At 46.3% G+C, this 267,084-nt stretch overlaps 2 protein-coding genes across 3 annotated transcripts; both read left to right on the top strand.

Annotated features, from left to right (window-relative positions):
- Nucleotides 1-13,342: 13,342 nt before the first annotated feature.
- sptlc3 (serine palmitoyltransferase, long chain base subunit 3) lies at nucleotides 13,343-141,467 on the top strand. 2 transcript variants are annotated; one of them, XM_041176126.1, is made up of 12 exons: nucleotides 13,343-13,521; nucleotides 44,273-44,464; nucleotides 69,466-69,620; nucleotides 70,611-70,759; nucleotides 91,751-91,875; nucleotides 97,157-97,250; nucleotides 117,870-117,975; nucleotides 120,541-120,760; nucleotides 125,771-125,897; nucleotides 127,200-127,335; nucleotides 128,000-128,129; nucleotides 139,806-141,467. In XM_041176126.1, the coding sequence occupies exons 1-12, from the start codon at nucleotides 13,384-13,386 to the stop codon at nucleotides 139,878-139,880; spliced, it is 1,647 nt and encodes a 548-aa protein (XP_041032060.1). In that variant the 5' UTR covers nucleotides 13,343-13,383; the 3' UTR covers nucleotides 139,881-141,467. The 2 variants fall into 2 exon arrangements, with proteins under 2 accessions (XP_041032060.1, XP_041032052.1); XM_041176118.1 differs by lacking the exon at nucleotides 139,806-141,467 and adding an exon at nucleotides 135,216-135,493 and having other exon boundaries at nucleotides 13,345-13,521.
- A 20,393-nt stretch (nucleotides 141,468-161,860) lies between these two features.
- Nucleotides 161,861-249,805, top strand: ism1 (isthmin 1). The gene is made up of 6 exons (XM_041179385.1): nucleotides 161,861-162,453; nucleotides 215,878-216,129; nucleotides 228,228-228,486; nucleotides 229,110-229,253; nucleotides 244,857-244,946; nucleotides 248,682-249,805. Exons 1-6 carry the CDS (start codon nucleotides 162,082-162,084, stop codon nucleotides 249,197-249,199), a joined length of 1,635 nt encoding a protein of 544 aa, XP_041035319.1. The 5' UTR covers nucleotides 161,861-162,081; the 3' UTR covers nucleotides 249,200-249,805.
- Nucleotides 249,806-267,084: the final 17,279 nt, after the last annotated feature.

Below are 267,084 nucleotides of genomic sequence, written 5' to 3' on the forward strand. Positions count from 1 at the left end.
CAGTCTATTCAATCTCTCCTCATAACTAAAACTCTCCAGCCTAGGCAACATCCTGGTAAATCTCCTCTGCACTCTCTCTAGTGCAATCTGCTGTATATCTCTCCCAGTCCTCTATTTCAGGAGAGGTGGATGAACATGGCCCATTTTACATTCGTGACCAAGGTCAAAATTCAAAATTACAGCTTCCCCAATCACCACCACCACCAGCAGTTTCTCTCTGACCCTGTCACCAGGTTTTCTCTCTCTACTTTGCTCTGTCTGATTTTTCTCTCTTGGTGTGAGTTCGGGCATGGGCATGAGTTTTGGATGGTTCTGAAGTTTATGAAATGTAGAAAATAGAAGACTAGCACGACAGCCTTAGTCATAGAGGCTCTCCCTCTACAAGAGTGGACTATTGAATTATGTGACACTTTAAAATGCTTGATTTTTATGAGAACAAATTTTAAATCTAATTTAAACATCGATCGCATATGAAAATGAACATTCTGCCCTCTGCTTATCAATGTTTTGATTTTCTCTTTCATTTCTGCTAGGCCTCCATTTAGCCAAGGTCCTGCTTATCTCAGTTCTATTCTCATGAAAAAATAAAACAAATGCAGAAAGTGTTCTATCACTTCCTACTGTATTATTTCTCAATATGGCAGGCTGAAAGATTGTGATTAAAAATTGGCTTGAGTCAGCAGCCTAGAGGAACAGAATATAACCCTGTGAGGCAACACAGACTTTACCCTCGCTCTAGCTGAGGTGGAGTAGACAGCACAGACTTTGATACTATTGAATTAATAGTTGTGAAAATGACAGCAGGGTTTAAACAGACTAATAGCAAAAATGAGAATGGTGTATTTTTGTACTGAATTTTATCAAAAAACATATTCCCGCTTTATCTGAACATTTCCTACATTACAACATTTGGGGGAAAAAAAAGTACTTCATTGGCTCTGAAGTACTTTGGGATGTCTTGAGGTCAAGAAAGGCACTATATTAATGCAAGCCTAATTGGACAGCTTTCAGAGAGATGCACAGGCATCATGGTCCTTTAACATCACCTCCCTAATCTCCAACCTCTACCGCCTAGGACAAGGGGAGATTTCTGAACAATTTCGAGACCACAGTACAAGGCTATTCAGGTGGAATTTATTGCTGCAACTGTTTAATTGCCAGATTATGCATGTGGCTGGACAAGAGAATCTAACTGCAGATGAATTGTCAAGAGTTTAAAGCTCAATGGAAACTGGACATTTAAAAATGGACATTGGACTTTAATCATCTCTGTTGATGCAAAGGATTTGTACATTTTGTTATGTTAATGCATGCATCTAGTACTGTAATAGTTTGTCTATATAGATAAGTATAAGTAATGTAAGATGGGTTGAGTAAATAAAGCTGTTTTTCAAAATTATGATGGTTCATTTTTCCATAAGGATGGAGGTGTCATGGAACTAGCACTTTTTTCATGATGTTATTGTGGTTTATTGTAAAGTAGATTTATGGGTGTGAGGGTAGATGGTTCTGCCTGTATGATTTAATTGAATTAGAGTCAGATAGACAGCAAGCTTGAAATTATCAAAAGAAGTTAGGGGGTAAAGGCATTTTAAATGCTCATAAGAAAACATGGATGAGGACTTAGCATATAGAGAGTGAAGGAAATTTCCATTGGTAAATAAGTAAAGGGGTTGTTTGGGTTTCAAAGCGATGATAGGATGTTTACAACTAACAAGATAAGCAAGGCCAAGCAGTATGTTTATTTTTACCAAAGGTATTGACCATATTGGCAACATGAAGGATTTTTATAATATGACAAAAGTAAGTTTCCAGAAACACATGGAACAATGGAATTTACAGATTAAAGAGAGGGAAAACATACATAAAGAAGGCAGGAAGACTAAGTAGGGGTATGGCCATGTAAAATTGGAAAAGGTACACCTTGTGACAGACTTGGAGGAAGCCTCTAATTACTTACAGAAGTCTGCTGTGTCCAGTAACTAAAGTTGTGTTTAAAAGCCTTTGGAGTTCCACTGTTAAGTGGGTGCAGTGGTAAATTTGCTCGCTTTCATATTTAAATTTAAAATCTATTTTGGGACTGTTGCCTTAAAGGGGGTTTGTTGTTGGGAACCAAATTAAATAGGAATTTTGGGATTTGTTATAGTATTAAGTAACTCTAATCTTATGTATGTGCTTGAAATCTTTTATTTTGTTAATAAATGTTTTAGTTTTTATAGATCTCTAAAGGTGTTAGGGGACTCAATACTTCTGAACTCAGTGTAGAAATCTTTTCATAATAAACACAAATTGCAAAACCGTTGTGATTGCGTGGCTATCAAGTTTCCCTTGTGGATTTGGTCCACCTGGCACATACTGTCTACTATGTTTTTGAAATTCCTTGATTGGCTTGGTGTTGGTGAATCTTAAGGCCACGAGTGTGAGAAGCACATTGAATGCAGGAGTTGGTGTGAGGGATTTTAAAATTTTTTTTATTCATTGGATGTGGGCATCGCTGGCTTTTATTGCCAATCATGAATTGCCCTTGTTCAGAAGGCATTTAAGAGCCAACCGCATTGCTGTGGGTCTGGAGTCACATGTAGGCCAGACCAGGTAAGGACAGCAGATTTCCTTCCCTAAAGGACATTAGTGAACCAGATGGTTTTTTTTTTTTTACAACAATCGACAATGGTTCCATGGTCGTCATTAGACTTTTAATTCCAGGTTTTTATTGAACTGAAATGCCACCATCTGCCGTGGTGAGATTCAGCCCGGACCCCTGAGCATTACCCTGGGTCTCTGGATTACTAGTCCAGTGACAATACCATTACGCCATCATCTCCCCCTAAAGAGAGAGACTGCAAAAATGGCTTTATCTATAGCTAAGACTTCTCTGGGAGTAGAAGATATAACATTGGATGGTTTACAAAAGGTAACTAAAGCTAAGTTAATAAGAATTGGCAGATAAGTTACAATAAGGATTACCTGCAGGGGTAAGAAAATCAGACATAACTGAAGTAATAGCACAGCGTTTGAAATTGGAAGGGATACCTGAAACTAGTGAGTCACAGCTGGAGGTAGTGAGCTTCAGTTACAGATGAAGAAGCTTCAACCTGAACATGCAATGGAAATGAAAAAAACTGGGATTGGAGGCAGAGGAAGAGGAAAGGGCATTTCAAAGGGAGCAAGCAGAAAGGTGGGAGAGAGAAAAAGAGGAAAGGGAATTGGCACTGAAGAAATTAGCAATGAAGGAAAGAGGACCGGAATATCAGCTTAGAAAGCTGGAAGTTCCAAAAGAGATCTCCGAGGTGGAGGAAGGTTCTGAGGATGAAATGACTACTTTCAATTTAAAACCCAGTGGGGAGATGTTTAAATTTGTATAAGATCTTCTGAAGTTTGAGGGAGGAGATGTCAAAGCAGTTTTTTTTATCTCATTTGAGAAGATAGCTGAATAGATGAAGTGGCCAAAAAGAATTTGGACATTGCTGTTACAGATTAGGTTAGTGGGTAGAGCTAATGAGGTATATGCATCGCTGCCAGAAGAAATATCTGGGGAACGTGATGCAGTGAATAAGGCTATTTTGAGTGCCTATGAGTTGATTCCAGAGGCACACAGCCAGAAATTTCAAAATGTGAGAAAACAGCCTGGGCAGATTTATATTGAATTTGAAAGAGTTAAACAAAGTAATTTTGACAGATGAATCAGGGCATTAAAAATAGAGGGAAACTAGGAAGTCCTTAGAGAAGTAATTCTTTCGGGAGAATTTAAAGATTCACTACCTTCCGTAGTAAGAACCCATGTGGAGGAACAAAGGGTTAAAACCACTAGGCAGGCAGAAGAGAGCAGATGATTTTGAGCTGGTCCATAAATAAAAACCTTTTTTCCGATATTCTTTTAAATCTGATAAGGATAGAAAATGGGAAGGTGAGGGGAAGGTAAGTAGTTTTTTTATTCAGTCATGGGATGTGGGCTTCACTGGCTGGGCCAGCCTTTATCACCACCTTCTTAAGGGCAGCTAGGGATGGGTAGTGAGCTGCCTTCTGCAACCATTGCAGTCCCCATGGTGTAGATACACCCACCGTGCTGTTGGGAAGGGAGTTCTAGGATTGGGACCCAGCAACAGTGAAAGAACGGTGATATATTTCCAAGTCAGGATGATGTGTGGCTTGGAGGAGAACTTGCAGGTAGTGGTGTTCACATTTATCTGCTGCCCTTGTCCTTCTAAATGGTAGCAGTCATGGGTTTGCAAGGTGCTGTCTAAGGAGCCTTGGTGAGTTTCTGCAGTGCATCTTGTATAAGGTACACACTGTGCATCGGTAGTGGAGGGAGTGAATGTTTGTGGATGTGTTGCCAATCAAGTGGTGCTGCTTTGTCCTGGACGATGTCGAGCTCCTTGAGTGTTGTGGGAGCTGCACTCATCCAGGCAAGTGGAGAGTATTCCATCACACTCCTGACTTTTCTTGTAGATGATGGACAGGCTTTGGGGAGTCAGGAGGTGGGTTCCTCGTCACAGGATTCCTAACCTCTGACCTGCTTTTTTTAGCCACAGTATTTATATGGCTAGTCCAGTTCAGTTTCTGATCAATGATAACCCCCCAGGATGTTGATAGTGGGGGATTCAGCGATGGTAATGCCACTGAATGTCAGGGGATGATGGTTGGATTCACTCTTGTTCTCTGAATGGAGGGAAGGAACAGCTGGAGATTCTAAGGAGATTTCACCTCAGACTAGGAAGGAAGGTGCTGAGAGCAGAAGGGATGTAAGAAAGATTAAATGTTTTCAGTGTAATAAGGCTGGCAATACGAAGTCAATGTTCTGGGGGGTGCTGCTCAGGGCACCACCACCACTGCGCCCACCCCCCACCCCCCCCATCACCTCTGGCCCCTCAGCAGCACCCACATTGCGATGGCAGACAGCGGCACTGTCCATGGGCCGCAGACTGAATGGACTTCCAATGCTGGACCCTGGCTGTTGTCCCTAATTGAACAGAGCTCCAGGAGAGCCTGGTAATAGCTCAATTTCTGTAAGATGACGCTGATTTGGGGGAGGGGGGAGGTGGGAGGTGAGCGGTGGGGGAGTGGGTTGGGGTGTTGGAGGTGAGGGGTGGGGGGGGAGTGGGTTGGGGTGTTGGTGGTGGGGGCATGCAGGGGAATCTCAGACGTCTGGAAGCTCAGGACCTGGAATTGGTCCCCACATCTCAGATTTGTATAGGTCCAGAAGATTCCAGCCAAAAGATCCCACGGCACTGTAAAGTAAAGGGTTAACTCTACTAGTCGCTACTGAGCATACACATAAGGAGCTATGTCATAGTGATGCCACTCACTGAGAGGAGATGAGTGAAATGCACCTTAGGGAGGAACTGTAGCTATGTCCCGATATTCTATTACCCTGTAAATAGTGAGTGATGTAAATAAATGCTTCTGAACAGAAGACCATTGCCTGTCTCAAGGTCTCTTCTAGAGTAAGAAACCAAGGAATCCTGCAAAAAACCCACAATAACAGAGGAAGAGCACAGGAGTTATCCTTGGCCCCTGACCAATGTCAATCCTTAAACAACTTCACTAAAAAAAACTGAATGATCCCGTCATTATCACGTTGTTGTTTGTGGGAGTTTGTGTGTTTCCTACATGACAACATGACACTTCAAAAAGACTTCATTGGCTGTAAAGTACTTTGGGACATCCTGAGGTCATGAAAGGTGCATTATAAATGCATGTGTGTCTTTCCTTTTTAACTAAATTTCTTCTGGTGCAGCAGCCACATCCACTTCCTGGCTTTGATGTTGGGAGCTACCCTTCTATAACGCCACCTGGGCTGCTTGCTCAGAACAATCAACAAATCTCCACCCTTCACTCCAATTGGAATTTACTCGGCCTATCAGGAAGGCCAGGGGTACCTCTGCCACTCACCTTGAGGTTGTAGGTGGCTCTTTAATTTGTTTTTGTAACCAGACACACTAATGGCCCTTTAAACTGTTGTACATCTTCAGGAGTTATGTGGGCTTCCACCCACTATTGGGTGCATTCCCAATGAGAGGTGTTTGGACGCAGTGACTGTTGAGTGTACATTAGGGTGTACGCGAAGGGTGCACACTAAGATTGCATAGAAGCAATCACCCCTCCCTGCCTTGTTCATAAAATCCTGCGAAATAGGAGCAGGAGCAGGCCATTCGGTCCATCAAGCCTGTCCCGCCATTCGGTCCATCAAGCCTGCTGCGCCGGTCAATAAAATCACGATTGATCTGATTGTGGCCTTAACAGCACTTTCCTGTCTGCCCCCTGCCATAAATCCTTAAACCCCCTCATCAATCAAGTATCATCTGGGGCTATGATCTGGAGGAGGAAAGTAAATTATATGAGTATCTCTTCCATTGGCACTCTGACTGGAGCCAGTTGGAAATAAGAGGTTTTTGGTGATAGAGCACAAGGACATTTTTAATACGGTGTCTTTTTGATAGCACACACTGACTTTTACATACTGTGACCAAAAATTGTCATTTTTAAACCGTTATCTCAGCTGGCAACTTTCGTCAGTGCAAACTCATGGCATTTTTTCCAAGTGAGCTAGCATTGCAAACGGGGCTAGGCCTTCCTGGAACCATTCTTTTCCTTGGGGAGCTTTGAATGGTCTAAGAAAAATGCATCTCTTTTTCCCTGTATGATACAAGTGTTTAAAATTGTGTTGCAGTAGACAAGCAAATTGTTTCCAGTCATTTGTTGGGGGAGTTAGGGGGAATGTCAAGAATGAGTGGGGGGCTATAGTTACAAGATGAAATGCTTGGGACTCAGAACAGTGAATAGGAGACCTTTCTTCTGACAGAGATTGAGAGATCTAATTCCAGGCTTGACGGTTGAGGCAGAGGCCACATTGTCATTCATGATTTGATTGGAGTGGTGAATAAAGGGGCTAAAGGGCTGAGGAAGGATACGATTGCTTTGGAAGCAGTTGCGAGCAGGTTCACTAGGCTGATTCCAGAGATGAAGGGGTATGAGGAAAGGTTGAGCAGGCTGTGCCTATACTCATTGGAGTTTAGGGGAATGAGAGGTGATCTTACTGATGCGTGTAAGATTCTGAGGGGGCCTAACAGAGTGGATGCTGAGAGGATGTTTCCTCTCGGGGAGGGATATCTGCTCACATTTTAAAGTGAGGGTGGGGAATTTCTTCTTTCAAAAGGTTCTTAGTCTTTGGAATTCTCTTCCACAGAGGGCAGCAGGAGGCTGGGTCACTGAATATATTCAAGGCCGAGTTAGAGGGATTTTTGATTGATGAGGGAGTTTAAGGATTATTGGGGGGGGAGCGCAAAGAGGAAAGTGCTGTTAAGGCCACAATCAGATCAGCCATGATCTTATTGAATGGTGGAGCAGGGCCGAATGGCCTACTCCTGCTCCTATTTCATATGATCTTATGAATGAGGCAGGGAGAGGTGATTAAAACCATTTACTGACACAAGCACGGACACTGATTGGACTGAATGGCCTGTTTCAGTGTTGTCATTTGAATGCATTGTTCTGTGTGGTACCAATCCTTTAGGTGCCAAGGAACAACGCAGCAATGTGTGGCAAAATGCAAAACCTGTGATATATCTGCACAAAGCACTTACACGTTTAAGGCTAGGCTTCAACCTTCCAATGCTTAGGCTGTAGGACCAGTGAATGGGAGCTGTGTGTCTTGCCTGAGCTTAGAATTGACCAGCTGGCCCCTGGGGACAACCACCCCGTTTCTGATAGCTGGAAACCAGGTAGCGTTCTCCCCCCAGACGGTACATCATGCTGGCTGCTCACTAAGCTGGGTAGGGAAGAACATCTGGCAATTTAACAACTCTTAAATGGCTTCAGTCGGGATTTAAATGGGCTGTGCCACTTCAAGCTGAGTGGCAACATGGGTGGTCAAACATTTTTTGCTGTGTCCCCAGAGGACGTGTGCACAAGGTAACATTTGGTCCCCTGCCCGTAGAGTTGTGGGCCAAAAGGGAGAAAGCTCCTGAAAAACAGCAGACGCAAAAATAAATTGAAGGCAGAAAGCAAAAGGCTCAACTTTCCACAGCTGATTTAACAAGCAAACAATTGTGGATTGAAAACAGAAAATGTTGGAAAAACTAAGCAGGTCTGGCAGCATCTGCGGAGAGAGGGAAACTCTGTTTCTGTTTTCATTTCAGATTTCCAGCATCCACAGTATTTTGCTTTCAACCTATCACAGATGCAAGTTCGTTGTGCTGTCCCTCAGTTGCCTGGAATGATTTTATTCAGAGAGCTTTCAGTGGGTCTGAGAAAACTGGCTCCTTCTTCACAAGATGTTACGAGTGTTTAAAATTATGACAGGGTAGAGAAGCAGAGTGAATTCAGTTATGTTCTTCCTATTTTACATCGTAACTTTGATGAACGAAAGACTGTTATTTCTACACTGCTGTTCACAACCACCAGATGTCTCAAAGCGTTTTACAGCCAACTAAGTACTTTTTGAGGTGCGCTCACTGTTGTAATGTAGGAAATGCAGCAGCCAATTTACACACAGCAAGCTCCCACAAACAGCAATGTGATAACGATCAGGTGTTGACTGAGGGAGAAATGTTGGCCAGGACGCTGGGGAAAACCCCCCAGCCCCACTCTCTTTGCCAAAATATTACGATTGGGATATTTTACATCCATCGGAGAGGGCAGCCAGGTGCTCCATTTAATATCTCATCTGAGCAACAGCGTCTCCGGCAGTACAGTACCCCCTCAGTACTGCACTGGAATGAATTCATTGGCTGTGAAATGTTTTGGGATGTCCTGAGGTCATGAAAGGCACTATATAAATGCATGCCGTTCAATCTTCCTTCAAAAGACATTGTGCCTGAACTTCCTCGGAGTGGCGATCAGCTCCAGATTGTCACTCCGTGCCCAATTTCTTACCTTAATTTTTTCGATCATAATTCTCCTGGCCTTCCAACTTAGGCCGGGTGAGATACAGGCAGTGAAGCACATCCCCAGGGCCCAGCATTGAAGCGCAGCTGAGTCTAAGAAAAGGAGGGAATCGGAGTTGGGGAGGGGGATGGTCGGGGGTGGAGGTCAGGGAGTCAGATGTGATGGGGTGTTCGTAGGTTGGGAGGGTTGGCATTCGGGGTGGGGTGGGGCGGGTCGGGTCGGGGGGGTGGTCGGGGGGAGAGGTTAGAGATTGGAGGGTTGGAGGTCGGGGGGTCAGAGGTGGGGAGGTCAGAGGGGGTGGAGGTCAGTCGGGGTGGGGTCATAGGTCAGGGATGAAATTGGGGGGGCGAGGTCGGGAATCAGAGGTCATGTGAGGTGAGGTCAGTGGGTTCAGATCTCAGTGATGGGGGAGTCGGTCCTTGGGGGGGGTGGGGGTGTAAGGCCAGATTGGGTCAGGCCTGGAGGGGTGGTCGAAGGTCGGGGTTGGGGGGGTGGGCGGCGGGATTCTGAAATCGGGGGTGGTTGGGGTTGGAAGGTCCGGTCAGGTTGGGCCTCGGTGGGAGGGTGTTGGAAGAGTCCTGTGGGGGTGAGGAAATCCCGTGGGTGGGGTGTCCCATAGGGGAGGGATTTAGTCAGGGGATGTGGGGTGGGGTGGGGGGGGGGGGGTGGGGTGGAAATCCCCTGGGCCTGTACAATAGTTACCCAGGTTTTAATTCTTCAAACTTTTTTCTGGGTAACTATTGGTCTAACCCAGTCAGAACCATCCAAATTTGTGATTTAAATCGCATTTTCAAATGGTTCCCAGTGCAGGACAATTATCTAGAGGAAGTTTGCACTGCTCTGGGCAATTGCCGTGCAAACCTTACCTGGGGACATCTGAAGGGATTCCCCAGCACATTTTTGGAGTACCCAGCCACCCGCCACCACCACCACCACCACCCCCCCCCCCCCCCACCCCCCCACCACCCCCGCAACCCCCCAATATGATGCTGGGTAGCTCGGAACTAAAAATTGTTACCAAAGGGCAGCAACAAGGGAAGATGAAGCACAACATGCAGGAAACACATATCGTCCATCAATAAATGTAGAATTGAACTTAGTCTAAGAGGTTCCACATGCTATTCATCCTTGCTGCTTGATATAGCTGATAATCATTCAGGGGTACAAGAGCAGGTCAGAGGCTAGGAACCATACAACAACAACTCACCTCCTGACTCTCCAAAGCCTGTCCACCATCTACAAGGCACAAGTCAGGAGTGTGATGGAACACTCCCCACTTGCCTGGATGAGTGCAGCTCCAACAATACTCAAGAAGCTCGACACCATCCAGGACAAAGCAGCCCTGCTTGATTGGCACCACATCCACAAACATTCACTCCCTCCACCACTGACGCACAGTGGCAGCAGTGTGTACCACCTACAAGATGCACTGCAGCAACTCACCAAGGCTCCTTCGACAGCACCTTCCAAGCCCAAGACCACTGCCACCTAGAAAGACAAGAGCAGCAGGTACATGGGAACACCACCACCTGGAAGTTCCTCTCCAAGTCACTCACCATCCTGACTTGGAAATATATTGGTTTTCTTTGTAGCTGGGTAAAAAAGCCGGAACCCCTTCCCAACAACACTGCTGTTGTTTGGTGTTCATTTTCCAGTAGGGGGAATGGTTACAGTGTCTACCCCAGCTCGGGTTGCCAATCCTCCTGGAATATCGGTAGGACTCTACAGGAATTGGCAAATCTCCCAGCGGCTAAAGAAATCATTATGGGTGAAATCAATCATCAGGGAGGGTGGATCCCACTGGAAATCCCAGCAGGATGGCAGGATCCTACTGGGAATCCCAACAGGGTGGGAGGATCCCAATGGGGATCCCAGCATGGTGGGAGGATCCCAGTGGGAATCCCAACCGGGTGGCCGGAGCTCAGGGGATTCACAGCAATTTTGGAGGATCCCAATGAGCTTCCCAGCAGGGAATGGGTCCCAGTGAGTTTCCCAGCAGGGTTACTGGATCCCAGTGGTTTTCCAGCAGGGTTACTGGTTCCCAGTGGGTTTTCCAGCAGGGTGGGTGTATCCCAGTGGGATCCCCACTTGTTGGGTGGATCCCAGTAGGCTTTCCAGTTGGGTAGGAGGATCCCAGTGAGGTTCCCAGCACTGTGGGAGATTCCCAGTGGAAATCCCAGCACGGTGGGTGGAGCTTAGGGCATTCCTAGAAGGGACGATGAATCCCAGTGGGAATCCCAACAGGTTGTGTGAATTCCAGTGATATTTCCAGCAGGATGGGAAGGTCCCAGCAGTGGTAGAGGATCCCAATAAGAATCGCAGTGAGATTCCCAGCAGGGTGAGAAGAGCCAAATGAGATTCCCAACATGGTGGGTGGATCCCAGTGCGATGCACAGCAGGTTGGGAGGATCCCAGTGGGATTGCCAGCAGGGTAGCTGGATCCCAGTGGGATTTCCAGCAGGAAGGCTGAAACCCAGCACAGTGGTTCCCAATGGATTCCCTAACAGGGTGATGGATCACAGTTGGTTTTCAAACAGTGAGTGTGGATCCTATCTGGTTTCCCAGCAGTGTGTGGGGGATTGGAATGGGTTTCCCAACTGGGTGGGTAGATCTCATCAGGGGAGGTGGATCCCAGCACAATTTAAAGTGTGAGTGGATCCAAGTGAAACTCCCAGCAGGGTAGACAGATCTTAGGGTGGGTAGACCCCAAAGTGGTGGGAGGATCCCAGCAATTAGGAGGGTCCCAATAAGATTCACAGAATTGTGCAAGAATCCCAGCAGGGTGGGTGGATCTCGCTGAGGTTACCAGCAAAGTGGATGGATCTCACTGAGGTTACCAGCAGGTGGGTGGATCTCACTGAGGTTACCAGCAAGGTGGGTGGATCTCACTGAGGTTACCAGCAAGGTGGGTGGCTACCAGTGGAATTCCCAACAGGGTAGATGGATTCCAGCAGGATGGGTGGATCCCAGTCAAGTATCCCAGCACTTTAGGTGGATACAATGAGAATCACATGGCGGGTGGATCTCAGTGGGAAACCCAGCAGATTGTTTGGATACAATGGGATTCCCAGCAGGGTGGGAGATTCCCAGTGGGAATCACAGCAAGGCGGGTGGAGCTCAGGGGATTTCCAACAGGGTTGGAGGATCACAGTGGGATTCCCAGTTGGTTGTGTGGATTCCAGTGAAATTTCCAGCAGGGTGGGTGGATCCCAGTGGGACTCAAAGCAGAATGGCTGGATCCCAATGGGATTCCCAGCAGAAAGGCCAAATTGTAGCACACTGGGTGTTCCCAGTGAGTTTCCCAGCAAAGTGGGTGGATCTCACTGAGGTTACCAGCAAGGTGGGTGGATCTCACTGAGATTACCCGCAAGGTGGGTGGCTACCAGTGGAATTCCCAACAGGTTAGATGGATTCCAGCAGGGTGGGTAGATCCCAGTCAAGTATCCCAGCACATTAGGTGGATACAATGAGAATCACATGGCGGGTGGATCTCATAGATTCCATTTTGATTTCCCAGCAGTATGGGTAGATCCCAGTGTGTTTCCCAGCTGGGGGGGGATCCCAACAGCATGGGAAGATCCTAGCAAGGCGGATACCAGCAGGGCGAGTGGGTGGATCCCGGCAGAGTGCCTGCATGGATTAGGGCAGGTTGGGTGGGGTGATCCCAGCAGGGCGGGTGGAAGGAACCCAGCAGGTTGGGTGTGTGGATCCCAGCAGAGCGGGTGGGAAGAGGGTCCCAGTAGAGCGGGTGGCAGGAGGATCCCAGCAGGGCAGATGGGTCGATCCCATCAGAGTAGGTGGATCCTGGCAGAGTGGATGGGTGGATCCCAGAAGAGTGGGTGGGTCCCAGCAGAGTGCTGGGTGGATCCCAGCAGAGTGGGTGGATCGCATCAGGGCGGATCCCAACAGGGCAGGTGGGCAGGTCCCAGCAGAGCAGGTCCCAGCAGAGCGGGTGGGTCCCAACAGAATGAGCGGGTGGGTGGGTGGATCCCAGCAGGGTGGGTGGGTGGGTCCCAGCAGAGCGGGTGGGTGGATCCCAGCAGAGTGGGTAGATCGCAGCAGAGCGAGTGGGTGGGTCCCAGCAGGGTTGGTGGGCAGGCGGTTGGATCTCAGCAGAGCGGGTAGGTGGATCCCAGCAGAGCGGTTGGGTGGGTCCCAGCAGGTTGGGTGGGCAGATCCCAGCAGAGTGGATGGGTGGATCCCAGCAGGGAGGGTGGATCCCAGCAGGGCGGATGGGCGAATCCCAGCAGGGCGGATGGGCGAATCCCAGCAGGGCGGGTGGGCGGATCCCAGCAGGGAGGGCGGATCTCAGCAGGGCAATTGGGCAGATCCCAGCAGGGCGGTGGGCAGATCCCAGTGGAGTGGGCGGATCCAAGCAGGGAGGGTGGGCGGATCCCCCTGCTGCGCAGCCCGGCTTTAGGGAGCCTGGACCCGGGCTGAAGCCTCCGCCTCTCCCCCCGCCCCTGATCCGGCGGCGGCAGCGGCAGCAACGCCCCGGCAATGGCGAGCGGCGCCCTCTCCAATGGACACGCCGGGCACCGGGAGCCCGAGCCCCGCAGCGGGACCGGGACCGGGACCGGCAGCGGAGGGGAGCCGAGTGCCAGCGCTCTGCGGAATGGCTGCACCCGGAGCCGGCAGGTAGGAGCCGGGGGGGCTGGAACTGCCTCCTCTCCCCCTCTCACTGCTCAACACTCACTCCACCTTCAACTCAACTCTCTCCTACTGCATTTACTCAGATACAATCACTCAACCTTCACCAAACTCCCAATCCCTCTCCCTCCGTCAATCCCTCAATCCCTCCGTCAATCCCTCTCCCTCCCTCAATCCCTCTCCCTCTGTCAATCCCTCTCTTCCTCCTCAATTCACCACTCCCTCTTTATCAATCTCTCTGTCACCCCATCACTCTCTCTCACCCTTTATCACTCTCACTCCCTCCCTCCCTCTCTCTCTCACCCCTTCAATCACTCACTCTCTGTCACCCCCTTTATCAATCTGTCACCCCATTTATCAATCTCTATCACTATCTCTCTCACCCCCTCTATCACTTTCTCACCCCCTTTATCACCCTCCCTCTCTCACCCCTTCGTCACTCACTCTCTCTCACCTTTATCACTCTCTCTCTCACCCTCTCTATCACTCTCTCTCTCTCACCCCCCTCTATCACTCTCTGTCACTTCCTCTATCTCACTCTCTCTCCCACCCCCTTTATCAATCTCTCTACCCCCTTTCATTTTATATATAATACATATAAAAATGTAATGATTGTTTTTTATTTTTTGAATGTATTTTATCATACTTGTTCATGTTTTTATATTTATATATTATACATTAAATATTTTATAATGTATTTTAAAGTCCTGCAATGAATCTGGTGATTCCCTTTTGGTTTGTCACTTTCTCTGCTTCCTTCCTCTGCTGGTGATCACCTTTAAATACTTACACCGTCTCCCTTTTTGATTCGTACATCAACTTGTTTAATTTTTTAAAAAAGTATTCTTACATTCAGTTGTGGGTTTATTCAGCTGTGATCATCGCTGTTTTTTAAAAGTTTCTCCCTGTGAAATGATTATCACTGGTTTTGTTTGGTACATTTTTATTAGAATTATTTTTAAACACATTCAGTTATTAATTTCCTCGGGTGTGATTATTGATTTCAAAGTTTTGTTCTCAACCACTTTGTAAACGTTTCCACGTTTCAGTTAGACAAACCTATATTTTCTGACACGCTCAGCCCTTCGGTTTTTTTTCGGGTACGATTATAGATTTCTTTCCTGTTGGTAATTACGTTGTAAATGTATCCTATTTAGTTTCACCCTTCTAGTTCAATAATTGTTTAAACATTCACCTCTGTATGTATTCAGGCACAATCATTGATTTAATTCCTGCTGATAATCGCACCATAATGTTGTTTCCTCTCCCGTCTTACATGTAGTCCTTCAAGTTGTTTTTTCTTTTTAAAAAAAAATGTATGCCTTGCACCTGAATACACGCAGAACTATTGCTCTGGGAGGAAGTTGAAAGTGAGGGCCTTTTTTTTTAATTCCTTCAGCACTCCTGGTCGCAACTACTTTTAGAGAAGTAAAACTCTCTTTTAAATGTTTCATTTCTGGGTAAGCAGGCGTTTAAAGCAAAAATGAAACCTTTGAATGAATCAGTTGACCGGTTGCGAAAGTAAAACTGGATTGTGTTGAAAGTAAGAGGGGGGTGCTGGAGTGGGACAGGCAGTCAGCAGCGTACAGCATGCAGCTGAAGGAAACTGGACCATTGAGGGCATACTGTAAGGTGGCCTGCTTGTATCTTCCAGTAGTTCCTGCATTAAAGGCGTGGAGTGCCTGAGATTGATTAGCGTATGAACGCAAAAGATCGACAGGTATTGGGCATATTAGCTGACGAAGCCAAATATTCTGCCGATGCGATTCATTTGAATTAATTTTTTTGGCACTTAAAAAGGCATGGGGTCACCGAGTGAGGAGGTGGGGGTGGAGTGGGTGGGTGGGTTCTAGGGAGTAGGGCAGGGGTAATGGAGGGCTCTGCCATCTAATGATGAGCTGAAAGAAATGAAGAGATTGCACAGAATATGAAAGGGTAAGGCGGTGGTGGGGGGGAGGTGCTGGGATTTTAGTTGAGGTTTTTAGGATTCTGACAGGAATCGAGAAGTCGCTGGTCGGGGTGGGTGAGTGGGGGGGGGAACAATCTCGAACAAAGGGACAAACCTTAAAATCAGAACCAGGTCATTCGGGTGAGAAATAATAATTTAAAAAAAAACCCCTAGAAAATGCCCGAAATAGTCATCAGGTCAGGCAGCACCTGTGGAGAGAGATAGAGAGTTTACCAGTCGGGAAATTTCCTGGCTTGGTGCCCACCGCCTCAGCACGGGGGTGGTGGGTGGGGGGGATAAAGCGCCTCGAGAGGTGAGATGTTTGTTCCGTGGAGCCAGGCACGTGCAGTTGCTGGAATCGACCCCGCCCCCCCGGAAACGGTTTGGAGGCGGCCACGGGGCTGACGAGTGCCGGGTTGGGCTGGGTGGAGGGCCCACCTCAGCTCTCTGGGCCTTCGTCCCAGTTGGATTGTTCAACATTAGGCCTTCCACCTCTTAGCTTTCCATCCCCTCATCCCACCACCCAGCCTGCCTCCTCCGTCCATGCAAACTGATGCCCCCGCCCACCTCCAGTGGCCCCCCTCACACCCCCCGTGCCAACCCATTGCCCCCAGCCTCCCAATGGCCCCTCTTATCCTCCATGCTAACTCATTCCCACCCCCACCCCACCCCCTCCCCCCCAATGGCCCCCTCATACCGTCCATGCTGATCCATTCCCTCCAACCCCCAATGGCTCCACATACTCTCCATGCCAACCCATAGCCCCCCACCTAATGGCCCCTCGTATCCTCCGTGTCGACCCATTCCCCCCACCCCCCAAATGACCCCCTCATACCGTCCATGCACGGGTGGCAAGCCCGAGCCCTTCTCCCACGTTAAGAAAATTGAGGTCACCAGGAATGGGGCCGGAATCCCGGAATTAAGTCCCCTCCACCAGGATCCTAGGAATCTCTCGACTGCGAGAGAATCCAGCTCACTGTTTCAGGTCTGTGACCCTTCGTGACGGAGACCTGGAACGTTGACTCTGTCTTTTCCCCCTCCGCAGATGCTGCCCGACCTGCTGAGCGTTTCCAGAACTTCCTGTTTTTATTTCTGATTCCCAGCGTCCGCAGTATTTTGTTTTTGCATTCAGCAGAGGGGTTAGCAAGCGCTTCTTAATGCAAAGATGTGGAACTCTCCTACCCAAAACCTTCAATGTTAATTATCTGAGGTTGAGGAATTGTTGCGAGACCAGGGCATAAAAAGATGTGGAGCTGAGGCAGAGAGATGGATTTAGGACACAGACTGATCAGCCATGATATCATTGAGAGCCAGTACAGGCTCAAGGGACTGAATGGCCTCTTCCTCTTCGTAGAAGGCCAGAGTTGAACAACTGAAGGCATAGGATTGGGATAGAAGAGGTTGTTGAGAGGTTGGGGTGTCAGGTGATATTATCTAAGGAATGTGCTAATTAAGGGTAGTAAGCAGGACGAGCAAGGTACAGATAGCCCTAATGGGGGTGGAGTGGGATGAAGGAATTGAAAAAGGCTAAAAGGTAGAGATAAAACAATGGATGGAAATACATTTAAAAATAATGGAGTTGCTTGCTCCCAATGTGGTTTCCTCTACATTGGAGAGACCAAACGCAGACTGGGTGACCGCTTTGCAGAACACCTTCAGTCTGTCCGCAAGCGTTACCCAGACCTCCCTGTCGCTTGCCATTTCAACACACTGCCTGGAAGGTAATGGATGAGAATTTTAAATGCAGTATATTAGAAGGAGCCCAGGTGGGTCCATGAGGATAAAGGCAATAGTTGAACAAGGTGCAGCATAAGGACAGAACACAAGGGATTGAGTCTTGGGAGGAGTTAGATGTTTGCAGGGGGAGGAGTGGAAGCCAGAAGGAAGCTGCTGCTTTCGGCTTCTCCCATTTTACTTGGGTCACCACAATTTTGGCTAATCGCCCTTCTCCATCTCCTCCTGTCAGTCGCACATCCAGCCTTCCAATCCCGCTGCATTTAAATCTCTCATCACCGCATCTTTCCATCTGGTCTTAGACCTTCCTCTACTCCTTCTCCCTGGCAGTTCCATCTCCACCACTCCCCTCACCACATTTCCTCTCTCCCTCACTTTCCACAACAGGCGACCGTTTCGACCTCTTCTCGGCTACTTTCTTCACTGACCCCCTGATGTGCAGGTTCCTGACACTGTCCTTTCCATAGACTCATAGACCTTTACAGCACAGAAGGAGGCATAGAATACAGCCCATCGTGTCCGCGTTGATCAGTAAAGATCTGTCTACGCTAATCCCATTTTCCAGCGTTTGGCCCATAGCCCTGGAGGCTATAGCAATGCAACTGAATACCTAAATACTTCTTAAATGTTAGGAGAGTTTCTGACTCAACCACCCTTTCAGGCTGTGAGTTCCAGACTCCCACCACACTCTGGATGAAAAAATTTCTCCTCAACTCCCCTTTTAGCTGCTATCTCTTACCTTAAATCTATGCCTCCTGGTTATTGACCCCTCTACTAATGGAAAAAGTGCCTTCCTATCCACCCTATTTATGTCCCTCATAATCTTATACACCTCTATCAGGTCCCCTCTCAACCTTCACTGCTCCAAGGAAAACAACCCCAACCTATCCAATCTTTCCTCATAGCTCAGACCCTCCAGCCCAGGCAACATCCAGGTAAATCTCCTCTGCACTCTCTCCAGTGCAATCACATCCTTCCTATAATGTGGTGACCAGAACTGCACACAGTACTCCAGTGGTGGCCTAACCAGTGTTTTATACAGTTCTAGCATAACCTCCCTACTTTTGTATTCTATGCCTTGGCCATTAAAGGCAAGTATCCCACAGACCTTCTTAACCACTTTATCTACCTGACCTGCTACCTTCAGGGGTCTGTGGATATGCACATCAAGGTCCCCCTGATCTTCAGTACTTTCCAGGGTCCTACCGTACATAATGTAATCCCTTAGATAAAAGCAAAAAACTGCAGATGCTGGAAATCCAAAACAAAAACAAAAATACCTGGAAAAATTCAGCAAGTCTGACAGCATCTGCGGAGAGGAACACAGTTAACGTTTCGAGTCCGAATGACCCTTCAACAGAACTAAGTAAAAATAGAAGAGAGGTGAAATATAAGCTGGTTTTGGCGGGGCGGGGGTGGGGGGGGTGGGGGGGTGGGGTGGCTGGCGGTGGGACAAGTAGAGCCAGTGATAGGTGGAGATAACCAAAAGATGTTACAGACAAAAGGACAAAGAGGTGTTGAAGGTGGTAATATTATCTAAGGAATGTGCTAATTAAGGGTAGAAAGCAGGACAAGCAAGGTACAGATAGCCCTAGTGGGGGTGGGGTGGGGTGAAGAAATCGAAAAAGGCTAAAAGGTAGAGATAAAACAATGGATGGAAATACATTTAAAAATAATGGAGTTGCTCCCAATGTGGTCTCCTCTACATTGGAGAGACCAAACGCAGACTGTCTGCAAGCATGACCCAGACCTCCCTGTCGCTTGCCATTTCAACACTCCACCCTGCTGTCATGCCCACATGTCCGTCCTTGGCCTGTTGCATTGTTCCAGTGAAGCTCAACGCAAACTGGAGGAACAGCACCTCATCTTCCAACTAGGCACTTTACAGTCTTCCGGACTGAATATTGAGTTCAACAATTTTAGATCATGAAGTCTCTCCTCCATCCCCACCCCCTTTCCGATACCCCCTTTTTTTCCAATAATTTATATAGATTTTTCTTTTCCCACCTATTTTCATTATTTTTTAATGTATTTCCATCCATTGTATTATCTCTCCCTTTTAGCCTTTTTCAATTCCTTCACCCCACCCCCACTAGGGCTATCTGTACCTTGCTTGACCTGCTTTCTACCCTTAATTAGCACATTCCTTAGATAATATCACCACCTTCAACACCTCTTTGTCCTTTTGTCTATGACATCTTTTGGTTATCTCCACCCATCACTGGCTCTACTTGTCCCACCCCCCTTAAACCAGCTTATATTTCACCTCTCTTCTATTTTTACTAACCAGCTTATATTTCACCTCTCTTCTATTTTTACTTAGTTCTGTTGAAGGGTCATTCGGACTCGAAACGTTAACTATGCTCCTCTCTGCAGATGCTGTCAGACCTGCTGAGGTTTTCCAGGTATTTTTGTTTTTGTATAGTGTAATCCCTTGCCTTGTTAGCCCTCCCCAAGTGCATTACCTCACACTTTTCCGGGTTGAATTCCATTTGCCACTGCTCTGCCCATCTGACCAGTTCATTGATATGCTTCTGCAGTTTATGGCTATCCTCCTCACTATTTACCACCCTACCAATTTTTGTATCATCCACAAACTTTTTGATGATACCCCCTACATTTAAGTCCAAATCATTTATGTACACCACAAACTGCAAGGGCCCCAGCACCGAGCCCTGTGGAACCCCACTGGAAACAGACTTCCAGTCACAGAAACATCCCTCTTACCAGCACCCTCTGCTTCCTGTCTCCCAGCCAGTTTTGGATCCAATGTGCCACTTTGCCTTGGATCCCATGGGCTCTTACTTTCCTGACCAGTCTGCCATGAGGGACCTTATCAAAAGCCTTGCTAAAGTCCATGTAGACCACATCATATGCATTACCCTCATCAACATTCCTGGTTACCTTCTCAAAAAATTCAATCAAATTTGTCAAATACAACTTTCCCTTAACAAATCCATGCTCACTATCCCTGATTAATCCATCTCTCCAAGTGCAGATATATTCTGTCCCTCAGAATTCTTTCTAGTAGCTTCCCCACCTCTGAGGTTAGACTAACTGGCCTTAATTTCCTGGTCTATCCATTCCTCCCTTTTTAAATAGTGGGACAATGTTAGCAGTCCTCTGGCACCTCACCTGTGACTAGAGAGAATTTGAAAATTACTACCAGCGCCCCTGATATCTCTTCCCTTGCCTCCCTCAACAGCCTGGAATAAATCTCTTCTGGACCTGCAGATTTATCCACTTTTAAGGCTGCTAAACCCACTAGTACCTCCTTTCTCTCTATGTTAATTTTCTCTAACATTTCACAGTCCTCCACCCTCATGTATATGCCTCTGACGTCCTTTTCCATTGTGAAGGCCAACGTCAAGTATTCATTGAGAAATGTACCTACAACTTCTGGATCCAGATACAGATTGCCCCTATGGTCTCTAATTGGCCCTACTCTTTCTCTAGTTATTCCCATCTCTCCACACACCCATCTCAGCATCCACATCTCATTAGTATCCAGTCATCGACCCTCTCTTCTTGATGTTGCCAGAGTTTCTGCGCTTCTGTAACAAGGCCGGTCTCACAATTACGATAAAAGCAAAATACTGCAGATACTGGGAATCTGAAACAAATACAGAAAATGCTGGAAACGCTCCACAGGTCTAACGGCATCTGTGGAGAGAAAAACAAAAGCAGAGTTAACGTACGGACTCGAAACGTTAACTCTGCTTTTTTTTTCTCTCCACAGATGCCGTTAGACCTGCTGAGCGTTTCCAGTATTTTCTGTTTTTGTTTCCGGTCTCACAACTGTCTTGTAAATTCTTCCGAGGAAGAATCTTCCTGACTGAAAACCAGTGGGGGAATGCACAAGAAATTGAGTCCAGAGGTTAGACAGAACTAGACAATGTTGTGGCTGTGGAAGAAGGAAATCGTTTCCACAGGGAAAGGAAAATAGCCCCTTAAGACATTATGCGCATCTGTACTGACGTCTGACAGCATGTTACTCTGAGGGGAGCGGTAGGTTTGCCATTTTTATTTGTCCTTGGGGTTGAGGCCGAAAGCGGGACAAGGCCGCACTTAGTGCATGTTTCCAGCTGCCCAAAGATGGTGGTGGTGGGCTTCCTTGAACTGCTATTCCCTTTGTTGTTCTGCTGTTTCCACCTTGGTGATAGCTGGGAAATTGTAAGGTTTTCCATCCAGTACCGAGGAAGGAACAGCGTCGAATGTCCACCTGAGGGTGGTCCATGATTTGGGGCGGGGTTTGGAGATTGTGGAAGGTCACACTGGAAGACAGCGTTTTCAAAGTAACCTTATGTACGCATCAGTAACTGGCAAATACAGCAGCCAGCATTTATATAGCCCCTTTCCTGTAATAAAATGTCCCAAGGCACTTGACAGGGACATTAACAAACAAAATTTGACACTGAGACAGACGTGGAGGTATCAAGTCAGGTGACGGAACATGTTAAAGGAAGAGAGAGAGGTGAAATGTGAGGAGGACCTTTTCAACGTGGCTGGTAATGACCTGGAACTCGCTGCCTAGAGGGTGGTGGAAATGGAAACGGTCCATGATTTCAAAAGGAGATTGGGCAGGCTTTTGAGGGGAATAAAATTGCAGGGCTACAGGGTTCGAGTTGAGGAGGGGTGGGAGGGGGGTGGTGGTAAAGGGACAGACTGGATTGCTGGACAGAGAGCTGGCATGGACTCGATGGGCCAAATAGCCTGCTCCTGCACTATAATGACTCCTCCCGAAGACAGAGACAGACCTGCCACAGTGGAGCAGGTGGGGGTGAATGCTCTGCCAGTTATCAAATGAAGTGGTACAGTGAAAGCAGGATAAAATTCCTTTAACAGGACACAAACTGTAAACGCCTAGAGAGATAGCCAAGCCGAGCTGTTTGTCGAGAAATAATGGGCGGCATTTATGAGAAGCGAATAAAATACTTTCAGTACCATTAGACTGTGTGTTTTACAAAAAGAGAGCTTGATTATCTAGACAGAACGGACGTCACCAAGAATGCTGGCAGAGGGTTAGTGTGGATTATGCTGGTGTTCTTTAAAAAAAAATAATTAACTATTACCCTTTGATATCCATCTCAAGTGACTCATCATGAAGTGTTTTATCGTTCTATAACCTTCCTGTATTTTGACCACTGATTGTTCAGGGAGGAGCCAGTGAAGTGTAATCCTCCAGTGCCGCCTTTTGCACGCTTTCAGGAGATGGTAATAACCACGGCTTCGCTGGGCACGAGAGTCAGGAAGTGTTGGTGCAACAGAACAATTGCGTTAAGTGGTGAAAACTGAGCAAACCATCCCAAGTCCGTTGGAAAACAGGACATTACTGCTTTGCAGCAGATTGTGAGGAAGTCGCAGCCACTACTGCTCCTCAAGTGACATATTTCAAGGAAGTAAACGTTTTCAGAAATTAAGAGGCGCAGGTCGAGGATATGAATCTGGGTGCTGGCTCCTGAGTGTGCTGTTCAATGGACTGTGTCTGTAGGCCTCTCCTGTGCCATCACACAGTTAGAATGAAACTTACAGCGCATCCCCAATCCCAAAGGAATTACTGTTGAAATGTGGTGACTGCTGTTGGTGAAAACATTGGCCTAAAAAAACTTACATTTCTGTAGCGCCTTTCACGGCCACCAGTTCCCCTTTAAAGCCAACAAAGTATTTTTGAAGTGGAGCCGACTGTTGTATGTAGGAAACGCTGCAGTTAATTTGCGCACAGCAAGCTCCCACAACGTGACAATAACCTGATAATCTATTTCTTGTGACGTTGATTGAGGATAAATATTGGCCAAGGCACCGGGGAGAACCTCGCTCTGCTGTCCTTCAAATTGGTGCTGGGGGATCGTTTGTGTTCACCCGAGAGGGCAGACAGAGCCTTGGGTGAACATCTTGTCCGAGATATTACGAATTCCCACCAGTGTTGTTCTCTTTAGGGCACGGAGGTGGGGTTAAGAGGAGATCTGATAGAGGTGTTCAAAACCCTGAGGCATTTTGAGTAAATAAGGAGAAGCAGTTTTCAATGGCAGGGGTCTCAGTAACCAGAGGAACATGGATTTAAGACAATTGACAGAAGAGCCAGAGGCAACACGAGGGAAAAACTGTTTATGCAGCAAGTTGTTGCGATCTGGAATGCGCTGCCTGGTGAAAGGGTGTTGGAAGCAGATCCAGTAATAACTCCTGGAAAGAAATTGGATAAATAGTTGAAGGGGAAAAAATTACATGGCTATGAGGGCAAGAGGGGGCTGGTTAGCTCAGTTGGCTAGGTGGTTAAGCATGCAGTTCAGAATATTGCCAACAATGCAGGTTCGATTCTCGGTTCCGGCTGAGGTAGGCTTGGGACCTGACTCCGCGCCCTGTTCCTGAGAATGGGAGACAGTGGTAAGCTGCCACTGACAAAAAAAAACAAGGCAACGGCTTACAGTGAAGCACCAGTGGACAATAAGCCAAAGAGCTGCCTTTGAGCAGAGCACACTTACCATACCATGGGGCAAAGAGCAGGTGGATGGGACTAATTAGATTATACTCCGGAAAGAGCCAGCACCGGTACAATGGGCTGAATGGCCTCCTCATTCTTTGAATAGCAGATGAGGATGAGTGATCAATTAACCTATTTCTAGTGATTTTTATTTTATGGAAGGAATGTTCTCAAAGAAGTTCAAAGTTCTCCCTGTGTAGCCCAATGGTTATCAACAACAACTTGCATTGATCTAGTGTCTTTAATGCAGTCCGAAGGCCCAAGGAGCTTCGCAGGTGGATTATCAAATAAAGTATGACACTGAGCTACACAAGGAGGCATTGGGCTAGATCATCAAAAGCTTGGTGAAGGAGGTAGGTTTTAAGGAGTCTTAGAGGAGGAAAGCGAGGTGGAGAGGTTTAGGGAGGGAATTTCAGAGCTTAGGGCCCAGGCAGCACTTAGGCCAAATATCAGGGATGCCCAAGAGGCCAGAATTGGAGGGGCGCAGAATCTCAAGGCCATGACGAACCCTTTTTTAAAAAAAAACACTGGTTCAGCCTTCGCTGGAGTATTGTGTCCAAACCTGAGCACCCACACCTCAGAAAGGAAGTGAACGCTTTAAAGAGGGTGAAGAAAAGCTTTATGAGAATGGTTCCGGGGTGAAGAACTTCAGTTACGTGGGATAGATTGGATTAGCTGGGGCTGTTCTCTTTGGAGAAGAGAAGATTAAGAGGAGATTTGATGGAGATGTTCGCAGTCATTAGTGGTCTGGACAGAGTAAATGGGGAGAAACTGTTCCCATTGGTGGAAGGATCGAGAACCAGGGGGCACCGATTTAAGAACCAGAGGCAACATGAGGAAAAAATATTTTTGACACAGTGAGTGGTTAGGATCTAGAATGTACTGGCAGAGTGTGGTGGAGGCAGGTTCACCCGCGGGCTTTCAAAAGGGAATTGCATAATTATCCAAAGAAGAAAAAAATGCAGGGTTATTTTGGGGGGTGGGGGGGGTGGTGGTGCGGTGAGGGGGGTTGCGGTGTGGCATTAAGGTGAATTGCTCCTTTAGAGATCCAGCATGGACACAATGGGACAAATGGCCTCCTTCTGCGCTGTAACCATTCTATGATTCTCTGTCAGAGCTGTGGGACTGGAGGATGTTGGAGACATTGGGGGGGGTGGTGGGGGTGAGACCCTGGAGGGATTTGAAAACGAAGATCAGGGTAGTAAATCCAGGTGGGGATTTTTTTTCATTTTTATGTCCGCTGTGACAATTTGACAATGTAGCACTTGCCTCAGGCCTGTGGTCAAGCTTCGACCCTGGTCAGCAGCTTGGCTGACCTATAACCTCCTGACTCTGGGGTGGGGGGGGGGGGGGGGTGGGTGTGAGGCCCTTGGTGAAAATGCAAAAGCTATTTTGCGAACTTGGCAAAGGTCGCTGGCAGAAATCCAAGTGCTGAGTCGGCACGAGGATATATAAATAAAAAAGGGCAACGTGAGGAAATCGTGGAGAAGTGGAAATATAGATTCTGCTTTCAAAACCACAGCAGCTGTGTTTTTTTTTTATTTTCTACCTATCTCCGTGTGCAAACCATCTTTGTACTCCAGTTTACAGTACACACTTGGGCACTGTTTTACTTTGTGTATTTGTAGCTTAAAGCTGCTACTTTTGCATCGTTATAAAAACAAAAAAAACTGCAGATGCTGGAAATCCAAAACAAAAACAGAAACAGAAATACCTAGAAAAACTCAGCAGGTCTGGCAGCATCGGCGGAGAAGAGCACAGCTGACGTTTCGAGTCCTCGAAACTGCTGTTCTCCGCCGATGCTGCCAGACCTGCTGAGTTTTTCCAGGTATTTCTGTTTCTGTTTTGACTTTTGCATCGTGTCGTGTTGTAAAAGAGAGGGATTAAAAAGCAGAAAACGCTGGAAATACTCAGCAGGGTTATGGCAGCATCTGCAGAGAGAGAGAGAGAGAGAAAGAGAGCCGCGCTTCCAGTTCGACGATGACCTCGTTTTTCTCTCCCCACAAATGCTGCCGGGCCTCCGCTGAGCATTTCCAGCATTTTCTGCTTCCGTTTGGGATTTCCAGCACCCTCAGTGTTCTGCTTTGAGATTTGTAAAAGAGAAGGTGGGGGGGGGGTTCAACCCCCAGCCCACCAGCTCCCCAGTCGACACGTCCCATCATCATCCTGACTTGCAGAATCCAGGGGCGAAATGAGGGGGGACAAAAATAATGTTTAGGCTGCGAGTCGACACCTGTCGCCTTTTAAAAGAACGGTGGGGAAGCGGTAAATTTCCAAATGGAATCGGATAAACACTTTAGCCTCGATTTTTACACATCGGTGATTCCAGCTCAAGTCCCGCCAGTTGGGTGAATTTATTTTTAAACTTCCCTATGGCCGAACTGCCCGACGTCAAGGCCGCCTCGAAACTGGCTGCGAGAAAGAGCCATTTCGGATCCCGAGACCTTAACTCTCTTTTCCCCGTCCGCCGATGCTGCCGGGCCTGCTGAGTTTTTTCCAGCATTTTCCGTTCTTGTTTGAACCCAGCAGGATCTGGAGACAGAGAACAAAGAAAGAAAAGTACAGCACAGGAACAGGCCCTTCGGCCCTCCAAGCCTGCGCCGATCGTATTGCCTGTCAAACTAAAACAATTTTGCACTTCCGGGGTCCGTATCCCTCCATTCCCATCCTATTTTGATTTCCATCTTTTTTAAAAAAAATATTAGTTGGGGTGACAGTGGCTTAGTGGTAATGTCACTGGACCAGTAATCCGCAGGCCCAGGCTTTAATGTCCTGGGTGGGGAGGGAACACGGGCTCAAACCCCACTACTCGGGCAACTGGCGTCATTGAAACTCCGTTAATAATCTGGATTTAAGAAGCTGGCCTCAGTGGTCGCCGTGACGACGGCTGCCGTAAAAGCCCATCGGGTCGACCGGTGCCCTTTTAGGGAGGGAAACCTATCCCACCCCCTGCCCGGTCTGGGCCTATGCGCGACTCCTGAGCCCCGCAGCAATGCGGACGACTCTTGGCTGCCCCCTGAAATGAGGAGGCAGGGGGAAATTAGGGGCGGGCAACCAAACGCTGGCTTTGCCAGCGAGGCCGAGAGAAAAAAGTTTTAAAAAATAGTGATTCCTAAAGTCATTTTCAGTAATTAAGACGGCTGGATGCAGGTTATATTGGGGTGCAGCGGTCAGTTATTTAGCAGTAAACCTTTTTTAAAAATGAAGCTTTTAAAACAGTTCTTTCAGTCTTGGTGTGCCCAACCACCCCCCCGCCCCGCAACAAAAAATCCATTTAATTTTTAAGAGCCTGACAGAAACTCGCTGTGGTGATTAATTTGACCTGGGGGGCACCGCCAGCCTTGCAATGTCTGTTTTTTTTCCCCACGTTCGCGCAAAAGATAGCGGCTACTAATGGCGGGGCTGCAGTTGAAATTCGTGTTATTTTTCTGGGCAGATTGTGCTGAAAGGCTCAGCGCAATCGAATGGGAACGCCTGGCCGGTGAAGGGAAAATGTTTACAGAGCTACGGGGGCGGCTAATTGGATCGCACGGCCAAAGAGCCAGGAAAAGCACAGCAGACCAAGTGGCCGCCCTCTGTGCTCTATCATTCTACGGGTCGGCGCTTTCTGCTTCTTCTGCTGTTGCAAGTCCCGCAACATCGGCCTGTAGGTTCCACAGCTATTTTTGTTTTAATTGCCCCCCCCACATTAGCCCTCTCTCTTCCCCTTGTGAGGCTGGCTGGGGTAGTTTGGATTGTTGTAATTCCTTCAGCAGGTCAACTGGAATAGATAAGTTAAGCTCCCCTGAGAAATTGGGTCAGAGGCCATCACTGTCCTGATGCACTATGGGTACCAGGGGAACCAAGGAATATGGAGATACGGAGGAAATTAGCGGAGTTATGGCGGAGGATTTTATTGCATGGTGGAGCAGGCTTGCTTGCCCGAGTGTACCCATAGAATGGAATGGTTACAGCACAGAACGAGGCCATTCAGTCCACTGTGTCTCTGTTGGCTCTCTCCAGGAACAACTCACCTAGTCCCACTCCCCTTTCCCTGTAACCCTGCAAACCATTTTATCCTTCACCAAGGCATGACTGAATATGTCATAAATACAGATCAGCAGGTCAGACATGGCTGGCTCTGCCTCCACCACACTCTCAGGCAGTCCATTCCAGATCCTAACCATTCGCTGTGTAAAAAAGCTTCTCCTCATGTCGCCTTTGCTTCTTTAGCCAATCCCTTTTAAATCTGAGCCTCTAGTTCTCTACCAAATCTCCTCTCAACCACCTTCTTTCCAAGGAGAACAACCCCAGCTTCACTAATCTATCCACGTAACTGAAGTCCCTCATCCCTGGAACCAGTGTGAATCTTTTCTGCATCCTCTCTAACACCTTCACATCCTTCCCAAAGTGTGGCGCTCAGAACTGGTCACAATGCTCATCCCTGAAATCATTCCCATAAATCTGACCCTAATAATAATTGGAATTTCAAAGTTGTATTGTACCTTTTCCCTCTGTCTGTCTCTCTCTCTCTTTCTCTCCCAGTCTGTCTCTCTCTCTCCCAGTTTGTCTCTCTCTCTCCCTCCCTGCCTGTCTCTCTCTCTCCCTCCCTGTCTGTCTCTCTCTCTCCCTCCCTGTCTGTCTCTCTCTCTCCCTCCCTGTCTGTCTCTCTCTCTCCCTCCCTGTCTGTCTCTCTCTCTCCCTCCCTGTCTGTCTCTCTCTCTCCCTCCCTGTCTGTCTCTCTTTCTCCCTCCCTGTCTGTCTCTCTTTCTCCCTCCCTGTCTGTCTCTCTCTCTCCCTCCCTGTCTGTCTCTCTCTCTCTCCCTCCCTGTCTGTCTCTCTCTCTCCCTCCCTGTCTGTCTCTCTCTCTCCCTCCCTGTCTGTCTCTCTCTCTCCCTGTCTGTCTGTCTCTCTCCCTCTCTCCCTGTCTGTCTGTCTCTCTCCCTCCCTCCCTGTCTGTCTGTCTCTCTCCCTCCCTCCCTGTCTGTCTGTCTCTCTCCCTCCCTCCCTGTCTGTCTGTCTCTCTCTCTCTCTCTCTGTCTGTCTGTCTCTCTCTCTCCCTCCCTGTCTGTCTGTCTCTCTCTCTCCCTCCCTGTCTGTCTGTCTCTCTCTCTCCCTCCCTGTCTGTCTGTCTCTCTCTCTCCCTCCCTGTCTGTCTGTCTCCCTCTCTCCCTCCCTGTCTGTCTGTCTCTCTCTCTCCCTCCCTGTCTGTCTGTCTCTCTCTCTCCCTCCCTGTCTGTCTGTCTCTCTCTCTCCCTCCCTGTCTGTCTGTCTCTCTCTCTCCCTCCCTGTCTGTCTGTCTCTCTCTCTCTCCCTCCCTGTCTGTCTGTCTCTCTCTCTCTCCCTCCCTCCCTGTCTGTCTGTCTGTCTCTCTCTCCCTCCCTGTCTGTCTGTCTGTCTCTCTCTCCCTCCCTGTCTGTCTGTCTGTCTCTCTCTCCCTCCCTGTCTGTCTGTCTCTCTCTCTCTCCCTCCCTGTCTGTCTGTCTCTCTCTCTCTCCCTCCCTGTCTGTCTGTCTCTCTCTCTCTCCCTCCCTGTCTGTCTGTCTCTCTCTCTCTCCCTCCCTGTCTGTCTGTCTCTCTCTCTCTCCCTCCCTGTCTGTCTGTCTCTCTCTCTCTCCCTCCCTGTCTGTCTGTCTCTCTCTCTCTCCCTCCCTGTCTGTCTGTCTCTCTCTCTCTCCCTCCCTGTCTGTCTGTCTCTCTCTCTCTCCCTCCCTGTCTGTCTGTCTCTCTCTCTCTCCCTCCCTGTCTGTCTGTCTCTCTCTCTCTCCCTCCCTGTCTGTCTGTCTCTCTCTCTCTCCCTCCCTGTCTGTCTGTCTCTCTCTCTCTCCCTCCCTGTCTGTCTGTCTCTCTCTCTCTCCCTCCCTGTCTGTCTGTCTCTGTCTCTCTCCCTCCCCCTGTCTGTCTCTCTCTCTCTCCCTCCCTGTCTGTCTGTCTCTCTCTCTCTCCCTCCCTGTCTGTCTGTCTCTCTCTCTCTCCCTCCCTGTCTGTCTGTGTCTCTCTCTCTCCCTCCCTGTCTGTCTGTGTCTCTCTCTCTCTCCCTCCCTGTCTGTCTGTCTGTCTCTCTCTCTCTCCCTCCCTGTCTGTCTGTCTCTCTCTCTCTCCCTCCCTCTCTGTCTGTCTCTCTCTCTCTCCCTCCCTGTCTGTCTGTCTCTCTCTCTCTCCCTCCCTGTCTGTCTGTCTCTCTCTCTCTCCCTCCCTGTCTGTCTGTCTCTCTCTCTCTCTCTCCCTCCCTGTCTGTCTGTCTCTCTCTCTCTCTCTCCCTCCCTGTCTGTCTGTCTCTCTCTCTCTCTCTCCCTCCCTGTCTGTCTGTCTCTCTCTCTCTCTCTCCCTCCCTGTCTGTCTGTCTCTCTCTCTCTCTCCCTCCCTGTCTGTCTGTCTCTCTCTCTCTCCCTCCCTGTCTGTCTGTCTCTCTCTCTCTCCCTCCCTGTCTGTCTGTCTCTCTCTCTCCCTCCCTGTCTGTCTGTCTCTCTCTCTCCCTCCCTGTCTGTCTGTCTCTCTCTCTCTCCCTCCCTGTCTGTCTGTCTCTCTCTCTCTCCCTCCCTGTCTGTCTGTCTCTCTCTCTCTCCCTCCCTGTCTGTCTGTCTCTCTCTCTCTCCCTCCCTGTCTGTCTGTCTCTCTCTCTCTCCCTCCCTGTCTGTCTGTCTCTCTCTCTCTCCCTCCCTGTCTGTCTGTCTCTCTCTCTCTCCCTCCCTGTCTGTCTGTCTCTCTCTCTCTCCCTCCCTGTCTGTCTCTCTCTCTCTCCCTCCCTGTCTGTCTCTCTCTCTCTCTCTCCCTCCCTGTCTGTCTGTCTCTCTCTCTCTCTCCCTCCCTGTCTGTCTGTCTCTCTCTCTCTCCCTCCCTGTCTGTCTGTCTCTCTCTCTCTCCCTCCCTGTCTGTCTGTCTCTCTCTCTCTCCCTCCCTGTCTGTCTGTCTCTCTCTCTCTCCCTCCCTGTCTGTCTGTCTCTCTCTCTCTCCCTCCCTGTCTGTCTGTCTCTCTCTCTCTCCCTCCCTGTCTGTCTGTCTCTCTCTCTCTCCCTCCCTGTCTGTCTGTCTCTCTCTCTCTCCCTCCCTGTCTGTCTGTCTCTCTCTCTCTCCCTCCCTGTCTGTCTGTCTCTCTCTCTCTCCCTCCCTGTCTGTCTGTCTCTCTCTCTCTCCCTCCCTGTCTGTCTGTCTCTCTCTCTCTCCCTCCCTGTCTGTCTGTCTCTCTCTCTCTCCCTCCCTGTCTGTCTGTCTCTCTCTCTCTCCCTCCCTGTCTGTCTGTCTCTCTCTCTCTCCCTCCCTGTCTGTCTGTCTCTCTCTCTCTCCCTCCCTGTCTGTCTGTCTCTCTCTCTCTCCCTCCCTGTCTGTCTGTCTCTCTCTCTCTCCCTCCCTGTCTGTCTGTCTCTCTCTCTCTCCCTCCCTGTCTGTCTGTCTCTCTCTCTCTCCCTCCCTGTCTGTCTGTCTCTCTCTCTCTCCCTCCCTGTCTGTCTGTCTCTCTCTCTCTCCCTCCCTGTCTGTCTGTCTCTCTCTCTCTCCCTCCCTGTCTGTCTGTCTCTCTCTCTCTCCCTCCCTGTCTGTCTGTCTCTCTCTCTCTCCCTCCCTGTCTGTCTGTCTCTCTCTCTCTCCCTCCCTGTCTGTCTGTCTCTCTCTCTCTCCCTCCCTGTCTGTCTGTCTCTCTCTCTCTCCCTCCCTGTCTGTCTGTCTCTCTCTCTCTCCCTCCCTGTCTGTCTGTCTCTCTCTCTCTCCCTCCCTGTCTGTCTGTCTCTCTCTCTCTCCCTCCCTGTCTGTCTGTCTCTCTCTCTCTCCCTCCCTGTCTGTCTGTCTCTCTCTCTCTCCCTCCCTGTCTGTCTGTCTCTCTCTCTCTCCCTCCCTGTCTGTCTGTGTCTCTCTCTCTCTCTCTCTCCCTCCCTGTCTGTCTGTCTCTCTCTCTCTCTCCCTCCCTGTCTGTCTGTCTCTCTCTCTCTCTCTCCCTCCCTGTCTGTCTGTCTCTCTCTCTCTCTCTCCCTCCCTGTCTGTCTGTCTCTCTCTCTCTCTCTCCCTCCCTGTCTGTCTGTCTCTCTCTCTCTCTCTCCCTCCCTGTCTGTCTGTCTCTCTCTCTCTCTCTCCCTCCCTGTCTGTCTGTCTCTCTCTCTCTCCCTCCCTGTCTGTCTGTCTCTCTCTCTCTCCCTCCCTGTCTGTCTGTCTCTCTCTCTCTCCCTCCCTGTCTGTCTGTCTCTCTCTCTCTCTCTCCCTCCCTGTCTGTCTGTCTCTCTCTCTCTCCCTCCCTGTCTGTCTGTCTCTCTCTCTCTCCCTCCCTGTCTGTCTGTCTCTCTCTCTCTCCCTCCCTGTCTGTCTGTCTCTCTCTCTCTCCCTCCCTGTCTGTCTGTCTCTCTCTCTCTCCCTCCCTGTCTGTCTGTCTCTCTCTCTCTCTCCCTCCCTGTCTGTCTGTCTCTCTCTCTCTCCCTCCCTGTCTGTCTGTCTCTCTCTCTCCCTCCCTGTCTGTCTGTCTCTCTCTCTCCCTCCCTGTCTGTCTGTCTCTCTCTCTCCCTCCCTGTCTGTCTGTCTCTCTCTCTCCCTCCCTGTCTGTCTGTCTCTCTCTCTCCCTCCCTGTCTGTCTGTCTCTCTCTCTCTCCCTCCCTGTCTGTCTGTCTCTCTCTCTCTCCCTCCCTGTCTGTCTGTCTCTCTCTCTCTCCCTCCCTGTCTGTCTGTCTCTCTCTCTCTCCCTCCCTGTCTGTCTGTCTCTCTCTCTCTCCCTCCCTGTCTGTCTGTCTCTCTCTCTCTCCCTCCCTGTCTGTCTGTCTCTCTCTCTCTCCCTCCCTGTCTGTCTGTCTCTCTCTCTCTCCCTCCCTGTCTGTCTGTCTCTCTCTCCCTCCCTGTCTGTCTGTCTCTCTCTCTCTCCCTCCCTGTCTGTCTGTCTCTCTCTCTCTCCCTCCCTCCCTGTCTGTCTGTCTCTCTCTCTCTCTCTCCCTCCCTGTCTGTCTGTCTCTCTCTCTCTCTCTCCCTCCCTGTCTGTCTGTCTCTCTCTCTCTCTCTCCCTCCCTGTCTGTCTGTCTCTCTCTCTCTCTCTCCCTCCCTGTCTGTCTGTCTCTCTCTCTCTCTCTCCCTCCCTGTCTGTCTGTCTCTCTCTCTCTCTCTCCCTCCCTGTCTGTCTGTCTCTCTCTCTCTCTCTCCCTCCCTGTCTGTCTGTCTCTCTCTCTCTCTCTCCCTCCCTGTCTGTCTGTCTCTCTCTCTCTCTCTCCCTCCCTGTCTGTCTGTCTCTCTCTCTCTCTCTCCCTCCCTGTCTGTCTGTCTCTCTCTCTCTCTCTCCCTCCCTGTCTGTCTGTCTCTCTCTCTCTCTCTCCCTCCCTGTCTGTCTGTCTCTCTCTCTCTCTCTCCCTCCCTGTCTGTCTGTCTCTCTCTCTCTCTCTCCCTCCCTGTCTGTCTGTCTCTCTCTCTCTCTCTCCCTCCCTGTCTGTCTGTCTCTCTCTCTCTCTCCCTCCCTGTCTGTCTGTCTCTCTCTCTCTCTCTCCCTCCCTGTCTGTCTGTCTCTCTCTCTCTCTCTCCCTCCCTGTCTGTCTGTCTCTCTCTCTCTCCCTCCCTGTCTGTCTGTCTCTCTCTCTCTCCCTCCCTGTCTGTCTGTCTCTCTCTCTCTCCCTCCCTGTCTGTCTGTCTCTCTCTCTCTCCCTCCCTGTCTGTCTGTCTCTCTCTCTCTCCCTCCCTGTCTGTCTGTCTCTCTCTCTCTCCCTCCCTGTCTGTCTGTCTCTCTCTCTCTCCCTCCCTGTCTGTCTGTCTCTCTCTCTCTCCCTCCCTGTCTGTCTGTCTCTCTCTCTCCCTCCCTGTCTGTCTGTCTCTCTCTCTCTCCCTCCCTGTCTGTCTGTCTCTCTCTCTCTCCCTCCCTGTCTGTCTGTCTCTCTCTCTCTCCCTCCCTGTCTGTCTGTCTCTCTCTCTCTCCCTCCCTGTCTGTCTGTCTCTCTCTCTCTCTCTCTCTCCCTCCCTGTCTGTCTGTCTCTCTCTCTCTCTCTCTCTCTCCCTCCCTGTCTGTCTGTCTCTCTCTCTCTCTCTCTCCCTCCCTGTCTGTCTGTCTCTCTCTCTCTCTCTCCCTCCCTGTCTCTCTCTCTCTCTCTCTCTCTCTCCCTCCCTGTCTGTCTGTCTCTCTCTCTCTCTCTCCCTCCCTGTCTGTCTGTCTGTCTCTCTCTCTCTCCCTCCCTGTCTGTCTGTCTCTCTCTCTCTCCCTCCCTGTCTGTCTGTCTCTCTCTCTCTCCCTCCCTGTCTGTCTGTCTCTCTCTCTCTCCCTCCCTGTCTGTCTGTCTCTCTCTCTCTCTCTCCCTCCCTGTCTGTCTGTCTCTCTCTCCCCTGTCTGTCTGTCTCTCTCTCTCTCCCCCCCCGTCTGTCTGTCTCTCTCTCTCTCCCCCCCGCCCCGTCTGTCTGTCTCTCTCTCTCACTCCCTCCCTCGTCTGTCTGTCTCTCTCTCCCCTGTCTGTCTGTCTCTCTCTCTCTCTCCCCTGTCTGTCTGTCTCTCTCTCTCTCCCCCCGTCACTGTCTCTCTGTCTCTCTCTCTCCCTCCCCTGTTTGTCTGTCTCTCTCTCTCCCCTGTCTGTCTGTCTCTCTCTCTCCCGCCCCGTCTGTTGTCTGTCTCTCTCTCTCTCCCCTGTCTGTCTGTCTCTCTCTCTCCCTACCCCCATCTCTCTGTCTCTCTCTCTCTCCCTCCCTGTCTGTCTGTCTCTCTCTCTCTCCCTCCCTGTCTGTCTGTCTCTCTCTCTCCCTCCCTGTCTGTCTGTCTCTCTCTCTCTCCCTCCCTGTCTGTCTGTCTCTCTCTCTCTCCCTCCCTGTCTGTCTGTCTCTCTCTCTCTCCCTCCCTGTCTGTCTGTCTCTCTCTCCCTCCCTGTCTGTCTGTCTCTCTCTCTCTCCCTCCCTGTCTGTCTGTCTCTCTCTCTCTCCCTCCCTCCCTGTCTGTCTGTCTCTCTCTCTCTCTCTCCCTCCCTGTCTGTCTGTCTCTCTCTCTCTCTCTCTCCCTCCCTGTCTGTCTGTCTCTCTCTCTCTCTCTCCCTCCCTGTCTGTCTGTCTCTCTCTCTCTCTCTCCCTCCCTGTCTCTCTCTCTCTCTCTCTCCCTCCCTGTCTCTCTCTCTCTCTCTCTCCCTCCCTGTCTGTCTGTCTCTCTCTCTCTCTCTCCCTCCCTGTCTGTCTGTCTCTCTCTCTCTCTCTCCCTCCCTGTCTGTCTGTCTCTCTCTCTCTCTCTCCCTCCCTGTCTGTCTGTCTCTCTCTCTCTCTCTCCCTCCCTGTCTGTCTGTCTCTCTCTCTCTCTCTCCCTCCCTGTCTGTCTGTCTCTCTCTCTCTCTCTCCCTCCCTGTCTGTCTGTCTCTCTCTCTCTCTCTCCCTCCCTGTCTGTCTGTCTCTCTCTCTCTCTCTCCCTCCCTGTCTGTCTGTCTCTCTCTCTCTCTCTCCCTCCCTGTCTGTCTCTCTCTCTCTCTCTCCCTCCCTGTCTGTCTCTCTCTCTCTCTCTCCCTCCCTGTCTGTCTGTCTCTCTCTCTCTCCCTCCCTGTCTGTCTGTCTCTCTCTCTCTCCCTCCCTGTCTGTCTGTCTCTCTCTCTCCCTCCCTGTCTGTCTGTCTCTCTCTCTCCCTCCCTGTCTGTCTGTCTCTCTCTCTCCCTCCCTGTCTGTCTGTCTCTCTCTCTCCCTCCCTGTCTGTCTGTCTCTCTCTCTCCCTCCCTGTCTGTCTGTCTCTCTCTCTCCCTCCCTGTCTGTCTGTCTCTCTCTCTCCCTCCCTGTCTGTCTGTCTCTCTCTCTCCCTCCCTGTCTGTCTGTCTCTCTCTCTCCCTCCCTGTCTGTCTGTCTCTCTCTCTCCCTCCCTGTCTGTCTGTCTCTCTCTCTCCCTCCCTGTCTGTCTGTCTCTTTCTTTCTCTCTCCCTCCCTGTCTGTCTGTCTCTTTCTCTCTCCCTTGTCCCTGTCTGTCTGTCTCTTTCTCTCTCCCTTGTCCCTGTCTGTCTCTTTCTCTCTCCCTTGTCCCTGTCTGTCTCTTTCTCTCTCCCTTGTCCCTGTCTGTCTCTTTCTCTCTCCCTTGTCCCTGTCTGTCTCTTTCTCTCTCCCTTGTCCCTGTCTGTCTCTTTCTCTCTCCCTTGTCCCTGTCTGTCTCTTTCTCTCTCCCTTGTCCCTGTCTGTCTCTTTCTCTCTCCCTTGTCCCTGTCTGTCTCTTTCTCTCTCCCTTGTCCCTGTCTGTCTCTTTCTCTCTCCCTTGTCCCTGTCTGTCTCTTTCTCTCTCCCTTGTCCCTGTCTGTCTCTTTCTCTCTCCCTTGTCCCTGTCTGTCTCTTTCTCTCTCCCTTGTCCCTGTCTGTCTCTTTCTCTCTCCCTTGTCCCTGTCTGTCTCTTTCTCTCTCCCTTGTCCCTGTCTGTCTCTTTCTCTCTCCCTTGTCCCTGTCTGTCTCTTTCTCTCTCCCTTGTCCCTGTCTGTCTCTTTCTCTCTCCCTTGTCCCTGTCTGTCTCTTTCTCTCTCCCTTGTCCCTGTCTGTCTCTTTCTCTCTCCCTTGTCCCTGTCTGTCTCTTTCTCTCTCCCTTGTCCCTGTCTGTCTCTTTCTCTCTCCCTTGTCCCTGTCTGTCTCTTTCTCTCTCCCTTGTCCCTGTCTGTCTCTTTCTCTCTCCCTTGTCCCTGTCTGTCTCTTTCTCTCTCCCTTGTCCCTGTCTGTCTCTTTCTCTCTCCCTTGTCCCTGTCTGTCTCTTTCTCTCTCCCTTGTCCCTGTCTGTCTCTTTCTCTCTCCCTTGTCCCTGTCTGTCTCTTTCTCTCTCCCTTGTCCCTGTCTGTCTCTTTCTCTCTCCCTTGTCCCTGTCTGTCTCTTTCTCTCTCCCTTGTCCCTGTCTGTCTCTTTCTCTCTCCCTTGTCCCTGTCTGTCTCTTTCTCTCTCCCTTGTCCCTGTCTGTCTCTTTCTCTCTCCCTTGTCCCTGTCTGTCTCTTTCTCTCTCCCTTGTCCCTGTCTGTCTCTTTCTCTCTCCCTTGTCCCTGTCTGTCTCTTTCTCTCTCCCTTGTCCCTGTCTGTCTCTTTCTCTCTCCCTTGTCCCTGTCTGTCTCTTTCTCTCTCCCTTGTCCCTGTCTGTCTCTTTCTCTCTCCCTTGTCCCTGTCTGTCTCTTTCTCTCTCCCTTGTCCCTGTCTGTCTCTTTCTCTCTCCCTTGTCCCTGTCTGTCTCTTTCTCTCTCCCTTGTCCCTGTCTGTCTCTTTCTCTCTCCCTTGTCCCTGTCTGTCTCTTTCTCTCTCCCTTGTCCCTGTCTGTCTCTTTCTCTCTCCCTTGTCCCTGTCTGTCTCTTTCTCTCTCCCTTGTCCCTGTCTGTCTCTTTCTCTCTCCCTTGTCCCTGTCTGTCTCTTTCTCTCTCCCTTGTCCCTGTCTGTCTCTTTCTCTCTCCCTTGTCCCTGTCTGTCTCTTTCTCTCTCCCTTGTCCCTGTCTGTCTCTTTCTCTCTCCCTTGTCCCTGTCTGTCTCTTTCTCTCTCCCTTGTCCCTGTCTGTCTCTTTCTCTCTCCCTTGTCCCTGTCTGTCTCTTTCTCTCTCCCTTGTCCCTGTCTGTCTCTTTCTCTCTCCCTTGTCCCTGTCTGTCTCTTTCTCTCTCCCTTGTCCCTGTCTGTCTCTTTCTCTCTCCCTTGTCCCTGTCTGTCTCTTTCTCTCTCCCTTGTCCCTGTCTGTCTCTTTCTCTCTCCCTTGTCCCTGTCTGTCTCTTTCTCTCTCCCTTGTCCCTGTCTGTCTCTTTCTCTCTCCCTTGTCCCTGTCTGTCTCTTTCTCTCTCCCTTGTCCCTGTCTGTCTCTTTCTCTCTCCCTTGTCCCTGTCTGTCTCTTTCTCTCTCCCTTGTCCCTGTCTGTCTCTTTCTCTCTCCCTTGTCCCTGTCTGTCTCTTTCTCTCTCCCTTGTCCCTGTCTGTCTCTTTCTCTCTCCCTTGTCCCTGTCTGTCTCTTTCTCTCTCCCTTGTCCCTGTCTGTCTCTTTCTCTCTCCCTTGTCCCTGTCTGTCTCTTTCTCTCTCCCTTGTCCCTGTCTGTCTCTTTCTCTCTCCCTTGTCCCTGTCTGTCTCTTTCTCTCTCCCTTGTCCCTGTCTGTCTCTTTCTCTCTCCCTTGTCCCTGTCTGTCTCTTTCTCTCTCCCTTGTCCCTGTCTGTCTCGCTCTCTGTCACTCCCTCATTACACCGTGACTAAGAGGCCAAACCTGTAATGCCTATGACAGTGCTTGCCTCAAGTGTAGCTTGAAAGGAGCTGGTCGGTCAAATCTCTGACCTCCGCTCCGTACCACCCCGCCCCCAGCAGTATAGCTGAGGTTAGGGAGAGACAAAGGGAATACTGGGGCCTGCTCATCAGGAACCACTGTAGATGGGGACTCCTCATTTCTCAAAAGGTTAAGAAAAGAAAGGATTCTTAAGTACCTCCTCCAAATTACATTCTCATTAAGTAGGCACCACTTAATTTGATGAAAGCGTATTTACAGAAAAGAGAGAGTAAATTTCTGCTGTTTCAGAGTAACTCTGTCAAGCAATACTGATGTAGCGGAAGTTATTTGATTTGGAGATGGGATTGAAGCGATAAAAACAAAGTGCTGGAAACACTCAGCAGATGAGGCAGCATCGGGGGAGAGAAATAGAGTTAATGTTTCAGGTTGAAAGTGACTCTTCAGAAGGGGTTAACTCTGTCTCTCTCTCTCTCCTCAGACACTGCTGGACCTGCTGAGGTTTTCCAGCATTTTCTCTTTCCATTTCAGATTTCCAGCATCTGCAGTACTTTGCTTTTGAAGCGGGTTATGATACAAAAGCGCATAAGCTTGTGTAATTCTTCTTTAGGATGCTATGTTTCTGGCCTATTTATGTTGCATCCTAACAATTTCATCTACCAGAATTGTGCGCCATGTTGGAGTCATTACAATCCTTGTTTGTAAATCACACCTGATCATGTCTGTGTGCATTGTTGGTCGTCACAATTACACCTCACCTCTTCTCAATCTGTCCCCCCACACCGACCTCACCTGTGTTGAGATGTTGGAATCCCCTTCAACAACCCCCTTTCCCTGTTTTGTCCCTGCCCCTCTTCCCGACTGACTCCCCTTCTGTGTTTGGCCCCAAGCCACTCTGCTGTGAAATTTTTTATTCATCCACGAGATGCTGGGCGGAACTCACCAAGCTTTCACAGCATCTTCAAAACCCACGACCACTATCATCTAGAAGGACAAGGGCTGCAGATAGATGGGAACACCACCACCTAGAGGCTCCCCTCCAGGTAACTCACCATCCTGACTTGGAAATATATCGCTGTTCCTCCACTGTCGCTGGGTCAAAATCCTGGAACTCCCTCCCTAACAGCACTTTGGGTGTACCTACACCACATGGACTGCAGCGGTTCAAGATGGCAGCTCACCACCACCTTCTCAAGAGCAATTAAGGTTGGGCAATAAATGCTGGCCCAGCCAGTGATGCCCACATCCTGTGAATGGATTTTTTAAAAATGCCAGCATTTATTGCCCATCCCCAGTTGCCCTTGAGAAGGTGGTGGTGAGCTGCCTTCTTGAACCGCTGCAGTCCATGTGGTGTAGGTACATCCACAGTGCTGTTAGGGAGGGAGTGCCAGGATTTTGACCCAGTGACATGAAGGAACGGTGATATATTTCCAAGTCAGGATGGTGAGTGGCTTGGAGAGGAACTTCCATTTGGTGGTGTTACCATCTATCTGCTGCCCTTGTCCTTCTAGATGGTAGTGGTCATGGGTTTGGAAGATGCTACCTAAGGAGTCTTGGTGAGTTCCTGCAGTGCATCTTATAGATGGTACACACATGGCTGCTCCTGTGTGTCAGTGGTGGAGGGAGAGAATGTTTGTGGATGGGATGCCGATCAAGAGGGGCTGCTTTGCCCTGGATGGTGTCGAGCTTCTTAAGTGTTGTTGGAGCTGGGGGGTCTCCAGTCCTACCCCAGGGACCCCTAACCCCAACTCCTTTCCCAGGTCCTATTTTGGGTGATACCTGGTCCGGCACCAGATCTTTTAAGACACAACAGAAATAACCTGCTGCTTGTTTGATCGTCCTGAGTCACGTTTGTTGAAAACAAGTTTTCTCGGGAGTGTTTACTGTTTCATTCAACATCATTGTAATTTTGCATTGGGGGGGAAGATAATGAACTCTTTGTAAATAACGTTTGTAAATACATTTTTAAGGAATGATTTAAGATGATTTACTCAGCGTTGGAGATGGTGTCGTTTAATAGGAGGATGTTTAAAATAATTCATCGTTTGTTTTTAGTGTGCTTTTTCTTTGAATCAGTGTCCCCTAACTCTGCCCCAAGTCCCCCTCGTCCAGTCACCCCTGTGCTTGCTGACCTCCATTGGCTCCTGGTCCAGCAGAGCTCAATTTCAACATTCTCATCCATGGCTTTCAAATCGCTCCACTCACTGCCTCAGTAATCTGCAGCTGTACGATTCTCCAATATACCTGTGTTCCTCTGATTCTGGCCTTTTGTATGTATACCCCATTTTAATTGTTCCACCCTTGGTGGCTATGCCTGGACCCTAAGCTCTGGAATTCCCTCCCTAAACCTCTCTCTCCGCCTTTTAAAGATGCTTCTTAAACCTACCCCTTTGACCAAGCTTTTGTTCACCTACCTCAATATCTCCTTGGTAACTCAGTGTCACATTTTGTTTGGTAACACTCCTGTGAAGCGCCTCAGGACGTTTTATCATTTAAAATCCAAATTATTGCTGATGTCTACAGAATCCCATTTAGTTGTGTTTCAGGGCTTCCTTGACCAGTGGGAAATCTCTCAGCTCCCAGAGTCTGTCAGAGTACGAGGGAAGATTCCAGCACCGACACTTAATGCCAAACTGGTGGTTTGAGTCAGTCCTTCAGTTGTTCAGTTTTTTTAATAGACAATCAGGGATTCATTCACAAATTCCTCCACACATGTTAACTGACTACCAAGAATGTACAGCACAAAAACAGGCCATTCGGCCTGTGCTGATGTTTGTGCTGCACACCAGCCTCCTCCTACTCCTCTTTATCTCACTCCATCAACGTATCCCTCCATTCCTTTGTCCCTCATGTGTTTATCTAGTTTCCCCATAGTGCATCTATATGACTCATCTCACCCACATTCTAACCACTCTCCATGTTAAAAAAAAAAATTTACATTTATCCTGTTAATTAAGTTATTAGTTCATTCTTATCAGCGAGACATTAAAATGCCCCTAGCCTTCCCATCAACCCAAGGGTTCTACATGGCAACCTATGCCCTTTCTCAAAAGCAAAACAACTTCCAAGGCTGGAAATCTGAAATAAAACTGGATAATGCCGGAAACACCCAGGTCAGGCAGCATCAGTGATGAGAGAAGGAAATTGAGTCAGCCTTTCAGGCTGAGGATTTCTTTTTGTTGCAACTGGGAAAAGCTGGAGATGTGACAGGTCTAAAACAAGTGCAGAGGCAGGAAACAGGGGGGTAGGCCTGTGATAGGATGGCCGTCAGGAAAGATCAAATGCCAGAAAGGACGATGGCGCAAGGCAACAAGGAGACGGTGATGGGACGGGTAAAGAAACAAAAGATGGGCCCCGAGGAGGTGTAAATGGCGAAAAGCAGAAACAGCTGCTGTCTGACAAAATGATGGCAAAGGTTATGATCTGAAACTTTTGAGCTCTGTTGCTTAGCCCGGCAGGCTGTAAAGCGCCTTAATTGAAAGATGAGGTACTTTTCCTCGAGCATAGGTCGGGCCTCCACTGGAACAGTGCAGCAGACCGAGGGCGGGGACATCAGAGTGGAAGCAAGGTGGGGAATTAAAATGGCGGGTGACCCGGAAGTTCAGGGGTCACGCTTGCAAACTGAACAGAGGCGTTCAGCACACCCGTGTTTAGTCTCCCCGGTGTCAAAGAGGCCGCATCGTGAATAGCAAATAGAGTATACAGCGCTGAAAGAAACACAAATCAGTCTCTGTTTCATCTGCTTGTAGCGTCTGTGGCCTTGAACAGTGAGAAAGGAGGAGGTAAAGAGACAGGTATTACATCTCCTGTGCTTGCATGGAAAGGTGTCATGTAGAGACGAGGGGCTGTTGGGGGTGATTGAGGAGTAGACCAGTGTGTCACAGAAGGACGGTGTTCCTCATATTGCTGGTACTTATTTTTAGCTGGGCACTATAGGTTTCAATTTGTCTCACTGCAGAGAACTTGCTGGGCATCTAAAAATAAATAAGCCTTATGAGCGACACAGTGTCTCACTGCAGAACGAGAGAACTGAGACAGGCTTGAAAGCTGTCTGGTCACACAGAAATTCCAGCTTAGCTTAGGCTGCTGAGCAAGTTATGGTAAAGTGGGAGAAGTACGAAAGAGCTGGCACTGGCATGATGGGCTGAATGGCCACCCTCTATGAACCGAAAATTTTTTAAAGAATAATTGTTTGAGTTATGAGATTATTTTAAGCTGGTGACCGTGAGGGCTGAGACATAGAACTCAAAGGTCACTGTTTCAAGCCTTGGTTTGTGTTCAGTAAGCTGATCTCGAGCGAGCCAACAACAACTTGCTTTTATATAGCACCTCTATTGTAGTAAAGTGGGGCAAGGTGTTTAACAGGAGCACTAATAAACAACCTCTGGCACCGAAAGACATAAGGAGTTGCTCAGACATGTAAACAAGAGTTTGGTTAAAGAGGCAGATTTGAAAGAGCATCTTAAAGAGGGAGAGGGTAGGGAGGTGGAGAGATTTAGAGAGGGAATTCCACATGAGTTTAGGGCCTAAGCCGTTGAAGGCTTGACCACCCAAGTGGTGGTGTGATTAAAATCAGGGATGCTCAAGAAGCCAGGCATGGAGGAACGCAGATGTCCCGGAAGGTTGTTGGGCTGGGAATATTAGCCAAAGAGAAGAACATCCAGAGAGTGAGTCTTCACTGGGATCCCTATCCTCATGTTACAGGTTACCCAGGAACAATGTAGCCTAGTCTAGTGGAACTTTGCACACAATCATTTGGCGTAGTCTGTGGAAACTAGAGGAAAGGTGGAAGAAAATGAGAATCTAATAGATGCTTTGCTCTAATCCACCCTGCAAAACAGACTACAGCACAGAAACAGGCCATTTGGCCCATCTGGTCTATGCTGGTGTTTATGCTTCACACAAACCTCCTCCCACCCCCTCTTCATCCCACCTCATCGGCACATCCTTCTATTCCTTTCTCCCCCATGCGCTTTTCCAGCTTCCCCTTAAATGCCTCGACTATTTGCTGTGGTAGCAAAGTTCCACGTTGTCACCACCCTCTGTGTTAAGAGGTTTCTGCTGAATTGGATTTATTTGTAACCACTACTTATGGGCTCTAGTTGGGACCTCCTGCACACCTTGAAGCCTTTTTTAAAAAAAAGATAGAGAGCCCCGACCTGTTCAATTTTTCCTGATATGTTCTGGTGTCATTCGAATGAATCTTTTCTGCATTTACCCCAGTATCTGTATAATCCTTTTCACGAACTGTTCACAGTATTTTTAAGTGACTACATTTAAGAGTCAACCACCTTGCTGTGGGCCTGGAGTCACACACAGGCCAGTCAAGGACGGCAAATTCCCGTCCACCCATCACCAGATGGGTTTTGACCACAATCTGCGATGGCTTCATGGCCATCATCAGAATTCCAGGACAAAAACAAAAATACCTGGAAAAACTCAGCAGGTCTGACAGCATCTGCGGAGAGGGACACAGCTGACGGTTCGAGTCCGTATGACCCTTCTTCAGAACTAAGACATAGAAATGAGATTAACTATAAACTGGTAGAAGGGGGTGGGACAGGAGAGCTCAATAGGGGGTCAGTGATAGGTGGAGGCCAAGAAGAGATTGCCAAAGATGTCACTGATTGAAACTTACAGAATACTGAAAGGCCTGGATAGAGTGGACGTGAGGAAGATGTTTCCATTAGTAGGAGAGACTAGGACCCGAGGGCACAACCTCAGAGTAAAGGGAAGACCTTTTAGAACAAAGATGAGGAGAAACTTCTTTAGCCAGAGAGTGGTGAATCTATGGAATTCATTGCCACAGAAGGCTGTGGAGGTCAGGTCATTTAGTGTATTTAAGACCGAGATAGATAGGTTCTTGATTGGTAAGGGGATCAAAGGTTACGGGGAGAAGGTGGGAGAATGGGGTTGAGAAACTTATCAGCCATGATTGAATGGCAGAGCAGACTTGATGGGCCTAATTTCTATTCCTATGTCTTATGATCTTATGGACAAAAGGACAAAGGAGTGTCTCCTGTCCCACCCCCTTCTACCAGCTTATATTTCATCTCATTTCTATATGTCTTAGTTCTGATGAAGACTCATATGGACTTGAAACGTCAGCTGTATCCCTCTCCACAGATGCTGTCAGACCTGCTGAGTTTTTGCAGGTATTTTTGTTTTAGGTTTCCAGCATCCGCAGTATTTTGCTTTTATCAGAATTCCAGGTTTTTATTGAATTCACATTTCACTGTGGTGGGATCCGAACCTGGGTCCTCCAGAGCATTACCCTGGTCTCTGGAATACTAGTCCAGTGACAATACCACTACGCCACTGCCTCCCCCTAATTTGAAGCAGTTTGAAATAAGGGAAAGCTGTTAGAAGTTTGATTAGCTAGAGTCATTGACGTATAGCTGATCCTCGTGAGGTGAAGTCTCACAACACAGTATGCAAATAAAGGGAGTCTGACCCAGCGCTAACAAATCTTCACTTTGGTTCTTTACCCACAGTACAATGGCAAGTCCACGGCAGGGCCCTACAAGAAGATCTTCTCGGAATCTTTTGAGCAGCCTCCGATCTATGTTCCTGTCCTCACTTACATGGGCTACGGAATTGTAACCTTGTTTGGGTATTTAAGGGACTTCCTGCGTTCGTGGGGCCTCGAAAAGTGTCACGCGTCTCAGGAGAGAAAGGAGCAAAAGGTACGATTCCCTCCATCTTCTGCGAAGCTGAGTTTAGACGTTTAATGCAATGGTGAAGATACTTCTCAATGTATTTGTCAATGATGTTCTAATGTTCCCTGAGCTTCCCCATTCTATTGTTCATTCTTCTGTTTAAAAGTGTTGAAAGCGGTGACTGATTTTGCAATGTGGTTTCATGCCAAACTGCACCTTGTTCATGCTTCACCCGAGTGGCTGTTTAACTCTTTTGTAGTGAACCCAGGTAGAGGTCGTTGGGGGGGCTATTCCACCAGGAGAGGGACCAGAACAACACCACCACCCCCCCCCCCCCACCCCCCTCCCCCCTCCCCCAATCCTCTCACAAGCCAAGGAAACTTGAGTTTACATAGGGCCTTTCACATCCTCAACCGGAAGTGTTGGTGTTCATGTGACTTCTTTCTTTTAATATTGTCCATACAGCATTTTTTGCTCAGTTTCCAGTGACTTGCGCCTCATCTACTTTGAGACCTACTCGGTGAGAAGGGTCATGCATCTTGTTTTATCCACTAGCTCTGCACTGTATGTTTGAGGGCGTTCAGGGAAGGGGGGAACCTCTTCCCGCTCCAGCTGGCTGATTGATTAGGACCACCTCCACGTTTGTCCGCAACGCTGTCAACAACAATGTGCGTTTATTTAGCGCCTGCAAGGTAATAAAGTGTTCCAAGCCACTTCACAGCGTTAACTGAACAGAAGTTGAAACTGAGCCATATAAGGTGATGTTGGGACGGGCGAACCAAAGCTTGGTCAAAGAGGTTGGTTTTTCAGAGGAAAGAGAGGCAAAGGGCTCAGGGAGGGAATTTCAGAGCTTAGGGCCCGGGGGTGGGGGGGTCCGGGCACTCCATGTTTTGAACAGAGTGTCTCGTTGTCCAGGCTGAACAGCCAGAACCGCAAACCAACTTTAAAAAAAAAAGCAGGACTGGAGCTTTCCGATCTTTCTAAGTCCGGTCTGTCAGCATCGGTGTCGATTCCAGCCGGTTGCTGCGCTGCTGCTTCCAATCTTCCGGCAGCTCCGTGGCTCCGGTTGCCCACCAGGAAGCAGAAGCTGCTCGAGGGTCAACAGCAACGCAGCAACTGTCAGGAGAGTGTTCCTGCTGAGGCGGTGAGTCATATCCCTGCCATTTTAGGACCATTCAGATGCTGTGGGGGTTGAGGTGTGTTGGGAGTGTTGGGGGGCGGGGGGGGTGTTGGGGGTGGGTTGGGGGGGTGTTGGGGGTGGGTGGGTGGGTTGGGGGGGTGTTGGGGGTGGGTGGGTGGGTTGGGGGGTGTTGGGGGTGGGTTGGGGGGGGTTGGGGGTGGGTGGGTGGGTTGGGGGGGGTTGGGGGTGGGTTGGGGGGGGTTGGGGGTGGGTTGGGGGGGGTTGGGGGTGGGTTGGGGGGGGTTGGGGGTGGGTGGGTGGGTTGGGGGGGGGTTGGGGGTGGGTGGGTGGGTTGGGGGGGGGGTTGGGGGTGGGTGGGTGGGTTGGGGGGGGGTTGGGGGTGGGTGGGTGGGTTGGGGGGGGGGTTGGGGGTGGGTGGGTGGGTTGGGGGGGGGGTTGGGGGTGGGTGGGTGGGTTGGGGGGGGGTTGGGGGTGGGTGGGTGGGTTGGGGGGGGGTTGGGGGTGGGTGGGTGGGTTGGGGGGGGGTTGGGGGTGGGTGGGTGGGTTGGGGGGGGGTTGGGGGTGGGTGGGTGGGTTGGGGGGGGGTTGGGGGTGGGTGGGGGGGTTGGGGGGGGGTTGGGGGTGGGTGGGGGGGTTGGGGGTGGGTGGGTGGGTTGGGGGGGGGGTTGGGGGTGGGTGGGTGGGTTGGGGGGGGGTTGGGGGTGGGTGGGGGGGTTGGGGGGGGGGTTGGGGGTGGGTGGGGGGGTTGGGGGTGGGTGGGTGGGTTGGGGGGGGGTTGGGGGTGGGTGGGTGGGTTGGGGGGGGGGTTGGGGGTGGGTGGGTGGGTTGGGGGGGGGTTGGGGGTGGGTGGGTGGGTTGGGGGGGGGTTGGGGGTGGGTGGGTGGGTTGGGGGGGGGTTGGGGGTGGGTGGGTGGGTTGGGGGGGGGTTGGGGGTGGGTGGGTGGGTTGGGGGGGGGTTGGGGGTGGGTGGGTGGGTTGGGGGGGGGTTGGGGGTGGGTGGGTGGGTTGGGGGGGGGGGTTGGGGGTGTGTGGGTGGGTTGGGGGGGGGGGTTGGGGGTGGGTGGGTGGGTGGGTTGGGGGGGGGGTTGGGGGTGGGTGGGTGGGTGGGTTGGGGGGGGGGGTGGGGGTGGGTGGGTGGGTGGGTTGGGGGGGGGGTTGGGTGGGTGGGTGGGTTGGGTGGGTTGGGGGGGGGGTTGGGTGGGTGGGTGGGTTGGGGGGGTTGGGGGGGTTGGGGGTGGGTGGGTGGGTGGGTTGGGGGGGTTGGGGGTGGGTGGGTGGGTGGGTTGGGGGGGTTGGGGGTGGGTGGGTGGGTGGGTTGGGGGGGTTGGGGGTGGGTGGGTGGGTGGGTTGGGGGGGTTGGGGGTGGGTGGGTGGGGGGGTTGGGGGGGTTGGGGGTGGGTGGGTGGGGGGGTTGGGGGTGGTTGGGGGGGGGGTTGGGGGTGGGTGGGTGGGGGGGTTGGGGGGGGGGGGTTGGGGGTGGGTGGGTGGGGGGGTTGGGGGGGGGTGGGTGGGTTGGGTGGGTGGGTGGGTGGGTTGGGGGGGTTGGGGGTGGGTGGGTGGGTGGGTGGGTTGGGGGGGTGGGTTGGGGGGGTTGGGGGTGGGTGGGTGGGTGGGTGGGTTGGGGGGGTTGGGGGTGGGTGGGTTGGGGGGGTTGGGGGTGGGGGGGTTGGGGGGGTTGGGGGTGGGTGGGTGGGGGGGTTGGGGGTGGTTGGGGGGGGGGTTGGGGGTGGGTGGGTGGGTGGGTTGGGGGGGGGGTGGGTGGGTTGGGGGGGGGGTGGGTGGGTTGGGTGGGTGGGTGGGTGGGTTGGGGGGGTTGGGGGTGGGTGGGTGGGTGGGTTGGGGGGGTTGGGGGTGGGTGGGTGGGTGGGTTGGGGGGGTTGGGGGTGGGTGGGTTGGGGGGGTTGGGGGTGGGTGGGTGGGGGGGTTGGGGGTGGGTGGGTGGGGGGGTTGGGGGTGGGTGGGTTGGGGGGGCGTTGGGGGTGGGTGGGTGGGTTGGGGGGGCGTTGGGGGTGGGTTGGGGGGGGTTGGGGGTGGGTTGGGGGGGAGTTGGGGGTGGGTGGGTGGGGGTTGGGGGTGGGTGGGTGGGGGTTGGGGGTGGGTGGGTGGGTGGGTTGGGGGGGGGCTGGGGTTGGGTGGGTGGGTGGGTTGGGGGGGGGCTGGGGGTGGGTGGGTGGGTTGGGGGGGGGTTGGGGGTGGGTGGGTGGGTTGGGGGGGGGTTGGGGGTGGGTGGGTGGGTTGGGGGGGGTTGGGGGTGGGTGGGTGGGTTGGTGGGGGGTTGGGGGTGGGTGGGTGGGTGGGTTGGGGGGGGGTGGGTGGGTGGGTGGGTGGGTGGGTTGGGGGGGTGGGTGGGTGGGTTGGGGGGGGTTGGGGGTGGGTGGGTGGGTTGGGGGGGGTTGGGGGTGGGTGGGTGGGTTGGGGGGGGGGTTGGGGGTGGGTGGGTGGGTTGGGGGGGGGGTTGGGGGTGGGTGGGTGGGTTGGGGGGGGGGTTGGGGGTGGGTGGGTGGGTTGGGGGGGGGGTTGGGGGTGGGTGGGTGGGTTGGGGGGGGGTTGGGGGTGGGTGGGTTGGGGGGGTTGGGGGTGGGTGGGTTGGGGGGGTTGGGGGTGGGTGGGTTGGGGGGGTTGGGGGTGGGTGGGTGGGGGGGTTGGGGGTGGGTGGGTGGGGGGGTTGGGGGTGGGTGGGTGGGGGGGTTGGGGGTGGGTGGGTGGGGGGGTTGGGGGTGGGTTGGGGGGGGTTGGGGGTGGGTTGGGGGGGAGTTGGGGGTGGGTGGGTGGGGGTTGGGGGTGGGTGGGTGGGGGTTGGGGGTGGGTGGGTGGGTGGGTGGGTGGGTTGGGGGGGGGCTGGGGTTGGGTGGGTGGGTGGGTTGGGGGGGGGCTGGGGGTGGGTGGGTGGGTTGGGGGGGGGCTGGGGGTGGGTGGGTGGGTTGGGGGGGGGTTGGGGGTGGGTGGGTGGGTTGGTGGGGGGTTGGGGGTGGGTGGGTGGGTGGGTTGGGGGGGGGTGGGTGGGTGGGTGGGTTGGGGGGTGGGTGGGTGGGCTGGGGGGGGGTTGGGGGTGGGTGGGTGGGTTGGGGGGGGGTTGGGGGTGGGTGGGTGGGTTGGGGGGGGGGTTGGGGGTGGGTGGGTGGGTTGGGGGGGGTTGGGGGTGGGTGGGTGGGTTGGGGGGGGTTGGGGGTGGGTGGGTGGGTTGGGGGGGGGGTTGGGGGTGGGTGGGTGGGTTGGGGGGGTTGGGGGTGGGTGGGTGGGTGGGTTGGGGGGGGTTGGGGGTGGGTGGGTGGGTGGGTTGGGGGGGGTTGGGGGTGGGTGGGTGGGTGGGTTGGGGGGGTTGGGGGTGGGTGGGTGGGGGGGGTTGGGGGTGGGTGGGTGGGGGGGTTGGGGGTGGGTGGGTGGGGGGGGTTGGGGGTGGGTGGGTGGGTGGGTTGGGGGGGGGTTGGGGGTGGGTGGGTGGGTGGGTTGGGGGGGGGTTGGGGGTGGGTGGGTGGGTGGGTTGGGGGGGGGTTGGGGGTGGGTGGGTGGGTGGGTTGGGGGGGTTGGGGGTGGGTGGGTGGGTGGGTTGGGGGGGTTGGGGGTGGGTGGGTGGGTGGGTTGGGGGGGTTGGGGGTGGGTGGGTGGGGGGGGGGGCTGGGGGTGGGTGGGTGGGTTGGGGGGGGGTTGGGGGTGGGTGGGTGGGTGGGTTGGGGGGGGGTTGGGGGTGGGTGGGTGGGTTGGGGGGGGCTGGGGGTGGGTGGGTGGGTTGGGGGGGGGTTGGGGGTGGGTGGGTGGGTGGGTTGGGGGGGGGTGGGTGGGTGGGTTGGGGGGGCGTGGGTGGGTGGGTGGGTTGGGGGTGGGTGGGTGGGTGGGTTGGGGGGGTTGGGGGTGGGTGGGTGGGTGGGTTGGGGGTGGGTGGGTGGGTGGGGGGGGGCTGGGGGTGGGTGGGTGGGTTGGGGGGGGGTTGGGGTGGGTGGGTGGGTGGGTTGGGGGGGGTGGGTGGGTGGGTGGGTTGGGGGGGGTTGGGGGTGGGTGGGTGGGTGGGTTGGGGGGGGGTTGGGGGTGGGTGGGTGGGTGGGTTGGGGGGGGGTTGGGGTGGGTGGGTGGGTTGGGGGGGGGTGGGTGGGTGGGTGGGTTGGGGGGGGGTGGGTGGGTGGGTGGGTTGGGGGGGGGTTGGGGGTGGGTGGGTGGGTGGGTTGGGGGGGGTTGGGGGTGGGTGGGTGGGTGGGTTGGGGGGGGGGTTGGGGGTGGGTGGGTGGGTGGGTTGGGGGGGGGTTGGGGGTGGGTGGGTGGGTGGGTTGGGGGGGGGGTTGGGGGTGGGTGGGTGGGTGGGTTGGGGGGGGTTGGGGGTGGGTGGGTGGGTTGGGGGGGGGTGGGTGGGTGGGTTGGGGGGGGTTGGGGGTGGGTGGGTGGGTTGGGGGGGGGTTGGGGGTGGGTGGGTGGGTTGGGGGGGGGTTGGGGGTGGGTGGGTGGGTTGGGGGGGGTGGGGGGTTGGGGGGGTGTTGGGTGGGGGTGTTGGGTGTGGGTGGGTGGGTGTTGGGTTGGGGTGAGGGTGGGTGGGTGTTGGGTGGAGGTGTTGGGTGTGGGTGTGTGGGTGGGTGGGGGGGGGGGTTGGGGGGGGGTTGTGGGGGTGTGTGGGTGGGGGAGGTTGGGGGGTGTGTGGGGGAGGTTGGGGGGTGTGTGTTGAGGGTGTTAGGTGTGTGTGTTGAGGGTGTTAGGTGTGTGTGTTGGGGGTGTTAGGTGTGTGTGTGTGTGTGGGGGTGTTAGATCTGTGTGTGGGGGGGTTGGTGGATGTGTGGGTTTGTGTGGCGGGTGTGTGGGGGAGAGTTTAGAATTGGGGTTTGGGGGAGGTTGTAGGAGACGCTGGGGTGAATTTGGGGGGAGTTTGGAGTGAGGGTTGGAGGAGGTACTGGAGGGCGGTTGAGTGAGGATTGTGGGAAAGGTTCGAAGGGACTTTGGGTTGGGGGAGGTTTGAGTGCATGCTGTCGGGGGGGAGGTTAGGGGGTGTTGGGTGGGGGGAGATTAGCTACAGATCTGAATTTATTTTGTAAATGTAGTGATTTGTTTGTAGCCACTTTCCTAACGTCGGTTGATTACTTTTTTATTAACTATGCTGAGCGAATCAGCATCGGGTCTCCAGTTTCACCGTCGCTAGAGTCACTCTGTCTACTGTGTGCAGGTGTAATGAAAGAAAGACAAAATCTACATATACAGAGTACCTTTCACAATGACCCAAATCACTTTACATGCAATTTAATGCTTCTGAGTTGTAGCCACTGGTATAATGTAGACAGTTATCAAATAGAGGAGCAGGCTCGAGGGGCCAAATCGCCTACGCCTGCTCTTAATACATAATTTTATATGTCATTCTGGATGGATGAGATGAGCTGAGCTAGATGGCCTTTGTCATCCATAATTATGTTGCAGACAGAGAGCGGAATCATGGCTAGAGTTCTGTTTATTTTGTTGCTAATGGAACTTTACTGTGAACAGGCTTTGTGGAGTGAAATTGCCAGGGCGGGAGTGTGTAATAAGCTCATAGTGAATCAGTAACCTGTTTTACACTGCACATGATTCTCAAGAGTTTTTTTCCATTGACTTCAATCTTGTCCTTTTGTCTACTTACCTATTATCCCACTCTATCTTAATGCTTTTTTGTGAGTTTTTTGAGATATTAAATATTCTGATAAACTTGTGTTGCATAGGAGATATTGAAAATATATTGTAGTGGGAGTCTTCAGACTTGCTGATCAAGAAAACACAGATACAATTGTGAACCATTCAGTCTTTGTCCTCTGGCCTCTTAAAAGCTGTGTTGCACAGAGAAACCTGAGGGCTGCAACGCTTCTCACTGACAATCATTGTTCAATCATTCCACTTTGTCGCTCAGGTGTCATTTGATCTTTCTACCCTCTGAGATTATTGATAAAATGGAATCCAATACACCCCTTGTATGAAAAAATTATGTTGAATAATATCATGCACCCAGGCAGAAGAAAGTTGTCTTCTACTTCTATAGAATGGAAAATATCTTGTGCAGTTTATCTGGGTTATAAGCATTAAATCTTTCCCTCAGATATGAACTCACTGTCACTGTGTCCATATGGTATAATGTGCAGAATATGTTATTGAGGGCTGAGGCAGTCACCAAAATTAGTGTTATCATCTGCATGGTGTTCTAAAAAACTACTGGGATATTTTCCTGTCAAATTAACAATACTGCACAATGCTGTTAAAGTAAAATTTGTACTTTCTGATTTGTTGAATAGTCATGGTTGGATCACCTATAGGGTGTACACAAACTAACACAGCACTATATCGTTGTTGCTCTTAATATTAATGACCCATGCTGCATATTGTTATGGAAAGGGTGGCATTAAATTTAAACAGCCCCAATTTCTCCTCTCACCACCCATCCATAGACAGAAAAGCGTATCTGATTTTTGATTTCCCCCTGGTGTAGTTTCCAACCCCACAGTTTTGGTGTGATCCAATTTTCTATTAATAACCGCACAGCAAACTCGAGATAGAATGAACTAAAAGGGTTAGTTTGTTTGCACACGCTCAAACATGAGCAGGTAGCAACATGGCCTCCTTTTCATTCATTCAATAAAGCTGGGATAGAGAAAAGAAAGAGGTATAGAAATAAGAATTATTGTTTCACGTCAGTCCAGAATCAAAGTCTAATGGTATATTCTTTCATAGAGACGGCAGGGCGAAGACTGATGCTGGATAATTCACTTTTCCAGTGGAAATGACTTCCACAATTGGATAAGCACAAGAGATGAATTAGTCTTGTAGATACTGATACATAAGTTCAGAGGTTCCAATGGAAATAGTGTAGGTGCGGAGCCAGGCATTTAAATCTGGATAGAACCCTTTTTTTCTGAGCTGCTGCTTGCTAGATGGAAAATGGCAGTCTGAGCTTGGCAGCCCCACAAGGAAATATTACCTGTTCCACCAGCTTGTGTGGAGTCATGTGACTCCCACCTCTCCATTTTGGCTTGGACAAAGGTTGTATATTCCTTAGTCTGGCTTCTTGTGATTGGTAATGTTTCAACCATTAAGGATTTCAAAAGGGGTTTAAAGGTCCTTTGTCCTTGCAGACTAGTTGTCTCCATCAGCCAGAACTGTAATGTAAATGGATTTGTACAATTTCCTTGGAATTTGGCCTCTGCAGCCACAGGGGTCATTAGCATCTCTTTAGACATAAAGAGGTGTCAGCTTCTCTGAATGCTGAAACATCCCTTTTGTTTGAGTCATGGCCAGACATGGCTTCAGTCATGTTAAAGCCTTTGTTCAGGTTTTTTTTAAATTATAAATTAGCCATGATGATCATATCGTTTTATAAAGGTATAGAGTGAGGTCCCAGCCCCCAACGTCTAGATCGGATGATACCTGTAACCAGATGTCAACAACGGGCTTTATCATTTTACTGTGATTGTTTGGTGAAGTGATTAGTGAATCTTGAAAGGGGAAAAAACTCATGTATGATTAAGGTGGAGAGTTAAAGCGGGGTGGAGGAGGGAGGCTGGAGGAAAGGAATAAGCGGCCCGGAAACTGAGGAAGCACTGGGGTTCATGATTTTGTTCCCTGGCCCCTGTTAGGATACAGGCAGCAGAGTTTTGGATAAGATGGCGGTTAAGGAGCCCACACCTGAGGCAATTCACTGCAGGGACTGAGGGGAGTTTAGAAGGCAAATACCCCAGCCCTTAATAGGCCCGCCCCAGCATAGCTGAGTACTGACGGAGACCAGGACATCCCCCTGCCTCTCAATTAAAGTCACACTCGGAAGTAAAGGAAAACTGAGTGACTTGCGTTCTTCTACAAAACAGTGATAACCCATCGAGATGACATTGTGGAAAAGACAGATTATAGTAAGATATACTGTGGCCAATAATAGTAAGTAAATTCTCTAATTTATCCCGTATTGGAAGTGCCTTATCATCGTGAAACTGTTAAAAGGGTAATGTCAACACAACATCAGGTTAAAAGGGGTGCAGTCATTGTGACTCCAATTGTAAAGGAGTGTTGTCAACACAAAATCTTGTTGGGAGACTGGGGCGGTGGAGGAGGAGAGATTGGAGGAGGTGAGAAACTTGGGGGGGAGAGTGGGGGAAGAGACTAGGGAGGAGGAGAGACTGAGCGGGGGGAGAGACTCGGTGGGGGGGAGAGACGTGGGGGTAGAGACTGGGGAGGTGAGAGATTTGTGGGGGAGAAACTGGGGAGAGATTGGGGGGAGAGACTGGGGAGGGGGAGAGACTGGGGCAGGAGTGGAGAGACTTGGGGGGAGAGCAGGGGAGGGGCTGGGGTGGGGAGAGAGGGGACGGGATCTGGAACTTGCCTCATCTAACTCCTATGGAGTGGGTGGAGGGTCATGTGGAGCATAAACAGCAACATGGACCAGATGGGTCGAATGGCCTGTTTTTGTGCTGTTAATACTTTGTAAACAACGTTACTATGTAACAGAGACGTGCAAGGCACTAGATGTAGTAAAAAATTGAGGCAGAGTCTTAGACAATGAATTGTGTTGAACTGGCCAGGGAGGCCTTGACATTTACTGTGTGAATTGAATGAGCAACAGCAATTAACAAAGCAAACAGTGGAGCTACAGTGCCAAGTCAGGAGAGTGTAATTGTGAAACTGTGTAGTACTGTGGTCAGGGCACACCTTAACTGTTCATTTAATTCTTATCACCACGATATAAAGGTAACACCAAACCCTCCACCAGCAGTCAGAGAGAACCTAAGACTGAGCACGAGTGCACTCCTTTACTTCCTCAACCCATTTTCCTTTTTCTCTCATACTTCTGAAGCCTTTCTTATCAAAGAAAGATTTGCATTTCTATATGTCTCCACTACTTCCAGGTGTGACGAGTTCCACAGTCTCATCACTCCCCGGGTAAAGAAGCTTCTCCTGAATGCCTGATTGGAATTTATTTTTCCCCAAAAATATACTTTGTTCATAAAATTTGTAAAGGTATATTACAAATGTTCCAACTTGAAAATTACAGAAAGTGCAATAAAATTCAACGTGTCTCCATGCAGTTTGTCCCACTTCTAGGTGCCTCTATACAATTGCAATTCTCTTGATATTTACAGCATACATTCCATGTCAGGCATGGAGCCCGAGGAGTTCTACAGATTTTCTGGCCATTCGCTTGTACTATAGCATCTCATCTGAAAGACAGCATCTCCGACAGTGCAGCAATTCTTCAGCACTGCAGTGCAGTGTCCACCTAGATTTCTGTGCTCAAGTCTGCTGGCGTGGACCACAGCCTTCTGAACCAAATGCGAGAGTGCTACCAGCTGAGCCACAGTTATGAAGGAAAGTCCTGCACTCATGTAGCATCTTTCATGACCACAGGATGTCCCAAAGCTTTAAAGTCAATGAAGTGCTTTTGAAATATATCTTCTGTTATAGAGTTCAATTCGCTTTGGCTGATTCACTCCTGAACAGTAGCCCATATTCGATAAGCTGCTTCAAGTACAGTTCAAGAGTGGAATGGAGGCACCTGAGAGATTCAGTCCTTGTCCAAATGCAGCAAGACCTGGATAATATCCAGGCTTGAATGACAAGTGGCAAGTAACATTCGTGCCACACAAGTGCCAGGCAATGACCATCTCCAGCAAGAGTGAATCTAACCATTGCCCCTTGACATTCAATGGCATTACCATCGCTGAATCCCCCACTATCAACATCCTGGGGTTTCCGTTGACCAGAACCTGAGCTGGACCAGCTATTTAAATACCGTGGCTAGAAGAGCAGGTCAAAGGCTAGGAATCCTGCAATGAGTAACTCACCTGCTGACTCCCCAAAGCCTGTCCACCATCTACAAGGCACAAGTCAGGAGTGTGATGGAATACTCTCCACTTGCCTGGATGAGTGCAGCTCCCACAACACTCATGACGCTTGACACCATCCAGGGCAAAGTAGCCCGCTTAATTGGCACCCCATCCACAAACATTCACTCCCTCCACCACTGACACACAGTAGCAGCAGTGTGTACCATCTACAAGATGGATTGCAGGAACTCACCAAGGCTCCTTAGACAGCACCTTCCAAACCCATGACCATCTAGAAGGACAAGGGCAGCAGACACACGGGAATACCACCACCTGGAAGTTCCCCTCCAAGCCACTCATCATCCTGACCTGGAAGTACATCACCGTTCCTTAACTGTCGCTGGGTCAAAATCCTGGAACTCCCTACCTAACAGCACTGTGGGTGTACCTACACCACATGGACTGCAGCGGTTTAAGAAGGCAGCTCACCACCACCTTCTCAAGGGCAACTGGGGATGGGCAAGAAATGCTGGCCTAGCCAGCAATGCCCACATCTCATGAATGAATTTTAAAAACCCACACAGTGAGCATGTTCCTCTGTAAACACCTGCTCTTTAATAAATATTTTCCTACCTTTCTACAGGAAGGGCAGGAAAATGTCATGATACGTAGAGTGGGATCAAGGTCTTGCACATGATGCGAATAGAATCGCACAGAATATACAGCACAGGAGAAAAGTTATTCAACCTATCTTCAGTGTAAGTTCATAATGTGACCAAACAAGTTGAGTGTCAACCTGTAAACCCTTCCAATACTCGCCAACGGCAGGCGGTAAGAACAGGAGAGATTCCTAGTCAGTCGTGTGACGATAAAGAATGTTGGATCCTCTCCCTTCACTATCCACGGCTCCAGGCTGCAACATGCATGGAAAAGTGCGTGTTGCCACAGCAACTCAGACTGCCAGGCCGTGATTTCCCAGCCCCGCCCCGGTGAATGTGGTGAGCCTGTCAACAGCCCATCGACTTTGGGAACCGGAAGGTTCCGCCAGCGGGAGAGGCCCAGAAGATTCCATTCCCTGAGTGATCTGTAACACACCACCGCCACACATATTACTCATATAACAGCTCAAAATGCGTTCAGGGAAAGAAGTTTGTACAGTGTCTCCGCGTCAGAGAAACCAGCAAACACTCCCGCCTACCCAAACCCTTCGAGCAAACCTGCCCACATGTGGCAATGGCTGGGACACTCTGCAACCCAAAAAAAAAAATCTCCCGCGGAAATTATGCTTCAGAGAAGTACTGCAGCGCATTTTTAACGGCTCAATGTTTCCTCCGCATTTTAAGTTGTTTAAACTCATGAAGGGTTTAGTTTGAGTCAGTAAAGAGAAACTGTTTCTAGTGGCTGAAGGGTTGATAACCAGAGGGCTCAGATTTATGGCGATTGGCGAAAGAACTGGAGGTGACATGAGGAAAAACCTCTTTTTAAAAAAAACAAATGGCTAGGATTTGGAATGCGCTGCCTGGTAGGGTGGTGGATACAGATTCAATAGTAACCCCCCTAATCACCTGAAACCAGCTCCGCTGGGCTGGACATGTTATTCATATGCCTGACTCAAGACTCCCAAAGCAACTGCTCCACTCGGAACCCGGCCGCAGCAGGAGAATTCCAGAAGAACAGAGAATTCGCTTTAGGGATGTCCTCAAAGCCTCCCTGAAGAGGCCAAGCAACCCCGCTGACTCATGGGAGTCCCTGTGGCTTGTGACTGACCAAAATGGAGAAGGTTTATGAGCGTACGAATTAGGAACAGGAGTAGGCCCCTCAGCCCCTCGAGCCTGCTCCAGCAATTCAGTAAGATCATGGCTGATCTGATTGTAACCTCAGCCCCACGTTCCTGCCTACCCCGATAACCTTTCACCTCCTCCCCCCACCTTGTTAATCAAGAATACATCCAGCTCTGCCTTAAAAGCGTTCAAAGACTCTGCTTCCATCTCCTTTAGAGGAAGAGAGTTCCAAGATTCTCGGCCCTCAGGAACATAGCGAGAGACTTCATTGGGAATGTGCAGAGATGAGGCTGAGGCGTTGGAGGCAGCGCATAAACCTCCAAACAATCCATCTACCCAGCCCACCAAGCACCACCTGCCCACATGAGGGTGGCAGAGTCGGCAGATCACACACTGGACTTATCAGCCATTTCAGGACCCCTCCAACCAGAGTGGAAGCAAGACACCCTCGATCCCAGGGAACAGCCTTTAAAGAAGAAGGAACCCCCAAAAAGGAATTAGATAAACACTTGAAGAAAAATGGCAGCGAAATGGGGAAGCGGAATTAACTGGATTGTTCATCCAGAGAGGAGGAGCAGAGCTGACGGGCCGACTGTACTCTTCTCAGTTACACCTGTAACCTGGGTGCCCACCAGTTATGTGGATGAAAAGATAGCAGAATTGAGCGTGCAACTGAGCTAGGCGTGTAAGTGCAAAAATGCGAAAGTCCCCTCCATCTTTGAACACCCATCACACTTGTATGGACTAGAAATACCAGCATGTACTAGATGGACCAAATAGCCTGTTTCTGGTGTTGTACATTCTGTGTAATTTGCCATGTAAGGAGCAATCAACATAAAGAATGAGAGGCTGGCAGATGAATGGACTGGAGTGCCACAATGAACTGCGGGAGAATATAGACCTACCTAGTGTTCCCTGCCCAGCAAGTTTACAGGCTTCTCTCTAGTAACAGGAAGAGATTCCTAGCAACCAATGATTACAGGATGCAGAGCATCAACTAGGCTAGGGGAAATGTCTGACCCTTACCCAGTACATACAAACTCTCTCCAAGAGGAGTGCTCCAAGGTGAACCGTGACAGTAGTAGGGCAAGATGTTCAAACTGGTGTAGTGGGATTTTATGACTCATGTCAGAAGTGATTCCTTGCATTAAGTAAGAGCAGTTGATACGTGATAAAAGATTTCCATTGTGGTGGCAGACAGCATCCAACTGCAACTTGGATTTATATAATGCCTTTGAAGTGGTAAAATGCCCCAAGGTGCTTCACAGGGGCGCTATCAAATAAAGTTTGACACCAAGCCACATAAGGAGGTATTAGATGACCAAAAAGCTTGGTCAGAAGTAGGTTTTAAGGAGCATCCTGAAGGAAGAAAGAGAGAGAGAGAAAGGTAGAGAGGTGTGGGGAGGGAATTCCAGAGCTTAGGGTTGGTATAACTGAAGGCGCAGTCGCCAGTGGTGGAGCAATTAAAATCGGCAGGGGCGTTGGGTGTGGACAAGCATCCAGGATCACAGAGGGTGTGGGGCTGGAGGAGATTACAGAGATAGGGAGGGGCGAGGCTGTGGAGGGATTTGAAAACAAGGATGAGGATTTTTAAAGTATGCCATTGCTTAATCGGGAGCCAGTGTAATCAGCGAGCACAGATGGGTGAAAGGGATTTGGTGTGTGGGAGGACATGTTTACAGGGCATGGAACACAGGAGGCCAACTAGGATCGTGTGTGGGGTTAGTCACCTGAGAGGGTGTGTTAAGTTTTTTTCCTAGGCAGAAGACTCTTTTGTATAGGAATCTAATGATTAATAGCGATCCCGTCCCTAAGCAAGGCAGGAATGTGGAATTTCTGGTTTACAGCAGCAATGTGCCCTTTAGCCACCAGAGTCTGGAGCAGACCTGAAATAAACGAGCTTCTTTCAAACGGCTAGAAATTTATATAAAAGCAGAGTTAAACCCCGCTGACTGTACAAATAGAAGGGTAGTTCAGTTTGTGTACGAACCTTCCATATGTGTGAAATTTTCCTCCTTAAGGGTAGCCTGCAAAAAAAAACAGTAGATGAGGAAGACATTTTGCTTTGCACAGTTGTTGTGACCTGGAAGGCGCTGCCTGAAAGGGCGGCAGAAGCAGACTCAATAGTGACTTTCCAAACGGGGAATTGGATAAATACTCGAAGGGGAAGAAGTTGCTGTCGAATGGAATTAATCGCACAGCTGTTTCAAAGAGCCGGCACTGCTAGAATGGGCCGAGTGGCCTCCTGTGCTGCCTCATTCTGTTTCTGGTATGTTCCATTCAGACTTCGACCCCCTCCCCCCCCCACCCCCCTACGTTGCGTTAAACGCTCTCGTGAAAAGATTATACCTGTCAGAAAGGCTTCCTTCAACATCATTGCAGGGCAACACCGGGAATGGAATATACCAGAAACCTGGTGGCGTGTCAGGTCTGTTTTCTTTTTGACGTGGGTGGAGGGAATTTGAATATTGAACTCACCAAATGCATTCCAATCAATAATCAATTTCACTGTCATTTCGGGTACATTGCTCGCTCGGTTAAAAAAAAATGCTTATGAATCTCAACAATATCATCGTCCATACATCAAACTCCAGTTAAAACTTCTTGTAGAGAGGGCACAAATGAATTCTGTTCCCCTGCACTGATGCTGCACTGCTCAAGGATCAGGTCACGACACAATCACTCAGTCAGTAGTTGCATGTGTGATCTTAAATACTGTGTTTTCAAGCCGCATTGCTGTTTTCGATTCATCTAGCAGTGTAGAGAGTGAAGAGTGCAGGTGGAAGGGTAGGCACAAGCATGCATGCACGTGCACTCATGCACCCAGACACACACACACGTGCAGCACACTCAGACACACAGATGCATGTGCACACACAGATGTGCAATGCACATGCACATACATGCAGGCGCACATGTGTGCACTCAGAATGCGCACTCACGCCCATGCACACACACGCTGATGCACACACACCCATGCACTCATGCCCCTGCACACACACGCCGATGCACTCGCCCCTGCACACACACCCATGCACTCATGCCCATGCACACCCACCCATGCACTCACATGTACTGACCCATGGCTCAGTGGGTAGCACTCACGTCACTGAGTCAGAATGTTGTGGGTTCGAGTCCTACTCCAGTAACTTGGCTGCCTAAATCTAGGCTGACACCCCAGTGCAGTACTGAGGGAATGCTGCAATGTCTGTAGTGCTGTCTTTCAGATGAGATGCCAAGCCTGCCCAGTCTGTCGTGTGGACATTAAAGATTCCATATCATTATTTCACAGAAGAGCTTTGAAAAGTTTTCTCTTTCTTGGCCAATATTTATTCCTCAATCAACATCACAGGAAAACAGATTATCTGGATCATTATCACAATGATGTTTGTGGGAGCTTGCTGTGAGCAAATTGGCTGTTGTGTTTCCTACATTACAACAGTGGCTATGCTTTAAATGCATTTCATTGGCTGCGCTGACCTATTTGGGGCCATTTGTCCTGAGGTGCGAAAGACGCTATAAAAATACAAGTCTTTCCTTAGATGTGTATGCCTGCTGTATTGACATGGACCTCAAAAAGAGGGGCCAAATATCTGCTTGATGGCCCTTTCACCAGATTGGTTTGCTTTACCGGAGTTCAGGAAAGCTGCAGGTCTATATGCGGCCTAACCATCGGATCTTAATGGAACCGCGAAAGGCGGCCACCATAAAGGTAAATAATTAGCTGAATATGGAGACGGAGTGCTTCTCCCAGCTCCACCTTAAACTACTGGCCACTTCCAAACCACCAGTTCAATCTCCAATTCCCCACTCCCCATTGCTTCTCTCCCCTATTTGCCTCCCCTCTCCTCCTCAACTGCCTTGGTCACTCAGCCATCTCTTCAAAAGCCTATCGGAGGACAACTGTTGGGACTGCAGTGGCTCAAGTTCAAACGTTCTTTCCAGGGGACACCCAGACATTGTTCTTAGCTCACTAGGTTTCATGTCAGTGAAGCTAAAAACCACCAATTGCCACCTCCTTAACATTGCCCGACTCCGCCCCATCTCAGCTCACCCACTGCTGAAACCCTCATTCACACCTTTGTTACCCCCGGACTTGAAGATTCCGATGTGCTCTGGACTGGCCTCCTATAAACTTGAGCTCACCGAGAACTCTGCATAGCCATTGTGATGGGAGGGATGCGACATGTCACCATGGAGATGGAAGGGATGCGACATGTCACCATGGAAATGGAAGGGATGCGACATGTCACCATGGAGATGGGAGGGATGCGACATGTCACCATGGAAATGGAAGGGATGCGACATGTCACCATGGAGATGGGAGGGATGCGACATGTCACCATGGAGGTGGGAGGGATGCAACATGTCACCATGGAGGTGGGAGGGATGCAACATGTCACCATGAAGGTGGGAGGGATGCGACATGTCACCGTGAAGGTGGAAGGGATGCGACATGTCACCGTGAAGGTGGAAGGGATGCGACATGTCACCGTGGAGATGGAAGGGATGCGACATGTCACCGTGGAGATGGAAGGGATGCGACATGTCACCGTGGAGATGGAAGGGATGCGACATGTCACCGTGGAGAGGATGCGACATGTCACCGTGGAGATGGAAGGGATGCGACATGTCACCGTGGAGATGGAAGGGATGCAACATGTCACCGTGGAGATGGAAGGGATGCAACATGTCACCGTGGAGATGGAAGGGATGCAACATGTCACCATGGAGAGGATGCAACATGTCACCATGGAGATGGAAGGGATGGGACATGTCACCATGGAGATGGAAGGGATGCGACATGTCACCGTGGAGATGGAAGGGATGTGACATGTCACCATGGAGATGGAAGGGATGCAACATGTCACCATGGAGAGGATGCGACATGTCACCGTGGAGATGGAAGGGATGCAACATGTCACCGTGGAGATGGAAGGGATGCAACATGTCACCGTGGAGATGGGAGGGATGCAACATGTCACCGTGGAGATGGAAGGGATGGGACATGTCACCTCCGTGCCCTCTGTTAGAGGGGGAACACGGCGGGTGTCACCTTTGGATGAGGACAGCATTGGGCTCACCTGTAATAGGAACAGGAGGGGCCATTCAGCCCCTCTAACCTATTCCATTATTCAGTGAGACCATGTCTGACCAGTACCTTAACTCCATCCCACTCACCTCAGCCCCATATCCCTTTATACCCAGGTCTAGCAAGAATCCATTTACCTCACATTGAGATTATTGAGTCAGCATCTACTGATTTTTGTATTCGCCAGTTCCAAACTTTTTTTCCCTGAAGTGTTTCCTAATTTCTCCCCTGAATGATCTGGTTCTGATTTTAAGGTTATGTCCCCTTATCTTGGTTTCTCTGTGTCGACCGTATCAACTCCTTCCAAAGCCCTAAGTAAACTCAATCACATTACTGCTGAACCTTTTATGTTCCAAGGATTACAAAGCTAGTTTATGTAATTAAACTTAACTGTGATATCTCCTGTAATTAAATAACCTGCCGATACTCTCTGCTTATCTAGCTCTATACAGAGCGTCAGAATGGCGCCATTACACAGACCATTAACCTTGAAGGAGCAGAGATGATGGGTCCAACGAGAGAGTCTATATGTTCAGTATGAATTAATTCAATAGAAATTGCTTTAAATACTCAGCAGGTTTAGCAGAATCTGTGGGGAGAGAAAAGAGAGTTATCATTTCGGGTTGATGACCTTTCATCTGAACTGGGAAAAGTTAGAGATATGACAGTGATATGTTAGAGATCCACTCAGGGAGTCCGAGTTGCTGTGGCGACACAAGCATGTTGTAGTCTGGAGCTACGGTAGAAGCCCCACTCTTTCCATCACATGGCTGACCAGGAACCTCTCCCATTCTTACCACCTGCCCATAGGTGTGTTGGAAGATACTCAACCTATTTGGCCATGTTTTGAACGCACCTTCCTTGGCAATCAAATCCTGGGGGGGGGGCGTGGGGGGGAGAGACTCGAACCTGAAGCTTCTGATTCAGAGGCAGGAACGCTACCCACTGCACCACAAGACCTCCAGTTAGAGATGCAGCAGGGTTGAATTAAGTAGGGGAAGCAGTGGCAAAGTGGTATTGTCACTGACTAGTATTCCAGAGACCCAGGGTAATGCTCTGGGGATAAAGGCAAAATACTGTGGATGCTGGAAATCTGAAACAAAAACAAAAAATGCTGGAAAAGCTCAGCAGGTCTGACAGCATCTGTGGAGAGAAAGCCAGTTAACGTTTCGAGTCCGTGCAACTCTTCTTCAGAGCTCTGATGGTGAAATTTGAATTCAGTAAAAATCTGGGATTAAAAGCCTTATGATGACCATTGTCGATTGTTGTAAAAACCCATCTGATTCACTAAAGTCCTTTCGAAAAGGAAACCTGCTGTCCTTACCTGGCCTACAAGGTGACTCCAGACCCACAGCAATGTGGCTGACTCTTAAATGGCCACTCAACAAGGGCAATTAGGGATGGGCAATAAGTGCTGGCCTAGCCAGCGACACCCACATCCCATGAACGAATGAAAAGAAAGACAGGGGGAGGGGAGGACAGAACAGAAGTGAAGGCCTGTGAGAGGATGGAAGGCAGGAGAGATTAAATGACAGGATGATGGTGCAATGTGAAAGGAGATGGGTGATGGCATCCACACCTTTTGTTACTTGTCCCATCCCCACCCCCTTTGGTCTTGTACCATCGTCCCCTTAGTCAGTAATTTCTTCTGCTTTCCACCCTATCTTTAGGCCTTTGCTATTGCCCTCCCCTCCTTGCCTTATGCACTTAATTAAAACCGGTCACATCTCCAACTTTGCCCAGTTCTGACGAAAGGTCATGGACCTGAAATGTTAACCCTGGTCTTCTCTCCACAATGACCAGGCCCGCTGAGTGCATTCTGTACCTATTTCAGCGATCCTGACATCTCATCGTTTTTTTTTTTTGCTGCTGTAATATTATTCAGCGCCCCTTCCAAATGTTAAATCTCCAGCGCGGTAGGATTCATTCCACTGTTTAACGGTGAAGATTCCACTGGTTGGTTTCATAGCTGCATCTGGCTGATCTTGGCATATCCAAGAAAACAGAGTGAATTACCAAAATATTATACCTCGAATGGGCGGGTTGTCTTATGAGGACAAGCTAGGCTTGTATCCGCTGGAGTTTAGAAGAGTCAGAGGCGACTTGATTGAACCATATAAGATCCTGAGGGGGTCTTGACAGGGTGGATGTGGAGAAAATGTTTCCTCTTGTGAGAGAATCTGGAACTAGGGGTCATTGTTTAACAGTAAGGGGACCGCTCATTTTAAACAGAGATGAGGAGAAATTTTCTCTCTGAGGGTCGTGAGTCTGTGGAGCCCTCTTCTTCAACAGGCAATGGAAGCAAAGCCTTTGAAAAGTTTTAAGGCAGAGCTGGATAGATTTTTGATAAACAAGCGGGTGAAAGGGGGTAGTTGGGAATGTGTTGAGTTCAGGTTACAATCGGATCAGCCATGATCTTATTGAATGGCGGAGCAGGCTCGAGGGGCCGAGTGGCCTATTCCTGCTTCTAACTCGTGTGTTGGAATAAATAGAATGTCGTTTGGAAAATTGGACAAAATCCTGGCACCTGTTGGTTAGATTAAAAAAAAGAGGTTTTTGTAACCTGTCAAACTAGAAAGGTCTGTGTTGGCTCTTGAGAAATGCATCCCACTCCCCAGCTCTATCCCCCTGTCTCTGCCATTTGTTTCTCCTTCAAGCGTTTGCCCAATTCCCTTTTGAAAACCACAGTTAAATTTGTATCGCATCAGGCAGTGCATTCCAAATCCTTACCACTAATCACGTAAAATAAGTTTTTCCGGCAACCACCTTAAATCTGTGCAGCGCAGTGAGACTAACTGGATTGGCCTTCTCAAGAGCCAGCATAGACCAGTGGGCTGAATGGTTTCCATCTGTGCTATACCATCCTGCCCATTGTGCTCATGCTGGCTCCTTGGTGGAGATATCAAATTTATTTCCACTCCCTGCACTTTCCCCATCACCTTGTGTATTTTTCTTTGTGAGTTTTTAACCAATTCCCTTTGGGAAGTCACTATTGATCCTGTTTCCACTGCCTTTTGAAGAAGAGAGTTCCAAAGACTCATGACCCTCTGAGAAAAAATTTCTCCCCATCTCTGTCATAAATGGGCGACCCCTTATTTTTAAACAGTGACCCCTAGTTCTAGATTCTCTCACAAGAGGAAACATTCTCTTCACCTCACAAAACTATCCTTATACTAATCCTAAACAAAAACAGAATTACCTGGAAAAACTCAGCAGGTCTGGCAGCATCGGCGGAGAAGAAAAGAGTTGACGTTTCGAGTCCTCATGACCCTTCAACAGAACTCAAACCTGTCAGTCAAGGCACCAAGTCAGTAAGAACACGCTCGATATCCCTCCCTAATCTGACAGGTTACAAACATCTTCTGTTTTTTGTCTAACCAACAGGTGCCAGGATTTTGTCCAGGTTTTCAAACAACGTTCTATTTTGGTACAAAAACAAAAATAGCTGGAAAAACTCAGCAGGTCTGTCGGCATCTGCGGAGAGGGATACAGTTGACATTTCAAGTCCCTATGACCCTTCATCAGAACTAAGACATATAGAAATGAGGTGAAATATAAGCTGGTAGAAGGGGTTGGGACAGGAGAGCTCGATAGAGGGCTAGCGATAGGTGGAGGCCAAGAAGAGATTGCCAAAGATGTCATAGACAAAAAGACAAAGGGGTGTTGACGGTGGTGATATTAGCTAAAGGAATGTGCTAATGGGGACATTAAGGGAAGCAAGCTAGTGGCAGATGGCCTTCGTGCAGGCGGGATGGGAGGAAGGGATTGCAATGGGCTAAAAGGTGGAGATGAAACAATAGATCAAAATAAATTTAAAAATAGGGAAGAAAAAAAATAGTTGTAAAAAAAGTATTATAAATTACTGGAGAAAGGGGGATCGGAAAGGTGGTGGAGATGGAGGAGAGAGTTCATGATCTGAAATTGTTGAACTCAATGTTCAGTCTGGAAGGCTGTAAAGTGCCTAGTCGGAAGATGAGGTGCTGTTCCTCCAGTTTGCGTTGAGCTTCACTGGAACATTGCAGCAGGCCAAGGATGGACATGTAGGCATGAGAGCAAGGTGGAGTGTTGAAATGACAAGCGACAGAGAGGCCTGGGTCATGCTTGCGGACAGACCGAAGGTTCCATTTTGGTAATTCACTCTCTTTTCTTGGATACACCAAAATCATCCAGATGCAGCTATGAAACCAACCAGTGGAATTTTCACTGTTAAACAGTGCAACTAACCCTAACCCTACTGATAATTCAGCTCTCAGGAAAAAGTTTTGTTTCTCTTTATTGACTTTATCTAAACCCTTTGTGATTTCAAACACCTCCATCAAATCTCCCCTTAGCCTTCTCCGCTCTAAGGAGAAGTACCTCAGCTTCTCTAATCTGTTCACGTAACTGTAATAACTCATCCCTGGGGCTGTTCCAGTAAATCGCATCTGTACCCTCTCCAAACCTTTCCCATCCTTCCCAAAGTGCAGTGCCCAGAATTGGACGCAATGCTCCAGCTGGGGCTGAACCAATGTTTCATAGAGGGTTAGCATAACCTCCTGGCTTTTGCACTCCGTGACACTATTTATAAAACCCAGGATCCCACCTGCTTTACTCACTGCTTTGTTAACCTATGTTGCCATGTTCAAAGATTAGTATATTCCCAGATTCCCCTGCCCTTGAACACCCACCCCCCCACCATTCCCTTACAACTGTCCAATTTAGCCTGTCTCTCCTCATTCCTACCAAAATGTATCATGTCACACTTTTCCGTGTTGAATTTATTTTGCCATGAGCCCGCCCCATCTCACCAGCCCCTTGTCCGTGCCCTTTTGAAGTCCATTACTACACCCCCCTCACTGTTTTACACTCTTCCAGGTTTTGTGTCGTCCCCTATTCTACAGTGTGTGGACCCAAAGTGTTAACCCAAGGTTTAGTTCTGTCGAAGGATCATGAGGACTCGAAACGTCAACTCTTTTCTTCTCCGCCGATGCTGCCAGACCTGCTGAGTTTTTCCAGGTAATTCTGTTTTTGTGTTGTGTTAACCCAAGGTATATGTGGAAGGTCAGTCCGAATGGAGAGTTTGCAGCATTCGCATTTGGAAATCCAAATGGCTTCATTCAGTTCCGCAGGTTTTTGGTCTGAGGTTTAGAAATTGTTATTGAAATGTTCAGGGTAAAACTTGGGTTTCAGGATGACTTGCATGAGATTTACCTGTCTCATCAAACCACAGCAAGATACGAGAACCATTTCTGAGTCTCAAATTGAAACATCTCTTTGTGTTCGTGATCCTTTGGCTAAGACCTGTCTGGGCATTTGTGATTCCAAACTGTTTGTTGTTGCTGAAGTTTTGAAGCCTAATTTATGAAACAAAATTTCAATGCACATTTATTGTGCTCCATCTCCCTATCCCTGTAGCCTCCTCTGGCCCTCTGAGATCTCTGCACTCTGTCCAAAACCCTCAAAGATCTCGACACTGCTAATTCTGGCCCCTTGTGCATCCCCGATTTTAATCGCTCCACCATTGGTGGCTGTGCCTTTCATCTGCTAAGGCTCTAAGCACTGGAATTCCCTTCTACACCTCACTGCCTCTCTACTTCTCTTTCCTCCTTTAAGACAGTCCTTAAAATCTAACTCTTTGACCATGATTCTGGTCATCTGACCTAATACCTCTCTATGTGGCTTAATGTCATATTTTGTTGTAAGGCTGGTGAGAAACACCTTGAGATATCTTACTATGATAAAGGGGCTCTATAAATGCAAATTGTTATTGTTGTTGTGGGGGTCAGTTAGCTCAGTTGGCTAGATTGCTAGAGTTTGATGCAGAATTCGCTTAGACTGAGTCAGCAATAGCCTGCTCACTGACGCTCAGTTTGGGTTCCACCAGGGCCACCCTGCTCCTGACCTCATTGCAGCCTTGGTCCAAACATGGACAAAAGAGCTGAACTCCAGAGATGAAGTGAGAGTGCCTGACCTTGACATCAAGACAGCATTTGACCAAGTGTGGCATCAAGGAGCCCTAGAAAAACTGGAGTCAATGGGAATCAGGGAAATCTCTCCGCTGGTTGGAGTCATTCCTAGCACAAAGGAAGATGGTTGTGGTTGTTGGAGGTCAATCATCTCAGCTCCAAGACATCACTGCAGGAGTTCCTCAGGGTAGTATCCTCGGTCTAACCATCTTCAATTGCTTCATCAATGACCTTCCTTCCATCATAAGGTCAGAAGTGGGGATTTTGCTGATGATTGCACAATGTTCAGCACCGTTCGCTACTCCTCAAATACTGAAGCAGTCCATGTCCACGTGCAGCAAGACCTGGACAATATCCAGGCTTGACAAGTGGCTAGTAACGTTCATGCCACACAAGTGCCCGGCAATGACCATCTCCAGCAAGAGAGAATTCAACCATCCCCTCTTGACATTCAAGTACGCTATCTTCGCTGAATCCCCCACTATCAACATCCTGAGGGTTACAATTGACTAGCCATATAAATACTGTGGCTACAAGAGCAGGTCAGAGACTAGGAATCCTGCAGCAAGTAACTCACCTCCTGACTCCCCAAAGCCTGTCCACCACCTACAAGGCACAAGTCAGGAACGTGATGGAATACTCGCCCCTTGTCTTGATAAGTACAGCACCAACAACACTGGAGAAGCCTGACACCATCCAGGACAAAGCAGCCAATCCACCATCTTCAACATTCACTCCCTCCACCACCGATGCACAGTGGCAGCAGTGTGTACCATCTACAGATGCACTGCAGGAATTCACAAAGGCTCTTTCGACAGCATCTTCCAAACCCATGACCACTGCCATCCAGAAAGACAAGGGCAGCAGATACTTGGGAACACCACCACCTGCAGGTTCCCTTCCAAGCCACCCACCATCCTAACTTGGAAATATATCACTGTTCCTTCACCGTTGCTGGGTCAAAATCCTGGAACTCCCTCTCTAACAGCTCTGTGGGTGCACCTACACTACGTTGACTGCAGCGGTTCAAGAGGTGGTTCCTCATCACGTTCTCAAGGGCAGTTGTGGATGGGCAATAAATGTTGGCTCAGCCAGTGATGCCCTCATCCCATGAAAGAATTATAAAAGAACGATGCCATCTGTGCGGGCTCAATCCCCACAGCGGCTGTGGTGGTTCATGGAGACCTGACTCCAGGCCTTGCCCCTCCATCTATGTATAACCAGTTGTCTCTTTCTAATGGAGGGAGATAACTATGATCCTTTGTGGACTGCGGCTGATGACTTACTTTTGTAAAATTTATCATTTGATATTTCACAATGCAGGATTTTGTACCACTTTACCAAGACTTTGAAAATTTCTACAAACGAAATCTGTACATGCGGGTCCGTGACAACTGGAATCGCCCAATCTGCAGTGTGCCTGGACCTACATTTGACCTGGTGGAGCGTGTCTCTGATGACTACAACTGGACTTTCAGGTACAACGCAAAGGACCCAGCCTTCCAACCCTTTACACAGGTGTGAGAGTGCAACTCTCTTTCCTCTGGTTTGTAGGTTCAAGTCCTGCTCCAGAGCACAAAAATCTAGACTGTCATTGCAGTCCGCTACTGAGGGAGTGCTGCACCATCAGAGGTGACACCCTTTGGGATGACTATTGGACGATGGTGGGAATCGCAGCTGCTCCCAATCCCACAGGAGTCTGTGGATAGAACATGTGCGACCCTGGTTAATTTATTTTCTCTCATTCCGGCTCGAAGGAGACTGTAACCTCCAGCTGGCTACCCGTCTGAAATCTGCTAACTCTGCAGAGACTGTCAGTCAAACCTTGGCCTGTATGACTTGGCTGTCCGCCGACAGGTTACATTGAATCTCCCGCACAGAAAAAGGCCATTTGTCCGAACTGGCCTACACTGGCGTTTATGCGTTTCCTCCCACCTTGCTTAATCTCGCCCTAACAGCACCTCAGACAGTGCAGCACCCCGTCAATGCTGCACTGGGAGTACCAGCCTTGATTTCTGTGCACGAGTGCCTAGAGTGAGACTTGAACCCACACAGCCTTCTGACTTGGAGGTAAGAGCGGTGCCAACTGAGCCACCGTCTTCCAATAGGGGATGTTGTATTCACTTTTCACTCGGCGTTTATGCGAATGACAGTTGTGCGGCAGGAGGTAAAAGCCCGAACAGTCTGTGAATTCCAGTTACGAAGACGAGCCACACGGACTCAAAACGTTAACTCTGTTTCTCGCTCCGCCAATGCTGCCAGACCTGCTGAGTTCTTCCAGCACTTTCTGTTCTTATTTCAGATTTTCAGCATCCGCAGTGTTTTTGTTTTTAATTATTCACTTGACTCACATTTATGAAGGTGGCTGTTTATCAGAGGAGTTAAAAATTATGAAGGTTGTGTAGCCCATGGAGTGATCCTGCGATGCTTATGCTGCAAATGTAACATCAGCCACTGCTTCATTGCAGGTACACAGGACGAGTGATTAAAGATGTGATTAACATGGGCTCCTACAACTACCTGGGTTTTGCTGAAAACAAAGGGGAGTCCTTGAACTCAGTAGCAGAAGTGACAATGAAGTATGGTGCGGGAGTGTGCAGTACGAGGCAGGAAATGGGTATGTAACAAGCTGTGAGTGGGTAAGCAAATATTTACCTTGGCTACAGTGTTAACTAGATAAGGAGCCCAAGTCAAATGGACACACATTGGCTGTGTTTTTTTTAAGAGAAATGTGCGTGACATTTGTCGGTCACTGGAGTTCACCCTGCTTCCCCACAAAAAGCGCAGGCAGCTGAAGCAAATGCACGCTGTCCTCAACCACCCGTCAGTTCTCAGTTGCGTTTTTTTTCCACAAGTCGGACTCCTCTGACTGGCTGTTATCTTTTAAGCTGTAAATTACAGACTTGCATTTCCATAGCACCTTTTGTGACCTCAGGGGCGTTCATAGCCAGTGAAGTACTTCTGAGAAGTGGCCGGTGTAGCAACGTAGGAAGTGCAGCGGTCAGTCTGTGCACTGCCAGCTCCCATGAAGGTGACAATGGGCCAGATAATCTGTTTCTCAGTGATGTTGACTGTACTATAATACTTTGAAATGCTGTGCCATCACTCAATCCTGCTCAGCCGCTCAGTAAGATCATAGCCGATCATCTACCTCAACTCCCCTTTCCCGCCCCATCCACATGTCCCTTGATTCCCTCGGTGTACAAAAATCTAATGATTCCATTCTGGAACAAACTCAACAAAGGGAAAGACAAGGGGCCATCGAACCTGCTCCGCCATCCAGTGAGATCATGAATCTTAATTCCATCCACCCATCTTTGCTCCGTATCCTTTCATACCCTTGTCTAACAAAATAAAATTGGTCTCAGGTCCAAAATTATTAATTGAACTGGTGCCCGGAGCTTTTTATGGGAGAGTGAGTGTGTAAGGCACACCTTCATACCTGCAATTATGAACTCCCATCCTTCTTTTGTTGTCATGTGCCACCAGTCCAAGGTCCACATTTTACCACATCTACTAAAACTACTGAATTGCTGTAGCCTGGATTAACTCATTTTCCTTGTGTTCGAGGAAGGATGGATGGAGGGACAAAAACTGACTCGGTGTCCATTTCATATCCATGCTTCAATTTGACATTTTTATATTGGAGACGAGTTCATCAGTGACGTATTTTACACCAAAAACAGAAGAGTTTTACGATCAGTAGGAGACCAAAAAGCTTGGACCCTTTCTGTTAGGTGAACCCCATTTCACTGCCCCTCACCACCCCCCTCAAGTCCCTCTCTCTTTGCAAACATGTCTAGTTATCGCAGAACTTTTTCATTCTGGCTCTGGGAAGCAAGGCAAACAGGCTAAGATGGGCTTTATAAGAACTTAAGAAATAGGATCAGGAGTAGGCCATATAACCCCTCGAGCCTGCTCCACAATTCAATGAAATCACGGCTGATCTTCTGCCTCATCTCCACTTCCCTGTCCTGTCTCCATGTCCGTTAATTCCCAAGAGTCTATCAATCTCAGCCTTGAGTATACTCAACGACAAAGCATCCACGGTTCTTTGGGGTAGAGAATTCCACAGATTTGCCACTCTCTGAGTAAAGAAACCTCTCCTCATCTCAGTCTGAAATGGCCGCCCCCCCTCATCCTAAGACCCCCACCCCCCCAGTTCCATGTTGCCCAACCAAACAAGCCCCTCAGCATCTACTCTGTCAGACCCTCTGTACGTTTCAGTGAGATCACTTTTTCATTGTTCCCAACTCCAGGGAATACAGGCAAATCCTACTCAGCCTCCCCTCATAGGACAGCCTTTGCATCCAGGAATTAACCTAGCAGATGCTTGTTACATCTTTCAAAGCCAAGCATTTCCTTCCTTAGGCAAGGTGATCAAAGATACGTACAGTACTCCGGGTGTGACCTCATCAAAGCCATATATAATTGCAGCAAGACTCCCTTACCCCAAATCCCTTTGCAAGAAAGTATATTCCCCACGCCTATTTCTAATGTTCTTATACACTTCAGTGGACTTCCCTATAACTTATTCTAAAAGTCTACGACACTCTCTGTAAAATAAACAGTTCCACCTCATTTCCCATTTTACTCCTGAGGTTCTAATTCTTAACTCGTGTCGCCTGGGCATTTTGAACCTTTCCCAACCGTGAATAGAAAGGTTTGGATCCGCTTCATCGATGCCTTTCAAACTTCCGACTGAATTCGTTGAGAAAGTGAAGTAAACAAGTGCGGCTCCCTTATTCTTTTCACAGAACCAAAACCACCCCCACCCCCCCAACCCCGAAGATCAGGAACTAGTGAATGCACAAACTGCACTGCCCTGTCCCTTCCTTCGCTGCTCAGCTTTGTAAATTTTGTTACTTGGTTTCCAAAAGTAGCCCCTGTTCCCCTTGGCCTCCTTCACCCGGCCTTCACATCACAAAAGTAAAACAACCAGGCTACAGTACGTCACCTAACCTGCTGGCCTGGAAAATGGTGCCCATGCCTGAAGGCAATCGTGTGGAGAGCATAAATGTGTTCCTTCCCCACCCAATCTCCACAATGCCCCTCTGGAAAGAAAACCAAACATATTGTTAAGATTCACAATGCTTTGAGTGAAGAAACTTCTCCTCAACTCAGTCGCCCCCCCCTCCCCCACCCTCTCATCCTGAGACCACCTAGTTCCATGTTCCCCAACCAGAGCATCCACCCTGTCAGACCCCTGTACGTTTCAGTGAGATCGCTTTTCATTCTTCTCAACTCCAGAGAATATACTGCTTTGTCATTAGCAATCTTGGTGCCGGGGGAAGTGTCTGTCTTCTGGTTTGGGATGCAATTCGGATGGGTAACTTGAGGAATTGTGGATGTTCAGCACACCTGGTTTGACATGGTGCGTTGCAGTGTACTAGGTCTTATTTCAAAGTATAGGTCTTGCTTCAATGTACTGGGCCTCGTTTCCCAGTGTGCCCGGGCCTCGTTTCCCAGTGTGCCCGGGCCTCGTTTCCCAGTGTGCCCGGGCCTCGTTTCCCAGTGTGCCCGGGCCTCGTTTCCCAGTGTGCCCGGGCCTCGTTTCCCAGTGTGCCCGGGCCTCGTTTCCCAGTGTGCCCGGGCCTCGTTTCCCAGTGTGCCCGGGCCTCGTTTCCCAGTGTGCCCGGGCCTCGTTTCCCAGTGTGCCCGGGCCTTGTTTCCAATTTCTGGCCTCTTGTGCATCCCTGACTTTAATCACCCCACCATTGGTGGCAGTGCCTTCATCCACCCCTAAGCTTGAGAATTCCCTCCCCAGGCCTCTCCTCCTCTCTACCTCACTTTCCTCCTTTAAGATGCTCCTTGGAACCTACCTCTTTGACCAAATGCTTGGTCATCTGACCTAATTTCTCCTTATGTGGATCGGTGTCATACTTTATTTTATAATCGCCCCTGTGAAGCCCCTTGGGATTTTTTTTGGCATTAAAGGCACTATATAAATATAAGTTGTTGTATCAAATAAACCAGCGGTTTTAGTGATTTACTTCGGCTTTTGGTGAAGGAGTGCTTTCAGGTATAACCTCAACTCCTTTCCTCTGTCACCCCCCCCTCCCCAGCCCACTCACCGACCAAGTGTCCTTGGCAGATGTTTGCCTGGGGGTTTTAAAATGGTTGTGCTGGTGGCTAGACTGATTCATCTAAAGAGAAGGTTGTCCTCTGAAGGGAGATTGCATAGAATGGGCTTACATTTCCCAGAGTTAAGAACAATGAGAGTCAACCTGATTGCAATGGATAAAATGCATGGAGGGCTTGACAGGATAGATGTTAAGAGGCCATTGCCCCCTGGCTGGAGAGCCTAGAACTGGGGGCCATAACTTCAGGATAAGGGGTCAACCATTTAGGACTGAGGTGAGGAGAAATTTCTCCACTCAGAGGGTTGTGAATCTTTGGAATTCTCTACCCTAGAATCTATGGATGCTTAGTCGTTGAATATATTCAAGATAGGGATTGAGAGATTTTTAGGCACTAAGGGAATCATGGGATATGGGGATAGGGCGGGAGAGGGAAGCTGAGGTCGAAGGTCAGCCACGATCTCATTGAATGGGGGTGTAGGCTCCAAGGGCTGTACGGAATCAGTCAACCAAACTTGCATAGGAGTTCGTCGAACCTTTTCATCATTCAGCCAGACCCTATGGTCAATCAGGACGTCAACTCCATTTGCCTGGCTTTGTTCCACATCCCTTGATACTCTTACTCAACAAGAATCAACAACCTCAGCCTTACAAATTTTGATTTACTCCCCCGCCCCCTGTCTCCACCCACATCAAAGGCCTCCACAGCCTTGTGGTCAGGGGAGTTCCAGATTTCCATTGGCCTTTATATGGGGTGTTGGGGAGGGGGGGGTGATGTGGTGGTTGGCAGGGGGAAGAGAGAGAGAGATGGTGGCGTAGTGGACTAGTAATCCAGAAGCCCAGGCTAATGCTCTGGGGCCACAGGTTCAAATCCCACCATGGCAGCTGATGGAATTTAGAATTCAGTTAATAAATTCGGAATTGCAAGCTAGTCTCAGTGATGGTGACCATGAAACTCTCATCGATTGTTGTAAAAACCCATCTGGTTCACTAATGCCCTGCAGGGGAGGAAATCTGCCATCCTTACCCGGGTCTAGCCAACATGTGACTGCAGACCCACTGCCCTCTGAAATGGTCTAGCAAGCCACTCAGTTCAAGGGCAATTAGGGATGGGCTACAAATGCTGGTCTTGCCAGGGACACCCACGTCCCATGAAAGAATAAAGGAAAAAAAAGTTTCCCGTTATAATTCCTGAATGACCTAACTCTCACTTTGACATGACACCTCTCTTATTCTGGATTTGCCCGCCAAAGGAAATTGTTTCTGATGTCTCCGTTGGTAATGGCACAAATGACACTGCGGGATGCTTGACTGCATTAAAGGTAAATCCAAGTTGTTACCGTCGATGTAATTTTCTCATTCCGTTGATGGCTTGGAGTGTCAGCCCACATGTGAGTGGGTACAGTATAGATGCGCCCCACACACCCCACCCCCCACCCGACTCTCAAACCTTGCACAATCTCTCTGAGGGAAACTGGATCCGGCCCAGTTTTCCTGTCGCAAATCACTGAACCCTAACACCCATTTCAGGACAGCCATTCGAGCCAGCCACCTGCATGACTGAGCGCAGTTTAGTGGCGAGGCCACAAATGACTCATCAGCTTCAAAGTAAATTTCACAATTAGCCACCTTGCTTGGCAGCCGGAGCTGCTGGGATGGCTTGATTTGCATATCCAAGGGTTGCAATCGTTTCTCTGCAACGTGCCCTGTGGTCACAAGCAGACAGCCTGAGCGCCATTCACTTTTGACCTCACCAGGAAGTAACCTTTTCATTAATAAATTTTGTTTCAGTAGAATTTAAGGTGGGGCCCCTGGAACAGGATTAAGCAAGATTATTTAGCTACCAGTTTCACCAATTGGCAGCTCAGTCTCGAGGGAAAGGAGTTTTCTTGCTGTGCATGAATTTTATTTCTCAAGCACTTTGCTTCACCATGTCTCGCTCTGCAGTCATAATTTTACCAAGTCCGTTCAGCAGGAAGGACTGCAACTTGCGGAATAACTTGTCAAATTCTAACACACACCCACCATCACCAAGACTCCACCCCTACCTCAGCTGCTCTGCTGCTGAAATCCTCATCCATGCTTTTGTTACCTCTTGACTTATCCCAGTGCACTCCTGGGCAGGCCTGTTCGCCCGCTCAACCCCCTCCATAAACTCTCCATCCGAAACTCTACTGGCCGCCTCCCAATTCACGCCGACATGCGTTCACCCATCACCCCTGTGCTCACTGACCTACCTTGGCTCCCGATCTGGTCCAGAACTCAATTCTTATCATTGTTTTCAAATCCTTGTGTGGCCTCTCCCCCTCCCTGTCTCTGTAATCTCCCCCCAACCCATGGCCCTCCAAGATCTCTGCGCTCCTCCAATTCTGGCTCCTTCAGCATTCCTAATTTTAATCGCTCCACCATTGGTGCCCATGCCTGGGCCCCAAGCTCTGGAATTCCTCTCCCTAGATTTAAGGTGAGAGGAGAAAACTTTAGAGGAGGTGTGCGAGGCAAGTTTTTTACGCAGAGGGTAGTGAGTGTCTGGAAATCGCTGCCAGAGGAGGTGGTGGAAGCAGGTATGATAGCGGTGTTTAAGAGGCAGCTTGATAAATACATGAATAGGATGGGAATGGAGGGATACGGACACCGGAAGTGCAAAACGTTTTAGTTTGACAGGCAATATGATCGGCGCAGGCTTGGAGGGCCGAAGGGCCTGTTCCTGTGCTGTACTTTTCTTTCTTTGCTCTTTGTTCCTAAATTCTCCTTAAAACCTCCCTCTTCGACCAAGTTTTTGGGCACCTACTTGAAACATTTTATGTGGCTCAGTGTCAATCTTTGTTTGATAGTCGCTTCTTTGACCCAACTTGGAATACTCCACCACCTTAAAGGTGCCTTATAAATAAAAGCTGTTGCTTTATGAAGATTAGAATAGGGGGATATTTTGACATGTTGCACAAGCCCAAAGCCAGCAGCAATGTCGGGTGCAGGTTACCCGTGGCAACAGAGGATGATCTGAAGTTCACGGAGGGCAGAACGTGGGAGGCCGGCCAGACGTGCACCGGCATAGTCGAGTCGAGAGGTAACAGCGGGAGGTGCTAGTGCTTCAGCAGCAGATGAGCTGAGGCAGGGATGGAATCGGGCAGTGTTGCAGAGGTGGAAATAGACGGTCTTAGTGATGGTGCGGATGGGCTTTTGGAGGATCATCTCAGGGCCAAAAGTGACACCAGGGTGGCGGGCAGTCTGGTTCGGCCTCAGGCCGGGGAGAATAATGGGGTCAGTAGCCAGGGAATGAAGTTTGTAGCTGGAACCAAACATAACGGTTTGGCCCTTCCCAATGTTTAATCGGAGGAAACTTCTGCTGGGATAGGCAGCCTGATAATTTAGTGCCAGTGGAGGAGGAGTCGAGAGTTGGGACGTGGAGCTAGGTGTCGTAGGGCTAGCTTTGAGGACTGATGCTGGTTTTTCAGATGATATGATGGAGCAGCAATGTAGATGTGAAATGAGAGTGGTGGGAGGGGGCACTGAGAATAGATCCTTGGGGGCGGTGGGGGGGAACCAGGGGTAACAGTGCAGGAACAGAAAGAGAAGCCATTGTAAGTGATACTCTGGCTACAATTGGATATTTGAGAATGGAGCCAAGTGAGAGCAGTCCCTCCCAGTGAGATCACAGGTGAGAGGCGGTGGACGAGGATGGTGTGGTGAAAAGCCCTAGGCAGGTTCTGAAGGACCGACAAGGAGAAACAGTTTACCTTTGTCACAGTGACACAGGGTGTTGTTTGCGACTGTGATAAGAGTTGTTCCAGTACTGTGGCAGGAGCAAACCTTATTGGAATGATTTAAACATGGGAATTCTGGTAAAGACAGGAATGGATTTAAGAGGCGACAGCATGTCAAAGGGCTTTAGAGAGGAAATGGAGGCTGGAGATGGCGCACCAATGGAGGGTTTGGAAATAAGGCTGATGTGTTTTTTACCTCAGCATAGGATTTGAACTGGCCTTATTTTTCCAGAATGGAATCAAGTCAGCCATTTCCTCCCTGCCTTATCTTTCTTCGATATTCCTTGTAAAATCACCCCTATATTTAGAAAGAATTGTTGCTCTATCAGACCCGTCAGGTAATTATATGAAGGAGAAAGAAATAGAGGGTTTTACTAATAGGGCTAGGTGAGGAAGGATGTGAGGAGGCTGGAGTGGAGCTTAAAGGCCAGCACGGTGTGGATGGGCCAAACGGCCTGTTTCTGTGTTGTTTGGAGAATGGGGAACAGCAGTTGGTGCTGGTGCATTCATGAATTGCCGTGGTGATTTATTGGGGTGTCCCGTGGGGATTTCCTATCATTTAAATAAAAACCAAGCCAACACCACCCCCCCCAACCCACATAAACCTGAGGCTGGGGGAGGGGGCAAGTTTCTGGGCTGAGTGAGCAGCCCACAGATAGGGCTAGTAACAGCAGCTTTTGAGAGTAGCCTGGTTCTGCCTTTCCCTCCACCAGCGTGCTGTGTGCAAACCCCAATGAAACCAGACGAAGGAATCCTCGGGTGAGCAATCTCTGCCTGGGAACATTCCTGTTGCCAAAGGCGTGCGGGGAGGAGGGGTATCGTTTGAAGGCTGTGGCCACCTTGCTTTGCAACAGGCTTTTTAATCCTGCAGTGACAGGCTTCCTCCACCCACCGCCATGCAGTAATAAACGCCCCATGCCACAGATCCCTGGCTCGCCTGAGGGAAAGCTTGCGCAAAGTCCAACACTTGGCATTGGGCTTCTGGATCCAATTGTGAGTGGAAATTGGAAGCAGTTGATGGAGGGTGGGGGAGCCTCCAAAACTGATGCTGTGGCCCCTTTAAGTCAATGTCAATGGACATACCTTAGCCTGGTGGTCATTCTCCCAGTTACTGACTAGGCAATCTCTCCTGTGAGAGCAAATATTTGCTTTTATTGTCAACCAGAAGTGCGAGCTAGTGATGGGAGGCAGACTGTTATTATCGCCCTCTGATTAAGAAGTTAACTAGGTGTGATTTTTGTTAGATTGAAGAGATGGTTGATGATTTCAGGGATATATATTCAGGGGAGCGGGGGCCAAGTTGAGCTGGTGTGACTCGAGCTACAGAGTTTAATATAACTAAGCTACTAGACTTGAATATCAGAGGTCATCAGTGCTGTCCCAATTGATCTGAACATTGTGTAAGTAAATGCAGTGCAAAGGCCTGTCATAGGCCCATACCCAGTCTCAATTTACAGGTCATTGGCATTTGATAGTTTTCTAGCACTTCCTGAGAAATGCTTTTTTAGTCAGCAAATTGTCTACATTTACAGAGTTCCTCTTTTTTCATTCCTCTAACAGTAAAGTGAAACATAATCAATCTCCTCCCCGATCTCTCCCCAATGTCACCGAAACTCTTGTCCACATCTTTGTCATCTCAAATTCACTAGCTTGATCCATGACATGAGTGGGGGGCTATCCTATGAGGAGAGAGAGAGATTAAGTAAAATATTCTCTGGACTTCAGAAGAATAAGAGGTGATATCGTTGAAACATATAAAACTCTTAGAGGGTTTGACAGGGTAGATGCCGAGAGGTTGTTTTCCCCTGGCTGGAGACTCTAGAACAAGGGGCCATAGACTCAGGATAAGGGGTCGGCCATGTAAGACTGAGATGAGGAGAAATTTCTCCACTCAAAGGGTTGTGGATCTTTGAATAATCTACCCCCCAGGAAGCTGTGGATGCTCAGTCATTGAGTAGATTCAAGACAGAGATCGATAACATACATTCAAGGCTATGGTCCAAGTGCTGGTAAATGGGATTAGGTAGGTAGGTCAGGTGGTTCTCACGTGTCGGTGGGCCGAAGGGCCTCTTCTGCACTGTGTGATTCTGTGATAGATTTTTGGAGTCTAAGGGAATTAATGGATGCAGAAAGGTGGAGTTAAGGTAAAAGATCCACCTTGATCTTATTGAATGTTGGAGCAGGCCCGAGGAGCCGATTGGCCTACTCCAGCTCCTGTCCCTCATGTTTAAATATCCTACCAGCTGCCTAGTTTGTTTCCCAAGTTCCACCTCACACACATTCCAATCCATCTATAGTTCTGCTGTCTTCATTCTGTGCCATGCAAAGTCCCCTGCCTTAGTTGAGGTGAGTTGAAGCTTGCCATGCATCTGTTACATTTATGTAGCTATTTGCATGCTCCATTTTTAACCCTAATACTTTTCATATCCTGATCCACATAAAAGAAAATCCTGTCCAACCAGCCCCCCTGGCGCTCACTGACCTCCAGTGTCTCCCAGTCCAGTAATGCCTCAGTTTTAAACTCTCCTCCTTGTTTTCAGTTCCCTCCCTATCCCAGTAACCCCCTCTAGCCCTCCAAGATCTCTGCACTCTGCCAATTCTGACCTCTTGGGACATCCCTAATTTTCATCACTCCGCCCTTGGTGGATGTGCCCCAAGGCTCTGCACTTCCCTCACTTAACCTCTCTACCCCTTTTAAGACGCTCCTTAAAACCTCTCTCTTTGACCAAGCTTTTGGTCACCTGTCCTAATATCTCCATATGTGACTCAGTGTCCGATTTTTATTTGATAATCACTTTGTGAAGCACCTTAGAACCACGTTAAGGGCACCATATAAATCCAAATTGTTGATAGCTACAGTACACATCTCACTTCTGTTGCCAATGTTAGAATGAACTTTTTGTGGCCTTGTCTAGTCATTGTGATAACCAACTCTCAGGATAAAACAAAAAAGTGTCCCTTGCCTGACTTGAGTTTTGTATTGTTACTGCACAGTTTGGCTTTAGAGGCAGTCTGGTTGGCTAATTTCAAACATTGACTACAACCTAGAAGCTATTAACAATGTTGTAATTGGAACTTGTCCAGAAGTATTTCATCCAACTTGCTGATTTGCAGTGTGTTCCAACTATTCATTGCTCTTCCAGGAATTGGGGTGGACCATTTAGACTACTGGTATAGGATTGGTGCAGTTTTAGTGCAAGTGTAGCCTGAACCCAGAGTCATAACTGACCTGATAGAAACATACATGGAAAATAGGAGCAGGAGTAGGCCATTCGGCCCTTCAAGCCTGCTCTGCCATTCATTATGATCATGGCTGATCATCCAACTCAAGAGCAAACTGGATTCACTGGACTTTGCTTTGAAGTTAGTTCAGGCCTTCAAACAGTTTTTACACTCTTAAGTTTGCTTTTGTCAGCTGTGGCTAAGTGGGGAGCATCCTTGCCTCTGAGTCAGAATGTTCCAGGTTCAAGTCCCACTCTAGAGACTTCAGCATAAAAGCTAGACTGACACTCCATTGCAGTACTTGGTGACTATCTTATATTGATGGCCTCTAGTTTTGTTCGAGCTCACACACGGAAAGTCTCCCTCTTTGTTCACTCTGTCAAAACCTTTCATAATTTTACGGACTTCTATTAGATCACCCAATCCAACCCCGCCACCCCCAGCTTCCTCTTTTCAAGTGAGGTAACGTGTTACTTCAATCCTGACAAGTGAAACGCAGCAGTTCTGATACGGTGTTCATAAGTATGTTTTTTTGCAAGGCGTTGGACAAAGAGAAATTTTGAAGGGAGTATTTAGGGAGCAGGGTGGAAGTAGATTTAATCGGATGATGTGACACAGGTTTTCTGAGCTGGAACTCTGGGTGTACCTACACCGCATGGACTGCAGTGGCTCAAGAAGGCAGCTCACCACCACCTTTTCAATTAGGGGTGGGAAATAAAAATGCTGGCCTAACGTCCCAGGGAAGAATAAAAAGAAATCTGAATGGTTTGTTCCCTGCTGTAACACCACAATTCCATATCTAGGACTTGTTTGACTCCCTCTTTATCTCTGCACAGTCCATTTTCTGTATCAGCTGCACTGGGCCATTTTCTGTACACAATTGCCGATTTTAACCCGCTCAAGTAACAGGAAAGAACGGTAATCCAGCGGAGTGAATTTCCTTCCGTGTTTTCTTTTCTTTAGATGATGAATGAAGCCTCCCAATTATTGACCCCTACTCCCCACCTACACACCTCCTATTAGGCAAGATATTAAGTGGACCAATTAACAGAATAACATAAGCCACTTCAAATATCTCAGGATCTGAGATGAATTATTACAGATCAAATGGAATGTAAACCATTTTCCATTAGAACTGTGACTGTATTTCAGGAGTGCTTAATTGGCTATAAAGTGCTTTGGGACCTTCTGAGGTTGTGAAAGACGACATAGAAAAGCAAGTCTGTCTTTTGTTTATTCTTCATGGAACATGGGCAAATCAGTAAGACACGATACGAACAACAGGTTGCCTTTAGATATCGCTTTTAGCGTAATGAATCATCGCAAGGTGCATTGCAGGAGATTTATCAGACAAAATGTGACGCTGAGCCACATGACAAAATGTTAGCACAGATGACCAAATGCTTGGCCAAAAAGGAAGGCTTTAGGGAACTCTGAAAGCAGGAGAGAGAGGTGGACAGGTTTAGGGTAGAAATTCCAGACCTTAGGGCCCAGGCAGCTGAAAGCACGGACACTAAGGTAGAGTGATTAAAATCAGGGCTGCAGTAGAGACCAAAATTGGAGGAGGGCAGATATCTAGGTGTGTTGTAGGACTGGAGGAGATTATAGACAGGGAGGGAGTGAGGCCATGGAGAAATTTGGAAACAAGGATAAGAATTTCAAAATTGAGGCCCTGCTGGACTGGGAGCCGATGTAGGTCAGCGAGCATGGGGCAGGTGAAGGGTGAACAAGACTTGGGGCAATTTAGGAGACAGGCAGCAGAGGTTTTAATGAGCTTAAGTTTGCAGAAGGTGGAAGATAGGAAGCCAGGCAGGAAAGCATTGGAATAATCAAGTCTAGAAACAAGGTAATAAAAATAACATAGCTCATGTTTATGTGCTTTGTTAAGGCAGTAAGAAATTATGGAACAATGTGATCTGTTTGAACATCACAGATATTTCCTTCCTTGTGTTGCTACAGAAAGTCTTTTTTGAATTAGATGTACATGCACTAAAAAAGTAGGAGGAGGCTGTTCAGCCCCTCAATCCTGTTCTACCATTCAATGAGATTCATGGCTGATCTTTGCCCTAGCTCCATATACAAATAGTCGTTTGGTGGTATAGAACTTGAGTATTGCTGAAAAAAGAGACATGCCGTCAAAGCTTTTCATCTTGAGCTCATCAGAACAGAATCGCAAGATAAACCAACAGTAAAGGGAACAACAATTTATACTGCATGAGAAGAGAGTGCTGATTGGTTGGCAAGTGGACTCGGATTGTTAGAGGTGATGCCATGGAGAATGTAGCAGAGAACAGATAACTGCCCAGCTTTATTCACATTCAGGCAGGCCAACTCTGTGTGGTATCAGTTGGGCTCACAGTGTGGCTCCCGGAGGTGTGCAAGAAGCTATGTATATTGACACACAGAGCATTGTCTTTTGCAGATAGAAGGAGCATGTCTACACATTGCGCCTTTTCCAACTAAACAAAGTTTGGGGGGAACAGCTATTCCCTGTTTCATTCCCCTTGGCAACGCTTTGACCAATCAGGGTCAGTTGCGAGCTGTCCTGATGGGTGTTAGATGAAAAGCTTTGGCAGCATGTCTTTTTTTTTAAGCAAGACTCCAAATACCCGCCTTCACCCCTTATCCCTTAGTTCACTTGGATACCAGAAATCTCTCAGTCAGATTTAAAATGAACAAACGACCTAGCATTTGCGGAAGAGAGTTCCAAACCTCTACCACCCTTTTTTGTAGAAGCGTTTCCCAGTTCCACTGCTGAAAGATCTGGCTCTAATGTCTAGGCCACGTCCATTGTGGCCCCAGACTCTGCGGCCAGGGGAACTCGAACAGATGCAAAAGCCTTCTGGAGATTCTGATGGGTGCCCTTCACAAGCATGGAATTCAGTCAAAAACTATCCTCCAGCAGCAACCAATTGATTCTCAGACTGATAGGCTATGGCGGATGGCTGCTCGGCCACACGAGGCAGGACTTTCCGTTTGTCTGGCGTCAGGCGCAGCGTCCGACTCCACTTCGTCTCAGGCCTGACATCGATTTTTTTTTTTCTGTCTTACAAATTGACGAATTGCCAGTGAGTGGCCAGTGAGTGGACTCGCCATCAAATTAAAGACAGTGTGGGTGGCAGGGCCAATGGGAGGCCTTCCAGCATGGAAGGAGCTTGCAGTCTGCAGTTCAGGTAAGGGGGAGAGAAAGAGGGTCCCTCCGCCTTGTGGCTCCCCTCTCGGCAATTAATGCAAAGCTGGAAAAGAGAGATGGCCACGTCTGCTGGACCTCCATTGTGGAGGGGGAGGGAGGGCAGCCAGTGGTCCGGAAGGTGGGTGGTGGGGGTGGTGGCGCAGTGGTGGGAGGCGGGCTCAAGTATTCCAGGAGCGCTGGTATAGGAGACCACCTCCACTCAGCTGCTGTTCTCCTGACACTGCAGCATGCCTGCAGGCCTCGTGTGGCCTTTTAATTGAATTGTAGCAGTAACATATCAAATAAACTCTTTACCTTGTGATTAAGAGCAGAATGAACGTTTTATCAAGCAGCTTTTGGGGTGATGGGACTTTTTAGTATGTTGTATTTTAGGGTTTTGTGTCACGTCAGATGCCAATTCTAGCCTCTTGCACACATTCCCGATTTTAATCACTCCACCGTTCACAATTGTGCTTCAGTTACCTCAGCCCCAGGCTTTGGAATTTCCCCTCCATCTCGCTTTCTTCTCTTAAGACGCTGCCTAAAACCTTCCTCTTTGACCAATCTTTTGGTCATCTGTCCTAATATCTCCTTATGCGGCTCGCTGTCAAAATCTTTGTTTGATAACCTTCCTGTGAAGCACCTTGGGCCATTTTACAATGTTAAAGGTGCTATTTAAATGCAAGTTGTTGTTGCTGGTTTGGTTAGCCGGTGAACGTAAAGATTGAAATCCAGACTCAAGGGGCTTCTGGACCTTGAGGTCAGGCCCGAACAGGGGTCTTGAGCCTGCACTTGCCAGGAGCAAGACCGGCTTGGTGATTTTCACCTCTTGATTGGCTGCCTGCCGTCCAATTGAAGATGGTGGGCGTGGTCTCAATGCTGCCAGCCCAATGGGAGGGCCAGCAGCTCTGGAGATTCGGCAACCCCATCGGGAGGTGTAGGCGCTGCTGAGGCAGGCTGGTGACAGCAGCCCTTTAACTGGTGAGTTCAAATTTTTAAAAATCAGGGCGCCTGAGGGTGGATGGTCCTACTGACCAGAGGGGAAAGCCCTCCGGTGTGGGGTAGGGGCTGCCTTCCCTGCCCGCAGCCCCCTCTGTTGGGGCATGGTGCCTCGATGGCTGCCACAGGGAAGCTGCCTGCTTGAAGCTAGGGTGCAAAGGAAGAAGGGATGAATCAATCAAATAAATCAGACTCCTCCGCACTAGGTATGGGACAGCATGAGGTGCGGTAGCATCATGGCAACGTTAATGGATTAGTAATCCAGAGACCCGGACTAATGATCCACAGACGTGAGTTCAATCTCCCCGTGACACCTGGGAATTTAAATTCACTTAATTAAATAAATCTGGATTTAAAAACTGACGTAATGACTGGATAAATTTTCATCTGGTTCACTAATGCCCTTTAGGGAAGGAAATCTGCCATCCTTACTTGGTCCGACCTACGCGTGACTCCAGATCCACAGCCATGTGATTGACTCTTAACTGCCCCCTGAGATGGCCGTGACAGCTATCCTGATGCATAGGGTTGGGCAATGAACGCTGAAGTGCCAACATCCCATTAAATTTGTCATTTACCATTTGTATAGAACATACCATCACACTTAAAGGAGCATTAATGCATCAGCTACACGTTTCTATTTTACTTCCTTAGTGACATGTGTTTGCGCAAAAGGATTGAGTTTATTGCTAATGTAAACATTTTTAAGATTTTTTTTTAAAAACTTGTTGCTGTTCCATTCCATGATAGGTAGGCAACTGAGAGAGGACAAAATATAACGATGATATCTTGTAGCTCATATGGCTGTCTGAATTCATGTAGTGACATGTAACACTGAACATACCCAAACAAGTATACTAGTAACCACTCACTCACTCACTCTCACTCTCTCTATCGCTGTCTCTCTTACTCTGTTTCTCTCTATCGCTCTCTCTCTCTCTTTATCTCTGTCTCCCTGACTTATTCTCTCTCTCTCTGTCTCATTCTCTCTCTCTCTCTCTCTGTCTCATTCTCTCTCCCTCTGTGCCTCATTCTCATTCTCTCTCTGCCTTTCTCTCTGCCTCTCTCTCTCCCACTCTCCGCCTCTCCCAATCTCCCATTCTCTGCCTCTCCCACTCTCTCCCTGTCCCACTCTCTGCCTCTTCCTCTGCCTCTCTCTCTCTTTCTCTGCCTCTCACTCACTGCCTCTCTCTCACTCTGCCTCTCTCTCTGCCTTCTTCTTTGCCTCTCACACTCTCTGCCTCTCACACTCTCTGCCTCTCTCTGTCTCTGCCACTCTCTCTCTCTGCCCCCCCTCTCTCTGCCCCCCCTCTCTCTGCCCCCCCTCTCTCTGCCCCCCCTCTCTCTGCCCCCCCTCTCTCTGCCCCCCCTCTCTCTGCCCCCCCTCTCTCTCTCCGCCCCCCCTCTCTCTCTCTCCGCCCCCCTCTCTCTCGCCGCCCCCCTCTCTCTCTCTCCGCCCCCCTCTCTCTCTCTCTCTCTCCGCCCCCTCTCTCGCTCTCTCTCCGCCCCCCTCTCTCTCTCTCCGCCCCCCTCTCTCTCTCTCCGCCCCCCTCTCTCTCTCTCCGCCCCCCTCTCTCTCTCTCTCCGCCCCCCTCTCTCTCTCTCTCCGCCCCCCTCTCTCTCTCTCCGCCCCCCTCTCTCTCTCTCCGCCCCCCTCTCTCTCTCTCCGCCCCCCTCTCTCTCTCCGCCCCCCTCTCTCTCTCTCCGCCCCCCTCTCTCTCTCTCCGCCCCCCTCTCTCTCTCTCCGCCCCCCCTCTCTCTCTCTCCGCCCCCCCTCTCTCTCCGCCCCCCTCTCTCTCTCTCCGCCCCCCTCTCTCTCTCTCCGCCCCCCCCTCTCTCTCTCTCCGCCCCCCTCTCTCTCTCTCCGCCCCCCCTCTCTCTCTCTCCGCCCCCCCTCTCTCTCTCTCCGCCCCCCCTCTCTCTCTCTCCGTCCCCCTCTCTCTCTCTCCGCCCCCCCTCTCTCTCTCTCCGCCCCCCCTCTCTCTCTCTCCGCCCCCCTCTCTCTCTCCGCCCCCCTCTCTCTCTCTCCGCCCCCCTCTCTCTCTCTCCGCCCCCTCTCTCTCTCTCCGCCCCCTCTCTCTCTCTCCGCCCCCCTCTCTCTCTCCGCCCCCCTCTCTCTCTCGCCGCCCCCCTCTCTCTCTCTCTCTCCGCCCCCCCTCTCTCTCTCTCTCCGCCCCCCTCTCTCTCTCTCTCCGCCCCCCTCTCTCTCTCTCTCCGCCCCCCTCTCTCTCTCTCTCCGCCCCCCTCTCTCTCTCTCTCCGCCCCCCTCTCTCTCTCTCTCCGCCCCCCTCTCTCTCTCTCTCCGCCCCCCTCTCTCTCTCTCTCCGCCCCCCTCTCTCTCTCTCTCTCTCCGCCTCTCTCTCTCTCTCTCTCTCTCTCTCCGCCACTCTCTCTCTCTCTCTCTCTCTCTCTCTCACTGCCACTCTCTCCCTCTCTGCCTCCCTCTCTCCCTACCCCTTTTTCTTTCTCTGACACACAAACTGACACTTTTTCCTGGCATTTCACCATTTGGGTCATATTGTTGCCAAGTTATTAATCTTGATCCTCTCACTGTTCTCCAAATGGTGCAGTCAGTCAGCCCTCTGAATGTATTTCTGATTTTAATCATCTCACAACCCAAGTTCCCTGCTCTTGCTCCTATCGTAAATTATTACCAACTGCAACAACTTGCATGTATATGGCACCTACGAGGCTGTAAAGTATCCCAAGGCAAATCCTAGAGGTGTCGCAAGGACAACGGATGCCAAGGCAGAGGCGATAGAAAGGGATGGTCATAGGTTCGGTCAAAGCTGTGGGTGTTAGGGTGTCAAAAGTGGAAGGGGAATGGGTTTAAGGGAGGGAATTCTTGAGTATGGAGCCCAGATGACTGGCAGGAACATGGGTAAGGAGGGGAGGGCAAGACGCACAAGAGGCCTTAGACACTGGAGATTCCTGGGGTCTGTAGAGCTGGAGGAGGCCCCTGAGGTAAAGAAGGGTGAGGCCTTGAAGGGAATGAAACACGAAGCTGAAAGTTTGAAGCTTGAGGGTTGGAGGAGTAGGAACCGATGTAGGTCAGCAAGAAGAGGAGAGATGGGTGAGCAGGACTTGGAGTGGGATGGGCCACAAGTTTCAGTTGAATTGTACACAAGGGCACAGAGGATCGGATGTATGACAGAAGGCTTTGGAATAGCGGAGTCAGGAGCGGACGAAGGCATGGATGAGAGTTTCGGAAGTGGAGACGGACAGTGTCCCGGAAGTGGAAGCGGGAGGTCTCTGTCAGGGTGGGTGGGTCGGAAGCTCAATTTCGGATCCAGCTGGCGGCTGGGGTCAGCCTGATCCCACCCGAGGTGTTGGCTGAGGAAGGGAATGGGATTGGTGGCCAGAATGCGGAGTTTCTGGAGGGCTGGGGAGGGGGTGGGGCAGTGTTGAAGACGTCAGCCTTCCTCATGTTTAATCGGAGCTGGTCCAAGACTGGGTGTGGGGGTTGCGGGGGTGGGGGCTGCGGGAGGTGTCAACAAGCAGTTGCGCAGTATAGAGACAGTGGAGAGGTAGGAGCTGCTCTGCGGATAGTGAAAAACAAAGACCACCCAGCCCCCCAAAGCACTTTACAGCCAAGGAAAGAGTTTTGAAGTGTAGTCCCTGTTGTAATGTAGGAAACATGGCAGCCAGTTTGTGCACAGCAAGATCCCACAAATAACAATGTGATAATGGCCAGGTAATCTGTTTCTGATTGAGGGATTAAACATTGGTCAGGATACCAGTGATAACCCCCCTGCTCTTCTTCAAAATAATGCCATGGGATTTTTTTTTTGCATTCACCCCACTAGGCCAATGAGGCCCCAGTTTAGTGCCTCATCTGACCATGCAGCACTCCCCCAGCACTGCACTGGAGCATCCACCTTGGTTTGGTGTGGCCAAGTCCTGGAGCGGGACTTGAACGCACGACCTTGTGACTCAGAGGCTTGGGTGCTACCAGCTGAACTACATCTGACCCAGATAGACGCACCTCACTTTGACAGGCTTTTCCAGTGCTCATTTTCCTGAAGTTAGCTGGGACAGCAGATTTGATAGTACAACCAATAAATGCCTTACTAACCCAAAACATCAGCTGCTTCCCTGGACACTGCCCAGTTGACGTGTTTGGTGGTTTCAGTGGGACTGCGTCGAGCGAAGGAATGCCGGAAGTAATCAGCAGCAAATATGTCCAAATTGGTGACACCCACCCCACATGCTGCTCAGGTCCTGTGCAGTCCCTGGCATGTCCTACCTGACGAGAACTGAAACCAGCTCCCTGTGCTGATGACCTGGAGAGTCAGATGTAGGGCTGTGCGGCCGGAAACTCCTGTGAGTGCTGACTCGGCCTGTCCAGTTGCAGTGATGGTTCACCCACGGCTGGAAGCGTGGGCCCACCTCCTCATGGACTTGCTGACCCCTGGGGATGATACATGTGACGTGCCTCAGAGAGCCAGGGCAGGCGTACCTGAGTGGCCTTGTCGGTGGGCCCAGCTCCAGTTTACCAGAGTGACACCAGGACTAAAAGGATTAGATTGTGAGGACAGGCTGCATAGCGAATGCTTGTGTTTCCTGGAATGCAGGAGATTAAGGGTGATCTAACTGAGGTGTTTAAATGATTTGTTAGTGTTGAGAGGGTGAAACTATCTCCTCTGGTTGGGGCGTGAGTACAGAACGTAAGCGAAGCAACCTTAAAATTAGGACCAGACCATTCAGGCCTGACGTTAGGACGTACATCTTCACACAAAGGGAAGTGGAAATCTGAAACTATTCCTCCTCCTCCTCCTTCTCTCCCCCGCCCTCCCCCCCCGCCCCCCAAAAAAAAACAAATGCTGTTAAGGCTAGAGGGTCAACTGAAAATTTCAAAACTGAAATGGATAGATTCATTGTAAGGGGAGGTTATTAGGGGTTACAGAATGAAGGTGGGTAGGTGGAGTTAAGATACAGATCAGCTATGATCTAATTGAATGGTGGAACATGCTTGAGGGGCTGAAGGGCCTCCTCCTGCTCCTCTGTTCAACTGCCATCACACACAAGGTGTTGGGCTGCTTCATCATTTGCCTGCAATCTCGTGCTTGCATTTTCCCTTTCCCCTTTTTTATTGCTCATCACCTCTCAGCCCACTTCCCCTTTCAATCTCTGCAAAGGCCACTAAGGGGTGGCAGTGTGACAGAATCGCAGAATTGTTACAGTACAGGGAGGCCATTCCTGACTGCGCCTGCCTTCCGAATGAGCAATGCCCTTAGTGCCATTCCCTGGCCTTCTACCCATAACCCTCTCGATTGAACCTGCCTCCACCACACGCTAAGGCAGCGTGTTCCAGATCCTAACCACTCTCCCCCATGGCTTCACTTGCCATTTACCATCCACCGAATGGGAACAGTTGCTCCCTGTCTACACTGTCCAGTCCCCTCGTGGTTTTGAATGCCTCTGTCAAATCTCCTCTCAGCAACCCCCTTCTCCAAGAAGAACAGCCCCAACTTCTCCAATCTATCTACGTGGCTGATGTCTTTCCAGAGGCGACAGTCGCTTTAATTGTCCACGTCACTTTAAATTTACTTTGCCTGCGATTCTGTTTTTCAGTGTCCAGTGCACACCCTCTGCTCATAGGATGACCTGTGAGCGTTGAGTGCCATTTGCAGACTTTTTTTGTTCCCGGGTGAACTGTGGTTCTGTCGCAATATTTGGATTTCGCGATCGAGGCTGAATTACTAAATGAGGTACTCAAGCTTGGCATGGTCAAGCAACAACTACTTGCATTTATATAGTGCCTTCAGCCGAGCAAAACCTCCCACGGAGCTCCACGGGAATGTTAGCAAAGAAAATCTGAAACCGAGCCACACGGGGAGCTATTGGGACAGATGACCAAAAGTATGGTTGAAGGGGTAGGTTTTAAGGAGCGCCTTAAAGGGGAGACTGAGACGGGGAGATTGGCCTTTAAAGGAGAGATAAAGGCTTGCATTTATATAGCGACTTTCGGGATGTCCACACGGTTAATTTGCAGCCAGTGAAGTGCTTTTGGAAGAGTAGCCACAGCTGTAATGTGGGAAGAAGGGTGGCCAAGTTGTGCACAGCAAGCTCCCACAAACAGCTAATTGACAGTGACCTGGCACTCTTGCTCTTGGCTGAGGGGTAAATATTTGACTTTCTTCCACCCTATTTCAGCCTAAAATATCATGCTGCAATGCCACTTAACCTCTGACAGTGAATCCTCACATAGTGGGTGCATGTACCCATCCCATTGCTATGGACAGATTATAAACTCCTGAATATAAACTCCTTGCTGCAGGAGTGGCTCACACTTTACACCGCTATGGTTATGTTGCTAGTGTGAGGGAATGTAAACTATAAATTTAATCGGCTCCTTCTGATTTGTTTTGCAGGTAATCTTGACAAGCACATTCAACTCGAAAGTTTAGTCGCCCGGTTTTTGGGAGTGGAGGCGGCAATGACATTCGGGATGGGTTTTGCAACCAATTCGATGAATATTCCGGCTTTGGTTGGGAAGGTGAGTTTACTGCCGGTGATCTGCCAGATCGAACATGCCGGAATTTAGAAGAACGAGATGCGATCTCATTGGAACACCCAAGACTCTGAGGGGTAGACACTGAGAGATTGTTTCCTCTGGTCGGAGAGTCTATAACCTGGGGGTACAGCCTCAGGATAAGGGGCCAATCGTATAGGACTGAGATGAAGAGAAATTACTTCACTCAATGGGTTGTGAGTCTTTGGAATTCTCCATCCCGGAGGGTTGCGGATGCTCCATCGTGAGTACGTTTAAGGCTGGGATAGACTTTTAGTCTCTCAGGGAACTTAGGGATATGGGGAGTGGGTGGGAAAGTGCAGTTGAAGCCCAAGATCAGCCATGATCGTATTGAATGATGAAGCAGGCTCGATGGGCCATATGTTCCACTCCTATTTAAGACCATAAGACATAGGAGCAGAAATTAGGCCATTCAGCCCATCGAGTCTGCTCCACCATTCAATCATGGCTGATAAGTTTCTCAAACCCATTCTCCCGCCATGTCCCCGTAACCTTTGATCCCCTTACCAATCAAGAACCTATCCATCTCGGTCTTAAATACACTCTTTTTTATATCCTTGTGAATTTCCCTGCAAATCCCCTTTGTTATCTAACGTAAATCCTCTCACGCACTTAAGAAACAAGTGTGCTTAAAAATAAGGGGTCGCCCATTTAAAACAGAGATGAGGCAAATTCTTTTCTCTCTGAGGGTCGTGAGTCTTTGGAACTCTTCCTGAAAACGGGGTAGAAGCAGAGCCTTTGAATATTTTTAAGGCAGAGGTGGATAGATTCTGGGGGGTGATAGGCTATCGGGGGTAGGTGTGATGCAGATCTGAGGTTACTATCAGATCAGCCATGATCTTATTAAGCGACGGAGCAGGCTCGAGGGGCTGAATGGCCTACTCCTGCTCCTTGTTCGTATGAAATATTGTTAAATCCCTTTTTAGCCTTGAGTTCCCCACTATCTGTTGTACCACGTCAATCCCAGACACAATAGAGAGATAACCTCTTTCTAGGCTCTGGCAGTTGGAGCAAACAGAACAGGAGAAAACGAAAGAAATCTGTACGCCAGAGGGAATGACATAACTCCACTTTAGAATCATTTTTCTTTCTTCTTACATGGGATGTGGGCACCACTGGCAGGGCCAGCATTTGTTGCCCATCCCTAATTGCCCTTGAACCCAGTGGCTTGTGAGGCCATTTCGGAGGGCAGTAAAGAGTCAACCACATTGCTGTGGGCCTGGAGTCAGGTGTAGGCCAGACCGGCTAAGGGAGGCAGATTTCCTTCCTCAAAGGGTATTAGAGAACCAGATGGGTTTTTACAAAAGTCGGTGATAGTCATCATTACTGAGTCTCGCTTTCAATTCCAGGATGAGTGAAAATTGCCTCCAATTAAATATTGAGAAGACTGAAGCCAGTGTTTCTGGTCTCCTCTCCAAGTTCCATTCCTTAGCCACCGACTCCATCCCTCTCCTTGGCAACAGCCTGACATTAAGCCAGCCTGTTTGCAACCTTGCTGTAACCTTTGACCCCAAGATTGGCTTCTGACTTCATATTCGTGCCATCACTGCCTATCTCCACCTTCCAGACAATACCCGACCTCGCCCCTGTTCAGCTCATCTGCTACTGAAACCCTCACTCATGCTCATGTTGCCTCTAGGTTTGACTATTCCAGTGCACTCCTGGCTGGTCCTCCACACTCTACCCTCTACAAACTTGAGCTCATCCAAAACTCTGTTGCCCCGTGTCCTTCCTCACACCAAATTCCATTTACCTCTTACCCCTGTGGTCAGTAACCTACTTTGGTTCCCAGTTAACCAGCACGTTAATTTTTATAAGATTCTCATCCTTGTTTTCAAATCCCTCCATGGCCTCGTCCCTCACTATCTCTGTAATCTCCTCCAGCCCCACAACCCTCCTAGATCTCTGCACTCCTCTAACCCTGGCCTCTTGAGCATCCCTGATTTTTATCGCTCCACCATTGGTGGCCATGCCTTCAGCTGCCTGGGCCCCAAGCTCTGGAATTCCCTCACTACGCCTCTCCATGCCTCTACCTCCCTTCCTTCCATTAAGACAGTCCTTGCAACCTAATTCTTTGACCAAGCATTTGGCCATCTGACCTCATATCCCCTTGTATTGCTCGGTGTCATACTTTGTTTTATGAAGCTCCTGTGAAGCCCCTTGGGACATTTCATTACATTGAAGGTGCTATATAAATATAATTGTTGTCATCATCATCATCTAATCCATTTGAAGCAAATTCTGTCTGTACATGAATAGTTAATTATGGTTTAAAGGGATCTCCATAGAAACTATTATTCTTCTGCAATGTAATGTTGCAGCTCACATCAAAACTCATCTTTGCGTCCCTGCAATGCATCATGGTGAAGGTCACTCACACATTCCCACACTCTCACTCTCACGCTAATACTCACTCTCTCACACTCCCACACTCTCACACTAATACTCACTCTCACACACTCCCACACTCTCACTCTCACACTAATACTCACACTCACACACACACACACCCACACTCTCACTCTCACACTCCCACACTCTCACTCTCACACTAATACTCACTCTCACGCACTCACTCTCACACTAATACTCACTCTCACACACTCTCACACTCTCACTCACTCACACACTCACACTCACTCACAAACACTCTCATTCTCTCTCACACTCTCACTCTCACTCTCACTTACACTCACACACATACACACATACTCTCACTCACTCTCTCTCTCTCACACACACACACACACACACACACATTCTCACACACACACTCTCACTCCCTCACTCTCACACTCACTCACACACACACTCTCACTCTCTCACACACACACACATTCGCTCACACACACACTCTCTCTCTCTCTCTCTCTCTCTCTCACTCACACACACACACACACACACACACTCTCTCTCTCATACACACACACTCTCTCTCTCATACACACACACACACTCTCTCATACACACACACACACTCTCTCATACACACACACACACTCTCTCTCACACACACTCTCTCTCACACACACTCTCTCTCTCACACACACTCTCTCTCTCACACACACTCTCTCTCTCACACACACTCTCTCTCTCACACACACTCTCTCTCTCACACACACTCTCTCTCTCACACACACACACACTCTCTCTCTCACACACACACACTCTCTCTCTCTCACGCACATACTCTCTCTCTCACGCACACTCTCTCTCTCACACACACACAGACACTCACGCACACACAGACTCTCACACACAATCGAGCTGGCCTCAGTGATGAAGAGAGCGGAGTGGTTTTTAATTGCTGTTTCATTCCTCTCTCAAATGGTCCTGTCTCTCGGGGCACATTGACAAGTAGCAAACAATAACTTCCCTGAAAATTTCCTCCCATTACCGGGGAACACATAACAACGCAGCCACCGTGGGAAACATTAAGGTCCCTGTCTTCCTTTGCTTGGCTCCAGTTTGTACTGGCCGTAACCTATCAACTCTTGATATGTTACCGTCGTGGGGAAGCTGACAGGCTTATCTATTTTGGGTACACATTGTGCACATTGAACACTCGAGGGACAGGTTTGGAACAGAGAGCAAGCAGGCTAATAGCTCTCTCAACTCCATACAATGTTCACCTACAGGAGGACCTCCCCTGTTGTGGAATCTGCCTTCCCTTGGACCCAGAATCACAGAGTAGAAGTCTTCTCTTCTGCTCAATGTCGAAATAATTGGCAAATCGAAATAATTGGCAAAAGGAGTAAATGTAATGTGAGGAAAAGCCTTTACTCCCAGAGGGTGGTTGGAGTCTGGACCAAACTTCCTGAAAGGGTGCTGGAGGCAGGTTTGAACAGGGCATTCCAAAGGTAATTGGATTGTTACCTGAAAAGAGAGAATGGGCAAGGTTACTGGGATAAGGCAGAGGAGTGGGACGAGGTGGAATGCTCTTTCAGGGAGCCAGTGCAGACTCAATGGGCTGAATGGCCTCCTTCTGCACTGTAAAGATACTGTGATTCTGTGAGCGTCCTGTGAAAAATGAGTTTGAGGCAACATCAGCGCCTACCCCCTCCCTTTCCTTGTGACATCACAAAGCGACCGCCAATTCACCTGTTCCCACGTCGGCAATTTTCATGGTGTCTCAATGAGATTTTTTAATAATTCTTTCACAGGATGTGGGCTTCACTGGCTTGGCCAGCATTTATTGCCCATCCCTAATTACCCTTGAGAAGATGGTGGTGAGCTACCTTCTTGAACCGCTGCAGTGCATGTGGTGTAGGTACATCCACAGTGCTGTTAGGGAGGGAGTTCCAGGATTTTGACCCAGCGACAGTGAAGGAACGGCAATATATTTCCAAGTCAGGATGGTGTGTGGCTTGGAGGGGAACTTGCAGGGGGTAGTTTTCCTATGTGTTTGCTGCCCTGACCTTCTATGTAGTAAAGGCCACGGGTTTGGAAGATGCTGTCGAAGGAGCCTTGATGAGTTGCTGCACTGCATCTTGTATACACTGCTGCCACTGTGGAGGGAGTGAATGTTTATGAATGGGATGCTGATCAAGTGGGGCTGCTTTGTCCTGGACGGTGTTGAGTGTTGGAGACCACAGCCATGACTTGTGCCTTTTAGATGGAGGACAGGCTTTGGGGAGTAAGGAGGTGAGTTAGTCTTTGCAGGATTCCTAGCCTCTGACCTGCTCTTGTATTGATATGGCTGGTCCACTTCAGTTTCTGGTCAATGGTAGCCCTCAGGAAGTTTATAGTGGGTGTTTTGGCAATGGTAATGCCATTGACCATAAGAAATAGTAGTAGGAATAGACCATCAAGCGGAAATGGGAGATTGCTAATGTTTACCTAATGAAGAGCAAAGAAAGAAAGTTACCATCCCATCAGCCTGAACCACATCAAAATTAGCCCTTAAACATGACATGTTAGCCCCCAAATCCTTAATCATCCCTGAAGCATTTCACAGATGATATGCTGAGGAACCCAGGAGGATTGCATTCATTTCACTTTCAATTTGGCCTCGAATGGCTCGTTCACGAACATCCAGACAATTTGCTCTGTATTTTTCTAATTCTGCTTAAACAGTGAAAATCCCTTAGGAGAAAGCAAATCTCTCTCCACCACCCCTCAACCCTCCCCATATCCGAAATCCCTGTGTCTTTTTACAGTTGCTCTTGCCTCACTGAAGTGAAGCGGTTAGGTCGAGTGTAAACTCCCAGGATGTTTTACCCTCTTCCCTTGTCTCTCTGTCCAGGGCTGCCTCATCCTGAGCGATGAGCTGAACCATACTTCTCTGATCCTGGGTGCACGTCTGTCAGGAGCCACCATCCGAGTGTTTAAACATAACAGTGAGTAATGACGTTACTTCGGCCTTTTTCAGCTGAGAAACCGGAGGCATTTTCCTGACTGCTTACGTTTCATGTCGGAATCGGCCAGCTGGATTGACAGAGTTGATGAGCGCATGAGGAGTGATTATAATTTAGGGGATTAGTTACCCTTAAGCTACTAGTGTAAAGGTCAAGTAATTTTTACACGTTGTTCAACCTCACCTGGCCCCCCCAGTTTAGATTTATGTCTTTCCTAGAATCATGGAATTCGGCTTATCGTGCCAGTGCTAGTTCCTTGTTTGAATTATTCAATTATTTCTGCACCCCTGCATTCCCTGCAGTCCTGTAATTTTGTCTAATTCGCTTTTGGATGTTACTATTGAATCTGCTTCCACCGCCCATTCAGGCAGCGCATTCCAGATCTCAGCAACTCGCTGTGCAAAAGGAAATTTTTCTTTGTGTAGCCTCTGAGTGTTCTTGCCATTCACTTTGAATCTGATGCCCCTGGTTACTTACCCTTCTACCGCTGGAAACAGTTTCTCCTCCTTTCCTCCTCCTCCTCCCGGTACCATGCCCTCAGAGGGTGTTGGTGACCATGGACTTCCATTGGATTGGTCCATGATTATGTGGCCATCAAGTCCCCAAAGTGGGACTTGAACCTGGAACCATCTGGCCCAAAGGTGGGGACGCTATCCACCTCGCCACAACACATACCCACCCCCGCCCCCCCCCCCAACCGCCCCCACCACCCCTCCCTTATTTACTCTATCAAAATCTTCATGGTTTTGAACGCTTCTGTCAGATCTCCCCCTTAACCTTCTCGGCTCTAAGAACAATCCCAGCTTCTCCTGCCTTTCCACATTAACTGAAACCCCCTCATCCCTGGTACCATTTGAGTAAATCTCCTTCACACCCTCTCCGAGGCCCTGAAATCCTTCCTAAAGTGTTTGGTGCCCAGAATTGGGTTCAGTTTTCATATGTATGTTTTATTTTTCAGTGTGTTTTCTCTCTCATTCAGAAAGTATAGTTCCTGGTACCTGCTGATGCCATTAGCTGCTTAATTTGCCCAGGTGGCCATTCTTCTTATGTAGGTTCTCACTAACAGAGAAATCGGGCGGAATCTTCTGGTCTTAGAAGATGGTCGGGCATCAGGACAGTTTTCAGGCCTGCCCCCAATGGTTTCTGCATCCCACCCCCACCCCCGCCCAATCTTCCCAAAGGCAACCAATTAAGAGGCCCCCTATGCATTCACCATCCAATCAGGGTGGGTTACTGAAGGCCCAATCAGAAGGCCTGAGTATGTGGATGACCGGCCGCCCCACCGGGAGAGGTGGGCGCTGCTGAGGTAGGAAGGAGAAGAGCAAAGGCGCCTCATGGTGGAGGTGCTCTCTCAAAGCATAGGGAAATTTCAAAATGAAGCACCGCTACTGCTGGCTGGTTATCGTGGAGGAGGGTTTGCCTATGGCTTTGGCCTCCTCTGATCCCCCTGCTTCCAGGATTCGGCGGGGGGGGCGGGGGGCAGGGGATTTAAGAGCAGGCACGATGGTACCTGCCAGGATTCAGCCTCAGCGGGTGGTCTACCTGATGTCACAAATATCTCTGCAGCAGCAGCACCTCGTCACCAATTAGACCCTCAAATGGCCCTCATTGGGTTCCCAACAATACCACTGTGCACCCAACTCCACCATGAACACTCGGAGGTGGCAACACATCAGAGAGCTGAACCACCTGGCATTTGCTCCCACCCCCAGCCTCCATGGTGACAGGAAGATTCCACCCCTCACAGCCCAGAACCAAGCTTAAAGCCCAATGCCTATCCTTCGGTGCATCCCATATTTTAATCACTCCACCACAGGTGGCTTCAGTTGCCTGGATCTGAAGCCCTCGAATTCCCTCCCTAACCCCCTCTGCCTCTCTCTCCTCCATTAAGATGCTTCTTTAAACCCACCTCTTTGACCAAGCTTTGGATTGCCTGCCCTAACATCCCCTTATGTGCCTCGGCATCAGATTTTGTTTGATAATGCTCTTGCGAAACATCTTGGGTTTACTACACTCAAGGTGCTATATACATATCATTGAAAAGAGAGACATGTTGCTGAAGCTTTTCACCCTGCACTCATCAGGACATCTGCAAGAATGCCAAATTTCAAACGGTCACAACAATTTATACTACAGGAGAAAAGGGCACTGGTTGGCAAGTGGACTCTGATTGGCCACGGCTTTGCCATGGAGAAAGCAATGGTGAACTATAGGTTCCCCAAGTTCCCACGTAATTCCAAAAAGGTACAAGGCTTGAATATTCAGCTCTGTCCTACCAAGCAACTGTTTATATAAATATAAATTGTTGATGTAGTACATCCCCAGCATTTGTGGCGCTGTTGAGCCGGCTCTGTTACTTTATAATCAACTGAAGGCATGCACTTTCAGCGTCACCAGTTCCTCTGCCATTGGCGTACGAGGGTCACTTGTCCCAGTCTTTCTCAAAGTCCGTCCTTTTGCCGATTGTAGGACTGGAGATAACGTGATGGGACACATCCATGGGAGCCCATCTCAAAAACGTAGGCATGCAAACGGGAGGGGGTTCTGATTCAGCAGAAAGGCTGTAACTTGGGGTGCTTGAGCTGTGTTGATCTGAATGGAAGAGTGATAAAGATCAGACAGCTGTGGGAGTTAGCACGCTGAGCTCTTGTCTATAATATGTTATTAAACAGGGTGTTTAGAAAGTCCTTGAACAACTTAAAATCTTAATAACTTTGGACGTGCACAGGATAGAAACACACTGTAAATAACATCTGAAAGCAAACTCCATGAAGCTTTATTTTTTTCTTTATTCTTTCACAGGATGTGGGCATTACCGGCAAGCTCAGCATTTGTTGCCCATCCCTAATTGCCCTTGAGCCATTTCAGAGGGCAGTTAAGAGTCAACCACATTGCTGTGGGTCTGGAGTCACATGTAGGCCAGACAGAGTAAGGATGGCAGATTTCCTTCCCCAAAGGGACATTAGTGAACCAGATGGATTTTTCCAACACTCAGAGTGTTGTCATGGTCACCATCACTGAGACTAGCTTTATATTCCAGATGATGGGATGTGGGACCATGGCGTGATTTGAACCCATGTCTCCAAAGTATTAATCTGGATTTCTGGTCCAATGGCATCATCACTACACCACCCCATACTTAACACAATATGGTTCACATTTCTAGGGTTCAGTATAACCTGCCTTCTATTGTGATACGTCAGTTAGTCCGATTTTCCAAGAATTCACCACCTCCCCTACTCTCGCCATTTTCAATCAGCTCCAGCAAGACTATCACAGCGATAAAATTAAAAATACGGCGAGTGGGATTAACTGCATTTCTCTTCAAAAGAAGAGGATCTGACTCAGTGGGTCAAATGGCCTTCCCCTGTTGCTGCACTCTTTTATGATCCTTTAATGTTTACCAGTAGATTTGATTGTTTTTTCCCCTGTGGTTGCTATGTCAGTTTTAAACACCATTCAGTAGTTCAAGACCATCACAATGCCACTGGGCTGCAGCATTTCTTTTTGTGAGGCTGCGTTACTTCTGAGGTTGGTGCTTTTGTCATTGTGGAGGCCACCGGGAGGGTACTTCAACTGATTAATGATTATATAACTAGACCAACTTTACACAAATCAAAGAATAGAAGCGTGCCTGCCTGATTTGTGCACTTTTTTTAACTCTAACAATTCATGAAGTTTTTTCATTTGCCACTGTTCCATGGGAACAGAGGAAATAGGAGTAGGCCATTCGGCCCCTCGAGGCTGTCCTGTCATTCAACTAGGTCATCTGATCTTCTACCTTGACCCCATTTTCCCACTCCGTCCCCATACCCCTTGCTATCTTTAATATCTAGAAATCCATCGATTCCTGTCTAGAACATAATGACTCAGCCTCCGCAGCCCTCTGGGGTAGAGAATTCCGAAGATTCACCACCCTCTGAATGAAGAAATTCTTCCTCGTCTCAGCCCTAAATGGCCTTGGCCCCGCAACTTGAGACAGTGTTTTCCAGTCCCTCCCTCCTAATGTAATCGATTGATTTTAAACACCACTAGTCTCTGCCTGATTTTCACGGTAGTCTGTTGGTCGAATATAGATGTATTTAAAAGCAAAATACCGCGGATGCTGGAAATCTGAAACAAAAATAAAAATAGCTGGAAAAACTCAGCCGATCTGAGTCCGAATGACTCTTCATCAGAACTAAGGAAATAGAGAATTGAGGTGAAATATAAGCTGGTTGAGGGGGGTGGGATGGGTAGAGCTGGATAGGGAGCCAGTGATAGGTGGAGGCAAAGAAGAGATTGCCAAAGATATCATAGACGTAAGGACAAAGGGGTGTTGATAGTGGTGATATTATCTAAAGGATGTGCTAATGGGGACATTAAGGGTAGCAAGCAGGACAAGACAAAGTTGCTACACTTGTTGGTTGAGGCATCATTGCACAGTCAACGGGGCAAAAGAGCATATCTGAATTGTAGCTTAACATCTGTAAAAGCAGATTAGACAACAACAGCGATTTGCATTTACACAGCACCTTTAATGCTGTAAAATGCCTCCCAAGGCACTTCACAGGAACGTTACCAATAAACCTTTGATACCGGACGCCCGTGAGATACAGAGACAGTTACCAAAAGCTTATTCAAAGGAGGAGAGTGAGGTGGAGAGGTTTAGGGAGGGAATTCAAGAGCTTAGGGCCCAGGTAGCTGAGGGTACAACAGCCCATGGTGGAGTGATTAAAATGGGGGACGCGCAACAGGCATCACTCTCTCCTCCATTAAGACGCTTCTAAAACCTACCTCTTTGACCAAGCTTTAGATCATCCGCCCTAATATCTCCTGCTGTGGCTTGGGCCTCAAATTTTCTTCGATTATACTCCTGCGAGGTGCCACGGGATGTTTTCCTGTGCTAAGACTCCTGTATAAATGAGGGCGACTCCTCATGATGTGTGAAAGTTGAGCAGCCAAAGGCTTCAGCGCATCGAGTTGGGACACCGGGCTCGACCTGAAGACAGCCCATGTTGCTGTTGAAACTCGAGCCAGTCCCAATAGCCAAGACACTGGACGCCGTCTGCCAGCGGAGTCTGGAAGAGGAGTTAGCAGCAGCTTACAAAGCAATATCGGAATGTTGAAAGTTATCGTGGGAGCACAACGCTGAGCAATTTCAGTAAGTTTTAAAGCAGTGTCTCTACTAACTGGAGAGTTCCTCTTGGGGCAGAAAAGGATTCAGCTGCTGCAGGCCTGTGTCAAAAAAAAATCAACTGATGGCTGCTGGCAAGTGTTGCTGAGTACCCCCCCAACCCCCACCCCCACCGACATTGCCTCTGAGGACAGGACGGGTCAAAGAATAGTTCTTCAACTATCTAAAGGCATGTTAAAGCTTTGGTCTCGGCTCAAAGCGTTTGTTAGCACCGCGCATGGCAATGGCGTGCACGGAAGCTGCTGACACAATTTTGGCTGTAATCTGCAGGGGAGACAGAGTTGCCAACTCTGCTTGGGCATATTCTTGGATGTTTGACCTCTTGACCTTCTGCCACGGACTGCCCCGCCTCCCCAACCGTTAGTCTTGACTCAGCCAAACAGCCGCTTTTACACCCCGCCCACACCACCATCCCCAAAGCTTTTATAACCGGTGAACAAAAGTGAAGGAAACGTTTTAAAAATGCAATTATTATTATGGTCTTTCTCCCTGGGTCGCTCACAGCCACGTCCAGGTCTGTCGTCTTTAATTCCTGGAAACTCCAGGACGATCCTGGAGAGTTTGTGACCTGAGGGACGGGCCTCATGTTGTGAGCTCGCTGACCACTCGGGAGCCACGATGTAATAGTTGAATCAGTGTGAGGTCGGCCAGTCTCCAGCTTTGGTGGGCACTTGTTCCCTTTCCCTTGCGTAACAGCATTGCTGTGGGCTGACCTCACTGCTGATTTAGCTGGGCAATTCAAAGGGAAACAAAATGAGAATTTCGAGAGCTCTTGGAATTGAATGATCTCTCTCTGAGGGGGTGACGAGGGGTGTGGCGGGGAGTGGCGGCAATTACCTGAGGCGGTGGTAAAAAAAATTATTTTATGTCTTTATTATTCTTATTTATCAGGGATTAGTCTGGTTTACAAAATCCTGACTTTGTTGCTGAATCTGAAATTCTTCCCCCCTGCAAAGACCTTGTTTGTCTGCCAGTTGCCAATAACAGAGGACAGCAAAGCTTAGTATTGCGTCGACACTGCATTTTATAATGATGTGTTCACACCTCAGTGTTTAGCAATCCACTCGTGAGCATGTTGCCAAAGGATTGATTATAACCTCATTATATAGCCACAGACTGACTGACTCGTTCTGACTCAGGCTCATTTTCAGCATAATAGAATCTGTATGTTTAAATATTGTGTTTTTTTTTTATATATATATATATATATATACACGTGACATATAAAAATATACACACACACAGGTGACATGTCTGAAACTAGACTTGTTAACAAAGGCTGCCCTTCCCTTGCTCACTTCATGTAGCTCCTCAGTCCCTCCGAGGTATCTCCACTCCCCCTGCTTCTGCTTCCGGTGTGTCGCTGTCACAGACTAACATCTGTATTCTGCCAACATTTATGTGGTTAGTGCCAGCTAAACCAGGCCATGACCTACTGAAATAGTAGTCATGGCAAAGAACAATTCACAAGTGGAAATAATCTAGAGCTGCATCTTGAAGATTCATTCTGGCCTCTGGAGCATCCCAGATTTTAACTGCTCCACCCACTGGTGGCCCTGACTTCGGCTGCTGAGGCAGTAAACTCTGGAATTGCCTTCCTAAGACTCTCTGCCTCTCTATCCCTTTTCCCCTCCTTTAAGACACTCCTCAAAACCTACCCTTTTGACCAATATTTTGGTCATCTGCCCTAATATCTCCCTATGTGGCTCGCTGTCACATTTTGTTTGACAGTGTTTCCATGAAGTATTTTGACATGCTTCATTATGTTAAAGGCACTATATGAATATAAGTTGCTGTGGTGGTTTTTATGTTAATCTATGAATTAGTCTCTTTACTCCTTTCTCCTGCTTAATTATTTTCAATTATGGTCAAACTCCATTAGTTGCTTTTAATGCCTCATGGTCCCGCACCCCACCCCCAGCTCGTGTCTGACGAAAAATATTCTTAGCGTGCATATGTTGGAGTTTTTGAGCATTTTAAAAACATCCCTTTGCTTCCACCCCATTCTCCGTTCAGCAAGCTCCATGTAGAACCCTGAACAATATGAAGTCACACCAAGTTCCCAGCCAAAGCTGCTCCGTGTGTTTATCCAGCTTCCCCTTAAACACATCTGTACCAATCGCCTCAACCACTCCTTGGTCGATACCTTCTGCTGTCTCGGGTCGCTCATCATGGAGGAAACAGAGTCTACCAAAGAAATTCAGGCCGTGGTGTTATGAACTCGCTTTAAAGAGTATGGAGGAGCTGTGAGCGGATGTTCGTCCTTCTGAAAGCCCTTGTGTGGCCGGTAATGATGCATGGATGTGATAGCTAGACCTCAAGAAGAGGCTCGAATAAGAGCATTTGAAATGAAAGGACTCAACGTGTGTCATAGGCAGGCAAGTGGGCAAACGGGTGGGACTCGAGAAAGCTGGTGTTAAGAGGAACTTGTTTGAGGCTGTGATATTTAGGAAGCTCACATACTTTGGACACATGATGTGGTCAGGAGCGGAGTGTTTGAAAAAAGGTAAAGCATCTGGAAAACATGCACAAGGAAGACCCAAAGTGGCATGGATGGATAATATCAGAACGTGGACTAGCCTCTCTATAGGACAGGCAGTGAGGGCAGCGGAGAATAGAAATCAGCGGGGAAAGATTGTTGGAACGGGGACGGACCTCCCTGTGGTAGGAAGTTCCATGTTCTCCCCACTCTCTGGGCAAAGAGGTTTCTCCTGAATTCTCTACTGAATTTTTTAGTGACTATCTTATTTTTATGCCCCTTAGTTTTTGAATTCCCTGACAAGTGGCATTATCTTTTCTGTCTATCCTTTCAAACCACTTCATTTTAAAGACCTCTATCAGGTTATCGCTCAGCTTTCTCTTTTCTAGAGCAAAGAGCCCCAGCCTGTTGAGCCTTTCCTTATAGTTATTCAGAAGTTTTAATAAACCTTTATAAAACACTGGCTCAGCCTCATCTGGGGCATTGTGTCCACTTCTGGGCACCACATTTCAGGAAGGTTGTGAAGGCATTAGAGAAAGTGTGGAGAAGATTCACGCGAGTGGTTGCAGGGATGAGAGACTCCAGTGATGTGGATAGATTGGAGAAGCTGAGACTGTTCTCCTTTGAAGCAGTCAAGGTTGAGAGGAGATTTGATAGAGGTATTCAAAATCGCCAGGGGTCTGGAGAGAGCAGATGGGGAAAAATTGTTCCCATTGGTGGAAGGGTTGAGGACTAGAGGACACTGAATTAAGGTGAATGGCAAAAGAAGTAAAGGTAAAGTTAAGGGAAACAGTTTTACACAGCAAGTGGTTAAAATCTGCAATGTGCTGCCTGAGAGTGTGGTAGAAGCAGATTCAGTCATGGCTTTCAAAAGAGAGTTGGATAATTATCTGAAAAGAGAAAACTTGAAGGCCTGTGGGTAAGGGCAGGAGAGTGGGACTAGCTGAGTTGCTCTGGCAAAGAGCCAACACAGACATGACAGCCCAAATGGCCTCCTTCTGTGCTGTAACCAATCTATGGCCCTATAGCTTTAACCTCTCATCCATTTATCACCCTTGTAAGCCCTTTCTTGCATCTTCTGTAATATATCCTTTTTTATATTACAGAGACCAGAATGGTGCAGAGTGCTCCAAGTGTAAGCTAACCAAAGCTCTACACACATTTAACATACCTTCTCATTTAAATGCGTTCACTGATTATTTGACTAACTTCAGGGCAGTTGAGCAACTTATGTTTGCCTTGCCTCACTTTATTTTAAGCAATGTTTCTTCTTAAAAGAAAAGTTTAAAGGTTTCACATCGTAAAGTTAACGTGACTGAAAAGTTGGGTGTAGAGTTGGGTATGAAAGTCCCAGGAGTTTTCTCACTCATTCGCACCTTTTTATCTTTGAAAGTTGACAAATCAGTTTTTCTATTGGTTGATACTTGGCTTGTACAGCATGCTTTGTTTTTATTCACTGGATGTGTGCATCGCTGGTCAGCATTTTCCATCTATACCTATAATTGCCATGAGGTAGGTGACGGTGAGCCGCCATCTTGAACCACTGCAGTCCATGTGGAAGCTTGTGTTCCCCGTGGTTAAGCACCAGTATTTTAACACTGAATGATTTGTGGTGAGACAGAGGTTTGCTGCTGCACTGTGCCATGCTCAAAAGTGGCAAGTTTTGGCATCGACACTGACTTCTGGGTACAGTTAATACCTGCCCTCCATAGGGAAAGCTTTGGGTGAAAGCCAAGTTCTTCGTCTGTCCGGAACAAGGGCTAAGTCAGCACCATGTGCGTATCCATCCTCACCTCAGACTCTTCAATGTCAAGGTGAGAAGAGCTTAACCAACGCCTAGGAACATGTTACTTGCACATAAGTACGACATTGAGTTGCACAGTATACAGTTTACCTATTGAAAGGGCTGTCTTATAATGAAAGATTAAGTAGTTTGGGCCTATACTCATTGGAGTTTAGAAGAATGAGAGGTGATCTTATTGAATCATATAAGATCCTGAGGGGACTGAACAGGTTAGATGTTGTGAGTAGTGGAGGAATCCAGGACCATGAGGCACAGTTTCAAAATAAGGGGTCTCCAATTTAAGACAGAGATGAAGAGGAACACAAGAGCAAATCACAAGAAATAGGAGCAGGAATAGACCAAGTGGCTCTTCGAGTCTGCCCCCGATCTTGGGTTTCAACTCCACTTTCCTGCCTACTCCCCATATCCCTTGATTCCCTGAGAGACCAAAAATCTGTCTATCCCAGCCTTAAATATATATTCAATAATGGAGCATCCATAACCCTCTAGGGTAGAGAATTCCCAAAGATTCACAACCCTTTGAGTAAAGTAATTTCTCCTCATCTCAGCCCTAAATGATCAGCCCCTTATGCTGAGACTGTGCGCTCCGTGTTTTAGCAAGGAATTTCTCCTCTTCAGGTGATTCTATGAAGTCTTCTGCTGAAGTATGACTTCTGCCTTTAGTTTCCAGGCTCTTCTGTCTGGAGCTTTTTCTGGTGAATTTATTCCACGTTCGTGCTTCAGTTGGGAGCTTCTTTCAATTCAGAACCCATTGAATATTTTCTTTTTCTTAGTTTTTCAACATTCTTGTGAGGCTGAGGGCTTTTTGACCCCCGGCTGCCATCATGTTGTAATGGTGTTGTTTACGGACCGTGTCTGTTAAGGAAGTCTCCGTAGTCTTCTGTATATTAACAGCAAGTCTTTGTTAACTACTTGTAACTATATACATATATACAGTAAAGAGTATAGGCAAGGAGCTATCTCTATCTCTGAATCTTAACACGTCTCTGGCCAACACCACACTGACCCTAGCCCTGGGTCATGTGTCTTCTTACATCACTGTATGGGCGGTACTGTACTCAGTCCCACATTAACCCTGTTTTTACCAGGCCTTTATCTTATAGTAAATCTGTGGAATTCTCTTCCTCAGAGACCAGTGGAGGCTGGGTCATTGAATGTATTCAAGCCTCAGACAGACAAGGGAGTCAAGGGTTATGGGGGACAGGCAGGAAAATGCCGTTAAGGCCACAATCGGATCAGCCATGTTCTTATTGAATGACGGAGCAGGCTCAGAAGGCTGACTGGCCTATTCCTACTCCTAAGTCTTATGTCCTGTGAGAACAATATCCACTTCTAACCAAAGGCCATTGACCTGAAACGTTGGTCTGAATTTGACTGTGGCCTTTGGAACCCTGACATCAGGCTGAAAAGCAGGCTGCAAGCCCCCCCTCCCCCCACCACTAACAGCAGGACCGCCTCACCAGTTTTACCAAGGGCGTGCTCCTGATTGGCCGCCTGCCAGCCCGCTGTCCAATTAAGGATAGTGGGTGGGCTCCTGATGCTGCTGGCCCAATCGGAGGGAGAGTTGGGTGTGGCGGAGACCTCAAAAGTCTCCCGAGAGTGAAGCAGAAGTGAATTTTTTTTAACGGGGCACATGGGTCGGAGGGTAAACCCCCTCCAGTAATTCGTTGGTTCTGCGGGTGGGGGTGGGGGTGGGGGTGGGGGTGGTGGTGTGGGGTGTTGCCTCCCTGACCCACAGACCCTTTTTTGTGCCATGAAGCCTCCAATTTCAATGGTCCCTCTCACCTACCTCCCCCAACCTCGGGCTGTCACAAGGAAGCCACCTCCATTAAGCTGACGGCCTCCCCACGTGGCGAGGCATCACCCCCGCCATTGCCAAAATGCCAACGGCTTCATAAAATGGCCCTCAACATGGCCACCTTGTATGCAAATAGGCTGCCCAATTCCTGAGCCCAGACATCCAATCCACATCACAGCCCACCACTGCGCAAATACCCTGACCAATGGGACTGATGCCCGACCACAACACCGCACCCCCCCCACCACAACCACCACAACAACCACCCCCCACCCCCCCCAACAACCTGTGGTGGGGGTTGGCAGTAAAATTCAGCCTCTCCTCTCTGTTCCTGTCACCACCATTGCTGCCTGACTCGCTGCGTAGTTCCAGCATTCTCCGTTTTGAACACAGTTCATTCAAACAGTTGCACCTTGTTCTCAGCTGCTGACTGTAGTCACTATTTCATTGCTTCTGACTTGACCCCAGGGTGTGTTGTTTCTCCGGGTGTGATGCTCTCCAAACAGAGGATAGCAAATAACGTGGAGCAGGTATATAAATACTGCTTTGGTGCCGGATGTCACAGTCTAAAATGACATTATTAAAAGTATGAACGCTTGGAGCCTGTCGCTGTCTTTTAGTCACTGTTGATGCATCAAGAATTTTCGGATTGAACAACCTGAAAAGATCCATCAGCTTATCAAGCTGGGAGGTTGTGAAAATAAGACGGAAAATTCCAGAAGTGCCCAGCAGGTCAGGCAGCATCTATGGAGCGAGCAAACAGGTTGTCATTTCATCTATACTTTTTTCTTTTCCCTCCTATTTTTAAATTTATTTCGATCTATTGTTTCATCTCCGCCTTTTAACCCATTTCGATCCCTTCCCCCCATCCCACCCCCTTTAAGGCCATCTGCCACTTGCTTGCTTCCCTTAATGTCACCATTAGCACATCCTTTAGCTAATAACACCACCGTCAACACCCCTTTGTCCTTTTGTCTATGACATCTTTGGCAGTCTCTTCTTGGCCTCCACCTATCACTGGCCACCTATCAAGCTCTCCTGTCCCACCCCCTTCTACCAGCTAATATTTCATCTCATTTCTATATGTCTTAGTTCTGATGAAGGGTCATACTGACTCAAAACGTCAACTGTATCCCTCTCCGCAGATGCTGTCAGGCCTGCTGAGTTTTTCCAGGTATTTTTGCTTTTTGTTCTAGATTTCCAGCATCCGCAGTATTTTGCTTTTATCATTTCAGGTCTTGCTGCAGTTATGTAGGGCAGCAGGATTCACTCTGCGGCCCGCACTTGTCTTTTCTGTGACCCAGTACAGTGAGAAGGGAATATTTAATCCAGGCAACAGGGGCCTCGCCCACCGGCTGGAGAGCCCCACGTTGCTTCCCTTGGTGGAGGCCCGCCATGTTAAGTGTCAGTCAGGCTTTCCCCAGGTTCAAGAACCCCAGGGGGTGGGGGGGAGACAGAAATCCACCACCTCCAAGAACTGCTGGCCAATCAGAGGCTGGCAGCTCCTTGTTGCCACCCACAAGAGTGGTGCTAGCTGCTGGCAATGTGCCCACCTGAGGCCCAGGATCACAGATGAGTGGGAGCGGGATGGTGGTTGTTGGCTATTGGGAGTTGGGGGGGTGGTGGGTGGGCAATAGGGTCGGAATGAAAGTAAAAGTATTTGCTAAACTCTACTTGCGACTGTGAATGCCACTGGTAAAGGGCTTTGGTGAGACCCACACCTGAAGTACTCTGGACAGTTTTGGTCTCCCTATTTAAAGAAAGATACACCTGCTTTAAAGGGAATGCAACGGAAGTTCACTAGATTAGCTCCAGGGATGAGGGAATTGTCCTAAAAGGCGAAATTGAGGAGATGAGGCCTATAGAATTTAGAGGAATGAGAGGTGAGTTCATTGAAACATATAAAACCCTTATGGACTTGACAGGGGAGACGCTGAGTGACTGTCTCCCCTGGCTGGAGAGTCTGGAACATGGGATCATAGTTTCAGAATGAGGAATCAGCCATTACTGGACTGCGCTGAGGAGAAAAGGGTTGTGAACCTTTGGAAACCCCCAAACGGGCTGTGAATTGGTTACAATCTTCCAAAATTCCTCAAATTCTGGAAGGGTCCCAGCAGATTGGAAAACGGCTAATGTAACACCTTTGTTCAAGAAAGAAAGGAGGGAGGCAGAAAGCAGGAAACTATAAGCCAGTTAACCTAACATCTGTCATAGGGAGAGTGTTAGAATTTACTGTTGAGGAAGTTATAGCAGGATACTTGGAAAATCACAGTGTGATCAGGCAGAGACAACATGGTTTTGTGAAAGGAACATCGTATTTGACTAATTTATTAGAGTTTTTTGATGAAGTAACATTCAAGGTGGATAAAGGGGAACCTGTAGATGTGGTGAACTTGGATTTCCAAAAGGCATTTGATAAGGTGCCACATCAAAGGTAACTACACAAAATAAAAGCTCATAGTGTAGGGATAATATATCAGCATGGATAGAGGATTGGTTGGCTAACAGGAAGCAGAGAGTAGGGATAAATGGATCTTTTTCAAACTGTAACTAGTGGAGCGCCTCAAGGGTCAGTGCTGGGGCCTCAACCATTTACAATCAACATCAATGGTTTGGATGAAGGGACCGAATATATAGTAGCTAAATTTGCTGATGACACCAAGTTAGGCAGGAAAGTAAGTTGTCAGGGGGAGGTAGAGAGTCTGCAAGGGACAGGTTAAGCGAGTGGACAAAAATTTGGCAGATGGAGTATGCACTCATTTTGGCAGAAAGAATAGAAAAACAGTGTACCGCTTAAATGGAGAGAGATTGCAGAACTCAGTGGTACGGAGGGATCTGGGTGTCCTGGTACATGAATCACAAAAAGTTAGTGTGCAGATACAGCAAGTGATTAGGAAGGCAAATGGAATGTTGGCATTTACTGCATGAGGAAGGGAATATTAAAGTAGGGAATTTTACCACAGCTGGACAGGGCCTTGGTGAGACCACACCTGGAGTACTTTGTACAGTTTTTATTTGAAAAAAGATATAATTGCTTTAGAAGCAGTTCAGAGAATGTTCATTGGACTCAACCCTGGGATGAAGGGCTTATCCTTTGAGAAAAGGTTGAGCAAGTTGGGCCTATATCCTTTGAAGTTTAGAAGAATGAGAGGTGGTCTTATTGAAAGATCCTGAGGGGACTTGACAGTGTGGATCCCAGGAGGATGTTTCCACTTGCCAGGGAACTTGGGAAAACAGTTTAAGAATAAGAGGTCTCCCTATTAAGACAGAGATGAGGAGAAATAATTTTTTCCCTCAGTGGGTGATTAGAGTGTAGAATTCTCTTCACCGGAGAGCAATGGAGGAAGGATCTTTAAATTTGTCCAAGGCTGTCCAGGGTTATGGGGGGGCAGACTGGAAAGTGGAGCTGAGACCACAACCAGATCTGCCATGGTCTTGTTGAATGGTGGAGCAGGCTCAAAGGGGCAAATGACCTACTCCTGCTCCTACGTCCTATGTTCCTATGACAGGAGAGTTTTGGATGAGCACAAGTTTACAGAGGGTGAAAAGTAGATGACCAGCCAGTCGTACATTGGAATGGATCAAGTGTGGAGGTGACAGCCCTGTTCCTATGTGCATTTACCTGTAAAGAGCATACAGGGCATTGTCACCTTACTAGCCTGACCTAACCCCGTCCTGATTAAACTGGGCATTGGTGGATTGAAAGGGGTGTTTAATATTGCCCTCATATATATTTTTAGAAAGGCATTACCATATCGTCTCAGTCTTGCTGCAGCTTTCCTCTATCTTTTTCCAGTTTACAGAACAGCCTCAAAGGGTCGAGTGGCCTTCTCTGCTCCAACATCATTATTAAAGTGCCTCATGATAAAACTGGGGATAGCGACAATGTTGCTGCAGCAGAAATTCAGAGGGCGGATGACTTGTTCCTCTTTGGGCATGCAGATTGTGGATATATAGGATGTCAAAATCGTTCATTATGTGGAAAGGAATGCAGCAGAACCAGCTCAACATGGGATGGTTTTAGGCAGTTAGAAGGCTAAAGCATTGAGCTGAGCTATGAGGCAAGCTCGGACCTCACCACCAACTGGTATTCAGATATGCCCAGAGAGAAAGAGTGTGCTTTAATTAGCCTTGGCAACGGTTTACGGGTTAGGGATGGATCCTTTCTTAAAACTGGTACACCACCTACAACAATGTTTGCGAAAGTGCACCTTCAGCCTGAGTCACCTTGCCTTTCCAACCTCAAATTTAGCGAAGACAGGGGATTTCAACATGAGAAATTTGATAGGAACGGAGTCAGCCATTTAGTTACATTTTAGGAATTAATTGACCCTTCAGAGATCCATTTATGCGAGCAATTAATTTCTGATTCTCGAAGACCTGATTTTCGCACGATCGTGAGGGATGAACTTCCTTTTCCTTTTTATCAGCTGAGTCTAGTCAATAAAATATGAAAAATAACATTCTCTCAGAATTACTGTATTATGACACAGCCAATGGTAAATGCCGAGCTGTTCCAATCCCAGAGGGAAGCTTGAAACAGACTGGGTTCACAGACTTTCCTTTTGACCTTGCCCCACCCATCCCTTGCTCAGAAGCTGTTTCACCCCTTAGCTTGTCCCAGTTCTGAAGAAAGGTCATTGACCTGCAACGTTAACTCTGTTTCTCTCTGCACAGACGCTGCCTGACCTGCTGAGTATCCCCAGCATCTGTTTTTATACCGGGGATAATTCTTTTGCTTTGAAATAGCACCGAGATCTTTTACGTCCACCTGAGAGGAAAGATGGGGCCTCGGTGTAAGGTCTCATCCAAATGGCAGCACTTCTGACAGTGCAGCACTCCCTCAGTACTGCACTGGGAGTGCCTGCCTTGATTTCTGTGCGCAGGTCCCTGGAGTCTCACAACCTTCTGACCCAGAGGCACGAGCGCTACCAGCTGAGCCACAGCGGACACAGAAGGTTAAATTCTCCCACTTTGCAGAATAAGGGCTCCCCTTGAGAATTGAGCAGCAGAACATCACTGGGGTAGAAAGCGCAACAAACTCGGCCTTGAGAGTACTTGCTGCTGCCTGTGGGGGCGATGGTATTAGGATCAGGTCCATTTCCTGAAACATCTCTTTCTAGCATTCTTGTTTTTGAAAAGGAAGTCACTCCTGCTTTCCTGTTTTGAGTGACAACTTGCAGATACCCCCAGGGAGCAATCTGACTCAGATAAAGTTGAAGTGTGATTGAGGTCAGTGAAATATCTACGAGCAGGATGGGTGTAACCTGTACTGAAAATACAGATTTCCTGAAGCTGCATTGACAGCGTTGGTTTGTGAAAAAGACACCACCTCAACATGGAGTTCAACAATTTCAGATCGTAATCATGGCTCACTTTGTTTGGACGGTGGCCGTTGGTCCTGTGTCTGCTTTTTGCCATTCACACCTTCTCTAGACCCAGCTTTTATCTTGTGCCATCGTCCTCTCTTTGTCATTTAATCTCTCCTACCTTCCGCCCTATCACAGGCCTTCTCTACTGCTCTATCCCTCCACCCCACCCCCTCGCCCTGCCCCCGTGACATGCTTAAAACCCGTCACAACTCTCATTTACTTCAACTCGAGACGATGGCCAGGGTTTCCTCAGTGAGCGTCCCCTCCCGTCACCGGGACTGAAAGCGGGAACCAAATGCTTCCCTCCCACACACACCCCTCCCGTCCCCGCACCTGCACGCAGTAGGACGCTAGGCAAATGCGGCAGAGACCACCAGGCCAGAGTGAGGCTGCTGAGCCATGCCAGGCAATGCTTAACGCAGACCTGATCACCACGGCACCAACCAGGACGCTGAGTACGGGACGCTGAGTACGGGACGCTGAGTACGGGACGCTGAGTACGAGACGCTGAGTACGGGACGCTGAGTACGGGACGCTGAGTACGGGACGCTGAGTACGGGACGCTGAGTACGGGACGCTGAGTACGGGACGCTGAGTACGGGACGCTGAGTACGGGACGCTGAGTACGGGACGCTGAGTACGGGACGCTGAGTACGGGACGCTGAGTACGGGACGCTGAATGCGACACGTTGAATCCGGATACACTTTATCTTCCACCATCGCACTGGAACAGGAAGTCAGCACCCGAGCCACATGCCTGGTGCTGCTTGACAGCATTGCTGTGCACCCATTGTCAACTGAATGTTCACTATCTGACTGCTCGCAACCCCCCCTCCCCGCCACCTTCACCGCTTCACTCACCCCCCCTCGCCGCTTCACTCATCCCCTCACAGCTTCACTCACCCCCTCTCGCCACTTCACTCACCCCCCCGCTTCACTCACCCCCCTCGCCGCTTCACTCATCCCCTCGCAGCCTCACTCACCCTCCCACCGCTTCACTCACTCCCCTTCACTGCTTCACTCATCCCCCCTTCGCTCACCCCCCCTCGCCCCTTCGCTTACCCCCCCTCGCCCCTTCGCTTACCCCCCCTCGCCCCTTCGCTTACCATCCCTCGCCCCTTCGCTTACCCCCCTCGCCTCTTCGCTCACCCCCTCGCCCCTTCACTCCCCCCTCGCCGCTTTACTCACCCCCCCCTTGCCGTTTCACTCACCCCCCCTCGCTGCTTCACTCACCCCCCTCGCCACTTCACTCACCCCCCCTCGCCGTTTCACTCACCACCCCCCCCGCCACTTCACTCACCCCCCCCCGCTTGCTGCCCCACTCACCCCTGTCACTGATGTGCTCCCCTTGCCTTACTCGTCGACCTACACAAGACCTGAACACTTCGATAAACAAAACTTGTATCTTCAATGTCTGTATCGAAGTTTGAAACAAGCTGTGTTTTCTATGTTGCACTTGGTTCGGTTTCAATGTCCTTTGATGCTGCATCACTGGTAGTGATGTCTCAGGCACTGCGACTGCACAGGTGGCGAGTCTGCCCCCACCATTGCACTGGCAGCCAACGTCATCAATTAGTTAGGAGCTGGGATGGGCACAATGGCCTCCTGCTGCACCACAAGATCCCATCTCCTGTTACCTCCCCATGTGCAGTCAGAATAAGGCCGGGTGTTCAGACTTTGCGTTGCCCTGTTTATCGATTCTAGTGAAATCCGGATCGGATCAGAATCTCCCCTGGGGGTGTCTCCCCACCTCCCTCCAACCTTTTTGCCAGGAGATGGTCAGGGGCCCAGGAGGGACAGCATAAATGGGTTTTTTATTCTTCCGACATTCCCTTCTGGGTTTCTGTCGAACGTTTAGCTCTGGGAGCGTTTGTGCGGGAGGATTCGAGGAGTTCATTTAATGTCCTGAACTGATTTCTGAGTCAGAAGGTTGGCTCGAGACCCACTCCAGAGGACCCGGGCAGGTAATCTAACCTGACATTCCAGTTGCAGTGTTGAGGGAGTGCTACATTGTCACAGATGCTGGGAGGGATTTTCCAGCCCCCGTCGTAGTGCCCCCCCCCCCCCCCCCCCCCCCCCTCCCCTCCACACCCCTCCCTCCACACCCACAGCAGATGTGGCCAGCCAGCCAAACATCCATTGACTGCGTCAGGACCAAGAGATCCCACCGGTGTCTTTTGGATCGGATGTTAAACCAAAGCGCTGCCTTGTCAGTTCAATTGGTCATTTAAAATCCCACCGTGCTATTCATTGAAGATTGTCGTCTGGTGCTACAGAACTTGAGCGTTGCTGGAAAAAGAGACATGTCAAAGCTTTTCTTCTTGCACTCATCAGGACACTTTGCAAGAATACCAATATAAGGGGAAAACAACAATTTATACTGTATGTGAAGAGAGCGCTGATTGGTTGGCAAGTGGACTCTGATAGAGACATTGCCATGGAGATTGCACCATTGATGGTGATTGGCAGTTAACTGTCAAGCATTGTTTGAAATTTAAACCAGGCACTTTGACCCTGCTTGGTCAAGGCATCGACCGGAGGAATGAGTCAGCGAATGGCTGTCACTTATTTTGTTTGACTGAAACAGGTGCAATGTGTGTACATGTTCTTTCTGTCTGCAAAGAACAGGGTCCTGTATATTAATATACCTAGCTTCCAGTACAGGCAAATGCGCCACACTATGAGCCCGACTGACAGATTGGATGTCAGCGTAATTCTTAGCACACTGAGGATTGTTTAGTAAATGTTATCCAATCGCATAATCACATCTGATATTGGACACTGTATTTTGAGTTTTGCAAACGTGGGCTGGTTGGGTACAGTCTGTACCTAGCCCATTGCAGACAGTGGAAGGGACTTGCTGTTTGATACGATCTGCCAATCTTTGGATATACGGCCTACATACCCAGCATCACACTGACACTGAAATTATATACCACACCACTCATTTGTGTGATGGGTGGAATGTCTTTTTGGCTGGACAGTAACATCCTGTTAGTGGCGAGTACCACTCGTGTTACCACTGCATAGTTGCAGCATGAAACAGCTAGCTTCACAGGCATTCTCCATGGCAACGCCTCTACCAATCAGAGTCCAATCAAGATGCACTGCAGGAACTCGCCAAGCCTCCTTAGGCAGCACCTTCCAAACCCACTACCATCTAGAAGAACATGGGCAGCAGATACATGGGAACACTGCCACCTGGAAGTTCCCCTCCAAGCCACTCGCCATCCTGACTTGGAAATATATCGCCGTTCCTTCACTGTTGCTGGGTCAAAATCCTGGAACTCCCTCCCTAACAGCACTGGGTGTACCTACATTAGATGGACTGCAGTGGTTCAAGAAGGCAGCTCACCACCACCTTCTCAAGGGGGCAATTAGGGATGGGCAATAAATGCTGGTCTAGCCAGTGACGCCCACATCCCGTGAATGATTTTTTTGTAAAATTGCACCGGGCAGAACATGTCACGCATGGGAGATTCCAGAATGGCAAAAGCAGTCCTTTATGGTGAGCTGTTCCCCGCTCAGAGAGACAGAGTTTTACCTCACCAAGACCAAGCGGAGCGACAGATCTGCCCGGCTGACGCTGACTAAACAGGTGTAGGGGGCACAGGAAGCTGTTGACAGAGACGGCTGGTGTGCAGCGACGAGGAAGGCAGTCCACAAGGTCGAGACAGAGAAGTGAAGCTGCTGAAGGAAAGGGTTGTGGAGAACGGAGGGACTCTGCATATACCAGAGCCCCCCTCCAATCCAGGAGCTCCTGTGCTTGAGCCACTCACAGGCCTGTGGATCTCAAACCATGCTCTACAGCCGGCAAAGATAATTCCAGCTCCCACAGGGACGAGTCTTCCCATCATCTTAACCTGTGGAGAGCCTGTCAGCGTACAAATATAATTATTCTTTTAAAAATAAACACGCGCTACAGACACCTCAGAGCAGGATTTTTCAGTTTCTGTGTATCTTTTCTCACAGATCTACAGAGCCTGGATAAGCTCTTGCGGGACGCTGTGGTTAATGGCCAACCCCGAACCCATAGACCCTGGAAGAAAATCCTCATTCTCGTGGAGGGAATTTACAGGTAGGGTTCAGTACTTGTTTTCAAATCAACCCCCCACCGCGCCCCCCCCACCACCCCACCTCTGTCCTCACTGCTCCCTTTCTCTATCATCTCTTCCAGCCTCATAATTCTCCGAGGTTCCTCTAATCCTGGCCTCTGATGCATCGTTGATTTTAATCTTTCCATCATTGGCAGCCGTGCCTTCAGCTGCTGTCAACTCTGGATTTCCCTTTCTAAACCTCTCGCTCTCTCACACTCTCTCTCGCCCTCTCTCTCCCATTCACTCACACTCTCTCTCGCCCTCTCACTCGCTCACACTCTCGCTCGCTCTCTCACTCACACGCTCTCTCGCCCTCTCTCACTCGCCCTCTCTCCGCTCGCCCTCTCTCTCGCTCGCTCTTTCGCCCTCCCTCTCTCACTCGCTCTCTCACTCGCTCTCTCACTCGCTCTCTCACTCGCTCTCTCACTCGCTCTCTCACTCGCTCTCTCACTCGCTCTCTCACTCGCTCTCCCACTCGCTCTCTCACTCGCTCTCTCGCCCTCTCTCTCTCACTTGCTCTCTCACTCGCTCGCTCTCTCGTCCTCTTTCTGTCACTCGCTCGCTCTCTCGCCCTCTCTCTCCCACTTGCTCTCTCACTCGCTCACTCTCTCACCTCCTTTAAGAAGCTCCTAAAGACCTATCTCTTTGAACAAGCTTTTGGTCGTCAGTCCTAATATTTCCTAATGTGGCTCAGTGTCAAAAAGAATAGCTTGATAATGCTCTAGTGAAATGCCTTGGGACGTATTGCAGCGTTAGAAGGTGCTATATAAATGCAAGCTGTTGTTCAGCATGCCTGCTGCATTGATGGGTTCTCCGTTCTGTATATCCATGCATGTTGCCTGCTTGCATTGGCCTGTTTTAGCACTAGCCAGCTACATGTCATGTGCTGCATTTAAACCCCCTCCCTTTCTTACACTAGAATTGCAAATGTCTCCCCTGTTGCAAAAATGCTTTTTCTATTCCTTTTTAAAAATTTTACAAGCAGCAACATGTGGTTTAGCTCTGAAGAAGAGTCATACGGACTCAAAACACTAACTCTGTTTCTCTCTCCACAGATGCTGCCAGACCTGCTGAGTTACTCCAGCACTTTCTGTTCTTATTTAGCAACATGTAGTGATTTTGGTTCCTGGTGTCACAGCGCGTTAAAGAGACAGAACTCCCTGGCTGTATCTTCATAAAAACAAAGAGTTACTCGCTGTGCCTGGTTATGGTGGAAGCACTTAGCAGAAGTCAAAAGCCAGACTCAACGCTAAGCCACAGGTTCAAATCCCCATCTTCTCTGTTGATTTGACCCAGTGGGCGGCAAAGAGTTGAGTCAGAAGGTTGTGGGTTCAAAGCCTTGCTCCAGAGAGTCGGGCACACCAAAATCCAGGCTGCAGGGCGCTCCCAGTACTGCACTGTCAGAGGTGCCACCTTTCAGATGAGACGTTAAACTGAGGCCCCACTCAGCTGGATGTAGAAGGTCCCTTGGCGCTGCTTAGAAGTAGAGCAGGGGGAGTTCTCTCGTGTCATGGCCGCTATTTAACTCCTTAATTAACTTCACAAACGTAGATTATCTGGCCATCACCGCACCACTTCTACCACAAGCAAAATACAGCAGATGTTGAAAGTCTGAAATAAAAAGCAGGAGACCTGGGAAATACTCAGCAGGCCAGGCAGCATCTGTTAGAGAGAGGACAACAAGAGTGAGGATTTCGAGTCAGTGATGAATAAAATCAAACTGATGAAAGACCATCAACCGGGAATATTAGCCACGTTGTTTTCGAATGCTGCACAACCAGCGTTTTCTGTTTTTAGCCATCAGATTGCTGTGCGTGGGAGCTTGTTGTGCAGAGTCCAGAGGATGGCAGTGGCCAGAAGAGCATTAGACTGTTCCTTCCTCTTCTGCTGAGGAAGGGGTCCTAAGCCGTGTGCTGTGAAACCGCCCCCTCACCCCCTAGTCGGGTCGTGAGGCAGCTGTGGAGCGGAGCCTTGGAACCGTCAATCCAGGGGACTTGGCTCCGATGCCCTTTGACGGGCGTGGACCTGGTTTATTTTTCGCTGGCTGGTGTGGCCCTAATGGAATGAGCCCTCAGGCCCGAACACTGCCACCCACTGAGCCCACCGAGCGGCCGGTTCCTGAGATCCCTTCCTCGCCTGCACCATTGTCATCTGAAACCCCTCTCCCCACCTCCGCACTCATGGTCAACAACTCTCTCCCCCCCACCACCACCATCCCCCCAGTTTTCGCTCTGGGCTCATGTCAAGCATTGAAATGGGGTCACAGTGGGTCACACTCGGGGAGCCCCCGGTTTGAGTTGCTTCCTCGTGACAGCAGGGTCCATTTAAAAGGAGGCATTTGGCATGTACACTACCTGAAGAGCATAGTCCTCTGCACTGCCCCGAAGCTGAGCTGACCGGGTCGTGTGAGAGAGACCCTGTCAAACACTTGACGATGAACCATATAGCATCATACAGTGTAGGAGGAGGCTGTGCGCATGTTATTTTTGTTAGGATGTGACGGATGTTTTTAACCTACTTTGCTGTGCGTTTTATTTTAATCTCAGCATGGAGGGCTCGATGGTGCGTCTGCCAGACATTGTAGCCTTGAAGAAAAAGTATAAAGCCTACCTGTACCTGGATGAAGCCCACAGTATCGGAGCAGTGGGGCCTACAGGCCGGGGTGTGGTGGAATACTTCTCAGTTGACCCCGCGGACATTGACGTGTTGATGGGCACCTTCACCAAAAGTTTCGGGGCCACTGGAGGGTACATTGCTGGCAAGAAGGTAGCATTTAAAATTTTGCACTATCACCCCTTCTCTCTCTCTCTTTCTCCCACACTCCCCCATTTCACACCTTGCCCCTCTCCCCCCTCTCCTACCCTCTGCCCCCTGATAATGTGCTTGTTACACACACTCCAGTGCGCTCCAAGTACCCTGATAATGTGACTGCAGTAGAGATTTACTAGGATGGCACCAGGGATAAGGGGCATCAGTTGTATGAAGAGACTGGAGAAGCTAGCCTCATTCTGCTTTAGAGCAGAGAAGGTTAAGGGGAGATTTAATTGAGTTGTTCAAAGTCAGGAAGGATTTTGATAGAGTAAATGAGGAGAAACTGTTCCCAGTGATAGATGGGTCAGTAACCAGTGAACACTGCTTGAAGCTGATTTGCAAAAGAACCAGAATCAACATGAGGAAAAAATCATTGATGCAGCGAGGGAACACGCTGCCTGAAAGGACAGTGGAAGTTGATTCAATAATGACTATGAAAAGGGGAATTGGATAAATAGTTCAGGGGGAAAATGGGGAAAGAGCAGGGAAGTGGGACCAATTGGGTCGCTCTACCAGCGAGCCTGCACAGGTGCGATGGGATGAATGGCCTCCTTTGCTGTATCATTCTTATTCATTGGTAATGATGGCTGGTACCCGGAGTGTGTTACAGAACAGAAATAAGGCAGCCTGATCCATGGGGAGGTGGTGGTGTAATAATATTGTCACTGGACTAGTATTCCAGAGACCCAGGATAATGCTCTGTGCGCCCAGGTTCAAATCACACTCCAGCAGATGGAGAAATTTGAATTCAATAAAAAAAAATCTGGATTTAAAAGTCAACCATTGTCGATTGTCATAAAAACCCATCTGGTTCCCTAATGTCCTTCAGGGGAGGAATTCTGCCATCCTTACCCTGGTCTGACCTACATGTGACTCCAGTGTGGTTAACTCTTAAATACCCTCTGAAATGGTCTTACAAGCTCCTCAGTTCTCAAGGGTAATAAATGCTGGCCTAGCTCCATGTGAGCCTCCTCTCACCCCATCAGCTCATCCTTCTAGTCCTTTCTCCCTCCTGTGTTTATCCAGCTCCCCCTTAAACGGATTCTGTGTTATTTGCCTCAACTACTACCTGTGGTGGCGAGTGCCAAATTGTCACTGTTGTAAAGTTGTTTATCATCTCACCGAGAAGCCTGGATACTTGTCAAACATAAACTGTTTATTGGTAACCCATAACCATATACATCTTCTGACTAGGTAATCTCTCCGTTCTGGCTTCTGTTAGACTCCACCAAATGCAGTCTACCATCATGTGACTCTCCACATCATCCTGTGGGCAGTACTGTTTCCCCGGTCCCACATTAACCCTCGCTAACCTGAGCACCCCCAATATAGCAGTCACCATCCTCTGGGTAACCTCTCCTGAATTCTTTGTGGGATTTATCAGTGACTGCCTTATATTGATGTCCCCCTAGTCCTGGTCTCCATTTGCTGGGAGATGTTGGGGGCTTCATGGGTTCAGAGAGAATCACCCTGAGGGTTTCGCACCCTGCCTTCGATCCAGAGTCTAGCAGGCACTGAGCCAAGGGAAAGCACCAAGTGATCGTCACAGCTTTTGTTTCACAAGCACTGCTTTTGTTGATAAACACTTGAACGTAATGATACAATGTGCATCAAAATTACTTTGTGGAAGCGTTAACACTGAACGAACGCAGCTCACAGACTGTGTCCTGTGCCCCCGACATTGTTCTGGTGTAAATAAAGCTGGTGGCTCTGCCTTTCCTTGCAGAAAGGCCAGTGTCTCCTTAAGAAGGATACCAGCCAATTGCAAACCTTGGTATTGCTGCAGACTCTGAAACAATGCCACAGCCAACAGCCCTTTGCACTTACGAATTTTTACCAGGGAAATGGTATATTGCTCAGTTAAATGGGATTTAAAATAAAATAAGTACCATTGACTGCCTGCTGCAGGTGCTGTTGAGCACAGCCTGCTTCGCAACATTGTGAGTAGCAGCGTCCCTTAGAGGAACTCAGTGGTAGTGCAGGATCTGAGAAAGTGCGATCCATCTGCCCTCTGGTGGCCACATTTCTATAACTTGGCAACTTTCTACAGAGTCACATAAGAAGTAGGAGCAGGGGCAGACTGTGTGGCTCCTCGAAGCTGCTCTGCCGTTGATGCTCGCAATAAAGGATGGCTGGAAGAGAAAAAAAAAATTACTGTACAGACACAGCTATGGTACTGCGTGCAGTCCTGGACACTACATTACAGGAAGGAGCTGATCAGGCTAGAGGGGGAGCAGATGAGAGGTCTGGAGAACTTTAGCGATGAGGAAAGGTCGGACAGACCGGGGTTGTTTTCTTCGGGATGGAGGAGATTTAAATAGTTACGAGGAGCCCGGCTAGAGTGGATGGTTGTGTGTTACAGATCACTCAGGGAGTCCAAGTATTTTTTTATTATTCGTTCGTGGGATGTGGGTGTCGCTGGCTAGGCCAGCATTTATTGCCCATCCCTAATTGCCCTTGTTCAGAGGGGCATTTAAGAGTTGCTGTGGGTCTGGAGTCACATGTAGGCCAGACCGGGTAAGGACGGCAGATTTCCTTCCCCTAAAGGACATTGTTGTGGCAACAAGTGTTTTAACACGCATGTTGTAGCCTAGAGCTATGGATAGTGATGGTAGAGGGTCCAACATTCTTTCCATCGCCCGGCTGACCAGGAATCTCTCCTGCCCTTACCGCCTGCCATTGGCGTGTTTTGGAAGGATTTGCAGGTTGATGCTCGACCTGTTTAATCACAGTATGAACACACCTTCCTTGACCTTCAAGCCCTGGAGTAGGACTGAGACCTGGAGCTTCCGTCATGGAGACTACCCACTGTGCCACAAAACCTTCATAGAGGGAGTGGATAGGGAGGACATAAAGGAGAGATGATTTGCTGCTCAGTGACACGATCCCCCTTGTGCAGTTTGCACTGGAACTCCCTCTCTAACAGCACTGTGGGTGTACCCACATCACGGAGACTGCAGCGGTTCAAGAAGGCAGCTCACCACCACCTTCTCAAGGGCAATTAGGGATGGGCAATTAATGCTGGCCCAGCCAGCGATACCCTTCCTGTAAATCAATTAAAAAAGAAAAATTTTGTAACGAAAGTCTTGCATTTATAGAGCACCTTTCATGACCATTTGATGTCTCAAAGCACTTTATTGTCATATTTCCCTTAGCAAAGAAATCAACAACCAGGAGACATGGAATGAAAGTAATTTGTAGGAGGCTTAGAGGGGCCTCAGAGGGTGGTAAGGGTGTGGAACTCATTGCCTGAAGGGGTGGTAGAGACAGAAACTCTCATCCCATTTTTAAAAAAAATTTGCATATGCACTTGAAGTGCTGTCTCATGCAAGCCTAGAGAAAGCGGGATTGGGCTGCTTAACTCTATTTCAGCAGTGATATGATGAGCCGAATGGTCCCCTGTGCTGAAAATTTTCTCTGATCCTATGATTAACAATGACTTAAGTTTAGATTCCAGAATCATTGGCAGGAGCCGCATTTATTCAAGAGATTTAAGATCAGTTTACATTGCTCCAAGTTGCAGGTCTCAATCTCATTGCTGTGAGGCAACGTTGAATGGAAATTCTAAAATCTTCCCTGAGGGGAAGGGACACTTGGGTGGAGAGATTTTATTAGCAGAGTCTTGCAAACCACCTTCCACATCAGTGTCTGAGGTCAACCATTCCTTACATCCAGTTGAAGTGACCCACAGGTCATTTTCATTAAGGCCCTACCCAGCACCAAGCCATGGTAGCCAAATTCTACATGCTGCAGTTTGTTAATAGAATGGTGTAGCACAGCTTGAGGCCATTTCGCCCATTGGGCGCCTGCCAGCTCTTTGTTAGAGCGATCCAATTATCCCCACTCCCCTGCTCTTTCCCTGAGGCCCTGCAGATTTTTCCCCATCACCTGTCAGCCTCAGCTGGTAGCATGCTCACCTCCTGAAACACAAGATACTGGGTTCAAGACCCACTTCAGGGCTTGAGCACAAAAATCAAGGCTGCTACTACAGTGCAGTACCGAGGGAGCCCTGCACTGTCAGAAGTGCTGTGCTTTGGATGAGACGTCAAACCAAGGCCCCATGTACCTGTTCGGGTGGATGCAAGAAATCCCATGGCACTATATTGAAAAAAAGCAGGGGAATTCACCCACCCCCCATGTCCTGGCCAATATTTATCCCTCAGTCAACATCACAAAAAAAACAGATCATCTGCTCATTGTCACATTGCTGTTTGTGGGAGCTTGCTGTGTGCAAATTGGCTGCCAGGTTTCCTACGTTACAACAGAGACTACGCAAAGTACTTCATTGGCTCTAAAGTGCGTTGAGATGTCCAGTGATTGTGAAAGACACTATATAAATGCAAGTTAAAAGCAAAATACTGCGGATGCTGAAATAAAATCAGAAAATGCTGGAAAAACTCAGCAGGTCTGGCAGCATCTGTGGGGAGAGAGAAACAGAGTTAATGTTTTGAGTCCGTATGACTCTTGTTCAGAGCTAAAGAGAAGTAGAAATGTGATGGATCTTATACCATTTAAGAGGGGTGGAGCAAAATAGAAAGTCAGGGATAGGTGGGGGCTCAGAAGGGATTGACAAAGATATCCAGGACATCTTTTATTTTATATTATATAAAGTCAGGTCTTTCATTTTAAGTATTTATCCATGTGGGTGTGCTTAAAACCCTTCTACATTACATTGCTGCAGTGCAGCTCCCGCTGCCTTGGTGCAACTACAAAGGTACCTTTTACATTGTATCTCAAGCACTTAGGTAAGAAATATATTTTGTGGAAATCGCCACTTGCTTAAAAAGGGGGAATGTCAGGCTGGGTGTGAGGTAATGCTGTGGATAGTGTTTGCTTCTGGTGACACTCTTAGTTTGGCAATCATGTGCTGAGGACGTTAGCTCGTGAACAGTTAACAGCTCGGTCTCATTGCATCCGACCAAACCTGTTAGCCATTTTTTCCCAAGCGTTTGACTCTTTTTACAGGAGCTGGTGAATTACCTACGAGGGTTTTCGCACAGCGCTGTCTACGCTGCCTCGATGCCTCCGCCAATAGCAGAACAGATTATTAGATCGCTAAAATGTATCATGGGTCTCGATGGAACAACAATAGGTGAGAAAGGGATAAAATTTGATTTTTTTTTAAACGTCTTGTTCCCACCTCACGGTGCTCTTCACCCACATCCTAGTCGTGGCGTCTAAAGACACCTTCTAGACTCCTGTTAACAATTCTAATGAAAAATCGCAATGCTCAGAGAGTCTCGAAATATTTTTGACTCCCGCATCTGTGTGGTAGTCGGCCGAGCTCAATGGGCTCCACTCCCGTCTCTTGAGTGAGGAGGTTGTGGGTTCCATTCCGAATCCAGGGCTTGAGCAGAAAAATGACAGGCGACACTCTGGTGCAGTGCTGAGGGGGTGCTGCACTGTCAGACGAGTCCTCTTTCAGATGAGATGTTTTACTTTAGCTGTTCAAGGCATTGGTGAAACCACATCTGGAATACGGTGCACAGTTTTGGTCTCCTTATTTCAAAAAGGATATCATTGCATTAGAAGCAGTTCAGAGAAGCTTTACTCGACTCATTCCTGGGGTGAAGGGCTTATTCTATGCAGAAAGGTTGAGCAGGTTGGGCCTCTACCCATTGGAGTTTAGAAGAATGAGAGGTGATCTTATTGAAACATATAAGATCCTGAGGGGACTTGATAGGATAGATATAGGGAGGGCGTCTCCTCCCATGGGAGAAACCACAAATAGGGGACACAGTTTAAGAATAATAGGTCTCTCTTTTAAGGCTGAGATGACAATTTTTTTTGTCTCAGACGTTAATTAGTCTGCGGAATTCTCTTCCCCAGAGAGCAGGGGAGCCTGGATTATTGAATATATTCAAGGCTGAGTTTGATAGATTATTGATTAACAAAGGAGTTAAGGGGGGGAGCCATGATGTTATTGAATGGCACAACAGGTTCAAAAGGCCGAATGGCCTGCTTCTGCCCCTAAGTCCTGTGTTCCTAAAGCGAGGGCCCATCTGACCCCTCAAGTGGACATAAAAGATCCCGAGGCGCTGTCGCGAAGGAGAGCAGGCGAGTTCTCCCTGGTGTCATAGCCGATATTCATCCCTCAGCCAACGTCACAAAAAAAATAGATGCTCTGGTCACTGTCATCTTGCCGTTTGTGGGATCTTGCTGTGCACAAATTGGCTGCTGTAGTGTTTCCTGCACGACAACAGCGACTGCATTTCAGAAGCCCTTCACTGGCTGTGAAGCTCTTTGAGATAGCTGGTGGTCGTGAAAGGCGCTATATAAATGCAAAGCCTTCCTTTGTAAAACGCGAGTTGCAGTTATGGGTATTGTGTCACTGAGAAATCTATTACCTCTCCTTTCTCCTTTATGTCGTCCTCCTCCTCCTCCTCCTCCACAGGTATTGAGCGAGTGCGACAGTTGGGAGTGAACGCCCGCTACTTCAGACAGCGCTTGCGGGAGCTGGGTTTTATCACCTATGGAAACGATGATTCCCCTGTTGTACCATTGCTGTTGTACATGCCCGGCAAAGTAGGGTACGTTTCCTATCCTGTTTTTCTTTTTTATTTTAACCTCACACCCACTGCAAAACATCTCAAAGACCTTTTGTTTTATTTCCTACAGTCAAGGCCCTGTATAAAGACGGACTGGTGCCCAGTACGTCCTCTGTTCTGCTGCACGTCCTGTGTCGCCCAGGTCTTATCTCGCGCCAAGTCCCGTTCACCCATCTCCCCCCCCGACACTCGCTGACCCGCACTGGCTCGATTTTAAAATTCTCATCCTTGTTTTCAAATCCCTTTGATCTACGCCAGCCCGCACCACCATCCAAGATCCCTGCCCCTCCGGCTTGGGTCTCTTGAGTATCCCGATTTTAATCACTCCGCCGTTGGTGGCCACGCTTTCGGTTGCCGAGGGCCCATGCTCTGGGATTCCCTCCCTAAACCTCTACATCTCTCCATCCTCCTTTAAGACACTCCTTAAAACCTACCTCTGTAACAAAAGCTATTGGCCATCTATCTTAATATTGCCTTATATTAGGCAATGCTAAGCATCATACTTTATGTGATAGAATAAAGGTGCTCCTGTGAAGCACCTTGGCATGTTTTACTCTATTAAAGGTGCTATACAAATGCAAGTTATTGTTGTTGTTCAGCACTGTTTCTCAAACAGCTCTGTTGTAACCAGAGTCTCTACTTCCAGTGCGTTTGCCAGGAGAATGTTGAAGAAGAACATCGGGGTGGTGGTCGTCGGATTCCCGGCCACTCCCATTGTGGAATCTCGGGCTCGCTTCTGCCTGTCCGCAGCCCACACACGGGAGATGTTGGACACAGTGAGTTCCTGTCCAGCATTCTGTTAACGGGGGTACAGGAGCAGGGAGTGTGTGTGTGTGTGCATGAATCAATGAAAGGTGAGAGGACAGGTTGAGAGAGGGGCTAATAAAGCACACAGCATCCTAAGCTTTATAGATAGAGGCACAGAGTACAAGAGCAAGGAGACGTGTATATAACACTGGTTCGGTCTCAACTGAAGTATTGTGCCAGGCTCTGGGCCTCACACTTTAAGAAGGATGTGAACTTGTGAAGGCATTCGAATGGGTGCAGGAAAGATTGACAAGAATGGTTCCAGGGATGTAACAGAGAGGATTCATGAGGGTAATACAGTTAATCTGGTGTATATGGACTTCCAAAAGGCATTTGATAAGGTGGCACATCACAGGCTTTGCAGCAAAGTCAAAGTCCCCGGAATAAAAGGGACAGTAACAGCATGGATTCAAAATTGGCCGAGTGACAGGAAACTGAGAGAGTCGTGGCGGACAGAGATGCTCTTCAAACTGGGGGAAGATAATGGGGAGATGGCGGTAATGTTACTGCCTACAGTACCTGTTGATTATATACGTCCCTTCACTTTCTGTATACATGTAAACTCTTGAACCGACTGGGACCAAACCTTATTTTCCTGTTCGCTGCTGCACTCCTCCAATCCTAGTCTCTCTTGCATCTCCATTCAGTAGTCTGGGCCCTAAGCTCTGGAATTTCCTCCCCAAACCTCTCCAACACTCCTGAAAGCCTGCAATTTTGACCAAGCTTTTGGCTGCCTTCCCTATTATGTGACTCACTTGTGAAATTTTGTTTGGTAGTCTTTCCTAGGAACCACCTTGTTACTCCATTAAAAGGCGCTATATAAATGCACGTTGTTTTATTTCTTTATTCTTTCATGGGACATGGGTGTCGCTGGCAAGGCCAGCATTTGTTGCCCGTCCCTAACTGCCCTTGAACTGAGTGGCTTGCTGGGGCCATTTCAGAGGGCAGTTAAGAATCAGCCACATTGCTGTGGGTCTGGAGTCACATGTAGGCCAGACCGGGTAAGGAAGGCAGATTTCCTTCCCTGAAGGGACATTAGTGAACCAGGTGGGTTTTTACGACAATCGATGATGGCCGCCATCACTGAGACTAGAATAATTAATTTAATTTATATTCCAGTAGCTGCCGTGGTGGGATTTGAACCTGTGTCTCCCAGAGTATTGCCCTGGGACTCTGGATTACTGGTCCGGTGAGGTTACCACTGTGCCCCCATTTCTCCAATTTATTATAGCAGCAGCTAGTCCTTTTTGGTTAGCGACCACAGCTGGAAGTGTGTGTCAGCAGGTACTGGCATAAGGCTGCATGGACGAGCCTTAACACAGAAAAGCGTTGTTTGTACAGCAACCAGAGGGAGTCACTGGTTCTCTTGGGCATCCCAGTGTTTGACTGGAATAAACGTCAAGCATCATGATGCAAGTCTGGACATGGAGCCACTAGGGGGCAGTTCAATGACACATTAGATCCTAAAATGAACCAGCTCTCTTTTTCTTGACTTCAGTTTATGGAATCCTAGAAACAGCAGGAAGCCATTCAACCGCTCGAGCCCGTTCCACCATTCAGTGACATCATGGTTAATCTGTACCTTAATTCCATTAACACGCCTTGGCTCGAAATCTTTTGTGTCTCTGTAATCTCCTCCAGTCCCACAACCCTCCAAGATGCATGTGCTCCACTAATTCTGGCCTCTTGTGCATCCCTGAATTTAGTCGCTGTGCCTTTGCTGGCTGTGCCTTCAGATGCCTGAGTCCCAAGCTCTGGAATCCTCTCCCTAAACCTCTCCACCACCATCTTTAAGAAGCTCCATGAAACCAAACGCTTTGACCTCTGTCTTAATATATCCTTATCTGGCTTGGTGTCAAGTTTTGTTTGTTAAATCTCCTCCGAGCCTCCTTACTATGTTAATGGTTCTATATAATTACAAGTCACTGTTGTTATAGCCTTGGCTAGCAGAAACCTATCAATCTCAGCTTCAAAGTTTTTAATTGACCCTTAAAGCCTCAACAGCTTTTTTGCAGATGGTGAGCTCTAGGTTTGGGTAAGCTTCTTTGGGTACCTCTTCCATGTTTCTTTTGATTGGCCAAGTGGTTTAAATCAGGAGACATTATTACAGCTGAAGAGTACAGTTAAGAAATTCACATTTGAAATATTTAACATCCAAATTAATTAATTAAATAGAATAGAGATGGCTGGGCAGGTGATGTGTTGCAGCTGTGGTACGTGGGTGCTAGTGAATGCTGGTGCGATCCAGGGTGACCACATCTGCAGCAAGTGTTGGCTGCTGGAGGAACTTTGGCTCAGAGCTGATGAGCTGCAGTCCGAGCTGTGGGCACTGCGACACATCAGGGAGGGGGAGAGTCACATGGACACTGTGCTTCAGGAGACAGTCACACCCGTTAGATTAATTTTTATCAAATTTGGACCGTGGTCAGAGAGAGGAACGTTTGACTGCAAGTGAGGCAGGTACGGGGATCCAGAATTTAGCTTTGGAGGAGCCTCAGCCAGTGCCCTCGTCCAATGGGTACAAAGTACTTGTTCCCGACGTCGACGACGGCAAAGACTGCAGGGAGGATGAGCGAACTGACCATAGCACCATGATATAGAGCACCATTCAAGTGGGGGGAGAAAAAAGAAATGTAGTGGTAATAGGATAGCATAGTTAGGGGAATAGATACTGTTCTCTGCAGCAAAGACAAAGAATCCCGAAGGCTGTGTTGCCTACCTGGTGCCAAGGTTAAGGACATCTCTTCTGGGCTGGAGAGGAACTTGGAGCAGGAGAGGAAGGATCCAGTTGTCGTGGTCCACGTAGGTACCAACGACATAAGTACGACTAGGAAAGAGGTTCTGTTCAGGGACTACGAGCAGCTCAGGGTTAAATTAAAAAGCAGAACCACAAAGGTGGTAATCTCCAGATTATTACCTGAGCCATATGCAAATTGGCACAGGGTAAATAAGATTAAAGCGGTAAATGCGTGGCTCAAAGATTGGTGTGGGAGAAATGGGTTCTGAATCATGGGGCACTAGCACCAGTACTGGGGAAGGAGAGAGCTGTTCCGTTGGAACCAGTGTCCAGGTGAATCGTATAACTAGGGTTGTAGATAGGACTTTAAACTAATTAATGGGGGGGGAGGGTTCGATTGAAGGGAAGTTTAAAAAATCAAAAAGAAACGAGAGAGCAGAGCTGCAGGGTAGTTAAGAGGCGAACGATAATCAAAGTGTGACAGGAAGGGGCAGAAAATATAAGCAGAAGAGCACAGCAGAAATTAGAACCAGAATGAGTAATAATGATAAAAAGTCAAAGCTTTAGGCTCTTTATCTGAATAGACGCAACATTTGTAACAAGATAGATGAGTTGACGGCACAAATAAAAATAAATGAATATGACTTGATAGCTGTTACAGAAATATGGTTACAGGGAACTCAATATTCAGGGGTATTTGACATTCCGGAAAAATAGGAAAAAAGGGAAAGGAGATGGGGTAGCTTTGTTAATAAAGGAAGGTATCAATGAGTATTGATATAAGGTGCAATAGATCAAGATGTAGAATCAGTTTGGGTGGAAATAAGGAATAGCAAGGGGTAGAAGTCTACAGGCCCCACCAAGAGTTGCCTCACTGTAGGACAAAGTATAAATCGGGAAATAATAGAGGCATGTAAGAAGGGTGCTACAATTGTCATGGGTGATTTTAATCTGCATATTGACTGGACAAATCAGATTGGCAGGGGTAACATGGAAGACAAATTTCTAGAGTGCATCAGGGATTGATTTTTAGAGCAATACGTTGCAGAACCTTCCCGGGAACAGGCTATTTTAGATCTAGTAATGTGTAATGAGGCAGGGTTAATAAGAGATCTCGTAGTTAAGGATCCTCTAGGGGGTAGCGATCGCAACATGGTAGAATTTCAAATTCAGTTTGAGGGCGAGCAACTCTAGTCTCAAACCAGGGTCCTCAACTTAAATCAGGGCAATTACAGAGGTATGAAGGAAGAGTTGTCTAAAGCGGGCTGGGAAAATAGACTAAGGGAAGGTCAGTGGATGAGCAGTGGCAGACGTTTAAGCAGATATTTCATAACACTCAGCAAAAATTTATCCCGGTCAAAAAGAAGGTCTCGATGAGAAGGTTGAACCACTCGTGGTTAACAAGGTTGGTCAAGGAGAGTATCCAATCAAAAACTAAGGCATACAAAGATACAAAGCAGCAAAAACTAATGATAAGCCAGAGAATTGGGAATTTTTTAGGAACCAGCAGCGAATGACTACAAAGCTAATAAAGAGGGAGAAAATTGATTGTGAAAGCAAATTGGCAAGAAACATAAAAACAAACAGCCAGAGCTTCTACTGGTATATAAAAAGTAAGAGAGTGGCCAAAGTGAGTGTGGGACCCTCGGAGGATGCGACTGGAGAATTGATAACAGGGAACAGGGAAATGGCAGATAATTTAAACCAATATTTTGCATCGGTCTTCACGGTGAAGGACACCATAAACATCCCAAAGATATCAGATAAGCAAGGAGCTAATTGGAGGAAAGATCTTGGAAAAGTCTCCATCATGAGGGACAAAGTATTTGAGAAACTAATGGGGTTAAAGGCAGACAAGTCACCAGGACCTGATGGCCTGCATCCAAGGGTTTAAAGGAAGTGGCTGCAGAGAATGTGGAGGCATTGGTCGAGAATATTCCAGAACTCACTGGATTCTGGGAGGGTCCCAGCAGATTGGAAAACCACTAATGTGACACCCCTGTTCAAGAATGGAGGGAGACAAAAAGCAGGAAACCAAAGGCCAGTCAGCCTAACATCTGTCATTGGGAAAATGCTAGAGTCCACTATTAAGGAAGAAATAGCAGGACATTTAGAAAAGCTTAATGCAATCAAACAGAGTCAATATGGTTTTGTGAAAGGGAAATCATGTTTGACAAATTTGTTAGAGTTCTTTAGGGATATAACAAGCAGAGTTGATAAAGGGGAACCAGTAGATGTGATCTTTTTGGATTTCCAGAGGGATTTGATAAGATGCCACATAAAAGGTTATTGCACAGGATAGGAGCTCATGGTATTGGGGGTAATGTATTAGCATGGATTGAGGATTAAACTCCATCTGCCAAATTTCAGAAGACGGAGAGTCCGGATTAATGAGTCTTTTTCAGGTTGGAAAGACATAACTAGTGGAGTGCCACAAGGATCAGTCCTAGAGCCTCAATTATTTACTATCTATATTAAAGGGGGTGGAGGGGGCAGAGTGTAATGTATCCAAATTTGCCGACAATACAAAAATAGGTGGGAAGGCATATTGTGATGAGGACATAAGGAATCTGCAAGGGGATATAGACAGGTTGAGTGAGTTGGCAAAAACTTGTCAGATAGAGTTTAATGTAGGAATGTGTGAGGTCATGCACTTTGGTAGGAAGAATCCAAAGGCAGACTATTATTTAAATAGAGAGAGACTCCAAAAAATTGCAGCACAGAGGGATCTGGGTGTACTTGTGCATGAAACACAAAAAGTTAGAATGCAGGTGCAGCAAATAATTAAGAAGGGAAATGGAATTTTGGCCAGTATTACTAGGGGGTTGGAGTTTGAAAATAGGGAAGTCTTGTTACAACTGTACAGGTATAGGTGAGGCTGCATTTGGAGTACTGTGTACAGTTTTGGCCCCCGTATTTAAGGAAGGATATACTGGCATTGGAGACAGTTCAAAAGAGATGCATTAGGCTGATCCCTGGGATGAAAGGGTTGACTTACCAAGAACAGCGAAACAGGTTAGGCCTTTATTCATGAGAGTTTAGAAGAATGAGGGGTGACCTTATTGAAACGTACAGGATTCTGAGGGTACTTGACAGGGTAGATGTTGAGAAGATGTTTCCACTAGTGAGGGAATCTCGAACTAGGGGACATGGTTCCAGAATAGAGGGGGCACTCATTTAAAACTGAGATGCGAAGGAATTTCTTCTCTGAGGGTAGTGAATGCCTGGAATTCTCTACCCCAGAGAGTTGTGGAGGCTAGATCACTGAAATTATTTAAAGAGGAGGTAGATAGATTTTTGAAATATCAGGGAGTTGAGCGCTGGGGCAGACCAGCCATGATTTTATTGAATGGCAGGCTTAAGGGGCCAAATGGCCTACTGCTGCTCCTATTTCTTATGTTCTTATGTTCTCTTCCTGATTTTAGTCCTTCCATTTCTATTTACTGTCTGACTTAACTCTGGTAGCTCACAGTGTGGCCGCACCAGCTGTTTCTCGCCCTTTGCCAACACACCCTATAGATGCCCCAGATTGCACCAGACATAACATCTGGGCACCACATTTGAGGAAAGGCGTGAGTGTCCTTCAGAGGGCATGGAGGGGATTTACCAGACTGGTTCCAGGGAATTTTAATTACAAGGTTTGGCCAGAGAGGATTGTTTTCCTTGGAGCAAAGGAGGCTGATGGACGATTTGTTAGAGCTGTACTAGATTATGACGCGTTTAGATAAGGTAGACAAAGAAGAGATATTCCCATCAAGGATGAAGGGACTGATTTAAGGGTTTAGGCGAGAGATATGGGGGATGTGAGGAAGAACTCTTTACACAGCAAGTGGTAATGACCTGGAACCCGCTGCCCAAGAGGGAGGTGGAGGTGGAACGATGAACGATTTCAAAAGGATATTGGACGGGCACTTGAGGGAAATAAACTTGCAAGGCTACATGGAAGGGGCAAGGGAGTGGGACTGAGGAGATTGCTCTACAGAGAGCTGGCATGGACTTAATGGGCCAAAGGGCCTCCTGTGCTGTAGTGGCTCTACGGGCAGAGTAGAATGTCAGTGACGCTTTCGGCGGCTCTCCCCCAGTCTGACGCCGGCTCCCTTGATTGGACGTTAAATGCTCTTGAAACATGGAAAAGCCAGTAACCCCTGAGCCGCCATCTAAATTCCAGTAAGCTCAAGGATAATTGGTGCTGATTCCTACATTACCACCATGACCAAAATTCAAAAGTACTTCATTGGCTATGAAGCGCTTAGGTGGTTGAGGAAGGTGCTATAGAAATGCAAGTCGGTTTTTTTTTCATAAACGTTAACTATTACAGGTGTTGAACGTCCTGGATGAAATGGGGGACTACCTACAGTTCAAGTACTCCAGGCGGTCTCCCTGTGTTCGCCCCGAAATCTACGACGAGTCAGACTTCGAAATGGAAGACTGAAGCTCCCTCCAGCGGTGTGGGCCATGAGCTATGAGACGTGTTACACGCGCGTGCCCCCCTCCATTGCGACCCGGTGATGGAAACAGCACGTGTGTGTGTGTGCGCACGCGTGGGCGCACTTCCTCTTTAGCAAACGTGAATTGGTGGGTGGGTTGGGGAATAAAGGGGGAAGCAGGGGGGAGGCTGGCGTGAAACGACAGACCCCTCCCGCCTGCACAGAGAGTGAGCAAATGAGCGATCTGGGGGCGGAGTGGCTCCCCCCCCCACCCCCCCCCCCTGCAGTGATGTACCACCGTCATGGTTCTTGCACAAGATACTCCTAATGTGGCAGCACAGGGTGGGGGGTGGGGGGGGGAGTTGGGGTGTGGTGGTGGTGGGAGACCAGTCCAGTGAAAACAAATCCAGGAGCCTCGTTCACAAGTCCTGCAGCTGTTCTTTCTGTAGATGTTTGTTCACTCACGCAATTTGTCCCTTTTCGGGGGCGTTGTTTCAAGAGAAAAAAAATTATTTAAAAAAAAACGATTGTTGCTGTTAACGCCAGATGAGCATTTAAAATGTTTTTTTTTTAAATTTTTCTATGCAACTATTGCAATAAATATTCATTCAGGAATTAGCCAAAAGTTAAACTCAGGCATGTTTGGCTGGATCTTTGTTGGAATTTGAATCACCTGCTACTGGATTTTCAGACGGATATCATTCATAACTGCAGATATTTTGACGGGGAAATGTTGCCAAAGGATTGTCTAATCACACGGAATTTTGTTGGAATGTTATGGAAAAAGATATACGTGTAAATACAGAAATTATCATTTTTGTAGGCCTTTTGCTGAGGTCCTTTTGAAACTCATGTAAAACATGGTGTGGCGAATGGTGGGAGGGGAGGGAAATATGTTTGAATGCGTATTCAGAATGTTCTCACCGAGCAGTTTATCTGATTTTTAAATCTGTGAAATTCTTTCTGCAAAGGAGATTGTTTTATTTAATTTTTTTTTGCGGGGAGCAGGAAAGGGTTAATTGCTGCAGCTGTCTATACGAGGTGATGACTTGTTTTATTTTAATTTAATTTTTGTCATTTTCATCGCCTTGTCCTTTATAATTAACCTGTTTTTTACAACCTGTATTCCCACCCCTGCCCTGTTCTCCGTCAGTCATGAGGTGGCAGGGAGGGGAGTGTGGTGGGGTGGGGGAAAGAGGGTAGGGTTGCTTTGGCCCCAGCCACAGCTGCCCGCTTGACAATCGCTGTGAGTCCTCTCGGCGTAAGGGCTTGTCCACCTACTGACCAAGAGACCCTTCTCTCGTCTCAGGGAAGGCCGGATTCAGCGCTTTCAGTCCATGCCTGGATTCGAACCTCGTGAGAGATGGGCCATGACAATTGGATCACGTTAGCCCACGGATGCCTAGCCTCGACCAAAACGCGCGCTTCCTGATCTAATTCAGCGCACCCGGCAACTATTAACCAGGCCTCCTCACGCACTGAAGTTGCTATTCAGCCCAGCAACACCGCGGCTGAACAGCTGAAGTCGGATGTGTTTTTTTTTAAAAATGCCTTTTGCTTGTGACCTGTTTTGCATGGAAACCCGACTTGAATATTTTTAACCCTTTATTGTGTTTTAGCCACAACGATCATTTTGATTCACTATTAAACCCAGAACGCAGCTCGATTTGCAGCCGAGCTTGTTGCTTTGATGCCCCTTCAGAAGGAATGGAGGAATTTGTAGAATTCAACTTCTGTTAAAATTTCCTGGGTTCCAACATAATTAAAAAGGCGACAGTAATTCTAAACCAGTAGCCCTAATTAATCCATAGCTTTAACCAGTACAGGATATGTTATCACAGTGGATCCAAAAATTTTAATTCCATTCTATCCCCAGTATCAGTATTAACGTCACCTCTCAGAATGTCATTCGCTGCAACTCTCGCTCTTCATAATTGTACCTCTGTAAGAAGCCAGTATCAAAGTGAGGGAACCATTATTGAAATTGTAGATTCATGCACAATTATTTTCATTCCTTTTAAATCTCTTAAGGGATCTGTTTAACACCTCTCAGCTCTACAAGTGGCTCCATTAGCAGCATTGAGCAGGCTGGCATACAGTGCAGAAAATGCACTGACTCTTTCCACCCCCCCCCCCCCCCCAAAAAAAAACAGAACTGCAAAGACGAAGACGTTATTTGCACTGAACTCCTGTGCCACATGTGGTAAGCCGCACTATCTGTCAATGTTTGAACTTTCCGGAAGAATTTGCTCCCCTGGTTTGGAAGCTGGAGCTGTGGAATGGTGTCACTCCCATGGATCTGTAACTGCAGGTGCAAATTATGTCGAGTGGCCAGTGTTTAAACAGAGCTCCTGCATCACAGCTTGACGGGCACTGCTGTCCCGAATGTACTTTTAATAGTAATGCAAATTCCTCTTGTAGTGTCAGCTGTGGTTCAGTTGGTAGCACTCTCACCTCTGAGTCAGAAGGCTGTGGGTTCCAGTCCCACTCCAGAGATTTGAGCACAAAAAGTCTAGATTGACACTCCCGATGCAGCACTGAGGGGACACTGCAGTGTCAGAGAATAATTGTGCATGAATCTACAATTTCAATAATGGTTCCCTCATTTCAGATCAGATGCTAAATCAAGGCCCCATCTACTGTCTCAAGTGGACATAAAATGATCTCATTGCTGCTATTTTGTAGATTAGCAAGGAGTTATCTCTGGTGTCGTGGCCAATATTTATCCCTCAGTAAACATCACTGAAAGAAAATCATTTGGTTGTTTTCACGTTGCTGTTTGTGGGAGCTTGCTGTGCATAAATTGGCTGCTGCGTTTTGCACATTACAACAGTGACTACATTTCAACAGTACTCCATTGGCTGCAAAGCACTTTGGGGTGACCTGAGGTCGTGAAAGGTGTTATAAAAATGCAAGTCTATCTTGCTGTAGGAACCAGTGGGAAAACAGGGAGCAGAGTGTGACCATGACTAATTGCCGACACTGTCTGTAGAGCCATTGCCTCATGAGGCACTTAATTATTGTCACAACATAGGCATCATGTATATAGAGGTGTGTACATGATCTCATTGATGGAGTGTGCGCACTTTTACCAGGCTAATACCCAGCGGGTGGAAATAGATCTTTCTTACTTGCCTATCAAACGTGTTTTGGCATTTTCTTACCAAGAGGAACTCAAGTCTGTAGAAGGTCTTTGCTGCAAGAGTTAGAAAGATACAGTATTAACAATGGCCTTGAGAATAGGCCTGGAGCCCATCCTATAACACGACACTTCTGGGTCCTTCAGCTGCTTCCATGCAAGACTATAAATGAAAATTTACCTGTGTGCAGCGATTTTGAGAAATCTCTACCCAGTCGCTGATGTGGACCCACAGCAAAACTGACCCCTAATTTACTTCTAACTGGCAATCCTGGAGACTGTAAAAGGACAAATAGATGTTTTTCTCAGCGTTTGAGGTTGTGACATGTTGTTAGTGTAGCAGACTTTGCTTGCGGCTAACAGCCTAACTTCTAACATGCTTAACCTTCCCAAGTGTCCCAGAAGGGAATGTGCTGTGCCGTCCCGCACCATTGTCCCTCATCTTGATGAGCGTATAATTCAGCTTATTTCCAACCTACATTTCAATTTGACGAGGTGTGTGTTTTTTCACAAGAGGGCATCTGTGTTCACACTTTTTCACAGCAGCCTTGCCACCAAGTGCATAGTACTTACAGCACTCAATTTGCTAAAGTAATTGAAGCCTTTTGATTTCAACATTCACACCGTTTCTAGGATCACGCCCACTGAGCTTAAAGTAAGACATTGCAGTTTTATATGTTGTGGGAATTGATTGTAGTCCATAAAACTTCCCCCATTAATCTGTCTCTACCATTACTGCATTGGACCGAAGTTTAACAATCCCCAAGATCCTAAACAAAATTAGAATTCCTTATAAGTGTCAGGGTTTGATGAAAAGATTACTGCATTTTCCAGTCATTGAAAGCTGCGAAGTAACACTTGACTGGGCCTAAAGGAGAGTAGATTCACAGATTTTAAAGGCTTCTTGTCCTCAGTGGATAAAATGTTTGCCAAAACTATTCTTATCGAGGTTACTAACATTCAATAAAACGATGTAAATCCAGTTTTTTTTAAAATGCATTATTTCCTCCCTCTGGCCTTCAAAGCTCAAACTAAGAAAGTTTGCTGAAAAGCAATTTTTTCCCTCCAGGAAGCCAGACAAGTGTTGAGGTGAATTTGGATCCGATTTTTAATTGGGATGCGCCCATGTTATTTAAGGGGCGTCATGCGCAAGAACGCATCATCCATATGGCCTTGCATGACACACACACCTCTTCAACAATCTGTGTCCCCACCATCACATCATCTTGTTATACTCCTGAGCAAACACAGTCACCTGTTAATAATTGTTTGGTAGTATAGAACTAGATTATTGCTGAAAAAGGACAAGTGTTGTTGAAGCTTTTCATCTTGTACTCATCAGGACAACTCGCAAGAATACCAAATGCAAAGAGAAGAACAATTTATACTGCATGAGAAGAGACTGCTAATTTGTTAGTAAGTGAATTCTGGTTGAGACGTGTCTACTAATCAGAGTCCACTTACCAACCAATCAATAGTAATCTGTGGTTGATTCATAAAGGGACGGTGTATTTCTTTTTATGTTATTCTTTTAATCCTTTATAATCTAGTTGGGATATGGGATGGAAGGGCACAGAGAGAAAGGAGTGAATCCTACCTGTCCAAACTCTTAACAGTTAGATGGACGAGGAATATACCAACAATTTTATTACAATAGGTTCCTCTGGACAGAAGAAAACATTCAAAGAAAGTTAAATGCTCTTTTGACCTACTTAAGAACTGTTCTGCTTACAGCAATAAGTATGGGTGAAAATACACACTGCTTAGATTTGCATTTTGAGGATTATGTCCCAATTGTAGGAGGGCAGTTTCTTTTCTTCCTGGGAGCAATGTTAAAATTCAGAGGTCCCATGTTTCATATTGACTTGACACAAGTCTGAATTTACCTGAATGCTCCTCACAGGCTTAAACTCCTGCTTGATTGTTGTTTCTTTGTCCCCTGCTATTATCATATGGATTCTGATAATTGGCCTGTGTTTCTACCAACATTTAATGTTGGGTCTATGTGTTTTACATGATGCTGCATCCAATGACAAGATTAGTAAAGGTGCATTTTTAAGCTCCATTTGCACACACTTTTAATCGGGAATCTCTGACCAGGTTTGAGAGTGAATTCTATTGGCAATGGCAAAGCTGCCTTGAATATGCCAACCTCTCTCCTGCCTCAAGATTCATTAGCCATTTGAGATAAACTCGATTGTCTGCCCTTAGCCTGAATTTCTGTCGAACCTCCATGCTGTTGTTAAGGGATTGCAACTGGGTCAAAAAATATCTGATTCTCTTTAATTATACTTGTTAAAAGAAGAGATTTCCAACGAGATTATTCCGTGAACCCATCCCTCGAGCTTGCGTAGTATTTCAGTCCTTGAAAATCTTATTGTTTACTGATTTTAATTGGAGTTGGGGAGGATGGGCCCAGGAGAGTTCAGTTATGACACTCAGTCGGATTCAGGTACCTCCAAGTGAGAATGAACGGGACAGAAAAGTGATTTGACTCACAATTAAACATTCCTTGTTAAACTGGGGCAGATTGCCATCTCTGAACATTAAGGAGATTTGGTTAAAAAAAAGTGTGCCTTCAAGCTCCATCTGCATACACTGAGAAAAGGGAAATAGCACTGCCGACACTTGCAATCTCGGAAGAAAAAAAACTTGCCGCCTCTATTCAGATAATTGCTGATTCTGGCAGGACATGGTGCTGGGTCTATGGATTGTACGTGGTACTGTGTACGGGAACAGTGACTGGAATGAACTGGTTTGTAAACTTAATTTATATACAGCCTTCACGTACTTTAATGGTGAAAGGTTTGTATATTTTTGTGTACTGATTTTTTATACATAATGTATAAGGAAAAAAATTATTATTTCCTTCCTTTTGTGACAGAAATGTTTCCTTTATGTATGATGGAGACACTGGGCTGGCATGCACAAATAAAACCTTAACTCCGGCCTCTCCTCTCTCTATGAACTTTGTTAAATCTCTTGATAAAATTACTGCTATTAACTAGTGCGTATGTGCTTTTTTTTAATGGGGCCTATTATAGTAATTGGGGTGTAGGGGTTGAATGTTTCTGCCGTAAATTTAATTACAGAGTGAAGAAAATTGAGTCTTAACACAGCAATGATTGTCCTAAAAAAAATCCTCTTGTTTTGGTATTTTAACTGAGGTAACCAGATTAAAATAAGCTGGTTAATGCCTATATTAGAAAAGCCCGCAAAGGATCTTTTACAGAACATATGCTATCTTATACAAATTAAAATGGACAAATCTCCAGAACTTGATGCTTTCCACTTCAGGCTATTAAAGGAAATCCATGCAGAAATTACAGATGCATTAGTCATAAACTTTCCAAAGTTCTTTAGATTCAGATATTGGGCATTTTGGATTGGAAGATTACAAATGTCACTCCTGTTGTTAAAAAAGGGATGGAGGGAGAACTCTGTGAACTGCAAAGGTCTCAGTTCGACGTTGGTTGTGAGAAAGTTACTGGAATCTATCATCGGAGACTTGGGCAAGTAAAAACTTATCAGAGTCATTGTGGATTGTCTAATCTTGCTGAATATTTTTGAGGAGGTCACTAGTGTCTCTAGACGCTGGCTAAATACACTTGCAAAAGGTATTGGATAGGGTTTCACGTGGGAGGTTGTTAGCAAAAGTGCGAGCACTTGTAATTAGCGATAACCTTGTGAAATGGTCCAATAATTTGTTGGGAGGCAAAGGACAGAGAGCAGGGGAAAGAGTTTGTTCTAATTAGCAGAATATGTGATGAGCGTTGACCCCCCCCCACCCCCACAGGGATTTATACTGGGCCTTGTCTTTATATATTGACTTGGATAAGGAGCAGAGAGTTATCTATCCAAATTTGTAGACAGCACTAAGTTAGGAGCTCCAGTGAGTTCGGTAGATGAGAGCAGGAAGTTTCCAAGGGACCTCGATAGAGTAAGTGAGTGGCACAACCACAGCAGTTGGAGTTCAATGAGGAGACATGTGAGGCCTTCCAATTTGGCTCCCTGAAAGGTATCAGAATATTTTCTCAATAGTGAGAGTCTAGAAACTGAAGAAACAAAGGGATTTAGATGCTCATGGACAGAAATCACTAAAAGCTAGAGCACAGATACAAAAGAAATTTAGAAAGCCAAATGGAATGCAGGCCTTTATCTCAAGGTTGTTGGAATCCAGAAGTGAGGGAAGTGATGCTTCAGGTGTATAGGGCTTCAGTCATCTGGGGTCCACTCTAGGGCACAAAATCTCAGGAGGGATTTAATTGGCCTTGGAATGGGTACATCGCTGATTCACCAGAATGATACTAGGATTTAAAGGGTTAAATTATGAGGACAGGTTGCATTAACTTGCCTGATACTCCTTTGCGTGTAGAAGGTGGAGGGGTGATCAAACTGAGATGTTTAAAATTATTTTAGGGTTTTAATAGATGCAAAGGTGAAGAATTCCACAGCAGAACTGAGCCAGTTAGGAGCAAAATCAGGAAGCATATTTTCACACAAAGGATGATGGAAATCAGGAGGTTACTCCTCAAAAAGCTGTGGAAGTTGGGTCAAAAGGAAATGGAGCTGAGGTACTGATCAACCATGATCTGATTGAATGACGGGTCAGGCTTGAGGGCCTGAATAGCCTCCTCCCATTCCTATGTAGGCTTTTATTTAAAGAGGTATATTTCTGTAATAAAAACAGAAGACACTGGAAAAACCTCAGCAGGTCTAACAGTACCTGTGGAGAGAGAAACAGAGCATTTCGAGTCCGTACGACCCTTCCTCAGAGCAGATTTCCATCTCATCTCAGTCTTGCTGTACTATTCCTTCAGATTGCTCCCCGTTATTACACACCTCCCCACATTACGTAATGAGTGTAAATCCAGATAGTGTCAATGGGCTGTTGAAACAAGTGACCATCACAGAAGAACACGGTCCTGTCCTTGCCTGATGCAGATACTCTGCACCTTCCAGTAGTTGCGGCTGAACAATCAGGATCATCAACAAAGGCCATTGACTTTTTCCCGTCACTGAACGCCACTTTCCCTGAAGCTAAGTATACTGTTCCTGTGCTATCTTAGCTCAGTTTGAGTAACTCGAACAGGAATTGAGCCTAAGACTTTTCCATCAAACACATGAGCACCGTACCCGTTAAGCCAATGGTGAACCCAAGACAAAGCCAGCACCTTGTTATTAAGCATGATGTTCATTCAACTGGTTTTCCTTGGATGAAGCGATTATCTTATGAGGAAAGATTGAGTAGGCTGAGTCTATACCCACTGGAGTTTAGAAAAATGAGAGGTGATCTTATTGAAACATTTATGACCCTGAGAGCACTTGATAGGGTGGATACTGAGAGGACATTTCTCCCTTGTGGAGGAGTCTAGGACTAGGGAACACAGTTTAAAAATTAGGGTCTCCCTTTTAAGACGGAGATAGGGAGAATTTTTTTTCCCTCAAGAGGGTCGTTAGTCTATGGAATCCTCTCCCTCAGAAAGCAGTGGAGGCTGGGACATGGAATATATTCAAGTCTGAGTTAGATTTTTGATCAACAAGGGAGTCAAGGGATATGGGAGGCAGACAGTCACCGTCCGTGACTTGTTGTCAAAAGTATTTTTATTGATAACACTCTCGTTAAATGCATTGGGATGTTTTGTATCATTAAAGGTGCTTCATAAATAGACGTTGTTGCATAACTCTAGTGTATAGGTTCCATCTTTTTTATCAGGTTTTAATGTTGAGCTGTGGTTCAATTCTACTCGTGAGCCAGACTTGAAAATTGGAGGTCCGATTTTGACATTGATGAACCCACTGCGGTGAATTTTACATTAAGAAATGGTAATTGTTGATGTAGCTTCATTGCAGGAGCTCTTGTTTTTGAGATGATTCGGTGATGGTGACAGCTTCCATTGACATTCTCACCTGCCAATGAAAGCAGTGGGCAAGGAAGAAAGCAGGTGGGCTCCGGGCAATCTCTCGTCCCATCGTGTTATTCCATAAGGGAGTACCGATCACTCCCTACGTTCCTGTCTTTTTCGGTTATCAGGTCCTGCGGCCATCCAAAGAATCCAACAAATGAAGGGACCATTGAAAACCAACAACAGAACGAGACAGCAATAATGATCCTCTGCTGAAGTATGTTTACAGGCAGGAAGATGCATCATCCCACTCTCAGAAAAGACCTTCAGTCAAATTTTATATCTTCTGAATGGTCATTGGGTGATAGGAACAGGAGTAGGCCATCCAGCCCCGCAATTGGATCCTGACTGTTCTGCTCCTCAACTGTAGGCAGTGATTAATCGCCAAGCGTGAGCAGGCTAATTGAGCTCTTGTTTGAATGTTTCCACATTTCAAGAAGGCAAAAAATGTGGGTCCAGGTGGAGAACAGGATTATTTATCCACTGCTGCCTGTATCTTAGAGCAAGATTCAAGCCAAAAGGTCTATAGGTGAATTCCTGGTGTTTTAGAAAACTGCTCCAATTCACTCTCTGATTATCCCCTCACTTTAGAATTGGCAAATGCTCAAACCTCCATAAATCAAGGCAAAGGGAATATTATTAAACTAGGCTGTTCAGTCATGAATAAATAACTAGTGCCATTCTTAAAGATGATTTTGATTTAAGACTCAATTTAATTCATTCTACACCAAGCAATTTGGGCATCGCACAAAACTGGATGAATGTCGCTATGGTGAATGATTAACTTACAAAGGTAAGAGTGAAAGGAATAATGAGACCAGCCACAAATTACTGGCATCTTAGACAGTTGTGGTTGCCAACACTGACTGAACATTTTCCAGGAGGTTTTGTCACATGACCTCACACCCCACCCCCAAGCTCATGCCATTGGCTACCCGACACATCCATCATTCTTATGTGTGCCCTCCCACAGCCAATTGGAAAGCAAATGGACTTGCAATTATCCAATTTGATGATTCTGGACTGTCAGTCAAACATCCTTTTCACCTCATCCGCAAGACCTTTATAACTAATGAACATAAGTGTTGAGAAAACAAATTATAAAAAAAAGTTAAACTTCTCTGTGATTTTAATCCTGCATGTCGCTCGCAGATGTATCCTGGAGATTAATCAGTAATTCCTGGAAACTTCCTGAAGGATTAGAAATCCTATTCCACATCCAATCTCTAAAGTCTCTTTTCCCTCCCAACATCTATTCGGGTTGAATTCAGGAGATATTATTGCTCCTGTCTTTGCAATTTTATTCTATGTATTTATGGGATGTGGGCATCGCTGGCTAGGCCAGCATTTATTGCCCACCCCTAATTGCTCTTGAGAAGGTGGTGGTGAGCCACTTCCTTGAACCGCAGCAGTCCATGTGGTGTGGGTACATCCACAGTGCTGTTTGGGAAGGTAGTTCCAGGATTTTGATCCAGTGACAGTGAAGGAACAGTGGTATAGTTCCAAGTCAGGATATTGAGTGGCTTGGAGGGGAACTTGCAGGTGGTGGCGTTCCCATGTGCCTGCTGCCCTTGTCCTTCTAGTTGGTAGAGGTCGTGAGTTTGGAAGGTGCTGTTGAAGGAGCCTTGGTGAGTTGCTGCAGTGTATCTTGCACATGGTGCACACTGGTGCCCCTGTGCATCTATGGGGGAGGGAGTGACTGTTTAAGGAGAGAGAGGGTTAGGGAGGGAATTCTAGGGAGTAGGACCCAGGTGGCTGAAGGTGGATAGGTGCTTCTTAACAAATACACTACAGACAAAAGATAATTTGGCTGCCTTTACCAAATCACATAACGATTCAGAAAACCAATTCCGTACCTTCGGCCAACTCAAATAACACAATTCCAGAGTGGACTGGGAAAACTGACCTGGTCAGACAATGTAGGCTTTCAAACTTAGAGACCTTAGATCAAGGTGAGCAGGTTTCTATCTAGCTGCCTACAGGTTTCTAAACATCCCTGTATTTGTTGACCTCCCAACATGCCCGCTTTTCATACGTTAGAACAGGCGTATTGGAGCAAGCACAGGTCAGATCTACCAGAATGGCCCTGGGGATGAAGGATGTAAAGAGATTTGAGTTAATGGGATTGTCCTCCTCAAAGCAGAGGAAGAGATTTAATCGAGGAGTTGAAAATCACAGGGGGCACAGGGTGGCACAAATAAGGAGAAGCTGTTTCTGTTGGCGGAAGGATTGGTAACCAGATGGCACAGGTTTATTACAACTGGTGAAGCAACCAGAGGTGAGATGAGGAGATAAAAGCAAAATGCTGCAGATACTGGAAATCTGAAATAAAACAGAAAATGCTGGAAAAACTCAGCAGGTCTGGCAGCATCTGTAGAGAGAGAGAGAAACAGAGCTAACGTTCCGAGTCCCAATATGATTCTTTTTCAGAGCTGGAGAAAGACAAGGAGAAATTATTTTTGTGCAGCGATTAGTAATGACCTGGAACACCCTTCCCAGAAAGGGGAGTGGAGGCAGATTCAATAGTAACTTTCAAAAAGGATATGTAGTGTAAGGGTTAACAAATGGTATATGCAAGTGTATGATGTCGCTGGTGATGTACCACTGACACCAGTCAGTCATGTGTTAGATCCCTGAGAGAGAGAAGGCTTGGAATCATGCCTAAGTGCAACGTGCCTACTCTGTAACCTGTTTCGATGTGGGTACTAACAAACAAGTGTTAAGCAGACAGTGTCTACAGCCTGCCTAAGAAACACGTCCCACGCCTAGAGTCCAAGGGAGAGGGACCATCCCAGAACAGGATACATGCTCGAAAGGGAAAAAGAAAATTGCCAGATTATGGAGAAGGAGCAGGGGAGTTGGATAGCTCTTTCAAAGAGCCCGTATAGGTATGGTGGGCAGAATGGCCTGATTGTGTGCCGATTATGATCCAAGGGTCTCTGGAAGTGTCGCACAGAAAAGTCTGGGGAGAACTGACTGGAGCTGAATGACTTTTGCTCAGGATGCCTACATATCCATTGATCAGTTCTATACTTTTTTATGGCTGTTTAAACGAGTTGACTGCATGTGGCGAGGGGAAGTAGTTGTGGCACACAGAACAGAGAAAGGAATTTAGAATAGTTTATGCTAACATCCACTATGCTCCAGGGAGGTCTGGTTTGCACCGGCATTGTTCTGAGCACATGAACAGGCTGAGGTGCTGTATTTCAGAGGGTGAGCTACGTGGCTAACAGAATGCAGTGCAACGCATTTGGTGATGGATATCTGTCCGTTTCTGCAAAATGGGTCATCGCTCTAGAATCGTAACAACACAGAAAGAGGCCGTTTGGCCTGTTCAGCACAAGCCAGCTCACTACAAGAGTAATCCGGCCAGTCCCACTCCCCCACCCTTTCCCCCTCTCCCTGCAATTTATTTTCCGCCTCTAGGTGCTTTCTGATTGCCTTTTGAAAGCCAAAGTTGAATCTGCTTCCACCACACACTCAAGCAGTGGGAGCCCGATACCAACCTGGACGCAAGAAGATTTTTCCTTATGGCACCCTTTGATTCTTTTGCCATTCACCTTTGCCATGCCCCGTGAAGGCACATCACATTCAAAACTTTTAAAACATTAGCTGTACTCAGTATGGAATCTTTTGGAACTGAATTTTCTTTATTAAATGGACACTACTGGGCTGCAAAAGATGGCCACCAAGGGTCACCTGACACGGTCTGTGGATTCAAGAACTGCTGCACTGTCTTGAAGGGACAAAAGGACACATTGCAGACTAGTGGTGTCACAATCCATCTCCTAAAACCACCCACAAAGTACTTCCTGACTTGAATGGGTTCTGAAACCAAGATGGTGATTGTCTCAAACACCCAGGGCAAATGTCTTCAAACAATAATCCAGGTTGTGGCTAATCAACTTAAACCCAACATCATCTTGGGAAAAGGGGACCATATGGTAAAGCAGCCATGTTGGCCTCCCCTTTAACCTTTAAGTGATGTCTGCAGAAAGACACAGAAGCAGCAGCAGCAGCAAAAGGGCAGTAACACCAATGCCTTAAAAACTGGAGACTGTAACATCATAATGTCTTCAAGCCTGTTCCTTTTTGAGTCCACAAATATAGCAAACTGTCTTCCTGGTAATGAGACTACAAGTTACAAGCTGCATGATCTGCAGAAAGACCATCATTTCAAGAGAATCCTGCAATGACTTATACGACTTTGGCTATTGAATTCACCTAACTACACTTCATGAGGGAGAATCTCTTCTCCATTGGACCTGTAACATGTGTTTTCCAAGACAAACCAATAATGCGAATTACAAACTACTCTTTTATTTATAATTTGTGAAAGTGCACTATTCTCTTTAACTGTATTTTTCTCGGGGGGGGGGGTGGGGGGGTGTGTGTGTGTGTGTGTGTGTTTGTGTGTGTGTGTGTGAGTGGTTGAGTGAGTGATGTAGCGATAGGCTTTCAGAGTGAACGCATCAATAAAATAATCCTTTTTATTTAAACCCACAAAAAGGTTTCTGCTGGCTATTCAAATTGTCCACACACTCAGGGGTTAATCCTTCATTTTAATAAAACACACTGATTACAGACAGTAAGGGAAGGGAACAGAGGTTTTAGTTCTCTCTCATCACTGTCTGAAATGCCTTCAATCTGTGTCCTCTACTCTTTGACCCTTGGCCAGGTCAGGTGACCCTTGGCAGCCATCTTTTGCAGCCCAGTAGCATCCATTTAATAAAGAAAATTCAGTTCCAAAAGTACAGTTAATGTTTTAAAAGTTTTGAATGTGATGTGCCTTTACGGGGCATGGCAAAGGTGAATGGCAAAAGAATCAAAGGGTGCCTAAAGAAAAAACCTTTTTACGTCCAGGTTAGTATCTGGCTCCCACTTCTTGAGTGTGTGGTGGAAGCAGATTCAACTGTGGCTTTCAAAAGGCAATCAGAAAGCACCTAGAGCGGCCAATGGGAGCGATTTCTCCCTATCTACTCTGTGTAAAACCCTCATGATTCGGAACACCTCTATCAAATCGCCTCTCAGCCTCCCTTTCCACAAGTAGAACAGCCCTTTGCCTCTACCAACTGCGCCCACCCCCCCAACACCCAGTTCACCACTGCCCTTGCTCATTTCAGTCAATGTGGTAGTAGAAATATGGTCTTCTCTTCCCAAAAGGTTGTGGTTTTACTAGGTTTGTTGAAATTGTTAATACTATGAGCCACAGATTTGAGATTATTGAGGGTATTAAGGGACTCGGAGCAAAGGTGGGTCCACATGGTGTTGAGGCACAGGTCAGCATGGTGTAACAGGCTTGAGGGGCTGAATGGCCTCCTCCTGTTCCTATATTTATAGTTTCTGCCTATTCCCTGTCCAGTTCCTTCTGAAGCACACATGCTGGAGTGAATGAATGCCAGCCCTGTTCAGTGACCTCTGTCGGAAAATGCCTATATGTGAATATTGGATTAGAACAGGACTGCGTTCAGCTGTGCCATACAATCCATACTATCCAGGCCCTCAGATGAAGGTTTCACATTTTAATAAGGACGAGGAAAGTTTATTGGCACCCACAGAAATACTCTTGCAAGAGAGGAAGAAAGAGAATTAAATTGGAGTGCAGAAGAGACAGCCCAAGATTCACACCACAGATTGAACCAGTCAGTAATATCAGAAAAAAATTATTAGTGCTGCCCTAAAATAACTTAGATTACCTTTTTTAAAATGTTTTAATTTAATCATCCGTGAGACGTGAGCGTCACAGGCTAGGCCAGCATTTATTGCCCATCTCTAATTGACCTTGAGAAGGTGGCAGTGAGCCAAGTTCATGAAGCGCAGCAGTCCCTGTGGTGTAGGTACACCCACAGTGCTGTTAGGGAGTGAGTTCCAGGATTTTGACCCAACGAATAGCAAAGGAACGGCGATATATTTCCCAATCAGGATGGTGTGTGAGTTGGAAGTTGTGGCGTTGCCACACATCAGCTGCCCTTGTCCTTCTAGGCGGTAGAGGCCATGGGTTTGGGTGTAAGGGAGTGGTAGCACCTTTCCCAGACCGGCTCGCAACACTCTTTGGAGTGGCGCATTGGTCCCCACCTTCACCCCATTCTCACTTGTTTCTCCAAGCAGTTGTGGGCATGTGACAGCAACCACACCCAGTAAACTGCTTTGACAAGCGAGCAAAACCAGGCAAGGATAGTTACCAGGTTTCCTTCCCCTGGAGACTTAGGGATTTGTCTAACCTGGCTGGCGAAGACTGATTCTTGCAGACTAAGCAAATGAAACCAATCTCAATGGTCTTGAAGGTGGGTCAGCACCATATCCTTGAACCAGTAGAGCTGAACAAGACACAGAAGAAGTCCCGGTCACCCACTGCATCAGGATCTACCTCCAGGCATCTAGACTGGAGATAGTTTCTTCATTGTCACTGGGTTAAAATTCTTCCTGACAGCATCGTGTGTGTACCTACACCACATGGACTGCAGCGGTTCAAGGGGGCCGCTCACCACCACCTTCTCAAGGGCAGTTAAGGATGGGCAATAAATGTTGGCCTTGCTAGTGAAGCCCACATCCCATGAACAAATAAGAAAACAAATAGTTTCCTTTCAAAGTCTCCCCAAACAAAATCTATTCTCCTCATGTGTGCCTGTCCCTCAGTTTTTGCTCAATGTTCATGCTTCATATTTGTCAATTTCATCTTTCACTTGCCATTAAACAGTCCATTTACATATGTGATCCATGTCTTTCCGAAATCATTTATTGCACGTTCAGCCTTAAAAGATCTTCTTATTTCAGTGTTGTGTGTTCAGTGTTGCAAATTTAACAAGTATTCATGGCAGTTGGTAACCACGAGTATCCTCAAATTTCCTTGGTCGCTATTTGAGGATGATGCAGCCACATCAAAGAAACATTTGTTTATTTACTGATATAATTAATTGAGCTAAGTTTCGCACTGCTCTGTGTATGTCTCTACCAGCTCTTAAATGGAAATAAATCAGGAGCCATTTTCACCCATTCAAATCATCGTTTCATCGTTGCTGGAAGGAATTGTTATTTAACTTTGGTTTATCACCTCATGCCCAAATTAATGGCAAATTCTGGGCCCGATTTTAACTCTGCATGAGGACGGGTTTTGAATGGGTTAAAATCGGACCCAAAGTGTGAAAGATGAGTTAAGGACTAAGAAGCGGCCCCATTGTTGCACATATCCCTCCAATTTCACACTCCAGGAGCTGTACTCACATGGAGTGGGTGTGAAGAATTGGCAGGGCTATGGTAGACTTGATGGGTCTAGGCACCCACTGTGGAATCTGTCATTTATATGGATTGTCTCCGTAATTTATGTGGCCTGTGTTTCTGCACAGAATACTCAAGTAGGCTCGGAGCAGGAAAAAATGTGCTTGTTTGTGCCTTGTGTTTATGCATGTGTGTGTGTGTGTGTGTGTGTGTGCGTGTGCGTGCATGCAGGGTAGTTAGACATACATTCCTGGATGTGTGGTTAATATGGATTGCGTGTAAGCTGCTTGTAGCCCAACCCAGAACTACTGGCTCTGTGGCTTCTGTGGACCACAACACCCACAAGAGTCAGGTGAATGCAAAACTACAACCCCTGTAAAACATTAACAACTATTATAGTGATGAAAGATCAGGTGGTTTATAGCACGCAACTATTTCTTTTGCCTCCTCTTTCTCCACATGTACCAAATACTGAAACAGGCTGAAGTTTTTTTTTTAAAAAGCTGCCACTTGCTTTGTGAGTGCCACTTCTTGAAAATTGACAAACACGGTAAATATGACAGCAGATTAATGAACGCAAGCCTGGAGACGAGGCACACTCTGGCAGGACTCCAGCCTGGAACAGCACAGAGTGAGAGCGGCATAGTATCAGATCATAGCCAATTCCACCCACAGAATTATGGCTGGAAGTTATGCAATTCCCAAGGGGAAAGGGTAATTGAAGGAGGGAGTAAGGCAGATCTGTTCTTAGCCACATATTAAATGGTTCAGAACAATGAATAAGCATTCATTCACAGGATGTGGGTGTGGCTGACAAGGCCAAAATTCATCTTTATTTGCCCCTGAGAAGGTGGTGGTGAGGTAGCTTCTTGACAAACGAGTAACTGCTCGGCCATTTCAGAAGATAAGAGTTGACCACATCGCAGTAGGTTCACGGCCACCCTTACAAATGCCAGATTTATTTAATTAACTGCACCTAAGCTTCCTTGATGGGATTTCACAGGATCAGAAAATCACAGAATTGTTACAGGGCAGAGGGGGGGGGGGGGGGGGGGGGGGGGGCGGTGCGGTGGGGGGGGGGCATTCAGCCCATCATGTCTGTGCTGGCTCTCCAAATGAGCATTTCACCTACTACCATGCTCCTGCCTTCTCCCTGTAACCCTGCACTGTGTTCCTTTTCAAATAATCATGTAATTCCTTCTTGAATGCCTTCAATTGAACCTGTCTCCACCACAGCCTCAGGCAAAGCATTCCGGAGCTGAACCACTCACTTGTGAAAAAGTTTTTCTCATATCACTTTTGCTTCTTTTACCAATTACTTTAAATCTGTGCCCTCTCATTCTCAATCCTTCAGCCAATAGGGACAGTTTCTCCCTAACTACCCTGTCCAGGCCCCTCTACCAAATCTCCTCTCAGCCGCCTTCTCTCCAAGGAAAAGAGTCCCAACTTTTCCAATCTATCTTCATAACTGAAGTTTCTCACCCTTGGAATCATTCTCGTAAACCTCTTCTGCACTCTCTCCAATGCCTTCACATCCTTCCCAAAATGTAGTTCCCAGGACTGGAAGCAGTGCTCCAGCTGAGATCTAACTAGTGTCAAACATGAGTTTCAAATCATGCCTCCAACATAACCACTAGGCTATCAACCCATCATAAGACTTGCAGTAACACAAAGATAAAGCCCACCACCACCTTCTCATAGCCAACTATAAGGATGGGCAGTGAGTATCTTGCAACAACGTCCACATTCAGTTATAAGTAATTAAACTCACTGAGGGAGTAAATTCAGAATAATTGCACGCATTCTTACAAATGGTGGGATGACATTTTTACAACACGAGGAAAAGGTTTTTATGCAAACGGTGCCATCACTTCATGACATTAGACAACATGGAAAAAGGATAAAAGTAAAATACTGCAGATGTTGGAAATCTAGAACAAAAACAAAAATACCTGGAAAAACTCAGCAGGTCTGACAGCATCTGTGGAGAGTGATACTGTTGACGTTTCAAGTCCATATGAGCCTTCGTCAGAACTAAGACATATAGAAATGAGATGAAATATAAGCTGGTAGATGGGAGTGGGACAGGAGAGCTCGATAGGGGGCCAGTGATAGGTGGAGGCCAAGAAGAGACTGCCAAAGATGTCATAGAACAAAAGGACAAAGGGGTGTTGATGGTGGTGATATTAGCTAAGAAATGTGCTAATGGAAATGTTAAGGGAAGCAAGTTAGTGGCAGATGGCCCTAGTGTGGGTGGGGTGGGGGGAAGGGATCGAAATGGGCTAAAAGGTGAAGATGAAACAATAGGTCAAAATAAGTTTAAAAATAGGATAGAAAAGAAAAAATCTATAGTTGTAAAAAAATTATAAATTATTGGAAAAAGGGGGATCGGAAAGGGGGTGGGGATGGAGGAGACAGTTCATGATCTGAAATTGTTGAACTCAATATTAAGTCCAGAAGGCTGTAAAGTGCCTAGTCAGAAGATGAGGTGCTGTTCCTCCAGTTTGCGTTGAGCTTCACTGGAACAAGGCAGCAGGCCAAGGACGGACATGTGGGCATGAGAGCAGGGAGGTGTGTTGAAATGGCAAGCAACAGGAAGGTCTGGGTCATGCTTGCAGATAGACCGAAGGTATTCTGCAAAGCGGTCACCCAGTCTGCGTTTGGTCTCTCCAATGTAGAGGAGACCGCATTGGGAGCAACGAATGCAGTAGACTAAACTGAGGGAAGTGCAAGTGAAATGCTGCTTCACTTGAAAGAAGTGTTTGGGCCCTTGGACGGTGAGGACAGGGGAACTAAAGGTGCAGGTGTTGCACCTTCTGCGGTTGCATGGGAAGGTGCCGTGGGAGGGGGTTGAGGTGTAGGGGGTGATGGAGGAGTGGACCAGGGTGTCCCAGAGAAAGGATTTGCTGAATCGTTTCTGTTTAACATTGTGCCCCTTTAAATCCTGCACTAGGGGAGGTGATGGTGTAGTAATTCAAAAACCTAGCATAATGCCCTGGGGACCTGGGTTCAAATCCCATCCACCAGAGCAGATGGTGGAATTTGAATCTAATAAAAATCTGGAATTAAAAAGTCTAACGATGACCATGAAGCCATTGTTTTTTGTGAAAACCCATCTGGTTCACTAGGGAAGGAAATCTGCTGTCCTTATCTGGTTTGGCCTACATGTGACTCCAGACCCACAGCAATGTGGTTGACTCTTAAATGCCCTTTGAACAGGCAATGGCATCCACATACCATGAATGAATAAAACAAAACTTAATGGCCCTGAGTTTATGCCATTGGCTGGTTTTTAAATTAGTTTTAATGATGCAATCAAATCCTAATGTAGCTGCCTTAACATACAGAGCTGAGCTGTGTAACAGCTGGTTCCAGACTTCCTGTTGCCGTAATTTAACATTGGACCCAGCCTCCATTCAGAGATCGTCTTCAACTTGATAAGACTTTGGATTTATAAGAAGCCTAATTTTCAGTAAGTGAATGTCAAATTTTCTACAGCATTTGCATTCTGCACGTGTACAGCAGCATTGTACAATTACTACTTGTTGAACTCCTTCATGGACTGCAGCGGTTCAAGAAGGCAACTCACCACCACCTTAAAAGCAATTAGGGAAGGACAATAAATGCTGGCCTAGCCAGTGAATGCCCACATCCCATGAATGCATAAGATTCACAAGGACAAACCCTAGCTTCCCTTTGCTACATGAGAATCATTCAGGGTCACGGTGGCCAATGTTGGGCAAAGTTCTGCTAGACCTAATAGTATAAGATGAGGTAGGAATTGAAAGACGCTCTTGTGAAACACAAACACCAGCATGGACTAGTTGAGCCGAATGGCCTGTTTCTGTGCTGTACATTCTCTGTGAATCTCACACAAGGACAGCAGATTCTGTGTTCATCCAGGTACTGTACAAATGGGAACAGTCCACTGCATAAACAGTACAAAATCTATGGTTTTGTGTATAGGCTTTATGTAGCTTATCACAACATAACAACAACAACCTACATTCATATAGCACTTAATGCAATGAAATGTCCCAAGGCATTTCACAGGAGTGTTAAAGATAGAAACATTAAGCATTAAAGATGAACTGTTTTCTGGAGTGACTGCAAGGCACTAATTCAATCATGAACGGCAACCACATCATTGGAATGCAGAAGATAGCTCAGTCCCTTGAAGTCTCTGCTGAGTGTGTTAGTTATCATTTTATAAATTTAAGATTGGGAGGACAGTTATTCTGTTCTCATTGGTAAAGGCAGGTGGCACTCCTGGTTACAGAAATATTGAAACCTCAACACACATATCTGGCTGTGACAAATGATTGTGCCATGCCTCAAACTCTATCGGAGCTATCTATTATAATCGTCGTTTCCTGCTTTCTCCCAATTTCTTAAACATTGGTCTTCAAGCGTTTTGCTAATTCCTTCATAAATGTTGCGATTTACTCGGCACCAAAGAGTCTCTCGTGTTAATGCATTCCACATTCTTTACATGAAAACGAAACCTTCAAAGTTCCTGGATTTTGACGATGTAACGGTAACAATAACAGTTGCGATGCTATCATTTCAAGCAAATATCTACAGCCGGTTTACCAGGATATCATTCGGCAATTGACTTGTTCACAATAATGAGTAGTGAGGTACATAGGACTCTGTAAGGCAAATACTTCTGTTGAAGAAAAGGCTTCCTTCAGAACTCGGATTGCTGGCACCAGTCGAAATTTCAATGAGCTGGAGTGGCTCATTGGGCAGCTTGCCTGCCTCTGGGCCCCAGGTTCAAGTCCCACTCCAGGAACTTGTTGGCTACAAAAGAGCCCAGAACTGGCAAGCCAGCAGCCTGGATAAATGGGCAGGGTTAGCAGTAGGAATGGCATCCAGCTCTAAAACCACCCGCCAAATCCAAAAATGATGCTTGATAAGGTGATGACCGTGTAACATGGGAAAAGCCAAAAGAGGAAACATAGGAAATGTTAAATAAGCAAAACATTCATCCTGCAAATGAATTAAAAAAAACCCTAAAAATGTTGTCTATTTCAGTGAGATCATCTCCCATTCTTCCAAACTATATATAATATCAAATTCAGGCCTCACAGAGCATGATTTGGTGCTACTAGAGTGCCAGTGTTTCTTGCTGTTAACAGAATTTGTCCCTTACCTCTTTAGTAACCAATTGGATCTATTGATTTTTCCCTAGGGAGTAGCTAAGGCATACTGCTATGATTCCGGCTGGTATTAATACTGGACAAGTCAGTTCCCAGAGTGAAACCTGGCTTCATAGACCCTAACTTTTGTGTTTTTTTTGAGAAACTGTGGAGCCCAGTTACTGAACACATTTACGAGAGTCTGCCAGTATAATTTTAACACAAAGAATAAAACATTTATTAAACAAGAAAAATTAACTATATTGCAGTAGACAAAAAGGTTGGAAAGATTTGAATACAAACACCAGAAAAATGATTCAAACCCACACTATTGCTTTTATCCCAGCAACATCCTTACAGACGCAAAACCCTAGTGAAGATTTACCACTACCACAACACCAATGCTTCTTCCTTGGGCTGCCTCAGGTACACACAGTTTTCTTGTGAGCATTTTCCTCCAGTTGGTATCTCTCCCTGAGATGCCCAAAAACTGTAATCCAAACACACTGTTGCTTCAGCTTCAGAGCAGACACAAGAGTTCCCTAAACTCAGTTACCCAGCAGTCTTGCAGGACCCCTTACTACAGAATGTAGAACTTCTGCCTCCACTTTCTGGCAGACACATGCACTGACTGCTGGCCAGCTCTTCTGTCTTTCCTTGTAACCCTGGACCCCTGCCGTTAGGCAACAGCCCAGTTTTTTTCTACTTTAGGCTTTTTTCCTAACTTCACTTGAAGGGTTGTAAAACCTCATTAAAAATGCATGTAGATAAACAGGGCCTTCAGGCTTCCCTGCACCCAGCTCACAGAAAAGAATCTCTAAAATGAAACCAGAACTGTGTTTCACCTTTCTTACCCACAAATGCAAATATAAACTAAACTTAAATTTATACACTGGTCCTAACAATACAGGATTGACCCACAGCCTGAGCTGAGTTTTCTGGCCTGGCAGGTGCTATGTTTTCTGCATGTTTACATGGATTACTTAGAATATACAATGCAGAAATAGGCCATTTGGCCCAACTAGTTTGTGCTGGTGTTTATGCTCCAAAGGCATAAGTCTCCTCCCACCCCTACTTCACCTAGCACCATTAGCATATCCTACTGTTCTTTCCCCTCTTGTGTTTATCCAGTGGTGGCATGTAACAGTTCACCCAGGGAGTCCGAGTTGCTGTGGCAACATGCACTTTTACATGCATGTTGTAGTTTGGAGCTTTGCATAGTGACGGCAGAGGCTTTCCATCACATGACTCTCCCACTCTTACCACCTGCCACTGTTGGAAGGATTTTCTGGCTGATATCAGCATTAGCGGGGAGATGTTACTGGACTAGTAATCTAGGTGAATGCTCTGGGGACAGAGGTTCAAACCCCACCATGGCAGCTGGTGGAATTTAAATTCAATTAATTAATCTGGAATGTAAGGCTGATAAAACAGTGATTATGATTGCGACCATGGGAACTATCAACTCAACTGGTTCACTAATGCCCTTCAGAGAAGGAAATCTGCCAAACTTACCCGGTCTGGCCTACATGTGACTCCAGACACGCAACAATGTGGTTGACTCTCAACTGCCCTCTGAAATGGCCTAGCAAGCCACTCAATTCATGGGGCAATTAGGGATGGGAAACAAACACTGGCCTTGCCAGTGAAGCCCACATCCTGTAAAAGATAAATTGAGAAAAGAACTCAACCTGTTTGGCTGTGTTATGAATGCACTGTCCTTGGTCATCAAGTCCTGAGGTGGGACTTGAACCCAGAACTTTTAGTTTAGAGAGAAGGACGCTACCCATTTGCCACAAATTGCTTACCTAGCTGCTCCTTAAGTGCATCGATGCTATTCACCTCAACTACTCCTTGTGGTAGCGAGAGAATAATGTTCTGCTAATCTTTGTGCGTCATGCAGCAGACACCCCCTGGCCACAATTTGAAGCAGTTTATCTCTAATTTCTCCTAGTCACCAGGATCTGTGCTAGATTTTGAATTTTTGTCTGCCTCTTCGTTGAAAGTTATGCCCCTTGTCCTTTTAGTTATCCATGGCTGTTTTCTTTTAGCAACTGGAGCTCTTGCCGCTCAGAAAATACTCCTTCAAAAGAGTTGAGCGTTTAATATCAGAAATAGTCTTCTGGGTAGAACAGCAGAGGCAAAAATTCTGGAATCGTTCAAGAGGTAGTAGAATGTTATGTTAGAGGGCAATAGACATCTAGAAGGACAAGGTAGATGTATCAAATGTCCTTCCTCTGCTGTCTTTATGCTTGTAGGAGCAGTGCAACATCACACACGAGACCTTAAATGCATTTACAGCCTTTCCAAAGATAACCTAGCAGTCATGCAGAGATGTGGACACTGAATAACTTGTGACAGGGCAGAAACTAATTCTGCATTCTGCTTTTACCTTTGCTCCAGTTCACGCCCTGAAAATGGTATTTATCTTAATAATTGGTCTCAGAGTCACTGTGAATTTCTATTGCCCTGCCACATTGGCACTGTAAATAGAAACGCATTTTTTTTAAATTGGCAGTTTTAAGAATGGCCTGCAGCAGGAAGGGTGTTCCTGCCACCAGTACTTGCGGTGAAGATGACAGTCACCGCTGATAACATTTATTTATAATCCGACTTAAGAAAGAAAATAACATTTCTATCTATACAGATTTGCCACGTCATTGGAACATCTTGCAGCTCTCCACACATTCAGTTCTTCTTCAGAGGGTGTTGATTACCAGATAAGCACCGAAGGAGGCCATTTATTCCATCCTGTCTGCGCTGGCTCTTTGGATGAGCTATCCATTTCGTCTCACCCCCCGCCCTGGTCTTTCGGCATAGCCCCGCAAAAGTTTCCCTTTGAGTATTTATCCAACACCCTTTTTGAAAGTTATTATTGAAGGTTTTCAAGAGGGGGCAGAAAGGAATCATGAGAATGGTTCCAAGATTGAGGAGCTTCAGTTGCGTGGATAGTTTGGAGAAACTGGGGCTGTTCTCCTTGGAGATGAGGAGGCTAAGGGGATAGAGGTGTTCAAAATCATGATGTGTCAGGACAAAGTGGATAGGGAGAAACTATTCCCATTAGCAGAAGGGCTGAGAACCAGAGGGCACTGATTTATGGTGATTGGCAAAACAAAGGCGACATGAGGAAAAACTTTTTTATACATCAGTGGAATGCACTGCCTGAGTGTGTGGTGGAGACATCAGGGCTTTCAAAAAGGAATTGGATAAACGCCTGAAGAGAAAAAAATTTCAGGGCTTACAGGGAAAGGGCAGGGGAGTGGGACTAGCTCAATGGCTCTTGCTGAGAGCCAGCATGGGCTCAATGGGCCAAATGGCCCCCTTCTGTGTTATAATGATTCTATAAACCTGCTTCCACCACCCTTTCGGCAGCACAGTCCGGATGACAACTGTTCCATGGGACAGGGAGCAGCAATTGCATGCTACCAACATCCTGCTGAGCTCCATGCGATTGTGCAGCAGGACAGTGTCTGTAGGAGCAATCATCCTGGAGGGGTGGGAATCAGCAGGGGTAAATGGACATGTGAGCGCTGGAGAGCTGTGTGGCAGTGGTGGGGCTGTAGGTGTGTGGGAGAGGTGCAGTGTTTGTGTATAAAAGGATGGGTGGTTGGGAGGGGGCAGTAGATGTATGTAGAGGACGTATGTGTGTTTGTCTGACAGGTTGAGATATGCTAGGGACTAGGTATGTGTCTGTGGAGGGAAGGTGTGTGTGGCATGTGGAAGTAGTTGTGTGGTGTTGAGAATGGGTGTGTTTCTGATGTCTGTGTGGGGGGATTGAGATTGACAGGGGTAGGAGAGGGTAGCAGTCTCAAAGGAGTAGTGTGTTTGAGAGAAGGACTATTTTTTATTAAGGATAGTTGTCTGTTTAGGATAAATGTTTCCAGGGACAATTGTTTCAACTGATCTTGGAGATAGGTTCTCGGTGTCCAGGGTGTAGCTGGTATGTAGGTATAGTTACGTGTGGGAGAGGAGAGGTGTCTGTGGATAAGGTGTATGGGGTGGGTGAGTGCGGGTGGCTAGATTTGTTTGTTAAATAAATGTGTTGAGGGCAAATGTATATATGGGTTGTCTTGTGTTGGGGTATAGATAGTCTACTGGGATAGATATATTATTGTAAAATCTGGGTGTAAATGTATGTGTGAAGGTGTTGCACTGAGGGAAAGATGTGTGGTGGGGAGGGCAGTTCACCTGATTCTGTTACGGGTAAATGTGTATGGAATAGTGGAGGTGTGTGGGGTACAGTGAGTGTGTGACAGGAGTTAGATGTGTGAGCAACATAGAGGTGTGAGTGTGTGTGTGAGTGACTGAGTGTGGGAAGGGTGGGGTAAATGCATGTGGTGGGTGAGGGAGAAGGACAGAGATAAAGACATGATACATTGTTGGGTAGGGAGGGAAGGTAAACTGGAACAACGAGAACCACATTTAAGGAAAGAGAGCACCTCGGAGGGAGAAAGAAGTGCCCAGGAGAGAGGAAGGCGAGCCCAGAGAGAGATGTATGGCCTGTGAATGCAGAGCAAGAGAAAAATAAAAGAGCAAAGACAGAAAAAAAGTGAAACTTCCTGAGTAGAGAGGTGGAGGGAGAAGGTCAGGTTAGGGTGAGGGAGAGAGACAGAGGGAGGATGAGAGGGAAGGGGGGATTGGAGAAGAGAGAGAGATTGGGAGAGAGAGATTGAGGGAGATAGAGAGGGAGACAGGAAGGGAGAGATATTGAGGGAGAGAGAGAGGTGGATTGAGGGAGAGGGAGATAGGGAGAGAGTGAGATTGAGAAAGAGAGGGAGGGACCGGGAGAGGGAGGAAGAGGGATTGAGGGCGAGGGATTGCGGGAGAGGGAGGGAGAGAAGGATTGAGGGAGAGGAGAGACTGAAAGAGAGAGAGAGGAAGGGTGAAAGGGGTTGAGGGAGAGGGAGGGATTGAGGGAGAGAGGAGTTGAGAGGGAGAGGAGGATTGAGGAAAGGGGAGGGAAAGAAAGAAGGGATTGAGGTAGAGGAGGGGGAGAGAGAGCAGAGGCAGGCTGTGTCCATGTAGTCACTGAGAGAGAGTCAGCAGCACTGGGCAAACAGCAGCAGCTAAAAGCAGAGAGAGTGAGAGCTACAGGGAATCCCGGGCAGATGGGGAAGTGAGTGGCAGAGTATGGGGCGTGGGGTGAAATCTGGCTGCAAGATTTTAACCAGAGAGAGAGTGTGAGTGATAAAGCAGAGGGGGGAATAAATGAGCATTAAAGAGCTGGAGGAGGAGGCTAACGCTGGATGGCTCAAAGAGAAGTGAAGCCCAGGAGTCTGAACTTTTTACAAAGAGGAAAAAACATTTTGTTGCTGATGTATGAGGAGAATGATTTACCGACTGATGCTGGAGTTGGATGTTAAGCAGACTGAATATTGACCTCACCCCCATCTTTGCTTTATTTTTACTGTTTTCTTGCTCTGCTTCCAAAAAGCTGCGTTTTTATCATTTTTTTTCTTGTTGTGCAAAAATTTGCGAAGTGGAGACGCGAGCGAGTGCCGAGCCCCCGAGCCCGGCACAGCCTGAGAGCAGCTCCCCTCGGCCGGGAGCGAGTGAGAGCCGCGGCCGCCTCTCAGCCACAGGGCGGCGGCTCCGCAGAATGGCTCGCCTCGCTGCCGAGCTCCTGCTGCTACTGGGGCTCCTCATTCTCACCATCCACATCACAGTCCTCAGGAGCATCCCCCTGGGTCAACAGACAGCCAACAGCACCGAGGAACGCACTGCACAGGTAAGGAGAGAGAGAGTGTGTGTGTGTATTGGGGAGAGAGATAGAGCGACCACTGAGAGATATAGAGGGAGATGGTGATAGAGAGAGGGAGAGATCGTGGGAGAGAGACAGAGGGAGATAGTGATAGAGACAGAGGGAGATAGTGATAGAGACAGGGAGAGATAGTGATAGAGACAGGGAGAGATAGTGAGAAAGAGACAGAGAGAGATAGTGAGAGAGAGATAAAGGGAGATAGTGATAGAGACAGAGGGAGATAGTGATAGAGACATGGAGAGATAGTGAGAGAGATAGAGGGATATATTGATAGAGATACAGGAAGATCGAGAGAGACAGAGGAAGGTAGTGATAGAGGCACAGAGATCGTGGGTGAGAGAGAGAAAGGGAGATGATGATAGAGAGAGAGACATCGAGAGAGTGAGAGGCACAGCGAGATAATGTGATAGAGAGAAAGACAGGGAGTGAGCGAGAGATAGTGAGAGACCCAGAAGAGGTAGTGAGAGACTGAGAAAGAGGGACAGATATAGAATGCAATAAGGAAACGAGAGAGACAGAGAAAGACAGGCAGGGTGAGATAGGAGAAAAGACACAGAGCTATATGTGGAGACAGTGGGAGAGGGACAAATAGATGAGGACAGAGACAGTGAAAGAGACGGATAGAGAGACAGATATTGATTAAATCTGTCAATGTTTTAAGATGGGTGATAGCAAATAGCCATTTCTAGTCTCCTTTCCTGTTTGTTGAAATAGATCCCACTTTTCCTAAAACTAAATCAGTTCTAAGGAAATCAGGTTTGAAAGTGGGTGGAATGTATGGCGAGAGGGATTTAGGTGAGTTCTCAGATGATGATTGAAGAGCAGCATCATAAGGCAAAATGCTTCAACTTAGCAATTGTGAGCTGGCTCTATTCAAAACTCCGGGTGCCTGTAGCTCGATGGGATAGATTTCAAAGTGCTCTCCCAATCTTGAGTAAGTTATTTCACAGACGCTTGACAGAAACTCTCTTTTTTACACTCCTCCCATTTTCCCAAGGCAGTTCTCAAATTCAGGGCGCATGTCACCACCCCAGCCCTGCTCCCAAGAGCCTAGGGAGTGTAGCCTGGATCCTGGGCTGTTCCGAAGAGTCATTCCACGAGCAACTAACAGGGGCTAGGCATTGCACTGTTGCATAGTGAACTTTGGCCCTAACCAGTTACGGACACCATTTAGTTTGAGTGACGGGCAGCATTCTGATTGCAGCTGTGAACATATCTTTGGGCGGCAGAGGCACTCAGTTACAAGTGCCACCCCCATACTTCCTCAAGTAAAAATCATCATGCTGAGCACCATTCGGTAGTATTAGCTTCTAATGTCGCAGTAGATGTAGTTAGTTAAATAGATATTTTTTAAAAGGACATTGGCAACTGGTAAAACATCCCACTTAAACATGGTGGCAAGTTACCCATCCATTTGGGCGCAATGATGTGATATCTGGCACAATTACTCAGTCCAATCGCAGTTGGATAATTGAAGTCATAGTTACTGCAATAAAAAACTTGGATGGCTGATATCTGTGGTAGCTGTCACTATCACACACGGTGCTTCAGAACAACATCTATCTGATTTAGCAAGTAATAAATGCATATTTAAGTATTTCAAGTGAATGGTCTGGATAAATAAGTATTTGGACCAGATTCTTAAACATAGGTTTCATTTTCAGTTCAGTATTGAGGATAATGTCAAAACTCATAATTAAATGTGACAAAAATTGCATACATATCACTGAAATATCCAAGGCACCCCATTCATCATCATCAGGTATTCTGTACATCTGAGTATGACATTTTCCATTTTTGTAGGTAACCCTCATTCATGCCTTTGTTACCTCTAGACTTAACTACTCCAATGAATTCCTACCCTAGATAAACTTGAGGTCATCCAGTGCTCTGCTGCTCGAGTCCTTACTCGCACCAGGTCCTGTTCACCAATCATTTCTGTGCTCGCTGACCAATGTTGCTTCCCAGTCCAGTGTGGCCTCGATTTTAAAATTCTCATTCTTGTTTTCAAATCCCTCCAAGCCCTCGCTCCTCCCTCTCTCTATAATCTCCTTTAGCCTCTACAATCCTCTGATATCTCCACGCTCCTCTAATTCACAGCTCTTGAGCATCCCTGAATTTAATCACTCCACAATTGGCGGCTGTCTGGGTCCTAAGCTCTTGAATTCCCTCTCTAAACCTTTCCACCTTTCCTTCCTCCTTTAAGATGCTCCTTAAAACCTACCTCTTTCACCAAGTTTGGTCATCTGACCCAATATCTTTTTGTGTGGCTAGATGTTTTAATTATCCTGTGAAGCACCTTGGGACATTTTGTTACCTTAAAGGGGCTATATAAATACAAGTTGTTGTTGTAGGTAAAAATGACTATTTGAAAGGCTATTTCTCGCTCTTAGCCTGAAAAAGGTAACAGGAATGGTTAGAATGCGGCATCTTTACTTTTCAAATCAAAATGCATGATGTGCTGTTTAGACCAGGGAGCTCCCACGTTTAAGCCCTGATCTTGTGTGTAGCATTGACCATTCTCAATTGGAATCGCGTGTAATTAATCTCAACGCTGCATTGGGTGTTTGATGTGGGAAATAAATTTAGTAGGTTCTCACCTCCTGAGCTCTACCTAGTGGCCACTAGTCTCTGAGTGCACGTGTGTGAATGGTAGGTGACAATTTACAGCCATGCTGCCCCATTGTATTCAGATATCTAATTGATGCTCTGGACTCGTACATGAAGAATAATCACTTGACTAGGATGCAGTCAGTACCAGTACCACAGTATTCGACTGGAAGGTTAAAGAGGGAGTTAAATAAAAAGCTTGAGAGGATAAAGGTGGCATCCCTAAAAATGTTGCGACACAATCTTTTAATGCAGTGTGTGTAAATTCATCCAATGTTGTCATGTCCTTGGTAACCACCTGCCAAAATTCTTTGCATGCTATAGGATGTGTTGTACTGTGTTGCACATTTTGAGGTCACTCACCAACTAACCGCGGGGAAAGGAATCAAAAGCACATCATTTAGTGCAGAATATAACTGTGTTTTGTGAGAAACAGCTAATAGTGGGTAATGCATTTACATCAGTAATCCCCATTTTACTATTGCTGTCTGTAAATTGCTGTAGCGTTAAGTTGATTGTTTATAATGTCATGGGAATTTCTGGGATTAAAGGGTGTGTTGGTATTAAATGTACTAGAGTAATGCGCATTCTATTCTTGCACCTGCTTGTATAAAAGTATTTCTAGGTCCTTTATTGCTGGCATTTTGAGTATGAAAGTTATAAAGGTCCAAAATTCACAAATGAGGGAACAACAGGAACACACTGCTGTTGTTATGGTGCTTTCCTCTGTTTGTAATGTTTAATATTCACATTCGCTTTAGTAGCTAAATCAGCAGAACTAAATATTTGAATTATATTGCAAGCAACAAGGGCAAAAGTTCAGTCATCAAGACTGTTAAATAATTGGGGATCAGATCTGCTTGCCCTTCAAGGATAAAGCATGGCATTGTTTTTGAAAAAGGCTGGTTTCTTCTGTGTGGTGCCACTTCAGAGCAGTTTCAACAACAGCTTATATTTATATAGCATCTTTAACATAATGAAATGTCCCAAGATGCTTCACAGGAGCATTATAAAATAAAGTAGCACACTGAGCCACATTAGGAGATATTAGGTCAGATGACCTAAAAGCCTGGTCAAGGAGTTGTGTTTTAATGAGTGTCTTAAAGGTGGAAAATGAGGTAGAACGGTGGAGAGATGTAGGGAGGGTATTCCAGAGTTTGGGGCCCAGGCAACTGAAGCTGCGGCCACCAATGGTAGAGCAGTTAGAATTGAGGATTCACAAGAGGCCAGAGTTAGATGAGCACAGATATCTCAGAGGGTTGAGGAGATTACAAAGATAAGGAGAGATAAGGATATGGAGGAGCTTGGGTAATGATGGGCAGAATTTTCCCAGTTCCACGGGGACAGGTTTGAAGGCGGGGCCGGGAGCAAGGACAGAGACGAGAGCTTTGGGTCTTTGCCGCAAGATGTTGCCTCCCAGCAATCCTGTCAGAAGCAGGTAAACATTGGTAGAGAGATGTTTACCAGCCAGTGCGGCAGGTAGCTTTAATGAGCAACTAGGACAGGAATGGGGAGGGGGATGGGGAGGACTCTCACCCCAGCATCAGAGCGGACTCCTGCTGAGCCTGACGCCTCCCTGGAGGCTGCCTCCCGGCACCAGGTGAGAGAACCATCAGAACCGGAGACTCCACGTTCCAGTCACAAGGTCTTGAGAATGAGAGGCCCTATCTATGACCTAAATTGGGGGGGGGGGAGTTTCCTCAATCCCCTGATTGGCTTCCACCCTTGTAAGTTTTGGAATTTTATTATCATTCCCAAGGACGCTTCCAATTTGAAGGACTTGCCTTTCTGCCTGAGTGGTGCCCACCTCTCCCGGTGCGTCCCCAGCTACGGGCCCTCTGGGCCTGCAGTCTCAGGAACCTGCCTGCCATCCTTAATCAAACACAAAGACAGCCAAGTTAGGACGCCACCCCCCTGAACTTACTCCCTGAAAGTCAAATCTGCTTCTGATAAAGAATACGACCTTAGGTGCAGCAACATTGGGAAGGTAGACAAGTGTCAGCAGGAGCTCAGTGGGTAGCAGTCTTGTCTCTGTATTAAAAGGCTGTTGGTTCAAGCCCCACTCCAGAGACTTGAGCACAGAATCTACCCCGACACTTCAGTGCAGCTGGGATGTAAGGTAGTGCTGTCTTTCAGATGAAGTGTTAAACTGAGCCACCTACCCCCTCCCCCCTCCCCCCATCCCCCCTCCCCCCATCTGCCCTCTCAGGATCCCATGACAGTATTTGAAGAAGAGCAGGGTAAATTCTCTCCTGTGGTCCTGGCCAATATTCATCCCGCAACCAACTCTAATTTAAAAAAACTATGTGGCCATTATCTCATTGCTGTTTGTGGAGGCTTAAGCTTAACACAGACTGACTTACACATTTCCTACAATGACTACACTTCAAAACATACCTTGTGGGCTATTGAACTCTTAAGGGTGTGAAAAGAGCTATATAAGTCCAAGTTTTTTTTAAAAACTGAAAGGCTTTTCCCAGCTATTCCTCCATTTGTCATCCTTTATTTTTCTGTTGTTAAAATTTTGTGGAAAATTTCAACTTAAATTTTGTGTAAATTGTAACACTGTAGCATTGGTTGGTAACATGTAGTTAATAGCTCCTGTAGTATAAATTGTTGTGATGGTTTGAAATTTGGTATTCTTGCATTTGTCCTGATGAGTGCAAGATGTAAAGCATCAGCAACATGTCTATCTTTTCAGTGACAATTGGTACTGTTTTCATCCTCCTAATTTGCTTGTCCTTCTCCCCCTCAAATTCTTCCCCCTGCCTCTTTGCTCCAGTTCCGTTCTCCTTTGCTCTCCTTCAGTTTCAAAGACGTTAACTTTTGCTGGAGCATGACTTCATGAATGCCATGAGAGTCCGCCACCTCGCTTGAGTGGCCTTTCGTCATGAATGGATATTTACAGATCGCTCAGCTATACACTGTGTAGTGGGATTACCTAGTGATGAATAGTCAAGGGAATTATGGCTAGTTTAGTCTGGGACACGAAGGTAAAGAAAAGGCTTGCACTTATTAAAACATTTCGCATGACCTCAGCTTATCCCAAAGTACATTGCAGCCAATGAAGCACTTTTGAATTATCGCCCCTGCCCTTATAACAACATTCTGCATTTATATAATGCCTTTTCCTACATTATAACATTGACTACACTTCAGAAGTACAGCCGTATAATGCTTTGGAATGTTGTGAAAGGCACTATATGGAAGTCTTACTTTAAAGTAGCAATATCAGAATGTTATCAAAGTTTGACACAGAGCCAGGTTAGGAGATATTAGGACAAAATCTTGGTCAAGGAGGCCAATTTTTTTAATGTAATGTAGGGATTTTAACATTCTGATTGCATTTTTTATTCTTTCACAGGATGTGGGCGCGCTGGCTAAGCCAGCATTTTTATCGCCCATCCCAAATTACCATTGAGAAGGTGATGGTGAACTGCTTTCTTCAACCACTGTAGTCAATGTGATTTAGATACACCCCCACAGTGCTGTTTGGGAGGGAGTTTCAGGATTTTGATCCAGCGACAGTGTAGGCAATATAATTCCGGGTCAGGATGGTGTGCGGCTTGGAGAGGACCTTCCAGATGGTGGTGTTCCCATGTATCTGCTACCCTTGCCCTTCTAGGTGGTAGAAGTTGCAGGTTTGGAAGGTGCTGTTGAAGGAGCCTTGGTGAGTTGCTGCCATGCACCTTATAAATGATACACACTGCTGCTACTGTGCGTTGGTGGTGGAGGGAGTGGTTGTTGGAGGTGAGGGATGGGGTGCCAATCAAGTGGGCTGCTTTGTCCTGGATGGTGTCAAGCTTCTTGAGTGTTGTGGGAGCTGACTCATCCAGGCAAGTGGAGACTATTCCATCACACTCCTGTCTTGAGCCTTGTAGATGGTGGACAGGCTTTGGGAAGTCAGGAGGTGAGCTACTCGCTGCAGAATTCCCAGTCTCTGACTTGCTCTTGTAGCCACAGTATTTATATGGCTAGTCCAGTTCAGTTTCTGGTCAATGGTCACCCCCAGGATGTTGATATGGGGAGGATTCAGTGATGGTAATGCTATTGAATATCAAGAGGAGATGGTTAGATTCTTTCTTGTTGGAGATGGTCATTGCCTGGCATTTGTGTGACGTGAATGTTACTTGCCACTTATCAACCCAAGCTTGGACATTGTCCAGGTCTTGCTGCATATGAACATGGACTGCTTCAGTATCTGAGGAGTCACAAATAGTGCTGAACATTGTGCAATCTCAGCGCAAATCCCCACATCTGACCTTATGATGGAAGGAAGGTCATTGATGAAGCAACTGAAGATAGTTGGGCCTAGGACACTACCCTGAGGAACTCCTGCAGTGATGTCCTAGGATTGAGATGATTGACCTCCAATAAACACAACCTTTGTGCTAGGTATGACTCTAATCAGCAGAGAGTTTTCCCCCAATTCCCATTGACTGCAGTTTTGCTGGGGATCCTTGATGCTCTGATTCATTTTCTGTGCAGGCTAGAGAGCTGGGACTTTGGGAAGGTGAGTATCACATTGGGCAATGGATTGCCCCAGAAAGCTCAGTAGATATTTTTGATTGTCCCTTGAGCACTTTCCAGCATTGTGAATAAAGAGTCATTAAACATCATTAGGCAGAGTGGGCTTGTTTCCACTGGAGTTCAGAAGAGTGAGGGGTAACTTGATTGAAGTATGTAAGATCCTGAACGGTCTTGACAAGGTGGACGTGGGAATTGATTGAAGTATGTAAGATCCTGAACGGTCTTGACAAGGTGGACCCTTGTGGGCGAGTTCAGAACTAGGGGGCACTGTTTTAAAATTAGGGGTTGCCCTTTTAGGACAGAGAAGAGGAGAATTTTTTCTCTCAGAGGGTTGTGTGACTTTGGAACTCTGCCTCTAAAGATGGTGGAGGCGGGGTCATTGAATATTTTTAAGGCAGAAGTAGATAGATTCTTAAACAAAAACAGAAAATGTTGGAAAAACTTAGGCCTGACAGCATCTGTGGAAAGAGAAACAGAGTTGACGTTTCGAGTCCGTATGACCCTTCTTCAGAACTACCATAGACTCGAAATGTCAACTCTTTCTCTCTCCACAGATGCTGTCAGACCTAGGTTTTTCCAACATTTTCTGTTTTTGTTTCAGATTTCCAGCATCCGCAGTATTTTGCTTTTATCTGTGGATAGATTCTTGTTAGGCAAGGGAATCAAAGGTTATCAGGGGTAGATGAGAATTTGGAATTCGAAATGCAGACAAAACACCCAAGATCTTATTGAATGGCAGAGCAGGTCAAGGGGCCAAATAGCCTACTCCTGCCCCTATTTCATATGTTCGTATCACTTTGTGGCTGGGTACAGCATCTCAGAACTAAAAGCATCTCAGAACTAAAACTCCATCTGTGATTTTTGCATCCAATGTGTTTTTATCAGATCTATTTATCTCCCAGCTATCTGTAATGTCCAGGACTGAAACTACTCTTATATACAACCGTTTAGTAAGGTTTGACATGCTCTCTCCTCTCAAACCTCCTCATGTTTAGTCGGCAACTATGGGCTGAATTCCACCCCCCCCCCCCCGCCCCCGTCCCCGTCAGGGGTTTGTGTGGGGGCGTGGGTGAACCCGATCAGCGCCCCCAATCAGGTCTGCGCCGCCATTTTATGTGGGCGGGCCAATTAAGGCCCACCCAGTGTGACGCACACCCGGGAAGCGCTGTGCGCTCCCTGTGTGTAATGGGGGGGTGGGTGGATTCCCTGACTCAGGGCCTGTGCTCTTTCGCACACGCGCGCAAAAGAGCGCAGAAATCTTCCCGAGGCACGGAGATGCCTCAGGGAGATTAGTTTAAGTTCTAAAAAATTTAATAAAGGGGAAAAAAAAACTCTAAGGACATGTTCCCTCATGTGAAACTGTCACATGAGCTGGGACATGTCCAATAATTTTTTCAAAATTTTTTTATTTAATTAATAAATTCTTCATGAAACCACATCCCTCTTCACCTGCCCCCTCACCAACCTTAAGGTTGGACGGGCAGCATTCTTAACAACTTTAATTACTTTCTTAATGGCCATAATAGGCCTTTGACAGTTCGGCAGGTGTGCAGCCGCCAAACTGATGATCTAAATGACGCGCGGTGACACCGGGACACACGCCCGACATCACCATGCGTCATTTTACATGCCGGCAAGCTGACCCAGCACCCGCTCGCCAACCAGAAAATCCTGCCATATGAGTGGAGTGAAAGGAAAATAGTGGTAAACAGAACATATAGCACATGTGATGAAGTAACTTGGGTTAAATAGCTTTCATATTTTGTGGAGATGACATTACATCACATTCTAATTACAAGGCCTTGTTTTTTCACTTTGAACATTTTCTTCAAACAAACTTACAAAGGACAAACATCTTAAACCCACATTATGCAACAATTGCATAATTATCACTCATTCTGTTTGCAGCTGCACTGGAAGGCCATTCACAAAGGAATGGACCCCACCATTAAACCCATCTTTTCGCCTAATTAACTTCACCCAGTTCTTTACTAGATTAATGTTTAACCCTAAAGAAAGTAATAAGTGAATTTCTATAGCACCATTCATGCCTCCAGGGTGCCTCGAAGTGCTTTACAGCCAATGAAGCAACTTTGGAAGTGTAGTCAAATGTTGTAATGTAGAAAATGTGGCAGCCAATTTTGTGCACAGCGAGCTCCCACAAACAGCAGTGTGATAATGACTAGATAATCTGTTGATTGAGAGATAAATATTGACCAGGACGCTGGTGAGAACTCTCCTTGCTATTCCAGTGCCCGTGGGATCCTTCAAGTTCACCTGAGTGGGCGGGCGGGGCCTCAGTTTAATGTCCTATTTGAAAGATGGCATCTCTGACAGTGCCGCACTCTCTCAGTGCTACACTGGAGTGTCTGATGGGATCTGCGGTTCTCAAGCATTTCTGGTTGATGATTGGATTAGTAATCATGGGCCCACCGTTTAAATTATAAGACTCATAATTTGATTGAGCTGTATGAGGAAAGTGTTTCATAATACTTTTAAGAAAGCTATTTACTTACAGCGATAGTGATTTTCAGGACACCCTCAGCACTCCATGCACACCCCCCTCCGAGGAGAAGCAACAAGCCCACACTGTGCTGCACATGTGGCAGTTCCTCTCTGCTCTGGCCTCAAGCCACTCAGTAAGCACACACAGACCCCCTGTGAAGTCTCTAGGGAGCACCCAGGGGCCTGCAGAACCAGTGTGAGAGCCCCTGGCCTAGTTTCTGCGGCCAAGTCTCTGGAGATTGTGAGCCTTGAATTATCTTCTCATCCAAAGGCAAGAGTAACCTAGAGTCACAGCTAACACCTTTATGCACAGAATATATTACTGAAAACATAAGCAATGTGATTCATATTCCATCTCCTATAGTGAGCATGTAGCTTTATTTTTATGGTTATTATATTAGGCTATGTTTTGCCATTTCTTTTATTCACTCATGGAATGTGGGCATCGCTGGCTAGGCCAGCATTTATTGTCCATCCCTAATTGCAGAGGGCATTTAAGGGTCAACCACATTGCTGTGAGGGGCTGGAGTCACGTGTAGACCAGACCAGGTAAGGACAGCAGATTTCCTTCCCTAAAGGGAATTAGTGAACCAGATGTGTTTGCCCATCAGACTCTTAATTCCAGACTTTTGTGGAATTCAAATTTCACCATGTGCTATGCTGATGGGATTCAACCCTCGATCCCCAGAGCATTACCCTGGGCTTCAGGTATACTAGTCCAGTAGCAATACCATTGTGCCACTACCTCCCCAGAAAGCAGAGGTTGCAAATCCTTTTTTTTTCAAATGAAGGCGTAACTTTTCACCTCATGTCATCGTATTCAGAGCTCAGCGTGTGAACAATCTCCATGCACTTACTATTCAATCTTGCCAGGAAATTAAAATTTGAGTGATAACTTTATGATTTTCGTTTGAGAAGTTGGTAATTTCGGAAACCCAGTTTTAGTGCAGCTGTGAATTTAAACTGTTCAAGGTGCAAAGAAAGAGATTAATATTAGGCATTCTAAAGGTTCTTTATGCTCACTACCGAACCTTATTCACACAGATTTTAATTCAGTAAAATAGCATGACAAGCTTCCAATGCAAGGGAACTGTAACAAAAAGTCAAAGCTTAAGGGTGTAACACTCACAGATTGGTTTATAAAGATTCAAAGAAGCACCCCAGACCATGAAATAATAACTCCTATGTGCAGATATAGGGGATCGAGAGCTAATTTTCTGGATTACTGGGTCAGGAAAAGCACTGATGGAAAATTATTATTGCTGGATTCAATGCTACCAATCTCTCCACCATAATCACAAGGAAAGAAAAGATTTCCCTTTGGAGAGATGGATAATGTCACCAAACGAATAATCCAAAAGAATGGGGGGAATAAACACTCTCTGGCTGACAGTCAATTATTAGCCAATGCGGCGATGAGTCTTTTTGCTTTCCAACTGGCACAGGAAGGCAGTCACAAGGATGAACATAATGGCCGAGTAATGGCTGGAGCGTGGGGGCAAGTCGTATGATGAAACCTCCAGGAATACATTTAATCATAGTTGACAATCCTAGTTAAAGGTGATTGGTAAAAGAACCAGAGATGACCATTTTTTCACACAGCAAATTGTTGTGTCCGGAACACGCTGACTGAAAGGGTCAAGGCACCAGACTCAATAGTAACCGTCAAAAGAGAGCTGGATGAATATTACTTGAAGGGAAAACATTTACAGGATGATGAGGAAAGAGCAGGGGAGTGGTATTATTTGGATAGCGCTAACCCTAAGAGCCAGGGCAGGTAATGATGGGCTTTAACGGCCTCCTGCATTTTAAAATTTAGAAGAATGAGAGGTGATCTTATTGAAACTTAAAAGACCTTGGGGGGACTTCACAGGGAAGGTGCTGAGAGGATGTTTCACCTTTATGGGGGAATCTAGAACTAGGAGAGACTGTTTAAAAAATAGGCATCTCTCCCTTTTAAGACGGGGATGAGAATTTTTTTTCTTTGAGTGTCATTAGTCTGTTGAATTCACTTCCCCAGAGAGCAGTGGAGGTTGGTTCATTGAAAATATCGAAGGCTGAGTTAGACAGATTTTTGATCGATAAAGGACTTAAGGGTTATGGAGGGGTGAAAATGGGGCGAGGAGTTGAAGCCACAATCAGATCAGTCACCATCTTATCTAATGGCAGAGCAGGCTGAAGGGGAAATGGTCTACTCCTGCTCCTGACTCTTGTGTCCTTGTACACTATCACACTGTGATTCCATGAATACTTTGTCACCAGTGGTTGAGGAAGAGACCATTGTGTTTATTGAGGAAGAAATGGATAAACCTTTGAAGCTAAGAAAGATAATGAGCTATGAGGAGAGGGGAGAGCAGTGTGATTAGGTAATTTTGGATTGCTGTAGCAAAGAATCACACTCTCACAGTGTGGCAAGTGGCTCTCCTCCTCTGTTGCAACTTGTGTTAGCTCAGTTAAGAGAACTGATAGCTATGTCTTCTATCTAGTCAGTTTGGCTGGATTTATATACCGTTCCCTAATGTGAATGCGGGTATGCTTGAACCCACTTTAGCATCCCATTACAACCCCTGAGGTTGACAATTCAGAAATTCTCTGACCCTGTTATGGGGAGACTATGGCATAGTGATAATGTCACTGGCCCAGAAACACATGTTAACGCTCTGGGAACATGGGTTCAAATCCCAGCTGCGGTATCTAGTTGTTGCAATTAATGGAAACTGGAATTGGAAAGCTACCATTGGTAATGGTAACAATGAAACATCAATTGCAGTAAAAGCCCATCTAGTTCACTAATGTCCCTTTAGGGAAGGAAATCTGCTGTCCTTACTTGGCCTGGCCTGCATGTGACTCCAGGCCCACAGCAATGTGGTGAACTCCTAACTGCCCTCTGAAATGGGCTAACAAGCTGCCCTCAGTTCAGGAGCAATTAGGGATGGACAACAAATGCTGGCCTTGCCATTGATGTCCACATCTCATGAAATAAAAAAAACATGCTAATAGCATAAATTGACATGCTGAGCATTTTATTTTAGTTATTTGAATGTCTCTTTATTCTTCTAATCTGTTGCCATGTCACAGATCCTAGATTATTTATAGTGATGATAAAATTAGATTTTGCCTCAGATATTGCTCTGTAACTTGTGAATTGTGGATATTTTGTTTTACATAGAGTGGAGAATGATAGCATAGTTGTTATGTTACTGGATTAATAATCTAGAGGTCTGGCAACATCTGATCTCTGACCTGGACTAGTCAGGTGGGCAGAAAAGTGGCAAATGGAATTAAACCCAGAGAAATGTGAGGTGATGAATTTGGAGAGGTCAAACAAGGCAAAGGGTTACACAGTAAATGGGAGGATATTGAGGGGTGTAGAGGAAGTGAGGGACCTTGAAGTGAATGTCCACAGATCCCTGAAGGTAGCATAAGGTGGTTAAGAAGGCACATGGAACCCTTTCATTTATTAGCCAAGGCATAGAATGAAAGAGAGGGGAGGTTATGCTGGAACTATATAAAATATTAGTTAGGCCACAACTTGAGTGCTCTGTGCAGCTCTGGTCACCTCATTACAGAAAGGGTGTAATTGCATTAGGGAGGGTACAGAGGAGATTTACGAGGATATTGCCAGGGCTGGGAAATTGCAGCCATGAGGAAAGGTTGGAGATGCTGGGGTTGTTCTCCTTGGAACAGAGGAGGCTGAGGGGAGATTTGATTGAGATGTACAAAATTGAGAGGGGCCTGGATGGAGTAGATGGGAAGGACCTATTTATTCTAGCAGCAAGGTCAGTGACTATGGACCATAGATTTGAAGTGACTGGTAGAAAGACTGGAGGGGAGATGAGGAAAAGAATTTTCACCCAGAGGGTTGTGGGGGTCTGGCACTCACTGCCTGAAAGGGTAGTAGAGGCAGAAACCCTCAACTCATTTAAAAGATGTCTGAATGTGCACCTCAAGTGCCGAAACCTGAAGGGCTATGGACCAAACACTGGAAAGTGGGATAAGGCTGGGTGGTTTATTGTTCGGCCAGCACAGACACGATGGGCCAAGTGGCCTCCTTCTGTGCTGGAAACCTTCTATGATTCCAACATGAGTTCAAATCCCACCGCAGCAGCTGGGGAATTTAAATTCAATAAATTAAATAAAACAGGGTGAAGAAGCCAATCTCAGTAATGGTGCCCATGAGAATACTGGATCTGTTGTAATAGCCCACTTGGTTCATAAATGCTGATGGTGGCATTGGGAAAAATGTTTTAGTGCAGTGAGTGGTTAGGATCTGGAATATGCTACCTGAGAGTGCGGTGGAGGCAGGTTCAATCGTGGTTTTCAAAAGAGAATTAGAGGAGACAAAATTTGCAGGATTACGGTGCAAGGGCGGGAGAGTGGGACTAGCTGAGTAACTCTTGCAGAGAGCCAGCTCAGACATGACGGGCTGAATGATGTTGCAACCATTCTTTGATTTTTATATGAAAAATGTGGTGACGAATTGTGAGCACAGTGAAAGATTGCAGTTTAATTGATTTACCCATCTTTATGAGTTGGCCTTCTGCACATGGTGGGGGGGTGTGGGGGGGGCGTGGCTGGCGGTGGTTTGTTAGCTTCAGTTACCTCAGGCTACAGAGAGGAAAAGTTAGACACTTGCCTTTGCTTGCCTCGATCCCCTGCTGGAAAGTGCATGCATATTGAGTGAGGACAAGACTGGGTGTGGGATTTATCCCCCATATTAAAACAATTTTAACAGTCATAGAATCATAGTAATCATTTTCACTCAAAAATGGATGTTCATAGTTCCTAGCACCTCAATTTTAAAATTCTCATTCTTGTTTTCAAATCCTTCCATGGCCCAGCCCAACCCTATCTTTATAATCTCCTCCAACTCAACAAACCTCTGAGATCTTTGCAACCCTCCAACTCTTGATTGTGAATCGCACTACCATTGGCAATCCTGCCTTCAGCTGCCTGGGTCATCATCTTTGGAATTCCCTCCCCCTCTCCCTCTCTCTTCTCCTTTAAGACACTTCTTAAAACCTACCTCTTTGGCCAAGCTTTTAGTCATCTGATCTAATTTCTCCTTACATGGCTCGGTGTTAAATGTTTTATAACACTCCTTTGAAGCGCCCTGGGACATTTTACTACATTAAAGGTGCTATATAAATGCAAGTTGTTGTTGAGCTCCCCAAGCGCTGCCAATACCAGGGGAACCCTGTTTTGATATGAGTCGCAATCTTGAAGAAAAACAGGATAAGGGGGAGACAAAAAAAAATTGCAAAATACATGTATAGAGATTAAATTGTGAAATCTCTCAGTATTTATCTCAGTAATGCTGTAAAAAGAGACATGCTGGCAAAGCTTTTCATCTTGTACTCATCAAGACAGATTCGCAAGAATAACCAAATCTCAAAGGGAATAACAATTGATCCTGCATAAGAAAAGGAGTGCTGATTGGTTGGCAAATTGGCTCTGATTGGTCGATATGTTGCCAATTTAAGATCATCAGTCGGGTTCACAAAGTAGCTCATTTATACTTGCCAGAAGCTACATATATTCATATTCTAGGACCTGTCCCCTGCAGGCAAAAGGAATATGTCCAGGCATTGCATCTATTTTGAATAAACAAAAGCATGGGGGACAATATTTCCCTGTTGCGCTCACCATGGCAACATCTGAATTTTTCGGAGCCGACTTGCCAACCAATTAGCACCCCTTTTCTCTTGCAGTATAAATTGTTGTTCCCTTTGAAATTTGGCATTCTTGTGTCTGTCCTGATGAGTGCAAGATGAAAACTTTGAAAGCAAGTCTCTTTTATTAGCAATACTCAAGTTCTGTACTACCAAGTGATTATTTTTCTCAATGAATGAGCACCAGCTTACACAAAGAAGGATTGCGCACAACAAATTATTACCTTCAGTAAAGTATTCAACGTACTTGTGTCATGGTGAAAATCTTGTTTTAAAATGGTAGTGAAGTGACGTTTTCTGCTAGTTTACTACTAAATAAAATATTTTAGCAGTTGGAAGTGGTGACAGCAATGCATCCTGTAAGGTGAATGGGCATGTGACATCCTAATCATGAAGTGCCTCATCACGATGGTTTAATAAACTCTGCAACTCACTCATCATTTAGATCTTCAGCCGGCAGAGTGAAAGATTTGCCTGATTTGTTTCCAGCCCCAAGGTGCAATTTTAATTTTACCATGCTTCCTTTTCTCAGCTTCAGATGGTAGGCAGGAGAGCTAATGACTTCCCCGGGAATCCTCGATACCAAATCCGGTTTGTGGCGAAGTCAGAGGGGGGTACATTCATCATGGAGTTATTGAGGGGTGGATGTGGGTGCAAGATGCATCACATCTATGAATAGTGCAGAGTCCCACGCACACATGGGCAGCAGATTTGAGTTGAGTCAATTGGACTTATGCTCACAACTATGGTGGCATGAAGTGAGTGACATTATTACTGTCACTTGCAGCTCACTCAAAACCACAGTCCCATTCAAAAAAGGATATGTAGAATACGTTCTCCCTTTTAGCTTGCGTTAAAAGTAAATGGCAAATACCACAAAAATACCTTTCAACTTAATGCTCTGACGCTCATTTAGGTACATGTTTGTGTATGTGTATTCATAAGACTGGTTTGTAACTCTCTCCTGCATTAACTGACGAAACACTATTGATCCATTCCCAAAAGGACATGGGTTAGCTGAAGAGAAATGTGTTGGGATTTGAACTCTATGCTAAACTCCAGAGTATGAAAATTCTTGTCAGGGAATAACCTTATTGGCAAAAAGGACAATCACTAATTTAGAATGCAAACGAACAAGGTTTATTGGACAACAAAGATTAATACTTAACATTCCATGAGTGGAGGCACAGCATGATACACGTAGACCCCAAGACTTTTGTTGACCCTCATCCATGTCTTTGTTACTTCTAGACTTGCCTATTCCAAGAGACCCCCGGCTGGTCGCCTACGTTATACCCTCCGTAAACTTGAGATCATCCAAAACTTTGCTGCCCGTGTCTTAACTCACACCAAGTCCCATTCCCCTAGCTCGCTGACCTACACTGGCTCCCGGTCAAGCAATGTCTTGCTTTTAAAATTTTCATGATTACAATTCCCTCCATGGCCTTGTCCATCCCTATCTCTACAATCTCCTCCAGCCCTACAAACCTCCGACATCCCTGCACTGCCCTAATTCTGCAAGTGTTTTCCCTTCAAGTAATATTCATCCAACCCTCTTTTGAAAGTTACTATTGAATCTGGTGCCTCCACCCTTTCAGGCAGCACGTTCCAGATTGCAACAATTTGCTGTGTGAAAAAATTGTTGCCTTGGCTTAATGCCTCATCCAGAAGATGGCACCTCCGGCAGTGTAGCACTCACTCAGCACAGCACCAGAGTGTCAGCCTGGGATTTTTGTGCGCATACCACTTGTGGGAAGTGGAACTTGAACCCAGTCTTTTGACTTAGAGGTGAGAGTGCCACCAACTGAACCATGGTCAATACTGCACCGCCTAAGAGGGTGGGCAAATGGGTATTAGGAAAACAAATTTTTAAAAATAGCTGTACCTAATCAATAAAGAATGGCAGAGCAATTACATTCGGAAATTGCCCTATGCCAGTGAATGTAGCTTCGTACTGAATCTATAGGCAGTGTAAGATACCGGATCCTTAACTTTCTCATCATATTTTACCATGAGATTGCTACATTTGCACATTCATACCATTTGAGCTGTAATGTAATAAAGCTTGGAATGTGCAACATATTCATTGGTTCACTGTTACATTCTTCTCCACGCACAACGTTACAACAATTTAGTGTCTGTAACATAAGGGGATATGAGGACAAGAGCGCTTGGTCAAAGTGGTGGTTTCAAGGAGCGTCTTAAAGGAAGAAGGTGAGGTAGAGAGGCAAAGGGGTTTAGGGAGGGAATTCCAGAGCTTATACGCCCTAGGCAATTAAAGGCATGGACACCAATGGTGGAGTGATTAAGATTGGGGATGCACAAGAAACCAGAATTGGGGGAACACAGAGACCTCTGAGGGTTGGGGGGCTGGAGGAGATTACAGAGGTAGGGAATGATGAGGCTGTGGAGGAATTTGACAGCAAGGATAAAAATTTTAAAATTGAGACTTTGCTTAACTGGGAGCCAGTGTGGGTCAACGAGGGGCTGGGGGTGGGGGTGTATGATTGCACACGGGCAGCAGAATTTTGAATGACTTTTTGTTTATTGAAAGTAGAATGTGGGGATGCGTAGAATTATCCAATTAACTCAATGAAGTGTATCTATTAAAGAGCAGTGGGTCTTGTAAGAGTAAATGTATGTAAAATTCTAAAGTTACATAGCCCAATCCACCAAGCACACACAGTGCTACATACTGAAATACTCAAAGTGCATATAGTATTACATAATGATATCTGTGGAATGCACTTTATTGGATAGTTTGTCATATGTCTGTATCACTGTTTAATCTCAAGTGTGTGTAGGATATAGAATGCCGATTTGCAATTCATGTAGTTATAGATGGTGTAGTAAAACAAATAGCCAGGAATGTAAAAATAAAAGTCCCTCAGCACGCAGGAGAGACTGCAGTGCCAGGACATTTTAAAATATATGACGCTGTTGAGACAGAATTTCTTCATGACAGGATCACGCTCGTATTATTAGCTATAGATTGCTTTTATGATGCTATTGGCAAACAGGGTCTCAAGATACTGCCAAGTGCCTCTGAAGCCTCATCTATAATTAGAGCTGTACATTTGCCGATTCTTACAACTGGGTCCCTTGAAGTTGGGGTGGGGGTGGGGGTGGGGGGGTGCACCCAGTGGGATGGGTGTTTTCAGAAATCTGTGCAAAAATGTTACATTCATTGATGAATTTCATTGGGGGAGAGGGAGGAGCTTAACAGAACTGTGAAAAGTATATGCACTATTTCTTGTACAGGATGTTAATGGTGTATCAGTACATGAATAATCATTCCTTGTTGTTTTATTTGGCACAGTTATGCCTTTGAGGAGCAGAGTATCAGGTTTGCACTAAAAACAATAAAAACTGCATCCAAGAAATGGCTTGTGTATCTTCTGCGTCAGAATTTATAAATCCACAGTTGTAAAGGACAGCCAGATTTTTGAAATTTCTGAAGAAGCTTTAAAGTGCTTGGGCGTATGTTATAAATGCAGTTGCCTGCAAATTACCTGATTATAACGGGCAAGATTTTACTGTGGGCCTCAGGACCAAAGGGGGTCCTGAGCACCTGCTTTCCAGCAGCTGAACTGGCTCAGCAATATTTCTGGAGGCGGCCTCCGGATCTGCTTCCACGCCCGGTGTCCTGCTAAAGAATAGCAGGCAGCCCCACCAGCAGAGGCAGGACAGAGACGTCGAGGGCACCGCGGCACGGAGGTGTACTCAGGGAGGTCAAATTAAATTGGTAAGTCAGAGCGGCGAAGGCAGTAGGCCCCTTGGATCAGAGGAAGCCCCTCTGGATGCATTTCAGGGACTGCAGGGGTGTGCTGCCCATCATGAAGGGCGGCCTGCTCTTTGGCAGATGGAGCTTCTGGCTCCGATGGTTCCCTTGGTCACTGCAGGGCGGGGTGGGGGGGGCCTCCATTGAGCTGGTGGCCCCTGCATGCCACAGGGGGAGGAGGGTGAGGGTCCGTGTTGACGCTGCTGCAAAATCTCCCTAATTGAGGCTTAATTACGTATCTGGCTAGCTCCCTGTGCGGTAAGCCATGCTGTTAAAAGTGGGCTGAATTTAACCAGTTCTCCCCACCCACCGCCAAGCCTGCCACCACGGAGCTGAAAAAATTCAGCCCAACATTTTAAATACTTTCAGTAGCATTGTGAAGCTTTACACATTGCATTGCTCAAGTGTTTTAGTTGGAACAGGGTGTCCAAAGCATGGTGCTAATAATCAGGCTCATAAATCCCAGGTGACTTGGCTCATTGGCACTTCTTTTTCCCATTCAGTAGATTGGGCTGTTTGAATTTCTTGGGTCTGGTGCTTTGCAAAAGACCATTCTTAGGAATTATGTCAACTCACTACTGGATGTAAGTCAGATGACCGAAGTCTATTAGCACTCAGAATTAGTGCAGAAAATTCACACACACTAAAACTTATATGTCTATCAGTTCAATGGAGTGAAAGGGGTTTTAGTTGCAGGTTACATGATCTCCTGAAAGTAAAAGTGCAAGAAGTGGGTTGTCACTAGACACAGAAGTGAGAAAAAAATACAAGAAAGTGTGTACGTGACCCACAAGATTTCTCACAAGGTATCTGAGGCTTCCAAACACAAAAGGCTTCGATGTTCCTGAGTTGAATCTTGTTGGTAAGGTTCCATTACTGATTGTTTTCACTAAGGTCGGACATCCTCACAATGGCTATCCCTTCGGAATCCGGAGATGTCCATTGCTACTCTTAAAATTAACCTCAGTTTGGTCAAACTGTCACTAAGGTGTGGCTTTCCCCTTAAGTGCCAATGGTAGAGAGAAGGAAAAGATGTCCAGCATCCAGTCTCTATGTAGCAGCAGAAGTGCAAGCCTCTCAAGGATCTGTTGAACGGGTTGCCTCTGATGCGGGGGGTGTGGGTTGGTGTTTGGTCTGAATCTTAGATCCAGCAGGTCTTTGTACCATTTAACATGTGACCCAACTTCCAGTGCAGGGGATGGACAAGTCTGTCGTCTCGACCTCCATAACCAGGTTTGGGATGTATCTGTGGGGAGAGGGGCTGCTCCTCCGGGACTTCTACGCATTATGTGCTCCTGAGACTCAGTGGAAACCATACCTGCAGAGGACAGCCCTAGGTTCTGTGCTCAGTCTTTCCCAGGCAGTGAAGGATGGGCAATAAATGCAACCATACCAAGAACAAGTTTTAAACAAAAACTTAAGATTGGAAATTTAACATAAAAAAATTTAAGGACCAAAGGCCTTGAGGGGTTACCTAAAAGAGGGTTGGTTTTAAAATTATGAAAGGTTTTTTGATAGAGTGGATACAGAGAAAATCCTTTCTCTTGTGGTGAAGAGCATAACTAGAGACCATCAGTATAAGACAGCCACCACAAAATCCAATAAGGAATTCAGAAAAAAACTTCTTCACCCAAAGAGTAGTGAGAATGTGGAACTCGCTACACAGAGAGTGGTTGAAGCGAAAAGTGCAGATGCATTTAAGGAGAAACTAGGCGAGCATATGAGGGAGATGGGAATAGAGGGTTACGAAGGTGTATTTGGATGGAGAAGGATGGGAGGAGGCTTGAGAGGAGTATAAACATCAGCATGGTCTGGTTGGGCCGAATGGCCTGTTTCTGAGTTGTATAGCCCATGTAATCCCTATGCAATTATCTCTTTGGCACATTAAGGGCCACTGTCTCTTCCAGTTGGAGTGTCAGGGTGCTACTCTGATTTTCACAGACTTCTTTGGACCAGATGCTTCTTTGGCCCTCTGCAAGCACAAGCTGCTTTCCCTGGTCACTACAAATGTCCTAATTCCTGACATTTTGGGATTTTTTTAAAAGAGGAAAGACTTGCATTTATATAGCACTATTCACAGCCTTAGGACATCCCAAAATTCAATGAAGTACTTTCAAAATGTAGTCACTGTTGTAATGTAGGAAGCGCGGCAGCCAACTTGTGCACAGCAAGCTCCCACAAATAGCAATGAAATAGACGGCCAGATAATCTTTTTAGTGATGTTGAGCGAAGGATAAATATTGGCCAGGGCACCAGAGAGAGCTCCCATGCTCTCTTTTGAAATAATGCCACAGAACATTTTACGTCAACCCAAATGGGCTCTTGATTTAATATCTCATCTGAAAGATGGCATCAACTATACAGCATTCCCTCTGTACTGCACTGGAGAGTCAGCCTTGGTAATTGTGCTCTAGTTTCTGGAGTGGGACTTGAATCCATAACCTTCTGACTCAGAAGTAAGAATGCAACCCACTGAGCCACGGTTGACGCATAGGGCAGAATTTCCCTTTTGTCGGATGGGTGGGCCTGACCCAATTGCAGGCGGGCGCAGAGCCGATCGCCGCCAGCGATCGGGGCCGCATCGCCATTTTACGTGGGCTGGCCAATTAAGGACCACCCAGCATGACATCTGGGAAGCGCTATGCGCTCCCTGTGCAGGCGGGGGGGAATCCCTGAAATCGAGAGTGCGCTCTTTTGCGCATGCGCACAAAAGAGCACACATCTCCCTGAGGCTAAATGCAGCCTCAACTTTTGGCAGTTCAGGGGGCACACAGCCGAGTCAGATGCGCGCCCGCCGAACTGAAAATCTAAATGACGCGCGGTGATGTTGGGACGCCCTCAACTTTTAAAAATATTAAAAATAGAGAAAAGAAAAATCCCTTACATGTCCCCTCATGTGACAATATCACATGAGTTGGAACATGTTCATAATTTACAGAACAACTTTATTAAAATTTTAAAAACCCTACATGAAACCTCATCCCGTCGCTGGATGAGGTTTCATGTTTTATCTATTTGCCGCTGGGGCTCTTGGCTGACCCGCCAACCTTAAGGTTGGACGGGCAGGTCCTTTAATTGGTTAATTGATCCTGTCAATGGCCTCAATTGGCCATTGACAGGTCGGCGGGCCCACAGCTGATTTTGTTGTGCCCCCACCTTGCTGAAAATGTAAATGGGGGCGGGGTGATGTCGGGGTTCCGCCTGACATCATCCCGCATCATTTTACGTGTTGGCGAACGGGCCCCACCCCCCCCGCTTGCCGACGGCAAAAGTCTGCCTATAGTGTTTGTGACTGCTTCAAAAGTGGGCCAGGAGCCTCGCTCCATCACACTTCCAGCCACAGGGTCAGGAACTTGGAATTTTAGGCCCTGGGTTTCAGTTGTTGGACAAGATTCAAAAACAAGAGGAAAAATTTTCCGGTCGGCGAGCGGGCGAGGGCAGGGCCCACTGGCCAACACGTAAAATGACACGGGATGACACCGGGCGGGCGTCCCAACATCACCGCGCGTCATTTAGATTTTCAGTTCGGCGGGCACACATCTGACTCGGCTGTGTGCCCCCTGAACTGTCAAAAGGCCTATTAAGGCCTGTTAAAAACTAATTAAAATAGTTAAATGAGCTGCCCGTCCAACCTTAAGATTGGCAGGGTTGGGGGGACAGGCGAAGAGCCCATGCAGCCTTCGCATTTTTCTTGAAACCTATTCCACGGGCGGGATGAGGTTTCATGAAGTGTTTAAAAATTCGATAAAAATTATTTTAAAAATTCATTGACATGTCCAAGCTCCTGTGACACTGTCACATGAGGGGACATGTTTTAAACATTTTTAATTACTTTATTCATGTTTTTAAAAGTTAAGCAAATCTCCCTGAGGCACCTCTGTGCCTCAGGGAGATTTCTGCGCTGTTTGGCACACATGCACGAAAGAATGCAACCTGCACTCAGGGAATTCCCCCCCCGTGCCTGCACAGGGAGCACACAGCGCTTCCAGGTATTCGCCCGCCTACGTAAAATGGCAACACGGATCTGATCGGGGGCGCCAATTGGGCCTGCGCCCGCCCACCCCCACACAAGCTGCCCGACGGGGGGAAAATTCAGCCCTAGGAGTATATATTGTTTCAATACCACTTCCCTTTGTGTTCATCGAGGGGTGCAATGCCATTGCTGGGAGAATGGACAATCTTTCACTCTTGGCACCCTGTGTAACCAGTCATAATGTGCCTAGTTACAGAGTAAAGAAAAAAAATGTAGATTCAAAGGTCCCTCTGCACTACCTCAACATTATGCTTCAAATCAGTAGGCATAGTACCAATTTCCAATCTGAGTTAAACAGCTAATTTGGCCCAAATTGTGCATAGTTCCGCCGCCCACAACTTAGCATCAGGCTGATATTGATTAATAATAACACTGACAGGGAGTGGTCAGGAGACAGAACAAAAACAAAAATACCTGGAAAAACTCAGCAGGTCTGACAGCATCTGCGGAGAGGGATACAGCTGATGTTTCGAGCCAGAAGACAGCCCTTCTATCAGCCTTGATTGGATTCACTCACAGCACTGTATTATTCAATATGTAACTCACTCCCAGTGATGTTATTCTGTATATAACTCACTCTTGGCACTTTACAACACAATATATAACTCTCTCCCTGTGATGTTTTACTCTATATGTAACTCACTCCCAGTGATGTTTTACTCTGTACGTAACTCACTCCCAGTGATGTTATTCTGTATATAATTCACTCTTGGCACTTTACAACTCAATATGTAACTCTCTCCTAGTGATGCATTATCTTGAATGTAACTCACTCCCAGGTTTGTGATATTCTATTTGTCCTTTAATCAGCTTTTGTTTTTTTTTAGTTTTGTTTTGAGGGGAAAGATCTGCTGGGAAATCTTATTAAGTGAGAGCAGATGAAAGGTTCACCTTCAAAAGGTTTTCTTGTTTGAGGGAGCAAATCAAATCCAAACACTTTGCTTGGTTCTGTACATTCCAGAGCTAATACTGAACTGTAAGTGCTAAGGGGAAACACTCACCAGTAAGCTGTTACTGATATGTCAAAAGCACTAAAGGAACACTACAGAAGAATCATACTTTTGGAAATGTCAAGTTGCAGCTAAGTAACTTGATCTAAACATTCAAATGTGCCCTTTGCTACTGCTTATGTTGATGGTGAGAATGATGGGTGAAAGGGCACACATCTGTTGGAGTTGCTGGTGCTCTATCTAGACTTCATAAGGAGGCACTGTCTAAAGCTTTGTAAAGTCTTCTAGAACCAGATAACTAAAATAAATACACGTCAAATGAAATCTGACGTATAATGTGCATTATCCTGCCGCGCTGTATTTTGGAGCAACTCTTTCATATAACAATCTCAGCATAAGAAAGTGGAAAATATCAAGTTCTCTGGGGATCTGAATAAGCTACAGTGACAAAATATAACTTTAAGCCTTTAAAGGAAACAGTTGTGTGTTACATAGGTTATGCAGAACCATGGTTGGAATGCGTTTAAGCTATGTCACATTATGCAATATATATCTTTGAGGGTGTTATTAAAAGGCAGTGTCCTCAAGGGATTTTTAACTTTTTTTTAAATTACTGAATCTTCAGTTACAGGGAAGTGTGTTCAGTCAAACCTCTTTTTTTTGACACTCTGCGCAAGAAGAGGATATTTTGAATTCGGATAGACAAACAATGGAGATAGCACACGCATGCAGCAATGCAATATCAAGCCCAAAGTTAACATCAGGATGTGGGCGCCTGTCCAAACTTCGTTAATAGTTACACAGCTGCCTCAGTGGTCTTTTGCAACTTCTCTGACGAGCTCTTTGTAATTTTGAGAGAATTGTGGTTTTCATTAAAGAGGAATGTGCACAGATCAATGTTCACACTGGCTTCTCCCTCTTTTTTTCACTGTTCGGCTAACTTACCAATAAGCAGATGGAAAAAGAAAATTTTGGAAGATAAGCCTCTTTGGGAATAAAAAAAAATGGATGTAGCTCATTCCCTGTCCTTCCACTGTAACATGTGATTCTATTTCAGCTGGAGGTGTGAGGAATGTACAGATATGTGATAGTTCTTCATCCTTGCCTTCAATAATAATCCACACCATTTGATAAGGTATGGGCACATTTACTGTGTTTGACTCAAACCTCCTACTTGCAACATATCACTGAGTAACAACTGTATTGCTCATTTAAACAATACCCGCTGCCTGCATTCAGGACAAGAGGTGAGGCAGGGTTTATGTTCTCATATTAAGAGTGAGCAACAGATCTGAGAGGTTATAAATGACGGGAAAGACTGAACAGGCTGGGACTCTTCTCTAGCAAAGAGGGGTGACCTGATAGAAGCCTTTAAAACCATGAAGGGTTTGATAAGAGTTTGATACAGAAGGACGTTCCACTTGTGGGCAAGTCCAAAAGTAATGGCTATACAAGGTAAGATGGTCACTAATAAATCCAATTGGAAATTCAGGCAAACTTATTGACCCAGAGAGTGGGGAGAATGTGGAACTCACTACCACAAGGCGTAGTTGGAGCGAATAGTATCTATACACTTCAAGAGAAGCTGGATAAGCATATGAGGGAGAAAGGAATAGAGTTAGTTGAAGTAGGAAGAGGCTGATGTAGAATATAACCACCAGCAGTCAGCATTTGGGGCTAATGGCCTGTTCCTATGCTGTATATTCTATGTGAAAATCGTCCAACTGGTCACCATCACAAATTCTTCCTCGCCCATTCCCCCCACCCCAAAGTCAGCGATTTTAATATTTTCGCCAAAATCAAAATTTCCCCGGACAAGCTAAGCGCGACTTTGAAAGTACCTGTGTTTAGAAATTGTGGATTTTAACAGCCCTGATTCAGAGAGAAGCCCAGCTCACATCTAAGATTATGGGACCAGAGAGAAAAAAAGGAATCAGCATTGTAATGAAAATAGTGTGTGTGTAGAAAATTAAATGGACGTGCTTAGCAGATTTTTTAATTCATTTTTATATTCATTTATGTTTGCTCTAGCTAATACATTTTCTCAAGTCTTCAGATCAAGGGAATGGGAAGAAAGGGCGAGAGCAGAACAGAAAACAATCACTTTTCAAGAGTCCAAATGTCAAATTCAAAAGCATTTACTGTGGGTATAATGCATGGTTTTAATTTCCCGTCTGTCCCCAAACCGCCCACCCGCACATGTGGCTTTCAATTCTAAAATGGAGCTATGATCCTTGAATCAACCTGGGGAAACTTTTTTTTTAAATAGTCAAATTTTGGAGTCTTGTTAAAAAGACAATACATGGTGCCAAGACATTTGGTGAACTGCATATTCTTAACCTCTGTTGTGAGCATTTTACACATATATAAAAACAAATTTAGTATCGTTTATCATTTTTGTTACCTACCATTTAATCATTTTCTTGGCCATCTCAGTCAGAACGTCAAACATGTGAAGTACAAAAAGACGCTATGATTCGTGGCATGGCACAATTCAGGCTCCCCGCTTTGACCCTATTGTTGGCAGGGCTACAGCTGTACTGAAAGAAAGACTCGTAATTATATAGCGCCTTTCAGCACTACGATGTCTCGAAGAACCATACGGCAAATGCAGTACTTTTTGACGAGCAGACGCTGTTGTGATGTAGACAAATGCAGCAGGCAATTTGCACACAGCAAACTCCTACAAACCACAATGTTATAATGACCAGATAATTTTTTTTTAGTGAATTTGAGGGCTAAAAATTGCTCAGTAAACCAGAGATCTTCTTGATCTTCTTCGAAATAGTGCATGGGATCTTTTAAGTCTGGATCCATCCAAAAGATAGCACCTCCACCATTCAGTTAGCATTGTGCCAAAGTGTCAGCCTTGATTTGTGCACTCAAGTCTTGGAGTGGGGCTCAAGCCAGTAACTTTCTGTCCAATTTCCTTCCCTAAAGAGCATAAGTGAATAAGTTGGATTCCTGTGGTGTCACACTCACCATTGCTGATACTAGTTTTTTAATTCCAGATTTATTTAGCCACCTGAACTCAAATTCAGAAATTGCAATGATGAGATTTGAAGTTGCTTTGAACTGAATTCTAAGTCCAGTAACATAAGTGCGCCAGCAACTGCTCCACACCAGGCACATCCCTCCCACCCTGTGGCTGGACTGGGGCAGCTTGAAGTGGCAGGAGGTTTTCTCCCTCCACCTGATGGAGACTCAGGTTGAACTTTCAGGAGCACGGTCTCTTCTAATTTTGGGTTGCTATATTCGTGAAAGCTCAACCAGTGTGTAGGAACAGTGTGCCGATTTAAAAAAAAACTTGCTTCTATTTTTTTTTTCTTATTTATTTATTTGTGAAACGTGGGCTAGGCCAGCATTTATTGCCCATCTCTCATTGCTCTTGAGATGGTGGTGGTGAGCCTTGGCCTTGAAATACTGCAGTCCGTGTGGTGAAGGTACACTCACAGTGCTGTTGAGAAAGGATCTTCACGATTTTGAGGCTTACTCAGCCATTACAGAGGGCAGTTAAAAATCAATCACTTTACTGTTTGCCTGCAGCTCTGGTTCGGTTGACGGAGTGCTTGTGTCTGAATTGTAAAGTTGTGGGTTCAATATCCTACCCCAGGACTTCAGCCCAAAAATCTAAGCTGACACTCCAGTGCAGGGAGCATGACACTGTCGGAGGTGCTGTCTTTTAGATAAAATGTTAAACCGAGGCCCCATCTTCCTTCACAAGCGGATGTAAAAGATTCCATGGCACTACTGCGAAGAAGAGGAGGGGAGTTATCTCAGGGCCCTTGCCAATATTAATCCTTCAATGAACACCACAAAAAACAGATTATTTGGCATTGCTGTTTGTGGGAGCTTGCTGTGTGCAAATTGGCTGCTACATTTCCTACATTATAACAGTGACTACACTTTAAAATGTACTTCATTGGCTGTAAAGTGCTTTGCGATATCCAGTGGTTGCGAAAGATGCTTTATAAATGCAAGTTTTTACTTGGAGTTACATGTAGCCCAGACTAGGTAAGGATGTCCAATTTCCTTCCCTAAAGAGCATAAGTGAATAAGTTGGATTCCTGTGGTGTCACACTCACCATTGCTGATACTAGTTTTTTAATTCCAGATTTATTTAGCCACCTGAACTCAAATTCAGAAATTGCAATGATGAGATTTGAAGTTGCTTTGAACTGAATTCTAAGTCCAGTAACATAAGCATTTGAAGCACTTATCAGATGTTTAGAGAAATGCCTTTGTGCATGGTTGCCTGTTGTGTATTGTATCTTGCCATTGTCATGTGATCTCCGAGTCATGTGACCTACAATGTCATTCCTTTGTGAGTAAAGGATCGAGGCAAAAGCCATTTTATCCACCACATAGAACATGAGATATTGTAAAACAGCCAAATTTATTTTGGTCCATAACATTCTTGCTGTGAGGTTTTCCACCCAGTCCATGGTATTTTTGCTAGTGAAATTCAGTGACATTTTTGGAAATGAATGACCTTACTCAGAAAATCCATGTCATGTTAATTCTTGACCATTGAAATCTCCCCTTTCAGGATTGAGAGGAAAGGCATAGTGAGCTGCTCCCAGATCCATACTGATGCCAACTCATTAACCATTGATTTAAAAGTTGTGCATGGGGAGTCTCATCTGACTTCTCCATCTTTCTGTCTTTATGGCTGCAACTGGGAACTCACCATGAGGAAATCGGGTGGGGGGAATCTAATGGGGTGAACACTCATTCTACTGCTATGAGGAGCAACAAAGGTTTTTAATTTATTTTTACTTGTTACAGTGCTCTTTAATGTGGTGGCTAAAAAAATTGTGCCAAAATTTGAAACCTTTAGTTGAGCATTGGAAGATGTCAAATTCTTTAGGTACCAAGCTAATCTAACTGCAGCCATCTGTTCAGATTATGAAAGGGTTCAATAGGGTAGACATGGAGAAGATATTTCCACTTGCGGGTGAGATGAAAACTAAGGGCTATAAGTGCAAGATGGCTACTAATAAATCTAACCAAGAATACAGGTGACACTTCTTCACCTAAGAGGGTGATGAGAACGTGGAACTCTGTACCACAGGGACTGCTTGAGGCGAATAGCATAGATACATTTAGGGGGGAAGTTGGATAGACACAAGAGGGAGACTTGATGGGCCGAAGGGCCTCTTCTGCACTGTGATTTTGTGATTCTGAATAGAAGTATATATTGATGGGGTGAGATAAAGAAGGATGGGAGGAGGCTCGCATGGAGCATTAACAACAGCATAGACCTATTGTCTGAATAGCCAGTTTCTGTGCTGTACATAATATGTAGATATATGTACATAAGGGCTGATTGGCCTACTACTAAATTCCTATAATTAGCCATAGTCTGCAACAGGCCGTAGGCATCTTCTCTATTAGAGGATGATATCACTTGAGGGGCACCACTCCTCATCAAGCATCAGGCAGGTCCCAAGTCTACCTCAGCCAGAACTGGAATTGAAGCCACGCTTTTGGTGTAATTCTGAACCACATGCTAGCCACCTAGCTAACTGGTCCCATGCTGTATGTGGTGTGTAACTATAACAGATATCTTCACTATGGGTTCCCAATAGTTCAGGCGGTTCTTTTTTACTGTGTAGCCTGGTATTGACAGGAAGTTCTTAAACTCAGTCTATCAGTTGACAGATTCTCATTGGGGCAGTCGGTGAGCACATCACAATTGGCTTTGGAGCTCCTGAATTAAAGTGAATGCCTGTTCTTGAATGTCATGACTACCTGGGGGACACTTGCGGACTACCAGTGGTCCATGGACCTCATTTTGAGAACTGTTGCTTTACACCATGAATAGCCAAAAGACAATTTATATGAACCTATGAATTGCTGATTATGGAGCGTCTGTACTAAGGAGCTTCCAATATATGTGAGAGATAGCATTCTCCACTTCCCTCCAGTACAGGCATGCTGGGCCAAATGGCCTCCTTTTGTGTTGTACTGTATGGAATATGAAATAAATATACATATCAAGGTGAGGGATGTCAGTGCTGGGAGTCTGCAGTGAGAAACCTTTGATCCCAAGTCAGACTGGGATTTGTTCTTTTTTTTTTCCCCAATTCAAGCCTGTAACAGTGCGAATTTTTCATCTTGCACAGCAACCAACCGTCCACTCCTCAATCTCAACAAGATGACTAATTTTGAGGGAATTAGCACTGAACTACAGGCCGTTTCAGCCTGTGAGACTGCGCCAAAACAAAGGATCCTCACAGCCGGGAAGGGGGTGTGAGAGACGGGAGCTGCCCAGAGTGTGAATCCGTTGAACTGCCAAGTTCCCCCACTCTGCCACCCCTCAACTCCTGTCCCATCACTAATAATATTATACAGCTTTGCAATTAAAGGCATCAAGGGCAGAGTTTTGCCTTTGTCGGGTGGGCTCGGGCCGGGGCAGTCGGGAAGCCGCCTGCGATCGGGGCCAGACCACGATTTCACGCTGGCGGGCAACCCAGCGTGTAAGGTGTGCTGCCCGCACTGGTGGGGGTGGGGGGGTGTGGGGGTGTCAAGTGGGGAACTTCGTCCATGCGTGTGGTTGGGTGCGTGCTGGAAAAGTGCCTTGAGGCTCAGAGCTCGGGGGGGGGATGAACAGTTTGCAAAATAAAAAATAAAGGATTTTAAGGCATTAAAAAAAACATGTCCCCTCATGTGACTGTGCCACATGAGCAGGGACATGTTGGAAATCAGGACAAAATATATTTTTTTTAACGCCCGTAGATGAGGTTTTGCAAAAAAAACGCAAAGGCCGCCTGGCCTTGTTGCCTGCCGGCCGACCGTAAGGTTGGACGAGCAACAAAAAAATTGGAATCAATTGGATTGTTAATGGCCTCAATAGGCCCTTTAATTGTCGACCCAGGGGGGCTGCTGATCGCCAGAGGTCATCACGCGTCATCTTACGCTCGAGTGGGTTGCCCACCCGTGTGAAATCCGCTCAGCAAAAAACCCTGGCCCAAGTCTGTCTCTTTTCTGACAGGAGTATCACCAGAGCTGCCCTTTCTCCGACTCCAGCCCAAATGGAGATCGGGCTAGGGAAGAGCCAAAATAAACTCTCTTTTGACCAGGTTTGCTGAACTGTTGGTGAGACTCCGCGGCCACCACTTGCTGTGGGTGTCTGCAGGAAGATTTGCCAGCCGCTGTCATTCGTAGGGGAAGTCCACTGCAAATACTGAGAGAATTCAACCTCTTCAAGTTTGCAACCCTTTTGGGAATAAAAGGTAGAAGATGATGTGGAAAAAGAGGTTTCTTCCCCACCCACCTGACAACATTCATTGTGTTTTTTCCCCCTTTTTATTTTACCCTTTTCTAATGATTCAGAGGCATTAATTAGAACCATGTAGCAGCCACTTTATAACTTCTTAAAAAATGGCAAAATGGCTGATCCAACAGGAGTAGAAGAAAATGGAGAGTGTCGTAAGGGTTTGTTAAGTAGGTCTCACTAAGAGATCCAGAGGCTCGTAAGGTTAAACAGTAGTGTTTATTGGTAACACATAACTATTTATGCATGTACAAAGTATAGCCCAAACTAGGAGCTAACTCCATGCTGATTTCTACTCAGGTCTCTCCATACAACTCTGTCTTCTCTTTATTGTCATGTAACTCTCTGCATCATACTGTGGGTGGTACTGTTCTCCAGTTTCACATTAGCCCTTGCTATGCCAATACCCTTATACTACATGGAAAGAGAGCAGATGTTACTTTTGTAATCACACACTAACATTAAAGGAGTGTGTCATGTTGTGATAAATTTTTTCGAAGTTTTTGTAATCTCACATGTATCAAACATTGACGTGAATTTAGAATCATACCAACTCACAGCATAGAAGGAGGCCAGTCAGCCCATCAAGCCTGTGCTGGCTCTTTGAAAGCACTATTGTGCTTTGTCCCATTTTTTGTCTCTAGCCCTGTAAGCTCCTCACATACCTTCCAACTCACTTTTTAAATTACTTAGACATTCAGCTTCCACCACCTTAATAGGATTGAGGGTTCCAGGTCCTAACAACTCTTGAGTGGAAAAATCATTCTCTTCGTCTCCCCTCAATATTCTTTGTTAATGTTTCTAAATCTATTTTAATTCTGATATTAAATCTAAATTTAATATTCAAAAATTGCCAGTAAACTGAGATTGAGGGAGACTGTAGCAAATGGGGGTATTCACAAATATTATTGGTGAGCAGTTCACCTTGGATTGCAAGATGTGTAGCATTTATTAAATTCTTTCATAGGATGTGGGTGTCGCTAGCAAGGCCAGCATTTGTGGCCCATCCCTAATTGCTCTTGAACTGAGTGGCTTGTTGGGTCATTTCAGAAGGCAGTTAAGAGTCGACCATATTGCTGTGGGTCTGGAGTCACATATAGGCCAGACCAGGTAAGGACAGCAGATTTCCTTCCCTAAAGGACATTAGTGAACCAGATGGGTTTTTATGACAATTGACAATGGTTTCATAGCCACTATTACACTAGCTTTCAACTCCAGATTATTCTAATTGAACTTAAATCCCACCAGCTGTGGTCCTTTGTCCCCAAAGCATTGGGCCTCTGGAATACTAGTCCAGTGACATTGCCACTACACCACCATCTCCTCCAGAACAGTACATAGTATTTGCAGAACAGAAACATGCCAGTGTGATGCTGCACAAGCTCACTCCTTCCCTTCATCTAGCCCTGTCATCATATTCTTCTATTTCATTCTCCCTTTCATGCTTTTTCTTGTTCATGGGATGGGGGTGTCACTGGCTAGGCCAACATTTATTGCCCATCCCTAATTGCCCTCCAAACTGAGGGGCTTGCTAGGCCATTTCAGAGTCAACCCTATTGCTATGGGTCTAGAGTCACACGTAGGCCAGACCGGATGGAGGACAGCAGATTTCCTTCCCTAAAGAGCATTAGTGAACCAGGTGGGTTTTTACAACAATGGTTTTATTCCACCAGATGCCATGGTGGGATTTGAACCCAAGGCCCCCCAAAAGCATTACCCTAGGTCTTTGGATTACTAGTCCAGGGACAATGCCACTATGCCACCATCTTCCCCTATATTTGCCATGACTACAACTTGTGGTAGTGAGTTCCACATTCTCAGCACTCTCTGGGTAAAGATGTTTCTCCTGAATTCCCTATTAGATTTGTTCGTGACTATTCCTTATATTTATGGCCCCAAGTTCTGGTCTCGTTCGCAAGTAGAAACATCCAGGAATGGGTTAAATTAAGTATAGATTCCTTGAGAAGCCAAATGGTGCATGCTCAAAGGCATCATGTTGACCAAGAACTTCTGAGTCTTGTGGAGGTTGTAGTGTCCATTAGAGGAACTCAGGTGCTTAAATGTCGTGCTGCTGCTTAACACTGTGTGACAAGAGAGGTTTGGAGAAAGATGTTCCATTGCTAACAGAGGTTTCGTGTGGCTTGCCATACTACCTAAGGTCTTTAGAAAGAGATTGAGCTCTTGAAATTGCTTTTTTTTCCAAAAAATTATTTTCAAAGGGTTAACCAGTTGTATGGACTAATCTAATGTCTTCCAGTTGCCTAAATTCTTTCAGATATGGAACATTTTAGTTAGTAATATATAATTTCACATTGTCAGAAGGAGTTCTCCTGGTTGAGAAACCTTACCTGAACTGCAGCCCAACAGAATCCTAAAGTGGTAAGGGTCTCTGAAATTATGCCAGATCGAGTAAGATCCTGGGTTCTAAAATGATAAGGAGAAGGTTTCCTGTTAGTGATATATTGTAAATGCTTCAAATTTCATTACAATTAGAGTTAATCTGTCCTGGCATCCCGTAGCGTTTTTTTCTGAATTTCTGGTAATAATCTTCCTTTGAGGAAATTCTTAATCTTTGGAGCATCACAGCATGAAGTGAGTTAGCTGGGTGAGGAGGTGTTGGCCTCATCCTGTGTCCCCTCTGACCATGGTGCCGGCCTCTTCTTTGAGATGTATGCGGAGAGCACAGTAATTCATGACCAATGGAATCCCCTATGCTGAGGTCAGTTCCATCTACTTCAGTATATCTTTCTGCACAAGGTCAGAATGGACCTCAAGCAGAAGAAACTGTAAAACCTCAACAGAAGGAGACTCGAGATTTATTTTCCTCTGTGTGCAAAGTTAAAGAATAATCCCTTTTAATAAATTGTCACGAGAAATCAGTGACCGTTTACTAAAAGGCTTTTCTTTAACTTTGCACATGGATGATCCTATAAATAAATTTAAAGAGGGAGTGTGGCAGGGACCTGAGGATCAGAAACTTACAGATAGAAAGCAGGGATGTGGAACAATGCACTGCTGCTCTTTCAAAGAGCCAGTACAGACACAGGAGCAGGTGTAGGCTACTCGGCCCCTCAAGCCTGTTCCGCCATTCAATAAGATCATGGCTGATCTAATTGTAACCTCAACTCCACATTCCTGCCTCCCCCCAATAATCTTTCGCCCTCTTGCTTATCAAGAATCCATCCACCTCTGCCTTAAAAATATTCAAAGACTATGCTTCCACCTCCTTTTTAGGAAGAGAGTCCAAAGACTCATGACCCTCTGAGAAAAAAAAATTCTCTTCATCTCTGTCCTAAATGGTGACCTCTTATTTTTAAACAGTGACACCTAGTTATGGATTCTCCCATAAGAGGAAACATCCTCTCCACATCTGTCCTGTCAAGACCCCTCAGGATCTTATATATTTCAATCAAGTCATCTCTTACCCTTCTAAACTACAGTAGATACAAACCTAGCCTGTCCAACCGTTCCTCATAAGACAACTTGCCCATTCCTGCTATTAGTCTAGTAAACCTTCTGCGCACTTCTTCCAATGCATTTACATCCTTCCTCAAATAAAGAGACCAATATTGTGAACGGTATTCTAGCTGTGGCCTCACCAATGCCCTGTAAAATAGAAACATAACCTCTCTAAATTTGTACTCAATTCCCCTTGCAATAAACAATAACATTCTATTAGCTTTCCTAATTACTTGCTGAACCTGCATACTAACCTTTTGCAATTCATGCATTAGGACACCCAGATCTCTCTGCACCTCAGAGCTCTGCCATCTCTCACCATTTAGATGATAAGCTTCTTTTTTATTCCTCCTGCCAAAATGGACAATTTCACACCTCTCACATTATAGGCTGAATGGCCCCAAATGTGCTGTGAGTTTCTATGATTAAAAATACCCCGTCATTTTAGAAAACACTCGTGATTGTAATTTTTCTTTATTCTTTCATGGGATTTGGGTGTTGCTGGCAAGGTCAACGTTAGTTGCCCTTCCCTAATTGCCCTTCAACTAAACAGTTTGCTAGGCCATTTCAGGGGGCAGTGAACAGTCAACCACATTGCTGTTGGTCTGGAGTCAGAATGTAGGTCAGACCAGGTAAGAACGGCATATTTCCTTCCCTAAAAGGAGTAGTGAACCAGATTGTGAAGTCCTTGGGACAGAACCAGCCAGAGGCACCCAGAATTTATAATTGCACAAGCAAACAAATGGCTTCCCTTTTAATGAACAGCTTCTTTTTCTTGTGGAAGACTCCCTCTGCTGGTACAAATATGTATGGTGTCTTCAAGTAAACAAAATGTACATTGCAATTCTCAAAACACAACACTACATCCCCCCCCCCCTTAGTAAATGAGAGTCATAGTATGTATCAATGATTTGTCTCCAATGCGTAAACAATAAACCTTAAGCGTAACTTGAACATTCAACTTATTACATATTCTAACTTCTGTATTAATTTAACAATACATTCAGTCATGTACAATGTAATGAGATTGTGAAAATAGTTAATTTTGTAACATAATCACATAAGTATGGTGGATGGGTATGATATCATCTGACATTAGATGTGATCTCATTTAATTCATGTTCCTCATCTGAGGTGTCAATGTCAGAATTCGATACAATGCTTACGAATGATGCTTTCAGTGCATTGGAGAATGATTTGTTTTGTGTGATGAATTGTGCGCTGCATTTAGCAGCGGTCATTGATCCTTTTGTGTTGGTTGCAACCAATGGCTGGATGACATAAGGGGTTCTTTACTTTCCAACATGTCCATAACATTTCACAAGGATTTTATCTCCTGGCTTTAGTGGTGTAGCTCTAAGTTTCATATTTCGCACTACATTTGTTCTCATTCGATCCTTCTGTTTTCAATCATGTTTGCGTACATGTTGATCCATTAGTTCTGCGTGGTAGCTCAGGAATATGTGTGCACAAAAGATGTGCAAAGATGACCGTAGCCAGCGGTCTGTAACTCGAGTCAGTGTAGACACTCTGTAAATGCGAAGGAAGCAATAAAGCTCTTGCTTCCGTGTTGTAGCTGTTCATATCACTTTTCTTAAAGTACGCATAAATCTCTCAACATGTCCATTACCTCTTGGCCAGATGAGTGCAGCCCAGGGGGTTTGTGAATTTACTGAAGTCATCGCTGTCGAATGGGGGTCCGTTGTCACTTCTCACCATTTGAGAGATTACAAGAAGGTGAAAATCTGGTCAATCTTCGGGATGACGATTTTCATTGAAGTTGATGTAATTATTTCCGTGACTGTGGATCTGATGTAGTCGTCAGTGACAACAAACGAGTGTTCACCAGTGGGCACATCTGCAAAATCAACATTAACAACAATCCCTGGTCCTAGAGGTAGTTCAAACTTCTTGAGAGGATCACAAAGATTTGACATTGTGGTTGTTTGACAAGGTAAACACTGCTGACTGATTTTGTGTTCTACAGTATGGTTAATTCCTGGGCACATTACCTTTTCCCTAAGGGAGTTGTTTGGTTTTGACAATTCCCTGGTGACATTCACATGCTATATCTACAAAGCAGTCCCTCAATGAATACAGAATGTCAATTCAGTTGCTGTGTGACATGAGGTGTTGTTGTAATGATGAGCTCATTTAGATCATTGTGAAGACCATGTGGTACGTGAGTGATCTCGATCATGCCTTTCCAGTTTCATAATTCCATAGCCGTCATACAAAGTTGTAACACCTCATCTTGTTCTTTTAATGCCTTGTTGTCAACTAGTTTAATGATTTTGGCATCACATTTAGGCTTATGTAGTTTGTTCAGCAACCTTTGCTTCATGACTAGTGGGACTGTTGGCAATGGATGTTGCAAAAGATAGTCCACTGTATGGATCTTGCCTGATACTCAATCTGGAACTTTTGTAGCCTTGAAGTTTGAGTGTCCAATGCTCTATTCGAGTAGATGGTTTGCTATTGGATTGTTGAACGAGCTTACTAGTGGTCATGGAGATCGGCAGCACAGAAAAAGGCCCTTCGGCCCATTGAGTCTGCGCCAGTCAAACAAGCACCTAACTATTCCAATCCCATTTTCCAGCACTAGGCCCATAGCCATGTATGCCATGGCATTGCAAGTGCACATCCAAATACTTCTTAAATGTTATGAGGGTTTCTGCCTCTACCACCCTTTCAGGCAGTGAGTTCCAGATTCCCACCACCCGCTGGGTAAAAAAATTCTTCCTCACATCCCCTCTAAACCTCCTGCCCCTTACCTTAAATTTATGCCTCCTGGTTATTGATCCCTCCACCAAAGGGAAAAGTTCCTTCCTTTATATGCCTCTCATAATTTTATACATGTCCCCCCTCAATCTCCTCTTTTCCAGGGAAAGTAACCCCAGTCTATTCAATCTCTCCTCATAATTAAAACTCTCCAGCCCAGGCAACATCCTGGTAAATCTCCTCTGCACTCTCTCTGGTGCACTCACATCCTTCCTATGATGCAGATTCCAGAACTGCACACAGTACTCTAGCTGTGGCCTAACCAACGTTTTATACAGTTCCAGCTTAGCCTCCCTGCTCTTATATTCTGTGCCTCAGCTAATAAAGGCATGTGTCCCATATGCCTTCTTAACCACTTTGTCTACCTGTCCCACTACCTTAAGGGAGGGTTGGACATATACAGCAAGGTCCCTCTGATCCTCGGTGCTTCCCAGGGTCCTACCATTCATTGTGTATTCCTGTGCCTTGTTTGTCCTGTCCAAGTGCATCACCTCACACTTATCTGGATTAAATTCCATTTGCCACTGATCAGCCTATCTGACCAGCCCGTCTATATCCTCCTGTAATCTAAGGCTATCCTCCTCACTATTTGCCACCCTACCAATTGTTGTGTCATCCGCGAACTAACTGATCAACCCTCCTACATTAAAGTCTAAATCGTTTATATATACCACAAATAGCAAGGGACCCAACACCAATCCCTGTGGAACCCCACTGGACACAGGCATCCAGTCACAAAAATGCCCCTCGATTATCACCCTCTGCTTCCTGCCACTCAGCCAATTCTGGATCCAATTTGCCAAATTGCCTTGGATCTCATGGGCTCTTAACTTCGTTATCAGTCTCCCATGCGGGACCTTATCAAAAGCCTTGCAGAAGTCCAAGTAGACTATATCAAATGTATTGCCCTCATCTACACACCTGGTCACCTCTTCGAAAAATTCAATCAAATTGTTCAGACATGACCTCCCCTTAACAAAACCATGCTGACTGTCCTTGATTAATCCCTGCCTCTCCAAGTGTAGATTAATTCTGTCTCTCAGAATTGCTTCGAATTGTTTCCCCACCACTGAGGTTAGACTGACTGGCCTATAGTTCCCTGGTTTATCCCTTCCTCCCTTCTTGAATAATGGTACCGCATTGACTGTCCTCCAGTTCTCTGGCACCTCTCCTGTGGCCAGAGAGGTATTGAAAATTATTACCAACGCCCCTTCTATCTCCTCCCTTGCCTCATTCAACAGCCTGGGATACATTTCATCCGGGCCTGGAGATTTATCTACTTTTAAGCCTGCCAGACAACTTAGAACCTCCTCCCTTTCTATGCTAATTTCTTTAATTATATCACAGTCCTTCTGCCTGATTTCCATACCCATGTCATCCCTCTCACTTGTGAACACCGACACAAAGTATTCACTTAGAATCCTACCTAAGTCTTCCAGCTCCACACACAAATTATCACTATGATCTTTAATGGGCCCTACTCTTTCCCTAGCTATCTTCTTACTCTTAATGTACTTGTAAAATAACTTCGGATTTTCCTTTATTTTACCTGCCAATGTTTTTTCATGCCCCCTTTTTGCTCTCCTAATTTCCCCTACACATTCTGTACTCCTCTAGGGCTTCCACTGTTTTGAGCCCTCGGTATCTGCTATAAGCCTCCCTTATTGTCTTTATCCAATCCTGTATATCCCACCCTTTGTCTTTACTGGAATATGTTGGTCCTATTTCCTTCTTGAATGAGTCCCACTGTTCTGATGCAGATTTACCTAGAAGTAGCTGCTCCCAGTCCACTCTGGCCAAAACATATCTAATCTTAATAAAATCGGCCTTTCCCCAATTTAGAATTCTGATTTCTGGCCCATGCTTGTCCTTTTCCATAACAGCCTTGAATCTAATGGAGTTGTGATCACTATCTGCAAAATGGTCCCCCACTGATACCCCTACCACTTGCCCGGCTTCATTCCCTAAAATTAAGTCCAGGACCACCCCCTCTCTTGTGGGGCCTTCTACATACTGGCTTAAAAAACTCTCCTGGATGCATTTTAAGAATGCTGCTCCCTCTAAACCTATCACACTATAACTAACCCAGTTAATGTTGGGGCAGTTGAAATCCTCTACTATTACTTCCCTATTATTTTTACACTTCTCTGAAATTTACCTACATATCTGCTCTTCTATTTCTCTCTGATTGCTGGGAGTGTACTATAGGCCCCCAAACAATGTGATTGCTCCTTTTTTTGTTCTTCAATTCTACCCAAATGGCTTCATTTGAGGAGCCTTTTAAGATGTCATCCCTCCTTACTGCTGTCATTGATTCCTTGATCAATATTGTGATACCCCCTCTTCTTTTACCTCCTTCACTGTCTCACCTGAAGACCCTATACTCTGGATTATTGAGGTGCCAATCCTGCCCCCCTCTCAACCATGTCTCCGTGACAGCAATGACATCATACTTCCACTTGTTAATTGTGCCCTCAACTCACCTGCCTTGTTTGCACTAAAATAAATACCATCCAACCTTGCCAAACTCCTTTGTGCCTTAACTGGCTTATAATTTCTATGCCTTCCAGACTCACTTGCTCTCTCTTCTAATTTTGGCTGTGCATCTTCCCTTGCTGAACCTCCTCTCAGGATCCCCTCCCCCAGCCAAGTTAGTTTAAATCTTCCCCAACAGCACTATCAAATCTCCCTGCAATGATGTTGGTCCTATTCCAGTTCAGGTGCAACCTGTCTGCCTTGTACAGGTCCCACCGACGCCAGAAACAGTCCCAATGTCCCAGAAATCTAAAGCCCTCCCTCCTGCACCATCTCTACAGCCAAGCATTCATCTGGACTAGCCTCCTATTTCTATACTCACTAGCACGTGGCACCAGAAGTAATCCAGAGATTACTACCTTTGAGGTCCTGTTTTTTAATCTGTTTCCTAGCGCCCTAAATTCTGCTTGCAGGACTTCATCCCTCTTTCTACCTATGTCATTGGTACTAATATGCACCACCATCTCTGTCTGTTTGCCCTCCCCCTTTAGAATGCCCTGCAGCCATTCAGTGACAGCCTTGACCCTGGCACCAGGGAAGCAACATACCATCCTGGAGTCACGTCTATGGCAGCAGAAACGTCTGTCTGTTCCCCTTATTATAGAGTCTCCTACCACTATTGCTCTTCCCCTCTTTTTCCTCTCCCCCTGTGCAGCTGAGCCACTCACAGTGCCATGAGCATAGCTGTACTCCCCAGAGGAACTGTCACTCTCACCATTTTCCAACACAGAAAAATGGTTCTCGAGTGAGATGCACCCTGGGGATTTCCTGACTATCTGCCTGACACCTTTTTTCTGACTGATGGTCACCCATTCCCTCTCTGTCTGCACTTCCATAAACTGTGGGGTGACCACGTCTAAAAACGTGCTATCCATGAAACTCTCAGCATGGCAGATACACCTCAGTGCCTCCAGCTGCTGCTCAAGTTCTGAAACTCGGAGCTCAAGTAGCTGCAGCTGGTGGCACTTCCTGCATACATGGTCAGTTAGAGCGCAAGGAGCGTCTAGGACTTCCCACATGTTGCAGGGGGTACATAACATGGAACTGAGCTGCCTTGCCATGCCTCTAGTTGGAAAAAAGAACCCTTACTTTAAGTTAAATACAGGAAAAAAAAAGTTAAATTATTTATGTACTTTAAATAAAAACTAGAACCTTTACCTTTCCTTAGCTTAATCTATTTTAAAATGGAGGAAAAACTGGAGAAAAACATTTACCCACCACTCACCAGTCAGCTCTCACCTTTGTGCTGACATCACATTTTGATGTGACTGCTTCACCGCGATGCTGACTGCAGGACGTTCTTCCCAGACTGCTTCACCACGATGCTGACTGCAGGATGCTCTTCCCAGACTGCTTCACTGTGATGCTGACTGCAGGACGCTCTTCCCAGACTGCTTCACTGTGATGCTGACTGCAGGACGCTCTTCCCAGACTGCTTCACCGTGATGCTGACTGCAGGACACTCTTCCCAGACTGCTTCACCGTGATGCTGACTGCAGGACGCTCTTCCAGACTGCTTCACCGTGATGCTGACTGCAGGATGTTTTTCCCAGACTGCTTCACCACGATGCTGACTGCAGGATGTTTTTCCCAGACTGCTTCACCACAATGCTGACTGCAGGACGTTTTTCCCAGACTGCTTCACCACGATGCTGACTGCAGGATGTTCTTCCCAGACTGTTTCACCACAATGCTGACTGCAGGACGCTCTTCCCAGACTGCTTCACCACGATGCTGCCTGCAGGACGCTCTTCCCAGACTGCTTCACCGCAATGCTGCCTGCAGGACGCTCTTCCCCATGATCGGTTATTACTTTAAACTCGCTTCATTAGCTATATGGATGAAAGTGTAAGATACCCTGGGTGATTGAGAGCGCTTCTTCACCTCTTTGCTCTATGGGTGTTAGTGATCTTCTTATCATCACGACAATTGATGGGTTCTCTGCCTTGTCTTTCTGTATGAGAACTGCACCTAAACCACCCGGGTTTGCATCCACAACTGGCTGGGTGGTTTTCTCAGGGCTGAAATAGCCATTTGTGCAGCTTGCTGAAAACCGTTGTTTGACCTGGTATGATATAGTCCACTCCCACTTGGTCTTTTTTGTCAGATCGCATAGAGGGGCAGATAAGGTCGTCCGGTCAGGAATGAAATGACTGCAGTAGATGGTGAGTCCCAGCAGACTCTAGACTTCCTGCACATTTGTAGGATCTGCAACGGTGGATCAGGTGATTCTCCTTCACCACACAACACATGACTGAAGAATTTGATTCTGCTTTCATTGAGCAAGCACTTGTCTTTGTTCAAGATGAGGTTACATTCTCTATGATGTTGTAGGCATGCATGGAGGAGTGTCTGAAGTTCACTTTCAGTGTGACTGGAGAGGGGAACGTCCTCACCAATGTTTGGTGTGCCTTTGGGTCCTTGGAATGCCAACTGAGTTATGTGCTGAAATACCTCAGCTGCTGAACTGACTCCAAAGTTGAGCCTCTTGATTTGAAAAAGTCCAATATTAATGGAGAACGTTGTAAGATGTTTCAATTCTTCTGCAAGCTCAATTTGATGGTAGCCTGCATTGAGATCATATTTAGCAAAGTGTCTAGCCTCTTTCATTTTCTCTATGGTGTCGTTGATTGTCAGCGTCCAGTATCTTTTCCATTGCACGACTTGTTTTGATGACTGCATCTCAACACAGATTCTAATCTGGTTCTCAGTCTTGGGTTCCTTGACGACTTGTATCAGTGTAGCCCAAGGAATGGGCTCATCCCCAACTTTCTCAATGAGGTCAAGGCCAAGTAGATTCTGAAGCTCCTTCTCAGTCTGCTTCCTGATACAAATAGGCTTTTGTTGCCATTGATGTGTGACTGGGGCACATTAGGGTCTACATGCAACTTATATGTAACATCTTTCAGTTTGTTGATGTCAGTGAAATGGTCAGCATATAGTTCAAGAATGTTGTTGGTATATGAAAGAGATGTGTGTGTGGCTGCAATCCTCTGCAGATCTGTTGCTGTGTAGAATTGTGTCACGATCTCCAGGTGTGACATAGAATGCAGCCTTCGTTCTGGTGTCTTTGAATGAGATTGGTGTTTCAAAAGTCCTGAGAATCTTCAGTGGTTTGTCACTGTTGTGAGGGAAAAGTTTCATATCCTCTGGTTTTCCGAGAGTGTGAACGTTTGTCTCCCATGACATTGATTGATGCTCCTGTATCCATGAGAGCATCTAGGCCCGAGCAGACAATGGTGACCGTCACACATGGCTGGTTGCTGTGTCCCAAAGAGAGCACAAAAGTATGTTCAGGATCATCCACTTCTACATTGGCTACATTCTCTTGCCCTTTTACTGTGGTTTGCATACGCGGCACCCTTCTGTTGGTATTGGTCTTAGTGTTGATGAGTGACAAACATGAGCAATGTGGTTGGGTTTTCCACAAGCTGTACACTGTTTACCAGCACCAGGACACTGTCCAGCTTGGGTAAGCAGCACACAAGGGGAACATTATTAGAACAAGTCACAACTCTGTTTGTGAGGCTGCTGATGTTGCTTCGCAAGTGGTTTCCTGGCATGTGAATGATGAACACTGTTTACAGAAGTTGACCTTGGAGTGTGGTAGTTCCTGTTGGCAGCCTCAACTTCAGTAGCTCTGGACTCAGAAAGCGATAGTGATCTTGCTAATTCCAGCAGCTCTGTCAGCTTTCAGTTTTTCTGGCGTGATTGACCAGAGAGACATCTTTTGATTGCTTGTGATTTATTTCCCGTTCGACATGTTCAACATCACCAAAGTCACATTTGTTTGCCAGTCGCTTCAAACGCGTATAATATTGGTCAATTGTCTCATTTGCTTCTTGCTTAGTGCATCAGAAGACAATTATAATTCTCAAAACACAGCACTACAAGCTTCATATTCCAGATTTATTAACTGAATTTAAATTCCACCATCTGCCGTGGTGGGATTTGAACCCATGCCCCCAAAGCATTAGCCTGCGCCTCGGGATTACTAGTCCAACGATGTTCCCACTATACAATTGAGTTCTAAAACACTGTAGATTTTAAGGCAAAAAGGTCTGTTGATTTTATCAATGTTTAAGAGGAGTCGTTATGATTTGAATAAGCAATTGTTATTTTGGTGGTGGTAGTGATCAGTGGTGTAGTGATAAGTTTTAGAAATTCTCAGTCATGAATGCAAATGTGCACACCTGGGGGGGAGGTCGGGAATGGAACACAGCATTTATCCCACCAGCTGGCAGTGTTGAGGCCAGGGCAATGAAGAAGGCCCAAAGTTCCCTTGCCTCCCATCCCAGCAGCCAGCTCATGAAGCAACACGGGATTAGCGAGGCGAAAAGAGTTTGCCAGGCTTCCGCTGGGCAAGTGGAGAGAGCAGAGCTGGGGCAGTTCGCAAAGGGAAAGACCTGGGGCTTGCCAAGTAGGCATACAGCCGTTCTGAGAAAGGGCCTATTGCTGAAGCACCTACTCCTGTCCTCTCCATAGATGCTGCCAGACCTACTGAGTATTTCCCATGTTTGCTGTTATTGCTGCAGACTTACAGCAGCTGTATTAGAAATATATAATATATGTGCATTTTTTTTTGCTCAACAAGGTAGAAGATGTTGCTGCTGGGGAATAAAACACTTCCCATTTCAGACATCCAGTATCAGCACACTGAGTATTGCCAGATATAATGCACACACACGTGTGGTTGTGTGTGCTTATGTATATTTGCATAAAGAGTAGAGCTCCTTTACAATTAACCAAAGACATGCCTCTCCCAGACTCCGAAGAGCACTCCTTAATGCACCAGTGTGATTTTTTTTATTCCATTCTCCAGCCCAGTCATCCGGTTGTTTCAATGTGCCAGTTGGTGCGAGTTCTACACAGTCAGCTCCACGACCGTCCCAAACTGGATTGCGATGACAATAAAGTCCCGTTGTTTGTGACTCCCTCTTTCGCAAGCTCACTTATCCACGCAAAAGTCCTTCTCCACCAGTTCATCCATTGCGGGCCCAAATGTTCGCTTACACGCGTTTCTAAGAAAAATTTAAAAATAGAAGCCGCCTTTACAAAATGCCCAAAAATAGAAAAAAAAAAGCCTAAACAAAGTTTAAAAAGGGGGAGGCACCCATGACATATTTTCTGCAGTAGGAAGTATGCACTTGCACATGCTTCACACGCCATTGTTGGCATGAGGATGACCCTTGTTGCTGCGATTTAATTCCTGATCACAGTCCACCTCTGCTCTCCAGCCAAGCACTGCAAACTTGACACATTTTACATTTTTCCTGTTTTATTAAACAACTTCACCACTAAATTTTTCTTTCAATTTATTAAAAACATCGGGTGGAATTTTCCGGGTCCCGCCTCCTCTGGGGCCACCCAGTCCCGCCGAAAGGACTTTTGGCTGGGTCACCACATCGCCCGCGACAGGTCCCGCCCCAGCCTGGCCGAGAAATCCCGGCCATAGTTTCTAATTGCCCTTGATCCTTTACACAAGCAAACATTTTAAGATGGCTGGAACCTGTCTAATTGACTCCCATTGTAAAGTATGTTCGCCATTCCTGATTTCACCATCTGCGAGGTTTTGTGGGGACCTCGTGAGCTTGCGTGGGGGGGGGGACTTTACTTGAATTCTTGTCACCTGGGGCCCATCCAGGCAGGAGAGAGGGCAGACCCTTTCCTTCAGTCTGGATTGGAGACTAGTTCAGGTCACACTCTCTCTTGCCTTGGAGTCAGAAGGTTGAGGGTTAAAGTCCCACTCCAATGCCTTAAACCCAACAAAAACCCAACTAAGAGAGTGCGGCACTGTTGGTGGTGCTGCCTTTTGGATGAGGCATTAAACCATTGAACTTGCCCTCTCATGTCAAAAGATCCCATGGCACTATTTCGAAGTAAAGCAGGAGACTCCTCCCCAGAGTCCTGGCCAATATTTATCCTTCAATTATCATCACAAAAAATAGATTACCTGGCTAATGTCACATTGCCGTTTGTGGGAGCTTGCTGTGCGCAAATTGGCTGCCACGCTTCCTACATTACAACAGTGACAATAGTCACGTCATTGGTACTTCCTTGGTTGTGAAGTGCTTTGGGACATCCTGTAGATGTGAAAGGCGCTATGCAAATGCAAGTCTTTCACTTATCTTCGGGAGTTGGCAGCTGGGGCCTCGGCCTCCACAGGATTTCTGTGCCTCACCGGTACTGATCGACGGATGTGAGCTCAGCCCCCTGGAAGTATGTCGGAGGTAACATTTTTTTATATTTGACATCGCACACCAGCAGGTAAACCTAAGAGGGGAATCTGCAGGAGGCACTGAGTAAGGATAAGGTAATTGGTGCGCAGGGGGGTATAACAACCAGAGGATTCACTATCTGTCTCATGCACTTTAAAGTGGCTGATTATGGAGTCACCTGGACAAGGGTCTCGATCAGGTGAACATAGGCAGAAGAGGAAAGAAGATCAAGGGACCAGTCTTTATTTGTGTGGAAATTATACAGAATCAGATTAGGACACGAGTAAGCCTGGTCATACCAAATATCACCTATTTCCATTATTTTTAAATTTATTTCCATCCATTGTTTTATCTCCACCTTTTAGCCCATTTCGATCCCTTCCCCCCACCCCCCCCCCACTAGGGCCATCTGTCCCTTGCTCTTCCTGCTTTCTACCGTTAATGTCACCATTAGCACATTTCTTAGATAATATCACCACCGTCAACACCCCTTTGTCCTTTTGTCTATGACATCTTTGGCAATCTCTTCTTTGCCTCCACCTATCACTGGCCCCCTATCCAGCTCTACCTGTTCCACCCCCCTCAACCAGCTTATATTTCAGCTCATTTCTATATTCCCTCAGTTCTGATGAAGAGTCAAACGGACTCGAAACGTTAACTGCATCCCTCTCCGCAGATGCTGTCAGACCTGCTGAGTTTTTCCAGTTATTTTTATTTTTGTTTCAGGGAATCTAGTGTTTAGGTTATAGGTTCATGTCACCATTAAAATAAAAACATAAATAGGAGCAGGGGTGGACATTCGGCCGCTTGAGCTGGCTCCGCTATTCAGTAAGATCATGGCTAATATTTGACCTCAACTCCAGTTCCCTGCCTGCCCCTCAATTCTCTTAAAGTCCAAAATCCTGTTGACCTCGGTCTTCAATATACTCAACAACTGAACATCCACAACCCTCCAAAGTAGAGAGTTCCAAAGATTCACAACCAGTGAAGAAATTTCTCCTCGTCTCAGTCCTAAATGGGGCCCCCTGTCCTGAGACTGTGCTTCCTAGTTCTAGACTCCCTATCCATGGGAAATGGTCTCTCAGTATCTAGCTGTCAGCCCTGAAGGAAAATCATGCGGACTCGGAACGTTAACTCTGTTTCTCTCTTCACAGATGCTGTCAGATCTGCTGATTTCCAGCATTTCCTGTGCTTTTATTTCAGATTTTTAGCAGCCGCAGTATTTTGCTTTTATTCTCTCAATACCACCTGATAAGCCCTCGAAGAATTTTATGTGTTTCAGTGAGATCACCTTCATTCATCTAATTTCCAGAGACTACAGGCCCAATTCAGTCAGTCCCTCCTAATGTAGTCATAAAATGGTTACTGTACAGGAGGAGGCAATTCAGTCTGTCAAGCCCAAAAAGGCCAAAAGGCCAAAAGACGTAGGAGCTGAAGTAGGCCATTTGGCCCATCAAGTTCTGCTCCACCATTCAATGAGATCATGGCTGATCCAATAATCCACAACGCCACTTTCCTGCCTTCTCCCCATAACCCTCGATTCCCTTACTGATTAAAAATCTGTCCATCTCAGCCTTGAATATATTCAACGAATCAGCCTCTACAGCCCTCTGCAGTAAAGAATTGCACAGATTCACTACTGTCAGAGAAGAAATTCCTCCTCATCTCTGTCTTAAATGGGCAACCCCTTACTCTGAGATTATGTCCTCTGGCCCTAGATTCTCCCACAAAGGGAAGCAACCTCTCAGCATCTACCCTGGCAAGCCTCCAAAGAATCTTGTGTGTTTCAATAAGGTCTCCTCTCATTCTTCTAAACTCCAATGAGTACAGGCCCAACCTACTCAACCTCTCCTCATAAGAAAATCCCTCCATACCTGGAATCAACCTAGTGAACCTTCTCTGGACTGCCTCCAATGCCAGTATATCTTTCTTTAGATAAGGGGACCAAAACTGTTCACAGTATTCTAGGTGTTGTCTAAATAGTGCCTTGTATAGTTTTAGCAAGACTTCCCTATTTTTATACTCCATTCCCTTTGAAATAAAGGCCAATATTCCATTTGCCTCCCCTATTACCTGCTGAACTTGTATGTTAGCTTTTTGTGATTCATGCACGAGGACCACCAAATTCTTCTGTGCTGCAGCCTTCTGCAGTCTTTCTCCAGTTAAATAACATTCAGCTCCTCTATTCTTCCTGCCAAAGTGCATAACCTCACATTTTCCCACATTATATTCACTCTGCCAAGTTTTTTCCCACTCACTTAACCTTTCCAGATCCTTCTGTAGACTGTGTGTCATGCTCACCACTTGCCTTCCCACCTATTTTGGTGTCTTCTGCAAACTTGGTGATAGGACTTTCACTTCGCACATCCAAGTCATTAATATATATTGTAAATAATTGTGGCCCCAACACTGATCCCTGTGGCACTCCACTACTTACAGGTTGCCATCCTGAAAATTCCCCCTTATCCCAACTCTTTATCTTCTATTAGTTAGCCAATCTCCCATCCAGGCTAATACACTACCCCCAACAGCATGGGCTTAAATCTTATTAAACAGCCTTATGTACACCTTTTGGAAATCCAAACATATTACATCTACTGGTTCCCCTTTTTCTATCCTGCTTGTTACCTACTGAAAGAACTCTAATACATTTGTCAGGCATGATTTCCCCTTCATGAAGCCATGCTGACTTTGCTTGATTATATTATGCATTTCTAAATGCTCCGCTATTACATCCTTTATAATAGATTCCAACATTTTCCCAATGACGGATGTTAAGGTAACTAGCCTATAGTTAACTGCTTTTGAGTCCCTCCCTTTCTGAATAAGGGTGTCCAATCCTCTGGGACTTATCCAGAATCTAAGGATTCTTGGAAGATTACTACCAGTGCATCCACTATCTCTGCAGCTACTTCCTTTGATATTCTGGTTTACACTTCGGCTCTCTGAAAGAGCAATTTAATTAGACCTCCTCCCAAACCTATTCCCTGTAGCCTCACAGATCCTTTTCTGTTCAGGTGCTTATCCAACTCCCTTTTGAAAGCTGCGATTGGTCCTGCCTCAATCACACTCTCAGATAGCGCATTCCAGAATAGATTATCTGGCTAGTGTCATGTTGCTGATTGTGAGAGTTTGTTGTCCGCAAATATTGGCTGCCACATTTCCTACATTACAACAGTGACATTACTCACTTCAGTAGCACTTCATCGGCTGTAAAGTGTTTTGGGACATCCTGAGGATATGAAAGGCGCAGCGTAAATGCAAATCTTTCACTTATCTTCAGGAGTTGGCAGCTGGGGATCACTTTACTAACCACTCGTAAAAAAGCTTTTCCTCGTGTCGCCATTGGATCTTTCACCAATCATCTTAAACCTGTGTCCTCTGTCTCTCATCCCTTCCACCAATGGGAACAGTTTCTCTTTATCTCCTCTGCTTAGACAACCCTCTCATGTAGAAATTGATGTCATACAAGTGGATTAAGTGTCTCCGTTAATACTGGGCATAATTTTTAGGCTATGTATATCAGAAAACATGGGACATAACGTAGGAATGTATGTGTTTGTGTACATCTTTGTGTGTGTGAACACATGTACATAAGTCATTTGTTCATTGTCACCATAACCTTAGTGGGGCTATTGGCATCATCTTGCTTCTCTCTGGCTTTCTTCAATCCTCCCTCAGTCCACGTCTCAATCTTTATCCACCAATCCGGTTTTTCTTCTTCCCCTTCTGTTTATAGCCTTCAACTTCTTCAGTTGCTGCTGGACAAGGCTGTTGAGTCTTAGTTTCTGATGTCCATACTTGCCTATCTTTCTCTCTCTAACTGTACTTAGCAACCCTTTAGATCCTGAAATTCCCCTCTTGATCTAACCCATTCATTTGTCTTTCTGTCCTTCCAGCTGGTCCTGGGCATCCTCTGCCATGCCCACATTCCAAAAGCTGCTAGCCTCCCCTCATCCTCTTTCCTCAGAGTCCAACTCTTGCCCCCATTGAGTGTAACATTCCACACTAGTGACTGGACCGGACGTAAATACCTGTGTGTAAATTGATTGCTCCTTTTGAAATGAGGATAGGTTGAAGTTGGACGTGCTTTGAAAATGCTGGGCATCATTTTCAGTTTTTGTGATACTTGTGGCTAACTAAGTTATTGGTGAACACTTGTTTAAGAGGCTGCATTATATGAAGTTGCTGATTTACCATCTATTGCTGCTATGAGGCAGTGACAAAAGGAACTTTGTTGTAATCTATACTGCAAACCCCAGAACACACAGTACAAAGGCTTGAACCTCTGACCCCCATCTCTTAAAAATTCAAACTTATGTTTAGCAACACAAGAAAAATGACATCCCAGAGGAATGTATTTCAAAAGTGTTAAAAGGTTGGAGCAAGTCTGAGAAAATACAGAACGCTTGGTTTTTAATTCCATAATTACCAAAGTAGCATTTTAATCATGAATCTCACTTCTCTGGCTGTTTTAGAAATTAATTTTTGGAATGCAGCTTTTGTGTAAACTTTTCCAAGTTTCACCTATTGATACTGAGCTCTCAGTGTTATAAAAACAATTGTCTCATGTCAGTTTTGCCACCAGTCATGTATCAAAGTATTTGCCTGGTGCAGCTTGTAACAGCGAGTTACACATCCCTAGCGAGTAATTCATCTCAAGTTCATGTGACCACAAGACAAAACCAAAAGCCTAGACTGATAGGCCTGTCTGTTAGTTAAGAGCTGTCTCCAGAGGCCCTAATAGCTCAGTTCACATAGTCATGGCTCGGTAGGGAACTGAACTTTGCCTATGAGGCCGGTTGTTGGTGTGATCCACGTTCCGTGTTGGGTGAGCTGATTTCAGTCATCAGCCTCCATGCCCTGAAGCTAAACCGAGTGGATTATGGAGGATCGCCATCCCCACCCCCTCCACCCCCAACCGCCACCCCCCCCCCCCCCCCCACCCCACCCCACCCATTCTTCAAGTAATGCTTTCTTGATATCGGGCAAGTTGCAGATGGCGGATGTCATGTGAGAAGGATTGGGCTTGGTTGAAATATCTTTCATGGTCAAATAATCCTCCAGCATTCAATCACTAAGCTGGCACATGGCCACTTGCATGTAACAAGCAGTGAGAGTCTTTGCCCACATTGGGGTAATTTTAACCCAGCGGGTTACTGACGAGGCCTGATGGGTTGCACTCTTTGGAAGCTAATGGAAAGTAACTGTAAACCAGCCCCACAACCCTCTGTGAAAGCTGTGCTCCTCCACTTCGGGCTTCTTGTTCATCCTCAGTTTTAGTCACTCCACCATTGGCAACAATGCCTTCAGCTGCCAGGGTCCTAAGCTCTGGAATTCAATCCCTAAACCTCGCTATCTATCTTTGAGCTGCTCCTTAAAACCTGCCTCTTTGGCAAAGCTTTTGGTTGTCTGTTCCAATACTTTCTAATGTAGCTCAGTGTCGCCTTTCCTGGCGAGCACCCTGGGCTGTTTTATTATGTTAAAGGTTCCATATAAATGCATGTTGTTGTTGTATCTCTCTCACTTGCTCACCTTCTCTCACCATTTCTCTGTCTATAGCACCACCCCCTTATAAGCATCACATTTGCTTCCTGTCACACTTGTGCCCTGTCAGATATTAGCGATCACACTTTGAACATTGCAGTTTAAGATCCTGAGGGGTCTTGACGGGAATGGATGTGGAGCAGATGTTTCCTCTTGTGGGAGAATCTAGAACTAGGGGTCACTGGTTTAAAAGTAAGGGGTCGCTCATTTAAGACAGAGGTGAGGAGAAATTTTTTTCTCTCAGAGGGTCATGAGTCTTTAGAACTCTCTTCCTCAAAAAGGAGGTGGAAACAGAGGAACAGAATATTTTTAAGGCAGAGCTTGATGGACTCTTGATAAACAAAGGAGGTGAGAGGTTATCGGGGGTTAAGTGGGAGGTCACAGTCAGGTCAGCCATGATCTTATTGAATGGCGGGGCAGGCTTGATGAGCCGAGTGGCCTACTCCTGGTCCATGTTCATATTTATCTTTTACCAAAGCACTAACATACTAGTGTATATGTGCACGCACACACACACACACATACACACGCGCAAGTATTTTAATACGATGTGCCACATTCAAGATTAATTTTTTGCTTAATAGGATGCCATTTAATTCACTGTGATATTTAAGATAATAATATAATTTGTTTTCTGCTGTCAGGTTTTCTGTGGCTCTAGAACTCACTACACCAACCCCCTTCAGCTCCTGTATCATTATCATCCACAACTGACTTAAATCGGAAGCAATATTATAAGCGTTTGGCTCTCGTGTTCATTTACTGTTTGGTGCCAAGTAAGGTTTAAAAAAGCTTTTTTTATTTAAAAAAACATCTACACTATACATCATAACAAATAGCAAATCTCTGGCATTGAGTTTAAGACAGTAATTGAATCGTGTGTTTCTGCTGATTTTCATAACTCACTTAAGTAGATGCTTTTTGATTGAACTATTCCCTTGTAACTCACTGCCACTTATTTATTAATAATAAACTCATTGGATTGCTGGCTTTATGTAATCTTTGGAGCCCTTACTTATTTATTTTCTTCCCATACAGCTCGCACTACACTGGGGTGCCTCCTTTGCATTTCCATCAAATGGCTCCATTCATCGAGCTGAGAATTGGGATCTCTTTTGTGTAGTGCAAAAGGCAAAACCCCTCGCTGTCCCACAGCCCAGTCCTTTTACAGTACCCCATAAAGAGAATCAGAGAGCAGTGCATAGTGCAGAAGGAGGCCATTCAGCCCATCAGATGTGCTCCTGTTATTTTGAAGCAGAATTCAGTTAATCCCATACTTCTGCTCATTCCCAATATACCTGTAGTTTTTTTTCCTCCTCCAAGTATTCCCTTTTTAAGGATATCATAGAATCTGTTTCCACCGCCCCATCAGGTATTGGATTCTTTCCATATCCTAGGAAATGACAACAGGGCAACGTAGAGCACTTGCCTTTCTGCTAACATGAATTTCTGAATTTGTTTAACTGAATATGAATTGCACTCATTTTGCAGAACAGTGTTAATATGGGGAAATCTTCGTCTGCCAGTTCTGCTCGCACTGCCGATTCGGTGAGAGGGTACGATGGGAAGGACAATGCTTCTCATTACCAGACAGAGCACAGAACTTTTCCAAAGCCCCAGACGCGACAGGAGGATGCACGAGCGCCCTATCAGAGAGATGGTCCCAGGACGTTCCTCTTAGATCTGGAAAACTTCCCTGACCTGTCCAAAGTGGATATCAATGGACAGAACCCCAACATACAGGTACAGAACTAAATGTGTCGTTGCTTCTAATGCCAGTGCACAAACTGCAGCTTAATCTATCGACATCTAAAATGAGCACTAGAATTCAGTTTTCAAAGGTGCACATCAATGGTTGTCAGCATTCACATGGAATGGTGAACAGCCAGCTGGTCATGTTATTCAAGCAAGAGCCAAAATGAGACTCATTTAATTTTATTTCCACAAACATTGCTCTTGATTTTCTTTGAGGGGAGGGACAAGAGAGTCATTGTTGAATTTTCTAATTCTTTTGTAAGCATGGCTATTTTAATTCCAAGGTACTGAGCTATATTTTGTTCTGTCACTTTTTTTTAAAAAAAGGAAAGATTAGTATTTCTATAGTGTCTTTCAGAATCACAGGATGTCCAAAAGCACTCTACAGCCAATTAAGTAGTTTTTGAAGTCTAGTCACTGTTGTAATGTAGGAAAAGCAGCAGCCAATTTGCACACAGCAAGCTCCCACAAACAGCAATGTGATAATGACCAGGTAATCTCTTATTTAGTGCTGTTGATTGAGAGATAACTGTTGGCCAAATACTAGGGAGAACTCCCCTGTTCTTCTTTGAAATAGTGCCATGGGATCTTTTATATCCACCTGGGAGGTCAGTCAGAGCTTTGATTTAAAGGCGCATCTGAAAGACAGCTCCTCTGACAATGTAACACTCCATCAGCACTGCACAGATTTGTGTGCTCAAGTCTCTAGAGTTGGACTTGAACCCACAGCCTTCTGACTCAGAGGTGAGAGCATTACCCACTGAGCTGGCACACAATCAACCATTTTAACATAGACAAAGCACAAATGGAAAACAGGGCCCATCACTTTAAAGTCGTCTTACGTTTCAGTCAAATTATTGATAATTCGCCACTATTTAGATTGCACTGGTTAATGTGCCATGTACACTTTAAGAAAGTGGTCAACCTGTTCAACATAAACTAGTTCAATTAACAAGCGTAATAAAACAATTTGCAGAATAGAAAATTAACCAAACTTATAGTTAAAAAGAGATGTAGGCATAAGCTCATGTGTGTTTGAAGCCTGCCAGTTTTGTCTTGTGTAATATTATACTGGACACGCAATGGTAATTGGACCATCTTTGTATTTCTTAATTAAGAAGTTACCCCCGACGGCTTAGCAAGCATTCGGAGATTTAGCTTTTTATAATATTTAGCTGATTTAAAGAATTAATAGGATTGAAATGATAAACAGTTGCATCCTCTCCACATCATGGTCAGCTAAGCACAGAATGCAGATGTTGCTGTAAGAGATCCAACTGAATATGCATGGCTGCACTTGATTAATCTCATTCACTAAGTGGCCTTTTCAGATCCAGCCCTGTCTACTAGCCCGCTATCAATTCAGAACGCTGTGATTTGGTACGTTGCGGGAATTAAAATAAAGCTCACTAATGACTAAATGCTCAAAGGCAAACCCTGGGAACTGTTCACAAATTGTCCCCAGTAACGATTTATTGTGGTACTGATTGTGCAATACTTGAGATCCGTGAGCAGCTCCTGTAGTTTAGTGATTCTTTTGTGCTTTAGAAGCTATGTCGTTTCAAAGATCCTCTTGAAATATAAAACAAATGCCAGTCTTCTAAGATGCCGGCTCCTAAACTGGGATCTACAGACCCCTGTGGGTCCACAGAAACTATCCAGAGGATCTGTGAAACAACATGATATGAGATGGGCTTGGCAGGAGCTGGGAGATGGAAGACGGGAGCCGAGCGTGACAAATATCACACCAAACTCTGGAGTGCGAAGCAGGCACACTCCATCTCCCTGATACCTGTAAGTAAATTCCCCTTATTGAGATTTTAACTCAGCAGCATTAACTGTAACCAGTATGGTGATATGTTGAGTTAAAACAGGATGTGGTACACTGGTTGTACAGCAAAAGCATTGTGACAAGTAGTGAATACCAGTCCAGTCCCGGTCAGGCAGGATGGCTAGCACTCTTTCTCTCCCTTCTCTTGTCTTCTTGGTGCCTTTCTTCTTCTCAAAGTCTCCACGAACAGCCCAAGGGTGTTAGACCAAAGTCAGCATGGATCCACCCTTGGGAGTTTCTCTCCACTGCCATAACTGGAACCCATCCAAACCCTCATCTTTTCAAGGGGTGGATCTGGGGTTCATTATTGACAAGGACTCATTGCCCTACTGAGGCTCTGCTTCATTGCAAGGTGCCCAACAGTTGAGTTCTTTGTTCAAAACATGGAAAGAGGCTCATCTTTACCATGCCCCTAGAGCATGCAAAGGGTTGTTTCCTTGTCTCATCCTGTGGAGAGAGGAACAGGGTTAACGTTTCAGGTCAATGACATTTCCTCAGGCTCTGTTTGCCTCTTCCTCTAATGCATTGTCCAATGGAGGAGGGTTTATTTTTAATCTTTCATGAGATGTGGGCATCGTTGGCAAGGCCAGCATTTGTTGCCCACCCTTAATTGCCCTTGGACTGAGTGTGGCTCATTAGGCCATTTCAGAGGGCAGTTAAGAATAAACCACATTTCTGTAATTCTGGAGTCAAATGTAGGCCAGGCCCGGTAAGGATGGCAGATTTCCTTCCTTAAAGGACACTAGTGAACCAGATGGTTTTTTACGACAATTGATGGTTTCATGGTTGCCATTTCTGAGACTAGCTTTCAATTCTAGAGTTTATTAATTGAATTTAAATTCCACCAGCTGCCACGGGTCAAAATCCTGGAACTCCCTCCCTAACAGCACTGTGGGTGTACCTACACCACATGGACTGCAGTTATTCAAGAAGGCAGCTCACCGCCACCTGCTCAAGGGCAATTAGGGGTGGGCAATGAAAATGCTGGCCTAGCCAGCGACGCCCACATCCCGTGAAAGAATAAACAAAAACAATTTGAACCCATGGCCCCAGAGCATTAAAAATAAAAATACCTGGAAACACTCAGCAGGTCTGGCAGCATCTGCGGAGACGAACACAGTTAATGTTTCAAGTCTGCATGACTCTTCAACAGAACTAAGTAAAAAATAGAAGAAAGGTGAAATATAAGCAGAGCATTAGCTTGGGTCTCTGGCTTACAAGTCCACTGACATTACCACTGTACCGGTCTGTCTTATTGAAACAGCCGAGTTTATATGAATGGGAGGGAGGCAGGAAAAGCTTTCTTCTAGATCGTGTTAAAAGTGTTTAAAGGGGAAGTGTCAGTGTGGTAAAGTGGAGTATCATGTACCTTTAAGAGAATGCAAGTGGACTAACCATGTGACAGTACTGACCAATCACTGTACAGCATGGGTGACTGGTTAGCTGTACACCTAGAGCTGGAGGTGGTTGTGGGAGCACGCCAGGAATTAGTGCTCTGCCTTCTGTTGCAATAAACAATCACAGTTTGTTCTTATGTCGGTCTCTCTCCATTATTGATAGTGAACATCAACTAATAAGTGTACCTGAAGGTGTGCAATTCGAGTTTACTCGACTAGTGAGCTCATAAACCCAAGACATTAAAACTGGCGACAAAAGAAAAAAAATAACAAACTTGCATGACCCCTGAGCAAGAATCCACAAGATGGGTGGGCAAAACTTTAGAAAGAGAATCTGTACTTATATCATCAAATAGGCGGCAATCAGAGCAGAAAGCAGTGCTGCCTTTAAATTTGAGGAAAAAACCCTGCAATTGCGGGAATCCCACCGAAACACGAAAACAACGCGAAACCCAGCAGAGCAAAGCCAACAGCTGCAAAGACGGAGTTAAAAAAATGGTGATTGCTCTTAAAGCGGCAAATCATTTAAAGAGGCACATGCAAGAAAAATGGTGATGGACAGAAAATTACAAGAGACCCCAGAGAGGGGGCAACCCTGCGGAGGCAAAACACGAACCAATTGACAGCAGTCAAGAAAGCTGCGGTAAGCCAAACTCCTGAATTCGTCATTAACTGGGAAGCCATCGGAAGCGCAGTCCCCTTGCAGACATCCACATTGCCACATCGGGCTTGTCGATCCATTCGACCCCAATTCAGATGACTGGTCTGTCGGACGCCTAGCGTTCTTTATTACCATTAACGACATTGTGGAGGAGGAGAAGAAGAGGGCGATTATTTTGTCCACATGCGGGAGCAAAACGCACGGGCTGATCTGCAGCCTCACGTCACCTAACACCCCCGACTCAAAGACTTTTGGTGAGTTCCTAAAAATTGTACAAAACCATCTGAGTCCAAAGCCCTCAGTCACTGTGCAGGGCTTCAAGTTCGATTCAAGGAATAGGCTTCCAGGGAACACATTTAAAGGCATTAACTGAACATTGCGAATTTGAAACGTCATTGGTGATATGTTGAGAGATCGGCTGATATGCGGGATTAGAGATGATACTGTCCAAAGACGTTTGCTGGCCAAAGCTAATCTAGACTTTAGTAAGGCATTAGAATTAGCCACAGCCATGGAGAGTGCTGTTAGAAAGTCGGAAGCTCTAAGAGATGCACCAAATGGCACCGTGCATCTGGCAGGATGGGGCAGACCAACAACAAAAGGCACGAAAACATTGGACCCCACAGAAAGACGGGAAATGCCCCCTATGTACAGAGCAGTAAAAAAACAGCAGTACCACAGTGAAAACCCATAAAATGGGTTGAATTTTGCCATCAGTGAGCAGCGGGCGGGGCCTGCTTGCCAACACGCAAAATGACACGGGATGACATTGGAAGGAACCCCTGACGTCATCCCGCCCCATTTAAATCTTCAGGAAGGCGGGAGCACAGCAAAATCAGCTGTGCGCCCGCTGACCTGTCAATGGCCAATTGAGGCCATTGACAGGATCATTAAAACAAATAAAAGACCTGCCCGTCCAACCTTAAGGTTGGCGGGTCGGCCAGGAGCCCCAGCGGGGAATAGAAAAAATATGAAACCTCATCCACTGGTGGGAAGAGGTTTCATGCAGGGATTTAAAAAGTTTAATACAGTTTTAGTGAATTTTATGAGCATGTCCCATCTCATGTGACATGAGGGGGACATTTAAAGGATTTTTTTCTCTCTCTATTTTTAATGTTTTCACAACTGTCAGCGATCTCCTTGAGGCTGCACTTAGCCTCAGGTAGATGTGCGCTCTTTTGTGCGCATGTGTGAAAGAGTGCACCCTTGCTTTTGGGGAATCCCCTCCACCCGCACAGGAAGCACATAGCACTTCCCGCCGGATGTCACGCTGAGTGGACCTTAATTGGCCCGCCCACTTAAAATGGCGGCAGGGCCCGCTTCTCTGGCTGGGATCGGCTCCCCACCCGCCGGAGATTGGGTCGGGCCCACCCACCTGGCAGGCAGAAAATTCTGCCCCATGAATGGGACAGTTGCATCCAGACGTCCAGTGGGTGATCGACAATTCAAAGAAGTTGAATGCAATTTCTGCCACTGCTCTGGTCACATAAGGCAGCACTGCAGAGATGGGCTGAGGCAGCATTTTAAAGACAAAGGGAGAAATCGTGAAATATGTCTCATGGAAGAACCAGAAGAAAAAAGAATCAGACATCCATTCATTATATAACCTGAAAGTGGGTAGAACCAAGACAATCCAAGTAGCCATTACAGTCAATGGACAATCCATTAAGATGGAAGTTGATACTGGAGCGCCGATGTCTGTCATTGGAGAACATACATTCAGATACTTGAATAAAGGAACCCACCCTTTAAGATTGGAAGTTTTGGACACTAAACAGATCATACACGGGCAAAGAAATAAGACTGAAAGGCTTGTGTCAAGTCTCGGTGACCTATGGAGATCAATCTGGAAGGTTGCCCTTGATAGTGGTGGCTGGAGAGGGACACAGCTTAATAGGCCACAACTGGCTCGAAAAGATTAAATTGAAACGGGCCAAAGTTATTCTCACAAGCAGGGGTGGGTTTAAAGCAAGAGAAGTGTCTGTTCCAAGCTAAGAAGGTAGTTTACTTGGGCCACAAGGTTGATGCACAGGGCCTGCACCCTGTGGAAGACAATGTCCAGGCCAATTGCGAGGCACCTGCCCCAAGAAATACCACAGACCTTAAGGCCATGGCAACAACTATGGCTGAATCCCCCCCACAGCTCGACTGTGCTGGCCCCACTGTACGGCCTGCTTAAGGAGAACCAGAAATGGAGTTGGCAAGCCTCGCACTGGGATGCCTTCTTGAAAGTGAAGTGGTTGTTAAGATGGTCGACCTTGTTGGTCCACTTTGACCCCAAGAAGGAATTAGTTTTAACTTGTGACACGTCCCCTTATGGAATAGGGGCTGACCTTTCACATTGGATGGCGGACGGCTTTGAACGACCCATTGGCTATACATCTCGCACGCTCAGTGCCGCAGAGCAAAGATATTCCCAAATTGAAGAAGAGGGCTTATCTATTGTGTTTGGTGTCTGGAAGTTTCATCAATATCTCCAGGGTCGCCATTTCCATATTAGAACCGACCACAAGCCCCTACTGGGATTATTTGAAGAAGATAAAGTGATAACCCCTTTTGCATCAGCTCGCAGCCAGAGATGGGCACCAATATTAGCCACCTACAAGTACACTTTTGTTCGGGTGGTCAAATCACACACACCGGCATCACTGAGCCGCCTCCCCCTGCCAGCTAATAACAGGATGGCTCCAATTCCCCAGGAACTGGTCCTAGTGCTAAATTTTCTAGATTCCTTCCCTGTTCAGACCAGACAAATCAGTGAGTGAACAAGGCGGGACCCACTATCGTCTAATGTCCGGGAGCAGATCTTGAATGGTTGGTCGTGTGGATCTAAATTCGAGGAGATGAAGCCGTATTCTGATCGCAAATATGAACTCTCCTGCCAGGATGGCGTATTACTCTTTGGTGGGGGGGGAGGCGGGGGCAAGGGTTATCGTGCCCCCAAGGGGGCGAAGGCCGTTATTAGCCAAGCTACATAGCGCTCACCCGGGCATTAGAAGAATGAAGATGCTCGCACACAGCTATTTGTGGAGGCCAGGCATGGACTAGGATATTGAAACCCTGGTCAAAATTTGTCCTCAATGCCAGCAGGGGGCGGTCATGGGTGCACCTCCACACTGATTACATGGGGACCCTTCTTGGGCACAATGTTCCTTTTACTGACTGATTCCCACTGCAGATGGATGGATGTCTATGAATTCCGGTCGCCCACGTCAGCTGCCACCATGGATCGTTTGTGCAGAATTGGCAAGAAACAATCGCAGTTTGCTCTTATATCTCTCCGTTATTGATAGCGAGCATCAACTAACAAATTTACATGAAGGTGTGCAATTCGAATTTACTCAACTAGTGAACTCATAGACTCAAGACATAAAAGCCGGCACCAGCACTCTTTTTCCAGCAAATCCAATATATAAAAATATTATTATTAGCTTTGACATGCTTTTGTTTTATTGCTAGCTTTAAAAAAAAATTTGCTAGTGGATTTCCTGTGGCACTGCTCCCAGTGATCCCGAGCTGAAGTTGTCCCGAGGGTGAAGTGGGTGGGGGAGGGGTGATGACAGAGTGTGGAAAGGTGTGTTCAGAGGCTATGGGTAAGTGTTTTTTATATATTGGTTCCTGATAGATCAATAGATAGCTAGATAGTGTTTTCATCACAGGCTTCAAGTGGATGAAGAAACATCACAGATCTACATGACTATACCAAAGCATGTTTGAAAGTCTAAGAAGTGCAGCTTTGTGTGAGGGAGCGGTGCAGCTCTAGGGAGAGGGAGCATTGCAGCTCTGTGGGAGGGAACAGTGCAGCTCTGGAGAAGGAGCAGTGCAGCTCTGTGTGAGGGAGCAGTGCAGCTCTGTGGGGGGAGCACTGGAGCTCTGTGTGAAGGAGCAGTGGAGCTTTGTGTGAGGGAGCAGTGCAGCTCTGTGTGGGGGGCAGTGCAGCACTAGGGAGAGGGAGCAGTGCGGCTCTGTGGGAGGGAGCATTGCAGCTCTGTGAGGGAGCAGTGCAGCTCTGAAGGAGTGGTGCAGCTCAGGGAGAGGGAGCATTGCAGCTCTGTGTGAGGGAGTGGTGCAGCTCTATGTGAGGGAGCAGTATAGCTCTTTTGGAGGGAGCAGTGCAAGACTAGGGATGAAGCATTGCAACTTTCTGGGAGGAGCTGTTTAGCTCTGTCAGAGGGAGCATTGCGGTTCTGAGTGAGGAAGAAGTGGTGTTCTGGGGGAGGGAGCAGTGGAGCTCTGGGGGAGGGAGCAGTGGAGCTCTGGGGGAGGGAGCAGTGGCGCTCTGGAGGAGGAGCAGTGGCGCTCTGGGGGAGGAGCAGTGGCTCACTGGGGGAAGGGCAGTGGCGCTCTGGGGGAGGAGCAGTGGCTCACTGGGGGAGGGGCAATGATGCTCTGGGGAGGGGCAGTGGTGCTCTGGGGGAAGAGCAGTGCAGTTCTGTTGAAGGGAGCAGTTCAGCTCTGTCAGAGGGAGCATTGCGGCTCTGCGTGAGGGAGCAGTGGAGCTCTGGGGGAAGGAGCAGTGCAGCTCTGGGGGAAGGAGCAGTGCAGCTCTGGGGGAAGGAGCAGTGCAGCTCTGGGTAAAGGAGCAATGCAGCTCAGGGAGAGGGAGCAATTCAGCTCTGTCAGAGGGAGCATTGTGGCTCTGAGTGAGGGAGCAGTGCAGCTCTGGGGGAAGGAGCAGTGCAGCTCTGGGGGAAGGAGCAGTGCAGCTCAGGGAGAGGGAGCAGTGCAGCTCAGGGAGAGGGAGCAGTGCAGCTCAGGGAGAGGGAGCAGTGCAGCTCTGAGTGAGGTGAGCAGTGCAGCTCTGGGGGAAGGATCAGTGCAGCTCAGGGAGAAAGAGAAGTGCAGCTCAGGGAGAAGGAGAAGTGCAGCTCAGGGAGAGGGAGCAGTGCAGCTTGGGGAGAGGGAGTGATGCAGCTCTAGGGAGTCAGAGCAGTGCAGCTCTAGGGAGACAGAGCAGTGCAGCTCTGGGCGAGGGAGCAATGCAGCTCTGGGTGACTGAGTTGGTGAACTGTTATACTCGGTTTTGGAGATGACAGCCCGTTCCCTTCTACCTAAAGATACCTGCAATGGAATTGCAGGTGTGGCATTTATTATGATGTAGAGAATTGTGCCAACAGCAAGGGCAACAACTAAAATCTACCAGGTCATTGATGAAGTGGAAGTAGAGCGTGGGATAAACATGCTTCCTGTGTGGTCCACTGTGTTATTAAGAATTTAGGAAATAGGTGGCCATTCAGTCCCTTGAATCTCCTCCACCATTTAATAGATTCAGGCTGATCCTTGACCACAACCCACCTGATCCCCCTGATCCCTGCAGAGTACAAGGATCCAATTTCAACTTGATCAACTCTCATTCACTTAAGAGATAGAATCGGTCCCCAAAAATGTATCAGTCTGAGAGAGCTCAGAGTTTTGGAGTCGGAGAATTGAGATGACAGGAGTTCGGGAGCTCAGGATCACGCTTGTGTTCAGCAAAGCAATCAGCCAATCTGTTCTCAGTGGACATTGGATTATCTTGGCAAAGGGGAGCAAGGGTTCGAACTCCATGCTTCATCATCTAAAAAAATTATTGCATTCTGGATCATAAGGTTCAGAACATCATACATTGGCCAACTTCAGTGTCAAAACAGTGATCTTATCACACTGACTTTTCCAGTGAAGTTATCAACAGCAAGAGTTTCACTCCTTTTGTCTCTTACAAGTTTGGGATGTGTTACATTCAGCCTTACAATTCAAACACCATTATCTTTTCTAGATTGCCCTGTACATTTATATTCCCATGCTGCGTTTTGGTATGGAGAGCAATTCCTGTTCCTCCCCCATCTAACGAGACAGTTCCTCTTTCTGGTGATGCTGGCACACGTCTTTCATTAAAAACCCAGGCCGTGAGCCAATGTTACTGTTTATTTGTTTGGATGGGATGTGGTGCTTTTTCAGCACGAGATACAATCTTCTTAGTTCAAGCCCAGAGAGAAGTGCGTTGCCTTTCGTGTGCTAGATGGAGTGAGGATAAGATGGAAGATCTGGCTTGAGGTTGTTCCAATTGGCTCCATCCCTCGGCCAAATCATGGACTTGCTATGTTTTTCTCTAAATTGCAGCTTTTGGACTTTTGTTCTATTTTCAAATGTTCTTTGGTTACGTGCCATGTGGCTCAGTCGGTAGCATTCTCACCTCTGAGTCACAAGGTTCAAATCCCACTCAAGCACAAAGACCAAGGCAGACAGTCCAGTGCAGTACTGAAGGAGTGCTGCACTGTCAGAGGTGCTGTCTTTTGGATGCGATGTTAAACCAAGGCCCCATCATCACCCCCCCCACCCTTTCAGGTGGACGTAAAAGACCCCATGGCCACTATTTCAAAGAGGGGCAGGGGAGTTCTCCCTGGTGTCCCGGGGCAAGGAATTATCCCTCAATCATTAAAAAAAGCAAATTATCTGGTCTTCATCACGATCCTGTTTATGGGAGCTTGCTGTTTGCAAATTGGCTGCCACATTTCATATATTACAACAGTAACTATGCTTCAACATGTATTTTATTAGCTTTAAAGTGCTTTGACACATCCTGTGATCATGAAAGGCACTATATAAATGCAAGTCCTTTTTAAATTCCGTGACCTAGATGGTGCAGCTTCTAGACCTGCAACAACACCACTCTGTTACTGCCCAGTAGAAGGTGTGCGAGTGTGGATGATGTGCCATCCAATATATCTTTCTGTGACAAAATGTCTGCATTTAGAAAAAAAAAGAAAGAAAGGCTTGCATTTATACAGCACTTTTCACAACCACAGGACGTCTCAAAGCGCTTTACAGCCAATGAAGTACTTTTTGAAATGCAGTCACTGTTGTAATGTAGGCAGCCAATTTGCACACAGCAAACTTCCACAGACAGCAATGTGATAACGACCAGACAACATGTTTTTTTGTGATGTTAATTGAGGGATAAATATTGACCAGGACACCGAGGATGAATCCCTTGCTGTTGTTCGAAATAGTGCTATTGAATCTTTTATGCCCAACTGAGCAGGAGAAAGGGCCTTGGTTTAATGTCTAATCCAAAAGATGGCATCCCTGATAGTGCAGCAGTCGCTCAGTACTGCACTGGAGTACTCTCAGTAATTAGGCTAAAATCAGGAACCAACCATCTGAGGAATAAAAAATGTCAAAATAAATATTACTAATCTATGAGACAGGATATTGGGCTAAAACTTGCTTTGGAAGGAGATCTAACATCCTCCTCCTCCCTCAGGTACTGTGCCCCAGGAAGGCATTGACAACCATGAGTTCCATTGGATTGGTACATGATTATGATTAGCAAAATACTTAGTGGTCAGCCATTGCCTTCTGCAGTATAGCTGACCAGAAAACTCTCCTGCTCTTACTACTTGCCATCAGGCATGTTGAAACAATTTACAGGCTAATAATAAACCTGTTTGGCCAAATTATGAAACACTTTCCATGGCCACCAACCCTGAAGTGGGACTTGAACCTGGGGCTTACATAGCCCAAAGGTAGGGAACACCACCCACTGCACCACAAGACTTCCTAATCTAGCAGCATCTGCCTTTAGACTTGCCCTTATGCGTTTAGGTTTTAAAATGTTTAGCGTTGCAATTTGCTGAAAGTGTGAACTGATACCATCACTGAAGGGAAGCAGGGTACCTGGTGCCCACAGGAACAGGGCAAACAACTGTGCATATCCTTAAGCAATTAAATTGAAATTAACCAGGTGAGGACTGAGAAAGAAGTCTAAATTAGAGTGAATGAATTCAGTGTCAAATCAGGTACAAAAAGAGAGGTAAAGAAAGATTGGATTAAGTGGAAGTGAAAAAAGATAGAGAGGAAAAGTTTCAAATGAAATACAATATTAGACTTTTTAAATCTCCAACAACAATTATAACCTTAAGGAATGACACTCCATACTTGTAATAGTTAATTTTCAGTACAGTGAGGATGACTGGCATTAATTCACACTTATCACATTGTTTAAAGGGTACTTATAGTTGAACTGACTTGATTCAACTTTCTGAGTTGAATTTACTTTGTGTCTACCATACAAATACAACAACTCCACACCATTCAATGGAGTCACTGTCAGAATTAGTTTCTGTTCTTATTCAGTAGCAAGTGAGGATGAGATTGCATTTGTCTAATCTGTAGAGGCGCACACTTGCCATAACATGTGCCATCTTGAACTGTGCAGGTCACGATTGAGGTCGTAGATGGAACTGAAATAGAGGCAGAAAGAGATTTACGGAGAGTAACCAAGCCAAGCTGGCCTGTGCCATCATCTGACTGGAGAAATTGGTGGCAAAAATCGTCCGCAACCGCTCCCCAGAGTGATAGCGATCAGGAAAACGGCCGCGACGGTGAAGACAGCAATTTCCTAAACCCTGTGGGCAGCTGGGATAGAAGCACAGTTACTCATCGGAGGTGGCAATCCAAGGGGCAGGCTGAATATGGTAAGTCCGCATTCCTCACTTGTTCTGGGCGTCAGTGAAACTGAGAACTTGAAAAGAGAGCCATTGGAAATAAGCCAAGTGAAATAAAATAGGTGTACGCTACAGTGGGAATATACTCTCTGGTATTGATTGATGCAAAGCAAGTTGTGCTGCAGAAACATCTGCATCCATGTGGCAAGGTCCCTGCGAATAAATTTTTTTTATTGTCTAGATGACTGAGCGAGAAAAAATGGACATTGATTCTCCTCCTCGCTGCCGCCCACCCCCCTCCCCCACTCTATGTCATATCCAGGAGCAGTATGAAAGAGTACCTGAACCTCACTGCTAAACGCGTTTTTAATTTCGTGTTTACATGCTGTCTATCTGATAGTGTGGAGAGGCCAGCAACAAAGGCTGCTAGCTCCATAATCAAGATTTACAGCTGAAAAATTCCAGCTGCCTTGGCTTGAGAGAACAAAAAAAAATGTGCAAGCAATCCTTTGTGCGGCTATGTGTGTGAAAGGTATTTGAATGGCATGCGAACGGCAGGATCTGGGCCTGAGCTCTGAATCGAGCATGTGGTCCCAATTAAGCGTCTCATCGCAATGGCAGCTAACTGCGAGTGTGCTTGCTTTTTCATGCAGATTACGCAGATGGAGAGGGCGACTGGAGCCCTTGGTCACTCTGTAGCGTAACCTGCGGCAGTGGCAACCAAAAGCGTACCAGGTCCTGCGGGTATGCCTGTACTGCCACTGAATCACGGTCGTGTGACATGCCAAACTGTCCTGGTCAGTAACTTTTTTTATATATACTGTAAACCTATTAATCACACAAACACGTTCATAAACAAGCGTTCAGCTAATATGCGCTATAGTGTGGACAGAAAATGAGCCAGCAATTAAAAACAGTTGACATGCGAGCAATTCACACTAATGAGTTTTAGGTAGCTAACAGACCACAATAACGTTCATTGATATAGCGCCATAAATATAAAATAAAACACCTCAAAGTGCTTACGTTGCGCTGGTTGTCTGACGTGATATACCAGAACAACAAGAAGGAAATTTATTTTACCCACCAGCCCCTGGGGTGCTCATTTCAACCGTGCCCAAAATAAACTGTGGGTTTGAAAATGAAGTTCTATGGCTCGGCGTCACTGGGGGACAAAAATAACATGTTGTGGTTGCATTAGGCGGGAATGATGACGTAACGTGTTAGAGTTTCTTTGGTTTAGAAAAGTGGAAAGGCAGATAACGAAGAGGATGTCTAATGGTGCGATGTATCAAAGAGGAGCAACATCAGGGCTCAGGTACTATTTACTTGTGTAGAGTTCTGAAGGTATCCAATGTTTTAGCAACCTCCAGAAATGAGATAGAAAGAGAGAGGTACTGCTGCATTTTAAAATATGTGCAGTTCACGGTCTTTTTTACAAAATTATTATTGGTGCCACTATTGTCTATTCCTCCTCATGAACATACGAACATATGAATTAGGAGCTGGAATAGGCCGCTCCACCCCTCACGCCTGCTCCACCATTCAATAAGATCGATTACAGCCTCAACTCCACATTCCTGCCGACCCCCGATAACCTTTCACCCCTTTGCTTATCAAGAATCTATCTAGCACTACCTTAAAGATATCCAAAGACCCTGCTTCCACCGCCTTTTGAAGAAGAGGGCTCCACAGACTCACAACCCTCTGAGAGAAAAACATTTCTCCTCATCTCTGTCTTAAATAGGTGACCCCTTATTTTTAAACAGTAATCCCTAGTTTTTTGCTTCTCACACTCCATATGCTATTGATAGGTGACCTGGCTAATCAGGAAAATCTGAGACCTCTTTTCTAATGCCCCTGGGGAATGCCTTGCTGTTTTATAATGGTTTCTCATTGACTACGACATCTATGAGTTAGCGCGAACAAATAAATTCAACCAGACTCCTTACTCCTGATTAGTAACTTGCACCAAGTCCTCTTCACATGTCAGCCCTGTGCTGTCTGGCAATGTATCAATTTTTAAATTCTCATCCTTGTTTTTAAATCCCTCCATATGGCCTCGTCCCTCCATATCTCTGTAACCTCCTCCAGCTCTATAACCCTCAGATCTATGTGCACCTCCAGCTCTGGCCTACTGTTCATCCCTGATTTTAATCTCTCCACCACTGGCAGCTGTACCCTCAGCTACCCAAGGTCCTAAGCTCTGGAATCCTCTGCCCCCTCCCCTCCCCACCCGGCTATCTTTCCCTGCTCCTTCACATTGCATTGGTGAGACAGCATCGAGAGTACTGTGCATATAGCTTTGATCTCCTTATTTAAGGAGGGATACATTTGCATTGGAAACAGTGCAGACAAGATTCACTAGATTGATTCCTAGTGGGATGAAGGGGTTGTCTTATGAGGAAAGGTTGAGCAGGCTGGGCCAATACTCATTGGAGTTTAGAAGAATGAGGAGGCGATCTTACTGAAATGTGTAAGATTTTGAGGGAGCGTGACGTGGTAAGTTCTGCAAGGATATCCTGAATTTTCGTGTGGGCGAAGGAAACTCCAACCTGTGCATTTTTTGTGCCTTCTAAAATGCACATCTGACCCATTTTGAAATCATTGGAAAAAGAAATAAATCTCCAACAATCTAATAAAACCCTGAATTCAAACACATTATCATTGATTCCAGAAAAAAACTACTCCAGTGAAAAAGGAAATGTAACCCTTTAAGTGCCTATTAGGGTTGTAAACAAATACTCATCAAAGACACATTCTGTTTTTACAGCCTCTTAAAAGTTTCAATTGTTCTTGGATAAATAGACCACCTGGTGAGCGAAAGCATATTGAGTTCTTGAAACCCAGCAAAGCATTCATAGTGGCTTCAGTTGTCATAACAAAAGCTACCAGCTATATTGCCTGAAACTGAATGAATAGAGTGGTGTCTCATTTCTATTTCAAGGCAGAGTGTCTTTCAATAAATGGAGAGGTACAGAGATTTTTTTTCAACTTTCAAAAGCAGGAGTTTTTTTTTAAAACAGCCAGAGCCATCAGTTCATTTAATTCACAGCATAAAACCTGACAGCAGAGACTGATAGGACATTTTTAAAAAAACTTTTTAAATGTATTATTGCACTTTTGACAATTGGAAAAGAACTGTAGTGAATGACAACAATTATGCTGGTCAATGTAAGGGTCAACTTATATTTGCAGAACAGAGACCTGTGCTGAAAAGGGAAATAGTGGGGAGGTGGTGGAAGTACTCCTGAGCTGATTATAAGCCCATTGAACTGCCCATTGAAAAATCCTCCTGTGGCCAACAAGCCCTGGCATAGGACATGAACCTGGCGTGGCCACCACTGCTGGAGTGATTAAAATCAAGGATGCGCAAGAAGCCGGAATTGGAGGAGTGCCAATATCTCAGTGGGAACCAGGCTATACCAATGAATGTCCCCCAACCTGGCAGCCTTCATGGCTCCTTCATTCAAGGGCAATCCATGGTGTAAAAGTATGACTTGAAGATTCTATGGAATGCCTTTGGGAAACTAAATGTAGGGATGACAGCAATGCAAGACCCAGGGACAAGATCCGAGGAGAAACAGAATGCCACACACTCTTGGTGCAGTGCATTATCAGCATTCTCAAGCAGCAATTCATATGTTTGGACTCCCAAAGAGTACTGTAGCCTACTGTGTACTACACAATGCTGCTCTATTGTTGACTGAAGCCAGGGTATAGGCAGAAGAAGATAGGCCCCAGCAACCAGAAGGCAAATCTGTTCATGAGACCAAAGACTTGTCTGTACAAGAGGCTAACTCAGTAGGAGCAAACTTTAATTATATGCACGAGAGTCATCTCCACCTGTACTCAGTACTCTTGCCAAGTAAAGTATCACCTCCAGTGGCTGCAACTATATATTAAGAATGCCTTAATTAATACCTTAATTTCCCTCATAATAAAAGAGCTGTCAGAGCATATTACAGAGTGAGCCTGTTCAACTGTTACTGATTCTCACAGTGTGACCTAGGTGTGTTCAGTGTTTTGCCCTGGTGTTTTCCCTCAGTATGTGGTGTGCCTACTGCTTCCTACCTATCTGGGAGGACAAGGTGCCCACAGTCAATATCTGCCCTTAGGGATAGAGTGAAGCACAGTTGAGGTACATTATAAGCCAACAATGTAAAATGAAGCCACATGTTCACCATTAGCTCTGCAGCCTTGCAAAACCCGACAAATTATTCCCTCACATTCCACCAGCTGGAAACCAGCTCGTCATTCCTCAGTCTCTCCCTCCCTCTCTCACTCTCTCTGTCTCGCTCTCCGTGTCACATCCGTCCAATGCCATCGCAGGGTGGCCCTTCAACTTTAAAAAAAACCACAATTCCCTGTAGGATCTCCAAATTAATGTCATGGAATGGGGGAATTTTTCCCTCTGTTTCCAGCCATGTATGGTTGCAAGATGAGATTTAGGTGTGACTAGCAACCCTTTAAGAGCTGCCCACACCAGGTAATCCACCCCATTGACCAAGTGACACCTCCAGCATATCATGCACTGTTTGCTGAGAACACCAAATAATGACTAAAATGAGCTGGCTCTGCATTATTAACGTAAGACCAGTAGTGGGCAGCGACCCCAATCCCACTCTGTAGAGAAATGCATTAAGACAAATGCCAAAGTGAACTCTGAACCTGAGCGGATATAGATTCGGTCAGTTCAAGAGCTACAGGTAAACAGAAGAGGACTGTTCACTGTGGCCTACTGTCTGAAGAGCCATATTGGGACAGGAAATGAGACACTTGTTCAATCTCCCGCTGAAGACCGAAGTCTCGATCATGTAAAGAAACCCGAATTAAGTTAACACTCTCTAACAGATGTTTCGGTTGAAAACCTCACAAAACATGTGGCCATTAATCGGATAGGAGGCTGCATTGGGAAGAAAGAAAGGGGCAATGGGAAGCGTGTGGTTGTGTTTCAGGAATAAAGAATGGAAGCTGGTCGGTGTGTTGTTTATTTAGAAAGAAAGCCTTATGGTCGATTTGTGACCGGCTGGAATCATGGCCCTTGTCCAAAAGTTAGCGAGTACTCTGGGCCATTCTAAGTGCTCAAGCTGTTAAAGTCCAGCATAAAATATTAAAGAAAGGACAACTAATTCTATGTTGAGTTCATAAGACTGAGGTCTATCTTGCTTGCTCAGAATCAGGGTTTTGGGTGGTGGGGGGTGGGGTGGGTGGAAACTTGAATTTGAGAGGACGTTGTGAGTTGGTCATGAAACTAATCTAAGAGGATAAAAAATGCTTTATTGTTCACCTCAGTCCATCTCTGTCACTTAGTCGTTTATGAATTGTTGTCACAGTTGCAAATTCAGCAGCTGAGTTGTACGCACAAACCACATGAACGGTCAGTTAATCTAAGGCTTGAAGATTCATGGATTGTAATCACAGTGATTAAGCTGGGATCCTTCAGCACTGACCCTGAGGGTGTTTGCTGGTGGGGAGGGGGGTGTGGTGGGCTCAATGGTTTCTTTGCATCACCCAGATTTTTCCTTGACTCCCCTTGTGCAGATGAAGTACCTGAAGTTGCATTAAAAAAGACTTGCATTTCAGCTTTATAGCCAGTGAAACATTTGCTGAACATAGTCACTGCCACAATGTTAGGAGATGGCTTTAAGCTTCTGGTGAAGTTTCTCACCAAGTCCTTAGCCTGTTCCAAATCTGTTTTCCTTTGATTTAGAGACCGACAGGTGTTACTTGGCAGCTTTGGCTTCGTGGTAGCACTCTCATCTCTAAGGCAGAAGGTTATAGGTTTAAATCCCATTCCAGTATGTAATCCAAGTTGAGGGAACATATAAATTAGGGGCAGAAGTAGGCCCTTGAGTCTGCTGCAACATTTAATAAGATCATAGCTGATCTGATAGTAACCTCAAATCTGTATCCTGCCTATCCCTATCACCCCCTTGCTTACCAAGAATCTATCCACTTCTGTTTTAAAAATATTCAAAGACTCTGCTTCCACCTCAGGAAGAGAGTTCCAAAGACTAAAAACCCTATGAGTGAAAAAAATTTCACCTTTCAGTTTTAAATGGGTGACCCCTTATTTTTAAACAATGACCCCTGGTTCTAGATTCTCCCACAAGAGGAAACATCCTTTCCACATCCACTCTGTCAAGGCCTCTCAGGATCTTAAAGGTTTCAATTAAGTTTCCCCTTACTCTTCTAAACTCCAGTGGATACAAGCCTAGCCTGTCCAACCTTTCATCATAAGACAACCCACCCATTCCAGGTATTAGTCTGGTAAAGTTTCTCTGAACTGCTTCCAACACGGTCAGAGGTGCCATCTACCAAATAGGACATCAAATTAAGGTCCTGTTTGCCTTTTTTTGAAAGGCAACGAGGACCTTGCAAAAAGTCTAATCCTTCACATCCTCCTGCCACAGCAATGAGTTTGTGCGAAGTACTGTCAAGGAAACGTATTACCTTCATTTTTGGGGAATTTCACTTCAGTTGAAAAGCAGCTTTATTTATGCAGAGAGAAACTACGCCTTCACAATTAGATAGTCTGTTTAGATACCATCAACAGGATATTTGATAATTACGTTTTTGGATGAGACATTAAACCAAGCCCCCGTCTTCCTTCTCAAGTGGGGTGTAACAGGTGGCATGTGCACTATTCGACGAAGAGTTGGGGGATTTCTCCCCACTGTTCTGGCCAATATTTATTCCTCAACCAACACCTAAAGATGTGATTGTTTATTTAGTTGCACAAAGCAAGTTCCCATGAACGGCCAGTTGGCTGCTGCCTTTCTGACGTTGCAGCAGTGACAACAAAAGTACTTAATTGGTTGTAATGTGCTTTGAGACACCACCGGTGCACAGTGGCAGCAGCGTGTACCATCTACAAGATGCACTGCAGCAACTCACTAAAGCTCCCTCTACCACACCTTCCAAACCCACAGCCACTACCATCTAGAAGGACAAGGGTAGCAGACACATGGAAACACAGCCAGCTGGAAGTTCCCCTCCAAGTCACTCACCATCCTTACTTGGAAATATATCACCATTCCCTCACTGTCACTGGGCCAAAATCCTGGAACTCCTCCCCTAACTGCACTGTGGGTGTACTTACACCACATGGACTGTAGCGGTTCAAGAGGTCAGCTCACCACCACCTTCTCAAGGGCAGTTAAGGATGGGCAACAAATGCTGGCCTAGCCAGCGATGTCTACACCTCATCGAAGATTTTTTTAAAATTGGTGGTCATGAAAGGTGCTATATAAATGCAAGTCTTTCTTTTCATATATATATATATATAATTGTGAGATCTTTTCTTGCTTTCTGCAACAGGTGAAATATCAAAAATTGGCCATTCTTTCAAACAAAAAGTTGGAAAACTTTTACTAGACTTTCTCTGAACTTCTGCGCATTCTTTCTTAGTCCTCTAATTGCAAGACTCTTACAGCCAGGATAGAGGAAACACTGAACTCCTAATGAACCATACAATCCAAGAAAAATCTGTTTCTCTGACTTTTTGAAGCCAATCTGTTCATCGCAAGCCTGACTAATTATCTCAACTGGAGGAACCTTCTTTTATTCGTTTACGGGATGTGGGCATCGCTGGCTAGACCAGCATTTGTTGCCCATCCCTAATTGCCCTTGAGAAGGTGGTGGTGAGCTGCCTTCTTGAACCGCTGCATTCCATGTGATGTAGGTACACCCACAATGCTGTTGGGAAGGGATTCCCAGGATTTTGACCCAGCGACAGTGAAGGAATGGCGATATATTTCCAAGTCAGGATGGTGTGTGGCTTGGAGGGGAACTTTCAGGTGGTTGTGTTCCCATGTATCTGCTGCCCTTGTCCTTCTAGATGGTAGCAGCCATGGGTTTGGAAGGTCTAAGAAGCCTTGGGGAGTTTCTACGGTGCATCTTGTAGATGATACACAATGCTGCCACTGTTCATCGGTGGTGGAAAGAGTGAGTGTTTGTGGATGGAGCGCCAGTTAAGCGGGCTGTTTTGTCCTGGATGGTGTCAAGCCTCTTGAGTGTTGCTGGAGCTGCACTCATCCAAGCAAGTGGTGAATATTCCATCACACTCCTGACTTGTGCCTTGTAGATGGTGGACAGGCTTTGGGAAGTCAGGAGGTGAGTTATTTGCTGTAGAATTCTTAGCCTCTGACCCGCTCTTGTAGCCACAGAATTTATATGGCTAGTCCAGTTCAGTTCCTGGTCAATGGTAACGCCCCAGGATGTTGATAGTGGGAAAATCAGTGATGGTAATGCCATTGAATGTCAAGGGGTGATGGTTAGATGCTCTCTTGTTGGAGATGGTCATTGCTTGGCACTTGTGTGGCATGAATATTACTTGCCAATTGTCAGCCCAAGCCTGGATGTTGTCCGGATCTTGCTGATGGGGCTTCCATCTGACAGATTGGCTCCAATAAAGAGCATAGTCTTTGCTGAAGGGGTTCCTCCTCACATGATAAATACAGCAATGGCAAGCGGATTCATTTTATGATTATCTCAGCTACCTGGGGCAGAATTTACATGGGAGCTCCTATTACTGACAATAACCACATTTATTTTATATATAAAAAGTTTTAATTTAGGATATTCAAATGTAAAACCCAACCAACCAACAACAGTTCAATGGTATAAAATCACAACCATCAGCATCCAACTGGAATAGGGAGTGAACATAAAACAGCACATTTTCTAGTACTGATTTGTGCCATTGTTACATCAGTAGAGAGTTTTATCTCAATCGGGAGAGAAGGAAAGACTTGCATTTCAACGGCGTGTTTCATGACTTCCGGGTATCCCAAAGCATTTTACAGCCAATGAAGTACTTTTGCGGTGTAGTCACTGTTGGAATGTAGCAGACACGATAGCTAATTTGCACACAGCAAACTCCCACAAACAATAATGTGACGATGCCCAGATGATTTGTTTTTGTAATGTTAATTGAGTGATAAATATTGGCCAGGGCACTGGGAATAACTTCTCTGCTCTTCTTCGAAATAGTACCGTGGGATCTATGGTGTCCACCTGAAGGGGGGGCAGACCTCATATCGGTTTAAAATCTCATCCAGAAGGTGGCACCTCCAAAACGCAGCATTCCCTCTCTACTGCACTGGAGTGTCAGCCTAGGTATTTTGTGCTCAAGTCTCTGTAACCTATAGGCACATGACTCAGAGGCAAGGGTGCTACTCTCAGAGCCACGATTGAGAAGTATATGCTCAAGGCTTTCCTTGATCAGCTCATTTGTATATCCATTGCAGTAGTGATTGGAAATCCAGTGCAAAATGGGTGCAAGTTAATAGGATAGAGAAAAAAGAGTGTTTCCACTTGAAGGGAAGAGCTAAACTTGATCATACTGCAGAGAGAGTTAGACCAAACAGGGTGGGAGGAAGCTTAAGTGGAGGATAAACATCAGCATGTACTAATGGGCCAAAGCGCCTGTTTCTTTACTCTATATTCTACATAATTCAGTATAATGCACTGGGATGCATTTAAAAACACAGTTCTAACTGGACACTGTGGCACAAGGAGGTGAGGAAAATTCACTGCTGGCTCACTCACTTGACCCACATCAAACTCACCATAGTATTATTCATTTCGTCACCATAGTATTAGCGGCTGTGATTACAGTATTATTAAATAAGGGCTGTTGGGACTCTGATGTAACTTAATGGCACAAGCATCAGAACTACCATCTGCTCCATTTTCCTGCCTCGAAAATATACTTGCCCTTGCTGCACAAGAAATTCACCCCTGAACATTTCTCTACATCTGCCGAGGACAAAGAAGATGATTTTCATATATTGTGTTATTGCCTGGCCAGCATTTCCATTAGGAAGAGCATGTCTGTTTAGAAAAAGAGGGGGCGGCTGGCAACAGTGCATTTCTTTAGGTCATTAATCCAGGCCCCGGATTGCTGGGAATACCACATTTACAATGGTGACAGAATATCACCACTTCCACAGTAATGAAAGGTACTTTACATGTAAACACGGCCCAAGCTTTTGATTACCTTCAAACACAATCAGACAGAGAAATAGGATTATAATCTTGGATGCAAGCCAACTTGCATCCAGGTAGACCTGTTAAATCTACAGAGGGTGGCCAATCATTGGATGATGGGCTTGGCTATTTCAATTGCCTGGTTGGAATCTAAATGGTCATTGGTGGAAAAGACTATCACAATCATATGTTTACACCAACTGTTCCTTGTCCTCCAGCCTCTCAGAATCAAGAAATATGGGGATAGGACAGGATAGTGGAATTGAGGTAGAATTTCAGCCATGATCTTATTGAAGGGAGAGTATAGCCGCCTTCTGTTCTTGTGTTCAGTGCTTATGTGCTATTAATGAGGACCTGAAATAGGACAATAATTGTTTGGATTAAATCCCTGGTTGAATGACCAGGATTACTTGGACCATCTTTTCCATCTTTTATCCCTGACCCATCAGCTAGTGTCGGTAGTCACAATATACAAGCTGAATAGAGGCTACAGCTTCTACTATTAAAACCTTGTATCACATGGGAGGTAAACCTATTGAATGTTTTCAATGTGTCTGCATTGAAAAAGTGCACAGCATCGTCGACATGATAACACTGGTATGTCGATGATATTTTCTCACCTTCGCAGATTATGTATTCCTAGCTAAATATCATTGAATCAACCCCACGCTTCTCTCTGAGGTAATCTTCACCTTGAATAAGCTTAAAAATGAGGAGTGATGTGTATAACATGCAGCCAATTTATCGTCTGCCATTTCACACAAGTGAACAATGTCAAAATGTGACCCCTTTTTCTGTCTTATCCAAGTTCCTCGTAAGCTTCCAACAATTAATTTTGACCATTAGAGCATCAATGATAAAGAAACTGCATCATAGATTCTCTAAGCTTGAAGCTGAATGATGGCGTAGTGTTACTGGACTAGCAATCCACAGACCTGGATTAATGACCTGGTAGGTATGAGTGCAGATCCACCCCGCCCCCACCCCCCCCTCCCACACAGGAAATTTAAATACAGTTAATTAAGTAAATGTGGAATTATAAAAGCTAGTATTAAACCACAAAGCTGTTAGACTATTGTAAAAGCCCATCTCGTTCACTTGTGCCTTTAGCAAAGGAAATCTGCTGCCTTTACCCCATCTGGCCGAGATGTAACTTCAGATCCACAGTGATGTGGTCAACTCTCAACTACCCTCTGAAATGGCCTAGAAAGCTATTCGGTTGTACCAAAAATTGCTATGGGACTGCAGTGCTCAATGCTACTGTTTCAAGGCTATTTAAGGATGGGCATTTCCAGCAACACCTAGGAATGAATCAAAAAAAAAACTTTCCAAAGAAACGTACTGCACTCTTTCTCTCTCAGGTGTATTCTTCGGGTTTAAGAGAAAATCAATTGCCATTCGTGTGCTTTTTTGAGAAAATGATGGAGATGGAACACAACTTTGGATAGGAGGAGCCAATGAACTAGAACTTATTTTTTCCATAGCTTCTTAGATCAAAACAAAACAACAAAGAGTAGACGTGATTTTAAACGTCCTTTCCACTTGTTATGTGCATAGTGAGCTTACTGCTCCGTTAGGATGAGGCAATAAGATGTCATGATTCACAGATTATTTCCTGTGACTATTTTAAGGAACCAAGAGTGGGTCAGCAGTAATTGTCACCTTCTCCTCATTTCCTGCTTTTCATTCAAAAATGCTTTTCGAATCGCCTCAGAGTGGCCCTGCACACTGCTGCAAACATTGTTTTATACAGTCCTTAATGAAAGATTCACTTCACAAATAGCCACAATATTTTTTGGTAAAAATTTATCTTATTCACAAAATATCTCAAAGAACGTTACAAACATTTCAAAATGGTTATTACAAAAAGTGCAATGATATTCAAATTTTTTACATAAATCATGTTGCCCTCTGAGGCGCTTCAATACCATTGTCATACATGTAATATTCACTGTATACATTCAATGTGAGTCATACAGCCCGAGATGTTCAATGCAGTTTCTAGCCCCTCAGTGCACTATGGCTGAAAGGCCTTAGACAGCGACTGAGGACCACCTTTTTATTTGCAAAAATATACTTTATTCATAAAATGCCTTAAAGAACATTACAGTAGCTGAAATGTTGTACCCAGTGGGGCAGGGATTCGGGGAAAAGTGCATCCATCACAATCAGCCATTAAGTCTTCCTTCTACACCAGTCCTCCCGGGTCAAACTTGCATCAGTGTGCTGGATGCTTTTCTTTTAATTTGTTCATGGAATGTAGGTGTCGCTGGCTGGGCCAGCATTTATTGCCCATCCCTAATTGCCCTTGAGAAGGTGGTGGTGAGCTGCCATCTTGAACCGCTGCAGTCCATGTGGAGTAGGTACACCCACAGTGCTGTTAGGGAGGGAGTTCCAGGATTTTGACCCAGTGACAGTGAAGGAACAGCGATATATTTCCAAGTCAGGATGGTGTGTGGCTTGGAGGGGAACTTCCAGGTAATGGTGTTCCCATGTGTCTGCCGCCCTTGTCCTTCTAGATGGTTGGAAGATGCTACTGAAGGAGGCTTGATGAGTTGCTGCATTGCATATTGTAGATGGTACACACTGCTGGCACTGCGTGTCAGTGGTGAAGGGAGTGAATATTTAAGCTGGTTGACTGGGTGCCAGTCAGGTGGGCTGCTTTGTCCTGAATGGTGCCAAGCTTCTTGAGCGTTTGCAGAGCTGCACTCATCCAGGCAGTGGAGAGTATTCCATCACACTCCTGATGTGTACCTTGTAGATGGCGGAGAATGAGCAATTAGGAAGTGAGTTACCACCATTGCCATGGACCACAGTTTCAGGCAAAGGAACTCTTGATTCCACAGTGGAGCTGAATTAACAGCTTTAAATAAACAGGACCTGCAGAATTTTTTTATTCAATTACGGGATATGAGGCATCGCTGGCTGGGCCAGCATTTGTTGCCCATCCTTAATTGCCCTTGAGAAGGCGGTGGTGAGCTCTCTTCTTGAACTGCTGCAGTCCACATGGTGTAGGTACACCTATAGTGCTGTTAGGGAAGGAGTTCCAGGATTTTAGCCCAGTGACAGTGAAGGAACAGTGATATATTTCCAAGTCAGGATGGCGAGTGGCTTGGAGGGGAACTTCCAGGTGGTGGTGTTCCCATGTGCCTGCTGGTTGAAGATTACAAACAAATCTCTGGGGCATTGGCTTATGCCTGTTTGGCCAGAAGTAAGTTATTCCTGGTGGATTAAGATCTATTTTGTACTGTTGGACGATTATCGGGTGCAGCCAGTGCATTCTGGAAAATTACAGGCATGCCCCCCCATCGCTTGGTGTCCTTGGAAATCAGTGCATGGAAAATTACAGTCTCATTTTCTGATATGCCAAGATTCCTCCAATGGCAAGGAGCCTCACAAGATGTGCCCTTAATATTCCTGATTGGAAATAGCATAGGAAGCAAGTCCAAATTTCCGAGCAGATTTCAGTTTCCACCACACAGCACATTTTACACACCTCAAACTCAGTAATCTAGCTTGAGTTCTCCTTTAAGGACTTTCTAACTAATTACTAAGCAACCCCTTTTATACTCTACCAATTAAAGTTTCTGTAAGAAGTTCAAAGCAAAACTCCAGTGGCCAACTCATTATTACAACTTTGAAAGTATGTACGAGTTACTAATTTTCTCCTTATAGAAATCGCAGAACTTTTAAGCTGTTCATGGTGTTTAAAACTAAATTACAGATAGTTGATGCAATTTTTACATCTGACATTAGGTTCGTCTTTCTATTGCAGCTGCCCTCAAAGGATCATTTCCCAGCTTGTAATTATTATTTATAGAAACCAAATTTTCAACATCTCAGCTTTGCTAATGCAAATAGTAAAATATAAAAAACTTGCGCATTTCTCTAATTGTAATTATACAGCATTATTAATGGTTGACAGATTAATGGTCATGTTGATAGATAACTTTGTATTAAAAGCAGAGCCGCAGATCAATTTGCATTACATTGTACGTTACACCTGCAACATGTAATTATACATCAGAATCCTTCCTGATTGATTGTGAATATTCTTCAGTAACTATTGCAAGCTAAAGATTAGTGCGGGTTTACTATTTAAACATATTAAAACATTTGAAACTTCAATTACAAACTCAAAAATGTTATTTAATGAAGTGCCATGATTTACTCCAACAAAGATATAAGCGGTCTTGGCTGTGTGGCTGTATTCTTCCCTCTGAGTCAATGGGTATAAGCCCCACTTCAGAGACTTGAGAGCAAAAATCCAGACTGACACTCCCAGAACCAGATGCGGCAGACACATGGGAACACCACCACCTGGAAGCTCCCCTCCAAGCTGCACTCCGCCCTGGCTTGGAACTATATCGCCGTTCCCAGTGTAGTGCTGAAGGACTGCTGCACTGTTGGAGGTGCTGTCTCTGGGATGAGGAAGTAAGGGCTCTGAATGCTCTCTCGAGTGTATGTAAATGATCCCATGGCACTAGCTGGGAAACATACAGGGGAGTTCTCCCCAGTGTCCTTGCCAATGTTCCTCCCTCAATCAAAATCGCTAAAACAGATTATTTGATCATTATCTCATTATAGGAAGATCACTATGCACTAAAATCATCCCAATAATAGTAGGAAATCAGAGGAGAAAGGGAGGGAGGAACTTAAGACAGTCATTATCACTAGAGAGAAAGTACTAAGAAAATTAATGGGACTAAAGGCTAACATGTTCCCCAGACCTGATGACCTGCATTTTAGGATCGTAAAAGAAGTGGCTGCAGATATAGTGAATGCATTGATTGTAATCTTCCAAAATTCCCTAGATTCTGGAAAGGTCCCTGTGGATTAAACCCCTGCAAATGCAACATCCCTATTCAAGAAAGGAGGGAGAGAGAAAGCAGGGAACTGTAGCCTGGAATTATTCGGAATAGGTAGCCCAACATCTTTCATTGAGAAAATGCTAAAATCCATTTTTAAGGAAGTAATAGCAGGACTTTTAGAAAATCTAAATATAATCAAGCAGAGTCAACATGGTTTTATGAAAGGGAAATTATGTTTGACAAATTTATTAGAGTTCTTTGACGATATAGCAAGTAGGATGAATAAAGGGGAACCAGTAAATGTTGTGTGTTTGGATTTCCAAAAAGTATTCGAAAAGGTGCCACATAGAAGGTTACTGCACAAGATAAGAGCTCATGATGTTGGGGGTGATAGCATGGATAGAGGATTGGCTAACTGACAGAAAACAGAGTCAGGATAAATGCGCCATTATAAGGTTGGCAAACTGTAAGTAGTGGGGTGTTGCAGGGACCAGTGCTGCAGCCTCGACAAGTTATGATCCATATTAAAGATCTAGATGAAAGTACCGAGTGTATTGTAGTTAAGTTTGCTGATGATACAAAGATAGTTGGGAAAGTAAGTAAGGAGGACAAAAAGAGGCTGCAAAGGGATATAGATTAGTTGAGTGGGCAAATATTTGACAGATGGAATATAATGCAGGAAATGTGAAGTTATCCACTTTGGTAGGAAGAATAGAAAAGTAAGTATTATTTAAATGGAGAGAGAGAGTACAGAATACTGCAGTACAAAGGAACATGAATCACAAAAAGTTAGCATGGAGGTACAGCAAGTAATTCAGAAGGCCTTTATTGCTAGGGGGCTGGAGTATATAAGTAGGGAAGTTGCTACAGAGCAACACCTAGAGCACTGCATACAGTTTTGGTCTCTTTATTTATCTAGGAGGGATATACTTACATTGGAGGCAGCTCAAAGAAGTTTCACCAGGTTAATTTCTGAGATGAAGGGGTTGTCATAAGAGGAAAAGTTGAGCTGGTTGGGCCTATACACCTTGGGGTTTAGAAGAATGAAGTGACTTATTGAGACATAAGATTCTGAGGGGCATTGACAGCATGGGTGCTGAAAGGATGTTTCCTTTTGTGGGGGAATCCAGAACCAAGGGACTCTGTTTCAAAATAAGGGGTTTCCCATTTAACACTGAGATAAGGGGGAACTTCTTCTCTGAGGGTTGTGAACCTTTGGAATTCTCCACTCCAGGGAGGCTTAGTTATTGAATATATTCAAGACTGAGATACACAGATTCTTGAATTATAGGGGAGTCAAGAGTTATGGGTAACAGGCAGGAGTTGAGGCCAAGATCAGACCAGCCATGATCTTATTGAATGGCGAAGCAGGCTCAAGGGGCTAAAAGGCCCACTCCTGCTCCTATTTCTTATGTTTGTATTGTCCGTTATGTTTCCATAATAACAACAGTGCCTGCACTTCCAAAGGCTCTAAAGTGCTTTGGGAAGTTGTGAGAGGTGCTAGGCAAATGCAATTCTTTCTTTTCTTCCTTTACTTCAAGTATTTCAATAACTCTTTAAAACCCTTTCTTTTCCCCAATCTCCCCTTCCAAGGAATTGAAGACACTTTCAAGACTGCAGCCACGGAAATGAGTCTAATGGCTGGAGGTGAAGATATAAATGCTACAGAATTATTCGGAATAGGTAGGTTTCCGATCTTTTGCTGAATGTAAAACTAAAAGACTACATTTTTAAGGTAAATTATTTTCAAGAATTATGGATCAAGTCACGTGGCACTGAACTATATAATCAGTCTCACTTTATAGCTATATATCCAAGTGTTACTGTGTTAATTGAAAAGGACATTGTCTTCACACAGAAAGGATAGGAAACTCTCTCTTCAATCTTTGGCAATGTGATGATACAAATAACCTAAAAAATTGTATCATGGACATATCAGTTAAAGGTGAAGTCACTATATATTGGCATACAATTTTTGGGTTCTTTCCCCCTTCTGCCTATTTAAGTATATGATGTTTCCCATATGCAACACATAGAGTTGCAACTATGAAATATGTGCTGGATTGGCAAGGCTTTGATTACCAGGGCAGCAGGATAATGCAGCCCATTAGACCCTGATATCAGCCCATTGCTGAGTGCTTTGTTGGTGCTTCAAAGCCATACGTCTCCATACGGTTGAACCACCCATTGTAAGTAGCTAACAAAGGGGAACCAAACAAACTGCTTTGCACGGGTGGAATGGGAGAAGAGGAGCAGGCTAGCAGCAATTTTGTAGCTGGTTGCAGTTAGACATTTGCAGCAGCTTAGAGGCCATTGCTATCCTGCTGTGAGAGAGACAGCAGAAGGAGAAATGAAGAAATAGTGAAAAATTGTGTGACTTTTTGCATCTATTATGTGGCTGAAGTTGTTGGCTCCTTCCATCGATAAGAGATCACAGAATCACACAGTGCAGAAGAGGCCCTTCGGCCCATCGAGTCTGCACCGACACATGAGAAACACCTGACCTACCTACCTAACCCCATTTACCAGCACTTGGCCCATAGCCTTGAATGTTATGACGTGCCAAGTGCTCATCCAGGTACTTTTTAAAGGATAAAAACAAAAACACTGCGGATGCTGGAAATCCAAAACAAAAACAGAATTACCTGGAAAAACTCAGCAGGTCTGGCAGCATCGGCGGAGAAGAAAAGAGTTGACGTTTCGAGTCCTCATGACCCTTCGACAGAACTATCGAAGGGTCATGAGGACTCGAAACGTCAACTCATTTCTTCTCCGCCGATGCTGCCAGACCTGCTGAGTTTTTCCAGGTAATTCTGTTTTTGTTTTTACTTTTTAAAGGATGTGAGGCAACCCACTCCACCATCCTCCCAGGCAGTGCATTCCAGACTGTCACCACCCTCTGGGTAAAAAGGTTTTTCCTCACATCCCCCCTAAACCTCCTACCCCTCACCTTGAACTTATGTCCCCTTGTGACTGAGCCTTCAACTAAGGGGAACAGCTGCTCCCTATCCATCCTGTCCATGCCCCTCATAATCTTGTATACTTTGATCAGGTCTCCCCTCAGTCTTCTCTGCTCCAACGAAAACAACCCAAGTCTATCTCTTCGTAACTTAAATGTTTTATCCCAGGCAACATGCTGGTGAATCTCCTCTGCACCCCCTCCAGTGCAATCACATCCTTCCTATAATGTGGTGACCAGAACTGCACACAGTACTCCAGCTGCGGCCTCACCATGGTTCTATACAACTCCAACATGACCTCCCTACTTTTGTAATCTATGACTCGATTGATAAAGGCCAGTATCCCATATGCCTTTTTCATCACCCCACTAACATGTCCCTCTGCCTTCAGAGATCTATGAACACACACGCCAAGGTCCCTTTGTTCCTCAGAACTTCCTAGTGTCATGCCGTTCATTGAATACTTCCTTGTCAAATTACTCCTTCCAAAGTGTATCACCTCACACTTTTCAGGGTTAAATTCCATCTGCCAATTATCTGCCCATTTGACCATCCCGCCAACATCTTCCTGTAGCCCAAGACAGTCAATCTCACTGTTACCCACTCGGCCAATCTTTGTGTCATCCGCAAACTTACTAATCCTACCCCCCGCGTAGTCATCTATGTCGTTTATATAAATGACAAATAATAGGGGACTGAGCACAGATCCCTGTGGTACGCCACTGGACCCTGGCTTCCAGTCACTAAAGCATCCTTCTGTCATCACTCTCTGTCTCCTACAGCTAACCCAATTTTGAATCCAACTTATCAAATTACCGTGTATCCCATGTGCATTTGCCTTCTTTATAAGTCTCCCATGTGGGACCTTGTCAAAGGCTTTGCTGAAATCCATATAAATTACATCAACTACACTACCCTCATCTATACACCTGGTCACCTCCTCAAAAAATTCAATCAAATTTATTAGGCATGACCTCCCTCTGACAAAGCCATGCTGACTATCCCTGATCAAACCTTGCCTCTCCAAGTGGGGATAGATTCTTTCCTTCAGAATTTTCTCTAATAGTTCCCCTACCACTGACATGAGACTCACTGGTCTGTAGTTCCTTGGCTTATCTCTACAACCCTTCTTAAATAGCGGAACCACATTAGCTGTTCTCTAGTCCTCTGGCACCTCCCCGGTGGCCAGAGAGGAATTAAAAATTTGGGTCAGAGCCCCTGCAATCTCCTCCCTTGCCTCCCTCAGCAGTCTGGGACACAAATCATCTGGACCTGGAGGTATGTCCACTTTTAAGCCTGCCAACACCTCCAATACCTCGTCACTCCCTATATCAATTTGCTTAAGAACCTTGCAGTCTCTCTCCCCAAGTTCAATACCTTCATCCCCATCCTCTTGATGATGGACTTGCAGCAAATAACCCATCTTGCTGTGGGTCGGTGGAGTGGTTGGTGTTCATTTGCTGAACGTCTGCCGGCGGCTGTGAAGGCCAATCCTTGAGATGCAGGTCCTGCCACAAAAGCTGCACAGGAAAAGCTGCCATGTGACTTTATAGGTTGTTGTTGTTTTTGGCATTGGTGCATGTTGCTAAGCTGCTGTAGCCACTGGTTGTCACGGGAACGCACACCAGCCCAGAGGAGGTGTCACCGTTTCCCTCTTCTGCCAGCTAGTGACTCCCAGGTGTGATAGTGGATGTTTGGGGCCTTGTAAGCATCCTTGAAGTGGAGCCTTGGGTGCCCTCACTGGTCGTCTGGCTCCAGCTCCCTCGCCAGACAGATACCATGTTAATACCGTCCCTTCTCAAATTTTACCATCATTGTGAATAAAAGGTTCCTGCTCGGGGTCGGGGGGTTTGGTGGGGGGGTGGGGGTGGGTGGTGGTGGAATAAAAAAAAACCTGGAATTTTTGAAATGGGTGGGACACTTACTACACAAAAATTTCAGATTTATTGCGATAAATGCTCTTATTAATTACCAGTTCAATGAGCAGTACCTCTCAAGTGAGATTAAACACGTGCAATAGACAAGCTGGTGAGGCAAAATTGTTTTTTATTTTAGAAAGAGAGATCATGTCATTCCCGTAAAGTGTCCGGAATTTTTTAACTAAATGTTTGTGGCAAAGTGATGAAGTGACGTTGCCTCCGTCAACCACATGCCTGCTGTGCAAAGTTATCAAAATGTTCCTTAAAAATTAAAACAAGCCAAAGGCCAGAAGATGTGAGAGTTGAGGTAAAAGATCAGCCATGATTTTACTGAATGGCGGAACAGGCTCAAAGGGCTAGATGGCCTACTCCTTTTCCTCTTTAATCATCATCATTAGAAATAAGAACATTAAGTGGCTTTGTAAATGGAGGTTTTATGCAGGTTTTCCATGAATGGAGACTCTCTGCAATAATAATGGTGCTTTTTAAAGTCAATACTAACATTATAAATATTCCCCTCCCACCACCAACCCAATCAGATACTGACAGCTGTGAAAGATGGATGAACTGTAAGAGTGAGTTCCTGAAGAAGTACATGCACAAAGTTGTGAACGACCTTCCCAGCTGCCCTTGTTCCTATCCAACAGAGATTGCCTACAGCACGACTGATATCTTCGACCGACCGAAACAGAAGGACTTTCGCTGGAAGGATGCAAGTGGTCCCAAGGAGCGCCTGGAGATCTACAAACCAACTGCGCGCTACTGTATCCGCTCTATGCTGTCCCTGGAGAGCACAACGCTGGCTGCACAGCACTGTTGCTATGATGAGAACATGCAACTAATCACGCGGGGTAAAGGTGGAGGCACACCAAACCTTATCAGCACCGAGTTCTCAGCGGACCTGCATTATAAAGTGGACATTCTTCCATGGATCATTTGCAAAGGGGACTGGAGCCGGTACAATGAGGTCAGACCCCCAAACAATGGTCTAAAATGCACAGAAAACCCTTCAGATGAAGTTTACGAAAGGCAGTTCCAAGAAGCCAGGGAATATTAAAAGCAGTTTCCTTCCTGGAATCGGATTAATAGACTGAACGCTCACTGCCACTTTCTGGAGAAGCTATTTCATTTCCATGTGTGGAAAGACATCCAGTTCACTGGATATGTGCACCCAAAATTAAAATACCATAGAACAGAGTTCAGTCACTTGGCACCTTGTTGATGCTTTGCTTTGCCTGCTCCAAACTTTTGAGGACCGAATTTTTTTTGGCAGCAGCAGGCTAATAGTTCAAAGGGAAAGCTGTGCCCCATTTTTGAACACAGGCAATCAAAGGGAAACACATTTGTTTAATCTAATTCCGTTAGAGGGAACTGCGAGGGTGTGTGTGTGTCTGTGTGTGTATGTATGTATGTGTGGGGAGACAACCCACAGTATTCAAAGCATTCTGTGGATTGGAGGTATTTTCAGTGAATTGAAGTATAAACAAAGGAAGTGGCACTTTTAAAAGTTTTGTCCTTCCCCACCCCCCTCACCCCCAGCCCATTGGCTTTCATATGCTCTTGAGACCCCTCAAGAGATTGTTTATAAGGTATCGCTTGTACTGAATGCAAAAATATGTTACAGAGAATCTCACTTTGTAAAGTTGTGACAGAGAATTTTCTCATGAAACCTCTTTTTAAACAATGTTCTTAAGATTTTTTAAAAGTCTGCATTATTTTTGTATAGTATTTATTGAGCTGCAGTTACACAGATGCACTCCCATTCACGCACTCACACGCGCACACACACATGCACACACACAATGCTTCACGTGGTTTGCTTTTTTTAGATACCATCTAGACTTTGAACCAACTGAGCAGAGTGAAGAATAAGCAGGAGGGTATTAAAAGCAAATCTTAAAATAAATTGTAATTGAATTTTAAGTGTAACCTGGAGGTTGTCCTTCCTCCTCATCACCTCCTTCCCCTCCCCTCCTGTGTGTGAAATCTTTTAACCTGCACCTTTTATCAGTCCATTGCTATCAGATGGGGGTGTGGGACGGTAGGGGGGACAGAAGCGTTTGATCCATGACTGCCTGCAGGGGGACCAGCTGCTGACCTCTATAAGCTAGAACACACAAATCAGCTTCAGATGTGCTGCTGCTGGTGGCTGGAGTGCCCGTCTTTCTTGTGCCTTCTAACCTGACTGTCATTGCACAGTCCACGTCTATTTTTAATTTCTATCACAAAACCACCATTGGGCATGCTTATTTCCTGGAGGGTGTTGGTTGGGGTTGGGGCACGGGTGCACATTAAATTTCTGTTCATCTCTCCTTGTTTTCTTTAAGGCACAAGTGGCTCAGAAATGTTGAGCCTTAAACGCCAGTCCCTTACATTAACTCTAGCTTAAGGTTGCATTTTCCTGAGGGATGAAAAACAACTGTGATCTTTATCTAATCATCCAGTCTGCCCAGGAAGCCCTGGAGATCAAAGGAAGGTGCGTTTATTTAGCACTGTGTCAAGTTAAAAACAGTTCAGCAGCGGACATATAATCTGCCCTAGCTTGAATCCTTTCTGAATGGCATTACCTGTCTTAGTATCTGAACTCTACCAACAGCCCATTCTCAGCTGGTCAATGTTAAAACTGACATCCTTCAACACATCACAGAAATCCTTTTATGAAACTCACTGCCGCTTCCGTTGACGAAAATGTGCGTTCACTTAAAAAAAGAAATAATTCAATGTAATGACTATATGTTTAATGTTTAATAGTCTGGAATCTTAAAAATACCTTCTAATGCACTGGTACAAAAACAGGAAGAGCATCTAATGGATGCGGTGATTACAACTTCAAATGTTGATAAACACTTTGTGATCAAGGCTAGTCTTTAATCCAAATGAATAAATTCATACCATGATTACTGCTGACCGCCGCGCCCCCCACCCCCCCCCCCCCCAACCCCAAACCATTGCAGTTCCTGATCTCAAAGAATGGGGATCCTCACTGGTTACTTATCTCAGTTAGAGGCAGGGGAGAGGGTTAGAACAGGCCCTGGTGTCCCTGGGCTGGGGTAGAAGGGGGAATTAACCAGTGGTAACTGAGCACTAATAAATAGGTTATTGATGAACAGATGTCGCTTGAATGATAGTACCATTTATGACTCTTTCCATCACTTCGCTGAGGACTGGGAGGAGATTAAACACATGGTAATTGGCCTGGTTAAATTTATTCTGTTCTTTGCAGTTAGTAGATACTTGGGTAATCTTCCACATCGGTCACTAGACGCCAGTGACAAAGCTATGGTGAAATATCCTGGCAATGGGAGCGGGTGCCCTGGTCAGCAGCACCAAAATTGGGAGTTTATTATGGCCCTTATCCTTCACTGAAAGCGGTGCACTCTTCCATTTCTTAATGTCCTCTGAAGCAAATCAAATTTTCTGGTGGGGATTTTAGCGGAAGGAAAACATAGCAGATAATTGTCACATACATCATCTCAAATCAGGGAGATAAATGACCAGTCAATCTAATTCCTTTGGCATTAATAGTGGAAGTCAGTAACTTGGGAGAACTCCCTTGCTTCTCTTTGAATAATGCCCTAGAATCTGAATCACCACAATAGACAGACAGGGTACTGGTTTAATGTCCTTTCTGAAGAACTATACCTCTGACAATCTAGCACCTGTTCAGTATTGCATCTAGAGTGGGAGCTCAAGTTCCAATGTGGGGCACAAGCCAATGACAGGCCTTCTTTATCCTGAGAACGTGGAACTCGCTCCCATGAGGAGCAGTTGAGGAGCATAGGATCGATGCATTTAAGGAGAAGCTAGATAAACATATGAGGGGGGAAAGGAATAGAAGTTTATCCTGATAGGGTTAGGCAAAGTAGAGAGGGAGGAGAATTCTGTGGCGCATAAAGTCTGGCATAGGCCAGCTGGACTGAATGGCTCATTTCTGTGTTGTGAATTCCATGTAAATCGAGTGAGGAAGATTCTAATCAATCACAGAACTAAAATTTAAGCAACACAGAAAACAAGCATTCCATGTATCTTTAAGGATTACCTACGTACTCACTAAACTACAGCTGGCGTGAAGCCTGAAGAGACCCGGGGAAGAGAGAGGGATAAAAATAGCCTGATAAAGAGGGATTTGTACCCTACAACAATAATACCTTCTTGGATTAAATCATCGGTTAAATTATACTCAATTAATAATTATTATTTCTACACACAGTTATGTTTCATAATTAATCCAGCAAGTCTGATCATTTTAGACACTGGTTTACAATGGCAACAAAGTCTCGAGTCAGATCATACGTGTGAGAGTGGAATTTCTCCCACAGTTAAACTGCACGTGTTCCCTCATTAAAGTCTTACTTCAATGTAATGTTGTTGCTCCCAAAAGAGATTTGAACTTTGGAGATGTATTTGTGTGAGGGGCCCAAAGCTGATAGTACTTTATTAAGTTGGCTGCCCTCAACAGCTCAAGGGTAGGGGCGCCTACTTCAGGAAACGGTTTGCCGTAACTCCACAGAGATATTTAGTTAACTGTCACTGTTAATTCGGTGGTTCCACAGAACCTGGTAAACATAAATCACACAACCGTACTGGCAACTCCAGCATCTTCGCTGGATTCCAACAATACACGTATTATTTCCCTTTTTGCTGTGACATGGCCAGGCAACTTTTTTTTAAAAAAAGTTTTTTTTCACAGCAGGGTGACCAGCTCAGAGAGTTAGCATGTTTTCTTGTTCTATATCAGAGTTTGAGGCTGAAATTTCATAAGGGCCATCCAAATGTTTCCCTTGCTTCATAACACCATGAGGCTCATGTTTCAGGGGCCCAGAGTTCTTAGTGTCAAAGTTGTTGGGAAATCTCAATCACTGCACAAGGTTAACCAAAACGGTTTTATAGATTGTAGGTTTTCTTACTTAAGAACGATTCACTTGTCAATTTTGTTTAGAAAGAAAGAATCAATTAAAAGTAGGTGGCAAAAAACCACAGTCACAAATTTTAGTTCAGGGATGTTTTTGTTGTGAAAACTTAAAGGTTTAAATTAAGTTTGAAGATAAACTTTCTTCAGACCCAAAGTTTAGGAACTGGGAGATCTTTATGTTCATTTAAACGTGATTGTTCCTTCTCACTTATTCAGGTTTATTCCCGGGTGCCTGGGCGGTTTCCTGCCACGAAGATTAAATAATGTCACAGCTCTAAATATAAGCAGTGTGTTTATGATGTTTTCTCTCTCTGTTCAGTTATTTCGCATAATTACCTCTGGCTGTTGATGAGCAACTGGGATTCTCAACGTTTAAACATAGTATGAAAGTTTTCACTGGGGCAAATGCACAAAATGGAGCTTAGTCAGCGAGAATCCAAATGTTTCCATGGGCACCTGTTGGGATCAACTTATTTTACTGGATTTTCTTTAGAAACTATTCAAAACGAGTATGCGGCGGGGTGGGGGTGGAATATTATTTATATACTGTACAAAAATGAGGAGGTCTTGTGGTGCAGCGGGTAATGTCCGTACCTCTGAGCCTGAAGTTCTGGATTCAAGTCCCACTCCAGGCGTTGATGGCCAAGGAAGGCGCGTTCATAACATGACCAAACAAATCGAGCATCAATCTGCAAAACTTTCCAACACACACCAATGACGGGCAGTAAGGGGGGAGAAATTCCTGTCAGCCATGTGATGGAAAAAGGATTGGAGCTTCTGCCATCATTACTCATAGATTCGGCTACAACATGCACCTAAAAGTGTACATTGCCACATCAGCTCGAGCCCCTTGAGGGGCCGTTTGGCTGGATGGCTGATGTGGACCAGATTGATGTCAACAGCAAGGAGCTCAATTCCCATTCCAGCTGGGGTGGATTTTGGGACGTGCCTTCTTGCCCTACCGAGGGGAAAGGCCACCGGCGCTGTGGGTCAGACCTGCCTACAGGCAGAGAACTGAAGAAGTAGAAGATACAAAAATAACAGTTGGGGCAGGATTGTTGGGCGGGCCAAGGAGCAGCCGGGAAATGGTCCGCGACTTCATGTTGGCTGGCCAGTTAACGGGCAGCCAGCATGAAACGCGCGCTGAAAGGCTCAGCGCTGCTGGGGGTGGGGGGAGGAGGAGGGCGAGTGCTGAAGTCTGCGCAAGCATGTGGTGAGCGCGCAATGAAAGCTCCCTGAAGCCAGAGAGCTGCCTCAGGGAGCTGAAGACTTTTAAAATCAAAAATAAAGATTTGGAAAGTCTGAAAAAATTGTCCCCATGTAGGACTCACTCACGTGAACATATATATATATATATATATATAAAATAAAAATTATGTCAGAACATTTTAATTCTTTTAAAATTAATGTTGGAAACCTCATCCCGCCTGTGGGTGAGGTTTCCTCAAAAATACAAAGGCCGCCTGGCCGGTTTACCCGCCCACCAACCATAATGTTGGACAGGCAGCCAAAAATCCCTCTTTGTTAATAAAGTGATGACCTTAATAAGCCTCTTAATTATCGGCGGGCACACTGCTGACTTTTGCGTGCGCCCGCTGACCGAAATATTGCGCAAGTGCATGATGACGTCAGGGTGCTCACCCGATGTTGTCGCGCGCTATTTTACGCCCGATCAGGTCGGGTGCGCACCCGCCCGTGGGATGTAAAATTCTGCCTTTGGCTATGTGATGAATTACAAATATGCACTGGCAGATTTGGGATTGAATGTGGTCTTATACCTGACCAAGTCTCGAGATAGGTAACATAGACTGTCTGTACTTCCCTTTAAACAGCAATCGTGTCATATGTACATGAGCTTGCTGGGTTTCAATATATTCATGCAAGAATGGAAGCCACCCCCGAATTGTTTCGTTTCAATAACTCCACACGGATTTTCCAAAAAAAACTTCTTAATTCTGAACCTTTTTTTTCTGCTGACGAGGTGAGGGGTATTAATGCTAGGGGCTGGTCCTCCCTCCTATCTTATAAGCTCAACTCCAGAAGAGAATGTTCTACTGCAGTACTGCTTCCATATTTCCACAGCACCCAGAGTGTCAGCCATGGCTTAGTTGGTAGCATTACCTCTGAGTTCCACTTCAGGCTTGAACATAAAAATCTAGGCTGACACTTCAGTGCAGTACCGAGGGCTGCACTGGTGGAAGTGGCATCATTAAATGAAGGCATCATCTGCCTGCTCAGGTGAATGGAAAAACTTTACATCTTATAGATCTTAAGATCCGGAGCACTATTTCAAAGGAGAGCAGGGAGTTCTCCCTGGTGTCCTGGCCAATATTCTCCCTTTACACGGTGTCTCCTGCCAACACAAGATGGCCGTGCAAGATGGCCACCGATACCATCTGCATATGCACACCTGTCTACACATGCACAGAAAACCAATGACATCATTTGTAGGAGACACGGTGCCGATTGGACCTGCAGCCTCTCCATAGTTCCCCGGGGTAGGAATGGGGAGGGAAGGGAGGCTTCTGATCCACCCAGTGACGTCCGCAATTCCGGATTGCAACTTCCCGCGTTTGCAGCTCCGGGGCTTCTTTCCGGGTGACAGTCCCGGGATAAGGGGAAGAGGCTGCGGAATGGGAGATCAGAAAGTGCAGGGAGGCCATGCCCCAACTGCTGCAGTTATCACCCAGGCGGATCAGAAGCCTCCCCTCCCTCCCCATTTTGATCCCTGGCTCCATTCCTCCCAGCGACTCGGAAAAGGTGAGGCATTTTAAATTATTGTCTTTAACAAAATGTTTGACAAACATCTCTCTTCCTGGCCGTTGCCTACTCCATCACTCGCAATGACGTCATGGAGTAAAACAGTACAACTGCACATCCATGGCATTGGAAGTAAATGAAGCCTATCCCTTAATCAACAGCATGAGAAAAGATTATCACATTGCTGTTTGTGGGAGTTTGATGTCTGCAAATTGACTGCCACATTTCCTACATTACAAAAGCAACTACATTTCAAAAGTACTTCATTGGCTGAAAAGGGCTTTGTGATATTTATGGCTGTGAAAGGCACTATATAAATGCAAGTCTTTCTTTGCTAACGCTCCAGTGTTTATTCTCTAATGTCTGTTTGTGACTCCCTGTGCAAAAGTGGGCTGCCCTGATTGCAGTTGGCGCTGTACTGACTGCATTCTGGAAAACCAGGACTACATGTGGCCTAGCCAGCAGATCTTTAAAGGGACCATTAGAGGCTACCACCAGGAAGGCAAGTTTGTTAAGAATACTTACTAGAGTGTGGAGTCAGGAGGAGCAGTACCAATCTACCTGCTCACAAATTGTCCTCACCTTCTCACTTACGATCCCACCTTAAGAAATTCCAGAGGACTTCACCCGTGAGCTGCCAGGGACCCCCAACAGGTGTCTGCAGCTCCCCTGGCTGATGTTAATGAAGCCGAAGGCCCAGTATTGGGTGGGCATCGGACCTACCCCATTTCATAGGATTACATAGGTTATACAGCACAGAAACAGGTCATTCTGCCCAATCAGTCCATGCTAGCATCTATACTGCATGAACTTCCTCCCATCTTTTCTCATTTAAATCGATTGTCATAACCTTCTCCCTCATATGCCATTTGGTTTCCCCTTAAATAAACTGTACTTTTTGTCTCAACCACTCACTGTGGTAGCAGGTTTCACATTCTCACCACTCTTTTCTGAATTCTATTGGATTTCTGGTGACATATTGAAGGTCTCTAGTTATACTCTTCCCCACAAGATAAAAACATTCTCTCTGTATCCACTCTATCAAAACTTTTCATCATTTTAAATACATCTGTTAGGTCACCCCTCAGCCTTCTTTTTGCAAGACAGAAGAGACCCAGCCTTTCAATCCTTTCCTGAAATGTATACCTGTGCATTTTGGTGTAGGGATTGAATTTCTAGGCCCAACTGTTCACTCCACAAACAGAAAAAGAAAGAGACTGGAAATTGCAATGTTAGTCAACGACAATAACTTGCATTTATATAATGCCTTTAATGTCAAAAAGCATTCAAAGGTGTTTCACAGAGAGGTAATCAGAAATAAACAAATAGGAAGCCTAATAGGAGGAATGAACGGATGGATGGTCAAAGAAATTGGTTCTAAGAGAGGGGGTGGGGAGGATGGGAGTGAAGCAGTTTACACTGAACGGAAATTCCAAAGCATTGGGCTGAACTGGGTGAAGACAGGACCACCAATGATGGGGCAATGGGAGGGCGAGTTGTTCAAAAAGGTTCAGGAGAGGATGGGGAGACATAGGCCTGGAATTGTTATGGAGGGAAGGGGAGGCAAAAGTCATGAAGTGATTTGAAACAAAAATGTGAATTTTAAATAGGTGGCGTCTGGGGACAGGGAACCATCATAGGTCAACTTTGTCAAAGGTTGCAGAGAGGTCAAAGAGGACAAGGAGAGAAAATGAGGCAGTCACAGAGGGTGACTGCTTTAGGCTGTTTTAATACCATGCTGAGGTGAGCTAGTCAAACTCTGAAACTCCTATAATCGTAGACATTACTTGTGTAGTTATATTTAAGAGGAAGAACTGCAATCAAAATGTTTATGTGACATTAATAGAAGCAACAAAATGACACAGGAGTAGCTGAATTTGGGGAAAAGGTTATGCTTTCACATATTGAACAATTATTTAGTGATAACTAAATATTTTTACATTCACAGCTTTGCACATCCCTGATTTTAATTGCTTCGCCATTGGCTTTTTGCTGCCTTGGCTCTCAACTCTGAAATTCCCTCTCTAAACATCTCTACCCCTCTCTCCTCCTAGAACATTACAGTACCTCTTGGACAGTTTTTGGTCATCTGTTTTAATATTGCCTTAAGTGGCTTGGTGTCAAATTTTGTTTGATGAGGCTCTTGTGAAGCACCTTGGAATGTTTTACTATGTTAAAGGTGCTATATAAATGCCAGTTGGTATTCTTTGTTATCCTTAAGAGGAAAGAACAGGATGAAATGAAAAACAGTGATAGGAAATACACAATAAAAACAATGCAAATGGTCTGAAAGTTGCATTAGCTGATCAAAAAAATAGGATGACAACTCCAATCCTTGCACAAGCTAAGTTCCAGACCGCAACTGTGGCTGGTCTGATGTCTAATGTTCACATAGAAGGCAGATACCCATTAGCTAGTTTGACAACAACCTTGGTTAAAAACCTGGCAAAGTTTCACTTTGCTGTATTGGTTATGACAGTGCTGTCTCAAGAAGATCCAAGAGGTAAGGGCAGAAAAACCGTGCAAGAAAGAAGCCTGTGGGGCCCCAATTACGCAGTATCTGGCACAACTTTCTGATGCACAATGGTAAAAGCACCCAGCATCATCCTTGCTGTGCCTGGTAGACTAGCCTCCACTCAGTGTCCACTCAAAGCAGTGTGACAGTGACTCCTAACTCAGTGTCCATGCTTAGAGGAATCTGGTTTTAAAGTATGATTGTAGAAATAGTCTGCTTGAATGTCCAAGGAATCTGTAGATAGAAGTGAAACTTCTTTTTTATGATTAGTTGGGCAGATGCTCCAGTACATTATGCAAATAGGGAAGCCACATAGAGTTCTGCCCCACTTCCCTACTCCCTTCATATGCTGTTGTATGAAGTGTTTGTATCTCTCAGATGTATGTACGATTTAATTTTTGAACTTTAAAACCATACCCTTTTTTAAACATGCATCTGTTTTGTGGATGTATGCACAAGACTCACCCATGATTTTAGTATTGCAAAGTGAAGTTTGTTTTGTGATAATATATAGGAATTTCAGAAAAGCAAAGCCTCGTTCATGTTCTCACTGATCATCATGGATTGAGCATTATTCTTGCTCTTTAGTAAAACCATTATTGTTCTTATTTCTCTCCCTAATTTTCCTGATTACAATACAGGAGCATAAATGCTACAAAGAAAGAAAGAACCATTGTGCAAACTGGGATGCATTGATCAAAGCTGCTTTATATTTAAGCAATGCAATGTATTACACTCTATAACTCCCGCTATTGGTAAAGTTGAAATGTAGAACATTGCACCCAGCTCATTTCTGTTATGCAGAGGTTTCACTTTATTGATCAAAATACTTCCATTTATTTCAAAAGGTAATTTTTTTTGCTGAATGGGGACGGTGCTCCAAGGGGTCACGAGGGCATCATACTGAAGCTCTGTATATTTTAATGTGGTCAGGTATCCTGCTGACGTTTCACCCGACTTGAAAGCTGCTCTTTGTGATTTATTGAAGAGCCACTTCAGACTCTCAGCTTTAGCCATTCGTCAGTTTGGTGCACTACCTTTGATCTTTACTTGAGGTTTTTAAAAAGTTTGATGTTAGGTTGGTGCCAAACAGGAAGCTTTGATGCCCAGTTTATGTGACAAATGTTAATCCAAGATGAATCTACTACAGATTAAACAGAGGAGATAGAAAACCTTTATGTGCAAACTACAGTGGAAAATGTTAATCCAAGATGAATCTACTACAGATTAAACAGTGAAGACAAAAAACCATTGTGTGCAAATACAGTGCAGTATAGACTGTCAAGACTAGAAACTCTCACAATGGATAATTTGTGGACCAGATACAAGAGTCTAGTCCCTGTAAATTTAACATCTGATCAGAGGTATTATGCAGCAATAATTAGCATTGATAAGCAAACTAAGTAATTTTTTATAATGATTACAGGATGTGGCTATACACCAGTCTGGCCTTCTGATCTTTAAATGGACTATTTAATGATTTAAGAGGTAGCTGCATTTTAACAAAGGTTAAGGGTTGGAACTTCCAGTTTCCCCAATAATCTACGTAATGCTGGACAGACGTGATGATCATTAGTCTGTTCCAAGTTGTGTGTGCATGTGTGAGAGAGAGTGTTTGTCTATATAGAGCTGCATTAGTAATTTTTTTTCTGTTTGTATCGAATTTCTTTAATTAAGGTTTCCACTGTTAAGTCTTTGCTATTGTCTATTTGGCTTGTGAAGATCTTTCAAATGTATTACAACTTGACCTTGTTTTCAATCCCTGCATGATTTTTAAGTGCATGAATTTTGTTCCAAACTCAGTATAAAAGGATTGACAAGACTGACGTACTTTGGATGTCAAAGTCTGATTCCTCATGCAGAGCTCTTGGCATAGAAGAATTCTTCCATTCCTAAGTCAGATATGAAGTTAAGTGTTAACATGGAACTTTCTTTTTATGAACATTGATGCATTAGGTAGAACCCATTTTCCATCAGCTCACAGCTGGATAGAAGTTCACTGCAACTCGTGCAATCTCTTTCAACATTGGTCACAAGGCTGCCCAAATCTTAAATTCAGTTACCAGTCTGGTATTACCTGTTGTATGTTGTTGCGGTTGTCTAAGGAAGATGTTCAGAGGCATAGAGCCTTAACAGTAACTACTTATTGTAGAACATAACTATGCACAGTTGAAAAGACAATAGGCTTCTTCTGTCCAAGCCATGAGCTACCTCCATTCAGACTACTACTAGTCAGGTGACTCCCTTTACATCATGTGGGTGATACTGTTTCTCCAGTCCCACATTAACCCTTTCAGTCTGAACACCCTAATACTACACCTCCCCACCAAGCCTCTCATTTCACAAGTCTAAATAGTCTGGAGGTTTCACAACTCTCCCTGATAGTGTTCTTTTGAAGCTTGGAAGATTGGCAGTCTCAACTTGGATCTCTTTGTTCCGACTTAGCTGTTCTTCAGTGGAAGCTGCAGTATTTGGCGCTTTGTTTGAGGTTCAACACTTCATTCTTTTCTTCCTCTCCTTTTGTACTTTTCCCTATCAATAGTTTCCCTTTCATGGTTGGAGGTCATGGGTTTATCCCTTTCTTTATGTTGATTATGTTCACTATCCTTGTTCATTGCATTGACGCCGGTTCTTTTTAACAATTTTGTCCACCGTGTAGCCCCTGGTTCCTGAAGTTTTGGGGAATCCTGGATTGTGGTCTGAGGTGAGGAAGGAGTTTGATTAATATCTTGCTGTCTCGCCAATTGCAGTAACCCTAATGTAGTAGGAAGGTCAGTATCCTGGAAAATAGAAAAGATGGACCTCATCCGATTCAGTTTTGTTTCTAATTCTGAAACCATTTGGTTATTTGCACCCTGGGCAACCAGTTCTGGTGGACAGATCGGTGTGGATGCACTTACTAAGGGGTCAGTATTGACGGATGAATGTGGGATTGTCCTATCAACTGGGTTTTGACTTCCATCCTCTCTGATGATTCGCTGAGTGAAGAGTTATGGTTGCACTCAGGTACTGGTCGATCCAGCTGGTCTGTTTCCTCTTCACGGTGAAGGAGGTTACCTTCATTTATCTGAAAAGGAGCTGGATTGTCCTCCTCAGCAAAGAGCGTCAAAAATTTGGCACTGAAGTCCCAGTCAAGGTCATCAGTGCTGTTGGATGGTTTGAGAGTCTCCAACTTGATATACTCCATGATTTTGTTTCTTGACATCTTCTACTGCTTTGATGAGGTTGAGGGCAATACAGGTATCTAGGCTCAGGAGAAAAAATTCCTGATTGCGAATCACATATAGTATCTCCAAGTATCTCCTTGCTCCTGTACTGGAGTGGTTCTAGAAGCATATCTGTAACTGGTAGTCTGATACCTACCCGACCATATAATGGTATATATGTTGTCTGCAGTCAGAGGTTTGCTAGCCATGGTTCTCTAATGGACAGGACCGTCAAACTTGCTCCTGTGTCTAATTTAAAACAGTAATCTGCCCATTGACCCATACATCAGCTTTCCAAAAGGTATATCTGGGATATCTAGTCTTGCTTAGGAAGCATTGTTGTTCTTCATCTTGGTGTGACTCTTCTATTTCGTTGATGACTCTCTGTATGTTTAGAGGTTTTTGATCTGCACATTTTCCCCAAAGCGTCCCAACCTTTTACAGTGGAAGCAGAACATGTGAGGTTTTTTGGTGCCAAAGTGCTAGCACAGTTTACTGCTATCTTGAGTTTTAATTCTATACGGTCATCTTTGCCCTTGAGTGTCTTTCACAATTCATTGTTTAATGAGCTGCACCATCATTGGGAGTGTTCTGTACCATGGTTTATCTTCCCCTCTCAATATGGCTCTATTTTGCTGATGGACCTCAGATTGTCTGACAATCTGTACCGCCTTTTCCAAACTTAAATCTTCTTTGGATTGAAGCAGATCAGAAAGAGTATTGTCCGTTACCCCAACTATTATGCGGTCTCGTATCAGACTTAAGATCACCATTTTCACAGCTTTCAGCCAACCGATACAAATAATTGATGAAGTTCTCCAGGCTTTTGGACCCTTATATTGCTCTTTCCAAAATGTTGTTACTCCGTAGGTTAAAGTAACTGTCAAACGCCTTTATGGCTTCTTCAAATTTTTCAGATGATTCATTAATGCCTTGTCTGGCTATCACAACAATCGAATGCAATAGTGTATTAACTTGCTCAGCCTCGGATTTATTATGTAATCCTGATGCAATTCTGTGTCTTAAAAATCTCCTCCTCCATAGTGCCCAATTCTGTTGGTCTGGCCTTTCCATCTGCCCAAATCGTTCTGACAAAGTTTGAATCCATTGCTGTTTTCAGCTCAGGAAAGGCTTGCCTTAAATTTTTTAAATGGTTCTGCAGTAATCAAGTTTTCCTACACTGATCATGATACCCACTGTGGTTACTGAGCCGTTTCAAACCTTCTCCAAATCTCAGGAAAAGTCATTAAAATGATTATTAAGGCCAGTTATGGCGCTGACTCTTGGCCCGGGCTGCAGTCTCATTCAAGCCACACACTTAAAAATGAATTGTCTCCCAGGTTGCATGGTTACTGCGCCATGTATAGAAGCTTTTTAAAGCCTTTTTAAAGGTTTGCTCACCCTTCCTCGATCATCGCTAAGTTCTTTGACTTTGCTTCTTGATCAGGATTTTCAACGGGCCTCCATGTGCTATGCTGGAGTCCTTCTTGAGCGGCACAGTTGATTTCGTCTCTGCCTCTCAGCCTCTACATCTATTATGGAGCTTTTCTGGCAACCGCCAACTGTTTCATTAGAATCTTCTTTAGGTCAGACTACAGATTTTTAAATTTTTTTTTAGAGATTTTGGATCTTTCACCTGCTGCCACCATGTTATATGTTGTTGTGGTTGTCTGAGGAAGATGTTCAGAGGCATAGAGTTTGAACAGTAGCTATTTATTGTAGAACATATCTAAGTACAGATATACAAGACAGTAGGTTTCTTCAGTCCAAGCCATGAGCTATCTTCACTTTCAGACTACTACCAGACTAGTCACATCATCATGTGGGCAATACCGTTTCCCCAGTCCCACATTAACCCTTTCAGTCCTGAACACCCTAATGCTACATTACACAGTTATGGGTAGTCTCCAGTTGTGGGTCCAAAGTTTTTAAGTCTATAATTAGCACCCACTGGGCCATTCAGGGAACCAAAGGAGCATCTTTGATATCATCTACTAGGTGGAGCCCCTTGTTTCCAGCCAGGTTCACCTGACGTCAATAGCTAATGCCCCGATGTAGAGGCTTTCCTTTCTGCAATACCTGAATGTGAGGAAAAGTGACGGTGCTAAAAGAGAAGCTCCTCTCCAATGGCTGTTCAAGGAAACGTTGGCTACTCAAGCAGTTTGGATAAGGAAAAAGAATTTACTTTCACAAGGCCTTTCATTGTATCAGATTCAATTAGTGTATTCGAATTATCTCAGATGCTGATGGAAATACGATTGGAAGGATTGTTCGGTGATTTACAAAAAGGCCCACAGCGCAGACAAGAAATCATCAAAAAGAAAAATATTCTTAGCAGTTCCCTCCTTTACTATCCAGGAACAGCTCTCAGACATTGCCTCCATCAACACTGGCAAGGACTCCAACAAAAAAAATTGCATTTTTGGGGAATAACAACCAACACTGCTAGCTTTTCCCACTGAATCGTCGTATGTCCTTGACTTCCACTCCTCAGAATTCAGAGAGCAATTTTTTCAGAACGGACCGAGGATGTACAGAAATTAATCCTCAACTGGACCATAGAAAAAGACACCTCAGGTCAATTAGATGCTTTTTTTTATTCTAGTCCTTTGATGTAACACAGATTTTTACATCAACATAGGCCTTGAATTCCTGGTAGAGAAAATCAAGTCATCCTTCTACAAATCATTTAATAAATAAGCTTGGGCAACTGGCTTGCAAAAATTGCTCCCAACGGTTATGTGGCTGTCATGTTCATATAGCAATCAAAGCATGCCACAAAAATTCTAATGTCCATCATTATCAAGTTGCATTTAGCAATATATGTTTTTAATCAATTTTCTAACAATTTTTGAACAGGCAAGTTCTGTTCTTCACAGAGATAAAAACAAAAAAACTGCGGATGCTGGAAATCCAAAACAAAAACAGAATTACCTGGAAAAACTCAGCAGGTCTGGCAGCATCGGCGGAGAAGAAAAGAGTTGACGTTTTGAAGTTCTTTTCTTCCTCTAGTGTTAATTTTTAGTTCATGTAACTTCGTTACTGATCTACCAATAAAAACTTCCTTTCATTACTTATCCTCTCAAAACTTTTCAGAATGTTGAAGACCTCTAGCAAACTCCCTCATAATTCCTTCTTCTGTAGACTTCCTCATCAAAGTATTCACCTGTCCTCTGAAGTGGAACCCAGTTGTGACTTTGCGCTCCAGTGAGCTGGCACCTGTGCTATGCTTGCCCCCTGCCCTGATTTTATAGTGCCCTTTTGCCTAATGTCCCACTAAATGCAGATTCCACCTTTGATCAAGGTATCTGTATCTGAGCTGCTAGCTAGGAGTGTGAAATCAAGTGATGGTTGTGTGTCCTCACTCTCCACTTCATCCAGGTTGCACCTTTTGGATATCTGAAAGGAAAAATACACAAGGGTAAGATTATGCACTGGCTCCATATTGTAAATCAGAAGTGGATGATTGGGGCGGGGGGGGGGTGTTGGTGGTGGTGCAGGGGAGTTGGGTTGTGAAGAGGATCAGGTAAGAGAAAACTATCATCTTTTGATTGCTTCAGCCCTGCTATTAGCCACTGCTTCAGTAATAGGCATCCCAATGACAGCCTCCACAGTCTCTTCCAGTTAACAACTGCTTTGTGCACATTGTCCCGGCAGAGACTGTGATGGGCAATGTATTTGGGTGATGTGGCTGTCATGGCTGACTGAGAGATGTGGGTGTGAGGCTTGCAGCAGTGCTAGCTGTGGGAGGGTGCAGTGAATGTCAGGTGTGTCCTGAAACAGATTGTTGGTAGGTGAGTGTTGGAGGTGTGGTGATTTGAGCACAGTGCAATTGATGTGATACATTCAATGATCTTAACCACTTCAATGAGCTCACTGATATTTTTTACAGCACTGTCTCCAGGGCCTCAGAGATTAACCCTTGGCATTCATCTTCTTGGTTTATCTGCTCCAATTGTCTTTTGTACACATGCCTGGAGGGTCTCCTGCAGATGCCAGATATCTCTCCTTTTTTCCACCTCCTCCACCAAGACTGCAGCATCTGCAAACTTGGAGCCTACTTTCTTCCATGTTGTGCCATTCTTCACCATTTCCCCAGATCAGATTCACTTCCTGCATGACTGGCAGCGGCACCTCCTTTAAGAGATGCACAACTTTTAAGTGGTGCTAGGAAGTTACAACTTTAGGGCGCCTGCTGATACATCCAGTCAATGAACAGATTGGTTAGCACCAACTGCATACAACACAAAGTTGGCGTGTTATCAGCACTATATGGACAGGCATCCATTAATCTCGCTTTGCAATCTCTGACCCCCATTTTCAGCTGCTAGGTATTTACACTCTTAGATCTCACTGTTATACTTAGTTAATCTTAGCATTCAGGGTGTACTTCCTTTCATTATTCTTTTTCTCAAAATCTATTGCCTGTACTTCATATTTCTCTGCATCTGTCACCTATCAACTCCGCTAACCTTACTGCACCTTCCTCCATCAGTTTGCCATGTTCTCTAACATGATTGCAGTAAATTTAATATCTCTTTACGTCTATGCCCAAATTATTTACATGAATGGAAAACATGAGATCTTGAAACAGATCCCAGAAACACACTGCTATCAACATCTGGTCAATCAAAAAAACCATCTATTTAACCCTGCTGTCTGCCATCTGAGGCCGTCAGCATGCAGTTGTTAAATATTACTCTCTAGACTTCATTCCCTAGAATCAGCATTCTGTTGTTGCTGTTCTGGGTGCTGGTCTGAAGTTCCTCAGAATCTGTTTCTGCTCCCCTTTTGTAACCTTCGTTAACATCCAGAGGTGGATTATTATGAAAAAATTAAGAATGTTGGATTATCTATCAGCTTTGATTCTCCTAATTCTTGGGAGATCAACCATCATTGTACAAGGATCCCTTCTGGCCTGTTACAGCATGATGCTTATTAACTACTCATTATTTCAGCATACTTGTTGTTCCTCCTCTACTCAGAAATACAAGGAGGCATTCAGCCAATCAGGCTCAGCCTTGCATTGAAACTTGTTGTCATCCCCATTTCTAACTTCAGCATCTAACAGCTACTTGAATGACTCACATTTTTGCCTCACTACCTTTCATACAAGACCATTTCATGTGCAGATCACATCTTCACAAGTTCTCAATTTGCCTATTATTGCCAGTTTGTGCCCATGCTTCCTCACCTTGAAGTGGTGGTTTAACTTTAAACAGTGCTCATAATTAACCATTTAATTGTCTTCATTTGTAGCATATATCAAAGATCTCCTTTCAATCATCATCTTTTGAGACTGGAGTCCAAGCTTTCTCAACTTTTTCTCATTGACGCAAGAGAGCGCCTTGTCAACCTTCTCTGTAAAGATGTGACCAGCTCATCCAGAGTTCAATCTTGCAGATGAAAAGATACTTTGGATCTTTTTTTGATTACTTTCGGTATCATGGAATATTTATTGCAGAGATAAAATTTGGTGGGACAGAATCCATGAAAGGCATATTGATCATTAAACATTCACTCCCTCCACCACCAATGCACAGTGGCAA

This window comes from Carcharodon carcharias, chromosome 2 (assembly GCF_017639515.1).
Source record: "Carcharodon carcharias isolate sCarCar2 chromosome 2, sCarCar2.pri, whole genome shotgun sequence".
Classification (NCBI taxonomy): Eukaryota; Metazoa; Chordata; class Chondrichthyes; order Lamniformes; family Lamnidae; genus Carcharodon; species Carcharodon carcharias.

Excerpts from the sequence above, each read along its gene's own strand:
- sptlc3 (XM_041176118.1), top strand. The coding sequence starts at position 13,384 with ATGGCGAGCGGCGCCCTCTCCAATGGACACGCCGGGCACCGGGAGCCC. Across the intron at positions 97,251-117,869 it reads CCGAGTGTTTAAACATAACA|ATCTACAGAGCCTGGATAAG; the intron begins GTGAGTAATGAC and ends CTTTTCTCACAG. Across the intron at positions 125,898-127,199 it reads TCTCGATGGAACAACAATAG|GTATTGAGCGAGTGCGACAG; the intron begins GTGAGAAAGGGA and ends CCTCCTCCACAG.
- ism1 (XM_041179385.1), top strand. The coding sequence starts at position 162,082 with ATGTTAAGCAGACTGAATATTGACCTCACCCCCATCTTTGCTTTATTT. Across the intron at positions 162,454-215,877 it reads CCGAGGAACGCACTGCACAG|AACAGTGTTAATATGGGGAA; the intron begins GTAAGGAGAGAG and ends CTCATTTTGCAG. Across the intron at positions 229,254-244,856 it reads TGACATGCCAAACTGTCCTG|GAATTGAAGACACTTTCAAG; the intron begins GTCAGTAACTTT and ends TCCCCTTCCAAG.